Source organism: Chamaea fasciata, unplaced genomic scaffold, assembly GCF_029207755.1.
Source record: "Chamaea fasciata isolate MVZ Bird 193981 ecotype frontalis unplaced genomic scaffold, bChaFas1.0.hap1 SCAF_1, whole genome shotgun sequence".
NCBI classification, from domain to species: Eukaryota; Metazoa; Chordata; class Aves; order Passeriformes; family Sylviidae; genus Chamaea; species Chamaea fasciata.
The window spans coordinates 28,988,387-29,276,744 of record NW_027094086.1 but is presented as its reverse complement, the minus strand read 5'-3'; the positions used below and the strand labels follow the sequence as shown (position 1 = coordinate 29,276,744).

The following is a 288,358-nucleotide window of genomic DNA, read 5'->3' as shown; positions in this document are numbered from 1 at the left end:
ACAAACTAAACAAACAAATTGTTATTGGAGTCAGTAAGGGACAACTAATGTAAAACAGGCTGAGGCATAAATTAGTAGTCATGGTAATCTGTTACAGGTGAGTGCTCCTCAAAGAAGTGACTTGAAATGTCAAACAAACCTTCTACTGAAATCCTGGAAATCTGTTTATCCAACCACTTTATTTTAATCTAAGAATCAGCTACAGCTACTATGAAAAATGCATATAGAGAAATATAAGCACTTGAAATTGTTGTAAAATAATTAGCAAACTTCCTTTCACAGCTTCCCTGCCATCATAGCACCTGTGCAGCCATGTGCAGTACTCAGTCACAGTAAGTCAGGCCTCCCTAAATCAGAAACCATTAAAATTTTAAGCACTGCTTTTTTTCCTTCCAAATTCTAGTGTTTTATGGAATACAATTCTTTGTCTTTGCAACCATTAGAATTATCAATGGCAAAGAAAATAAAAGGCTAAATTCCTGCATAATCTTAGCTCCAACAATGGAGTTTGTGGTTTTATGGGGAAAAATGGTGCAAGACCAAGGATAAAACAATGACAGCTGGTAACAAGTAAATGGGCTCATCTTCTAAATGCTTTCATACTCTTGGCAACTGTTTGAGCAACTTTGCCAAAACTTGTCAGGAAATCTCATATTATTTCTTTATATTTCTTCCATGGGTTAGTGCTGGCTTGTAACATTTCAGTATCAAGACAGTACATCAGGCTAAAGAAGGTGATCATATGAACACTGAGCAAACTGTTAAGTAGCTGTCAGAATGACTGACTCAAACCAACAAAAGATTAACACTCCTAACTTAGACCAAATGGGTCAACCTAATAGAGACACAAATATGTGCTCTGAAAATAACAGAGCAGGGGCTATTTCTGGAGGGCTTGAGGAACATTATGACGGTAAGTTTGTTCTTACAGTTCAGCCTTAATTATCACCTTGCATTTCTCACTTCAGATTACAACTGTCTAATTACTTCTGTCTAAATTGCTGATAAACTCGGAAAACAATGTGGTAGGTTGACCCTGACTGGATGCCAATTGCTCACCCAATACTCCACTCCTCAGCTGGACAGGGAAGAAAAAAATATAATAAAAGGCTTGAGAAGGACAGGGAGAGATCACTCACTAGTTACCATCATGGGCAGAAAGACCCGCTTTGGGGATGTTTGTTTAATTTATTGTCAATCAAATCAGAGTAGGATAATGAGAAATAAAAACTAAATCCTAACACACCTTAAACTGCCCACACACACTCACACCCCCCTTCCTGGGCTTAACTTTATTCCCAATTACTTCTCTCTCCTCTCTCCCAGCTGTGCAGAGGGATGGGAATTGGGGTTGAGGTCAGTCCATCAAACATTGTTTCTTACTTCTCAGGGAGAAGAGTCCTCTCATTCTTGCCCTGCCCTCCCATGGGAGACAGTCTTTCACCAACTTCTTCAATATGGGTCATTTCCATGGACTGCTGTTCTTCACAAGCTGTTCCAGCATGGGTCCCCCCCAGGGTCACAAGTCCTTCCAGGAAACCTGCTCCAGTGTGGGCTCCTCTCTCCATGGGGCCACAGGTCCTGCCAGGAATCTGCTCCAGTGCAGGTTTCCCATGGGGTCACAGCCACACATCCACCTTCTCTGGCTTGCATCTGCTCCATGAGCTGCAGGTGGATCTCTGCATCCCTATGGTCCTCCACAGGCTGCAGGGGCACAGCTGCCTCACCATAGTCTGCTCCATGGGCTGCAAAGGAATCTCAGCTCCGGTGACCGGAGCACCTCCTGCCGCTCCTTCTGCGCTGATCTCCGTGTCTGCAAAGATGCTTATCTCACGTATTCTCTCTCCTCTCTCCCAACCGAACTTGCTGGTTTGGCTTTTTTTCTCTTTCTAAACTATACTACCCCAGAGGTGCTACCACCATTGCTGATGGGCTCAGCCTTGGCCAGTGGTGGGTCCATCTTGGAGCCAGCTGGCATTGGCTCAGTTGGACAAGGGGAAGCTTCTAGGATCTTCTCATAGAAGCCATCCCTGTAGCCTTGCTGCAACCAAAAACTTGCCACACAAACCTAATACAGCCCTTATCTTGTGAGAAGTACTGTCTGCTCAGGCCCGCATTGATTTGATCAGAACTCGATCAATAGTGCAACTTTACATTTCTTTCTTAGGTGTGAAGCTGAAAACAACAGCCTTAGAGGCTTTTTTGTATCTTTGTGACATGTGCTGTTTGGGTATAAGAACAAAGCACATTTATTTGATGCCTGAACAGTCTTAACAGAGCTAAATATCTTAGAAAATCTTTATTTAGATTTCATTGCAGCAGAATCTAATTAACAGTTGTATATTAAAGACTCGAAAGTCTCTGATCTCTTCGAAAACCACCAATACTGCCAAAATTGCACACTCATAAAAACAAGGAGACTAATTTACATTGAGAGATCTTTCCACTGCAGTAGTCTTTGCAATTTCTTTGAGAGGGAAATAATAGCTGTAATGAAAAACTAACAGAAACACAGAAGTGATTAGAGGGCCAAATCTCTGTGAAAGCATGAAATATTGGAAGAACTAGTAATGAAGGGACTTGCCAAGTGTAAGCAGCAGAATACTTCAGTATCAGTTAGATACTGCAAAGTTTCAGGTATCTTCAAGCTATCATAAGGAGGAAACATATTTATATTTTAACTACAGAGTTCTAAAGGCAACCATATTTATATTTTAACTACAGAGCTCTAAAGGCAAAACTGTGCCCCTAGCATGGGTGGGTACCGCCCTGCTCTGCCTGGCTGCCAAGTGATGAGGAGAGCCTGTGGGCTCCAGGTAATGTCAGGCTCTAGCATATTTTTCACATTTCTCTGCAGCAGTACAGACACTATTCGCTTCACTTGAAAGCGAAAACTTTTTTCCTTTCTGCACATGTGAAACTTTCACTTGAAAGTGAAAGTTTCACATGTGCAGAAAGAAAGAAAGAAGTTGCACTACTCCACTGAAGAGAGCAGAAAGAGCCAAGGTCACCTACAGTTATCATAGAATCACAGAATCATTTCATTTGGAAAAATACTCCAAGTTAATTGAGTCCAAACTTTCACCAAACACCACCATGCCAACTAAACAATAGCACTAAGTGCCAGTCATTTTATGAACATTTCCAGGGATGGTGACTTTACTACTTCCAGAGATGGCAACTCTACCACTTCCCTGGGCTGCCTGATCCAGTGTTTAAACCGCTCTATCAGAGAAAAAAATCCTTCTGATGACCAACCTGAACCTTTCTGGTTATGACTGACGTTATGCCCTCTTGTCCTGTTGCTGGTTGCCTCAGAGAAGAGACCAACCCCTACTTGGCTACACCCTCCCTTCAGGGAGTTGTAGACAGTAATAAGCCCTCCTCTGAGCCTCCTTTTCTCCAGGCTAAACAATCCCTGTTTCCTTAGCTGATCCTCATAGAACTTGTGTTCCAGACCTTTCCCCAGCTCTGTTGCCCTTCTCTGGAAATGCTCCAGCTTCTCAATGTCTTTCTTGTAGTGAGGGGTCCAAAACTGGGCGCATTTCTGTGCAGTCTCACCAGTGCTGAGTACAGGGGGATGATCACTGCCCCGATCCTGCTGGCCACTGGCCTTCTTAGCCACCTGGACACACAGTGATTTATGTTCTGTTGGGCTCTCAATAAGCACCTCCAGGTCCTTTTCCACTGGGCTGCTTTCCAGCCACTCTTTCCCAGGCCTGTGGCAGTGCCTGAGGTTGTCATGACCCAAGTACAGGACTCAGCACTTGGCCCTGTTGAACCTCATACAGTCGGGCTCAGCCCATCAATCCAGCCTGTCCAGATCCCCTCCAGCAGATCAACACTCCCAACCAACTTGGAGTTCTTCTCCAACTTTCTGAGGCTGCACTCAATCCCCTCCTCCAGGTCATCAGTAAAGCTATTAGACAGGATGATTTTTAACTCTCCTCCCTTCAAAATCCTTGGCCTCTGACCTTCTTACCAGAAGAAAGTACAGGTTTAGAAATAAAAACAACAAAAAAATTCATGTGACTTTGCTTTTGTTTATCATCTTTTTGTTCCTATTGCTCCATGGGTAGATGACTAATTTCCCCTTCAGTCCTCAGGGGGGACTGACAGTACAGCATGACCCCCAGCTGTTTCAGAAATAGCTCTTCATTTTGCAAGGAGAAACTTTCCTGGATGCAGAATGTACAGCCCCTCTGCAGTCTCCATACTGTGTCTTTCTTAGATGCAGCTACTGACCACACACAGAACATGAAAATAAGGCCTACAGCTACCTTTTAGCAGGTAAAATGGTTCCAGAATAGGATGAAGACCTGTAACTTCTTGTCTTCTGTCCCACAAGCCCTTTAGGCTTGGAGAGGACATCTGACCATGACTGTTGTACAAGAAAGAGAAGCCCTGCACTTAGCTACCTACCTGCATGAGTTTCCTCTAATCTTGCAACCTGTAGCATCTGCCCAGGTCCCACCACCCAGCTCTTGGGTTTGTATATCCCCTCCAAGGAATGCCACAGGCACACAAGGAGAAAATACAGTGATCAAAGCAGTAACAGGCAAATATTCAATGCAATTCTGATGAAGTCAAACAGCTGTCTTATATTTGATCCCAGCAATTTTTTGGTGAGCAGTGAGATGCAGCCATACTCTGACACTGCAGAAATGGAGAAGTCAGAAGAAACTACAGGTTAATTAGACCATGAAGATTGCAAACTTAATTTTTTTCCCTTCTGTATGGAGCTCTGATGTGTTTTCTATAGCTTTTCTCTGAATTTCTTTCTCTTTTTGCCCCCCCCCCCCCTTTTTTTTTTTTTAACCCAGAGCAGTTGGGAATATTAGCCCTCCAGAAACAAGCTTTGCAGGAAAATCTAATTACATACACTATATTTCAATTCAGAGCACATTTTACAGCATACTTTGAAAACAAAACTACTAGTTATGGTGCTATAATGTTATTACTGATGTTATAATAGGGATTTTGTGTCCTATCTCACCAGTCCATCAGACTGGTTGACTTTTGCAAAGTCTGATTAAGCATTAACTCAAAACACAAATTCTAAGGAATTTTCCTAGTCATATTGACATTTACTAGCTTTCTGCCATGCATAAAAACACCTCTCTGCAAAATCCCATGCTGACGCTTTAGTGAGTGAAGGCAAAACACTCTTGGAGCCATGGTAAATACAGACTTTTAGATGGAGACAATTTATTCCAACTGCATAATCTCTTGTCTATTGCTATGTCCTGTACTTTCCTAATCAAAACACTTGTTGTTTCAGATAAATGGCTAAAACTACTATCTGCTTAAAGTTTGCAGTCCAAGGAGGACACAGTAGCAAGATGGTCATTCAATCTGTATTCTCCAAACAGATAGCTAAATTCAATATTCAGGTGAAAGACAACTGTTCAGTTGGGCAGAGAAACAGCTGAAGCAGCTTGGTAGCCTGCATTCCTAGCAAGAAGAAAGTCCTCTGCTTTCTAAATCTAGGCTGTTCTCACAGTTAGAAACACACCCTTAAGAAACAGCAAACAGATTGTCCCAAATATGGGGAACTGCACAGTTTCCAAATAAGGAATTCTCCACTTAGTCTTAAACAAAGGAAATCATCTGCTTTTCCTACTGTAAGTCAAATGAATCATTTTTCCCCTAGAAGAGACTTAACTATACTTTCCTAGATGAACACATTCACCTCAGCATTTTGAAGGACCTGCACTTTCAGTTTTGTTTTTTGCAAAGGGATATAGAAACAGTCTCAAGTCTCAGTAGGCAGACTTGTTACTCTATCTTCGTCTGCCCCAGCTGATTTGGGAGAACCCGTTTGTTTGCAGCAACAAGCTGAAAAGAACTTTTGTAAAAATACAAACTGTCTGATGTTTGTAGAGAGTTTGTTCACATGACAAATATTTGCTACTGCTCCCAGAACAAAGGGACCAAATCCAGATGTGTACAACTCAATTAGGAAAGGGAAAAAAAATCTCAACCTCTGTCTTATCTGCTTTTGCTCTAGTAGCCTTTTGCTGAGTAACAGGCTTTACGAACCTTACAACCAAGGTCAAAGATGGTTACACTCACATGAATGTGAAAAACTGCCTTAGAGCCCATAGCTGATACACCCTTACACTCCAGTTCCAGCAAAGACACCTCTACCTCCATCTTATTTGTAATGCCAACTTGTGAGCACCTGGTCACAGCTGACAACGTGCAAGTTTACAGTTCCCACTTGGAGTTAGAATTTTGCTCCTATAGAAGTGCTTTGTATCAAGTTCTTACTTGCAACTTTCTAAGAGCTGTTTTAGCCCACAGGCAGACCTCTCAATTACTGTTGCAAGATCTCCCAATAAAATCAGGACCAAATTATTAGTGATTCTTTTTTCTCCTTTGAAGAAGTTGGTAAGCAATCAAATATAGTGGGAGCATGGCCGCTGACCAGCCTACATTTTAAACATCCACCTGATATCCTCGTAGACAGCAGTGGCTTCAGCAGGTGGACCAGCCCACTCAGTCCTTGGAAAGTGCCAGCAGCCTCCCTGTGATGGCTTCTCAGAGCTGCCTTCAAGAACAAATAGAGTTAGGCCCTATAAGGAAGGTAATACAGCTGGAATTTCCATGCATTTCACCTGATGTTCACTTTCCATTTCTAAACTTGAGGGCTAGGTCTCAGTTCAGAACATTTTTTGGCTCCAGCAGAGACTAGAGTTCCTCAGACTTTTTTTCCTGGTAACAGCAGCATGATCAATCAACAACGTGAAAGTAATACTGGAAGGAGTGGAAAGGTTGTTTTTCACTTTAAGGAAATAATGCCCTCATTCTATAAGGTTTCCTCTTTTACCTGGAGAGAGGAGAAAGGTAGAGAGCTAACAGAGGAGATTGATACTTCTCCTGTTTCACTTCTTTACAACACAATGGAGGGAGCTGCATTCCACATCTGGTCTTAAAGTGAGCACTGGACAAAGCCCACCCCAGCTGCACAGTTACACTCTCCCAATAACTTTCTCTCAGCTGTGCTCATCCCTGGGAAGGTGTTCTCTTGCCAGGATGTTCTTGCCTCCTCCCACCCACTCACCCACCCGAGTTTCCCTGGCAGCTGTGTCTTAGCCTTGCTCCAGCCCTTAGGATATCTCCACCTACCACTTCCTGCCATGAAAACCTTTTAGATTTATACCAGATCTGCTTGCTTGGATAATGAGACACCAAATGCTGAGCTGTATCATCTCTCAAAGGCACAGATGGGGGATGGGATGCAGAAGTGGCTTAACGTACCAAGGCAGCTCTTTCTCTGCTTGGGTTCTAGGGGATGAAGAACTGAATCTGCTTCAGGCAGCCTTTAAATTCCTTTGATTCATTCCAGCAGCCCCAATAGTATGCAAAAATCACCACAGTGAACACTCCCTGCACAGCAACTACTGCTGTGGGAGTGTTTATGACTGTGCTATAAAGGGCTCAAGATGTGACAGTTCTCTGCTCCAGTTGTGATCCTTCACAACTCTTCAGCTGCTGTGGCCTGGCCTCGATGTGATCCTTAGTCACCGACAGGGCTTCTATGCTGTTCCCTGGTGCGTGAGGACAAATACACAGCTCTACTCTAACCAAGTGTGGCGGTTGCAAAAGCATGTAAGACAGAAAGAAGCTGGGAGAAGGGGCAGGAAGAGGTGAGCTGTGTAGTTGTGTGGAGATCAGGAAAACAGCTGCAAAGGGCTGCAGTCCTTTGGGAGGAGATGTTGTACAAGAAGCTCAGCAAGAAAGACGAGTGTGCTTCAGACTCCTTGACATCCTTTTTTGTGGAAAAAGGAGTGAATTAGTCCAATGCATCATTATTCAGGAGGTGACTTGTTCTGTTTGCTGTATTCCAAGTTATTAAAAATGGAAATACAAAAAGCGAAACCAATTTTCCAGATTCACTCCATCAGCAACTGAAAGGAAATAAATATTTTCACATTCTATTTCCAGCAGGTGTGTCATTTAATGTTACAACCCTGTAATGTTTGGGCTGTAAATGCTTCAGGGAACTTGAAAGAAAACAATTTCCACTAGATTTTAAATCACAGAAACCCTTCTATTACTATGAATTTCTCACATGGTACAAAAATGAGCTTTGATGCTTTCAAATGTAGCTCTTCGTTATTTACCTCATAACATTACAGAAGGGTTCATAAATACTGAGTATTACACCACAAATAATGTCAAACCAATGAATGCTGACATTTCTAAAGACAAAAACTGTAGGTTTATGACAGTAGGCAGCAGGGACAGAAGAGACAAAGAGAAGGTAATTTATTAAAAGCTGAACATTTTACAGAAGCAAATATATGACTATGTTTCTAATAATGTAGCCCTCAGAATCCTTTTGAATCCCTTAAGACTTGAGTGTGGAATGCAATATATGCCAGTGGCCCAAACCAAAGAACGCATACAAATACTTCAAGGAATTAATTATAAATACTATAAGATTCCTGAGTGTAGTGCAAATTATTGTTCCTGCAATTTCAAGGCTCTTTATGCCTGAGATGAATAAAAGCAAGTTTGCTATTCTCCCCAAATACAGGAATACAGCTGTGAAATTAGCTGCATCCATCAAAATAAAGGGCCTATGAGAATTCTGAGACTCTGCGCCATGGCATGACAAACTAGGGCTTTTTCTCCTTACTTTTACTGGCTTTCTTATAGTAAGAAAATCTCATTGCTGACCAAAAGCCATGTAGATATTTCCCCACAAGAGACCAGTTACACATTTCCTAACTGCCCTACATTTCTATCTCTTGTTTCCTGGAGAGTATTTGTCCCCACCACACCGGCCTCATTGTCATCATTAAACTATGCCCTGTTCAGTTTCTGCAAGACAAAGCAAGATCCAAATCCAGGAAAGGGTTCATGGCTGTGAATCCATTAAGGAGACTTCCTCCAGTCCAGAGTTAGTTAAGTAAGATCCTGAGCCTCAAAGATTTAGATGTCTAACTTGTATTTAAAGGTACCTAATTACCTTTAAGAATCTGAGCCTAAGCCCCTTAGCCCCTCAGGGTTTACTTGTGGCTCTCTTCTCAGCATTTCCTACAGCTATTTTGGAGAGATCCCTGTTCAGTTTGCTGACATTAGGCTTTTCAGGAGGGAACAGGGCTCATTTCAAATCTGTGGTTGCTATATGTTAAAAGCTAAGGTGATTCAAAGGAGTGCTGGTATCTTTTAAATCACCAGTGTGAATTTATCTTCTCGTTTCTACTGTCTTTGCACACACCTGAAACCCTTCTACAGTCCCTTCTTACGCTTTCCTCCTTTTATATGCTTCAATACAACAAGTTCTTCCATGAGGCCTAAACATCATGCTGCTTTCCTCTAAGAAGCAGCAGGCTTTTTCATCCCTCTCCTCCTTTGCAACATCCTTGCTTTGGAATCCCTCCAGTAAGCTTCTTAAGCACATGGAGTCACAAGTACTTAGCACAGAATTACATAAATAATAATAATAATTAATAGCCCAAAAATGGAACCTTAAGGGACTTCAAATCGTCACATGTGCTTGAAAAGCAACTTGCTGAAACTATTTAATTTGGGTGAGAGTTCTTAGCAGCTATATAATAATCAAAATATCAAACAAGTTTATAGTTACATAGCCAAGTAGGCTTCTGCACAAGGCAATATCTGTATACAGTTTGGCTGTGGCAGAGCATTGCCCATCCCGGATTCCTGAAGCTGACTTTTAAACAAAGTTTGCAGGGAATGTGTAGGATGTGCTACTCTTCTATACTATTCATTTGAAACTGGGTGCCAGGTTGGAGGAGTGAATCATTTGGAAGCCATGGATTTCCTTGAGTTTCCTAGAATAAGACATGACATAATGTATGCAGTTACACAGCACTAGCAATACACTGTTGATGCCTATATTTAATGCTCTTGATTTTTTAACATTAAATGATTTCAATTACCCTGGTGTTTGTAAAAACATTTTGTTCTCCATTTTCATGTAAGATTTCAGTATCAAAATTGTGAACAAAACGAAAAGAATTAACTGTGCTGCTGTGGCTTCTGGTCTTTCTTGTGACTGAAATGTTGCTTATGTGTAGAAAAATGGAGATATCCTTGAACGAATAAGGATTTTTGTTTCAGACCAGTTTGACTACAGTGCCATTCTGACAATGATCAGCAGCAGGACCTTCGAGGAGATACTAATCACTGAGTTTTCCATTAAATGTGTTACTTTAGTAAAATCTTGACTGGTTGAGAGCGGGCTATTGAACTGAGCTCGGAAAAGAGCTGTCCTGGAAACACACGTTTCCAGTAGCTCAGAAACAGGCCACAGACCCTTTCCCTGGCACAGCACACGCTTGTGTGCTGGCCACCACTTTCCACTTCTGCTCCTGGGAAGCCACCAGTGTGCTTTCCACAGGGACAGAGAAATATCCGGGGGAAAACCAGCCTCCCCCTGGAAAAAAAACAAGCTGTTGTTGCTAGCCCACCAGGGATGGGGAAAACTGGCTTGGAAAGGGCTGCACTGAGGCGCTCAGCCCCTCTCTGAGGCCATTCCCTGAGCTTGCGTAATCCTCTAGGGTGAAAAACAAAGATTCGCCGCTATCATCTCCTCGTTTCTCTTAAGTTTTGTCCCTGTCATCTCTCCGTTTCCCTAAAGTTTTCCCTCCCGGCTCGCCGGGGAGGCCTCCGGGGGGGATGTCAGGGCGGGTCGGGCCGACTCGCTCCCGCCTCTCCCGCCCAGCAGCGGGAGGGAGGCGCCGGGCGCCTCAGCGGCCGCTGCCGCCATGGAAACGCGATCCCGCCCGCGGCTGCCCGAGGCCGGGGCCCCGGCATGCCCGGCCCGGGGCCGGGGGAACCCGAGGGAACTTAGCCCCACACTGAAAGAAAGCAGCGCCATGCAGTGTCTGCGTGTTTTTGGGTGGTGTGGGGTTTTTTTTTTTTTGGTGGGTTTGGTTTTTTTTGTGTGTGGGGGGGTGTTTTGTTTGGGTTTTTTTTTTGGTGGGAATTTTCTGTTATTTTGTCTGGGTTTTTTTTTTTTTTTTTGTTTTGTTTTGTTGTTTTTGTTTTCTTCGGCTTGGGGAGGAATCGTTCAAATGTAGTCAGCATTTAGTCACCACTGGTTATATTTATTTAATTTCGTTAACAGAGGAAAGCGGCAGCGGGCCGAGCCGGTGCGTTGTTTCTCTCTGGGTGAAAGAGGAGGAATGGAGCGGGGGGAGGCAGCGCTGGGGGCAGGCAGGCGGGAGGTGACAGCGCTGGAGAGAGGATGAGGCGGGATAGGGGCGGCTGGAAGGGGCGGGCGGGAGCCCATGAGGCAGATGGTGCTGCAAGTCTCCTCCGTCCGTGTCTGGAAAGACCGGAGTGTGGGGGCTGCAGCTGTGTGGAGGGACCTGGTGTGCGTGGGGAGGCAGACACAGACGCCGGGATGTAAAAACAGGGTTTCTGAGCGAGGCAGGGATACCCAGTGGGTTGAAGGGGAGGGATCTAAAGTGTGCCTGGGAAGTACAAAGGCAGCAGGACTACTCTTCATCAATTCCTCCCGAACTTGGAGGAGGGCCCATTACCCCTCAGGGGCCGACTGAGCACAGGCGGTGTGGCCTCAGGGACAGCTGCTGCGCAGACCTGTGCCTCCAGCTCACGCCATCCCTCCTCCTCCTTCTCCGGTGCGCTGCCCTCTGCTAATCCTGCCCACAACCAGGGCAAGGCAGCGGAGCCGAGGAGCGGCTCATCACTGCTGCAGGGCTGAGGGGAGTGGGGTGTGCTCTGCTGATGAACCAGCTGGGCTGGAAACGTGGAGCTGCGCCCACAGTTTGCTATTCCTCTGCTGTCAACAAATAACAGCGAGAAACCATCAAGCCCTTGCACTGCTCATCTGTGTAAAAGATGGCAATTTGCCACTGACAGAGGTTAATCTTCCAGCTCAAATGGCAGAAGGCCATGCTGTAGAGTTACAGCATTCATCAAGCCTGCTAATGATCTTGCGGTGACATACATGAATTCAGATGATGAGTGCTTTCTCTTTGCTTTAAATATGACCTGAAAGATTATGCTGCAGGACTTGTTCTTGCTTTATCCTCCTCCTGCATATATTCAGCATGTAGTAGGCTTCAGTGGTGGATTGTGCGTTATTTTCCACACAGGGCCTCTGTTCCTCAGTGCTTGAGGTGGATGGTGCTCTGGGGATGAATTTTAGCTGGGCACTGAAGAGGGGTGTTATCTGGGTGTCTCCTGTTCTTGTTTTGCAAAAACAGAACCATGTGTGGTATGCGATGTGAGGGAGGTATGATGGAGATGGGATGGTCTAAGAAGCAAGATAGTTCAATGCCACTTAGCAGAACTGGAATCTCTTTTTGCCTGCATCACAGAGCTGCTTACACAACTCTGGGCAGCAGCCTAAACTCCAGCTTGCTGGCCACTACAGATACATGCCCTGTTCTCAGATATCCAGCCTGCACTTTCACAGCTACAGCTGAGATCACCAGACTTCTAGTCCCAATGAAGTGAGTGGGGAAAAAAAAAAAAAAAAAAAAAAGGTGAATACTTTGAAAAAGTGAGCAAAAATAAAGTTGGAGGTGTCTCAGTCAGAGAATCCAAAGTGCCATGTCCCTTGTTCGTTTTCTTTATCAGCCATAAGATTTAGTTAGAAGGATGTTGAGACGCTTGAACTGTCCAGAGGAGGGCAATGAGGCTGGTGGGGGGCTTGGAACACAAGCCTTATGAGGAATGACTGAGGGAGCTGGGATTGTTTAGCCTAGAGAAAAGGAGACTCAGAGGTGACCTTATCACTCTCTACAACCTCCTGAAAGGTGGCTGTAGTCAGGTGGGGGTTGGTCTCTTTCCCCAGGCAGCAACCGACAGAATGAGAGGACACAGACTTAAGCTGTGCCAAGGGAAATACAGGTTGGATACGAGGGAAAGGTTTTTTGCTGGAAGAGTGATAAAGTACTGGAATTGTCTGCCTGGGGAGGTGGTGGAGCCACCATCCCTGGTTGTGTTTATAAAAAAGACTGGATGTGGCACTTGGTGCCATGGTTTAGTTGAGCTGTTAAGATGTGGGTTGGACTTGATGATCTTAAAGGTCCCTTCCAACCTAGTGATTCTGTGTGGTTCTGTGATTCTGTAAATGAAGATTTTAGGTAGTATCAAAGCTAGATTCTGTTCCTGCATGTCACATCTGCCCTTACACTGTTCCCTGCTCTGTGTGGCATCTACCAACTCCACAAATGCACTAGTGGAACTGTCTGTGGGTTTGCAGTGCAGATGATTTACAGGCCAGCATTGTAAATGATTGTGTCAGTGCTACTATGGAGGCAGTGAACTGTGCTGTCAGAGTGCGAGTGGGAAGCTGGAGACAGGAACCAGAGAGGGAATGTCTTCATCTGCTTTTGCCATGGGAAGAAATTTTCACGGTGTAACAACACCATGAGTGTCATCACTCAAGTGGTAACACTGGTGTGAAGACTTGCCCCTCTGCTCTTAAAGGTGTCTAACAACATCTACATTAGTGTTGGCAGAGGACTGTGCCCTCTGAGCCTATGAGGAACACCAGTGAATAATCCTCAGTGCACAACACAGTTGTGGCAACATTTGGCTTATGAAGATGCACAAACACAGGCAGAATAGAAATTACTGAGCAGGCACTCACCAAGTGGTCACTGGCTGTTCTGCTCAGCAGTGATGCTAGAATCCCACAGGAAAAAAAACCAAAAAAACACCTTAGAACATTACATGTAATTACAGGCTGCAACCTCACATAGTTGTGCAAGAGGCACAGTTCTAAACCAGCATTTGACTAAAATAGTAATATCCTTTGAGATATTCTGTTTATCCAAAAATACCTCTCTTCCCATTTAGACCTGGTCAGGGCGGCTGTTTTTTCTTTTCAGCCTGCCTGACTGAGGCACCTGGAAGGGAGCTGCAGGTTGTGAGAAGCGTCTTGGAGCCCGAGGAGTGACAATGAGCTGATTTGGCATTCCAAGTCCTGCCTGTTGGCCCAGCCCATCGCTTCAGCCAACCCCTGCTGCTGCCTTCCCCGGAGCTGCACGGGTGGAGAGAGGCAGGCTGCATTCCCCAGGAAAAGGCAGGCTCTGGGATACATTATTGATTTGCTGGGGGAGACTCTTGCTGGAGGGCAGTGATAGAACAGGGTAGTTGGGCCCCGTGAGAGGATGGCTTACCCACCCAGAGATCAATACGCTTCAGCAAACCAGGTTGCAGGCGCTGGCAAAGCCAGAAGTTTCCTTTGTTCTGTTTTTCTTGTGGAAAAAATAGACAAGCAAATAGGCTTAAGGATTCTGGGTATAGAGAAGGGAATAACCTCTTTATTTACAGAGTAACACAGCCCATCCAGCAGTGACAGTTTTAAACCAGACTGTTTTAAGTTTGTGTATAGCTGAGGAAATGGTGACTAGTCAGGGTGGGGAATCTAGAGAGTTTAGTGCATGTCTGTTGGGTTCCTTTTGGTTTGAAATAAGGGCAGCTTCAGGGACAAGTGACCAAGTTCCCAAGTCAGTATTTTGTGGTTTTACAATCACACTTTCAAAAATGTTTTCTCGTTCCTGTTGCTGTGTGGAAGATCCACCAAAATAGCTCTGAGGATTGCCAACACACCAGGCGAAAGAATAAAATACTACTAATAGCATCTGTTTTGAAGTTTGTGCGACATACAATATTAGGAGACAAATAGATTTAAAATGCAAGTGTGTTTTCTATTGTTTTTAATTTGACAGTTACTCCCTAAGAACATAACATTGCCTCCAGAGTTTATTTTACAGTTCACAGTAAATAAGAGTTAGGCTGCCAGGCGTGGTTACTTTGTTTTGGTTGGGTTTTTTGTTTGTTTGTTTGTTTTGTATTGTTTTGTTTTGGTTTTTTTCAGTTGCTCCTAAAATCATGGTCTAAAAAATCCTAAAATGCAGATTGGACTGCTGCATGGTTTTGGAAGGATTGGGTCATTGCATCCCCACAGCACGCCATATTCTGCTTCACTGTTGCACAGTTGCCTGTAAGTCTGTTTGTAAGTCAAATGAATTGCTTTCATACTACTTTGTTCTCTTCTGAAGAGCACTTTCCTTATTTTATTTTAATAACTACAATACAAAAATAATGAGCTAAACAGGGCACAAGTGACTGTGACTGATGAGTTCATGCTGACAGCGTGCTTCTTGGCATGGCTTTGGTCCATGCAGCCCATTCTTCTCAGTCAGTGCCCAGACACAAGCCAGGAACTGTTCCCAGGAGACATCATGGAGACTTGTTTAAGGAGACAAGGACAATGCTGCCACATGGACACAAGCTGAGCAGTGCCACTGGCCTTTAGAGTTGGAGGACAGGCACAGGTACTAATACAGATGTAACTGTGATCAGGTAACTAGTAGGAAAAGCTACCACAAATTTCAGCTTCTGTACTTAGCTGTCCTGTGTAATGATCCTGATCCTCTGCAGAAACTGCTAGGAGGGTCTCAAGCTGGTGGAACAGCATGGAGCTGCTTGCTTGGATTCTTTATAGAGTATATAGTGATTTAGTTAAAAAATGCAGATTTCAGCAGCACCAGATATATATGAGTAGTCTTTTTATCAAAAAAATGTGTTTTTCTTCCAGGGTTTGAAATATAATCTACAAGGTAAAGGGAGAAAGGAGATGGATATAATTTGTGTTTTCTTCTCTTACTACAAGTCTGTAACCTTTGGCAGTGAGTGTCATGTCAGCTGGTCAATTTTAATACCTCAGATGTTACTGCTAAGCCTCCCAGCATTTCTCTGTGAGAGACCAATTGGAAGGAGAAAGGAGATGTCAGGAACTTGTCTCCTTCAGCATGTCACTTCAGCTATTCAGCCACTAAACTCAGGAGTTTAGCTGTAAAACAAAAAAATAAATTCCAGCTTCCCTTCCTCTCCCTTCCCAAGCCCCCTGGGTTCTCCCTAAATAATGTCTGTGGTCATCCATTTAGGTTGTTTGCAAAGTTTCCACTTACCACAGTAATTTCATAGGAATGACTGTGTCCCTTCAGTGCTTTGTGATAATAAGAACAGAAATAGGGAATGAAAAAAAAGACCAGAGGAGAGTAGAGGCCTCACCTAGAACTGCCCTTTTACTAAGCAGCCTGAGCTGAGTGTCAGGGAAAAGCCAGGCAGTACTTCATCTTGAGCTATCATATCACTTAAGACTGAAAGCAATTACTAACATTTTTGCAGGGCTAAGATCACATTTACAGTTGAATATGTTTGTTCAGGCAAGAAGGCTGCCTATGCAGGTAACTTCAAGACATTTAGTTAGTCTGATTCATGGGTTGTCACATCTGAAAACAGTAAAGTCCAGTGGAATTTGGAAACTGAACATGAGGACCCATGTACACCTTAAAACTTCCTTAAAAACAAGACAGTGAATGCAAGCTCTCACTTGTAAAACAGTGGTGCCTTAAAATCCCTGAGGTTTTGCTCCTTGCTCCTCCTGTTAGGCTGTATGAATGCCTGGGGATTTTAAATCACAGTTTCCCTGGATAACTGTCTTGATGACGTGAAGCTTCATCAGAGCAGTATCCTTAAACCCTGGAACAGCTGTCTGTAGAAGACCAGGTGGGTTGTGCAGTTGACAAGCCTTTAAAATCCAGTAACAAACTCACCTGCTACTTACTTAAGATAGGTCTTCTTTAAGGCAGGGAAAATACAAATGTTAAGGAAAAGGTAATAGGCATGAAATATTGTGTGCAATTTGGGGCACCTCAGTATAAAGAAGATAGAAAGCTATTCCAGAGCATCTGGAGGAGAGCTATGATGATGGTGAAGGGCCTTGAGGGGTAGCCATGAGTGGCTGAGGACACTTGGTCTGTTCAGCCTGGAGAAGAGGAGACTGCGGGGAGACCTCATTGCAGTATAGAGCTTCACTGTGAGGGGAAGAGGAGGGACGGGCACTGATCTGTTCTCTGTGTTGCCCAGTGACAGGACCTGAGGGAATGGCCTGAAGTTGTGTCAGGGCAGGTTTAGGCTGGATATTAGAAAAAGATTCTTCAGCCAGGGGGTGGTTGAGCACTGGAACAGGCTCCCCAGGGAAATGGTCACAGCACCAGGCTTGACAGAATTCAAGAAGCATTTGGACAATGCTGTTAGGTACATGGTGTGACTCTTGGGGATGGTTCTGTGCAGGACCAGGAATTGGACTTGAGAATCCCTTCAAATCCCTGTGAATCCCTTCAAACTCAGGATCCTCTATGACTCTATGCATAAAATAGTGGAGGAGAGCTGTTTCCAGCACAAAGTTGGATGTGTGTGGAATCAGGATGTAGTAGTCCAGATTTGCACAGATAACGTGCTGGATTCACAACATTTTTCTTGAGAGTTTCAAGTGGCCAAAGATGCCTCTTGGGTTTAGGTATTCAACTTGCAGTGGTACCAGGGTGCTTAAAAGCAGTAATTAGAAATACAGATTTACTGTTAAGGCACAAAGAGAAGAGCTAACAGACTCTGAGTAATAATTCTATGACTCAAAGCGATGCCAGTGTGTGGTCCCAGCTCCCGTAGCTATGCACCATTTCAGCAAGAATGGTGTAATGCCACATCCTTGGGAGTGTTCAAGGCCAGTTTGGATGGGGTGTCGAGCAACCTGGTCTAGTGGAAGATGTCCCTGCACAGCAGTGGAGTTGGAATTAAAGGGACCTCTTTAGGGTCCCCTCCAACCCAAACCATTCTATGATTCTTGAACAGCTCCAACCACTGTGCTTTTGTAAATTGGATTTAAAGGTACTAGGCTTTCCTTACCAACATGGAGTAGGAAAAGCACCCTGAAATATTTGTTGATACTACTCTTTATCTTACAAGGAAGACCATCCTTGGCTTGACCCAAAGAAACTTTCAGTGCTTCAGAAATGAGTTGTCGCTGCTTTTGCATTGCGCTTACATGGAACACTTTCCGTGCCTGGCCTTTAAGTGTCAAAAGCCTCCAGCCTAAAGTCTACAGCCACATAACTCTCTGTTCCCCTTTTTATTTCAGTCTTTTCTCAGAACCTCAGAGTAAAGAAATATGGTTAAATTTCCCCAAGCAGTTCTAGTAATCAAATATGAAAACAGTAGAAAAATCGGTCTATGAAGTCAAAGAATATCTTGCAGAAAATTCGAGTGGATTTTTGAATAACACAGTTTTAAAGCTAATCAGTAGCTAGAAATGCACTTCATCTGTAACTTCATGTGAAAACCACTTCTAAAAGAAAACACTGTGGTTTCTCTTTTTTCTTAGTTCCTGGGGTACTTGCAACAGTTTTTATTTTGTGTGGTGAAATTAGTGTATTAGGGACTGAATTGAAAGAAACTAAACTGTACTTGTACTTTGTTTATCTTGTTTATTTGCTGACTTCTTGCCTTTCAGAACTGAGTCAATTCCTTCTGTCAATTTCTTTACAGAAAGAAGTCTCTTTACATTGTGGGGCCGAGCCACCAGCCCCTTGGAACATTTTAGACAGTAGCAACCTCTCCCATCCCTCTTTTTAAAGGCCAGTGGACTGAACTTTTTAAACTCCTTTTGTGGAGTATCATGACATGTGAAAGGGAGTGGCAAGGACAGACAGCCTGAACATGGTAAAGGGATAAACTACAGTGTACAGTGGTATAGCCAACATGTATAGAAGATGGCTAAGGATGGTACAGAATGGCTGAAGAAAGAAAAAACCAAACCAAACAGAGAACTATTTTAAGACCCTTTCAGCAAAGCACTTGTGTGCCTATTTTACGGTGCTGGGTTTTGTGGCAGTGCTTTACAGAGTTTGTCAGCCAGACCCTTAAAAAATCTTGGCTTCCACCCTACTCTCTGACACTGCCATCTAAGCCAAAGATTTCACTGTCTTTCCCTTCTTCTCCTGAACCCCCTTGGAAGGTTCCTCCTCTCTCTCCCCTTTATTCCACATAAGGTGCTTGTTAGCCATCCACTGCCTTCTAGCCCTTTACCCTTCTGGGTCTGATCATATCTCTCAGATAATTTTAAGGTATTTTAGAAATCACTGCATTAGAATGCCTCCAGTTTTGAAGCCTCTCTTCTTACATTTCCCTCAACTTACATTGGCAGATCAAAGAAGCAGAAATTGTTGCCAGCTTGAAACATCTCTGCTGCATCTAAGCACAGCTCTTGATGAGCACAGACTGTCCTATCATTTGTCTGTTCCTTCCCGGTGGCTGCTGTCACTACAAGCCCATTTTTCAATTTTCTACCTCATCTTTTGCCAAAAGCAGGATCCAGCTATTAAGGTATGATGAAGTGCATTAGAAGGACTCAGAAGTTTATCTTTATCTTAGCAGCAGTTTATCTTAGCAGCCTTTCAAAAAGCAGGGCCAACAAAAGGATGCCTCCTTCTTCTTCTAAACAAACACAGAATTGTAAATTGTACTAAGATGTGAATTACATTCATATGAATGGCACGAGTAATGAAGAGAAGTGTTCTCAGAGTAATAATTGTGATTACCTGAACAAACAAGATACCACCTTGGACATCTAACCCTAGTCCTCTTTATCTGCACCATCACTTTCTCCCTAACAGCTTACATCGTCTCCCATCTAGGCTGAATTCAACATTTTGAATGGTGTTTGATCAGGGACAGATCAAAGAAGTTGCCACTAGACATCTTTGACAGATTTTAAAAAGACCTAGTTTTTGATTTAAAAACAGAAACTTAAAATGTCTGGTGGCCTGTCCTCAGAGATAGTCATTTGCTCAGTTTGAAACACAAAATTCTCTGCTTGCTGTAACCTGCAGGGCCAGGATTCTGATATCCTCAGAAATGGTTTACATGCATGCTGGCCTTCACTGTGCTGAACAAGTAACCAGAACACTTTCAGTTCTAGTATTTCAACACAATGTTTTTGTCTCATTTTCAGGATGAAAACTGAAAAAATGACCCCCACCCCCCAGTGAAATATGTAGTAATGTTTTCATGTGGAAAGTTTAATTTTGAAATCTTCCAATTCAAACTAGTTCATTTTGGCTTTGTTGCACATGGAGATGTATACTCACAGGTGGTTTTATTGCTTTTCAGTCCTTGGGATCTACATCCACTCAGCATTGTCACAGTTCTCCTTATGCTCCGTTCCAGCCAGAGAATAGAGTGCAGTGAGGGGAAAAAACCCACCTTGATAAGAACCACCATCCCAAACTTTTCTTTTGTGCTCCAACAAGACATGTTTGAATTAAAATGATAGAGTCATTGATCAAATAGTTTAATCTTCTAGGAAAAAAAAAGTCAACTTCTTCACAGTTGCATTTTCCTATAAAATTTGTTTTGGTGCAAGTTTTAAAGCAGCTGTACAATGTGATATATTTTACAATTATCCTCTTATTTATGGACCTTAATGTAGACTAAAGACACCCAGATTCAACTCTTCAAAGTTTTAGTTAGGAAAGAATGTATTCAAATGTTTACTGTTTGAATTAATCTCTACCTTCCTAGGTGGAAATGTCACTTCCAACTTGATTCTCCCCCAGTGCTGATAATCCCCTTCAGTCACTGAGTACTCTCTGCAGTACAAGCTCTGTTGTGAAAGAACGAAATCAGCTCGACCACAAATTGTCAGCTCAAAATAAAAATAAAGTCTCAGAAGAAGGGCTGAGGTTGAAGGACACCATTCAGAAGTTGCAAGCAGCCAAATTAATCAAAAATAGACCAAATGGCTGGGAAATGTTGGGTAAAATTGAAGCAGAAGTCCTCAATACTGCGGCTTTCCCCTTATGAAACCTGTATTTTCATTTTCTATCACAAGTCATTAGAAATGTCAGTTCCTGTTCAGAGAACCTCACTGCTGAGTGTACCTCAGTTGGAGGTATCACTTTTCTAGTTTATCTTTGTGCCTTAAGACAGCTGCACTGAATTTCCCAGTGACACCTGCAGTTAAGATCCCTACAATGAGAATTCAATAATTCTTCCCATCTGTCTGTCTGAAGAGCTATGGTAGCCAAGTGTTTCCTCTGAAGTCTATGTGCATCCTTCCTCTCCCATAGCCTCTGTACCTGCGTTCTGACACAGTGTTTGAAGTCAGCAAGTGAACAGTACACACTGCAGAGCCTCCTTTCTGGACTGAGGGATTGCCGTTGCCTGCACACTCTCCCCTTCCCCCTAATGAAACCTGGAGTAAGAAGGTGGAGTCATGGACTTGAGCTCTGTCCAGCTTCCACTTTGGGTAATTACACTAGATTTGTCTGTATCCTCTCTGTGGATTTAACTAGACACAGTGCACAGTTCACTTCCCACTTGAGTTAGCCATGTAGTTTGTTGGGTGATTAAGACACATACAGCTCAGCAAGAAGATAGTGGATGGCCTTTGTATATCTGATGAAACATAAACAGCATCTGAACAGACTGAGCACAGCCTGGAGTCTTTAGTCTGTGGAAGAGGAAAAACCCTTACATCTGCTTCTGAAACTTGATTCCTGATGAAACATGCACCACACACTCTGGATCACACCTTGAGATCAGAAGAGAAAAACATCAAAACCTGAGTCTGACCTCTGCAGCTAATGGTCCTCAACCTGGGGCTTCTGGTGGAACTGGCCACACGGTGCAGGCTGAGCAGAGAACCCCAGAGCCCTTATCTCATGGGAGCAACAGCACAAAGTACCCCTAACCTATCTGCCTCTCCTCTGTGGGTGTCAAGCACATCACCACATCAGACAAAGAGTACATTTGTGCACACATTTCATCAGTGCTCTTCAAATTTTGGCTCCAGCCTCACCATCTGTCCACATCTTCTTGTTCATGTAAACTAGGAAACTGACCACTCATCATATCTCTCACCAGCCTGCTGACATAACTGTTACCACTGTTATTTCAGTAGCCATGCACTTACAACACTGTTTCTGTCTTAAAGCCTAGGAAATCAGAACACCACTACCCAGCAAAAAGAAACCAACCAAATCAGAGTCAGTCAGGCTTTCTTTCTCTTTCTCTCTGGTCAGTCATAAGAAACTTAAATCACCAAGACAAACAATATATTCCTCTCCTAAACTAGAAGCTTTTGAAGTCTTTGAGGCTGGGACATGCTGCGCTGTGAGTCAATTCATGTCAGCTGTGCCCATCCACACTCCCCAGGAGGGCAGCTGCCCTTTGGAGGTCTAAAAGAGCCTCCCCAGTCTGTGATATATCCCCAGCACATAACGCTCTCCAACACTTGGTAGCCATTTGTTGGCTTGCTGATGCTAATGCTCTGTGAACTCTTATCAGATGTATTTATTACCACAGTTGTTAATGTTTTGGGAAGGCACAGGCTGGCTTGAGTTCAAAGGAGAATCACAAGAACAGAAAATGAGCCCTGAAGGCGCTTGTTTCAGGAGTCTGACTAATGCACCTTACTAAAGAGAAAGTTGAAAATGCAACGTGGTGAGTGGGTGTTGATACTCACAGCTGCAAAAGCTGTTTTAGTGTAGGGCTTTTCAGTTCTGCAGAGTAAGATCCAATTTCTTGCTCTTAGTGTTAGAATCTTCAACAATATATGAAGCAAAGTATGTACATGAGAGGGAAATATAATCAGTCACTGGGGCTGGAGGGTGGGGCTTGTGTGACTAATTGTAATTGATCACCAGGGAACATAGGGGGCATCAATTAACTCACTGTTGTTAAAGATTTTAAAAGAGAGAGAGAAAAGGCTGAGCTGCACCACCTGAGATGTGGTGGTATGTTGAGGAGAGTAGTGCAGGTGAAGGGTGTGAGGTAGCAACATCCTGAGGTCTCTTTTCTAGTGCAATAACATGCAAATCATTTGTGTGTTTGCAGTGTAGCCTGTGAGGGTGGCAGTGGAAAGATATTCAAGGTCGTGTTGTGATCTAATACAAAACAATGAGGTGCTGCATCTTGTGTAAATACTAATGGATTTATTTGAATGCAGAGCAGTATGAGTAACAACCACGGTCCCATTTAATTCCAGAAAGACAGTGCTGCATGTGCAAGAGCTTAAAGCTAAAAAACTTAAATGCATTTTGTCACTCTTATCTCTGCAGATGCTTTGTTCAGTGCTTATTAGCACAAAACTCACATGAAGGAAAACAAAGTGAAATCACTTGTTGCTCTTCTGGACTCTCAAATGACTCCTTCACAAGGAAGGGGATAGTGAGGACAACTTGGGGCTGGTACTCTGGAGGACATGAAGAGCAGATGGTCTTTAAAGCTGTGGAGAATACAAGCTTGATTTTTCTAGAAGATGTGTTGCTTCATAAGAGATTAATGTAGGCCAGGATGAAAGTTACAGTTTAAGTGCTCTCCTAGTTCCTTTCTGTGGCTGTTTTCAGTGGCTCTTTTTTTCCCTTGAGCTCTTGGGGTGCTTATTTCAGGTGTTTGTCAGGAATTCAGTGAACAAGAGAAAGAGGATTTTTTTCCCATCATATTCTATGTTTCTTTTAAAATCAAGAGGTTTAATTAACAATATTCATGCTAAAAGCTTCTTAAATATTTTGTGGAGTTTGGTATTTTTTGACACTACTTATCATATTCATAAGTATAGAATAAATACATGCAGTTGTCTACTTCAGACTATCCAGGCTATTCCTTTAGTGTTTCTTTTAGAGAAGAAAAATGAAGACAAGATTTTCTTGCCATCCAGGGCCAGTGTGTTTCATCCACTCAAAAGGATTTACTATAGTTAAAATAATATTTCTTAAAACCAGTGAGAAGGAGAGAAAAGGTGCATAGGGCTTCAGGTGTTCTTGCCTGGTGTCAGTCCTGTGAGAGAGAGGCTGCTCCGGTGTGTGGGAGCTGCCCTCCCTCTGCAGAGGGATGGGGCTGGGCTGGGCAGCTCTGCTTTGCTTCCTGCTTCCCACCAGAGAAGGCAGCCCTGGCTTGTCCTTGGGAGAAGGAGCATCTTCCCTATTGACTTTCCAGCTGACGCTGCTCTTTTCTGGCATTTCTGACTATTCTGCTCAGCTCTCTGTCTTCTCAGGGAATGCTTCAGCCCTGCCACCAAGCCTGGTCTGCAGGGACAGGGGAAGCAGGAGAGGCTGGTAAAAGGGAGGCAAGGGAATGAACAGAAAAAAAAGGTGGGTTTTTTTTTCAGCAGTTAAGCAAAAGAACGAATTAAGGGTCTGCCAGCCACAGGTTTGTCTCTTTATTGAACTCTGCTTAGCCTTGCCACGAAGCACATACTTAGGCATTCCTCTCTGTAAGTTGTGTTCTTTTATTGTATAAAAAATATAACTGTAACTTGTGCAAAAATAAAATGAAGACATTAGAAGGAGCTTTCTATTTGCAACATTTTTACTGGGAGCTGAATCAAGCCTAACTGAGGTAAGCAGAAAGGACACACAACTTAACTGGAGACAAAATGGGGAAATAAAGTTGAAATAAATGTATGTTTTTACATATATATGCAGCAGTCACACAATCAGTCATATGGCAAGAAGGCATGGATCAAAGAGGAAGAGCCTAGCACAAGATTAAAGGGGGGGATAATTGCAAGCAACCAGAAAGTTTTATAATAGAGGTGATAATAATATACAGCAGAGGAAGGAAACAGCAAGGAACAGAAATGAGGATAAAATGCAAATAAAAGAGATCCTTTGATCCTTCTGCCTTGCTCCTATACAACAGAATTATTTTATCACCCACTTACTTCATTTCCCTTCCACTTTCATCTTGCTTTCTTCTGATAGCTTTCTAGTTCCCCTGCCCTGACACCATACCCGCTCTGCCTCTCTCCACGTCCGGTAGCAGTGCAGTGCAGGATATGTCTTCATCAAGTGCAGGTTCTAAATACAAAACATCTTCAGTGACGGATTGTACTTCTCATTTTGCTGCTGACTCTGGGAAGCAACAGGGCTGGCAGGGGGAGGAACGCAGAAAATCACCCCATATAGTGAGCCAAATGGTGTAAGTTCGGCCTGAAATGCCAAAACCCTCACCACCAGTCGGGGGGAAAACACAAATATTTTAAGAAAAGGGAACACAAGAAACAAGCAGCATGGGAATGGAATTTGGCAGATATTTTTGAATTTTTCTGGCTTTTACCAAAGCTGCGGAAGTAAAAAAACATTTTCCTTCCTCCTTCCTTCCCTTTTTCTATATCCTGTTTGGTTTCATAGGTCAAGAGGTCTGTGACCAGAAGGAAGGAACCAGCCCTTTTCTAAAGAGGATGTCATTTGATTCTCCAAACAGAAATCTCTGCACTACAGCCCTGTGGAAAGCCTGGTCAGCCTTGGCTAAGAACTCAGGCTAAACTTGGTTACGTGAGTCACCACTTCACTGACTTCATACTGCAGGCACGACGGGAAGTAATGGTAGTGATGCTGACAGACACCAGAGCACAAAAGAGGGGAGAAATAATGAGAAGCAAAAATAAAAGGCCAGTTTCTCCTCTATGATGGCTAGAAGGTGTGTTGATGGCCTGAAAAAGACTTAAAATCATATCTGGCAGTGATTTCTGGGGGTGGCTTGCTCTCTGCTCACTGTGAGGGGGTGAGACTTTAAAGCACAGGATCTGCAGCCTAGAAGGATTTTGTGTTTGTGTTTGAGTAGCAGTTCCAGCTGTGTGGGAAGATGAAGGCATCCTCGGTGTGCTCTGGTTTCAGAGGGTGCACTGGGAAGGCCTGCTTTATACACAGTGCTTCTTCTGCCAATGCCAAAAGAGCGAGGCTGCAGGAATAAATTTGTTCCCTCTTCTGGACTAGGACTCAGAGCCCCCTTTTTACTGAACACTTTTATGGGCACTGTTTGTGAGAGCCTTGTGTCTTTGAGGGCAGGGAATGCCCTGCATCATCTGGAGAGTGAGGTGTATCCCAGGGACGGGGAAGCAGGCCCAGTGGGACAGGTATAGGTGTACCAAAATGAAAGGGTACCTAGAGCAACTGGACTACAGAGTGGGGTAAGAATATGATAACCCTGTTCTTGTCCCAATCCTCAGGCTCTGACAGTTCACTCCTGGCAGAGCTAGTAGTGTCTGCTTGCTGTGACCCTACATGGGCTCACCACTGAGGGATGGTGTTAAATATATTTGGCTTTCCACTTACTGACTCATTTTCTGATCCTCTGGAGCCTAAATGGAATGAGTGATTTGAATGATGTGAGCAAGCGCTTAGAGGAGTGAATATGGAGATGTTGAGCATGTGTCTCACCTCCCTGTGACAGCTGTGCTGTGCACCGTGCTGCTGGGGAATGGAACAGAAAAGGTATCAGAAGTGAGACAAAAGACTTGGCCTTCCACAGGTTAATTAGTCAAATGCTCTCAGCCACAAATAGTGGGAGAGTGATGCTCTGTGCCTTGTGCACAGTGAGATAACTCAGTGATGAGCCAAACACCTCTGACTTGCAAGGACGAAGAACAAGATTCCAAGCTAAAGCTGCTCATATTTCTTTGCAAGGAATTTAGCTCAATCCTTCTCAAATTTAGGAACTGTTTTTACCTGATTAACCCACCATGTTTAAGTATTGGGTGAGATGTAGGATTTTGTGCCCTTGAGAGTTAAACACCAAAGTTTAAAGGGGTGTGGGATGTGTGTCCTCTGGGACGTGCTCATTTTGTTCCCTGCGTTCCCAGCTTGGGACTGCAGGACCAGCCTATCCGTATTTCTCAGACCTCGCCGTGCTGTTGACTTCTGGCTACTATTTTTGGCGACTGCAGATTCCTTACGTACCACAGGAGGTCAGCACGGGATAAGTTTTTACTTCCACTGAATGCGTGGAAAAAACGTGTCTGGATCTCGGGACAGAGCAGTTCCCCTCTGCTTCAACAAACATGGTGAGCACCGCGTTGCTTTTGCTATCAGTTATATTTAATATAGTTTTGGGCTGTGCCTATTTTTATTTTCATCTTTCCTAAGAAAGGCTAGTTTCTAGATTTTCCCCCCTTTTTCTGCATGTTGTCACTATGAAAATTAATTTTGTGAAAAGCATCTCTGAAATATATATATACACACTATATATATACACACACACATATTATCACATATATATATATATATTTCATATATATGCTGCTTATAGTATTTAGAAGGAAAGCTAAAAAACCTGCAAAGCTAACAGCTTAAAAACCCGGGAAAGATGAGTAAGTTTGCTTTTAGCCAATAGCCAAAGGGGAATGTTCACATACTACTGAAAAATACTGAAATGAATGTTTGGTGGACTAGTGATTGTCAGAGTCAGACAAGACACTTGGAGCTATGGCCTTTGCTTGGTTAAAAACAACCTTGGTAGTTTAATCCAGTCCGTGGTAGTGGTTCCTCCCTTTCTCACCACCCATGACTTTTGGCTTTTTACAACCTGGTAAAAAAACCAATGAAGTCTTGTCTCAGAGCAAGACTTTACAATAGGTATCACACGGCAAAGCTGAGAAACTAATGAGAAATTTGCTTGTCATTTGACTTGCACTGAAATAAATGTGTTTGAAAACTCTTCTTCTTCCCCAGAATTGTAAAAGAAGAAGAAGAAGAAAAAAAAAAAAAAGAGCTGTGTCTGTTCACAGTGGTATCTTCTGGGGATAAACAGGCAAAATATAATTCAGGAAGGTGCAAATTCTTTTTCCTCTCCAAAGTTAAACTTGGAACATAAATATTAGCATAATGTTTGCTTTTTATTTTGTATGCCAAAAAAAGAAGTGTAGTCTTCAAATAACTTTTATAACAGAAATATTTTTCTTGGCATCATAGAAATGAGTGTGTGGGAGAGGGAGAAAAAGGTTGGCATTTTAAGCAAATAAACTAGACAATAATATGTTCAGTTAAGGGCACCAAAATAAAATTATTGTTCTCTAAGTGACATTTGCATTGCTATAAAGTTGCAGCAGATTTCCATTAGGACCTCACATCACATATTATAACCTAATGATTCTGTAAGGCCACATTTGGAGAACAGGTCTCAAATGTAGTAGCAAGATGATGGCAGCATGCAAAGTACAAGATGCACAGGTCATTTAAACAGAAATTGTTTTCTCACAGCTAAAATTATTTGACATCTAAATTTGAATCTAGTGAATTATTTTACTACAAGGAATGAGGTTAGAGAAAGTTACTGATGCAGGTAGAGACAGAATCATTCTGGGAAGTACATAAGGCTGTGAAGTATTTCTAAACCAAATGCACCTGAGCCAGTCATGTCTAAGTGCAGACCTGGATCGAAAAGAGACAAAGCCTATGCAGGAGTGGAGGGAGGGAGGCACAGGTATTGAATTTTGGTCTAAAATGGAATCCCTTTAGTGTAGAAAACATGACGAGAACTGTAATTCTGAAGACAGCCCATCTGTCTTCAGAAACATCAATTACAGAGATTATTATCTCTTAAAGTGGCATTTAATTAGTGGAATTTAGTCTGAACTATCACTTAAATATTTCCTTGGTAATTACATGACTTCAAATCCCTTCCTTTTTATATCTACAGGAATCAGTCACAGGATTCCCTGCTCTAAAGATACAAGTCAGACAGCTCTGAGTACCTGCGTGGCAGGAACGGGGCAGCGAAGACAGCTGGCTTTTCCAACAGCAGCTCCAAGGAGCTGCTCGCTCCAGCAGTGCCTGGATCTGCTGGATCTGCGCGGGCTGAGGGGACACGGCTGCGCCACGCCCGGCCGGGACCGGGACCGCCCGGCCAGAGCTGTGCCGCCTGTGGCTCAGAGAACGGGTTCCCTCACGGATTTCCTTTGCTGGAGAGGTGACCGAGTGAGCACGTTTGTGGTGGGGAGGTGCTGCTGGAAGGGAGGAAAATGCGAGCGGCAAGAGTGATTAAACCACTCATTACGTTTAATAGCCTTGCTATTTATATTGGACTTGGCATTGCAGCAGTAGGTAGGAACGCATTAGCCAAAGGAACATCTAAATATAACCTAACAAAGCTGGAAGGGGAGTCAAGAATTTGGACAGAAATTATATATATATATATATATATATATATATATAATTTTTTTTTTTTTTTTTTTTTTTTTTTAATCAGGATTGCTCCTTGCTGTGCACAGGGATGATGCTCCACAGCTGCCAGGCAGGAGCAGGACAGGGAAAGTGTTGCTTGCAGAATGCATCAGGAAGCGCAGCGTGAGCCTGGAAGCGGGAAAGCACAGTCACCAGCTAAAAGCTGAACTTTAAATTCACAGGAGCAAAACTTAGAATTCAACATCCCTGTCCTGTGTGTCTTAGCTCACAGTGTGTAAACATCAGCCCTCTGATGAAAGGGAAGGAAATCAGCCCTGTTCATAACAAAGGTTATCACTGACTGACTCCAGCTGGTCCTTGGTTGATGCACAGGCATGCACGGCTGGGAAAGAACTGAAGTTCACATAAACAACTAACAAAAGCTATATACAAGGGATTTATTACATGAATAATTTGACATACTCCATGGCAGTCAGATACAAGTGCATTTAATTAATGTTTTGTGGACATCATAACAGTCGGAATATTTCAGCTGAACAGTCAGTATTTGGCTGAATTCAAGCCAGTGCAATTCATGACATAACCAGAAACAGGGAGTTACAGGTCTACAATGAGGTTAGACTAGATAGCAACAGCATATTTATTGTCACATCAAAGCATTACAAAATATGAAAGCCAAATATTTCAACTATCTCTAAAATGGTATTTGTACAAAGCTGTTGTAGATACTTAAGTGTAAGGATTTGTCGCATCAGTAATGGACCATGACTTTATTTTTGGAAGTTATTTGAATATTCAAAACTATTTGGGGCAACAAGAAGAAATGTAAACATCTGACAGTCCTTTGAAGGTCCCTTCTGAGAAAATACATTGTGTGCCACAGGAAAAGTGCATTCTAACTGGTGTGTCTGCTATGGCCAGTTTGACTCACATTCACTTAGCACCAGGTATTTATCCATTTCTGCAGTAAAAAGTTAGAAAATCTTTGTATTAACTCAGAAAAGAGAAAACAAAGTCAAAAGTTTTTTTTTTCTTCTTCTTTCTTTAAAGGAACAACAAGTAAATAAAAAAAACCCCACCCAACATTTAAACAGTTACCTCTTATGTACAAAGGAACCAGGAGCTAGCAAAGCGCATAGCCCCTGAACAGTCTTTATTATTTATTTCTTCAGGTTCATGTACCTGAATATATGAGTTTATTTACAGCTGGACAGGTATCCACAGAAGTAATAATCAGAATTTTTCTATTTGGCTAGAAGTTGTATAAAAAAAGACAAAACACTGTTCAAATACTTTCCAAATATATATATATTAAAAGTATTCAGTATTTCCATCAGTGCCAGAGTTGGAAGCTCTTTCTCATTGTAAAAAGTTAACTTTGTGATAGTAAGTGACAGCAAAGGACTGACAGAGTCAGTCAGAGCTTTGATTTGAGGGACTGCAGCTAGAGCTACCCCAGGTCCACCAGGCAGTTGCAGATTGCAGGGAAATGAACCCATGTGTGTCTGTTGCAGTGACAGGCCACATCCTGGTATGGGTGACCTGCTGCTCCAGAGAGCCTCCCACTCACACTGGACAATCCTATGGAACCCTCTGGGGCAGGTTCCCTTTGAAAACAACCACCCAAAACCCTCTGAAGTAGTGGAAATATTCTCTACACAAATGAACAAGTAGCATGGGCAGGTAGCTCAGTAAATGGAAAAATGTAATCACCACACTAATTCTTGTAAAGAATATAAAATTAAAGGCTTGGCCCCTCAAATACAAATACATACCTCAAAAATATTTTTTAATTAACATAACCTAGATGAGTGCAAATCTCTGGATACATAAGAATATGACAGCCTTCATACTGGTATCAAATACTTAAAACAGTTTGCATATAAACAAAATCTTTCTTTGTTGTTGAGTCCATGCTTGCTTTAGTCTAAAGCAAGGATATTCTTATTACTTCTATTTTTTTTGGTCTTTCTTCCTGTAGGATAAAGCGTTAAGAAACACACTTCATTCATTGAGTAGACTGGGCTGATGTATATTACAGTGACAACCCAAAATTTAAGTAAGAAATGTTGCATGCAGTATCTTTTTCCTTTATTTAATTACACCAGCTACAAGAACAAGACAGCCATTTTCCATCTTTCCTGCTCCCTCCCTTCCAACAGAAGGTACAGTAAACCCAAGCTCTGGTCCTTCACCCCATGCACACCCCAGCCCTGAAGTCCATCAGTGATTAGGACAAAAGGCTGAGCCTTTTAAGCACTGCATTACCTGGGGCAGCAGGTCTCAGCCGTGAGACCACAACCCCTGAGCAGCCACCCCTGCCTCCCAGGTGCTGCAGGGCACCGTGGGGAAGTGATGGTCAGAAGGAACTCAGGCCGCTGGGATGGCTGGAAAAGCTGTCCTGAGGGAGAGGACGGTGTCTGCAAGCCCAGGGGCATTGGCCTCTCCTTGGCACAGCTGGGCTGAGTGCGGCTGCAAACTCCTCCTCAGCCCAGGTGAGAGCTGCTGTTGGCCCTGCTCGGCTCCACCAGAGTCCAGGATGAGCCAGAGTGCAAGAGGTGCTGGGGCTGGAGCAGCTCTGGCACAGGGAGCACAGATACCACATCTCTGTGTTTGGCCACGCTGGGACTGGGAGCCCAAACTGGTCCCCCCAGAGCATGCCAGGCCCTTGACTTGGCCACAGGTCCCCAGGCACTCTGCTCCTTGGGCTCCTCAGCATTCCTCTGTCCTGCAGCTAAGGTTTTTGGCGAGCAGAAACAAGACAGGAGACAAATATCTGCCAAAGATTGGGAGCACCTTCAGCTCCTGAAGTTTGGGGGTTTCTAAGCTAGGGGAAAGGTTGAAGTGATTCAAGATACAGTATGCAGCGGTGTGAAAATGCATAGTTTGAATGAATACATTCATTTACAAAGACCAAAGGAAGGTCCTTTGCTATGTAGTTTAATCACCATCTGCTTTTAACAAAAATGTGAGCTGACAAAGCTACAGGATGTCAGTTAAACACACAACTTGGGAGTTAATGGTAGCTGAATGGCATTTCCCAAATAGAGAATTATTGTTTCTTTTTGCTTTTTTTGAGACAATTTTAAGTAGTTTTTCATTTGAAGTCTGTTGTTTCTCTAATCATGTATTTTAGGATTTCAAGAGATTCCTATGCAACCATGGTCATCTCAGTAATGACAGACCCTGCTTTGAGGGTTGTTAAGAAATAAAAGTCCCATAAGACAAACAAGCAAACCAACAGAAACCTGGGTTTAGCTATCCTGGGTGAACTAGATCATAACATGGTTCTTTTAAACTGTTGAAATTCTAGTTCAGTAGTGAGTAGTGTTTTTGCTGTTTGTTTTTTTTTTTTTATTATTATTTTGTTTTGTTTTGTTTTGTTTTTTTTGCAATAGCTGAGCGAGTACTGAGAATCCTATGAGTTTGCTCACTTTCCTTTTATTTATTTGACACTTTGGAACCTAGCTGCTTCCTGTGAGGAATGTCTGTTGTCCTGAACATAGAACAGTAAGATAACAGGCAGGATGGACTTAAATTGAGAAAATCTTGGTCTAAATGATATCTTTTAACATTTTTTTCCATTTGCACTTTTTCTGAAGAAAAATTGCTTTGTCACTTATGACACTAAAACACAGTGGTCTGCTTCTAAATGTGACTTTAACAGAGATCAGTACTCTCTGCTAATCAACGTGTTCTATAAGTATTTAATTCAGCAATGGATTGACTTTTCTCATGATACTTTCTTTATCTTCATCTTCGTTTCATGTACTTGATTTTTACTTAGCATTTGACTTAGATTCTTCCTTACAACTTTTATTCAACCGTATCTATGGAAATTGCACAAAAGCATTTTTGAAGCTAGAAAAAAAGTAAGAATCAGATTCACATGGAGGAGAGTAACATTATCTAAGCATATTTTGCAATCAAAAGTCAAGAAACATTTCCTGTTGCTTAGTGAACTGATCATTCATTGGGAAATGGAAAAGTAATAAAGATTATTTTCCATACAAACAATGAATATTAGAAGTGCAAGAGGATGAGATCTGCTCATTCTAAAATGCATTGACCAGAAACAAATTATTCATTACCTGAACTACTTGAGAAAAAAAACAAACCTTCTCAATTTTTATAAAATTACACGTACAAAGCTGGTTTAGTGCATTGATAAAACTCAGGAGCTCGTGCTTAGCAAATCACAAATTCAGCAGTCATTCTTCGAAGTTTCAGGTGCAAGCAGATACTTCTCAGTACCTTAATCATTTTCATCAACTTTTAGGTATTAAGATGCATATTGGTAATTTTGCAAATATTTTTAATTTAAGAAAAATAACTCAAATGTATGGAGTGTCCTGACTTGTACTGAGAATGATTCCCTAGATAACTGATGTCCACTGGAAGTACTCTTGGTTCAGCAGGCTGAATTGACTCATATGCTGACACAAAGATTTTAACACTTTTTTTTTTTTTTTCATATGAAATAACAGCAAAATTCTCAGAGGAATTTTGAAGGACCCAAGTCTGAGTGGGCTTTGATCCAGCACGAAATAATTTTCAGTGGCAACGAACTGCAGAGGCTTTTTGATGAGTTATGGCCAAGGTCCTCTGAATTCTCAAGTTCTCCCCAGCTGCTGGTGCTACAGGGGTCTGTGAGATTTTTACAGAGGTCTGTATGGTGGCATTTTGTTGTGTGTTTTGAATGTTGTAAAAATGAGAAAAGCACCTGCTTTTTACAAGAAACATTTTTTTGCTATGTCTAGGTCACTGTCAGTTGAAGCCCCTTGTCTCAATGTGCTGTGTTAGCCCATTGGCTGCCCCCAGAGGGCAGAATCAAACCAGACTATGAAGGAATAGCATCTGCAAGTCTTCTCTTCTAAGCTTTACTTCAAACATACATGGAAATACAGCAACCAGTCGGGCCACAGAGCTGTTGTTTGTGCTGCCTGACAGAACACGACCTTGGACAGGGCCTGTCACTGCTCTTGTTCCTCAGCCGAACATGGACTGAGTTTTCAAACACCCTGTGCACACTGTAGAGGTTTTAAACTTAATTTGCCCCATCATTCCAAGAGCTGAGCCATGCCGTGCAGCCCTTATCTCCGTGGTGGCATGGACAGGTTACATCAGTCCATGCTTCTCTTCAGCACAGGTATCACTGATGTTAAGCACAAGGCTTGCACACCACTGGCAGTGTGCTTGCCTCACTCCAGGGACTTCTGGTGGTCCCTGGAAGGACACAACAGCTTTGCAGCACGCACAAATACCTGGACCATGCTCATCTTTTGGAGGAAGCACTGCAACTTGATTAAAAATGGCAAGTTGATACATTTGCAGTCCAAGGTGAAACTATACACCCAGGCTACTGGAGCAGCAGGTAACTTTTACCTCTAGATGTAGAAATGAGCAGAATGTCTGGTAGCCTCTGAAAAAGAACTGGGGTCTCTGGGAGGTGGCCAACTAAAAGCTTTTGCAAGGACGGATTTTACGTGACTTCCAAGCTGTGCATGGTCCATGCACACACACGCTCAGCCAGGGAGAGGGGAGCCCAGGAATGATTCTCCCTGGGAAGGAAATGAGCATCCCTGCCTCTCTCTGCCCTCTTCACTGCCATGTGACCTGTTTTCCCCACTTTTCTACATGTGACTTGGAATAAAGAGTTTGGACAAAGTAAAAGTGAAAAAGGTCTTTATTTTTCAGCATGCTGCATAAGATTTAAAAGGATTCTGTGCTGGGGCAGAGTAGCTGTTCTTTGTTCAAAATGCTGAAACTGGCATCTACGAATTTAGATAAACTACATGCAATAGTGCGAGTGCTGCAAGCTTAACACCAAAACCAGGGGGAAGAAGAGTTCATTAATTCCCTTAGGAACAAAAGGATTGTCTTTAGGACACTACTTCCCAAAACTAATGGGGAAGAAGTCAGGAAAAGCCAAATGGAAATACTATTGCCAGCCTGGCAGAGGGTCTGCACGTGGGGAGAGCTGCTGTTTAAAGCAGGAAAATCCATACTCCCCTAGGGCCTCTGCTGGTGCCTTGTACCAGCAGGAGTTCACCCCCTGCAGAGCCCAGGGGCTTCACTGGCCCCACACGGCACAGCGCTGCCCCAGCACGGGGAGAAACGGCCCCTGGGTGCTTAAGTTAAACTCATTCCCCATCTTCTATGAGCTCTTGGCATTTTAAACTCACCTATTAAACAGTTTCACATTTCTTTCAACTATATTAGGCTATTTTGTTAAACCCTTATCAATTAAGCTAATGCAGGTTTTGCATATAAGGAAATCTACTGTCTAGAACTGTCTCCTCTTCATTTACATTCCACTTTAAACCATGACATCCATTAATGTATTGAATTTACCAAATGATAAGAAATATCAAAAGCTATAATATTTCTCAATGTACCACTAAAAAATGTCTCTGATCCAAACAGATTATCTACTGTATTTTATGGAACTTGCATTTTTATAAAAAAATCTAAGTTTCATGGTTAATTTCAATTTAAAACTAGATTAATAAAACATTTACTGTTTTGTGTATCAAAAATACATGGCCCAAAAAGTGAAAAAAATACATAAAGTGCAATGCAGAGCAAATTAAAGCTCAGTAATTTGACACTGAAGTGAAAGAGGAAATGCTCTGGGTCTAAAAATATTAATTCAGAAAAAATATTTTTAAAAAAGAACTTGAACTTACTTTATACGCTCTGAAACAAGATTTGATAGGAAACAAAGGAAGAACAACGTATGAAGGCGGGTATTTCTCTTTTGTGACTGAAGCAAGAAAAAAGGATCTGTGGATATAAATACTGCAGTCTTCTGCAAGCAGAATGTTTTAGAAATTCCCTACTCATAACAACTAGGCAATTGGGGTTTTAGTTTCCTACAGCTGCTTACCCTGTGCTAAATTCATCCCCTTCCATGATGGAAATACTTTTCTTACATGAGACAATATGAATAGCAAGTGACAAGAAAACATGCTTGCTTTTTCAGAGGGTTAAAAAACCCGACAGTGCAATTGATGCTGATGGTCCTCTTTCTTCAGTTACCTGATGACCCTTTACCTCTTGCCCAGCATTCCCATCACTATTAAATTGAAGCTGCAATAAAAAGAGGCTGAAAAACTGCACTAGAAGCAGCTGAGAATCCTTCCTAGTTGTCTGGGTAAGAAGTATACCCTGTTTCTCTGTAGCCCAGAGATCTACAAAGGTCATGACTTCCCAGCCCCTTAATGAACCTCACAGGGCCCAAGATTACTGTGAATAATTCCAGACTGGTTCCAGGGAGGAACGAAGTCCAGTAAGGTTGTTTTGCATGTCCCTTAACTCCTCCAGTATCTGCTTAGCAAAATCATAGTGCAGTTAGGATGCAGTCTTAAGACTCATTGCACGTACCATTATTGATCTAATTCCTCTTTTTTGCCCTATATATTTAATTTCATATCAAAATCAATGCCACCAGCCATAGGTGGATCTCTCCTGAGTTTAATGTTGTTGGGGTATGTGCAAGTTCAGGTCCTTAAGGAGACTGCAGACACGACAGAGTGGGATAAAGGCAGTATTATCACTCCTGCCCCATGGAAGGGCAGGGGCACAGACCCAGCAGGCCATGAGCTATCTAGCATTTTATACAGACCTACACTTACAGGACTGGCTCAAGCCAGCATAACTCAGGAAACTTCTCTCTAGAAATGTCTCTGCTGAGGGTAGGAAGAGCTTTTTCAACAGCAGCACAAGCTTGCGTCACCTTAACCTGCTGTGGAACTGCAGTCTGACGCAGGATGCAGAGGTCTAAATGTACAATAATATTCCCAAACTCCACGACTGACCAAAATAATGTCTGGCTCCTTGCAAATGCAGCAGTGGATGATGCTGTGTTAGAAATGCCAGAGGCAAGCAATGGGGCTATGTCCTCTTCATAAAGGTGTACTAACAAAACACTAACTTAGGAAGTCTCCCTTTACTGGGAGGCCAATTTGATGTAGAGTTCAGTGCTGAGTTCCAGCAAATTTTTGGGAAAAACTTTGTTAAGGTTCCAGGGCTCTGTGAAAGCCCCCACGGGAGCTGCAGCATGGCTCTGGAAGGAGGGAAACAACCGTGCCCAATTTGAAGTCTGACAATGCGGTGACTCATTCAGTGACTTTCTGTAACATAAAAGCTATCCCAGAGTTTTATTTTAATTGCTGAAAAAGAAATTCTTTCTCTTCCTAAGAGTGTTCTGTACTATGAACATGTCATGAATGCATCTGGATAACCAACCTCCCTCAAGCTGGACACAGCAAAGGCAGCACTTGAGCCAACAGCTCACAGACTGTGGTGGTGACTTCTTTCACAACAGGCGGTCTATCCTGGATCCCATTCTGAGAAACCCCTTCTTCCTGGGGCTGGTATCAGTAGGATAGATTGCAGGCTGCATATCACCAGCCTAACAGCTCTTAAATCTGTCACTAGGTAACACATCCAGAGTACAGCCACTTTGGTATTACTAGAAACTCTTCCAAGAGCCCTGCACATGTGCAGAGGTATTCACTGTATCCATCCCTCTCATAAAGCTGAATGCACAATTCTCAAGCCCTCAGAAAGGGAGATTCACAATTTCACACTCCCAGTTCCAGTGGAAAGCACAGAGAGGAAAACCCACGTGCCTTTGTTCTACAACCATTACTTGTGTGAGCAGCCCTTGTCAATGAAGTTGTTCATGGGAATAACAATTCTCCTGAGAAAACCAGAGAAAAGCAGTACAGCTTTGAGGGCTCAGCTCATTACAATGTGATCTCCATTCTGCTCTTTATTGTACAAGACTTTTTATCAGACTTGTAATTTACAAAAAAAAAAACAAAAAACAAAAAACAAAAAAACCCCAACAACAACAACAACAACAAAACCAAAAACAAAGCAAAAAAACCCTCAAAAAACCCAACAAACCCCAAAAAACCCAAAAAACCCAGAACACCAAAAATCAACCACAGGACTTCTGTAATTGACTGCTTAAGACTAGTTTCCTCCTACTGGGATCCATTTCTGAGAAACTCTTTTCAGGTTTTGCCTGACTGACTCAAGCCCCTTTTGACTAATGTCTCTGCATTTGCACTTTGGCCCTTTGTTAGAAGTCTGTCAAACAGGGAAAGAACCAGACAGTCTCTGTTCAACAGACCTGATTATTTCTGTCTTTCAGTTAATTCTGGATTTGGAGCAAAAAACAAAAATAGTAAGAGAGAATGGAAGATGATTTGTATTCCCTTTTTTGTCAGCAAAAAACCCAAAAAAACCCAATCCCCAAACGGGTGAGATAGCTGCATACACCATATTTGGCAGCCTGTATTCCATTGACCCTGCAGTGCAGATGGAGAGAAGAAATATGTGAGTGGAGCTTTTAGTTTGATTATTCAGATCTTTCTCATGACCGAATAATGAATCCTCAACGCAATCTTTTCCTGTAATCTTCTGCTTGCATGAACTCTGCTTAAGTGGAGCAGATCATGTTGCACGATCTCATTCAGACTGTACAGTATCACAAAGAACTCAATTTTAAGAGATTTTTTTTCAAAATAATATCATTCAAGCCAAATACTGGTAAGTTAGGAATGTTTTCACCATCAGAATACAAAAAACCCCTAAACTTTGAGAAAATGCAAGAGACAAATCAAGGTAAATTTTGGACTAAATTATCTCTGTAACCAAGGGAAGATTTTTTTTCTTTTCAGTAATACAGAATTTGTATGGCTTTGTAAAGGTGTTTTAGTTTACTTTTGTCACGTAAAATAATATACCACTAGTCTATGTGATTTACAATTCTCCCTTCCTCCTTTTGGTTCTCAGGAATTCCCAAATCCTGTTTCATAATGTATAATAAACAGTTATAAAATTATACCAACATTATAATTTCAGAGAGATATTAAGATCCCAGTGCTATAAAAGTCAGTTTTCAGAGAGTGCATGTTTGCAGTGATGTACAAACACACATCACTTGTTTCCCTAATTTAGCCCTTTGTAAGTATTGCACCTGGTTAATAAGGCTACTGTCTATTTTCTTCTAACACTAAAAATTACACATAGGCAACATCACTTGTGGCTTAAGAACATAGTATTCCTAAAGTTTTTAGGTAAACACATTTATTTCCTTGCATACTTAGAGTTCCTATGCCTCCAGTCACCTGGAGGAATGTTGAGAGTACAGGGAATACTGATGGAACAAGAGAAAATTATTTCATGTGACCTGCTTATTATGTATTTTTTTCAGTGTGCTCAAATAAGTTTCTTTGAGCTTGATGTCAAACACACACCTTTTACAAACATAACCAATGCTTCCACATGCTGAAATGTACAGCTGAACTGGTTTCTCACCTTCCCTTCCGCAATGCAAAAAACCACAATAAAAAAAAAATTCTGTAAATTTGTCTGGTCTTTTAAATACAAGATAAATTGCATAAATCCAGAAAAAGGTAGATTGTCCCACTAAGTGCATATTTCAGACAAAGCTATAGGAGTATCTGCTCTTGCCAAGGCCTGATTTTAGAGGAGCTCAAAAATGTGTGCGAAACTTCAGGAGCACAAGGAATCTCATCAACAAACTCCACAAGTGGAGGTAAATGCATACTGGAGTGCTTTGATGAACCTAAGCCCACATTTTATTCTTGTAATACCAGCAGTTCTATGTCTGTGCAGTTGTACTTAGTAATTTACAGACTACATGCTCCCCCTCCCTGAAAGATTTGTTGGCATCACTTTAAGAACTAATTACTACAGTTAAACACTGATACTAAAAATTCTGATACCATGTAAATGCTATTACATCTGTAGTTCCTATTAGTAAAGATGCTGATTTTTATTCACTTCAGTATATGCATTTGGGAAGTTGCAAAACAGAGTGCCTGGACACATTAATGGAAAATAATTGATAGGAAAAGATTATTATGGATCAAATAGGATTTTTCTGTGTAAAAATAAAGCAAAATTGAGAATCTGCAAAACTCTGGAATTTCAAAATCCTAGACAGTCCAATTCAAAACCTTGGAAGCTGATACCTTTGCAGATATGACAAAAAATATGTGGTGACATTTTAATTTCATGTAGAACTAGCCCTTTGCAAAGTGCAGTACACAACTCTCCAGGATATCATGCTGACATACTGCTTTTTTGCTTGCTGAAGTCATTTGGTAAGAAGTAACTCAGTTACAGCCAAAGCATGTTTTGACCAAGCAACTTTTTAGACAAGAAGCCCTTATATTTACACTAGATCCTGAAAAGATTTACACAAATGTATAGATTTACATTATAATTAGGTTATGGTTTAAGCTAATTTTCTGTATTTTTATATAGCGCTTTTTTTTTGTATTTGAAACTTCCTAAGCTACAGCATTAAGTAAGATAATGTTCCTCAATTAGTGCTTCATTCTAATTTTAATAATTCAAGTAGTGACATATTGCTCTTTTCATTTTCTCTAAAATAGAAAAAAAATCATTTTCTTAGACATCTTCCATTCAAACGAACTCGCATCCTGCCTTTACAGCCCTCTCACGTTCCCTGAGGAAATCTGTTTCAAATATTTTCTGTTTTCCTCTTTTCCAGAGGCAGCTTTTTACAAACATTTTAGTAACTTTTGTTTATCTGGCCATTGCCATTATACACCATATATTAATTGATGCTGGGTATCACATACTATGTTAAGGACTCCAGAATCAAACCTGAATCTTTAAGAGGATTGGCAAACAGTATATACCAACACTCAAACATTTTAGAATGTTCAAGCCCATCTTTAGATTTTAATTACATAAAGAATTCAGATTTAATGCTGAAAGAGCATTTATATTGCTAAATTTATTTCCCTCAAGGGTATATGAGAGATCTCACATTCAGATTCAAATACAGAAGGAGAAACAGTCTAGGTGCTAAGATGTGTCAAAAAACAGCAGAACACCAGCTTGTTACTAAATTTATCTATTCTCTTCTATTTCATCAGCTGAACAAATTCTTGCTGTGAGTGCGAGCAAACACCAGAGCAACCTGTACTTTGTTCTGGCTGGTGCCATCAGAAACAGGCTGATTTCTGTTCCCAGGGTCTTTCTGCATTGCTGTTACAAATGGTCTGTGTGAAGCACAAAGAACGTGATGAGTGCTTTCTGTATTGAGGAATAAGCTCAAATAGTTGCAAGTGGAGACACACACCCCCTTAAATCCCGCATTTGGATAGAACTGAGAGCATGGTCAGTGTGAAAGCACTGTAGTCCAAGATGGAAAGAGCAGTACAAGTGGGCAAGTTCAAGCGTCGGTGTACATTGGCTGTTTGCAATCTTGAAGATTTTCCAGCTCCATATGGATGCAAAGAAAGGCTGCTCCCATCTAGCAGATAAAGAGCACATTTAAATGCTCAGCTTGATTTCTGCCCATGACTTCCTTCTACGTATTTTCCATAGGTGCCATAAAATTCTGCTGAACTTACATTAAAATAAAATCTACACTATGACACCTTACACCTGCCTGGTTGTCTACTAGAAAAACCTGACAAACGCAGAGTAAAGCCCAAACTCCATACTGCTCTCAGTTCCAGTGCTACCACCTCACAGGAAGATTGAACAGAATACAAATATAAGATCAAGATGAGGCTTTACAAATGTTCCTGTATCAAAATATTTCTAAGAAAAGGTGCAGCACAACTTTCTCCAGCAGATGCCTCTAACTTTGAACCAATAGAAGGAAGCCTCACTGGCAACCTCCAACATCTCTGCAAATGGCTAGCAAGCCTCTAATTCCATGTCCTGCTTCCAAGATCATGTTCCAACACATTTACAGGCAGCAGAAGAGAGAAATCACTTTGCAGTGCGGGACTTACAGCGATTGTCCAGGATTCTCAACAGGGTCATTTTAGCTGATCCCAGGCCACAGCAAGCAATAATAAACCATCCCAATGTACTGGATCAGAATGAATGACAAAATGAAATTAGTGCCAAGAACACCTGGGCATTGCATGGTGCTGGAATCTATTGTGCAGGTTCTACAAGAGCTTTTGCCTAAAGCTTTACCTCCTGTTGTGCTGCCTATCTAGTCACTATTGAGAAAAACGAAAGGGAGAAGGAATAAAGATGGTGACATTGGCGATAGCCAGTTACTGCAAGGAACTAGTAGATAATTAGATGGCTGACATTCATACCAGGCTAAGGATTTGGGAAAAGTAATCCAATAGACAGGCATTCTGCTCAGCTTATTCACACAAACAGGGCTGACCTGCTAACAGGTACATGCTAGGTGATGACTGGTATTGGTTAGAAGTATAAACTTACAAATTGGAACAGAAGTTGTTTTACTCACTTTGCATCTTGTATATCCTGTTGTGTTTGTGCAAGGCACTAGAGAATCAGGCACATTGTTTTGTGTGGAAACCATTTTATGACTAAGATGATCTGAGTTTTAATGTTCAATAGCAGCTGGAGCACAGTCAATATTAAAAATTGCCATTAAAATATCACACTTCTAAAATTAGCTCATTTTCCAGATCTTTTGGGGGATGAGGTGAATGGGGAATTGGGAAATAGCTTTGTTCTAACAAGGAAACTCCTAAAGAAAAATATTTGGGATCTGTATGGTTGATCTACATTCTGATACTGATGCTGGCAATTTCTGTTACCAACTATTAATATCAGTACTATTAACAATAAAACAGATCCTTACATTTTTATATCAAGTTCTGGCTCTTGACATAGATGAACCCATGTCCAAATCCCTGTAGCACATAGACACTGCATGATGTGACTAAGACATTCTTTCTGATTTCTCTGGGGGGTCAGAGACAATGACCTACCCACCTCCCAGAGAGAAACCAAAAACTGGCATGTAGTGATGACAGTAAATGACCACAGCGGTCAGGCTAGCTCTTCCTCAGGAGAACAAAGAAATCTGACTGTTTTGGACTGGCAGTGCAGAAGTGTGAGCTATATCAGGTGTTAGGAGGACAGCGACAGAGCCCAAAGCAACACAGACGCAAGAGACTGAAAAACGGAAGCGATTACTCCAGATTATGATCAGCACTGCCAGCAGAAGGAAGGCTTAGCTGACATTCCTGTTCTTGTTGGCTGTGTGAGGATCATGAAGGGGATCTCAGCAGGCGCTGAACTGCTTGTGCAACATGAGTAAACTGGAGCTGAGAGCACAAAGTGATCCGGAACGCGTGCGGCCAGGCGGCCGGGCTGACGCGCTATCGCTGGCCTTGCTTCAGACACGGTACCTCGACAAGGGCCTGCTTATGAATCAGAATGTCACAACCATGAGATCCAAAACTGATTTAATATAAACCACTAATTAGAGGTTGTGTAAAAATACCACTAATTTAGCTTTGTCCTGGCAGGATTTACCAATACCTTCTGTTCCCTGCCTGGTTAACACCAACTTTCTCTCCAGTTTTGATGGTTTGTGGCTTTAGTCCGTTATGTAATCCATATCCAATTTGTACCAGAGGGCATTCTGGTCTGGCAACAAAACCATTCTTCTGTGCACAAATTTATAAAGAATAATCTTATTACAATGATTAGTAAAGTGCCCTTGGGAAAGGTGCTCTCAATGCCATGACATTATAGAAACAAGATACAGTCTGATACATTATTTAAAAAAAAAATCCTCCAAAGCAAAAAGGAGGTGAACAACAAATATTTAGCCAAATATTGTTAGTCCAACAACCATTGAATTATGGAATGCTTTATAGTCTTGAAGTGCTTTTAAAATGGGAGGTGGGGAACAAATTGGCAGGAATATCTTGGGAAAGTCCCAAATTTTTAAAGTTCTATCGAAGTAAGTACACCATCAGCAAGCCCAGTGTTTGAAGATGAAATGTCTATGAATTACTATGAGGTATTTTACTGTGGAAATTGAAAAAATACAATATGTAAAGAAAATCCATGTTTTACTAAGAGGAAAGAAGATAATACAGTGTCTATGTATATCCACTGACCATTTTAGTGTCTTTTTTTTCTGTCTGTAAAAAAACCAGTCCTTCTCTTCCCCGTTAATTTCAGATTTTATATACACATATAAAACGATATAATATATATAGTTTTACATGTATATAAACACATACATACAAAAATACTCATACACACCCATATGTGTATATATCTCAGGGTCTTACTGGATTTCAGAGTCTGTTTTTTTTTGTGACTTAGAGAACACAATTGGGCAAAAAAATCAAGTAATTGCATGCATGCAAGCGTATCTTGCCACTTGTGCATGTAAATTACACGATTTGTAAATAACTGCAGAAATAGCACGCTCAAATTAGGCACCTGATTGCCCAATTAACTCGTTCACAGAAAATCAAATGTTAACCTTCAGTAGCTCCTATTATGGATTCTTCTTTTCATTGCTACCCTATGGAATCCACAGTGTATATTCCAAACAACTGCATTGTTATTTTGTGCTTTTACACAGACACAAGCAACACTGCACACTTAAAAACGCTATCAAGTGAACTTAGGACCAAATTTTAGAAAGTTGTTTAGATACTTAGAAGTCTTCTTATGAGAATGAACCATATTAAACAATTTAAAAAAAAAAAGTAGAAGAAGACTTGCTCTAATTTCAATTGGTTCAAATGTTATGAAAAACAATAACCCAGGCATTTGTGGCCCTTTATGCCTCTATTAATAGGCAAAGTTTTGCTTCTGTGTCTTTTGATTTTTTTAAGGGGTCTTGTTTTCTTTAACAGGCAAGTATTATTTCGCCATATACATTCACTTCCTAGTAAATCCTTCCTTTATTTTTGCATTGAAATAATCATTAATTAACAGTAATTTGATACAAGTGGACACAGAACACCAGGTTGCCGCATTCCAGTGTATACTTCCTAAGGGATAGAGAAACTGAGATACCCAAATCAATCCAAGTACTGCAAATAGAGAAACTCGTTAATTTATGTATCAAAATGAGTTAAGAAATTATCTTTTGCCATAAATATGTTGCTCCTTTGCTGCTGTACTTCTTTTTCTGAGGTGATGTTGTGGAAAGAGGGTATTTTCTTTGCCAATTCTTTGCATCAAATGAATCTTAGTTGCTTTAAAAGAAAAAGCTGAATGAACCATTATCTTAACAATCTCTGAAATAAGAGAAAAGGAAGCAAAAGCAGAACTGCTGAGCTGGATCGTGTCCCTGAATTAGGTATTACCTATAATCCTAGTGGCTGCATTTACCAGTTCTTCAGAGGACTCGTGCAGCTACACCTGTGCTGGTCCAACTGTTCAACCCCCTCTCAGAAAGGGGAGAGTAATAAGAAAAGCTACTGGACCCCCTTATGTTCTTGTGGGTTTCAATCAAGCATCACCATATTTCGTCCCTCAGACTTCTTATGACAGTATCTGCTGGTGACTTGCCATTGCTGCTTTTCTTCCTCTAGAGGATCAAAATCCAATTTGGTACTTAAATTACTTTGTTCCACTCCACTGGTCTGTGCCTCTTTTAAAAATCTTCCAGGAGTGCTGCCTGTCCTTCTTGCAAAATCGGCTTTGCTTTCCTCCTATAAACAAACAAACGAAAATCCCAACTCCTCCCCACATGCCCTTTTCAAAAATATAATCACGATCATTTGTATGAGGAGAATTATTAGCAGTCTCCAGTCTTAGTACAGCTTTTGTTGAGAAAACTGTAGCTTATATGACTCTGAAGTGTTTATTAGAAAGCTTTCAAAAAAGTATCTTCGTTTCAGGAAAAGAAAAATTGTTCAGTTTAGCAAATACAGATGTTCACAGCAGAAAGACTGAAATGGTTAAAAATGATCCTAGGGAGCAAGCAGCTCACAGAATTAGCAAAATAATTAACTTTTTCCTTTCTTTTACAGAAGAACACTAATAGCTGCTCTGGTTTCCACACTTACTGAGACAGATTTTGTTGTGTGGTCTTGGTTTTGCTTGGTTTTTTTTTTGCTCTATTGCTCCACACAGGTTTTAATTAGTGCTTCTCCTTGGCTACAAGTGCTTCATTTTGAAATACAAAGCTCTTAAAAAAAAAAAAACAACAACAACAAAAAAAACCACCCCAAAAAACCAAAACCCCCAACACCACATCACTGGAGGGGGAAATGGGAAGTGATACAGCGCAGCTGCAGCAATCTGCTTCTGCTGTTGTCCTCCCCCTCCCCAAATCCTCTGCATAATTTCAATCGTTAGTCGATGAACCTTTGGCAGGCCTTCTTCCATCGGCAGGCAGTGCACCACATATCTCTGTTCTCCATCCCATAGACCTTCCGACACTTTTTCCCCTCCCCTCTAGGCTTCCTGTCAGAGAGAAAGGGAAGCTCGTTAACGAGATGCTTTAGTAGTTCAGCTTTTCACCCTAAGACCAAGACAACAAACTCAATGGAGTGCAGGAGGCAGAGAACCCACGGCCTTCCACAGGATTTGGGCTGTTTTTATTCCAGCTGGGAGCTGATGAAGAGACAGACACATGTATGGCCATGACTCCACCACTGTCAGGAACCAGGCCTTCTCCTTGCCCGGCTTCCATGGCTTCTGCAGCACCTGCTGAGCCTGCTCCTCTGCTCCTGGGATGATCCCAGGAACATACAGCCCTGACTTTAGCCAGAAACCAAACCTAGACTTAGTAAATTATGCTTTAATGAAATGCCAAGCTGTAATGGGCAGTCCCAGCTGTTCCACAATACAGCCTAGGTAGGCCATGTCAGCCTAAAGTGCTGCAGAGCTGTGGTAAAAATATTTGGAATAGCTCAGAGCAGCAGACCTTGACCACCAGCAGGTATCAGCTATGCCAAGGCAGAGAAAAGATACCAGCTCCTAACCTTGCTGGTCCTTCCTGCAGTTTGCTCTGAGCTCATTGGCTGAAAAACAACAAAGTGTGTGGGAAGTTTTAACCCTTGCTCTCACTTACAGCACATTCTTGTATACACCTTCTCTGTGGTCGTCAAAGCCAGCAAGGTGGGCAGCACCTGCTTTTAAAGCTGTAACCAGTGTGCCGTTTTCCATCTTACAACCACTCTCAAAAGACCACAAGTTTAAAAAATGATCCAAGTAACTGTTAAAATGGATTTCTTTCACTCAACACACAGCAAGACAGCAAACCTGAGGAGCAACGCCTCACCAAACAATACAATGTTCACTACTGCAATGCCATCTGTCCTGGCATCTTTAAATAAAGTAACTCTACCAACAGAACTGTTTAATACGTGTTTTATGTGTTGCACACATGGGATTCCTCTCCTGCATACCCACACACTTTCTGATGACTAAACATTATTTAATGGGCATAATCCATGAGTTGGGAAGATCCCAAGTTTGTTTTGTAGCATATGCAATGATCTGAGAGTCATGAAGAAAATGAAAAGCATGAAATCTTCTTTTTGTCTCAAGTTAGGAGTTTCTTTACTGTAAGAAATTTAGCATTACAGTCTGATTTTTTAACCTAACTTTTTGAACACTTTAAAAGTAGATTCTGGTCAAGTATCAGTTAGATATAATGGTAATGAATGCAGCTTATGTCTAGGAAGACATGGCATAAAAAGCTTTGCCTTTATTGAATTTATTGTAAGACAAGGTTTCTTATCATTCAGTCAAAGCCAAATACCATTCTGACTGAATGGTGATAAACACGTAAGACAGTCCAGCCTTTCAGGGAAAAATGCAAAGTCAGACAGTGCAGCTGAACTTTACCTTTGATGGTAGTGAAAAGAAAAATAGGTTCTGAAGAGCTTTGAAGAGCTCTAGCAAGAACCTGCCTGACAAGTGCAGTCAGGGTTGGTGGTGGGCTTTTCTGTTTCTCTGGCCACTGACAACTTATTTACTGAATGCCCTCCAGGTTGTGAGGCTGTAGTGTCAGCGGGAGGTCATGGTCCCATACCTCAAGCCAAATGCTACTCTAGGCGGTGATGCAAGAACTGTGTGGGACTGTTTCTGCTCTCCACTCCCTGCAGGACGATTATGGGTTGGTGAGACCTGTCAATACAGACAAAAAAGCTGCTTACAAAGAACATACACATATGAATGCAGTATAAATACTTTTTTCCCAGAAAATGCAAATTATGCTGCATGGTGGCAAGGATAACCAGGAAAGGTGATTATATAACATACAAATGTAATTAAGCTATAAGTCTATTTAGCATTAGGTACATTACACTAGCTTCTCTTTGTTTCCCTGTATTTCCAGCCATCCTCCAAGAGCAACCCAAAATACAGATCAGCACCACTGCAGGTTTTGGGAAAGACAAGAAACACATTTATTCTTATTTTAAAACTCTGAATAGCTCTTAGGAAAACTTTCTCCAATTTAAACAAAATAACTGGAAAAATATACTCTGTCCTGTGCTGAGATCAATACCAATAATCTCCTATAAAATAAAGGGTTTTCACTTGTTGCTTCTGTCACTTGGCACTCTTTGTGGAGAGACACCCTTGGAAAAGAAGGTTAGCTGAAGAGCACTTACAGAGGGGCCCCTCAAGGTTTAACAGGCAGGGAGTGCAATGCAGCCCTTCTGATCAAAGTTGCTAACAAGACGTATCTCCCCACTCCGCACAGTAAACCTTCTCAGCAGGTGTCTTCTTTGTGAATGTTTCCAAGGGAAGGGTGTAGTTTGGTCTTCTGGAATTTTCCAAAGAACTCTCCTACATGAGCATGGGGCTTGGCAACTTCATTCAAGTGATCACATGGCATAAAGCTTGGCCTTAAATAGTACCTAAATTGTTTTACTATGGCCTTATTTTGCTCCTGTGTGAAGGCCATGACCACTTTACATCTAAAATACCAGAAAAAAATCTGAACACTCATTTTTTTTATTGTTTATTGAATGTAGCAAGCTTCATTTGGGCATCTAGTGCACAGTCAGCCTCCTGCTGCCAGGAACTGCAGATATGGTCATAGTTCTCTGCACTGCTATGACTTTTCCCTCCTGCCCTTTTGAAGTTTTACAATATCTGGAAGAGAGGGAACTGACTGACCTCACTTGAAGAGAATTACTGTATGTCCTTTGATTTCTGATACAAAGTCTATTTTTAAGCTACTCCATAGTAGCAAAAATCTAATGCTTGTAATAGAGTGCAGACACTCTTTCAACTTTTATTCTTGGCTAGTAGCAAGAGAAACTTTTGATTTACCTGCATATGTGGCTCACACTCTGAGCAAACTTAGACCATTACTGATATACAAAATATACCTGAAAAACTTGGAAGAAACTTCTCTCTCTGCCAGCTTACCATATTTTGTACATCCAAAGACCACACTAGCTCCTTTTGTTCTGTCCCTCCTGAATACTAAAGGCAGTTTGTTCTCAGCTATTTTTTTCCAAATTTTTATCAACCACTTTCCTTGTTTTACTTAAGAATGATTCAAATACTGAAGATAAAATGCAAAGCAATAGCACTTTTGTAGTATTTGGCATTCATCAGACACTGTACAGTTTCACAGTCACCACCAGTAACCAGAGATTTCCAGTCATCGTGCTAGGGTTCATAAACGTTTTAAAAACCAGAAATTATTATATGTCTACCACTAGTAACTAACACTCAATATATTACCTGCTTGTCATTGAACAGAAGAGTACTTGGATGGCCTCCTATGTTATACCAATTATCTTGCTTACTTCCAAATAGAGATCAGGCTGGAGCACTAATGCAATGTGCAGACTCCTCCCTCGCATTCTCCTGAGAGGGTCTCTGCACTAGGGTTCCACAGACTGGCACACGAAGGCAGCCACACAGCACTGAAGCTGAGTGTTAGTGTATTTTGACAGGCTTTGCGGCAAGTCTAAGCAATATCAGACAGCCCCCTTCTGTAGGGAGCACTAAGAGCAGATTAAGAGCAAACCCTGAGAAGGCAATCCATGCCCTTGGAGGCTTTTCATGTCTAAAGCTCTGCCTAATGCAGAGTAAAATAACGCTGTTTGTTTGAAGCAAGGACCTGGAGTTTCCAGTTACAGCTCCTGGGGGGAAAACTGTGGTTACAGAGAAGATTTGTGATCTGTAAACATCAGATTATCAAAGATCTTGTCTGTTCAACCTTTTTGGGTCTTATGAGCAGGCAGATCTCCACAGTATCAGACGGTGGAGACCATACTGACATTCAGGAAGACTTTTACCCTACATAACATAAAAGCAGAAGTACATGGTCATTATGTTAAGTCCTCCAGTATCAAGATATGGACTTCACCAAGGCTCATCCATTTGCATCGTTTAATTCATACTCCTCATGCATCCCTAGGGTGTGGCTGATTTACTCTCCTAATTCAACCTCAGTTGGTAGAACAGTCTGTCCTTTCAGCTTCATGCAGAGAATAACACCTCACAATGGCTCATAACTGTTCCAATATACAACTTTTCACCTGAAAAGTTATCTCAGAAAAATGGTATGAAAAAGTGTATTTCTCATCTGCCTTGGAATCTAACCTATGCATGATTCAGAGCACAAAGGGCTTTGGAGGTTCCCCTAATTACAGAACCACAGAATAACCTGAGTTGGAAGGGACCCACAAGGATCATTGAGTCCAACTCCTGGCCCTGCACAGGACACCCCCAAATTTGTGTACCTCACAGCATTGCCCAAACACTTCTTCAACTCTGCCAGGCTTGGTGCTGTGACCACTTCCCTGGGAAGCCTGTTCCAGTGTCCAACCACCCTCTGGGGGAAGAACCTTTTTCTTGTATCTCAATTAAACCTCCTCTGACACAACTTCAGGCCATTCCCTTGGGTCCTGTCCCTGGTCACCATAGACCAGAGATCAGTACTTGCCCCTTCACCTCCCCTAACGAGGAAGTTGCACATTGCAATGAGGTCTCTCCTCAGTCTCCTTTTCCCCAGGATGAAGAGACCAAGTGACCTTGGCCACTTCTCCTCCCTTTTGACTATAAGATGTCTAAATAAATGCCTGTGTTTAGATCTTGTGTATACTCCTGAGCCTAGAGCAGCCACATACTGAGCCCAACTGATCCAGCAGCACATATGGGCTGTTTGGAGGTGCTCAGTTACTTGCTGATAAGTACACCCATATTCATAAAGGGCTTTCAGTGCTGCTCTGCTAAAGACTTTCTGAAAACAAGAACTTAATGCAACTCATGGTGTTTGAACATCCCAGTTCCCAGGACAGAAAGCAGGAAGTGCTCAGTGTCATTGAAATTCACTGTCCACAGGAATGAAAGGGGGAAACACTACAGTATGTGTCAAAAAATAAACATGAAAGGAGACTATATAGAAAATGTGCAGACCTACGCACTTTTTCAAACCTGTACCTAATCTTTTCCTGCTCAATGGTTTGTCCAGGCCACAAAAGTATTCCAAAGCCATTTTAGAAAACTGCTTGCTTAAATAAAAGGGTCAGGCAAAAAGAAATGACTTGGACTTACTCTCTGAGGTTCCCTTGGATGCTATAGATTTGTGTCTCATGTCAGGGACCATGTATGTCACAATTGCATGAGTTTGTTATGCTGGCTCTGTCACAGTCTGGCCTTACACAAACCCCATCAGAGGAGAAAGTCTGAATGTGGGTGACGTACTTACACTCGGTGTCAGGGTGGGAACTGCCGGACCCCTGATTTTGTAAAGCAATATCTAATTTACTTTGAAACAGAAATAAAACTTGAATTTAACACACTGGTATTTAACATAAATTTGCATTTGCATCCTCACTTACTGCACATAATTTTTCACTGCAGGCAAGCCTTTGTAATTCATAAATGATCATACTGATGACAAAGTAGTCAAATGTGTGCAAACCTGGAAGATTTTTTTCTTATTATTATTTTTTCTTTGTTAAACAGCCTAATAAATATTGTTAGAGCTATAATGGCAGCTCACATGGTTCCCTGAGCAGTTTATAATTCTGCATCACTGCCTCCCCAGGTTTTTGTATTGGGATTACTTTCAAATTGTACTTATATCATTGCCATCTCCATCAAATTCTCAGAAAGTGATTTAGCATTTCTTAAATTCTATTGAGAACTCTCTACTCTACAGCCACAGATCAGCGTTGTTGCCAGAACAAGTAAACTCGATGCATACATGTCTAATCCTGTCCTCTTAAATGTCTGATTTACAATGTGACTAATTGCATTTTTAGATTCCCAACACTCCTGGCACCAGTTTCTGCTACTCCACAAAAGGAGCCAGTTTCATAATTACTCCGTATCAACCCCATTGTTGGGAAATCAAATTCTCAGGGAACTTTCCGGATAGCACACTCTGTCAAGGCACTCTTGTTGAAATTGCTGCCAGCATGATGTCTTTCACTGTTAGTTGTTCCTTGATGGAATTTAATAAATATTCATTGGCAGAGTGGAGTGTAATTGATTCAGTCACTTTCATTTTTATCAGCTCCGCAGGATGCCACAGCCTCTGCAGAAAATCTCCAAGATTTGCCAAAGGTTGACAGTAAGAAGCTTTGGAGATTCACTTGGTGAAGAGAAGGGAGGGAAATAGTATCTCTTATCGCCTTGTCTAATATTCACTGTCAGGAGAAAAAAAAGCTATATGGTTCTCTGGATAAGCAATGTGCCTTATATAACACACTTTAAAAATTCAAAAATTCATAAAGTGTAATATTAAAAGAGATGTTATGATATCAAAAAGGTTTATGATTAGAGAACATCAATTTATCATGAAAACAGTGCTTTCCAATAAAATAAGGATACTTTTCATTAATATTTATTTATATTCATCATAGAGAAGATTTCCCATTACTCATAAACAGCGATTTGCATTTACTTTCAGCAGTCCCCACACCAGACACTACAAGGCGAATCCCTTGCAACTCTTCCTAAAGGTTTTTCATTCCCTCCACAGCACCACACCTACACTGCGGTACGTTTAGAATCACTGCAATTCTGTTTTTAAGCTAATATCACATTTCTGCAGTCCTGTTGATCCCTTAGGATTTTAGCATCAATGTTCATAGGATTAGGCCTTGTACACCAGCTTTTTTGAAGAAAGGGTCAGTGTTTGAATATCCATCTAATACATCCTCATTAAAAAGCTGTCAAACTGCAATATGTATTAGTAACAAAATGCAATAGATATTGAACACATTTTCTGTATAAAACAACATTTTCCGGCTATCAGTAGGGGCTGCATACTTGTAGCCTCCTAAAATGGGATTTTGCATTTCATTTTATTGTTTCTTTCAGTTGCCCTTCAAAAATGCTTCATCTTCAGAGTCCATTTAGGTAACTGCCCCACTGCCTGAATCCAAGTGGCCTGTTAGCATAACCATCACCAGGCTGATTTTCCATCTAATTTTTTAAGAAATCATTTAGTGGCACAAAAAGAAGCACACAGTGTCAGGCTCTGCGCCTACCACAATGTTCTTTTGTAAGCACATAGTTAAAAAGACATATACTATAGATACTATAGATTCAATTGTCTGCTTGTAGACACTGATGCAAAAATAACCTAACTGCACTGATAAAAAGAGTTACAAAGGTGTTAAAAACAGCCATACCGGCAAACTCAAGCACATGTTTGTCTCTCTTTGGCATTTGTCACACTTACTTCCATACTTACACACTGTGAAACAAAGGAAAAAGATCAAAAAAACCTTTTTTATCCCCTTTCCTTTTTTGATGTGCACTTACTGGAATGCCGGTGAAGGTTACTGGAGGCGACTGCCAAGAGATGCTAAAGCTACTGCCATTGGGAGTGAATTTTGCTGACCCTGGAATGTTCACCGGAGGAGTGGCCTGTGTGGAAAGAAAGTATTATTCCAGCAAGAAGAACCATTCCCCTTCCGAAGCATTTCAAAGGATCTTTCATACCTTGAAATGGTAAATCAGTGAGAGATTTTCCAAGGTATAAAAAAACTCTATGGTGATAAGCATTTTACTCTTGTGAGAGGGATAATCATGGATAAGCTAATAAGGAAGGGACAGAGTAAGACATAAACCACTGTTCCTAAATCTTGTTTAGAGAAAGATGATTGCTCTCAAAAGAATCCATGGAAAACCCTTAAGAGCTCGATCTGTTAAAAAAAGAGACAAAATCAAACGTCACATACAAGTAACTATTAAAACAATGCCAGCAAGAAGCCAAAACTACTGATCACCTGTTCCACAGTGATAAACAAGGCCATACTTAAACTCATGGCAGTTGTTTTACATAGTTTTAGTGTGAATAGCAAGGCTTTTTGGAAAGAAGCAATTAACAGCAACTGTTGGCCATTTCTCATTTATCAGACAAATGTTAAAAGTCATCCCAATTAAAACAGTTTTTCCTGTTAAAAACAAGGAGCTGTAAATCATCCTTTGGATTCAAAAAACAGCTCTTGAAATACTAAACTAAAGCAAGTATTTGAAGGACTCCTGGGCTCCTTGAACTCCTATGTTCTTCCCATCCAGGCTGCAATACCCAATGTTGCCCTGGGGTGCTAGTGCAATAACCTGATCTTAGACTGTTGAGCATTTTTCATCTTGTGCCTTTCCTTTGGTTTTCTCACTGAGTTATGAGTTTCCATTAATTCTTCCCTGCCTTTTTTTGAATCCCATTTAATTTTCAGAATCATGAAATTCATAGTTGTGCAGCTACCCTGCCTAGCAGGAACACGAGCAGCCAGCATGAACAAAGGCTCACTTTGACCCTTGAATTTCAAGCTGTCACCACAAAAAAAGCCTCCTTGGTTTAAACTTACAAAGAATTTGCTAAAATGAGTTTTCACTTCTGCCTTTCAGTTGACTGTACATGACAGTAACAGAATACACTTATTTAAGCAGTGCTTGTTGTCTGGGGCTGCTGGAATTGTCTCTGCTTCAGGAAGAGAGTGCCTCCTTGAGCCACCAGGCAGAGAGAAGTGATGACCAACTACAACCTGATAGGCCTGATTAAAGACAACCTTCCAAGTAAACAAGGGCTGAAGCAATCCCCTAGACCTTTTCCAGGAAAAGGAAGGTGAGACCACCAGATGCCTCTGTGTACAGCAGCAATGCTTGTGCAATGGAACTGCAGCCCACAATGCTTGTGGGCTGCCAAGCTGCTGACAGCTCCAAGAGAATCCACATAAAACACATAGAGCAAACATCGACTGAGCTCCATAAAATATAAGAACCTCTCTGAAAGGCATCAGGAACAACTTGGCAACTTCAGATGGTACCAGCAGTTCTTCATCAGAACCCTGTTCAAATAGGAAGGAGTGAATGGCCACAGAGCTCCAGACAAAAAGAAATGGGGAGAGCTGGATGAGCAGTGAGGCAGCACAGCAACCTTCTCAGGTACTTGAATAAGACCTGGATGGGTCTTATTTCAGCAGCTGAAAGAGTCTGCCTGTAGTTCCTCTGTAGTGAAATTTAACACGTACACGCAATAGCTTTGAAACATGAAGTTTAAAACTGACGCAATCTGCAGCTCCCTAAAATACCATAGTGCTCAATTCCTTTTTCTCAGTGCCTAAATATCTACCTCAGACATGATCACACTTAGATAGTCCATCATCTTGTTCACGTTTCCCAGATGTGCATCTTTGCTCATCAAGCTTTTTCAGGCTAACATTTTAGTCAATCTCTTCCATATGGTAAGCAACTATACCATTACAACCAACCGAAGAATTTCTTTTCCCCAACCTCAATTTGCTTAAAGACCTCCATCTAACTGTCAATCAAAATATATTAATGAATAATTTTTTAAAAATTTTATTTATTTGCCAATATCACCCTTATTTCTGAAATAGCGCGTGCTCATCCTCTTCCTCTCTCATTCTTGTCCCTTCACTTTCTTCCCAGGCAGCAATTCCATCCTCTTCTCATCCCTTGCTTTGCCTGAGGTATCAGTGCCAGGGCTAGGGAGGTTGCCCATGTTCTCTTTGTGGTCTTTCTACTTCTGGTTGGAGCCCATCACATCAAATTTGGCTGACCAGAACTCTAACACAGGATTTCAGCTGAAGTCATATGGGGGTCTTGTATAACGGCAATAAAACCTCCTGTATTTTAATTTCTCCTAGGTATTTCTTATCCAAGAGAGCTGACAACTATTTTTCCCCCTTCACAGCTCTGTTGTTGTTGGCTCACGGTCATTCTGTGCTTGATTAATGAACATAGATTTCCCTCTTACATAATTTTCTAACTACCCTAGTTTATAGCAGAAAAATCTCATTAGTTCCTTAGATGCAGGACTTTGCTTGTTCTGACATTAAACTGCATCTAAACCCTATTATTCTTAAGATCATCCAGTCACATAAGCCTGATCTATAACTCCCTTACTGCTGATGTCTCCCAAGTTTGTTATCAGTGAGGTTTATTATAGTATTTGTGTATTACCAAAATCATTTAATGAAAGTGAGATCAGGGCCAAGAACTGCTTTTCATTTAACTCCACTAATGACATTCAAAGGCCCTTTCAAAATAACTCACTGCTGTTCTCTGTGACTTTCCAGCTCCTTCTCCCACACTAAATTTAATCTCTTGCTTGACAAATACTGCCTATATGTTTTAAGATCAAATGCTCTCCTTGAATCCAGAGGGATTTGTTCTTTTGCTTCCTTGTTCTAGCATCATCTTTCTCTGGGCTTCTCCCAGTGCAGTTTGCCTCAACTGCTGTACTTTCCAGAATTTCTTCAATTATTCTTCTAAATCATTCCTCACCCATAGGACTGGGTCAGGGAAGAGCATCAGGACTTTTCTCACTTTCCTCATATCCTTCTCACTACAAATAGTCTATTTGATGTTTTCCAGTCTTAGAGGAAATGGCAGTTAACAGATCTCTTTAGGATTCTTGTGACTGAGCTTTGGGTTCTATAGTTTTCCCCCTTTTTTTAAAACAGGAATCCTGTGATGAACAATATTCAGCCTCCCTTTTCCAAGTTCTTTGAGCTGTTCCCAATGAAGTAATCTCCACTTTGTACTCTGGCTGGTGAGAGCTGAACCTCCACTCTGCCTCCTGGCCTTTCCTTCAGGGCTGAAGGGATCTTGGCAGAGGATGCCACTGACCTTCTCTACAGAAGCTGCTTCCTTTGCCAGAAGAGCCAGAATGCCTGAGCAGGGACCCTGCCTCCTGCTTCCAATTAGCAAGCTGTGAACAGTGTGGACTGTGTCACTCCTCACTGATGAAATTAAGCATTGAATCCAGAATAACCTGAAAAGCCCACGGGGCTCAGGCACTTGTAGTCTTGTGTCATAGAATACATCAATTCAAATCCAATTCAAGGACTTTACACACTTGAATTAGGTTTTCCTTAGGCAAGTGCTTTACTCAGAGGCTGCTTGTAAAAAAGGGTTGAGTGGGTCTCCAAACAAATCCCAAATGAAGCAAAACTTGTCATCAGCCTAGACTTGTTGCCTCACTCTCTGAGGCAGGGCTTAAGCTACACTGGGAAGCAAGTCTTTCTCTTGCTGGTTTCATCAGCCCCCAGGTTGGCATGCTACCTGATGCAGCTTCCACCTGCAATACCAAGCTCCCACTCATGCTTTTCAACATGCACAAAATTCTAAAACAAGCCTGTGAATTCTCTAGAGCTCCCTCTAACCTTTTAGTAGGTGTGCTCCAAACACACCACAAAAGTTTTATCTGCACAATGCTATTTATCATAGTTATTGCATCTGATAAATTTAACAGAGTTCAGTTCTCCAGTGCACATGCAGGTCATGGACCACACTACTTCAAAGCCTCTATTCCTCTTTTCTCTTATGGTATCCAGACCAAAACATGTCAAGTTTTAGTGCAGTTTTATAATTCATGCTTTCTGTCCAAACTTAGGTGGAATGTTTTAGGACGGCAGTTTCTGCCATTTGAAAAGCATCACCTCCAAAAGTAGGAAGATACCATATTTGCTTTTTCATTCTTCTTGCTCTACTTCATAACTGCAAATTGATATCTCACACTGTACAAAAAGAGGAAATTAATTGTTCCTGGCATCCTCTGGGTACTTGACACTTCAAGCAGAGCTTGTACTTGTTTAATAAAAACAGAGCTGAAATGAAGACTCTAGGAGGGATCTGGCTGACTGGATGGGAAATTTTACAATGCAGGAAACCTGAGCACATCACCTTGGGTTCTCCTTAAGGTCAGTTAAAATTGAATTGATGTAGCCAGTGTTGACAGATCAACTCTTCTCAATCTGAAGTATGCACCTATGTGTGGCTGGATAAATAGTACCCCCAAATCCACCAGCTGTGGTGGGCACATAAACAAACAAAGAAACAATGAGCTTAGAAGAACACATCTCAGACAAAATTTAAAAAATGCCTTTGACTGCTCTGAAAACCTTTCAGTCCATTAAAACCCAAACATTGTGATGTGACATTTCTTTACACATTAGTGACACTAGTGTAATCACTGGAGCTCATACCGCTGGTGTTACCTGATAAGCATGGTCCGTGTGTACGAGGTAGAGGTTGGTAGGAGCTGAGCGGCTCAGAGGTGTCATCAATTTAGTCTCGGTTTTGGCACAGGAAGTTTCAGGACGGATTGCTTCTTGGGTGGGAAAGGAAGGAGGAGATGCTAAAGATGGAGAGACTGGGGAAAGACTGCTTAAGCCATCAGCTACTGAGTCCGTGTTGAGCCTGATTTCTGTATAGTAAAAATCCTCCTCTCCGTCACTGTAATCAGACTCTCCTACACGTCTGTATCAAGAGAAAGAAGAATTGATTGAAAGCAAGAACCCCAAGGTAAATTTTAAATTCTAGAATCATGAGCGAATATATTCACATTGCAAACAAATTAATATTTGCACTTTCAACCCTTCCTACTTTATTTGCATTCTGACTGCAGGTTAAGGGGAAGAGGAAAATCATCAAATCTGAAGGGAAAAGAAGTAGGAATTACTTTTTGCCCCCCTCCGTGTTATTCTTGACAAATTCTTTAACCTTGGAGTAGATGTTTGACTCCTTCAGATCAAGTACCAGCTTCTCATTGGAAACTATTGTAAAGTTAACAAGAATCTCAACGCACTCTGTCTTCAAAAGTTACAGCAATGATAATAATAGACACAGGCAAGATATACTTCGCTCATGTTACAGCAAACAATATGCAATCTTATCCAAAGTTACTTAATTATACAAAATATAGTTACGGCTGCCATTCACCTTAACTTTCTGTAACATAACGGAAGAATTTGCTAGAAAACAGTCTCACCATGCAACTCACTCAGACATAGAGAAAGCACTCCTATGGGCTGGCTTGCCACAGCCAGGACTTCCTGGTCCTGCTCTCCAGAAGCAGACTTATTGAAGGAGGGCATGTAGGAGTTTAATTGCCTGAAAGTTTAATCTGATGTGCATTTGAGTGTAAATACTAACAGTAAAACAATGCAGTCAAAGCAGTAATTCCCAGCAGACTACACATTATCCTGAAGTCCAAACCAGAACTTTTTGAGAGAACATAGGTCCAGCTCTACCAGAAGTACTATCCATCAGAATGCAGCCAGTCACTCACCAAAACTACTCTTTCCAGAAAAGGTTTGAACTCCAGAAAGGTTTTGCTATTTACTTCTCCCTCTCTCGTACCACAAAGAGGATGTCCCCATAATATAAAGCAGAAATCAACATTCCTAACTGCATTTTGAGAGAGATTTTCTCTGCTTCCCACAGCCTTACTCTTAAGCCCAACAGTAATTGCTGACCTCTTCAAGACCATCCTGAGCTCTAGATCTTTCTTGTGGAGGCTTTAAATTTTAAGCTGTGGGTAACACAGACCTACAGAACAGAGATAAATTTTCAGATGATGACCATGAGTCCCCACTGTAATTATAAATGAGACAGGTTCATCACTCAGTGAATTGCACAGGAGAGTTCAGTTGCAAACTAAAGCTCTGAAACAAACTTGTGTCCTAAAAGATTAATTTACTTTTCCTTCTAGTCCAAGTAACATACATGTGTGTCCTGGTTTTGTCTGGGCTGGAGTTAATTTTCTTCCAAGTAGCCGACAGAGAGATATCTTTTGTATTTAGGATGAAAAGAGTGTGATAACACACGGATGTTTTAGCTGATACTGAGCAGTGCTTACTCTAAATCAAGGACTTTTTAGTTTCCCACACTCTGCCAGTGAGCAAGGGCACCACAAGCTGGGAGGAAGCATGGCCAGGACAAAGAGATATTCCATATCATAGGATGTCATGTTCAGTAAATACACTGGAGGGAGTTGGCTGGGAGGTGCTGATCGCTACTTGGGTACAGGCTGGGCATTGGTCAGCAGGTGGTGAGAAACTGTAATGCACATCACTCATTTCTCTTCAGTTTTGTTTCTCTCTCCCCTTTCCTTACATGTATTAGAGTCACTAGTGTTACTATTATTATCTTTATTATTATTATTATCTTTATTATTATTATTATCAGTGTTTTATTTTGTTTGGGCCATTAAACTGTTCTTGTCTCAACCCATGAGGTTTACTCTCTATTCCTTTGATTCTTCCAGGAAAGGAAGGAGATACTGAATTAACAGCTTTGTGATACTTAGCTGCTGACTGGGTTAAACCATGACAACATACAGCTCAGTTTCCTTTTATTTTTATGTTTCTTACGTGGTTTGTGGTTCTGGTGGGTTTTTTGGCATTACCATTTCTTTTGGCATTAATTCAACTCAGAACTGGCACAAGCACCTGACCTGATGTGAAACAAAGCTGAGAAGTATCCATGAACCTGTCTACCACAAAGTGTCATCCCAGATGTGATGTGCAGACAGCACATACTGATGTAATGGCACTGAGCTGTGCAGCTGACAGGGAAGTGCAGTGTGACCTTGAGCTCCATTTGACCTTCTAGCAAAATTGCCAGAATTTCAGGAAAGTGCCTTGCTGTTGGAGTAAGTGCTCATTCACCTTGAAACACTATTCCACAATTTTCTTACAAACATAGGGATATGAGACAGAGAAGCCAAGGACAATCCAGTTCATGTCTCCAGCCAAGGGAAATTGCTCCTCATCTATATGAAATCCTTTAGACTCCCAAAAAGACTGCTGTCTTACCCAAGGTGAATGGTCCGTATGTGTTTCTGAATCCCTGCTGCTGTGCTCAGTACCTTCCCACAGTTCTTCCACAGGCATTTGAACATCACCTTCATGGAGTTCTGAAAATTATGAGTAAAGCAACATTAGTTGTATGGAAATTGTACGGATATTAGGAAAAATTTCTTCCCTGAAAGGGTTGTCAAGCATTGGAACAGGTTGCCCAGGGAAATGGCAGAGCCACCAACCCTGAAGGTATTTAAGTCTTGTAGATGTGTTGCCTGGAGACATGGTTTAGTGCTGGACTTTGCAGAGCTGGGTTAAGGGCTGAAAATTTCTGTGACTGTAATTCTATGAAGGCAGAAAAAACCCCAAACTACCCAAACCAGATAAACAGTTACAAAACACTGTGAAGATTCAGAGCCTTTGACTCCAGATTTGTAATGATCTAATAATCTCTTGTCAAGTGTGTCACCCTACTGTATTCAAGAGAATCCAGTGAAAAGCTGCAGCAGCAGCTTGTGACAAAATGTACCTCTCTCTGTTCGTTGGCAACACTTGTCCATTTTTAAGTTTCAGTTCCTCCACTAAGGGAGGTAGATGATATAAAAACTTCCTATACTTCTTTCAAAAAAACCCTGATGAGGACTTCTCACTTAATCCAAGGCACGTTCTTAAATTAAGGTCTTTCCAAAGAAAGCTCTTATAAATGTTTCTGCTCATGATATTTGCAGCACAAAAACATATTGCACCAGAAAAACATTGCTTCTGTTATACTTGCCAATACTTGCCATGAGCTGGCACAACCTACTTTTGTTTCACTCAGAAGCTACTGTGGACCTTACTCAGACAAGAGAATGAGAAGTTATCCATCTGTATTTAATATTAAAAAAAATACAGGCATAATCCATTTAAATATTCTTTTTATATTCTTTAATGCAACTTCATTAATCCTCACTGAGATATCATGGATTTAGAGCACAGCCAACAAGGCTATCACTAGGCTAATCTTCAACATTTTGAAGACTCTGGAGAAAAGTAGTCTTAAAACAACACAGATGTTACAAACTCTAGAGATATTTAAAAGCTATTTTTACCCCAAAATGAAGCTCATTTTGTACAGTTCAAGTAAAAAAAGAATTCTAAGTAGCTTGTAATTCTCAAAAATAATTTTCTCTGTTATTACCAAACATATTATTAACATGACAAAGAACATCAAAATACTGTATTATTATTCTATAATTCTAGGTACATATATGATTAAATCAATATATTCATATAAAACTTTATAAACTTTATTTTAAAAAAAAGGGGGGGGGAACAAGCACCTCTTTAGGGTTAAATACATTTCACTGTGCCTTGAACAAAAGCCGACTTGGTGCTTTCTTCAGTTTGGATCCTTTGGAACTGCCTGCCAGTAGGTGGTTTCAGCATTTGCTAGAAGGACGATGATTAGAATATAACTTTAAAAAAACCTTCAGCTGATGGGCTTTTAAAAATACAAGTAAATTGTAGTAGCATGTTCTACAGTTTCCTGCAGTCTAACATCTCCTGTTTTAAAGTATGAATTCATAGAGCTTTGAGATTGGAGGTACCTGATCATACTGATTGTATGAAAAACTTCTACTTTGGAATAAATTGCCTATTTTTTTTTTGTATTTGATAATACAACTATCAGTCAAATAGATACAGAACTCTTTCTCTTTACTCAAATGAAATATAATCTATCTAGCAATTCTGATTAATACTCTTCTTACTTCTTGCTCATAATACTTAATAATTAAGTATTATATTACTTACTTAATATAATACTAAATACTACAATCAGCTCGTAACACACACAACCAACCACCAGCTATGTCAACAAGATGAAGGCCATGTTTATAGCTGACATCCTAGGAATTCCAATATGACATAATAAACACCATATGTGTCTTTATGAAAAGAGAATGGTTTAATATCCACCTCCAGTTGGATGGTAAAATCAGTCTCCTAGCTCCACTGTGGTTTTGGATTTATTGTCAGTGGTAGGAGTTGGCAAATACCCATGCACTTTTAACATAACCAAGTGAAAGCTCACTCAATAGAAATAAAGAACATGCTTACATTTCCTCCACTTCCTTTCCAAAAATTACCTATTCAGGCTTAATGTTTAATTGAAGAAAATAATGGAACATAAATGGTTTGGTGAGGAATAACTACCTTAGAGGAAACTTTTAAGCAAATAGTAAGGTTACCAATCACTGTATTTCTAGGTTTACTCCTTCCGACTTTTGCAGCCCTGAAGAAGAAATAACCTGAACATTTTTGTTTCAGCTTCTAAAGGTGCTAACTTGTACTCAGAAGAAGTACCATGCTGGAGTCAGAATAAAGAGAAAAACCTGCAGGAAAGCAAGTTAATTTATAAGACCAAGTCTGGCATGGAATGTTACTGTTTATCTAAATAAAACATTTGCCACACAAAGCAAAATCCCTGTGAACCAGAACAGATAGACCTGTGGTAACAGACCTGTGGTGGGTACATAACTACAAATATTTGAAAGCAACTTAGAAAACAATAAAGATGGCAGCTGCAAACCCATCTGTCTCAGCTGAGCAGTAAGAGTGGTGCTAGTAAGATGAAGGTTAACCAAGAAGTAAAAGGTGAACCAGGACACTTCTGCACTCCTACTCCTCCTGTCCCACATACTCCCAAATGGTCTCTCTTGTTTAGTGCAACGCTCAGCTCCAACTTCTCATTTATTATAACAAAGGTGTCCTCCAAAATACTTTTCTCCTGCTTAGCAAGATGCACAAACATTTTCACCCCTTTCCCATGAACAAGGAAAGAAGCACATGGGTCAACTTCTGGAGCAAGAGGATAAATCTGCACAGGTTTAAACAATCATTAAAACTTCTTCCTGCTGGTGATGAAGCAATTAACTGTCTCAGACTGAGCCAGAAACAAATTCACTAAGGGAATAAATTCTCGGATTTTTCTCCTTACAAAAAGCCCTTTTACATCTTGCTATGTAAAATCTGTCCTGTTGTGTTGGGAGGGAAGGAAACTTGGACTATTGCCATCTCTTTGTTTTCTTTTTCCAGAGAAGCTTGCTGGCTAGCAACGATGCCTTTTTGGGGTTAGTTTTGGACCTTTTTTTTTTTTTATGTCATGTTTTATTTAGCCTGCTTTTGCATTCCAACTGAGGATAAATTCGGCTAATGCTAATACTGTATCAAAAGCCATTGGGTTTGAGCTCTTTCTCTCCTTTTTTCACTCCATATGTTTGTGCAGAGAAACCTTCACAGTATTAAGGTATCTGACATGCTGTCAGACAAACAGCACTTTCAGGGAACAAGGAGTATTAAGGCCATAGTCAGTTTTTGTGATGACATGTAAAGGCTGCCTGTTGCATCCTGCACACAGAGAATTTGTCAAAGTAGGACAAAAATCCCTTGAATGGCCAGAGGCAACACCTTCTGGAAATCACTCTAGTGTTTTCAGAGCAGGAGGCTCTGTAGCACCTCACCATCTGGCAGGAAATATGTGGTGCTGATGGCAGCATGTGTGTACCGGAGGTGACCACGCTGAATGAGACACAGTGACTAGGCGAAGTCCCTATGTTAAATGGATGCCAAGGAAGGATACACAAGCAGAGGTATTTGGGTGACCCGTTCCTCTCTCACAACAAAATAAGCCTACCAACATCCTATCTACCCACGGGTATGGAATTTAACATGAGTCTAACCTTTCTCTTCCTAGGAATGGGTTCATCAAAGAGAAGGTTGCTTGTTTCACTTTCATCAATACCATCATCTGGCTGGGAAGGTGTCCGAAAAGCTTTGAAACTATCCGCTGATAGAGGTGGAGATGGGGTGGATGGGTTGGACTGGTCACTGGGAGCATTCCAGCTCCAGTATCCACTGCTGCTGGTACTAGAAGGCACAAATCCTCCTTCTTTCCAAGATCCATTCAGGGATTCTGTCAAGAACAAGAAAAGCTATTATTACAACAGTATGATTGTGATAGGGCCAAGGAGCTCTTTTTTCTAAGATTTAGATGCCATATTGGTAATTAACTGCACATTCAATAAAGGAAAGTGAGAGCACTGGATGTAGAGAGGACAACCATATCTAACCCACTGCACACAAACTACATATTCCACAACTGATTTTGTTTTATTTTAAATAAACAAACAAACAAGCAAAAAAAAAAAAAGGCAGCTAAGTATTTTTCTAAAAAGAAATGTTGCATTTGAAAAGATAACCTGCTCTGAAGCATAAACAGCAATAAACTGTCATATATTGCATGCATGATCTAAGGAAAACATTTAAATTGACCTTTAAAGGTCCCTGCAAACCCACACTATTCTATGATTCTAAATACAACCTCATCTTTCAACAGGAACACATGACTCTGGTGCGGCACCAAAGCAGCTCCAAGCCACCGTATGGCCAATAGGAGATCCCCTGGGAAGGGGACATACACTCTGACCCCCAAAACACTACGCAGATCCACAAAAACATGACTAGCTTCCCAGTACTAAAACACCAAAGAAAACCATAGGTACATTCTGTGTTCTTATAATCTTTCAATACACACGCCTCTGCCTAATCTGAATCGCTACATGAGGTGGTATCTATCTCTTGGTGTACAGGTGTACAGGCATCTGGTTACAGCAGTGGAACACAAAGACACTGGATCACCTCCACACATACACTGCTTCCTCACTGCTGCAGTTCCCCTGACATTACATGGTAACAAGACACTCAAACTAACAGCTTACACTGTGCAGCACCATGGGTGGGAGGGACAGCACTGCCTATGGTCTGGGGCACGGCTTGAGCCATGCTTCACATGCAGAGGTCCTCAGGCATGAGATGCTGGCACGCCACTCTCGCCAGTCCCTAAAGGGCTTCTGGCAGCAGAGGAGTATGTAGGTCATCAGCTCAGCAAAGGCATGACCTGAGCACATCCAGGGTGCAGCCACAGATGGCTCTGCCACAACCCTCGGGTTCTCACAGGGCTTGGACAAATGCGCAGGGATGTTTAGGTGCAGCTTCTCCCTAGCTCAGGCATTGGAAGCTTTTCCCAATGACACTGTAGGTGCCTGAGCATTGCGCAATACCTGACTTTGGAGCTGACAAGAAAATAACACCTCATCTGTTCATGAAACAATATTTAAGTGTGAGACAAGTCCTTTCAAGCCAGTGCCTGTCTTTAAAGATCTGCAGAAGTCACTCCTACATTCCTTCTCAATTTCTTAAAGATAAATTTAACTAATGATATCGCCAAGAAAGTGGGCTACCTAAAGCTTACCCCCAAACCAATGGATTTTTGGGTTTTTTCCCCTAATTCAGTTGGTTTTGGACAAAATCCTTAATGACTAACATCAGCTGCTCAAAAAAAGCAGAACACAGTGCCCCCTCAAGTAGGCAGTAGTACTGACTTACTGATCAGGACCCCGCAGCATAAATGGAATTGATTCTCTCCCTCCACCCCTCCCACTTCCTCTTTGGAAAAGGACATACATACACATTTCTGGTAGCTTCTTAGTTAACATATGAAAATGCCATGTTTTATCTCATGATTACAACCTTCATGTGACTGCAATGAAGGTGGGTTTTGTTTCTTTTAAATATTTGGTACTTCAGTCTTTCGCCAAAGCAAAAAAATACATCTGGTATCAACTTGTGGCTTTAGCATAAAATTGCCAAGTCTTCAGAAAAACAAAGGAACGCTCTTTCAATTACTACTTTCTGACACAGTTATGGTGGTACTTTGTATTCTCAGTGTTTAGAGCTTCTCCTCACCTTGCTGAGAAAGAGATGTAAATCAAGAACATTTTAAAGAAGCATGGAAAAAAGACTGAATGAGGTTGACAACAGGAAAAAAACCAATTCTCATTCATACTAACAAATCTGTCAATGTAAAGTTTAATATATAAATAAATGCAACTTACTCTTATTTTGGGGCTCTTTTCACATTGCTGGAGTTGCGTGAAAGAGAACCAGACCAAATATTATTCAGCTGCAGAGAAACAAGGGCCAAACTCTGATCCAGTTTACATGGAAGATCATTCCCAGGAATTCCAGCATGGATCTGACTTTAATATTAATGCTGATGTTGCTTTTTTTACTTCTAGGCAAAGTCCATTTGTTTTAACAAATGGTCCGTTAATTATACTGCTACTTATTGCCCTTTTTTGGAAAAGCACATAGAAAAAACTAATCACTAATACATTTGTTGCTTGTATTACTAGGATCAGAGCCTAGCCTTGCAACACCAAATAAGCTTTAAATTATCAAGTCTTTACACTTCTATTTAAGTCTTTAGTAAGCCTTGACTAAGGTAAAACTAAGATATTCAGAGAGAAGGTGCCCAAAACGAGCTTCAAAATCTTGTCTGTGATTACTGAAAACATGTGAATTACTTTTTCAGGCTAGTCTTCACAGATTTTGGGAAACAAGCAGACAAACTAGATGAAGAAATATCAAAGAGCACTCAGAATATTCTAAGAAATATCAAAAGCAGTTAAACAGCCACCATTTGCCTATTAGCAATTCAAAATGGCTCGTTTGGAAGACCTTTCCAATCAACAGCTGCAGCTAATGTGCACTGCTGCTCCTGGCAAGTGTCACCTGTTCAGACTGTCTAAGGTGGCAGATAATGCTTTACCCACAGCTCCCTAGGACCGGGATGCAGCAGGGGACACGTGTGTGCCTCGGCCACACCAAATCCCTGCCTGCCACATCAAGCACAGATCCATCTTCAGCTGTGGTTTTGTCTGTGAGCTGAGCAGCCGGAGAGCAGGTGTGCTTTTACCCTTCTGCTGGCCTTTCCCAGGAGCTGGCAACATCCTGTCCTGAGGTGTGACAGTCACCAGGGATGTCACTGCCTGAAGTTTCCCAGGGCTTCTCAGAGCAGTGGCACTCCAATAAACACTTCTGGCTTTCAACACTGGAAAGCACATGAACAAAGGCCATGGGTGCTCACGGCCAGAATTTCAAAGAAGGATAAAACTTACATTTTCTGAAAATAAATGGAAAAACCACAGCATTGACATTTTCTATGAATTCCTTTAAGAACATAATTCAGTGGATCATGCCTGTTCCCATAAAGAAAAGCAAGTATTCCTCAATCTTTCATTATTTACAGTAGGAGAGCATATACTGTTTTTTTTAGCAGTTACAAGTGAGTAAAAAAAGTCAGTGATACAAACAATGCTGAGGTACCCTAACAAGGATGTCCTAATTTAAAATATTCCTTAAAATAAAACACTCCAAAAAAATTATCGTAACTCTTGTCAGTCTTGCATAGATCAATTAAATTTTATTACCGATTTCTTCACTACCTGAAACTTTTTATATTTATTTTTATTGGTATGTCTTTTGCTATACCATGAAAGAAGTAGTCTTAAACGGATTATGGATACAATGGAAGATCATCAGAGCTACACACAGCACAGAAACTGGAGGTGCAGAGAGAAGCAGACCTCTTACTGTGCAGATTGCTACGCCACGGCCTCTCAGCCAAGGGTTGTGAACTGGAAGTGCTTTATCTTATTGTGGCTTTGGGTAAAATCTGATCTCATTTTCCTGGAGTGGATGACAAGAACAACTGCTACCATGTATCCTGGATATGGCGCTCAGGAGATGGTTTAGATGTGAACATGGTGGTGGTGCCAGGTTGGTGGTTGCACTTGGTGATTTTAGAGGTCTTTCCCAATACTAACCATTCTACAGTTCTATGACTGTATGTGTGCAAATGCAGACAAGCTCTTTGAAAAATTGTTTCATCGAGGTCAAGAGACTCTCTGAAGTGCTCATATCCCAAGATGGAATGGGCATCTCCCATTTCATAAACTAGAGCTGCTCTACTGTTAAAGAAAACATTTCATTTCTGCCAGTGCTGCACCGAAGACTTTGACTAGATTGGAGTAAAGCTCAGTATGATCCCCAGCCATACAAGAAGACAGCCACTCACCATTTGTTCTCCACCATGGCCACAACTCCTGGAAACAAGCCCCCTGACAAAGGGCCCTGGCACCCCTTCCCGCAGCCCCTGGCTCCAAAGGCTTACCGTTGGGTCGGACAGGAGGGCTGCGGACCAAAGGGCTGGTGGATAAACTGGTGAGTACCATGGCTGCTGTTACTTTATCCATGTCCAGTTCTTCCAAAGATTTCCTGAAACACAGTGAGTGAGAAGCAGGAAACACATCAACAAATATAGAATTTTTTTTTTTAGTGTGGTTTTTTTTTCCCTTGTTTTTAATACAAGCCCAAATCCTAAGTCAGCACAGCATAGTAACAAAAACAAGCCGCTGCACAGAGTTCTCCAAACATTGGTCTTCTGGCAGCCTGAGCATATCAAGAGGCTTCTACAACCAAACTAACTCAGTGTAAATAGGAAAAGAAGTGAGAAAACAGAATATGTATTTGTATCAAATTTTCAGGATTACTTTGACTCTCTATAACTTTGACTTTGTTCCTTTTTCATTTTTCAGAATTTCAATTATTCATGTTCTTAGAGCCAAGTGTGTTCTTAAGGTGGTTTTCTTTGTCTTGGATGAAGACACAGTGATGCAAAATTGGGTGAGTTACTAGCAACATTAACTACATACATTAGTCTCTGTAGGGTAAAGGAAAACCAGGAACTGGAACTAAGGGATATGAGTTTGTTGCTTCTGCTTCGCACTACTATTGGTCCCATACTCTCTCCAAAAGACTGACCCTAAATTTTTCCTGGTCGGATTAAAAACCAAATATTTTAAGTAATTAGGAAACTAGCATAAAAATGGTGTAGGAGGGGTAGGAGGGTAGGGCAAAGAAAGGGAGAGAGGGAGAAGTGGGGACAAAGAGAGCGAGACAGAGATAGAGAGAAGATTGTTTTGCAGGTGTAATGGGTGCCTGAACCAGCACGATGGCACAGGGGCCCATTGCTCCCTCAGCCTGGTCTTGCTGGGAACCTGTGTAACTCAGAGGAGAGGACATGGAGAAGAGGTAATATGGGAAAGGAGAGCAGCCAACTTTCCAGAGAAAGGAAGAGAAGATTTGGACAGTGGCGAATGTCACCAGGAACCAGGATTCAGTGATCCACTGCTCAAGAAGTCATGGGGGGGTGGTTTAGGCAATGAAGGATTTTTTTTTTTTTTTTTGCCTGTAAAAATTATATTCTGTCTTTTTTACCCAAGAGTAACTCTCTCACAATGTAAAATTTCTGAGGAGTCAATGCACCAAAATAAAACTACCAAACCCACTACGTTTAGCAGACTTTTGCTTTCCATCCTTGTGGGTTGGAAATCCTTGTGGGATTTTCACCTTGTGGATGGAACCAAGGCAGACAATTTTTTGAAAACATTTGCTTTTAAACATATGACTAATCATCCAAAATCATCTTCTCAATTCCTAGAGATCAAGTTAATTTTGTTCTTACAAAAGGACACTTCCCCCACCGTATTCTGCTTTCTGGTCTCTGGAGATGTCTCTGTGCCTTGCCAGGAGCTCTAGTGAACAGATCAGGTTGAGTCTAATTTAAAGCCCACGATAAGAAGTAGTCAGCTACCTGCTGTTTCCCATCAACTGTTGGTCAGTAAATTACCAAGAGGAACAGGATGTGCTGGGTGCACTCCCTTTTCTGGAATCCTATCCTATCTCACCCACCAGGTGGAAGGTTCATTAACTGAAAACTATGCTACAGTCAAAGGCTCTTGATATTTTAGTGAGCAAACCTTGAACTTGCCCATGAAATGTTTCACAGCTGCTTTCTGGCTGGTGCAAGGACCCACACAGATGCTGATGAACACTCTCCCACGCCACACAGCGGCTTAACTCTCACAACTGTCTTCTGCAACACATCAGCGCCTGGAACTGAAACACTGATGATGGCTCCTGCTGTGTTGTGATTATATCTGTAGAAACCCTTCTTTCCTTCAGCCAAGGCTTTTGCAAAGAGCACAGCAGCCATATGGCCATCATCAAGTACTGGAAAGATCTCGGCTATCTGCTACAATCAGCTGAATCCTGAATATATCACCCATTAGCTCCTTGTGCCTGCAGAGGAGCGTTTCACTCAGAATGCCAAATTCCTCTGGGCTCAGAAGACCCTTTCCCCAGAGTTGACATGGAGATGCTACACTTTCTCAAGACCAACACTGCCAGATGGTTTTCCAATTACCTAATATCCCAGTATGAAAATCTAGTTTCTGAGATGGCTTCACCCACTCTGTAGCCCACTCCTGCTGGACTACACCGTCCCTGTGACTATCCAGTTGTGAATGATCCAGTACTATCTGCATTTCTGCAACATATGAGGACAAAATGAGCAAAAGTTCCTGGTAAGATGGAGAAGCTGATCCCTAGTGTTTGCAGTCAGCCTTCCAACAAGGCTCTTCTGTGTGTGTGGCAACAGGACTAACATGTTCCCATCCAGGCCTCTGCAGAATTGCAAAATCACACTACAGCAGTTGTTGCAAGTGTTTGCCAAGTTGGTGTCAAGATGTCAGAGTCTAGACCCGGAGCTAATCCCAAAGTTTCCCCAAGTAGTTTATAACTAACTTCTTCTAGTTATTCTGATTTTTTTTCTCCCCTCTAAAATGATAAGCATTGCTGTTCTGAAAATCTAACCCTTGCTCCAAATAATTTTACAACGTCCCAAAATTGTCAGCATTGACATCTGTGCCTAAGGTGAAAGTTTTCACAAGCAGGCAAAGAATAGGAATATTCATAAGAACACTTGCAATTTCCAGCCATGCTAAATCACACTCTTGCAATTACTGGAATCCTTTTTTCTTCCTGATCCAATTTAAGAGGTTAACAGCCCAAATAAAATGAATTTTGGACCTTTTCTCTGCCCATTTTGAATGACAGTCATTTTTACTATTTACTGCTCCTCAACTGCATCCAGCAAACAAGAACACTCTGCTCATACTTCCCAGCCACAAGAATTTTAGCAGCTACAAGGTCTGGCTTATGCGACTCTGCTCCATTTTTACAGTTTGGCTCATAAATGTAAACACACATATTTCATATATCACACAGCCAGTACTGCAGCAGCAGCCTTTGAGATACAGGCAAGGCATGAAACTGAAGACAGCAACCACTTAAGCCATCTGCATTTAGTCAGCCTCACATGTGAGTTGATGCATTAAGACTGTCCCAATACTTTCCAGCTTTCTCTGATGGAAAGCTGAACTTGCACACAGCTGTTCAACACTATTTGGACTCAGAGGGGAGAATAACTTGCTTGTTATGCATCAGTTGTTCCCAAAACATTTATCCCACCATTACTAAGGTGATTTTCTGTGGACTGAAATCATAAGCCCTGATATTACTGTTAAGTGTAATGAAATTTAAATCAGTTGTAATATCTACTGCATCGACTATGAAGACTTCTTCTTTTCTCTAACCTCAAATCCCAGTCTCCAAATCCATCTCCCAGCTTCTGGATGGATGTATTTGGATAGTCTGCATTTGAGAACCAAGCAGTTTTGGATCCTTTCTTTCCAAGTGTTTGTAAATCCAAACACATGAGATAGCCAAATTACAATGGATCAGCTGAGGTATCAGCAGTACAAGTTACAGGTCCTTGGAGGCAGACCTTTTACCACCACCCCAGCTCTCTTTGCTTCATGTCTCCCTGCCCCCTCAGCAGGGAGAGTGGTTTCACTGGATCCCTGTAATACACAAATCTAGCCAGCCTGGCAATTAAAAGTGTCCTTTTCTTTAACAATCAAGGCAAATCAGACTACACTTACACTTGATCAATCCTTTCCTTGATTTTGCTGATAAATTTATTGCTTTTTTGATAATAATTTATCCATGTTAACCAACCATCACAGTTTCCCCAGTCAAAGCTCTCTACAAGGAAAGGCTGGGTTTAAGCTCCAAAAGATGAGAAGAAGAGTATCCAAGACAAAGTCCAAGGCTATGTAAGTGTTCCAAATCAATGCAACATCCAATCTCCTACCGTCCATTTCTTCAGTCAGTTCCTGGTTACTGTTACCTTCAAACTCCCTACTAAGTATTATTCCCATCTGGACACACCTATACGACAGTTCTATTTTTCCTCTATTTTTAAAGATTTGCTCTCAAATAAATCTTTAGAATTACAAATTTTTTTTCTAGTTTTTAAGTCTTTAGAGTACTCTTTATTACTTGCCTGGCTTAGATCAAAAAGCCTGCAATCCTTCCTCTCGGAAAGACTGCATTATAAAAGAGTACTTTACCCAAGCATATTTTAAGAGTACTGGAGAATATTCCTAGAGCAGAGAAAGTGGTAGTAGTAGCAGGTGCTTTTGATAAAAATGACCCTATTGAAGAGCACAACCAAGTTTACTTGAAGCAAAGAAAAAAAAAAAAAAATAATTTTCCCCGCCCACAACTCCAAAACTTTCAGTTAGCTCCCTAACCAGAAACCTCTGACCCCAGTGCAGGAATAGTGAAAGCAATGAGGCAGCAGTTCACTGTGCCAAAAGGGCTCTCCTACACTCCAGAGCTGCCCCAGCACAGCCTGATGTGGGCCAGGCAGTATTTCCTCACTGGGACTCCACTTCCATCAAATAATGAGAGGAAAAGAAGCATCCTGCAGCTGGCAGGACCAGGCTGCAAGGGGGTAGAAACTGCAGCACCAGGAGAAGAGCCCCAGGGAGGGGAAAGAAAATTATATGTGCAATTACTCCAAGAGGATGTTGGCTACAAAAGCTGATGGTCACAGAACCAACCTTCTCTAGAATCACATACCCCTGCTTTCCAGCATTGTTGAGCCTGCCTCTCCTTATCCTACTTTATAAACAATAACCACCTGAAGCCCATAGTTTCTAAACATTCAGATTTACAAAAAGGCTCACATTTTCCTTTCTTTTAGCAGTCATGCACTTATCTGTTTCTTACTGCTAACCTCACCAGAGAGGGACACACACACACACAAAAAAAAAATTAACTAGGATTGACAAGAAGAGAAGCAGTCAAGCACAGAAATGCTATTATTCCGTGTTAACTCTCTACTGTCCTCCACCCAAAATTCAGCTTATGACAGTGGTTAAAAACACACCTGGATCTTTTGTAAGAAATATCATATAAATTTGTGTGCATTAATAAGCTATGACTGGGACAAAACAACACTATATTTAAACTGCCCTCTCCCTCCCAGGCTTACATGTGCTAAATTCTCATAAAGAGACCTCTGAAACCTGAGTCTGATCGCTTGACTATAGCAACATCACACTGATAATGTCATACTGAGCACTGCATCAATACTGATAAACACATTGTTAGAAGCTTTAGACACCAAAAATATGATCCATCATATAGTGAATCATTGTAATCAGTGTACTAGTAGTAACAGAAACATTTCTGAAGTAAAAATCCTAAATTACATTTTACAGGTAAAATAAAGATATTTTCATTTTCTTCAATTCATCATTAAAGGCAAAAACAACACCCAAACAAGCAAGAAAATCCATGTATGTGGCTGTGACTCCAAGTATGTAAAGTAACTACAACCACTCTTCGATACAGAGTAAAGATCTACATCATTCTATAAAATATTCTTAGTCCATACAATACTTTGAATTTACTATAATACTTGGTTACCATCTAACAACTCAAAATACTGACAGTACAGCTAAATTATCTTACTTTTTGCTCTTGTGTTTGGTTGCTGATTATGGAGATTAAAAATTACTCATTTGTCAAACACAAAACCGAAAGTTACAGAGAATTATATAAATAGCCCAATGTCTTCAGCATTTTTAGGTAAAAGCCAAAACTTTCACAGTAAAGCAATAAGCAAAGGGAACTATTTCCAAATATTCTATAAATACAGCACAGTACTAGAATGATATATCTCAGAACATTGACAGCATTACTATTCACACATTTAAAAAGAGAACTGGTGTTTGATAATTAAAAGAGAGATACAATAATAATGCACTAATTAATTAGAACTTAAGGATTTCTGCCTTTGCTCATTGTGGTCAAACATAAAAAGAACATTTTCCACACTAACTTTATATTTGCAGACTAATTTATATGCAGAATGAAGTGCCTTTCTTTGCTTCTGCTGTCCTTGCTATACACACGCAAATTCTTTTCATACTGACAGTGACTAGAATTAATTAAGATGAAAATACAAACATAGGAACTTTTCTTCTAAAAAAACATATATACCTGAACTTCTTAAGGAAAAGAAGAAAAATCCATCAAAGACCACCTCAAAGTTCGCCACCTCCTCCTGGCCAAGCTAACAGATTTTATGATTCAGTTTTTCAAAGGGCCTTTGGAAATTTGGCTAGTGAGTTAGATAGAGCCTGAGAGCCCTTGACAGAGTCCTCAGTAACTGAGACACTGACTTTCCATTTGGACAGTAATGGCTTAAAGACAATAAAAAGACTCTGCATATCAGTCCTAAGAGATGGGAGACATTCACAGAGTGGTTCTCAGCATCCTAGAGTAGAAAATACAGTTTAACAGCACTGAAGAGAAAGTGGTGTGTAACACAGGCAGGTTACTGAGTGTCTTTTATTTGAACTTGCATCTAGCACTGCTCCACAAAGAATGGGCCTGTTTTCACAAACACGTAATTCTCTATTGTCTCCATTTTCACTAAAACCACTAAAACTTAACAGAAGACAATCCATTCATTTTTACAACCATTTTGCAGATGTAGATATCCAAGAAATTGCAGTAGGTGGTTCCAAAGGTCAGCTGATGTTCTCTCCCACACACAGGGCTCTCCCTTGTCTCTCCCTCTGTTGCTCCAGCCACCTTCTCAAGCTAGATGGCTTCCCAAGTCAGGTGTGACCCCAGGAGCTCCTGGAACAGTGTTTCCCAGTCTCTCCTGCCTGTGGAGGTACAATCCAGTGATGACAGCCTGGCTGCCATGAATGTTACCACCACACCAGGCCTCTCCAGGAGTGCTGGCAGAGCGGCATCAGCAATAAAAAGGATGTCAAATTTCCTGTGATTTCTGTTGTCTGACGTAAACACACCCCACGGACATGCTCTGCTCCTGCTGCCCTCTCTGCAGTCCAGTGGCAGGAATAGTTGCTTTGCCCCCTAAGGCTCTCCAGAAAAGTTGCTTAAGTTTTGCAAAACAGATGGAAAATGCCTTTCTCATAGAAACCTTTTTATTACTGCTTTTTGAGCAACTTGTCTGACTTCCTTAAAGATAACTGAAATTTCAAACCTATCCATATGGAAACAGGACTCAATAGATCTTGCTATCTGATTTACAAAATATGGGAGTGGGGAGGGAGAGGATGGGTAATAAGACACTGCTCTCATTATTGGCTGGTGATAAGATCTTCAGTTTTAAATGCTCTGCATAAATGGGAACAGTGAGGCAAGCCAAATTCCACACTGGGAGATAAGCTGCAGTTTACAGGAACAATTTATTCTATATATTGAAAAAATCGATCCAATGAATAATTTTTACTTTTCAAACAGTTGCAACCTATCAGGAAAACTTATCTGGTGAAGAGCCCTTGGGGCAATGACTGAAGCTGGAGTAGGAGTATGACAGAGAAATTGCCTGCTTCAAAACAGAGCAATCAAATAAAGGGTAATCTCTTGAAAGATTATGAGTGCAAAGCAAAAATTAAATTAAGAAAGGAATAACAGAACCCTGCAGAGAACAGTTATCCTTTATGGTCATCCACAAATCTTGAGGATTTTTGGGGAAGATTTTCTGTTCCATTTTTTCTACTTTAAAGGCTACTTGCTGATGCAACAAATAACCCTGTACGCAAACCAAGTCTCAATAGTGCCCTGAAGCAACAGACCAGTTATTCCAAATTTTATCCAAAGTATTCATGTTCCATCCCTTTCCTGCCTGTGCCTTATGCTACTGTTCTAGTTTGTTCACAGGTACATCCCCTCTCATAAATGAGATCACTTTGACAGGGCACTGTTTACAGAAAGAAACCTTCACACTTCTGATGCTTTCCTCTGGGAAAGGGGCTGGACCACTTGCTCAATTCAATACAAATTACCACGTTGAAGATGAAAAAAGATGGAAAAGTAACAAGACAGAAAGTCCATAAATCTTCCTTAATTTTTGAAAAGAATGATTAGCTGAAGATATCCTTACAGCAGATGCTACAGGAACTTAGTCTTTTCCAAAGTAAAGAGAAAATGCAAGGTCAAAAATGTTTTGTTTTTCCTTCTTTCCCCCTTATCTATTGCAAACAGCATGATTCCCCCACTGTATGAATGTCTAATATTCCCAAAATATGTTTTGTAATATTACTGCATATATACAGTCCTAATGCACATACATGGGTAATTTGTTTAGCATAATTTGTCTCTAAAAAGTTGCTGTAAGTCAAGTTTAAAATAATATTAACTTTTTTTTTGCCACACATTAAAGTATAATTTTTTCTAATAAAATATACATTGATGAAACACTTGAAAAAAACCTGCAAGTCTTCATCTCACCAAATCAAAGAGCCACAGGCAGGTTGTTCTGTTGCTATATATATCTACTAATGTGAACAAAATGGCAAGCACTTTGCTGAAATCAAGTCAGTCTCAAAAATGACCTAAGGGTCATTGTTTATTGTTCATTTTTACATGTCATTCTTTCTGCGCTTTCCAATTATTTGGAAATAATTTTTTTTTTTCAAGCAAGAAGCAAAGAGAATTGTAAATAAAAAGCTGCTGACTACATTATTTAGGAGACAAGTAGTACCTTGTAGCAGGTTTGATTTAGTCACTTCTACAGCTGTTCTGCTGTTTTCAAGCTACCAGACATGGAGAGCAGAAGCTCCAAGCTCATCACTACTTTATTTGCTATGACGCCACCTCCTATCAACTGCCTTTTTGATGTGAGCATATCCAGGAACTTCAGCATTTCTTTACATCAAACTCCTTCCATGTTTATTAAGGCACAGTTCAGGATACACGCCAATGCTGAGATGTGAAGGAGTTTCAGAATGAAAATGTTTCCGTCAGCCAGAGATGTGAGTGATGTACTTTATAGCAACCCACAGTTCCTCTGAATTACACACGAGAGATACAAAGTGAAGCCCCTGAGGCTATTCCAGTGTCAAGAAACTGCCTTCGCCAATTTTATGCCATGATGACTCAAGAGACAAGCTGATGTTCTGACAACACACTGGCAACGTGTTGAAGAGCTAAAGAAGGCCTGAGTCCTTCTGTTTTAGGAAAGAGAGTGCTAGATTACAGACTGAAATAGATACCGCCACATTAAAAATACATTGTGAGGTAAGCATCACCATCTTGTACACACTTTACACCATATAAACTTGTTTCGAATGACACATAGTTTAACACTAGGTCTTTCAGATTTTTCAGATAGGTTGCTTTTTTGTTTAAATCTCACAATTACAGAGGAGAGATTTCTGTTTTTTCCTTAGCACCTGAAACTTCAACTGGACATTTTGAACTGTGAAGTATCACCACCAGATAATCTCCAGGCTTAACCAACACAATGTTTTTAACAAGGGCACCTGACTTTGAAACAATTAGGGCACAAAGCCATCTCTCCACTGAACCATCTCTTATAAAGAAGAAATACATTAAATCAAACATCCTTTCTTCTTGCTTTTTAAATAACTCTTCAAACCTTTCAAAGGTCCAAAACAACTTAATTTCTTCCAAAGGAGCCAAATACAACCTTGTAGATAGCCATCTTCTCATCTCATGAGTTAAACTTTTGCTGGACAGATAAAAACTAAAGATATGTTAAAAATTATGGCTATGAAAACAAACACTAAAAAACAAGAAGATTTGAGTAGATGAATGAGCAGTAAGGAAATGCCACCGAAGCCTCTGGGCAGAGTAGGACCTATCAGGCATGAGCCAAAGGTGCCTGACACTACACATCCATGTTAAAGCATCACCAGAGTTGCCAGATTTCTGTGGCTGAGCAAACCATCTGCGCAGTTGGTGTGTGGAGAAGTCCAAGAGCACTGTCCCCTGCATGTACACTGTACAGCATGTGCATGTGACTGTCAAAGAAATCCCAGGCAGGAATAACTGCACCAAAATTTATGTATTTGTGTACAGTAGAGTAATATCAACAAGAAAACGAGAAAGTATGGACCATCTAGACTATCTGTTCTAGACAGCAGCCAAGGGTCACTGATAGCGGGTATTAGACTCCATGACCATATATATTTCTTCACTACTCAACGCTAACTACTGCACTGAAGATGCTCCTCCTTAACAACCCCACTGAAGATGAGTTGAAAGTAATCTCATGTAGAAGGTCCCTCCTTAGTCTCTAAACAATCAAATTTTATTCTGTATTTCCCAGCTCAGGGTATTCTCCTAGGGTACAATTTTCTAACTGATAGATGTTTGCAAGGAGCAGTGGTGGCAGATTAGTCGTATTTTTTTTTTTTTCATTTTGTAGTATTGTTAAGTGTCCCGCATCCCAAATAATGAAAGTTAAAAACTCCAGCACTAGACCCAGAGCTTTGCTCTTAAACTGTACCACGGGTACGGTCCCAGTGTGAAAAAGGACATTTCACACATAGAGCTGGTGACGTTGCAGCTGGGAGTGATCATTCTTGCTGCAATAGCATGAACTGAAAACATTTGTCATGGCAGGAAAAACAGTACCATCCACCACTACTTTGCATTATAATGCACTAAGGCCATCAAGCAAGATGCCACAGTTCACTTAAACTATGTGACATTATGGTATCTATATCAGACCTTCAGATCTATCTTAAATTAAATAAGCATTTCACCTTTTACCCCCCCACCACCATTTAAAGTAGACTTACTCACTTATAAACAGTTCTAGCACTCAAAAAACACATAATTCGTGACAATTATGGACACACAGTGGTTTCTCTTTAAAGCTACTGGGAAGTTACTTAGTCCCTCATGAAATTTCTGAGCTTACCTTTGATTCCCTTCCTTGAGGGAAATCTCTCAAATCTTTCTTTTAGAGAGAGATGTCAATGAAAACAAACCAACCAACCAAGCAACCAACCAAAACCCCCCCAAAAAACCAAACCCCAAAAACCAACAAACAACAACAACAACAACAAGAAGTTATCATAGAATGGCCTGGGTTGGAAGGGACCCTAAAGATCATCTAGTTCTAGCACCCTTGCCATTGGCAGGGACATCTTTCACTAGACCAGGTTGCTCAGAGCTATGTGTTTATGTTTTTAAAACACGTGTAACAATCCTGGTGGAACAAATTGGACCTGAAGGTAAAGTCCGATCCTGTAACTGAGACAACTGCGACACAACAATGCCAAATCATCAAAAAATCAAGGTTGCATAGTCAAGCAGAGGGTGGAAACACACAGTCTGAGAGCAGAGGAAGGCTGACATTCCATAACCTGCAATACACAAAACACCTTCTAAAGTGGTAGAGGATGCAGAAAAAGCTGGAGGCAGTAATTACTACGTATGGTTCTACTGGGATAGTAGGAGATTTGGGCAAAACTAGCCTTCAAATTATTGCCTTCTCTGTGATTTGTTTCCAAGCAGTTTACCTATGACCTGTAATGCCATTATAAGAAATAACCAAAATACATATTTACATTTAATGTGAAAAAAAGCAGAGCTTCATAAATGATCTGGCGATATGAAAATAAACATGGATTAAGAAGTCCTATGAAACTTATTTTTGATAAGGCATTGTAAACGTACAAGATGGTCAATTTAGATGGAATAAAACTGAAGGGAGGTATGAAGAATATTTATTAAGTACTCCTGACCTAAATGTTTTTCCAAGATGCTTTTTACATTAAACATTTATTGTGCTAATAAATATGTTTGCTCTATGAGTCCAGGGCTTTTTGATGTGTTTTTATTTGCTTTTTAATTACTTGAATGTTTTGTTTCGAAAAGAATGAAACCGCTGACATAATATGTGGTAGCTGAAGAATGCATTTTGCTTAACTCTGTTGTCATCTTTGGTGTTCTTGTTCTGAATTCAACCTTTTTTTCATTACAAAAAACTACCAAAGCTGTGGCCTGCAGGTATCAAAGGGAAATTGAGAATACACCACTCAGCCTCTGGTTAGTACTAGGTCCAGCTTGTTCTGCAGTTTGCTCTGCTAGACAGAAACACTTCCTTGGTAATGTATGTATTTGTGTTAGAAGCTGTTTATAAAGCCAAAATACAACAATGCTGTACAGACTCAGTTGCTGAATATGTTCTTGTAGTTTTCAAATCAGGTAGCAAAACCTGCTCACCACCTTTTTTTTTCATTATTATTTTTGTCTAGGAAAATACTGCTCTCACAAATATTACAAGTGATAATTATCATGACATAAAACAGCCAGTCACTTATTGTGGGTCTGGTATTATGCTCATGTTATCCATTCTCAGACTTTCATAAAGCTACTCCTGCTGCTGAGAGAAGTACAATAACAATCATGACAGTCACCAAAAGAAATCACACAAAAATTATCTTCATTAACATCTTCACCACTTTTCATACTGTCCTATGCAAGCAGTATTCTGTATTAAACTACAGATGCATGTTGTAAAAATCTACCAAAGTCTTACTGAAATGTCCATGTTACAGTTGATACTACAAACCTCATTTGTGCTTCCATCTATCAAAGACAACACAGACTTTAATGACAGGAAGGCATCGTTTTCCACTATAGAATTCAATTCTCTTCTTCCTCTCAGAAAAGAAGTGGACTGTTTTCCACTACTAGTCAACAAGGTACAGCATTTTCCATCTTTTTTTTTTTATTATTTTCATACAATTTGCAATGGCCTAATGATCTAGTTTCTTTGTCTTCAGATCAGAAATGTAGAAGTGGCTAAGCATGTGGAATGTTCCACACTAATGAATTAGAGTATTTATAGTCAGAGAGGCATCGACGTTTAAACATCTAGCTAAAATTATTTAAGGAATTCTCTCTGTACACAACAGCAGCACCTCTTTCCTCTGAGAATGGAGTCTTAGAGGACCACTGTTATTAGTTTACTCTTAAAATTATACTGGCCAGAAACACAGGCTTGGAAAGCTGGGAGAACAGCAAATGCAGCCACATCCCACTCTGCACTGTCGGCAGACTGTCCACAGTTTCAATAAATTCAAATATCCTCACCCCTCATCTTAGTCCCTGTGTGATGCTCTGCTCCAGCCTTTCTACACTCCATTTTCTTCCTGACATCAGACTTCCCCTAGTATGCCTGTCTTTTCCAACAACCATCGAAGAATTTCAGGGAGAAAAAACCCCCTACGGTTTAATGAAAATTCAAAGGTTAAAGCGAATAAAGACATTAATAAATAAATAAACAAATAAATCTTTTCATAAAACAGATAAAAAGGAAAAGCTTTAGCCTGTGAGCAGCTGGCAGTCAGGTTTTGGTACCTGCCTAATATCTTGGTTTCATCAAGTCCTCTCTGCAGTCCTGGACAACCACAGCTTCCCCCTTGCTGCTCTCTGGGGAGCCCCCAGTTAGTGCGTTAGCTGCTTTGGACAAAAGAGACATGACCTTTATGGAGAATGAGTTATTTCTTCATGAGTCACTGAAAGCACCATTCACCTGACAGCAGGTTTTAATACAATACAAACATGAGCACTTCCACAGGGGGATTACATTACTATCCTGTGGATACACTGTATTCTGTGCAATCTGGAGCACTGCAACTATACACTATCTTTGCAGAAGACTATGGCATTTTGAAAATTTACCAGTTTTATTTAAAGAATAAGCCATCTTGAGAATGTCCATAATTTCTGATTGTTTTCCCCCACAGAAAAAAGAAGGCGACTGAATTTCTGCTTTCTCTATTGCACATCTCAATACAGATGTACAAACTGCAATGCAGCTCCACTGGAGCGGATAGCTGTGACATTGTGGAATCTAGGAGTTGAGCTGGAGCCTAGATCCCAATAAGTTCCACAGATAGTCTCATCTCTACCATCACCCTTTGGCTTTTAAAAATAGATAAACCATATAATTTCTCTCTTACTTCCCTTCAACAATCTTTTCTTATACACACACAACCTTGACTCTTCTCCTACTAAGCACAACTCAGCAGGTCACTAATTCCCCTGGCTAGGTTAAGGTAATTTTTGCCTTATTTCACTTCCAGCACAAAGTCCTCATATAACTTGCCATTAAGGAAAAGATGTAGGTAGGAAAGTACTCCAGAATCCCCAGTATGATCCCCCTGACACGAGTCACTATGGAGAAGTGTCTGACAACTTGCCCAGCAAACAGATCCTCTTCTGGGCAGTGGGAACTGCTCTCTATCCTTTATGTGAAAGGATTTTGCTGTTCGCACTGCAGATCTAAGCAGATGAGGAATTTTAGGCCGGCATCTTCCTTCAGCACATGCTGGGAGTAAGGAAGCCCAAGTGATACCAAGTGTATCTTAGTAGAGTGTTCCCTTTTTTCAGATAAAGATGATGATACTCTTACAGCCCTGATCATTCTGGCTGCAGCTTCAGTAGTATGTTCAACTCACCCCTTGGTCTGCATTGTCACAAAGGTATTGATCTCGGACAGCACACAGAAATAAATCCCCAAATCCCTTCCCAAAATATCTGTATGTTTCGGGCACCACTCCTTACAGACAAAATGATTAAAAGTGCTTGACTGGAAACTTTGAGAACCGTGGGTCTTGCAACTTGGCCAACTAAAATAGATTAAAACCATATTTGTGACAAACAGTTTGGCAAAAAAAAATTGGCATTTCTGTGCTTCAGGGATGACTGCTAACCATGAAGAAATACACTGCAGAGCCATTGACTACAACAGCTGGACATTTTTACTCAAGTTGTGATAATGTACATGATCAAACTGGGGCAAAATGGGAACAAAAGAAAAAAGAACACAAGTGCACGTGCACATAAAAATAAAGAAGTACAATTTTATGACTCAAATTTTTTTGTTGTTGTTTTACATTTCATATTCCACCCTCTTGTGTAAGACCTTATAGTTGAATTTTTTTCACTGATTACATAAAAAATAAGATAAAGAATAATGCACCTGATGTATTATTTGTCCTTCACTTTCAAGGAGTATCTTAAAGATAAGCACTAACATAATAAAGCAGGAAAAAAATCATAGTCTTGTGTTTGTGTCTGTATATGATCCAGAAATGATTGCCTAACAAAGACAATCAGCTATAAACATCAATATGCAGAGCATGATAAATCACTTTGAAGCAAGCATCTGTAATAACACAGTCTCCAAAGAACGTTTCACAAGCAAAAGTATTATTAAAACAGTAACACATGCTTTCAGAATGATTTCTCTTGGTCTCAGTTTGCAACAAGGGACTTGTTCTGAAGATTTGAAGATAAACTCAAGGGCAGCTTCAGCTTGTGACAGGTCCCGTACGCCTGCTCTCCTGCCTGCCCTCCCTGTTCACTGCTGCGCTGAGGGGATGCTCTGTCACAAGGGATACATCAACCAGCCGACCAGCAAGGCTGTTATGCAACACGTCCATCTGTGGTTCCTCTGCTGGCACTGACTGCTCGCCTCAGGAAAGCCAAGAGTGTCAGCAGCCTTGCTCTGTAAAGGCTCTCCTTGTTCTTTATATAACTCCAGTGATGACGTTTGTGTGACTCCTTGCTGCCATACCTGGCTCATGAAGAGCAGTGCATGGAGTCCTGGCAGTACAGCACCAACTGAGTTGCCCCTGGGACTGCAGTACCGGGAACTGGGAAAACCCTGCCTTTCCAAAGCAGAAACCCAGCAAAAAACCCGCAACACCCGACAGAACAGGACACAAAAACGCAACAGCTTCATCGTCAAGCATTTCATTTTACCTGACTTTTCATCCAGGCTGACATCTGATGACCAAGCATGTTTCTGGCTGAGCACAGACCCAGCCCAGGAGGAGAAAGGGAAAGCTGCTCCCTCCTGCTCCCACTGGTCTGTCAGTGGCCCAAGCATGCCAGCATGGGAATGTGTAAGACTCCCACTGGTTTGAACTGGTCTGGTTTTGGTATTTCTGCCCAGATAATGGAACTTGGAGATCTGTCTCAAATTTAGTGGTGTTTAGCTAACCACCCTCTTAAGTAACACCTACACTTCAGCCAAAGGTGAATAATTACAAACCAAAGATTTTCAACTGGATAGCCTTGGGTGCAAACACACAGTCAAATCAAAAAAGAAAGAAAAAACTTCGGCCAACTCCAGTAATTCATGCCTTCCTTCAGCATACCTCATTCCCAAGCAACATACCTGAGACAAATTTAAATATCTACCTGTTAATGTGAGAAGAGACAACTGTACTATAAACCTACATGTGTTAGGCTGCTTAAACATATTCATGTGCTGTCCACTTCAGCAGACAGAGGTTGTTTTGCCTTCCAGACTCAAGAGGACCATGTCTGGACCACTTTAATCACTTGATGGTGGTTGTTCTACCAAAAGTATTATCTTTTCAAAATACCTATTTCTATTTTGCTTGAGATTTTCATTGTGTTGTTGCATGTGCATCCACACTCATGCTTCTTCCAGAATAACCAGTAATTTGGGACCCACAACCCAGCACAACATTGTACAGACCAGATTTTCATAAAAGTCTTAAGGTGAAAAATTTCCCCCCAAAAGTTAAAGAAACCAAAACCAAAAAGTCATTGCAATCAGTTGTTGCAATCAGACAATGTGATCAACACAGCTTCATGAATCACTCTTAAATCAGGGAAGTGTAGAACTAAAGCTGGCTTCACATTTCAGCCTAGAGGGCATCCGAGTTATTCAGAGAAGCCCAAATGTCTGCCACAATTCTGCTGTGGCATCACTGTCATGGTGAACTGCCAAGATTTCAGATCAACTGAATGCAGTAATCAAAAAAGCAATCACAGCCTTCATTTTTTAACTAATCTCCAGAATTTTTATTCCTCAAGAATAAGCAGTTTCTTTCACAGTTGATTTAAAAAAATACCATTATTGAAAGAATCATAGAAGATTCACTAGAATCAGAGAATATGTGACTTTAGAAATTGCCTTCACGTAAACTTTCACAAGTAAATTAAGTTTAGAGTAAAATGCACTAAGTAAAGGCTGTATTCTCACTAAATATAACATGGAACCATACCTCTTTAATCTGTGCAATATGTTCTCTAATACTGCAAAATGTTTGCAAAAGTAATATCCAGTATTTCTGAGTTGTTATGAGTGGGTTGGGGGTTATTACATTATCAGTCAAGAAAAAAACCAGCATTTGCTTCAAAAACTGGTAGAAGAGAAACAGCTATTAAAGACAGAGACTTTATCTAATGATTTCTGGCAAGGATCTGCATAACGTCTGTTCTCAAAGCCAAATCACAGGGACAAAATCTGTGGGGTCAATATTTATTTCTGTTAACTTAAGCCTCATTTCAGCTTCAATTTCTATGAACAGAAATCTGTAAAAAACAAACATTTAGAGAAGCTTTTTTGCAGCCAGAATTTTAACTGTACTTAAAATTCCGACTCTGGAGTACCCATTCTTCCAACATTTTTTTCCCATGGAAGTTTTTGTCAGATGAAAATCATGCATCTTAGAAGGTGACACTGCATAGCTACACATATAGTCCAGAGGATTAAAGCACATTTACTGATTGCATTCTTCCACATTAGACTGCTGGGAGAAATCAGCAGCTGAAATTTTGTTTCAGTAGCCCACAGTCCTCCATACTAAAGAAAAAACAGACATGATACTCTTTTTGGCCCCCATACTATCATTCAAGAAATATTTCATTAAGTTCTATGTTGCCTTTTTCTTCCCTTAGTTAGAATATAATTTGACAAGGGAAGTTTAACAAGGTGAACGTCAGCTTGCTAATGTGGAATAGTAATTGATTGCATAATGCTTTTAGAATTCATTTACAGCGGGAACAAGAATATAGTTACTGGTGGAAAGTGCAAATAAATACATGCTCCACTCAGAAATCAGCTGACAGCGCTGGTGACCTGCTACTTGATTTAATTTCTATTAATTTTCCACTGGAGAAAACTCCCAGCAGGGAACACAAAAGATTCAACAAGAAGCTTCTACAAATATTTGGCTCCTTTACTCAAGCAATTCTGTTTCCTGTGTTGTTTTTAAGCTAAATATGCTAAAATCAATGTTTTTGCACATGACTGGCTATTCCAAGCCTCGTGGAAACAACCAAAACACAGGGTACCAGCAGTGCACTGCACAAAATGCTTCAAGAAGTTCTCAAATAAAAAAAAAACAAATGGTCAGCCAATGAAAACTATGTATTTTCTTTGAGTTGTCATAAATATCAAGGATCTAATCCTGTAAAATTTAGTTTACACCAGGAATTCTACCAAAATTAATCTTCTTTTTTCTCCTCTAAAACAGAACCTCCATCAACCCAGAAAATGCCTGTTTGGCATTCATTATAGGATTAAAATGTATCGGTATTATGACTTAAGTCCTATAAAAGGGAGTTTGATGAATTACTTCAAATGTATTTATTCATTTATTTATTTATTTATCTATCTGTCTATTTAGGTAAATTAAATGCAGCATTAAGCAACAGCTGAGTGGATAAACTGTCATGCATTTCTAAACCAGGAGAAAATGCTCCCATTAATTTAAAACACCATTCTGAAAACTGAGTACTAGAAATGGCCACATGCAAATGTGCACATCAGGTCACTCTGAAACAGTCATTTTCAAAATATGAGCTCTGAAACAATAACTAAATAGGAGCACAAATTAAAATACATCTGCAGAACAATATTTATTTATTTATATACACACACAAAGACACGCAAGTCATCTCCAAGTTAGCAAGCTGAGGTCCCTCCAGGTAAGATGTTTGGTGCTGGGGAGAACGCAGCACAACAGCACCATTGCTTTCCATTAACATGACGGCTCAGGATTAGACCCAGGCAAGGGACCACTGGGCACAATACCAGCAGATACAGTTCACACTTGCACCCCTCATCTTCCAGACAAAGCTCTTACAACTGCAGGAATCTGGAAATCTCAGCTGTATCTCAGGAAATCAAAACCCAGCTCCAAATTTAAAAACTGCACCCTGTTGAGTTTGTTAATAGATGAAAACAAGTGGTGGTTTCCTTCCTTCCACCCTCAAACCCATCTTCTCCCATTACACCTATAGGCAGCAATATCCTAAAAAATCCAGCAAAACTCAGAAAAAAAATTCAGATGGCTTTGCTAACAAATCTAGGACATCCATACTTGTGTTTAAGCTTTTAATTATAGTAAAATGTTGCCTCCAGCTCGATTATTTAGCTTCCTGGGTACAAAATGGGTATAGGTGAGAGCACGGATTATTCTCACTCTCCCGCAAGCCACATGCAATAATACTTGATTTGTAGTTTCCATATGCTTAACTACTATAATTGAAGGATGCTTTTTAGTCACACTTCTGAAACCAATTTGTATCTTTATCAAGGCTAGCAGGAAAGCAGCACTACTTCTCCCTCTGCACACGGCTGATGAAAGATTCACATTTTATTCTCAGTGCCTAGAACTGTGTGCTTGTTGGTGCAGCACTCAAGGCTGCTCCAGCTGTAGGATCTGCACTGAAAGTCTTGGTTTCTCTCAAGAAATTCTCTCACAGAAACCTTTTCACATTTGGAAACAAAATGTCTTTAATGCATCAGGATGTTTTAGAATCTACTGCCATAAGCAGTAAGTATTTTTTTAAAACACTCCTTTTGAGGATTTTTAAAACCAAAATACATGGGATACACAACACTGAACTTCAGTTAAAGGATGTGTCAGAAATGGATGTAGAGCTGTCTGACACAGGGTGGGATTCAGGAGCTGTATGCCTGCACTCCTGTTACTGTCAACGGAAACCTGGTCACAATAATCAGCAAAACACAAGAGTAGACACTAACAGCTTGGCTTGCCTAAATTCAGGTATCCAGCATCTTTGAGATGCTCTAGCATACTCTCCCCTGTCCCCTACACTCATTAGCTACTGTGTGAGTGACATCCAGAACTCCACACAGGCATCTCAAACACCTGATGGCATCTAACACGGCACTGGATATTTGTGTCAGGCCAACTCTGTCTCCCACTTTGTGCTTCCTTCAGGGCAAAATGAACTGAACTCAGAGTCAACTGGCCTCTGTATTGAGGAAATATCCTGACCACAACAGCTTTCACAAGACTCACATTCAATCCCCTGAAAAGAAGATCCTACTCTTAATTACTTTTTGCAGTATAGCAAAATAGTCCCAACTTATGGAAAGGCAAAAGAGCAAAGGAGTTTGCCTAGCATCAGCTACACCACCACAATCAGCTGCTGCTACCAATTCAGTAGTGAAACCCAGAGCAGATCCCCCTCCTTTGTTACTCCTGGAACCAATAGCACCCCCAACAGCATTTCATAGCAAAATTTACAAAATAGCTAATTAAACTTCACTTCCACAAAATCAATGTGTGGGCTTGTCTCAAAACTTCTAAATCTGGGCAGCAGGCTTATTTTTGCTTTTGTCTCCGAATGCAAAGATTACGTTCATCCTTGAGCACAGTTGTACAAAACATGCTGTAAAATACTGGAAACTAAAAAGTGTTCCTTGAAGATTATGGTTTTTTTACAGAGGGACATGCTGGGTTGTTAATGCTGAAGTCATTTTGAGTTCACCTCCGAGTAAGTGTATTTTGGCACTGCTCCCATTCATGGTGTGAAATTAAAAGATTACTATTTTGAAAATATACAAGCTGGCATAGTATACAATTTGTCTGCCACAGATAAAGCCAATTACAAGGAAGCCAGCACTTAAACTGCAAGTCTATTTGCTTTTCTCCAGACTTTCCTAATGTTCCTGGAGTGGGAGAAGGACAGGAAGCACTAGCAGGCTCCGAGCTGAAACATTTTATAGGCACTGAAGAGCTGTTACCTGCTGCCCATGCTTCTAGAATATTTTCATGAAGTTGAAATGTACTCTGCATCTTCATCTGTTCAAGTTAGCGTCAACAAGAATTACACCAAGTCCTTCCACACCTTCAGTAGCAGTTTTTTATAAACCTACCTGTAGTACTGTATACAAAAAATAATCTTTTCCCTTCAGAGAAGAGGATAGCTAGTGCAGGATTGCCATGCTCTAACAGGCTGCTGTAATTTTTAGAAAACAGTGATTTTCTTACTGGGCCACTTTTTGGTGAATTGACTGACAAATCAGCTTTGCCTTTGGACTGAGCTATTTCCCCAAGCAACAAGCTTTTTCTGTATTATTGCCCAGCAAATCATTAATCTTTTTCTCCACTTACAGGATATTCAGACTTTCCCCAGAACCCAAAAGCAAATCTGAAAGGGGGACACAGTGCTTTCAGAGCAAACCCACTGCTTACTCAAACCGAACCCCTTATTTTATTTAGATTTCCCTGTGTTTGTATTGCTTACTGTCCTACAGCTATCAAGATAGATGCATCTACAAGTGGCTAAAGCACCTTACATCAGGAACCAATAAACCTATAAAGCTGTTACAGACAGCAGCAATAATTAGAGTTTAGAAGTACAGCAGTTCACCCATCCTCATCTCAGAAGGCAGGTGCTGCATTAAGGGAGAAGGTACAAGGTACCTAGAAGAAACCAAAATAATGCTGAAGATTTATCTTGCTTCTTAGAGGGGTCCTGAAGTATTTCCAGATGCTAGGCGCAAATCACCCTTCAAACATGACATCTAAACCTAGCATCTTAATCTTTAGAAATATCTGCTAAAATGCATTTCTGAGGAAAATTTGACTGACTTTAAGTATACAGATGCAGTAACACCTCTAGCCTGCAGCCAGGCAGGAGGCAGAGTACAGCTGATGCAGTTCCCAGGTACTTTAACTGATTTTCAAATAGCTGCTCTAACCCATATGCAAAATGGCATGGTTTCTGACAAACACCCAGACTGGACTGTGAGACATTTTAGGAAGCTAACTTCCTTCACAGTGGAAGCAGAATTATTATTTTTTGAGGTTTTTTTAATTTGTGTACAGAAAAGCTGACCCTATCTTATATTAAACACCGCCAATTTCCCTAAAGTAGTGAAAGGCAAATCTATTTACTTCTCAGGTACTTTCTTGTGGGTTATTTAAAAAAAAAAAGTTAAGTAAATAATTAGTCTTAACATGGGCTCTGGAAATAGAACATGCTTGGTTTTTTTTCCAATTGCCCAAGTTTTAGTTGGGCAAAACTAAACTCCTGTTAGAAATTAAACTCCTATTAGAAATTAAACTCCTATTAGAAATTAAAACCCAGTTATTGAGGGGAATAATACAACATTGCTAGAGCTACACTGAATCTAAACAAGAAGCATACATACATACAGGCATCAGGTCTACATACCCACCTTCCACAAAAAGGCAACTCAGATTGCTGCTGAAAACTAGTAGCGCAAAAATGTTAAGGAGCAGGAATGGGGGGAGAAAAAAAAAATACCTGCCTGTCCTTTTGGGAATGGCAGACATGCCATTCTCTAACAACATTGTGGAAGCAAAATAGAGAGTTCACTCTTCTGTTTTGCACTGATGCTTGTTTTTATTTAGTAGAAGCTCTCACAGGTCTTTAAATAATTCATAACACAGTGCCTGTTGTTCAGTTCAAGGAGGGAGCCTGGAGAATGTTAATCAAACCAGAGATGAATTGGCACAGCTGTAAATCTGCAAGGCCCCTCCCCGATGAGCTCATCCCCTAGCACTGCAAATTAGAATGACATCATGCTTGCAAACCGCGGTTGCATTCACACTGCTCCCTGTCTCCTCCTCCCTACACAGGATTTCTCGTACTTTTTCATGCAGCTTTTTGCCCCCGAAAGATCATTATAGTGATATATGTAAAGTAGAAGGAACAGAAGCTGGAGGACCTGCATTAAAATCATGGAGTTTGTTCTCTTATCTGTCACAGGTCCAGCACAGACAAGAAAGATACATCTTTCTATTTAGAGAAGAACGAAACTGCGTATCTCTCAGTCCAGCAGAAAAAAAAAACACTTAAAAGCATTAGAGATCTGAATAAGATCTACAAGTACTTTACAAAGTACCACTTGTACTTGCTTTCTCTTAGAGCATTCAATTAGATGACCTATGGATCACAAAAACACTCTCAAAACCAGGTCTCAAAGAGACGTATTTGTAAAAGAAATTGCTCATACAGCCATGCTGTTGGAATCTCTCATTTCTCTAACCCTGTTTCAATTAGTCATCAGACACTTAAGGCATGGATATAAAAATATGCAACACAGATGAATAATCATAACCTATTAATAACGGGTAACAGATAAACTAAACGGTTAATAAAAAGCTCACAGAAATAATGCATGGGAAAGAAAAGCTCCAGGAACAATTTTGATACAAACCTGCAGAAATCCAAGGTGTTTTCCTATTTGTCCATGAACAGAAGGGCCAGCTGCATTTGTTTACTCTTATGAATGTTAGCCGAGGTCCATAACAAGCTTAGTAACTTCAGAAGGTACAGTAAGCATTAATATTAACAAGCTCATTTAGGTCTATTTCATACTCTTCAATAATTAAAGTTATTATTTACTGGAGAAGTTTATAAAATTACTGATTGCAGTAGAAAGCCCAGCTCAGCTGTCTGATTGCAGCCAGCATACCACTCAATGAAACTAAATTGGAAACACCTCTCAGTTTCATAGCATCCACTGGTCTGGTAAACAGCCCATGCAAAGATCAGGTTTCTTTCTTCTCACTGAGTAAGGACATACTAAATAAACTCCCATATGAGAATATAATGGAGAAGAAATATAATCTAGGGAAATTTTTAAACTCTATCATCATGTATTCCTCAGAAAACACATAAAGAGTATGCTTCCTGCAATTTTGAAATCTTACTTCTTTTCCCCCTTTACAAAGGTCTCTATAACAAACAACTGAAGTCAACATACCCAAAGCTATGTAATGTAGTTTTAACATGCAGTATCACCTCTTAGTCCAGATCAAAACCAAGTTTCTGCTTCCTGTGAGAATGACAGAATGTGGCTGCAGGAGGTTTACAGGTTTGCTTGTTATATTTCCGAACTCCTGGATTTTCTGTGCTTCATGCTGCCTGTTGAACTATGCTGTATAATATCAGTAGTTTGGAGAAAGAAACCAGGCACACAGTAATTCTGAGTGATGTCTGAAGAGCTTTGCAGACAGCAATACAGAGGAGAATTGAAACAGGTCTCTGAAGGAAAAGAGTATAGCTTCTTAAATGCACAGGAAGAACAGAAAATGAGAAGAAATCAAACACAGACAAGCTGCAGCAGCAGCACACTTGACAGTGATGAAGGATGCAGGGCAGCAGGATGCACCAGAAGTCATTACCACATGGCCTAAGCCAAGATAAAAGATGCACCACAACACAAGAGATCTCCCAGCCATGCAGGAATCATGGCTGCTCCCTGGGGAACACAACTGGGGTATTTTCAAAGTGATAGAAATGCTTGAGAAGCACTTGAAAAAAACAGAAGGAATTGGTTAGAGGTCACACGGAGAGGAGTTGCAGAGGGACAGAGGACCATTACAGCCTGACACAACCTGCCTGGTGTGAAAGCAGAGGAGGAAAAAGGTCCAACTCTTAAGGTTAGAGGACTTCTTTAGCTTAGAGAACTTCAGTACTACAACTTTGCATAGCATTTTTTGTCTCTAATACAGTGGTGTCATTCTGACTAGGACCTTTTTCAGATACCAACCGAAAAAACTGAAGCAGTTCTTTGATCAATAAACTGAACTAATTATCCCTTAAACAAGCAGAACACCTTGTTACTGCAAACTAATACAAGTCTCAATTACATTTCCAGATATGAGATTAAGAAACCTAAAATACCTACACCCAGAAAATGACAAATGCATTAACCAACCCATACTTTATCTATAGACTTTGGGACATGCACACAGCATGCCACAAAACAGCGCCTGTACGAATTCTTAGGCTCTTCTTTCCATCTCCTATTCCAAGGAATCCTGCCTAGCCCTCCTGTGTAAACAGCAGCACATTGATATACATTGATAAACCGCAGCTCAACATTTCAGAAAATAAGATTTCAGCAGAGGAAAAAAAGCCAAAACATCACTTCTAATCTAAATGCAGATTTTTAATCTTGTAAACAGACTCTGTATTATGAAGAATCGGAAATCTCCCATGTTAGCACCGAAGTCTTTGGCAATTAGCCCCCAGAACCAAATTCTGTACTTCATTCTACCGCAGTTTGATGAATACTCATCCTTCAATATTTACTCATAATGTCAAACAGCTTGTACCTCTCCTTTCTCCACACTCCCCCCCGCCCCCAGCCCCCACTCCCCAGCTGGATGCTTCGAGTTAACCTGGACAAAGTCTAACTAGAAACTTCAGAAAGTTTAGATAAAACAACAGATTGTTTGATCTCTCTATGCTACTACTTTGCCTCAGAAGATTGCAACAAAATGTGCCAGTAATGCCTCTGCTTAAAAAAAAAAAAATTTAGATTTGTAATTCAGAAAAAACACATTTAACCTAAGGTCTTCTGTATTTTGTTTCCGTCTGCACAAAACAAATATTTAATGCAATTTGGTGACTAATGGCAAAAAGTTTTAACCCTTAGTGCTTGATAGGCCTCTTCAAACAGAAAATAAATACATGAAGAGTTACAATATGGAAAAATTCTACTGACATAGAAGACCTTTTATTTCTGTGGCTTTCAAAGGATGTACAGAATGACACCCACTTGGATAGTCAAAATGATAGGTGCACTTTCATTACTTGTTATTAATCTTTTAAAAATAATCTAATTCTGTAAAATTTATTCTGAAAATCTATGGAACATAAAACATCTTTTCTCAGGACTGTGTACAGGCAAATGCCATTTATAACAGTTTAAAGGATGGTTTAAAAAAACCTTCCAGAAGTACCATAATTGCATGCAAAACTTGCTTATGTGGCTTTTCAAATAATGGGATGTGTTATTTACATTTCTTTGATCTGCATAACACAAGCTCAGAGCCAAGGATTGCTGCCAGTTTCTCGCAGGCAAGGATCTAATCCATAAGATGCAAGATGTGCAGGTGCACCAACACCAGCTGCAAAAAGAGGCATGCCCAAAACCAGAACAGGGAAAGCTGTGGCGTAACATCAGGCAGAAGTGGCACTTTAAGGAATATCTAAAGATCTCTGGAAAGATCTGGTTGTGCAAGCCATGGAAAACACACAGCTGGGTACAAGGGAAATATATACAGAATATGCAAGAAAAGGACTTCTGGATGAAATAACCAGAAAGACTTCGAGAGCTATAATGGTTACATGTAAACAGAAGTGGACAACAAAGAAGGATAATGAGCAAAAAAGGGCTATGTGCCAGGTGGAAGTAAAATCATGGCTGAGAACAGAATTTTCACCCCACTGTAGGTCCCAGTGGACTAGGAAACACATCCAGATGTGAAAATGGGAGGGAGCAAATCCCCCAGGGAAACAAAACATGCAATCTGTAGGACAAAGCTCTACGAGACATGGAGGCTCCAGCAGAGGTGCTGAAATGCCAATGGGCAGAGCAGAAGGGCTCCCTGGCTAGTTCCGGATTTCAGAAACCATTAGAAAAGACAAAACTGCACCATCTCACCAAACATTTCATTTTTCTGCCTTTACAGTTTCTCTTCAATGTGCTAGTGAAGCACTATTAAATATGACTAATAAGAGAGCAAAGAGAAAATCAGCTCAGTTCTTGTGCTGGCCTGGTTAAACAGGGAAATCACCAGATCACCAAAGCACAGCTCTACTCAATGTAAAACACAGTCAAGTTACTGTTGGTTTTAAATATGCTTACTCTCCAGTTAAACAGCACCAGCATAATCAGGAGAAAGTTTTCTCTGCTCTTCCAAGCTCTTCATGTCCCTAACATCGGCTGTAAGAGAAGGTTCATATTGCTTAAATGTGGCTTTTCCAGTTTCAATAAGATAAGGCAATACTCTGTTTGGGGTATCACCATTACTCCAAACTTAATACAATATCTGCTGCTGGATAAATGACTGCAGGACACTCATATTCTACTTCAGACCATCACATCAGTCATTTACCAGGACATTTTCTTTGGCTGATTTATCCCTGCTTCTTTTGTCTAATAGCAGACAGTCATATTTCAAACACAATTTTGTTTTCTTTAGCTCAGAAGCTTTCATTATGTGGACTAAAAATGATGAGTTTATCTAATGAGATCAGAGTCTTCTAAGCATTTTCATGCTAGTCAATCCTTATGATGGGATGCTTAGTTTGGAGAGTCTCGCTGAACAAAAGCAAAGCACTGCAAGAGACCAGCAACATATGGTGTAGGAAGCACTGATGCTGTAAGAGCCACTTCTACCACTGTGACTGTGACTGACGTGTATTTTTCTGTAGTACTGTTTATTTATCTAGAAAGTATATATTTATATATGCCTATAAAATATGCACACATGCTCTACATCCCATTTTAACTTTCCCCCTTCTAGTAATTCTTCATGTAGCTTAGGTTGATAAGTGCATAACTGCTGAGAACAATACACATGCTTTGAACTCCCCCCATCTCATAGTGGCAGAGGAATCATCCAGCTCATTCCTGTAGCTTGAACTGTGGAGAATATCAAATGCATGAACATGTATTTTCTTCCCGAAAAAATGTACGCTCTGTTTACACTCTATTTACTTTTAGATTTGGGTGAGGTGCAAGGGCTGGTATCACAGATGCTAAGCTCTTCATAAAGTAAGCTACAATGAAAGAATGAATGATGCTTTTATTCTTCTTTTAAATTTCAACTGCTGTGAATTACACTTTTCTGTTTGAAGACCAATATGACTGCAAAATGGGATTTAAACCAGATAAAAACATAACAATCTCAGTTCGTCATTGCCAGCCCACTGTTAAAATTTGCTATTTAACACCTTGTCTGGACTGATCAGAGAGACTGGCAATAACCTAAAATTGCTATGGTGCAGCAGGACAGAGGGTCAGAATGTACTGCCAAGGCTGGCAACTCCCTCGTGTCAACCTAGACAATTCACTCAGCCCATCACTTTCAGAAAGTGGATGATTCAGTTTGATAAACTCATGTACAAGTCTCACCGCAAAATGCCTGGGACAACTGCAAGTCTGGATGCTCAGCTGCTTTAAAACCACACTACATAATTTGTGTTAAACACCCAAAGATAAAAGGTTTTAAATAAATAAACAACAACATTTTCAGAACACATGCATTTGACAATCATTTGAATCCAAATACGAGAAAATAAAAAGTACTTTAACATTTAAGAGAAACCAATGACTTTTCCAAGGCAGGAATGGCACAGATTTTTTTAATAAGAACTCAAATGGAGTAGAAGGTATTTTGCTTTTTGTTTGGATCAGAGGTTTTTCCCTATTTTTCAAGTCAACTTTAAGGCAGAATTTTGAACAATGGACTGTAGATGGGAAGCGTAAATGGGGCATAAAAGTCAGAAAGAGAACCTGCCTGTTGGGAATTAAAAGAAGGAAGAGAGAAGGGCTGGCTGTCAGGAAGTCTCCACTTCTAATCCTAGTACAGCCCCTGCCTTGCTAGGCAGCCACTTCCTCCTGCTTCTTGAACATCTTTAAAGTGGTTTTGCTTAGTGCTCACAGTACAGAGCACGTTAGTGTCTGTACAGCACTGAATCATAAAAATGCTGTCCAAAGAGCTATTATTTTTACCGTCAGCACAGTTGCTATCCTATACACACTGAAGCAGACCTTTTTCCCTAAAACAGTCATCTCTCCGTGCATGTCTGAAATTCAGCTAAAAAGCAAAAGATCATCTCTCCTAAATTACACCACACATTAATTAGCTCTGCTGCAGTACATAAGTACATAAGTACATAAGTGTGTGCAGACACAGACAAGGGAAAACAAATGGGAAACGATTTGCAGCAAATGCCGTTAGTAAAGCAGCCATTCTCAGAGCGATTAATTCCTGGAGGACATGAGTTTCAACTACATGATGCACTTGAAAATATCTGGGTAATGGTCCTTCAGTTTTAACAGTGGGTCATCTGTTCAACCATTCCCAGGTCTAACTTCAACTCAATTCCCACAGAAGACAATAAAATTTTTGGAAGAGGGGAAGGGAAAATAAAAGTAACCCTTGTGACTCATCTACACCAGAGACTTTTTGCATCCATGTTCACAAGGCTTTACAGATATGCATATATATTTATCTATACTATACACACATATACCCGCTTACATAAACGTATGCTTCATCAACACTGTTTTGCAATCTGGAGTTTGTCAAAACCTATCTAGTGCATCACTATTCAAACAAATAGTAATCAAGTTTCAAAGCTGCACAGATGGATGGTTGCCAACTTCCCTGTTCCTTCAGAGTGTAAAACAATGCTTCTGCTTTATACCTGCTGTAAACAAACCACGTTCAAAGCGCTGAATCCTCAACACAAGCCTTCCTCACTGCAGCAGCACTCTGCTGTTGGGAGCCTACAAACATTTTGGGGAACACAGAAGCAAGGAGGTGGGGGCAGAAACAGCAGCTGAAACATATTAAGCATTGTAAAAAATGAGACTACTCAGTTTAAATTGCAGAGCTAACAGTGGCAATAAGACTATTGCACTGCAAGTGAACAACATCTATGCCTTCTCTAAACTAGTTTTTGTGCCATTCTTTATTGGATAAAAGTGCTTTCCCTGCCTTCCAACCATACATGAACTACAGCAGATTGGGTCGGGTCCAAGCTGTGCCCATACAATCCATCAATGTGGAAAAACAAACGCTGGATTCAGTTTTCAGAACAGGTTACTTCTATCAGCACACTAAAATGCCATCAATCTCACCTGGACATTCTACTCACTAACCTCACACAGTGGAGCTCCTCTAATCCTCTCCACCACTATTTTACCTTCTATTTAAAACTGGAGAAAAGAGGCAGAGGAGGAAAAAATAATAATAAAACCACAGAAAATACAGATGCTTTAAAGGCATGACCAACAAAATTCCTCACGAGCAATACAGAAACCACAGGCATCTTTGGTTCCTGCTTATAACGTGCGCAAGGGTTTCTGCCACTGTGGGCCTCTGATGACCGCAGTCAGTCCCATCCCCATCCCAACCCATCCCAAACCTGAACCCCAGCTTCCCAGAGGGTGCTTCAATTCCTTGCCCCTGGCAGAAGGCCAGAGCCTGAACATCTATGACACAATGTAATTGGATGATCACCCACGGGAGGCTCATTTTTAACTTTATTCATGCAACCTATATTAAATATCAATTGGATATAAGGTGTCCCTTCCACTGTGTAAAACAATGGCAGAGAAAATAAATGAATAGATATAAAGAAGGGGTTATATTGTTCTCCATGCCCACTGGGGTATAGGAAAGAGGCAATGCATGCAAAAACAATGAAGGTTTTAGCTGTAACTGGAAAAAATTATAGCAGAAACAATATTTAAATCCTGGAACTGACTGCCCTTCTAAATGATGTCCTGCCAACAGGTACAGACTTTGAAGAACAGCTTAGACAAACAGTTACCAAGACAGGGAAATATTGCTGATCTTGCATGGTCTATATGCCCCATGGTGGATTTTTAACCTATGGTTATTCCATTCCAATGCTATAAATCATATTATGCCAATATCTATCATATCTTCTAAACACATCTCTGAGGCAACAGTATTTAAGCTACCAGTGTAGTAAGTGAGCAATTATTTGGCATAGATGATGGTACAGGAAATATGGCAATACACCAGAAATAAAATATGCAGTCATGCATATCCTGAGCGATAGAATTTGGGCATATTTTTTAAACAGAACATGGTATGAGTTTAAGGTTGTGAAAATCTGTTCAAATATTTTCCATTAAAACAACATCAATTTTCTACCAACAAGGTAAGGCTCTGCAGTAAGGACAGCATATCCATTTTGCCATCAAGATAAACTCTAACATAAAGAGTTTACTCTATGTACACATACACAGGTATGTTCCAAGGAAAATCTTTATCAATTACCACCAAGATTTCTGTAAAGTCTCTTATCAATTCCATAACATTTCCCTGCAAGTTGGCTACTGCAGATGATGGTCACACCTTGCTTTCACTGGAATCAACTAGGGAAGCTGCACGGCAGCAGAGTCCCTTTGCCTCAGCAGGGCAAGTGCAGCCCACTGCATAAACACTGTGGCACTGCTCACTCCCATCTCCAGTCCCTATCTTCCACAGGTAGCTGTCCTATGGATTACAATGACCAACACTTCCCAAGAGCCTAAAAAGGGCCTAGTTTTGTCTGCTGGGAAGGAGGAAGGTACCCTTAAGCCCATAAAACATGATTTCCATTACAGATACCACTCACACTTGTGCAGAACTGGCAGGCTCTTGTCATTATCTAGAAATAACTCTGTGTGTTTTGTCTCACGTATAGCATGAACAAACCCAACTCATTAGACTTAGCAACATACACTGACAAAACTGGTGAAGGAACAGAGGAAATTAGCCATGTGTTCATAATGGTTGTTCTCCAGGCTTTTGGCTGTCTATCCTTCACTTGGCTTGTGGGGCTTGGTTTGGGATTTTGTGTTTGGCATTTTTTAGTTTTCTTTTATTTATTTGTTTGTTTGTTCTGTTTGTTTGTAGTTAGAAAGATAAGCTTCTTCAAAGTCTAGTGTTTTCTTTAGGTTGTACTGTTTACAGAAATGGGAAACAATTTGTCCCTCACTGCTTACATAAAGAAAATAATGTACATGTTGTTTGTGGCTTCACCACAGGCATTACTCAGCAAATTTTAATTATCCTGTTGGTGGTTTAGTGTTGTGTAAAAACATATCCTAGCATGTATACATATCTGCCCTTGCTTATTAAAATCTGTTCGTTTTGGCTAGCTCACAGACATGAAGATACTTCCCACCACCAAAAGCAGATTTTGAACTTTTGTCTGTTGTTCACTGCTCTCTCCCAAATAAAAATCGGATATAATCATATACCAAATGTTGATAATTTCATGAAAATAGTAGCAAAAAAATCAGGACTGGGTTAATGTATGTGGTTACCCAGATCTGCTTTTTCCCAGCTACCTCCTTCCCTCCAAGAGCTTGCACAGCTCTCAGAAGCCTTCCTTCACAATGTGGTGGGGCAGGGAAAGGCTGCTTGGATATTTTCCAGGCACACAAATATAGTTAGTGCATAATACGGGAACTATGTAATTCCTTAATTAAGCATAATACAATGTATTCCATACATGGTTCATAGAATACATCACAGAAGTGTAAAAGGATTTGAGGTGTATCTTTTGCAGTGGAAGAAAAATTTTTTCATCACTGGAACTAAAGGGAATGCTTTAGAAGAGTGACTGTGAAAAATGTCACCTATTTCAAAGAAGGTGAGGTCTGGAGAGTCGCTGGTGGTCTTAAGGGATTGCTAGAGAAGAGGCATACCCACAGAAGGAATCTTGGCAGAACAAGTGGGAGGGGGAGAATACACAGTGAAAGGTGGGAGGCTGCGGAGCCCAGTGAGCCAGATCTTACAAAGCAGGAAGGCACTCTAGTCCAGATGCTTTTAAAATTCCTATGATATCAAGGGATACATTTAGCTGAGACAAGCTTTAATTTTAGAAAGTAGGTAAGAAAGGCAGAAACACACAGAATCGCTATGTACTTGCCTCCAATAAGGAATGAACAGAAGGACCACTTGCTTTCAGTTTTGAAGTCCAGCTGAAGATTTTATCTTCCATATTTCCTGTTTCTGATACATTTGTAGCAATTAAGCAAGCCATCCTTCTAAGACCACTGAGAGGCAAGTAACAACTGTCAACAGTCCTTTAAAAGGTACTAATGACACTGAAGTACTGTGATGAATTGTAGCCTGGTTATAATGGCTGAATTTTACCAGGCATCTACACTAAAAACTATCTAGAGGAGCCAGAGACTCCTCAGCTGTACCTCCTCCATCCTGGGGTGGATTTCACTGGTGAAATGAGGCCAACATCTCCAACTGCTTTGGAGGCTTAGCTGCAACCATGACTGAGGGGGGGGCAGCTGCTGAGAGCTCAGTCCTTGTCCAATAGAAGGAAGCCACAGACAGATGGGTAGCACTGGTAGGTGGGACATCTACTGAGCCCTCACAGTTCCTTTCACAGCAACTGTATTTTTCTCTACTGAGCCCTCACGGTTCCTTTCACAGCAACTGTATTTTTCCCTGGCTCTCAAATCCAAATCCTCACTGCAGAAATGCTGTCTCTCATATTCCTCTGCCATAATAATGACAGGCAAACTCAACACTGTGAGCAGTTTGGATATCTGCACAACAGGTTGCCAAAAAAAAAAAAAAAATCCCAAGGGGGAAAAAACCCAACCAAAGATAACTAAGAACATTTGTTGCATAATGTAATTCAAAGTCTCTATCTGTAGGACCAATACAAGACATGTTTATTATGTCTTAAATCAAGATGTACAAGGTTGGTTTTGAACCGCTTTAATGCTAATGATTTATTATACATGCAATATGTATCTAGTTTGGTTAGACCCCTATTATACATTCAATGCAGATTTTCTCTTCAAGCTTCTTACTGAGATCAGAACATAATAAAATGACAAAATTATGCATTCCCCTGCAAATAATTTCTTCAGAGATTAGCAGGAGAGTAATGTATCTTCCTTTGTAATACCCTGAATTTCTGTCAACATCATCATACAATATACACCACAAAATACAGTAAGTGTAACCACAAACTTTTTTTATGTGACAAATTTTAAAGGGCTTTCAACATTGATTAGATCTTTACTACTGCTGTTATTATTTCTGTGATCTAAAAGTACTCTAGATAGGTACTTGAAGTAGACACATTAATTTAGAAAGATTAAATATAAGACATTTCTCTACATACTAGAGATGACCACACAAGTATGTCACCAAACACAAGCTTACCTCCAATTTTAAATATTTGTATGTGTGTGTGTGTATGTATGTATAAACATCCATAAACATATTATTTAATAGCTACTCTGCACTTACTGTGAGAACTACTCATCTGTAATCTTGGAGCCAAGGGCCCAGTGAACACCATAAAGGCAGCCACTATTACATAAAATAAATTAAGCAACATTGAAAAGCAAGAGATAAGATAAAAATTCCTCATACTAACAGCCTTTTTCTTAGAGAGAAAAGAACAAATCATTTAGTCCAAGAGGGCACTGACAATGATCCATTAATTCAGCATGCAATCTTGAGGAGTTAAGCTAGGAAAAAAGCAGTCAAAATACTCTTTCTAAAGCATCAGTACAGGCTTTTAAGGAAGTGACACCAAACCTTTTTTTCACAAACGTTTTTCATAAGAAAGAAATATCAAAATAGGCCCAGCAGACCCTCCTCATCATCTTTTGCCTCCTCACCCCGCCAAGCCATCAAGTGACAGTGCAGTGTGCTCTGTGTGTGTATAGGAAAGTACTAAGTGCTTCTTTTAACACCTTATGTCACTGCATGCCTTCAAGGGAGGAATCAATTGGACATACACAATGAAAACAAAAGACACGATCCAAATTAACAGACACAGCAGGGAACATAAGCTAGGGAACACAGGATGGGATGAAGAATGTCCTTCACATACAAAAGTAAGACTACAAAGCATTTAACAGAGGTTTTCCTGGGGAAAACATTACCTAAACACATGCTCTACACTGCATTATGATGATACAGCTGATGACAATGACAGTACATCTGCTACTTGTGGAAATATCACCCTCTGTTCTCCCTCAAACAAACAGCCATGACATTAAGTTTTGGGTAACAAACCAAATCAAATTAGCAGCAACAGTTACAACAACTTACAATATAAGAATAATTTACTAAAAGCATCAATTGGCTGTTGACTCCATTTACCATCTGGAGTACTGCCATTACTATGAAAAAATAAATGTGTCAACAGAGCAGCAGCCTCAGTGCAGTATGTTGGTGTTGATGCTGCAGAAGACAACTATTTCCATAGGATAACACAGCTCAGCTGTCCAGCCATTTGTGGTCTTCTGATAGGCTCCTGAAGAGAAGGAAGGACAACATGCAGATACCTAGAATTTAGTGTAATGGATAATTAAGGAAACACTCTGCTACTGCATTTTGGCAATTTTATTCTATACTTTTCCCTCAGTTCCCCAAGGAGGTTATCCCATACACAGCCACTAAGAGAGAATGTTTTATCCCAAAATGAGAACAAACGTTTCTAAACACTGGTTTTATGCAGAGTGTAAACATACACTTGCTTGGGAATGTTAAATATTTTTTTGCAAAATTTCTCATCTAATTTGATTTTACTCTTTTGATGGAAGAGCAAAGAAGCAAAGTACTTTGTGATGAACCTTCTCTGCTGGGACAACTGGTAGCAGAAGTTCATATCCTAAGCACAGTTTCCCCCAGTCCTCTGAAGATGCTGGGGACTCTGTTCTGGTCACTGGGTACCAAGCACAGATGGGCTGAGATCACAGTATCAGATCACCTGCAGGGATTCTTATGGCAGAATTTAAAATAAACACCCATGCAAAACTGCAAAGTTGTTCATGTATTGAGCTTGACTATGATACTTGAAGAATAAAAACTATTTTTTATTGTTGGTTTGAGAAAACTGTGACCAGGTTAAACTTTTGCAAGCTTCCAAAGAGCAGCTGTTCATCCAGGTATGGAGCTAGGCTTTCCACATGTGGTATGTGTAACATGCAATGTGCAATACCATGTTACTGAGTGCTGCTTCAGTAACAAGACCAGACAGTGTATTTTTTGAAAGACAAACAGCTGATCAAAACTTGTAGAGGCTTCATGCAGACCCTGTGTGTCTAGCATCACTTCTTCTCCACCATGTTCTCAAAATGATCTGGGATTTGAGAGGAAAGAGTTATAGACTATATTAAACTATGCAGATTAGTAAAACCACAAGAAGATGGGGTTCTGCTTCAAATAAAAACTGCTCTTTAGAAAAATCTAATTTACACACACACATATCCTAATCTGGATACTGATTTTTTTAAAGTGATTAAGTGCTCTTTTCTTTGAAAACACCCTTATTGTCACAAAAAAACCCCTGAAGTAGTAATAGGCAAAACAGGTATCTGATGCATATAAATAATCAAATAAATATTTCTTATAGTTATTAATAAAGGACATCTTAAAATAGCCTTTCTTCTATACAAACCATTTATATGGCTTACATACCACATGGATAAGGGTCATAGGAGTTTCATTGTAGTGTAGTTGTCTAAGGGATACAAACAAACTATTTTTAACTCCTCATACACACATTGTAAGCATATTACTATATATGGAGAAAAGCAACATTTTCTATCTCCTTTTTTCCAAATGTGTAAAATGAACGTTTTCATGCATATGATGCTAATGAGTTAAAACAAAAACTTCTAAAAATATTTTACAAATAACTGTCAGTGATACGACTTCTCTCGTAGGAAGAGAAGGCTTTGTGTTTTTGATGACCTCAGTGATACATTAAATACCACTGAAGAAACTAGAATATTTTAATTTTTCAGCATTTAAATAAAATTACAGCTATGAACATAGCTATGATGTGTGTAATCTGCGTAACCATATATACAGTAGCCCATTCTTGCACGTTTTTCACTGATACACAAGTTACAAACCATGTACTCATTGACTGTTTTCTTTTTCTCAGCACAGATGGCATTTCAAGAGGAATTTTTTTGTGCCACAGCTAACACAAACCACAAAGAAATTACTCTTATTGAATATTGCCTGCTGTTGAAGAGTGTTTTGAAATTACACTCCATTTTTTAAGGGAACTGAAGAGCTGAGAACAAGCCGTGCATTCACATCAATGGCTAACACAGAGAGCAGCAGTGCTGACTGAATGCAGCTCTTCACGATCCAGCACCTAACGGTCACTGCAGATTGGGGACACATTTTTCCTCTGTGCCACTTTTGAGGAATTCACTGAAATTTGCTTTGTAATGAGATCACTGTCTGTTGGCAACTTCCATCACACAGATAAAATTATGTTTCCTTTTGTACGGTCTACCAGTGCAAGAAGATTTTTAAGAGAAGTAGGTATACTTTGACAGATGAAGACAAATCTTCAAAGCAGTGCTTTGAATACAGGATTTCCTAGAGAAATGGGAAACTTATTTACACTTGTGTATATGTATATATATATATATATATATATATATATACACACATGCAGAAGCAAAGCCTCCATCTGAAAATAATAATTACCTAAAATAATATGGACTCCAATGTCAGGCAGTAGAACAACATAGCTTTACCACACTTAATTGTACCATCAAATTTTCACACATTTTATTTTTCACTGGGTAATAAGTCCACAGTTAAAAAAATAGAATCTAACACTGGCCAAAAATCCAGATGGCCAAAGTCATCAGCTGGGGTTAAAGTTCCCTCTTCCAACATTAATACCATGGAAACCTGGGAACAATGAACTAAGAAGTGATGACCAGGTGCTACAAAGGGTCCCATCAAAGAGAGAGCAACTTTTTCATGAGAAATAAGATTCAGCTGTATCCTTGTTAGGTCTATCACTGTTAAATTACATCCTGCTCTCACAGAATCAATTATGGTAAACCAGGCTCAAAACCCAAAATCACACATAGCTACCATTATGCCCCACTGTTTGAGAATCACTATCAAATATGAAACATTACAAGTAAAGAACAGCAAGAACACATTTCTTTATTCAGGAGATAAATATTCCTTCTGCTTTAAACATTACTGGGAAAAAATACCTCAAGAGAAATGTTAACTAATCCAAAATTTGTGCTTTAACAAGAAAATTACGTTGGCAAAATCCTGCTGGATAGGCCATTCAGCATATCCAAGACAAGTGATGAAAATACTTTGTACTGGTCATATAACTGGTTCCTCTAGAAGCTGCAACTGATTGAACATGATGGTCGTGGGGTCGTGGTGAGTAACGCAGTCAAATATGAAAAACCTTCCAAGTGTCAAATCTGCACATAGCACAGCACAAAGGAGAGAAATGGGGGAACTGACAAAGGTCCACTGAAAAATAAAGATACATTATGCACAATTTCAGAGCAAATTTTTCTACAGCCAGGAATGCTACACCTCTTTCAATAAATGATTCTATCCAGGATATTGCTGTGGTTCTCTAGAAGTGGGGACTTCTGTATGGTACTGCCTGAGTCCATGCCATTAGCTAGGAAATAGAAGCTTATTTATAGTAAGCTTAACCATCCCAGTGGTCAGCCCTAAAATGGGACAGCCCTACTCTGCTCCCCATCATGTTTGAGACTTGATGCATCTCACTTGAAAGGTGAGTTTCCAGCACTTTGCCAGCTGTCAGAAAAGCTGTCATCTGTCTCAACATCATGAGAAGCTGGTTCAGCTATCATGGCAACAAACACTATGCACATCCAGGCCACTAACCTGAAGATGGCCTTCCAGATGTGCAAGGTGACTTTTGGAGTTGTGGTTTGGCTCTACAGAAACTACCTGCAAAGTTTTTATTAGCAATTTAATCTACCGTTTTCAAAGAAGTTTCTGCTACACTGCTTTTGCATACTGTAGGCAAATGAAAGGCATCCACAGCTCAAAGGACATCAACAGCCCTTCTAGAAAGCAAAGGAAACGTAGCACTAGAAAACAGGATCAATAAATACATAGGTTTTTACTTCAAAATATGCTAACAGACCCATTCTCTGATTGCTCTTTGGATAAGACTTCTTCCCCCATCAACAGTTTGATCCTAGAAGGCACTACACCATTTTGTAGCAGACCATGACAAGCAGTTTACTACCATCAATATGAAATATAATCAAGCTCTACTGACTGATTGGGTAAAACTCAATCAGGCTGCACACACATTACACTAAACAAGTGTAGCAAAAAAGCAACAATTTACTACTTCAATAATTCGCTGCTGCATATATTTGGAGAAGCTGCTTTTAAATGCATGGTATTGACACCTACCAGAATTTCTACAGAAGCTCTGAAATATGGGAGTTACTCTGGGACTAGTTTTTGTTATATAAAAACAACTATTATCAAAGATTCTAAGTAGCATGAATGTACGGAAAATGAAACTTAAAAAACAGGAGTACTCAACCTACGGGACTGTGAAAAAATGGGAGAAAATATCACAACTCCATGAAAAGATATTGACCTAGCAGGGAAACTTAGAGGCCTCAGAAGCTCACAGAGCTACAGTCAGTAACTCTTAAAGCACAGCCTGGTTTCTTGGCCTTTTGTTTTCACCCAATTAGGCTGAAAATCCTCAGCAGCCAACAAATAGTTGACGCCCTCTCAAGTTGGCCTATCAATCCCCTCGGTAATTGTGAGAGATACAGGAAAGAAGCTCCCCCAAGGAAACTGAGGACAAGTCTAAAACAGATGGAGAAAAATAATAAAAGACAATCTCTGAATAAATTCCACCTCTGGATAAACAGAAAAGCACAACTTAATCATCAGGCTCTTCCCTCTACAAGCAGATTGGGAAGTCCTTCCAGTGAGGTTATCATAGTTAAGCAGATACTGCTTTTGATCTTGGAGTCAGGCTCCTGGAGAGTTTTGGCTATGAAAATATGCAAATGTTTCCATTGGAATGCATGGTGCATAATCAATCATGCCCAGCAGGCTTTACAGATCAACAACACACTCTAATCAGAAGGCTGCCCAGAGCTATGTTCCTGGAGAGACCAGGCAAGAAAATCATTTAAAGATGAAAATACATCACCATCTGTACTATTTCTTTATAATGATGGTCAGGAAACATGGCTGAAATTCATTTTGCCCCAGTTTTCTGTAGCTATTCTAGAAAGACCTAAAGAGACAATGTTGGAGAGAATTCCTAGAGTTATTTCATTTATTTCAATTATTTAATATATTTTTTCCTTAAATTATAAACTAATTAGTAGATAAAATATAGGTACACAAATAAAAATTAATTTCACAGTAATAGAGCAGCTTTTTAATATAAAAGCATCAGAAGATAGCAAAATCCAATATATTATTGTCATGGCAAATGTCACCGTTTAACAGCAGTGAAACAGAAGAGCACAGCATCTAGGGTTTATTGCACAATAACTATTTTAACACTATAAGGAAGTGTTTAAGCAGCTCTCGTTTAGCTGTGGCTTGTCCTTTAGCAGCACAAACTATGTAGAAAAAGTTAGGCAGTTAGAAAATTTATCTTTTGTTCTTTTCTTCAGAGACAACAGAGTACAGGAGGCCTGGGGAAAAGGAGGATGATGTATCAAGAGGATAATACAAATTTCACTGTATTGTCAGGTCATCTAGCAGAAGACTAACAAAAGAAAATCTGTTTATTTATTTAAATGCACCTGCCCTTCAGAGGGGTAAAGGGGATGCCTGCCTAGTGCCTTCTGAAAAACCTGAAAGGATCTCCTCTGACTCTAATGCATTTAAGTTCTGAAGGATTTCCAGCTGCCATTGGTCAAAACACTTCAGTCTTAAAAGGCCTTTAACACCACCACCATTTTTAGACATTTATTCTCACATTTAACTCAAAAAAAAAGGAAGCTTCATCCCCTGCTGTCCACCACCCACCTTTCTATCCTCATTCTTCCAAGAGGCAGAAGCCATTCCCTGTGTACCTGGCCTGCACTGGGTCCCTCTTCATATCCTCACACCCACTGTATCAGCAGTCCAGGCTCTTTCATGTCTTTCTTATTGACTAGCTTCGGAACTATATGTCCATGATGGTAAGTAACTGAAGAAAATACAGATAAGCAAGAAGGCCCCGTTAACTTCCACACCTCTGCCTACTGGGGGCATCATCTCTGATTACATCTGACCTCTCCAGATGTAGCCATCTGAAATACTGGCAGACCTGGGCTTGCTTCTGCTCACCAGACAAGGTGATTAGTCCCACAGTGATAGCACTCTCTTTTTACAAAATGGTCTTTTGCTACTCTGATCCATGGATCTGGCTGTGTTTGATTGCTGCAGTTTGAACTGGAGATCAACCAAAAGTGTATTTTTCTCTCTTCTACAGATAACATCTCAATTCTCAGAGATAACTGCAGTTCAAAGCCCGATTCCTTTTTCCAAGACTGCAGTCCTTAATGCATCAAAACTGACAATGAATTTGATATTTAAAGGAAAAATAAAGAATTCAAGTTTCCTATTATATCAGATAATTAATTTGCTCAAGCTGAATCACTTTCTGCATTTCAGAAGAAGGAATATGATTTAGCTCAGATAAATTTTGTTCAAAATGACCAAATGAAGGAATCTGAAAAGGGAAAGAATTAATGTTAACTGTCATTTCATTTCTTGCACTCAAAAAATAAAAATCATTATGAAGAAGTCATTATCTCCTCCTGTCTAATCCAAAAGACACTTCCAGTACAGGACATAACATCGAGAGAAACACCTGTAGTATTTTCACAAGATGAAATAAAAATGTAAACAATGAACTTAAAAATTCTGCATCCAATAAAATATTTTACTATAATTTCCACGCACCTGACTACCAATCACACAGAACACCAGGACTCAGTTAGGGTATTTTTGCATTTCTAAAATTTCAAGAGTCTATAAGCAATAATGAAAGCCCTGAAGCTGAATGCCTCCAAGAAACATTATGCTGGTGTTTTGCTGAACTGTTAGTTATTTTAGATACAGTGCCTCACAAAGATTTCCATTCTTATTCACTGAGATCCTTAAAAACAGCTAAGAAGGAGTGGCCTTTGTTTCATTTTGTGGTCAAAGTGAAGTATATTTATCCACCTGTTAACAGCTCTTTAGCAAACACTTTTTAGAGCTCTTTTGGACACACTCATATGCCCCTGCTATTAATGAATCTGAAACTATAATAAACTTCTGTCTCAAAAATCACTTAAATGTTTACATGCAGTTGGATACTGCAAAATTGAATCTTATCTTTCACTTTGGCATCGGAAGTAAAATGGCTTCCACTCAGTTCCACTAAGGTTTTAAAACAAAACAAATAGCAAGCTTCACTTTCACTTATTACTACATACACCCTCTTTACAAAATAAAAAATTGGGGTTTTTTTGCAAAGCGCAATAATGTAGCAATAAGAAATTAAGACCATATTAAACTCCTTATTTGTCCCATGTAATTGTAAACATTATCTGATTAATTCAAGATGACTTCCACAACTGGGTATAACAAATCTGCGAAGGAGGGTGGACTTCCTCATGAGAAGAGAGGACAATTGACTCAACAAGTCCTGCTGGGAGACAAGGGAACAAGGACTTCGCCTCTGGGGAACATGCAACTCTCTCAGCATAGCCCTAGACAGAAGATTGGAAGGGGCCTAGAAAGAGGCAAGAAAGTTTAAATGCATGGAGTCTTCTTGGAGAATGTGACTTAGAGATCAAACTGTGCTGCCGAGGAAGAGAGACTGTGTGCTCCCCTTCATTCCAACAGCAAATACTTAGGAAGATCTCCAAGCAAAGGTTTAAGTGTTCTCCCCACCAGTTGTGGACAAATGGCCCAATAATTCACCTCAGCTTCAAAGCAAAACTTGAGCTTGACTGGAAATACATAGCAAGAATGACCAAAATGTTTATTATGCTATTGAACATAAACTCCAGGTTTCTTTCCTATTTCACTCTTTTATTCTGCAAATGCAGGAGCTCAACCTGCATGTCTGAAAATACACAACAACATACCACAGTAATTTTTATGCTCCCAACAAAATACTTGCAGATGGAAAGAACAACTTTAGAAGACACCTTTCTAAGTGAATTTATTTCCTATCATCTTAAGTATCCTGTGCTCACAACTGTGCTCCATTACCCTTAAGAAGGCATTAAAGATGTTTATTCATCCTCTTTTCCAGCTCATTGGGGAAAAAATAGTCATCCCTCCAAGGAAGGATGACCTCATAGCTATTGAAAATGGCAGCTCAACTACTCCTTCAAGTGGATTATCTTCACAAAGTCACACAAAAATACAGTTAAACCCTCTACCTTAGTGGCTTGAGTTGTTAAATGGAAATGCTAACATATGGTTTGAGCAGAAGGTTAGCCTAGGTGACTTCCTGAGGTTCCTCCTGACCTACATTTTCTTATGATCCTATTTGCTTTGAGACACACAGGATGAATGAGAAGGGCACACAAACATTACAAGGTTGATTACTAGTGAAAATCTCAAATAGGTATCCCTAAGATTTTCAAGGTTTTAATAGATAGCTTTTTACTACATATATACAGGGGGAAAATCCTCTAAAAATGTTCATGTATTCAGTGCAAGTGACATCTGTGACAGCCAGAGCAAAACATCAAGTCATCCTATTCTGGATGATGTGGTAGAACCTGCTGGTTATGTTGGTTTTCAGAAAGCCAACAAACTGTAAAACTAAACATCTGTTTTGACTACAAATTTTTAAAGTGGAATCATAAACTTGCAAGGCCTTTTACTGAATTATGTGCAAGTAGATTTACCAAGCAGATTAACCAGAAATCTTTACAGACAGACTGATGCTAACATGAACAAGTGTCTTGGGTTGCAATGCAAGACGTAACCAAAAGTATGTATTATATTTCCATCTGCTGAAACAGGTTGGGGAGGTGTTTTCTTTTTCTCTCCTCTGACCCATTCCTTGTAACTCCGGGGAGAAGGGGGAGGGTGTCTTCTGTCAACGGGCCAGCTGTTAAAACCAGGCAGGGCAGTGTTCTTATATCTTCCATGACCCATCCTCCCCCGCTGGGCGATATCTGCTGTTAATGGGTCATTAAGGCTCACTGCATGACTGATAAAATTACATCATCCCATTGAGAGATGCTCCACCGAGTAGGAGGAGCCTAGCATTCCTACCTGGATAAAATCTGAGACTCAGAAGACCAGGACAGTCTGTTTCCACTGGATTCCCAGAGGAAGACTGAACCCATCTCACCACCACTGGACCTTCAGAGGGAAACTACACCCTTCTACAGGATCACCTCTGTTCCAACAGAACCACATCTGTCACTAGAGGGGGACTTGACTGGACTGCTACCAACAACCTGACCAACAGGGTATCAGATGTATTTCTGACTCAGTCAGTGTTCTCTTTTTTGTTTGCTTTTTTGTACTACTACATTTTTATTTTTAATATTCCTAGTAAAGAACTCTTATTCCTATTCTCATATCTTTGCCTTAGAACCCCATAATTTCAAAATTATAATAATTCAGAGGAAGGGGGTTTACATTCTCCATTCCAAGGGAAGCTCTGGCTTTCCCTGGCAGACATCTGTCTTTCCAAATCAAGACAACAAGAAAAAGAAAAAGCACTTGTCATCTTGCAACACAGAATACCCAATGAGTATAATGTGTCTGCAAGTATGACAGTAAAAAAAAGTGAAAAATAAATTGCTAGCAGGTAAGATGATTCTGGGTGTAATTTAGAAAATTACTTCTCAGGGTAAAGCTGAGTCAACAATCTCTTCCCCTTAAGACACATCCTCTTCTCCAACTACCACAGCTGCAGCACATTCTAAAAGCAAAAACAATGCAAAAGCAATACAAAGTCCTACTCTGCAGATGCTCTCATTTTCTGCTACTGGTGATTTTAATTTCCTAGCAGATCTCTCAAATAGGAAGGTTGTGTCTGACTTTGGGCTGCCTGGGCACAAACACTAGTCTTAGCAGTTCATAGTGCTGTTCACTAAGCTTGTATCTAATATCCCATCAAAAATGGCAGGGAAGAAAAAGGAATAGAGCTTAGAACAAAACGCAACAAAAAACCCTTAGAAAAAAACCCTACTCTCCTTACCTTGCTGGAGGCACATCAATATTTGAAGAAACAACCTTGCGCTTCTGTTCCAGAAGACAAACAGAACGAGTGTTTTCCTTCTCATATTCATGAGCTCTGTTTAGTTTTTTGGTCTCTGCTGTTTTTAAATCTTCCTCCTTTGTGGTGAGCAGGAGAAAGTGTTGGTCTGGCAGTTTTCGACTGATGTCACTTTTTACATCCTCCTGCTGAAATGCATGGAAGGTCATTTCACGCTTGATGTTGGCTGCCTGAAAAATTGAAAGCAATTATTAAATTTTCCTCTAATTCTCCTAAAATGGGAAACAACACACTACTACCCACAGGCATTTACTTCTAATTAATTATTTGAATTAGTGAACGCCATTTCTTTATCCTTCATAAATTCTGAAACTGCCATTTATTTCTCAAAAATGTTGAAAAATATCCAGGAAAAAAAGCAATTTTTGTCCATTTGATAAAGCTATCAACCTCTTTATGTTAAATCAAAAAGGTATTTGAATTAGAATGTCAGAAACCAGATTATAAACAACATATCTTTAATGCACACACATCTGTGCTGCATAGCTAGGCAAAAGAAATCCTAGGTGCCTTCCTCCTAAAATTCCAAGAAAAAAAGTCAGATTTTTTCCAGATTAAACATAACCAAAAAATTAAAGTGCTTCCTACAGCCATATACTGGATTCTTTAAAAGCTGCATTTGTAACTGAGGGGTTTTCCAGGAGCCAAAAAATAATTTGCTGTGATCCAACTAATCTGCCAGAAGGCAAAGGGGAGCAAGTCTCTGTGAGGAGCCCATCCAGCAATAGTGAGCAGGGACACATAACCAGGAGCAATGCCAGGTTGTCTCTTTGCCTGCCAGCACTTCCCAGATCTTCACGTCTGCTGCTTCCCACAAGAAAAGACTTCCCAAGCAAATAGGTGTCTTAACAAATACATATCTTAACAAATACAAATACACTATCACTCTGGAGTACAATGTACTGGTGTTTATAAAGCAAACTATTGCAGACTTGCAGGGAAGACCCTGAAAATTCATCAGAACCAAGCCATGCCATCTTCGTGGCAAGCAAAACAAAGCCCAGGACCTAGATTCTCCTGTGAAATCCATTCCCTGGCCAGCTACACTTCCCTAGCTTCACACCTATCTGTGAGGCAACCCCTCCATCCAACCCAAACAGCCAAGCAAAACACGGCCTAACAAAGTGGCAGTTTCTCCTTCCTTGAGCAGAGGTACTTCTACACACATGCACCTGCTTGGAGAAATCCAGGTGCCTTCTAGAGCTGGCAAACTGGATTTTAAAATATTTGTAAATTATTGCTGATCTTCACAGTGGAGCTACCCAAGTTGTATTGTCCTCAAATAGTAACAGGGTCAATAAACTGGAATTCCTACATCAACTCTTCCAAGTTATTCCTCCTTTTCATCATCCAAAAAAAATTAATCAATATATTTGTGTATATATTTATGCATTAAGATATATCCCTCTCTCCACAGATCTTTGTTTGTAGATTTCAAACCTTGGCAGTTATAAAAATGGTGCAAGCCATTTTAAGTTCACAGGAAAGACATACTTGCCAAAGTAATTTTGATGTATTCTGTAAAGTGTATCACATCATTAACGCATAACTAATTAGGAGTGATGATTTAATTGTTTCCAGTGCTTCCACTAAGGGGCTTTTAGCAGTTGCTTCAAGAACAAAACAAGAGTTATTACTCTATGAACATAAACAGTAGAAAGAATTAGACACTTTACATTTCTTCGCACACAAACAGATGACACATTACCAAGAAAATCTGCCTGGAAGACAAAACAGTCAGCATGTGATCACACAGAATTAGGAAAAAACATATAAACAACACAAACTGAATTTTGATTTTATGATTTTTTTAAAAAAAAACTTCTTAGATTTACAATAAGCCTTTTTTGAGTGCCTGAGAATCTCTGAGAAACTGAAACGCTGAGTTGCCTTCAATTTTCATTAAAACTGACTTATAAGTAATGCACTGAAGTAACAAAAAAGCCTGAAAATACCCAAGTTCCAATATCCAGCCCCTAGAAATTATGTAATGCCAAACAAGGGTTTATGTAAGACTTGAATTCCATCCCCTCCACTGCTGCATGGTCTTCCTTTGCTTGACCACACCTCCCTTCCTCCCTGCCCAGGATTTCCACCTCATCCGGTGTGCCGGGTGGTTCTGGGCAGGGCAGGAGCAGCTCCACCCGCTGTGCATGGCAGGGGTGCTGATGTGCACAAGTAGGAGGCAGTACCAGCAGTTGTCTCCTTACCTTCTACAACCCTCAGAGTAGAAAGCGCCAAGAGCATGGGAGAGGGACAGCCTCCCTCATTTCCTTTTCTCAAATGCCATACTGAACTCAGTTTTCATCAGGATGGTTTTAACTATTCTTTTAATGGACTAAGTGCATGACTTTACCAAAGAAAAAAAGGTATTTTTGTCTTCTATTTACAAAATTGGAGGACTTTACTCAGTTTCAGCAAATATATTGTGCCATACATTGCTGAGTTTTCTTTACAGACCTAAGTAGTAATGACAGAAGGTTGCAGGCTCAGACTACAGCTGCAAAATAAAGCCAAAACCACAAATAGCAGAATACTTGTACTGTGATACCAGATAATCTATTCTTATATATTGAATTTATCCACATCCAGTTCAAAGACATTTCATACATCAAGATGCCACAATTAATAGTCAGGCCCATGCACGCATATGGAAGTGAGAAAAGATAAAAATCACAGAGCAAATGCTCAGATTGCAGAAGCAGCTTAGGTTCTTCAGCCAATGGCCAGGAAAAGCAGAAGACCAAATCCAACACTTAGACTAACTCTCTTCCTCTCCTTCAGTTTTCAACAGATGCTTGGAAATACTAACTTCCTTCTAAACTTTCCCTTAGGAATGACTGCATGTAAAGAATCTTTTCTGCTTAAGAAGCAGGTGGCCATGAGAGAAAACAAAGACTTCCTTGGTGGGCTTTCTCCAGTAGCCTTCTCCTACTCCACATGCAGCTTTTCTACTTCAATTCAACCATGTCTATGGAAGCCATTTCCACTTGAGACACCTGCCCTATCTGGAAGTGTATGGTGCCTTTTGCTGGAAATCCAGCCACCTACACAAGCAGCCACTGATGTGAGGAGTGCTGAAGGCCACAGACATTTGAACGGTCAGGTTCCTCACTTCCTGGCAAACACATGGATTAATGACCAGAATGCCTCTGATTTCAAGGTCTGCTTCACCAGCACTCATAGTTCAGAGATAACACAGATAATTTCCAATATATCTTTCCAGACAGTTAACTGTTCTGTCATATTTTACCAGTAACTTTATTTTTTTTTTCATAGATCCTTCATATTCTTTTATCCACTTGAGTTTTGTGGTGGTCCTTCAAGTCCAGAATGTTTCAGCAAAAATTCAGTGGCAGATCTAGTCCAACCTGTCTAGGCCTGTCTCACAGACAGACAGACAGAAGGTAAGACTTCAACACCATTTTGTCTCAGCTTTCTTACAATACTTCACATTTCTCCATCCTTTGCTGTTCTCAAATTCCATTATTACATTATTCCCTAATGGTTCAGCTTTTCTTGTCATCATACCTCCAAATTTGCCATCTTATTGCCTCCAGTATCAACTGTTGGTAAAACTTATGTCTTTTTCATGCACTTGATGAATTATCACTCATACAAACCACTTGATAACAGGCTGTTTTTCTATGCAACTCACTGTGTATTTTCACCCTTAAGCCATTAGCAACCTTCAGCTTACTTTCAACAGAGTCCTTTACAACCTGACCTCAGGCAATCAACATCACTTGGCAGTTCGGTCACAGAAACAGAAGCTATAAAACACCTGTAAATTAAAAAAACTAGCTTTGTTTCTCTCTGTAGTTACCTCCACCTGCCGTTGTCAATTCCCCCCCCCCCACTATTGGGCATGGGAAACTTCTGATACTCTGCTCCTTGGAAACAACCATATTACCCAAGCCTTCCCCACTGGAGCTCAAGCATGGGGCAGTGCCAGAGCTGAGGTCTGATGTGGCATTATTCCTTCAGTAATCGTCCTGCAAAAACTGATAACCATTTCGTGCTTTGGTTTCTAAGTAAAAACTTTATTAATAAAGCCTTTCAATTTCTGTTTCGAAGTTGTCAAGACAATGGTATATATTTAGATTGAGGGTTTTACTTTTAAGTTAAGAGTTTTACTTAAAAGCTTGAATCATTATTATTAAACTACAAAGTTTAAAAACCCATGTGACAGCTAAATGATTAGCACTGTTACTATTTTCAGCAGTATATTATTAATTTTTTATTGCAAAACGTACCTTAACCTTCCTGTAGAAAATTTTATGTGGTGGTGTTTTGTCATAACCAAATTTCTGGTCCTGAACTCCACATCAAGACCATGCATGGCAAGGTAAGTCCTGTCCAAAATGAGCATGCTTGACACTGACACAAACTGAGGAATTTAAAGAAGTTTTTCACTCTTCCTCACAAATCATGTGCAGGCTGCAATTTTTCAGTAGTTTAGGCCTTAACTAATGTGCAGTCAATTTTTGCACTACACAAGGGCACATCCTGATAAGACGCTGACATTGCAGTCAAACCTCAGTCTCCTTCAATTTCAGTTAAATTTCAGCTTGCATTTTACCCTGAACAGCAAAAAAATTATTGATCAAAAGACAACTCAGACACTGAATTGCCTGTTCAAAGGCTCAGCGAACACTAGAATAAGTAGACCTATCACATTTATATGGAAACAAAGAGACTCAGATTTGACAGATTATGTTCGTCAGCCCTTGAGTACAACCTGACTGGACTTTATCATCTTCCCTTGCATATGGTACACTGCTGCTTAAAAACTGGAGGTATTTATTTTCAAATAGTTCACTAGCATTTAACAGGCATTAAGGTATCTGTGTTTCCTATACAATGCAAAGCAATAAACTCCCAAGAATATTAGCATTATACTATGTGAATCAATTGTATGGAAATATGTCTTCAAATGCAAAAACTGACTCCTACCCACGTTCTTTCAAATTTCCTATTTTTTTGGTGCAGAATCTGTGGATTCAGGTGGGCACAGCAGGAATAAAAATGTAATTTTTAACAGGCTTTGTAACAGACTACACAGACAGATGGAAATACAACAAACTACTGAAAGAATTGCAACACCACATACCATGCCTACTTTGCTGCCAGTTTTATAAACAACTCAAGGGCTGATTTCCACATGGCAGCTGCCCAGCACAACAGAGCACTGCCTCCCACCCCCTATGACTCGATGCAGCACCTTCCATGAAGCGACACCAGTTTACACCAGATGAAGAAGATCGTACCAGAGGTGTGACTGCATCTGCCTGCCAAGAAACAGGCCTGCAAGCACAGCCTCAGCACAGAGAGGTTTGCAGCTCACCATCAGACAGCACAGCAGTGAGGGCCCAGCAGGCACCCTTAACCTTCTGGAGGGACACTGGCTAACTTCTGTTTCTCCTCAGAATGCCTGCTGGGATCTGGAAGGACTAAGACATATGAGAAAGTTGAGCATGTCCCCTTCATGCATACTTTGAATCTTAGAGGACTGTGTAAAGTAAATAATCTTCCAACTGTGTCCTATTTTGTGCCATTATGTTTTGTTCATACAGATAATAAAGCTAATTTTACAATAAAAGCAAAGAAGTACCTCTAAAAACCAATTTTACAAGGGTGAGGCAAGTATCTGTAAAAAAGCTGACTGCATCCAAAGCTCCCTATAGCTCCCACACTAGTGGAAATACATCTTGGGAAACTAGCTCAGAGTAAATCCCACCTTTTCTTAATAATCCTGAAGCCATTGTCATGTTTCCATTTTTGTACAAACTTCTTGTTCTCCCTCAATCCATAAAGCTGTATTTCTTTTCAGACTTCACTTACAGACTGCTATAACTGGACTCAACTCCGGTGTCACTTCATTCCAAAAACAACATCCCTCACAAGCCACGCTAGACTGTTTTCCACAGTGGGGAAGGCAGGGCTGGGGGGCGGTGGTATGTGTGTGGGGGTGTAACATGCTAATTAAAAAACACATATCAAAAAACCCCACCCCACCAGCAATCACCCAACTCACTGCTCCAATTCTGGCTATTTGCACTGTCAACAGATAAATAATTTTAAGTTAACAGTGAGTCCTAGGCCTATGCACAATACTAACACTACGTAGCTAATAAAGAAGACACAGTTTTGGATGTGGATTTTTGATTTCCATCGGATTTACTATGTAATCAGTTGATTTAATTCCAGCAAAAAACTCTTTAGATTAAACACCAATTAAAAAACCACCAGATTAGACAGATTAGCTACAAGAGGGTTTAGCACCAGCCAACCTGCTGTAAAACTCTGCTGCTTTTCATAAACAGTTTTTTGATTCTAGCTTTGTGACCACCTCTTTCCCTTTTCTGAAACAGATGTAATCATCCTGAGTGTTTGGGACTGCCAATAAAACTCTCAACTGGAATGAAAACAAAAGTCTCAGGATTTTTTTTTTTTTTCAATTAAACAAGGCTTTAGCAACATTTTTGATCCATTACAGAACAAACAGGCAGCTCAATGGGGAAGTGAAAGAAGGAATCAATATATTTCAGCCTAGCATGTTAATGGGAAACAAGAATGAAATGTGTATATGTAACATGACATACATTTAAAATGTTCAGTCAAAACAAGAGCTCAATAACTGCAAGGCCCTTTTCAGGCCAGCCTGAACAGCCAGGCAATACTCTAAGGACAGGGATAAGCCACTTTTCTCAACAAGAAAGAAATCAGGAATAAAGTTCACAACAAAATACAACAAGGAAAAATGAGAAACATCAAACCTACTACCAAAATTAAATGCAAGTAAAAAATATTTAAATTAAATCCCTGGAAGGACAAAGATTTTGATTTACTCATATGGCTTCATACAGTATTTCCAGCTCAGGTTCCTGTAACAGAGGGGGGTTTTTTTCATAAAAAGGCTCTAATTTTTGACATTCTAAAACAATGTCCTCAATGGAAGGAAAGAATGCATCAAATTTCCATTTTGCCAGAAATCTCTATTCATACTGAAACACAAAGAGATAAGACAGATTCTCGTAATGATGCTTGGAAATAATCTGCCCTGAATTTCAATGTATTATTACATTTTCGAGTATACTTTGCATTTAATTACTCGCTTCACCAGCAGTCGCTCATTACACATAAATCACATCAATCTAATCACTCTAAGGATTTATAAATTATTGGTCTCTAACAATATAGAAGATAATGCATTTTAAGGTCACTGTAAGTGTTCTTTACAATATATAGTACACATTAATGTACAGTAATGTACTATTCATCTTCAATCAGGCTAGAACAAAGTCCCTATCTTCATTTGACTGAATATAGAAAACCATCCATAGAATATATTTTCTATGTATTAAAACACAATTCTAAGCATTTTATGTTGCCTGGATTCACAATAGAGTGTTATGCAGCAAGAACTGGAGTCAGCAAGAAGTTCCTACCCTCCCATCATCCTCACATATATGTCAGCACTTACCTGGCTAAACCTAACTCATCTACAAAACCCACGTATCCCAGCACCAGTTTAAGATGTTTCTGAGTTTTAGTGAATATACCCAGATGAATGACAGAAACTTCCACTCCCACATTTGAAATCCAGTACCCAGCCAGGTACCCGTTGTACCCCAAATAAAGCCACCACCCCAACTTTTGACATCTGAAATACTGCACTAACTGGCACAGGAAGCATAAATGTTATTCAAACTGGACAGAAAGGTCTGACTAAGATTACAAGGGGAGACAGCAAGGAACACTCGGAATTCATGGTCCTTCCCATACACCATTTTCAGGTCTGAACAAAAACTATTCAGAGATATTTGTGCCTTTTTCTCTCCACCACATCAACAAATGAATGAAGATGTGGAAGTATGGTAGCTTTCTTTCCCATTGGATAAGCAGGCATAGTAAGTTCCTCACAGAAAAGTATATGATGTAACTTCTAACATTATCAGACACCAATCAGTACGAGTTACCAAATTTTAATACTAATTACTGAAAATGTGAATCATCAAAATTTGCTTGCAATGTTTCAGTATCAAAGAAATAACTCTGTGTCCTGGCTATGCTGCACACACAGGGGTGTGACCTGCAGTCACTGCCCTGCAAACTCGGCTACCTGGTTCCAGCTGGACATTGGCCCCCAGGCTTGGCATCACAGGCAGGATCTCAACAGAGCTATTTCATCCCTGTCCTCCTTTTCTTAAATAAAACAAATGCCTGAGAAACACACTGCCTCTAAACATCTAAAAATATAGATGTTACCTTGGAAAGCCTTAAACAGGAGGAAAGTAGAGGGTCATAGCTGCAAAAAACAGGTTCATTTTTTATTTCAGAATTCTGTTGCTTCCATCTTTGCCAAGCATGCTCACCACTGAGTGCTTGGTACTCCACCACGCTTTTAGCAGGACTTTCAGGCCAGGAATGGTTAGTCATAACTGCCTTCCCAATTACTGGTTACACAAAAAGTGAATTTAAAATTAACTAAATCAATTATCACTTTTTTTTTCTCACAAGGACCTACGTGCCTGGCCCTGCAAATGGGAAGGAAGGGTTCCTGCCAGGCAGCAGGTTCCCCTCACCACTCCTGCAGTAAAAGCAGTGTAAGCAATGCCCAGTGCCACCAGAGCAACCTGTGGCGACACAGAGAACAGCTGAGGCCCTGGAAATCTGTGCCCTGGGCTGGCCAAAGAGAACAGAAGGAGAAAAGAGGTAGATATACTTGGGTCTTGCTGGTCGTCTCTGGGGAAGCCTAAAAACCCCTGGAATTGGAGACAAAACCAAGCATGCTAATGTGGGGTAGCAGGAAAGTTTAAATAAACCTTTTTCTGTTCTTATTTCTGTTACATTACTAGATGTACTTACAAGCTGCAAGTAGTGAGTAACATCAAACCAGGTTCCCACTGCACTGACTGAAGTTCTGAAACCTCATGCCAAGGTATTTTCAATGGTATGCCTATGAATATCTATTTTCTATGAAATGGTGATTTTACTTGTAAGATGCAAAAAGGGTCCTAGAACCCAGTGGTAAAGTACCTACTGTCTTTGCTGCCCCCAGTTTTGATTCTGTCTAGATTAAAAAGTTGTACACAATAGCTTATGTAGCTTGATACAGCCTTGTGTATGGACTGTCTTAAAGATATATCAATATGGCCTTTACTAGCTGAATTTAATGTGCAAATAAAATATCTTTTAACTATTTCAAGACCACTGCTGAAAATGTACTCAAGACACTCCCCTTGTTTCTCTCTTCATCTATGAGCTGGTGGTCTGGGATCAGGAAGGATGGCAGCAGCTCAAAGAAGTACTACCACTTCTGTAATCTCATTCAGGATCGAGCAAGTAAGAGCGCACAAAAAACAAACTACAGAGGCAGTGGGGAACTCCCCAAACTTAGTAAAAGGTTTTGGAAATTCTGTCTCTTGGCTCCTCAGTAAAAAAAACCTTGACAGGTTCATCTGCATTTGAAAGCCCTCCTCCTCTTGACTGGACAGAGATATATAGCAGGATATTTTTAGTGAAAATAAAACCAGGTTGGCTTTATTTTCAAGATCTCTTGCAATTAAAATGCAGAGGTGTGAGATTTCTGAGGTCAAAAGTTATTGTCAGACTTTGAAAACAGCTACCTGAGACGAGATACTGCAGATCTTAGATCACTTAAAACAGTATGGAAATGCAATCCATTTCCCTTTACGTCCTGGGACTTCACTCTTTTTTTACTTGTTTGTTTAAATTATAGCATTTCAGTGAAATTAAACCAAGGTAGTTCTCAGATGTATGCAACTGTTTTACTTCTGAATGAAATAGGTGCCGTGAATGAAAGGGCCAGTACTGATCCCTCATGCTGAAAGCCTGGAGGAGGTATTACAAGACAAAAATTAAGCACAAGTCCTTATCTCCTCTAACAGATCTTGAAAGTAGAAAGCATGATCCCTCAGTGATCCCTCCGCAGAGTAGAACAAGCAAGAAGCACAGCCTCTAGTAGCAGATTCTCTCAAGTCTGGGTTCAGCTGGAGACAAAAACAATGTAGCAGTTTTTTTGTTCAGATTAGGAGAGGTGCCAAAAAAATGAGTTTATTTTTGTGTCTGACTGTACAATAAACAGTATCACAGAGTTACAACTCATTACCCTGGAAGCAACAGAATAACATCAGTAAAAACACACCGAGGCTAAAGGCGACCTTTTCCAGCTGCTCCAGAAAACATGCCCTCTATCAAACCACTACAGGCATGTACTAATCTCAGGAGAGAAAAGCCTTCACAAAGAACCTGAAGGACCATCAGACCCAAAGGTAAGCACAGTCCAACAGCCACATGGCTTCTGTCTTCTAAAGGATGAAGGCTTGCTCCCTTTCTAACCATCTCTTTCCTTCAAATGCCTCTCCTAGCTGTCATCCTATCTTTTCCTCTATCACGATACTTGGCAATCCCTTCTTTGATCCACCATAACTGAAGGACACCAGAGAGTCTACAGACACTGCTGCATGTGTTTTCCACTGTTTCAGTAGCCCACAAAAACACACAATATATTCTGGCACAAGCACAAAGCTGCCGGTGAGTAACTGGGAGCTGGAGGAAAGACAGAAGGACAGAGAGGGGAATACTTGACCCTTTCTGGAACTGATGGAACACAAATTCCACAAACTCTGTCTGTTTCATCCAGTGCCCAGGCACAACGCACTCTATGCCACCCATGCTGCTGCTCCAGCAGATGGACCTACCAGCACAGAAAAAGAAACACCTGCAAGACCAACCACTTCCCTCCTGCTCTGAGAAAGTAAGGACAATTGTCTGAAACGGTGTTAGTCACACATGTTGAAGCAAAATATCACTGTAAATCCTTAGCAACCAGCAATTCACCCTTGCAATTTCACTGCCTTTTCTGTATAGCTCTGTGAACCAGATGTGAATGGCTTTCCAGGGCCTTATGGATCACCACTGACCTAAAAGCAGCAAGGACTGCATCACAGTGCTCTCTTTAAACTATTTTAAAGTAGAAAAAATAGATTATTGTCCTCTGGAAGTACTCACATTTCCCATCACTGCATTATAGAAAGCAAACTGTTGAGAAATTTGAGGTAAAAAGCATTTTGGATCCAAAGAGAGCTTTTTACACCTTTTAAAAGGGATATGCATATATACATAAAAGATCAGGTTGGCTCAAATGTTTATCTTGCCAGCTTTACAAAGTCCAGTTTATAGAAGGTGATTGTACAATTTGCTCTCTATGTCAGTATGATGTAGGCATCAACCACCTTATCTGCTGAAGCAGAAAATAAAATTTAATCCAATCTTGACTGCTTGTTTTAAGAACACTGCCCATCTAAAGTTCAAATAATCTTTTATTCACCATGTAAAAAAATACATTAAAGATGGTAAAACACTGTATAATTTCACACATCAGTATCTGATCACTGAGGCATTTTACCTTCCCTCTGATTCTGTGTTTAGTGATCATAACAGTCTTTTACAATTATTAGGACCACTATGAAAAGGTTTTAGATTATTAGTAGATTCACACTTGTGTTCAATTAATTGGGCTGAAATCCTAAATCTGTTTAAACTAGCAGGACTTTTCCATCAACTTCAGCTGGGTCAGGATTTTATGGAAATTAGACTCTGTATGTTTTGCAAAAACACAGACAAAAAGATCTGTATTTTTATTCAAGGTTCAAGCAACAGAAGTTGTTCAGTTTCCTGTCTTCATTAGTTTTGTTGTCAAACAACAAATACCACCCACACATGTACTTTTTAATACAATAAGACAAATGTCACTGCAATAATCATTTGAGATTGGAAAGTTTGGCAAGATGCCAGAGTAGTGAAAGTGATCCCATCACAGATTGTTCAGCAGCAGCAGTGCTAACATTAAAATCCTATGTGCTCTGCTCAGCAACATGCTACAACGAAAAACATGAACCCAAGTTCATGAAACCAAAGCTGATTCCCAGAGGAGCTAATGAACGTTCTTTTCATTCACCTTATATTTCCTGATCCATTTTTGTAAATAAACAAAAACACTTAAAAGTTTCTCTTTTAACCTATTGTCCTTCTGTAGTCTTTGGGCTGGCCTTAAGCTGCAGTATTAGTCAAGCTGCTCACTATTTTTAGAAATAAGCAATTCAGTAAATCACTTGAAAGTATTATACAGCCAATGGGGACTCATTCTGAGGGAATTTAAAAAAAAAAAAAAGCATCATTGCTCAATCCACAGCAGTATTTACAGAGCAGACACCAGCAAGGACCAGTATGCTCCTGGCTGGCCAAGCAGCCAAGCTCTCATCTTCGAGGCACCAATTTATCCCACAGTCTAGTAAGAGCTCTCTGGTGCTCTTTTAACACTGGAATTTCAAATCTAGCAGCTGGAAAAACAGAGTACGACTTGAGGGTTCAAAGCTGATTTACAGGATTCTTAGAATTCTCTGTAACCTTGGGTCTGAAGAAAGCTTGGAAGAGCACAGGATCAACAAAGGCACAGATGGTCTGTGCATCTGCACTTGTCACAGGACACGTTACAAATGTTAATTACCAGCCCATGAAAAGCACTTTCTCAATACTTAGTTTTCAGATGAAAAAATATGTCACTTCTATCTCCAAGGAAGACCCAGGGAACTACAGGCTGGCTGGTCACCCTCACCTTGATCCCTGGGAAGCGATCACAGTACAGGGAGGAGTGGGTGGGGTGATACACCTGACAGTCATGCTGCCAACCCAGAGAAACCTCGACAGGTTAGAGAAATGAGCCAACAGGAACCTCAAGAAACCCAGCCAGGGGAAATGTGAAGTCCTGGACCTAGGAAGGGACAATCCCAGGCACTAGTTTGCACCCAGTTGGAAAACAGCTTTGTAGAAAAGGCCCTGGGTTCCCAGTGGACACCAAACTGAACATGAGCCAGCAGGGAGCCCTTGTGGCAAAAAGCTGAACCATGTCCTGGCCTGCATTAGACAAAGCATTGACAGCAGGTGGAGGGAGGTGATCCTGCCCCCTCTACTAAGGCACTGGAGAGGCCACACCTGGAATGACAGGTTCAGTTCTGGGATGCCAAATACAGTAAAGACATGGACATACCAAAGGCCATGCAGCAAAAGGCCACCTGAATGATTTCAACATGGAGAAGAGAAGGCTTTGGAGAAACCTCATTACAGTCTCCCAGCACCTCAAGTGGACTTACACAAAGGAGGGAGAGGGACTTTTTATATGGGCAGATAGTGACAGGACAAAGAGTGACAGTTTTTAAATGAAAAGAGGGCATGTTTAGAGTAGCTGTTAGGAAGAAATTCTTTACTCAGAGGGTGGTGAAGCACTGGAATAGGTGTCCAGAAAAGGCCAGGTTGGGTGGAGCTCTGAGCAACCTGGTCTAGTCAGTGAGTGACATCCCTGCCCATGGCAAGAGGCTTGGAACTAAGTTATCTTTAAGGTGCCTTCCCTTCCAAACTGTTCTATGATTCTGTGATTAAGAGACTGAATTGTCTCTCCTATGAACAGAGCTGGGACTTTTCAGCCAGGAGAAGGGAGGACTTAGGGGAATCTTCAAAATGTCTAGAAAGGCCTGAATGGAGAGAACACAGAGCCAGGCTCTTCTCAGTGGTGCCCAGCCCCAGGACCAGAGGCAATGGTCACACACTGAAATACAGGAGGTTCCCACTGAACATCAGGAAACACTTCTTCCTCGTGAGGGTGACCCAGCACTCAAACAGGTTGCCCAAACAGGCTGTGGAGTCTCCCTCCTTGAAGATGATATTCAAAACCCATTTGGACATGTCCTGGGCAATCAGCTCTACATGACCCTACGGGAGCTGGGGGGTTGGGCCAGGTGATTTCCCAGGGTCCCTTCCAAACTCAAACATTCTGTGACAGAGACTGAGCAGCACATCTCTGTCCACTGGCATGTACTGAATACCTAAAGGCTGTCAACTGATCACTCTCAACTGACCTCATTCTAGACCAAAAGAAATATAACAAATAAAGATCATAACTGTCAGTGGCTTCACTTTAATGTAGTTACAGTTTTCTAATACAATTCCTTTTAGAGGCAAAGTGATTTCATCTTGTCTGTGTCCATCCAAACAACAACAACAAAATTACATGAAAAAATCCTCAGCAAATTAATCCCATTCATTTTTTATTAGGGGAGAGTGGAGGAAAAAATATTATCTTACTTTCTCACCACCCTCAGCTCTGTGTCCAGTAATCCATATTGTGTATAAACATCTAAATTTTTTCAAAAAGAAGAAAAGAAAAAAATCCCAAGTCAAGCCACAAATTTTCCACACCAACCTCACTAGACAAGTTTTCACTCAAGAACAACAAGAAACTGAACAAAGTTTGAAATTTAAAAATTAATTAGATTTATCTACTCACAAAAATATGGCTAAGCTGCTGGTGTTTATCTGCCTCTCTTGTCTCACCCCTTAGTTGTTCCTCACAGTCCATTGGTGTCCATTCATATCTCATGTTACTCTTTGCAGAAGTGGGCAGACCAGGATCATGCTTGTTCTGAGTTGTACACAGCTTAGCCTAATAGGCTCCAAGTTCAGGACATGAGTTCTGGTGTTCTAATAACTAGCAGTATTTACAAAAATGACATTATCATTATTAGTCTGAAAGGGAACATTTAATTTTCCTCTTAAGTTCCTAATCTGTCTTGCAAGGTCTTTCCTTCACTAAGCAAATCTAGTATTTGAAGCTTGTATTTTGCAAGCTGCCTCTTAAAATACATTTGCACACACATATGAAAAATAAATTAAATAACACTTTGCTAATCAAGCAGGAAAACCCACTTTTTTTTTTCCCACAATGAGTATATAGTCCATTCAAACAGCAAAGCTGAAAGTCTGAAGGACAGCGATGAATTCACACCTTTAGAAAGAAGAGGCAAAAGAGAAGAGAGTGAATTCAATGCAGCTGAACAACACATAACTAAAAGGCAACTGATTTCTTCCACACAAGCTCTAAAGATTCTTCTGCATCCCACATATCACACAGATGTCTTTATCTTTATAAAACAAAAAAAAAGGGTGAAAAAATCAACCCAAAACGTAACACACCACAAAAACTGTGCCCAAAAGCATAACTTTTCATGTACTCCTATCAATGTCTGCCATCCCCACTCTGAAAGCTCTGGGGCAGACTTGTACATGCTCCTGACTTTGTGCCCATCATAAATTTCACTTCACAAGGTGGGCAAAAGTGAGGACAACGTTAAAGTGTAAGCATGAAGTTAAAGTCTTGCTTACACTGCTTGGGTTTTTTGCATTCCTCCACCATCACTGCACAACTCTCCGGGCCTTTAGTTTTCAGACTCTTCATCATTTTGGGAGCTATGTATTTGCAGGATCAAATCCACTTTCTGGGAAATTCATCCTTCTGAACTACGAAGAGGTGCTCACAAACAAGCCAGTATCTGGAACAGGTAGTTCCATGGGTGAGGAACAGGTGCAGCGCCCACAGTCAGCTGGATTAGGAATGTCCTGTGTCCGTACTCTTAGCCTGGGGACAGAAACTGGGCTGGATATAAACTGGCAACTCAACAGATCTGAACAGAAGAAAGTACTAACCCCTTTACTATTTGTAACAGTAGAGAAAACATTGCAACATGATGGCATGTTATCACAAGCCCATGCTCACTACTAGCCCACACTCACAATCATAGACAGCACTCTAATGGTTTACAGACAAATTAGCATAATTCTGCTATTTACAGCGGAGTTTTCTTCAAAGTATCTGAAAGAAGTCAGCATTGGAGACTGCTGATGGACTCTACTTCAAAATTCCTTTCCCTACCATCACATTCAGCAGTTTCCACAGACTGCATTAACCCCAGCATGGTACTAACATGGCTGTTTGTGATATCTGAACTAGGCTGCATACAAAAGATGAATTAAACAGGACTGCAAATTAACCCACGCTTCAAGACAAAGTACTAGCAATTACACTACTTATACTTTTTCATCTCATTTCAAATGGCTGAAAATCCAAATGCAGCCAAAGCAAATATAGGCTGCACAAAAAAGAGTTTCACATGCAAAATGAGTCTGCATAATCAGCACCTTGGTGTAATTCGTTTCCATACAGAGATTAATGAACTAGTTCTGACAAAGTAAGAAAACACAGCACTTCTCAACAAGGCTTTACAGGCTCTCCAAGACTCTCTGGCTATTCTGCCATTATCCACCAGCCACACACAGCACACTCCTGGCCTTTTCCAGCACGGTAGCATAGCAGGGGAGAAAAAGCAACAAAAACATTCTCCAGTGTTCTCCTCCAGGACAGCTACATAACTACAGCAACAAAAGACACGATTTTTGTATCTTACCCATGACCACCAGTCTCTCTTTTTTGTCATATATGTTCTCCCCTTCCACAACTTCAGAAACTGGAGAAATAATATTTATCTTTATAAGTACTTCTTCCTCTCTATCCCCATGTTTAAGAGTGAGGGTAAAAACCAGACTACCAAAGGTGCAGCCACACAGTGGACTTCTTTCTGGAGTAGAAAATATAGCTGTAAGACCTAATAGTGCTAGTACTTTGCTGATTTTGACTAGTGGACCAAATTCTCAGGCACCTTTTAACAATATTAATTCCATCTGACCCTATGATGCTTTCATCCATGTATCACAGGCAGTCCACAGAAGTGACTTTGTTGCAAGCCCCTGAAACCTCTGGCTTTAAAATGCCATTCCACCCAAGGGCACAGACACCAAGTGTACATGTGAATACACACCTGAACACCATGTGATGCTTCTGAATTGCATTATCCAGATAGCATATACTGCAATACCCAGATCACTTTGCTTTCAAGTCCAAATAAGTTCTGAAGCTCATTAGGATTTCTCTTATTATGAAGAGTGTTGGTCACTGCAGCAATTTATGGCATCTCTCAGGTGTGGACACCCCTTCAATTTACTTTGCTCCAAGTCCCCAATTCAGAAGCCCAGGTCTGGGAGTCCAGTGCTGCTGACTCCATGCCACTTCTGTATTTGGAAGGAATTCCAGCTGACAAATCACAAACTGATCGTGCCAGTCCTATTGCCCTCCCAGTGCTTTGCACTTGGACCCCAGTATTCATTTTATGCCTGCTTCTCTCATTAACAGAAACACAAACTGCTTGGAAAACCCACCTTCCAACACACTCAGGGCCACATAGCCAGAGCTACTTTTGGGAAGCACGTTTGCAGTTAAGTTACTTCAGGCTTAAAAGCACTCAGAAACACAATGCCAAAGGCAGAGAAGTTTAATCTGTTGCTTTTAAATTACTTGGAAGAACCCTCCCATTGAGCTTTGAGAACTCCCACACTAACGATCTCTAAAGAAATACACAGAGATCAAAGGTAATTTATTTACAATGTTAAATTTTAAGCCCTCCTAGTTTATAATACTCAAAAGTATAAACAGAGAAAGCAGAAACCCAGCAGGTAATGACAGTTAGAAACATTCCTCTGAAGAGGGTAAATATGTGCACCTGGTTATCAATGGTGACTTGACAGTTTATTACACACACTAAAAGTAGACTAACGGGCATTACTACACTCATCTCACCTATAAGGTAGGTTTACTATTCAAGGAAGTAAATACATGCAAGTACAATGTTTTTCTATGTACACATACTACGAAGTGTGAGGCAGAAACACCAGCAACCTCTAACAGTCCTACTACCTGAAATCAAGTCGAGGGTTGACAAAGAGGTCAGTACACTCCCACACTATATGCAGATTATACCTGCGTAATCCAGTTATATTTCAGTTTATTGTGCTCCACTTAAGAATTTCACTCTTTTTTCTTATAAGGTACACATAGGAAGTTCCTCTACCACTTAAGGCTTTCATTACTAAGGGGAGAATGATGGGACCAGAAGCCCATTCTGGTGCTCTAAGGCTACCACTCAAGCGTCAAGCGTTGGTTCTGTAGCAACAAAGTTGTTTCAGCCTGTCAGGCCTCAGTACCACGGATGGTCTGACCCAGACACTGTAACACTGTAACAGACACTGTAATCCAGACACTGTAACCACAACTCAAGGCATTTGACAGACTCAGTGAAGAGCTACAGTCCAACAACCCAACTGCGTCAGACTGATTCTCTCAGTGCTGCAACAAAACTGCTCTGAAGTAAATATGGGGGTAACTTGCATTTCTGCTGCTATTTTCCTTTGTGTGTTATTTGTTTTGAATTTGTTTCCTTCTTCTTCCCCCGTCTGTAGATACAGGAAAGACCCCAGAGGTAATACAGCACTCCTAATTATCCAACCCTGAACTCCTAATAAGTAAGAATTATTACCTAGATTGAAAAAAAAATAAAAATCAATTCAAATGGGTGCCCTTTAAACTTTCATACACATTTATTTTCCAAAACCAGTGCACCTCTATCACACGAATCCGCTATAGTACTATACATAGACTTAATCCTACTATCCTCGTTATCCCAAGAGAAAAATAATTACAGAAAACGCTTCATAATAAAATCATTAAGCCTACATCTGCGGGATGCCAGCCAGTGGGTGTGTTCATCAGGTTGTTCCAAACCGCACGGATTTCAGCACACTGCCCGCGCACGCTTCGATGGGATTTGAATCGGGCCTCTGCACAGAAGGGCTGCATTCCTAAACTTTCCACAGGTCTCCCACCCAGGCCTCCTGACCACGGCCACCCGCGCTCGCAGGAGCCCTGCCCGGCCCCGGCGGCTCGCACGGCCCACAGACACGGCCCGCAGGCACAGCTCTGCGAACAGCTCTGCGCACACGGCCGGGCTGAACATCCTTCCAACCCCCGCCAGCCGCGCGCTTCGCCCAGCCAAGTCTCCACTCCCAATGCTACAACTCCTTCAGCCCCCGGTGGCTCCCCACACCCCCGCCCGCTTTCAGCCAGCCGCCCCCGCCGCCCGCTTCGCCGGGGACTTGCTGAGGGCCGGCCGGCCCGCCCGCCGTCGGAGTCCCCCGCAGCCTCCCGGCGCCAGCCCGCTCCCAGCGCCGCCGCGAGCCCCAGGCCGCCTCCGGCTCTCGCCGGCCCTGCCCGGGACACCGGCCGGCCCGGCCCGCCTCACCGGCCCCGCAGCCCCGCGCGGGCCCCTCTACCACCCCCGCCCCGCGCCCTCCCGGGACGCACCTTAAGGCTCCCCCGGAGGGGGCCCTTGCCGTGGCCGGCCAGCGCCGGGGGGGCGCTCCCCAGGCCGCCCTCCTCCTCCTCCTCTTCCTCCTCCACCTCAACCACCACGTCCTCGTCTTCGTCCTCTTCCTCCAGCGCCGCAGCGGAGCCCTCCCGCCGGGGCGGCCTCCAGGCGCTCTCGGGCTTGGGGGGCCGGACCGCGTCCACCTGCGGCGCCGCCGCGCTCAGCCGCCGGCTGCCCATGCTGGAGCGCTTGGCCAAGCGCCGAGCCTGCATGGTGCCTCCGCCCGGCCGGCCCGGCCCGGCCGCCTCCCGCCGCGCTCAGCCCCGGCCGCGGGCAGCGGCCCCGCCGAGGTGCCCAAGGGGCGGCGGCGGCGCTCACCGGGGGGCGGCGGTGGGTTTGTGCGGCGGGCGCGCCGCGGCCATGGGGGCCCGCGACCGCGGCCAGGCGGGCCTGGAGCCGGCGTGGCCGCCCCGCCACTCGCCCACCTGCTCCCGGCGCCCTCCTCCTCCGCCGGCTGCCCGCCCGGCCCGGCCCGGCTGTCGGGCGCAGCGCGCGGTCCCCTCCCGCTCGCCCTTCCTCGCCGCCGCCGGTCCCCGGCGCCAAAACCCGGACTGGATTCCCGCCGGCCGCGGCTTCGCCAGGCGCGGGGCGCTGGGGCCGCGCTGCCTTCGCCCGGAGCCGCCGGCGGATTTCGCTGCCGGGCAGGCCGGCCCCCACCGCCCACCCGCCTCGCCCCGGGCGCGCCGTGCCGGGGGAGCGGCGTGCCGGGCCGGCCCTGCCCGCCCGTGCTGCGTTCACACGGCGGGAGGGCCAGGAGTGCCCGCCAGGACATTGCGGTGCTGCAGCGTGTCCAGAGAAGGGCAACAAAGCTGGAGAAGGGTCTGGAGCACAAGTCCTGTGAGGAGCGGCTGAGGGAGCTGGAGTTATTTAGCCGGGAGGAAAGGAGGCTCAGGGGGGACCTTAGTGTTCTCTACAGGTCCCTGAAAGAAGGTTGTAACCAGGTGGAGGGTGGCTTCTTCTTTCAGATAAGCAGTGACAGGACGAGAGGATAAAGTCTTAAGCTACGGCAGGGGACTTTTGGGTTGGACATCAGGAGGAATTTCTTCATAGAAAGGGTGTTTAGACATGGGACTGAGCTGCCCAGGAGAGGTGGCGGAGGGAGTCGCCGTCCCTGGAGGTGCTTAAGGAAGAACTGGAGATGGCACTTGGTACTAGAATTTAGGTGACGTCGTATTCAGTCGTACGTCGGATTCGATGATCTCAGAGGTCTTTTCCAACCTAACTGATTCTGTGACAACCTCCACCTGCAGGAAAGGCTGCCAGATTTCTCGGGCCTCAGTAAAATAAAATTATTTCACTTCTCCCCCTAAAAAAAAAAAAAAAAGATAAATGGAGAAAAATTTGAACTTTTGGAGGAAAAAACCCCGAAATGAAGAAATTGTTTGGGTTTTTTTCAAGATCAGTAATTGAAGCAGTGGTATCCATACCCTGTTGAGAAGAAAATTATCTGGAACAGTTAGGGAAATCATTTCTGGTTTAAATTCTGTGCTTTAAGTTTTTAAATACCTTTCTGAAAAGCTTTTTTTAAAAAAACTAAGTTTCTAAACAGTTTGACGTTACTGTGGCCAGCATTTAAATTTGCTAAAGGCTTCTACGCCATTCATTAATGCCTCCTGAGATTGAATTATACTTAAGATTGTCACATGCTTTTCCTAAACTCTTCCTCTGTAAGTCTTAAGTTTGCATTTACATGTTATTTTTGAGCCATATGTGGCTTTACCATCTACAAGTGAATTGCAGTCATTCCCTTCTCAGTGTTCAGTAGTTTTCTCCCTGCACATTCTGTTCTAGAGACCTGCCAACAGGCCAAATGTACACATACTGTCAGCATGGGGCCAAGCTTCACCCTAGGTTAATTCATCCCTTTCAAAAAGTAATGATTTTTTTTTAATTCTGGAATATAGCATACAGCATTTTTTAGGCAAGAAATTATACATAATACAGTACCCATTTTTCAAGAAATACTGAAATTACTTTTCATGTCAAACCATGTTAAGTTGTCTGAATTCTCTCAACCCAACCCACAACCCAGTTGGTTTTATTCATCATTTCAAGGTTTCCAGAGATCTGGGTCAAGATCCACAACAAAATTGCTGGCATATCAGGGCTTCCAGCAGTATTTCTCCCACCCCTCCAAAAGTATCTTTTCCAGATCTTTTGCCAGTGCTTTGACCAGCTGCACTGCAATGTCGGCTCAGCCCATCTCAGCAGAAAAGCAGCCAAAACTCCTGGTACATGCTGCCACAAGATGTTCTTTTTTCCTGCCCCTACATGTGTACTGAGCTTCTTGACACCTGGCTGAGCAGATCAGTCATAGTTCTTTGAAGCTGATTTTGCATAAAGGAGAGATCTGTGAAAGGAAAAAAAAAAAAAAAAAAGAGTGCTTTTTTGGTTTTATTTGTATGGTGAATGTTCAGATTTAGAGTTTATATTTGACATAATTGAGTTATGCTTAGGTTTTACCTTAAACATTAATTTCAACATGAAATTCAGTGATAGTCATAGTTCCTGATACCTTAAAGGCATGTAAATAGAATCATTCCAATACCTCTTAAGTCTTCAGATTATTTGAAATGTTTTATATCATTTGAATACTGCCTGAATCTAATTATGATCTTCTCTAGTGGCCTGTGTTCACAGTTATCTGAATTATAATTGTGTTATAAGGGTCCCATTCCTATCTGCCACATACTGGGATATATATTGAGAGACTTCCTTAACTTTATCAAAGTCCTGTATGTTTTAATTGCAGGAGAACGAGAAACAAATTTAGAAACTATATGCAGCAGGTGTGTTCTCACTGAATTGGATTATATGTGCTAGCCTGATGACCACAAATAACAGAATGGAAACCAAAGGATCTCTTGCAGAAAACAGTGGTGATAAAGGATAGCTGGGCTTGTACTGACACATCTATTAACTCCCATGACAGCTCACACTTCAGCCTCTCTTTGAACTCCCTATTCAGCCTTTTTTCCAGGTTTGTTCTGGGACCTGCTATAAGGTACAGCTAACTTGACACCTCTTGCCCCCGAGGTTTGGTGGGTGAACATAAAAGCAGAGATTGTTAACCAATTATCGGGCTTTTGGCTGTCAGTTCAACAATTGTTTCAAGAATTACTTGGCTGGGTTCTCTGTTTCTTGGGAGCATGGTGGCAGCAGGCAGAAAGGCTAAGGCATGTTCTCAGGAACACATAAAACATCCCGGGCCTGCCTGCCTGCAGGAGGATGCTCCATCCCCCAAAATGCTGACTCTTCTCCACAGGACTCCGCCAGTTCATGGCCCATCAGTTCTCAAAGCAGAGCAGGACAGCATGTGAGCTCTACAAGAGATGGTCACGGTGACAGAGGAAAAGTGTAACCAAATTCTGGCGGAGGGAGTGGTGCCAAAATAGTTTTGGGGTCCAGAGGGAATGACAATCCAGAGTTCTCTAGGCTGATGGCCCGGGCAGTCCCAGGAAGGGGTTTAGAGAAGACTGACTTTCCATTAGTAATCTGAGCTGCTAATGTTTTTTACTCCCGTTGGGTTATCAAATGCAATGAGAAGCCAGTGTTGACAACTCTACAACAGATTGGTTAAAGATTTCTAGCACTTCTCAGGCGAGCCAGATTGGAGCTGTAGTAGGAATAACTTCTCTCACAATATTTGATACAAACAAAAGATAGAAATGACTGTTTGCTCCATTTCTTCCAGTCTGTCTGGCTTACAGTATGAATGGAGTCGAAGCTGAACCCTTGCTGTCCTTCCAGTGCTTCTCAGGGGAGCTTAATTATGGAGGAAGTCAGGCAGTCCTAGATACAGTCTTCTTCTATATCTTTACATTCACAAACGGTTAAGAGTCAAACACAGGTCATAATCCACTATCACACATCAACATTTTTTGCCCGAGACACAGTCTTAGCACTCTTGGGTGATCTGCTGAACAATTCTGGCCCACAGCCATGGCCTGACATCAAGTAAATTCTTGTGATATATGGGGTAATATGGTATCACTTAGCTCAACAGAGATATCTCATGATTGTACCACAGCATAATATGCTTCTAATGTAAGTACAGGCTCTGGCTGGAATAGGAGCTGTTTACATGTCAACGATTTCCAAGCATATTAAAAGTTAATGTGCACATCCACACTCCCTTTGTGTACACAGCTCTCCAACACAGCAGAAATGTTTCAGATGCTTCTTTGCTGCCTCTAACCTTAACAATCAGTTCATACTTCCAAAAACGAAATTTCTCTCTAAAGACATATGAGACAATTTGAATGATAAGTACACATAAGCATATATCTCTCCCTTTAGAAATTCTTCTAGAGCAATCTGTGAAGGTGAATTACACTGACAGCTTTTCAGTTCACCTTGAATAATTATTGTTTAACCACTGGGCAGCCCTGTGCACCTGTCACAGAAAAAAAAACCAATCAAACTGGCTTTCCCTAGCACTGCCTTAACTACTCTGTGCTGATGAACATCAGGTGTAATTGTCTTATGATACATATTTTTCCCAAACATTTCATTTAATCCATCGTTCAGTTAAGCATTCCTCAAATTCTTAATATAATTATTTACCAGTCTGTTTGACATTTTGTTCTATTCAGCAGCTGCTACTGTGATCATGACTGCAGGCAAAGCTTGCCTGACATCACATCAAGGGAACAAGTTCCTTTTACTTCAAAAGGCAGAGATTTTCCCGTAATGCTGAAGGAGGCACTACTCTGTAACCTCCCTGCTCACTGGTCCCAGACCTGCTTCCACCGGGGACCGTCACTCAGCAATGCAGCTTCCAGCAGGGACGAGCACTAGTCACAGCTGACAAGTACTAGTATGGGTGTGCTTTAGTTTGTCTCATAGGAGCAGGTGGCTACATCAACAGCACGCATTTTATTGGACCACCCTGAATCCTGCCTCAGCTAGCTCTCCTTTTTATTTTTTCACTCTTCCCCCCCCCCCCTTTTTTTTAATATGCTTTCAAGGAAAGAATACATTTTTTGCTATTTTCTTTAATATCTGAATATTTTTCCCCTTGTCCATGAATGCCAACTTTTTATCACTAGAGGCAAGATCCCCCCTGCTCCTGCCTCCTCCCAGACTGATGCTATGCTTCAGTTCTTGCCTTTAAAAAAATCTAGCAGCAATACAAAACAAAGAAACCCTCAATTTACTGCACATTTAATCACATTTTTTTCAAATATAACCTAATCAACTAGTCATTCACTTTTCACTTTTTACTGTGCAACAAATGTATTTGTTTGAGCTTTGGTATTCAAACCAGCATGTGCACTAACTGTGTGTGTGTTCCACTTCCCTCATAATCCCAGGCATTTGAGCCCCTGCCAACTTCTTTATTCGGGGACCTGCCTTCTCCACACTCCCTTTGTAAACTTTGCATTTGTTTTGCTTTCTAGTGATCATTGAAGTTCTCACTCCAGCTGGGAGGACAGCCAGGCACCTTCAAGAACAAGGGAATGATTGACAATATTAGGCAGAAAATTGTCTACCAGATGCTGCTCAAAAGAAGAGGTGGCAACCTTCTGACCCCCTTCTCAGTACGCGAAATCATCGCTTCTGTGACACGCCTCTGCCCCACTTGTCAGCTGAGTGGGGAGCACAGGGTCACTTCTGCGTCTGGCTGTTGTGCAGTAAAATGCCACCCTGCAGACAAGGCTGTGCCTCTTCTGCATGAAGGAGGTCCCAGTGCCAGCCATGCTTTGGAATGAAGTGGAAAAATTCACCAGACATTACACATTACTTTTCAGTTACCATTCTGAAATACTGACTGGGTCTGAATAACCTTACTGGTACAGAAATGAAAGGAATTCCAGACAGTCCATCCTTGGACTGTGAGAGAATAAACAACAACCAGACCTGCACGGCTTTTTAAAAACCCCTCCCCAGAGGTCCTCCTGTCGCCATTAGTGCTTTAACACTATTTACATGTTTGTCTCTTAAAAGGTTTTGTTCTCCCCCTGAAAAAAGAGGTCAGCTCACTGGAGTTTCATGCTAGCGCTAATACAATGACTATGGTTCCCCTTTTTACAAATTAACTAGACTGAGCAAAACAAAGGCATGAACTTGGAAAAAGTAAGACTAACATTTTCCTGCTTAATTAGCTGACTCCACATGAAAATAAAGAAACCAGAGAGAAAAAACACTTTTTCTGAACAAAAGCAGTGCAGGACAAAAAACTGCAAGGAGTCTACTCTGAGGGCAGACACACAGGACACATAGGCCTCTGAAATGCAAATATTTAAGCACAAAATAGAAATAACCATATATACATAGTTGGGATTTCCTTATACACACACACACACATAGAAAAAGCTATTTGAGGGAGTTTCTCTGTTGTTTGTGCTCATTCACATGAGGTAACAGCAATGTGTGTGAATAACAATCCCTGAAATGACACCAGGATTAAAGGAAGGATATAGGAAATGAAAGATGATAATTGAAATGCTATTTTAAGCAAATGTATTCATTAGTTGTCTTAATTCAGGTGGAACTTCCCCTGCAAATTAGATTAAATATATACTAAGAAAACTGCAAGATTGGCATGTCAACTTCCTCTTTCTCACTGAAGTGTCAAAGAACTCATTGATTCTGAAAGTCAAAGCTGAATTTGCAGAGGTAGCAATTACAAAGAAAATAACTAGCTTTTCCTTTCAAAATGAACAAATTAGATCACTCAGGAAAACATAAATACTACAGGACCCATAAAACTTCTTTCAGATTCACTTTTTACAAGGAAACACCTTTGTAAATCTTGTTGGAAGCAAGAAAAAAAACAAAAACCAAACTACACAGCTGCCAGTCAACACCAGCAATAAAAATATTCACACCAATAAATTAAGCAATGGGTACGACTTTGATCATCTTGCTACCAATCATAAGATAGTATAGTTTTATTTGCCTAAGTTCTTTATCTTAGAGATGAATACTTTTCTTTGAAAAAAACCACTCCACCTTTTTTTTGCTGGCATACCACACTGACAAGGCTCCAAGTAAACGCCACTAACCAAAATTTAAGGGAAACACCAGATAGCCAGATAACTTGAGGATCACCCATACCTCAAGGATTCCTTCATCAATCAGCTGCAAGCCAGTTCACTAGCTGGAGAGGTAGGATTCATTTTCTGTGTTGCACATGTTCCTGTTTTCTAGTGAGTGCAATGGTTCATAAAAGCTAATTTTTGGTGCTGGTGGAGTTTTTCGTTTGGTTGGGTCTGGTTGTTTTGGTGTTTTTTCAGGGAAGCTCCCTGAAAAAATGGAAGTTACTCAGGAGGTTCTCCTTCCAGTCAACTCCTTGGGAGTGTTCAGAAAAACGAACAGTTCGGATCACCCGTTCTTCCCTAAAAGGCTGAATGAGACCACACCAGACTGATCGTTCGCTTTACTCGTCCGTGTTCTTTCGGGATCGAGCTGTCCCGTTCTCCGTGTGGAAACGCGGCTGACCTCTTCCTGCCTCTCCCACCCTGCTCTCCTCCATGAAGAAAAATCCCGAGTAAACAAACAAGCCACACACTCTCAGAGCTGGACAGGCACAACTGAACTGGACTAGCATGGAAGCGGGCTGTCCCCGCCGGGTTCATGCCCCTCGCTGTCACGCCGCTGGTGACGGCCGGCTCTCCGCACCGCCCCGGGTGCTGAGGGCCGGCCGAGCTGCGGCAGCCCCGGCTCCGAGCTGCGGCAGCCCCCGCTCCATGCTCCCGCCCGCGATCCTGTTCGGCTTTTGCCTCGGATTCCTGCTGCTCCTGCCGGCGGAGCGCGGCGCGTACACAGGCGCGGCGGGCGCGCCGTGCCGCCCGGCGCTGCGCGGGAGGGGCGCGGGGAGCGCGGCGGCGGCGCCGGGACGCCCCCGGCCCCGCCCGGCCCCTCGGAAGGGGCGGCCCGAGGGCTGGGCCCCCGAGAGGGGAGGAGGGCCGTGTCCCGGCAGCGGTGGTTCTTGCGTATTTCCTACGCGGGGGCGGTGGCGGGTGTTTATGCCGGCTCTGAGGAACTCCAGCCAGCGGGCTCCGCTTTGCCCCTCTCCGTGGCCCCGTGCGGTTCGGGCTCTGCAATGATCGGTGCCACAGCGGGTTATAAATAAACACCGTAAAGCTCCCGCTGCTTACCCGTCGGAGGGTTGTGTAAGACTTTTGGCTTCGTTAAAAAAAATATCTAAATAAAGCCGTTGTAATCTTCCTCTGTGAGGCATTAAAAAAAAGAGTTTAGAAACTTTTATACAAGAGCCCAGAAATCGGCAAATATGTAAAATGACCCAAACTTGGATCTGTCACACTTCATGATTGTTGAGCTAAAATTGATAACCAGGGACCCTCTGACGTGAACGCGGTTGGGACAACATGTACTCGAGTAAGTTACCTTTACAGCAGTGCTTTACAGGCACAATACAAGTGTAAGCGTGTACAACTAAACACGCAGTGGGATTTGGGTACAATACCCATAATGTGAAATGCAGTCAAGGTCGCAGCTAATGGCTGTGGCAAGTTCAATTCAACTGCAGCATCCCCCCTGGGAAACAGGGAAAGGTCTTAAGTTCCATGTACTAAATCTCACTCATTTCTCTTCCGAGGGATTAAGGCCTTGGTTTTGTTTTCAGAGGGAAGATGTTGTAAAAAACCCCCTGAATTTTAAAATGATGGTGTTTTAAGCATTTTTTTCTGATTATCTTTTCAACTGTAATGTTTTGGCTTGATTTTCTAAGTCTTTTAAATTAATTATTTGGTCTCTAAATGGTTGCGCTTTGTTTAGAAACACTTCAGCTCTTCTGTTCTGCTGCCTTCCTTTGGTAGAGGAGTGTTGTATTTTAATCTATGGTTTATGTAAACAAAAAGAAAACTTTGCGGGTGCTAACATGTTACTAAATACAAAGGGTTCTAATGTTTATAGAACAAACTTATTTGTGTATAATTTATTATTTTTTTCTTTTTCTTTTGAATGAACTGTCAAGTCGGGCTTTATTGTGGGAGGAATGGAGCAGCAGGAAGGAGCAGAGCACAGGGAGAAGCCAGCACAAGTCTTCCCAGAGGCTTTTGTCCTATGGGTATGGAAGATATTTGGCCAAAAGGTGCTAACACAATGCGTAAGTTTGGTGTAGATGGCAAAATAAAGAGTTTCACTTGAGCTAGATCTAATGAACCATCTACTACCTTGTCTGAGTTAGTAATTTGGAACATGTTACTTGGATAAACACAAAAGTGGAAAACGAAGGCAGAGTGAAGCAGCTCAGGGAAGCACAACAAAGAAAAGAAGGAACTGGACTGGCAGAGGATGGTTCTAATTGCAGAGGAAGGACAGCAGAAGAGTGGAAGGGCAGGGGGATCAAGTAGGAGAAATGGGAGGCTAGTCCCAAGGCATTGAATAATACCAGAGATGTGTATGAAGCCAAGAATTTTGTTTCTAATACTTATTTCCTCTCAATTTCTCCTTGAACACAACTTCATGGACAGCTTACTGGGACAGAGAAGAAGAGGACCCTTGTAAAAGAGGTTTGGAATAATTACACATGACACGGGTAAGTGTGCTGAAGATACCTGATACAGCTATTGTTAAAAGTTTGGATCGTTTTCCTTTTGTGTCTCTATTTCGTGGTGACACTGCTCTTTGTGCTGCTCAGTTCAGCTGTCGGCAAAACTCAAACTTAGGAGACTTGGGACCTAGATTACCATTTTGCTCAAGTTCTTATAGAATAACAGCACTGATTTTAGAGGAGAATTAACCTCTTCTGCCACAGAGCATTAGGTGAACAGCCTGCTATATGAATTATTATTTTTAGTGTTCTAATTTTAGTAACTAAAATGTAGCATAGTTCTTTCAAAAAGGAGATTATTTAAGTGACACCACCTAACCTTGCGAGTTATCTACAAGTAGATTACAGAGAATGATACTCCTTTGCACATACACTTTGCAAATGTTCTCCTCGGTTGTACTCTTTATTTTGCAAATTGCAGACATTGAGATGAAGGGTCTATAATTTCCTAGCTTGCCTTTCTCTTGTAACACTGGTGCTGCACTGGCACGCATCCACTTTGCTGTGACTTCATTTGAATACAGCAAATTCTTTATTATGATGAACAAAGGGTTGCTCTCTGGTCTGCTTTGAATCTCAGTCTGCTCATGGAGATTAGTGGGTTTTGAGCAATGCCAAGTCACTAAATATCTCCGCTTCACTGATCTCAAAGACATTTGTGACAATGGATTTAGTAGTCATTTTAATGCATGTTCTTGCCTTTAAATGGATAATACCTTAGTAGTTCTGCTTCCCATTGCTATTAGATTCTCCATTTCATTCAAAAGGGTTTAAATGCAAAACTTCTCTTAACTCATATGTTGTTGCTTTGAGATACATGAACACATTTGTCTGTGGTTTTAATCCTTGAATACAACTCTCCTTCATGTCTTTGCTTTTATTTGCAATTTGGGGTTTATTGTCATTCATATTACTAAGAAATACCTTGTGGCTAAACAATGTCTTATATTGATGTTTATCATTTTGCTTCTGTCAATGCATTGAACAAAACCTTGTATAATAAAAAACGATCCTGAAATGACAGATTTTAAATTTCCTCAAAGACTGCTGGTCAGCACTTTTCTCTTTCCTGAAAATTTCTTAAGACAAGGAGTATTACTTTATCTTGATATGCGAGACAGAAAGTGATAAACCCTTAAAAAACACTGGGTTAAATTTTCCAGAAGTGGACAGATTCCAAAAGCCTTGTGTTGCTGCCAGAGCAAGCAGTAGACTTCTCTTTCAGTTGTTCCAGGAAAACAGCAATTAATCTCCAAAGCTGGGTTTGGTTTCAGAAAATGGATGAGCACAATGAATTCCTTATTAAACTAAAGAAATTTACTAAGCCAACTTACTTAAAAGAGTAAAAGCAAAAGTGTTCAGAGCTCAGTTTACAGAAAATTCAGATCAACTAACACAGTCATAAAATAAGTAAGAGAAGTATTACGAAAGGCTGAAAAAACCCCCAAGTAAACCTTGGTGGTAGTTTCTGTACAATGAAGTTGCTCCTAGTTCAGGATTTGGCTGTGTACTCCCAACCCATGCACACCAAAGGATATAATTTAGTCATAATATTTCAGAAACTTTTTCTATGTGAATCTTCAAAGATTTGTCCTACTTAGTATCTTTACCTGCATTCCAAAGGCCTGTACTGTCCTCTGTGAAGTACAGATTCACACTGATGAATCCAGTGGATCAGCCAGGGCCTTTGCTTCTGTACATAACACACTCTGACATCAGCAACATGGAACCAAAGTGGGTGGCACAGAAACCTTTCAAGAAAGCTGTGTCAGTGCTGTGCTACACTCACAGCAATAAGCCACAAAGACTGTGTATAGGGGAAGCAGCCTGCCTGAAAGAATTGCTGTCACTTCTCTTGCTCCAAGTGCAGGATCAGCTTGAGCTGTGAGCCACTCATCACTTCCACCTGCTGTTCATGATGTTGGTCAGGAAAGATAGTTGGCCTCAGGCTATTAAATCTAGGGCAAGGTTTCACTAAAGGTGGTGTCTGTACTGCCACCCAGCAATGTGAGGTCACCGTGCATCATTACTTTCCCAGGGATGAAGTAAAACTTGCTTGGTGGGATTTCTATCATTATAAAGTGTTAAAAAACTGACTCTTGTTTTTGTACTCAAATAGACATTTTGCTGCAGTGTGACCCTGGTCTTTTTTCCTCAGGTAGCCAACTCAAGCTCTTCTTACTAGACCCAGGTCTTCCATATACCTGTTTTCAGCTGTGCTCCACAGGGAGCCCATCACCTTTAGAGATTTATGTAACTTCCAGCACAAATGTAGTTAAAACATTTTCCAGCTGTCAGCATTTCCATTCCAGGTAAAAAAACCCACAGAACTCTAATCCCTGAATTCTAATAATGTTCCAGCCACCTTGATTCTGGTGTTTGGACCTGGCCTGAAGATGCCAGCAATGGAAAGAGATATTACTGTTCTGTTGAGTTTCTTCCCTCAAAGCATAATTATAAGCCACAGGTTTTGCACATAGACATGTACCAACAGGCGCTAGGCCTGTAGAAATTCTTCCATTGATCAAACTTGAATTTCATTCACAGTTACAGTCAGGGAAGCAGCTTCCAGTGGATGCATGGAACATTTGCTTGATAATGAAGAATTTTAAAACCTGTCCATGAAACTCTGTGGTACTAGATGAAGCCAGAAGAATTGTTACTGTATCTGCCCAAAAATCCCACTGCTGAGAAGAGCAAAATGCTTGAATAAAAGGCAAGATTTTCCAGTTTGCCTGTCAGCAATTATGAGGAACAGGAGATAATGAGGAAAAAACTATGGCATTAATTTCAGACCAGAGTGGGGAAAAAAAAACCCAACAAAACCCAACCAGTGCATGGTTCATCATAGGGCTAATACTCTATGATGATTGATGATTCTGTAATCAGAGCCCACATTGAGAGAAACAGGCTCTAAATTAAATGGCGTTTTTCACAAATGGCTTGGAATTGTAATGCGATGATCCAGAATTTGCAGAGAAAGACTTTATGCCCCTTTTTAACAAGCTGCAATACTTCTAACAGAAATAATTAGGGTTCTGACAATGTATTTGTTTGAATGAAGGATTGAGTTTGACAATACAAAATAGCCTGTAATCTGCATGTCACATGCAGCTTTCTACTGACATGGAGCCTCATGGTCTAGTGCACTAGCATTCACAGCAAATTAGTCTCAGTTTTACTGTATTCCTTAACCACACCAAGTGGTACCTAGAGAAATAAAGTTGTTTTACCAGGTCACTGCAAATTGAATAGCTCTTACATCTGAAAAATAATAGAATGATTCAGTGATAGACTTAAAATAAGTCTTAAAGTATGTCTCACTATGGTTTGAACTTTCTTTTTTTTTTGGCTTAGTAGTAAGGGAAAAGGATGAGGAGAAGGAGGAGGAATCCATTTCTCTTTTGCATTTGAAATCCCCAGTTTGGCAGACCACTGGCTTCCTCAAGCAATTCACTCCAATTTCTTCCTGGAAAGCTTCCTCCTCTCCAGAAGCAAAGCACCCCTCTTAGCTCTCCATTGAAGAGGAAAAGTACATATTGAAAGTAAATTACAGCATTCATTTGGGGAGATGAGTAGAACTCTGGTTAGGAATCTGGACTAACATGAGAAAACATGCACTGAAAAGTCCATGTCAATTTGAGCTAAACAAAACAACTTTTCTTTTGGTCAAACTCATCTATATCAAGCCCATGGGCAGATCAGCCATGCAGCACACACAATGCCTCTGGCACCTCTAGGAACCACAGGATCTGTTGCAGCCTTTCAGAAAATTTGAGTTACCCATAAGGCTTTGGATGTATCTTCCCTGTGTTCCACATAGCATATGTACATGTTCTGTTTTGGAAATCCCACAGGCAGCAGCCCTGATTCTTTCTAATGTTAGGTGTCACAGTGCAGCTGACCTCTTTCTTAAGGCAGTCGAAGATGCTCTATAACTGCCACTTCTCAGACATCCTGAACAGAGTTTTTCAGGAGCTTATCAGAAAACTGCATAGTGTTATTAACCATCTCTTCAGCAGCTGATAAATAAAAAGGGATCTTACATTCTGTGATGGCTTGTGTGATCATACAGTCTAACAAAACACAATTTCTGAGTTATTGAACCCTTTTTGGGGCCAGCCTAATTGTTTCAGATCCAGAGGAAGGCAATTCCAGCAATGACTACTTTTGTGCATTCAGAAATTGCTCACAGAGAAGTCTGAGTCTCTGCTCAGGTTAGGGCAGTCCTTACCAGTGGCATCCGTACTAGTGAGAAATTTATAAGCTTTGTTAATACCTTCTTTGCTCTTTCTGTTTTAATAATGATTTGTAGCAAATTTCCTAGCTCTTAAGTACGGGACAGAGTTCTTGTCCACTTCTGGTGGCGCATTTGAGTCAGATTTTTCACTGATGCTGGGAACGTGTGTGTTAGCATGTGGAGGAGATGAGATACCCACTCACAAGAGCTGTGTTTCTTGGCTAACTTTTACACCAGTCTGGTTATGACAAGAAATGAAAATGTGTCTACACAGTAGCTATCACCGAGGGTTTCATTGTCTGTCCCCAGGTTTGCAGGAATGAGCATGTGACAGCTGTGAAAAGGAGCACAGCACACGGTGACACAAGCTCCTGTCTATTGGCTTCTGATTTTGATCACGAAGCTAGTAGGGAGAATTTGCAATATAACCGTATGATTCAGTGCTTTAAGTTTTGGGGTTTTTTTAATATTATTTTGTGCAAAGTTTTTCTCTTGAAAACTCCCTTGTGTTATGCATATAAACTTGCCATGTACATGCCAAATTATCTGATGTGTGTGTGATGGATAATATGGCTGAGGGGATGCTGTGCAGTAGCCATGTACCAAGCCATCTTTGAGGGTGAGGGTACTGACAATAAGAGCACTCCCCATTGCTTCACTTTTTGCTTATTTCTTCACAGTAGCAACATCACAGTGAGATATTGATTGCTTAACCCATTCCCACAAAAGTTCAATAAGAGTCAAAAACTCATTGGTTTTGTCCTATGACCATGTGGCCCTCCCAGGTGTGCATCAAGTATGGGAGATAGACCTTTTGTAGAGAACATGAAGATGTAATGGTACAAAGTGCTTCTATCCCGTTAGCTCCCAGATGTGGCCAGCCACATGTGATTGCCCAAGAAAAACAGTTTCCAGCTATTGCACAAAAAAAGTCTCTTTCCAGTGCTAAAATCAGTGGTCTCAGGCATGTTGGTAGCAACAACAGCTGTGACTGCAAGTGAGCTCAGCAGACTTAAAATGGAATCTGGGCAGCCACCGAAGCCTACCCTAAAGACATGGAAATTAGAGAAATATTTTCAGTTCCAAATTTGCACAAGTGAAACAATCCTTTAAAATTTAATCGAGGGAGATATCTACTGTCCTTCTGACTTGTCATGAGTGTTTAATGCTCTCATGACAGTTTCAGGGCTAGAGACAAATTTGAGGGGTGTTGAGTCAACATTTTTCACTCATATTGCATTTATTTACAGTGCAGCTTGTTTTGTGCGTTGCCTACAAAATTATGCTTCATAAAAGAAAAGCCTGGCAACATGAGGGAAATTGTTGTAAACAACCAGAGTGAACGCTCCAGTCTGTGTACAATAGACATGCTAGAACTCAAAATAGCACCAGAGGAAAAAAAACAACGTCCCTTAACAAACAGTAAGAACATTGTTTGTTTTTAAGAAACACTGAGCTTTGTTGTCAGTTTCTAGATTAAGCCTAATTGCCAAAAATGCCTTTGTTACTGCCTGAACCAAACTCAAGTTGGGAAGCGTAGTCAATAACTATTTCAATTAAGAATGTACCATCAAAAATCTAAGGGTGGAAATGCAAGAAGTGAACAATTGGTCAAAATTGAGAGCCTCTGCCTTTCCCTGGCATTTGCCTCTTTTTTCCCCCTCAGGTATAGAAATTGCAGCTTTAATGAATGGCAGTAGAAACTGAGTTTCTGAGCTAAGTTCAAAATGGAGAGCTTTTGGCAGCAGTCTCCCTCCCCCTCTCTTTGAGATCCTTAACACATGCCAAATTTTTCCTCTTAATGCTTGCCAGGGCTATTGAATGCTGAAGTCACCATTTTGAACTTAAAACCTCCTGGAACTCTGAGACATCTGTATGGAGGGTGCTTGCTGCCCCGCACATCTGCCAGAACCCAAAACTGAAATTCAGCTTTGCAGTCTTAGAAATGAAAATCATCCCAATTGCATTCTGTCTCCCATCGTTTCTCTTCCCTTTCTGGCTCTTCCATCCCATCAGGCACAAACAATAGAGTTTCTTGTACCCTGCAGTACCCACCTTCTTCCCATTAGGAACAGAACACTTGGCAGTCTTCCTGGATGCCCATGCTGGTCCAAAATTGTCTCTGGGACACATGCCTTTTTTGTGGTCACTGGAGTGAGGGGTTAGTCCCTTGCAGAACAAATACTACTCAGTAAAATGAGCAGGAATAGAAGTTGTTCACTAGTGCCTGTTTCTACAAGTGGATGCATGTTGTATAAACAGTAACTATGCTAAAACTGTCCAAGCCCATGGATTCTGGTGATTGCCTCTCTTCACATCCTTTTGCTACTGAGTCTGTTCATCAGAGACAGAAATGAGTTAGGGAATTAGGCAACTTGATGGCAAGTTTTTTATTTCTGCCCCAACAGGGAGAAATTTGCAATTACAATTTGCAAATTAAACAGCCCTGAGAAAAGCTATGAGGGGGCCCCAAGACCTACATACAAGGAAGAAGAGCATTTGAAGTTCTGGACCCTGGGGAGACCACGGATGCATTCGGAGCCAGTCATGCCAGGGGCATGCAGCTTTCTTGGTAAAAAGAGAACATTTCTTCTGTATGGTGAGGAAAGGCAAACATGCACCAGCACTTGATAGGCCTTTGGTGTCAAATCCACAAACTGGGTGTAGTAACATGGCAGATGTTCGCACAGTCTGTCAGATGAAAATTCCTGTAATTGTTTTGCCTACCTTCAACTATCTCTGTGTCTATGAAGAATAAGTAGCAAGAACCCCTTGTGATGTGATTCTCATTCTTTCCCTTTGTTGCAAATGTACTTTACAGAGGAACAAATGAATTAGCTTAATCATGAATTAACTACACTTCAAATGGTGCTGTGAGGCTGTCAGTGCTACTTTCTTCTTCCTAGAGTATGAAAAATTGCACATGCATCACTGGACACAAATCCCTCAAGATGCAAATTCTATTATTATTTATGAAATACCAGAAGGAATTCTGGACTTCAGCATTATCCATGAGAGATGTCCTGGCCTGACCAGATATTAATCTCAAACGAGTTCAGGCACTCCTCTAAATCAGGCTGAATACGCAGCCTAAAGCGTACCCAGCACTTTACATTTCCCACCATACTATAATGGAGGTGACACATGCTTTAAAGTGTTGGATTTATGCAGATTTGCCAAGAGGGCAGTGGTGCACAAATAGAGATGTGTTTAACTGAAAGGACGTGTGCTCCCCATATGGGTGCGGTCATGGTTGCTTAGTCTCTGAATGAGTTCATATTGTACTCCTTCAGAAAAGAACATGTGCTAAGTATTTCTTCGGGCTAATTTCTTCATGCTACAAATAGTTGTCATCATCTCACCCAACACACAGGTTTCAAGACACAGGCTGTCAGAACATCCTAGAATGGTTTGTGTCTGTGAAAGATGACTGCCAGCAAGTACCTGCCTATCCTGCATTGTGTGAGCAAACCCGTAGTATCATCCTGTGTGTTCCTCAGTGACTACCTCAAGTAGTTTGTTCTCAGTACATTGCCTGTTGGAGACTTCTTTGAAGTCACCTAACTCCATTAGTGGTGCAGGGGACCCAAACACTCAGCTCTTATTTTGTGGTAACGATCTAGGGCTATAATAGCTTCATGAGCATCCTCCATAGATGGTTAAGTGTTTTGGGGTGTTTTTTTGAAAGCAAATAGAAAGTTGCTCAGCTTGGGTCCAAAAAGGAATAATTTGTATTTTGAAGCGGTCTTTTTAGATTAACCTAAAATTACTTAATTTATTAAGACTGTGCCTGTACAGCCGCCCCAGGCACCAAGGTAGTGTTTTTGGGTTTAATTTTGTTATATATGTGGCTGAAAGGTGCAGGTTAACCCCCAGGCCATGTTCTCTTCATGAAGGGGTTCCTCTTGCTGTAGCACCTCGTGGTGTTGCCTCCAGCTCACACATTTCCTGTGGGAGAGTTTTCTTTTCCAAACTCTCTTGTTCTGTGAACCACACAACTGACCACAAACAACCTGAATCTTTCTGTTTTGAGTTTTTGGCCAATTTTCACTACAGGCCATTGCTCAGACAATTCAAAGTGGAAAGGCACATGAGAGCTTTGACAAGGGAAGTTACATGATCTCAAACCTGTGATTGATTCTCTGTCTTCTCCTCTCCCCTTGACACTCATGCATACACACAGCTAAAGAAATACACCCACCTATTTATCTCCCTTATGTGGGGTAATTACCATGGGTAATTGTGGCCAAACCACAGTGTTGGTGCAGAGACCTACAATTTCTGTCTGCATTGGCTTGCTTGGTTCTGTGCAGGCCCATTAGCTGAGGCTTGGAGCTGGACCTGCCAGGACCAAGGCTGGAGCTGTGCTGAGGCAGCTTAGGGGATGTTATCCCATATGCCAGAGCCGACTGTATATTCTGGTAACATGGGCTGCAGAAGCAGGATGGGCCTAGGCTAGGAGGCTTGCCAGACACCTCGTGTATTGGAGAACACTGTAGATGAGCCCAGAGGGATCGAGTGGGAATTTGGGAGCCATGGGAAAAAGTAATCTCACTGTTTAGAGTATCGTAAAAAACCTATTACAATGAACAACAGAGAGTTGGGACTTTACTCCCAACCAATCTCTTTGTACTCATCTGCCCAATGAGTATTTTACCTGCAAATTGTAAATGGACAGGATCCTTGTCATCTTATCTTTCCACTTACCAGTCTTCATAGTGTCAACTGCAGACATGTCACAGACAAGTGGCAATCAACATCTTTCAGTCATGTACCAAACCTTCAAGTGTTACCTAAGCTGCAAAATCTGGAGGGAAAGAAACCTCAGATTTACAAAATATCTTCACATACTTCATACAGGTTTGTGTTATTTTTTATGCTTACAACTACTGAGACAGTTTCTGTGGGCAAAAAAACCACCCACACCTGAGCAAGCAATTAAAGTCATTGTAAATAAGGTCACAATACTACTTTTCCACAAAAACCCTTTTATTTGGTGAATGAGGTGGCTGGATGGGATCTGCTTGAAAGAGTCCAAAGGGATAAGGCTTTGGAGGGATTCATATTCAGGCTTCACATTCTCCAAGGTCAACAGGCGTCCATCTTCAGGAGCAGAAAGTCAGGCAAAAATGCCAGGAGACCTGCACAGATGAACAAGGAGCTTCTGGCAAAATTAAAACACAAAAATGAAGTATATAGAAGGTAAAAGCAGGAACAGGAGACCTGTGAAGGATATAGAGACACTGTCCAAGCAGGCAAGACACAGGAAAGGCAAAGATCAACCACAATTAAATCAGGTGAGGGGTATCAAAGACAACAGAGGAAGGCTTTCTGTAATTATTTCCACAAAAGGAGGACTAGGGAAAATGTGAGCCTGCTGCTGCTAAAGGTTGCAGGTGCCCTGGTGACACGGGACATAAAAAATGGCTGAGGTACTGAATGCCTTCTTCACCTCAGTCTCTACTAGGAAAACCTGCCTTCAGCAATCCAAGGACCTGGAGACAGAGGGAAAATTTGAAGCAGGTAACATGGATGTGAGGTGGAAGAGGATCAGGTTACAGAATAAATAAACTGGACATGAACCCCAGCAGGATGCACCCAACATGCTGAGGGAGCTGGCTCGTATCGTTGCATTTTGATTATCTTTGGATGATCATGATGACTTGGAGAGGTGCATAAAAACTGGGGAAAAGCAAATGTCACTCCTGTCTTCCAGAGTAACCTGAAGGAGTACTCAGGGAATGTATGTGTTTTAAAGACAAGCTACTGATAACTCTCTTCTCCAGTCTGTGACAGCCTCAGCCCTCTAACCTAGAAACAGCACAGTGCTGATTCTGCTGCTGGGTTGCCAGATTCATTATATTACTTGGAGCAGCAGCTGTTTGCTTCCTTCAGAACACATCCAGACTCCATTTTGCCCCGATCCCTTTTTTCCTTTGTACTTTGCTGCTGAAAATAAGGTGCAGGTGAGAAATTAGAAAAACCTGTGAATGCTAGTTTGAGTGCCAACCGTTAAGTATCTGCTGGACAAAGTCTGGCTCTCTGCTGGTTGACATGAAACCTAAGTGCAGCCTTAGAAAGTTCATGGTTGTTTGCTTGTTTTTACAGGCTCCCATAATTTTTCAGAAAAATTACAGAAAGAAAAAAACAGTGACTTTTAAGATAACTTGACTTTTGTAGCTCAGCCAACCCCTTAATAGAGTTTTGTGGCATAAAGGAAAACCAGAATGCTAGCCTTAGGGTTTTGTCCTTGCCAGATTTTAAGGATCAACCCCATAAATGTGGAGCATGTATGTAGTTTTCAAAATAGGTGACACAAACTTTTTTTAAGAATAGAAATGGTCCATCAGTTCAAATTAGAGATTGCTACCAGATCTTCTTATTTTTTATTTCATCTTGTGGCAAACTGAAATCTTTAATAATAATGATCCTCATTATTACTATCTTACGTATTCCTAATAATCCTTAATTACATTAACTGATAATGGGGTTTACATGCCATTTCAGTCGCATCTTTAGATATGCAGATCTTGACTACTTTGGTCAATAAGCTCTTAAGCAGGAGCTGTTTCAGAAGAATCTATTGTAGCTCTAATATGCTTTCTAGCACCACGACACACACAGGACCCCTGTTTTCTGCCTGAGCTGGCAGTTCTCTGTTCTTGCCTATCAGTCCTTCCACAAAGGCTGCACTGAAATTCCAGTCGTGTGAGTTACACGAAAGGTCAATCTCATTTATGTAATAGCCAACTGAGAAGAAGTAGTGCTAAAGTATCTTGCCAGCTCCAGTGCTAGGAAGATCATGTCACTGCAGTTTTGGGCTTTTGAAACAAATCCGTCAGACACATTTTCTATGAAGCAATGTCAAGCTACTCTTTAGCTCCAATGCTTTCTAGTTCAACATAATGCTATGCTCCATGAACACAGGATGAACTGAGTCTTTGAGTGAATATGTACCCAATTAAAAGTAAATTGTCAGCCACACTTCACAGGGACTAATTCCATTTTAAACACCAGGTGTCACTGCAGTATACTCCTTATTCCACACCGAGCTCCCATTAGGTTAAAGCTTTACTTTTAAGTGATGTCAAAGCTCATGGAGGACAAAGATGCTTGCACTTTCTGTTCCCAAGTGTGTGCATGCAACTATACGATTAGCCAGAACCTGGGCAAATTTTTCAGTATTTCAACCAGCCACATTTATAGTTCCGTGTGGTTGGCCTCAAACCTGAAGCTAAGCATAGTAACAGCTATTTTATTGGTGATAGCAACTGTTCACAATGAAGAATAATTAAAAAAAAAAAAAAAGAAATCTGTGAAACAGTTATCTTGATAATAATGCTGCATGCATTTTTTTCCAGAACAGCCCATGATGGATAATATTCAGCAGTTACTTAATGAAAAAAATATATCAAATTGCATATTTTGCAGCTTCTTGGTACATGAACAAATGTTCAGGAAAAATCAATCTTCTTTTACACTTATCAGATCCTGAATGGTTTTGCGCATGAACTATTCCTTATTTTTACAATTTCTCTATTTGTTTTTACAATTTTACAAAACCTAAAATTTTAACAAAATTTTACAAATTTTATTCTTTATTTGAATTTTACACATTCTCTATTTAATACTTTTTGAGTATTAAAATACACTTACCCCGATTAAACATTAAAAAGTCATCACAGTGAACAGATACTACTTGTCTCTTTGTCTAATTTCTTCAGCCTCCCAGCTTGGTGTAAGTAACTAATCCCTGTCTGCACTGTGAATTTTCCAGGAACCTGTTCACCAGTAACTACTTAATACTAAGTGGGTAAGGCTGCTCTTTTCCTATCTGTAATTAAAGATAATGAGGAGGAAGGTGCAAGCCCCAAAAGGTTAGGTACTATTTTAGCCTCGTGCTCCAGTGTACAAAGGAGCCTTGTTCCAGTGACATGCTTAAAAGATGACATTTCTTTGTGTTAGACTTACATGCAGAATCTGTGTTGCATATTCAGCACGGGTCCTAAGTCACCTGCCTCTGAAGTGCTTTGGGATGCTCTTAAAAGTATTTCTACACAAATGAGTCTTGCTACTGACAGAGCAGTGCAGCAAATGGATGGGGAACATTACCTAGAGAGCATCTATAACAAAGGAAAAGGAATCAAATGCCATGGCAATTTCAGAAGATAATCCATAGGGCTGGTAATTGCAACTTTAAAAAAGCTGAGGGCTGCACAACTTTAAAAGGCTCAAACCCAATATTCTTACCTGCATTAAAGAGCATTGATGGCAGTCCCTGCTCTAGTCAGAGGCAACTTAAAATTGGTGCTGTTGTGTGCATGCTTGAATCTTGACAGGATTATGGCTTTGGGAGGAGTAAAGTGCTATGTATCACAAAGAAGTCTTAGTAGTTCTTCTCAGATAATTAAATCAGCACAAAATTCCCAGAACAAACAGAATTCTATAAAATAATGCAGGCTTTAAGACCTGCAGGATGAAGTGATTGCAAGGACTGAATGGTATATTTGTTAAGAAAACAACAAAAAGAGGCCGAGGTAAAAACCAACCAACCACTAAAAAAGAAGACAGTTAATTTATTGTGGTTTATTCTGTCTGGCTATTGAATTTATATATAGATTTTAATCCAATTAATTTTGCCAGAGTTTTTGAATTAAATTCATTGCAATGTAACACATTTCCCATTTGACATAATTTACATGGATTTCCAATAAATTCAAGAGTTACTTGCAAATATAATAACCAGAGAAAATGGCAGAGCCTCTTTTAAATACTTTCAGAGAATACAGTACAGGATCATACGATTTTTTTTTTCTGCATATAAACAAGTAAATATTAGGATACTACTGTACATAAATAAAACCGTCCTTTTTTATTATTGACCTATGTTCGTACTTTTAGATACTGCTTCATATGTTCATGTAGCATTTTCCCCCAGAAATATTTACATAAAACTTGTCTACATTTACAGTAAATAACCATAATTGCCTACTGTGCTTTCAGCAGCCAAAAGCTAAATTGGCTATAGAAATATCTGATGAAGATTCTTGGAACAAAGGTATGACTAAATGACATCAACTGGTGTATACTATTACAAAATATTGAGAGGAATTTAATGGCATTTGTTAATTTACAAAAAACAATTTAGTGTTGGATCTGAACTGCTCTAACAGTAGGATAAGCCCTGCAATTACAGTTGAACTACAATTTATGGAACATATATTCTGCAAAACTACAGTATTTCAGTGTTTGCAGTGGTGTTGATAAAAATATTTCGATTTCAAACAGGTAACAAGCCAAATAACCCTTCATGTAGCAAACAAGCCTTAGCTAATGCCAGCTCAGAAGTCTGCATGCACTGACTCCAGGTGTATATGGCAGAGTCATTGAATCACTGAGCTGCTCTCACTGCCTATAAAGCTGAACTTCGCAGTATACTCAACTACATCCACGCTAAGATAGCCAGGACAGTTCTAAGCCTCTCTTTTCACAAGCTTATACTGTTCTGAGAAATGTTTTGCAGTTCTGTGTCAGTGATCAGAGACTCGAATAGTTGTCAGGAAAACACTTTTTTGTTACTAGAACACTATGTAAGAGAACTTTGCTCAGAGATATCCAGTAACACATATTTTTTCCATTATAAAACAATGGATAAAATAAACACAAGTGTCTGTATTTACAAATTCTTACCTACTATGTTCTTAGTATGCAGTGTTCCATGTGTAAAGCAATTTTATGCTGAAGCTCATATAGCACCCAATTTTAAGTGACTCTTACTGAGGCATGATTTTAATAATTAGCTATTAGACATAATTACCTATATAAATGACTATTTTTTGTTGTTCTTATGGAAGTCATATTAATTCACTAATATAAAAGAAAATACATTTCACTGAAAATGAAAATAAAAATACTTACCACTAAACTAAACTTCTAAATTCTTAGGGCCCAATTCTGCAGCCTTGGCTCATGCAAAGAATTCTATTTAAATAAAGTAACCCAGTTAGAATTTGGTTTTTTGTTCATTTGGGTTTTGGTATTGTTTTTTGCTAAAAACCCCTTATGATGCAAGTCCAGATCTACACATGGTACTTACTTTAGTGCATTTACATTTGTCCATGTTGGGTTTCTAATAGAACAAAAACATGTATTTAGAATTTATTCATTTCAGTTCTGTTGATACGGAGGCTTGATAAAAGATAGTCCAACTGCATCATGGTTGGGTGGTGATGACTTGCTTCCACCTCTCTGTTTATAGGGAATACTGAGAAGAATAATCAGTGTTATCCATCTCTTGTGAGACTCTCAGCAACTCATCCCTTTACTGTAATCTTTTCTGCTTTAAAAACATTTTGAAACAGGTTGTCTGTGAGATGGGGGAAGTGCAAATGAAACTTAGCTATTGTTACTTTACCTCCTTCTTCCTAGCTGCTGCAGTGGGCTGTACCTGTCTTACCCTGACAGTGAATGCTCTTCTGTGGGTCTGAAGATGGGCCCTTAGCACACTTTCATCGAGAAGGACTGGTCAGACTGATGAGAAGCAGCTCACATCCCCTTCCTTAAGTTAAAGGGGTTGGGACGGTGAAGAAAAGGGCCATTCCTAAGTAGTCATCACCACTGAGATGAGATGAGATGAGATGAGATGAGATGAGATGAGATGAGATGACATAGGCCCTGCTGGAAATCATGAAGGTGGTACATGCAAAAACACAGGAGCCACCACAGTGGCTCATTTTAAAGACCTGTCTGTTGGTAGGATGTTCTGAGGAGACCTGGTTGTGTGACCTTTCGTAGTCTCAGATACAAAGAGCAAATTCCAATATCCTCAGACAGGTGAGAAAGCGGGTTCCTGTGCTCTTAGATGTCTCTTTAATAATACATTTCAACATTGTGACAATTCACATCTCATATGTGTCTTTGAATGTCATGTGAGTGCTTGCAATCTACAGAATTTCTTGCCTTGAAAGAAAGACCTCCACAGATGTCCTCCAGACAGGATGCGATTACCTCAAAACATCTGACTCAAGTCCCGTCTCCTAAATCTCACAGAGACGTTGAAAAGGTCCCATTCAGAAATGTTAATGTGATGCAGTTTCTGTGCCCTCTGTACAACTGTCATATTTCACTAAGGACAAAAGAGACGCTCAGATGGTGACTGAGGTGAACACAGTGGGGAAGAGCGGTTCCATAAATAAGAGGTTAGTCCAAATCCCACCTATGTTGAAAGTTAAAATATGAGTTAAAATTGTTCTCTTTTTAGACATTAGGAATTGAAAACATCAGCACTGCCAATATAACAAGATTAAAAGGACAAGAGTTGTTTACATTGTTCTGTAGTGAACAGCAGGCATTCTGAAATCTCAGATGAAGCATTTTGAAGTCAAGTGATACTTACATACCTTACAAATAATCTAAGCCGATTGTTGCATTTATCATAAACTACAAGAAATAACATAGGTGCTTTCTAAACTAAAAAAAAAAAAAAAAAAAAAAAAAAAAAAAAAAAAAAAGAAAAGTATTTTCTGTACAAACACATGCTAGTTAGAATTAGCCAATGAATTTGCAGAGACAAAACCCTATCGGACTCTGCTATCATAACAATAAAAGAACACCACAAATGAAAGCCAATATTTAGGCATGTGCATGGCAAGAGAGCACCACATACAGTAGTCAAGTGGCTATGAACAGTGAGCATCTTTACCTTTACAGAAACATCCATGTTTTTAGGCACTTTGCTATCATACTTGTAGTGACTGTTCTTCTGGCCAGTTTAAAACTGAAGGGCTCCAGAAACAAGACCTCGCAGCTTGTAAAAACAGAACTGTAAGATTTATATTGTCCATAGACTGGGCACAGACCAGTGGGTATGTAATGCAAAGATAATCTATGCATTTCTATGGAAATTGGGGTGCCGGAGCTAAAATATATGTACATTGTGTAGACGTTCTTGCTAACCTTTGGATTATATGTAAATTAAGTTTAATCAATTAATCAATGGGAACCTTGTATTACAAACAAGTTGTCATCTTTCTGCTGTTCAGGAGAAAAGAACAGTGCCTACTGTATGTGATATCCTAATGCACTCCTGGAAAATCACCACATAAGCAATTAATACATTTTGTAAGCATGGGATATTTTATGCTGACCAATCAAGGGGGTTCTCTCTCTCCTTGGAGAAAGGGAACCCCGTATTTTTAGCTCCGTGATGTTCCATTAGCAGCATTTATCTTTAACATAGTCCTGAACACATGTTGCTTACCAGCAAGGGATATATATAATTTTTTTTTTTTTTTCTTTCCTGAGGCTGAGATCTGCTCTGGCAATGACTTCAGCCACCACCATCCCAGAAGAGATGCTACAAATCAGCTTCAGCACCAGGGCATAAAATCATATTAACAGTAATTATGTTCCCTGCTCCCAGGAAGAGACCTGCCTTTGAAAGTCTTCAGCACACCACCAAAGGAGCATCTGTCAGGCTAAGCATCTTTCTGCATTCTTTAGTTTTGCAGCAGACTATCACACCAAATTACTTGTGAGGCACATAAAAGCCTTATTCAGGCATACTCCAACCTCAAAAAATTAAAACTCATCTGAAATAACTGGTTATTTGCCTAAGAGCAAAAGTCCCTCACTGGAGTGTGGTCCAAATTAAAATGTTTGCTGCAGAAACAGATTTCTTACAGACACATGTCAAACAAATGTATATGCACAATAGGAGACAGAAAAGAAGTCCTTGAGCTGGGCTATGATGTTTCCAGTCCCACAGTGCACAGAGGAGAGTCATGTCTCTAGCTGCTTCCAAGCCAAGTCGCCTGGCCTGAATGGCTGCTTTTGAACACCCATGTCCCAGCCTGTCACACGTGGTGACTCCACTCTGCTGCGGTGAGATGAGCAAGAGACAGGGCAGCACTGTCAGCTTTTGTAGTCAAGAGTAGCACAGTTAACAACACTAAGTTCTGGGAAGCAGACAATACCAGAGAGAGCACTCTGTGTCACAGCTTTACACGTCAGCTTTCAGAAAGCACATGCAAACCATTTATCCAGCATCTTATAAAAGCACCATTGAAAGGTTGAACAGAGAGCACCGCGTATACAGAATTGTGTTCAAAACAGCAGACAGGAGCTGTTCAGGGAGCCATGGAGAAGCGTGCAGCCCAGAAGCATCCCTGCAGGATGGATTCCTTGAAGGCACAATAGATGAGGGCTTGGAGAACAAGGCAGCTGGTCATCAGCCAGTTGAAACTATGGTGATGACCCAGCTCTGGGTTACTCATCAGTATGAATCCCCACACCTGCTTATCCCTCACTCCATGGATCCTGCTACATGTAAGCAAGCCTGCAGTTTATATTAATAGAAAGACTGAAGCAACAAATTGTTCACAGTTGACATGAACACCACCTCCCTGAATGCTCACTATTGTAAAACCCAGATTCTTCAAAAGAAGACTGCTAATGCTTATTGCAAAGCTTAGTCATCATAGCTACATTACTGGGTTTTTTAGTGGATGTTTGTGAGTGACTATTGCTATTGTAGGGCTAACTGAGGTCCAGTACATTAAATATGTCTCTAAAAAGTGTTTCCAACTTGGGATGAGTACACATTGGGGTTGTCCCTTTGTACTTTTGAGTTAAACACATACAGTATGGAAAAGAGTATGGAAGTACTAGCTACTTTGTAGAAAAGGCACTATAACTGATCTGTGGTAATTAGGTACATGCCTGTGCTACGGGTATCTGCAAAGAATTTATTTCTTTCTGTGACTGAGAAAGTTATTCTACACTCATAGTTGAAAAGGATGACTGGTTTACATATTGGATTAGCACTAGTTTAGGTATGTGGTAAGAACAATTCTCATGGGAGACACAGATTCATGGAAGAGATGTCTGAACTGCATTTCCCATTTTCTACCAGTTCCCAGAGGGAAATCAAAAAGATCTCTTCATTAGTGCAGTTCTATATACATTACAGCTTCTCTTGGCCTTACTGTGGCAATTTGATGTGAGATCTTATTGTACAGTTGTGCCAAAAGAGGAGGCAAAAAGACAGACTGTGAAGCTTCCTCAGAAAACATTACCAGAAAACAAATACTTCATTTTGGATGTTGACATTTTACTTAGGGATATGATGAAAGAATTAAAAAGAGCAGTAAAGAGACATGTAGAAGAGACTCCCTTTTCTTTACAGTCAGATTATTCTCTTTGGGGATTACTGCTGGAAAAATCTTTCTATCAAATATATTAATGAAAAGGAAGCATTGACAACAGCCATAAAGGAACAGGTAATACTTCTGGGAAGAGGGAACTAAATCAGAACCTTGATTCTTTGTCAAATAATGTAAATACTCACCATCCTCGGACTGAATTCTAAAACATTTTGCTTTAGCATTAGACTACATAATGGAGACTGTAGGGGAGTTACGGACTCTCCCATACATCCTTGGTCAGGTGGGTAGGTTTTTTTTGCAGCTCTTAAGTGTCCAGTGTGTGTGGGTTCCAAGGCTGAGGGCAGGTACACATCCCAAAATCAGCAATCCAAACTGTGAACTGCTTCTCCATGAGACTGAGGTCTGATGGACCATTGAACAGTTGTGACCAGCCTGAAAGTAATTTAAACAGGAAGGAATGTGCCACTGTCACAGGACTGCAGACATGGTACCAGCTCCCAGTGCAAGGCTGTATGAGACAAGTTAAAAACAGAAACCAAAGAAAGAAGAAAGGGGGAGTTCTTTCATTGTGAAAAAGGGAAGTCTAGGAGCTCTCACAAGCCATTGTCAGAACAGAAGAGAGAAAGGATGGAAGGACTTGTGTCCCTTCCTACAAAGCAACATTTCTGACCTGGCTATGAAAGACAACAGAATGACTGGACAGTCCTCCACCATCCTTCAACCTGGTGGTCTCAATGGGGGTATTTTTAGAGTGATGTTTGCTTTTCTTCTTTTGCACCTTAAAATTTTACAATCAAGAATTCAGTGCTATTTTTTGCTTTCAACTGACATTATTTAAGATACCTTTGAATTGGTCTTGAAATTGAATCTAGTGAACCTGGCAAACCTCATGTTCCTACTGTTTCTCCAAAAGCAGCCATCCATGTAAAGGGATAACTACATCTTGAGATGTATTTGGGCATTTCAGGAGTTGAGGTATGCATGCCACTAAGCTGCAGGAGTCAGACTGAGGACTATATATAAAAACTGGTACCCCTGAGCAAGGAACAGACAGCAAACACATAAAGACTAAAGAAATTTTCTAGACTTAGCACAACAAATCTTCTGAAACATGGTGCATCTTATCTTTGGCCTTAAACAGTGTGAAGTAGAAGGAGAGAATGTTCAAAGTTGAACTTCATGAATTCACATTCAAGGAAACAGAAACAAAAACTTTCATAAAGGGAAAAACTCCAGAAAGCAAAACCACAGTCATCCTTAAAAAAGTACTGAAGTGGAAACAAAGGGTTTGCTGCAGCTGTCAAAACATGGCAGCATGGTTAAGACCAGGATGGATGTAGAATGGTTTGAACTGCTTCTCCTCCAAGGAAAGTGTCATAGATCGAGCGTGCTGCACTGTCACACAAGGCCAGGATCCACAAAGTTTGAACCACCTCGTGGGCAGAAGTTGACTGCACAATTGCACTGCTCCTCAGAGCTGCACTACTTACAGGCAAAGCCTGTAAATCAGCACGCTTCTTTCAGTTATTAAGCTATTTCTAATAAATGTGTATAACCAGATCTACGTTTGCGCTTCCTAATACCGTCATGTTGAGCACTGACCAAGGATGTGAGAAGGGCTCAACCTTCAGAACCCAGTACCAACTAAGCTGAAAGTAAATCTGTTTTGTTTACTACAGAATAAGCCAACCTCACTTTATGTACTGTTTATTTTGAATTAAAAATAAACTGCTCTTCAAGCACATGCCAGATATTACGTATGTGAATGTTGCCAAGCCTGGACTATAACTTATACTTGTGTCCAAATTACAAGTGTATGCTTATATACATGGGGGTATGTGCACATGCATGTCACACAATGCTAGTTCTTTACTGTTGGACTGTTCTTGTATCATTGTACTATTTATTGTATTATTCTAGAAGAAAAAAAGTACCAATCCAGTACCTGTTTATTTCATCCAAGCACCGTACTTCGTTTTTCACAGTAACAGAATAACTCAGCATTTTTGGAAAGCCAGTGGCTTTCAAACTGCTTGTCAGAGGCCCAAGAAGGTTATGGTTGCCCTCCTGCTCCTTTTACTAGAAGAACAAGAAGGACCAGTGGCTATATCTGACTAAATCCCACTGTGTCTTTTGCCTCTTTTTTGCCCTTTGGCAGTGTTCTTTTACATAGACTCCATGATTTTAGCTTAAAAACAGCAAGGCATGTTCCACAGCCCTGCTCAAGGAGACAGAAAAAGCCAACAAAACAACCCCAAAGCAATTTTCATTTATCTACTTTTGAAATAGGAGAAAAAAATTAAAAAACAAAACCAAATAAAGCCCAAATAATGAATGGGATTCCTCCTGTTACAAACCCCAGTAATTAATTTACAAAAACTTTGAAGATGAAAAATATGTTGTAAAAAATAAAAATCTTATCCACTCAACACAGTACATAGTTTTTCCTATATAAGAAACTAGACAAACATATTAAAATATTTAAGTCTTTAAAAGGGGCAAAATTCTGCAAAAAAATTACCCAACACTACTAAGGTTAGACTACACATTATGCCAATGCATTCATTTGCACAACTTTTTGCAACATGACAGTGGTCTGGGGTGTGTATGTGTTTATGTCCATTTGAGGGAAACAGTGCAAGAATGCTAAGGGTGACCACTGCCATTTTAAAGGGATATTTCACAAATAATCAAACAAAACTCCCACAAATACCAGTACACATCTCAAATACTTCAAGTCACGTTCTACAGCCCTTGACATTAAAAAAAAAAAAAAGAAAATAAAAAAGAAAATAAAAAAGAAAAAGCCATCAGAATCAATTCAAGTACATTTGGAGTCAGTCCCTTGTGAACTACTGTTGTTTGCACTTTAGTTGCAGTGAATGTAGACAGAGCTCCCCAAAAGACACAAAATTGAGTGCATCTTCCCCAGCCCTGCAAAGTAAGTCTGAGTTGAGGTACAGTTATCCATGGTTTACTCAACATTGCAGATGCCAAAACTTGAATGAAAAATTATGCTTGAAAAACACTTTGAAGAAAATTACATAAAATAATCTCTTAAAATGAGAAGCTAGTTTTGTGTAAAGGTAGTCTTTTTGGTACGTAATCCTATCAGTATGACAAGCGTGGCACTCCTTCCCAAATTACATTTGCCTTGGAGCTAATAATAATAAAGAAACCTTTACGTTGTCCTGGTCATCTTTCTGACCTGACGTACCCTTTCCCATGAGCCTTGATCCACCACCCAGAAAAACCAGCAGGTATCACACCCTGGCTGAGACGTACATTGCTTCTTCACAACTTGTGTTCCATACTTAGCTATGTTCCGCAAAAGGAAAAGCACTTCCCTCTCCATGTTTCACTTGTCCTTTGAAAATAATGGCAGGGAGATCTGCTGCCAGAGTGGTTAAAGTCTGGTGAATTCCCTGTGGTGCTGCAAGTCCCCTATGCTCTCATAGTCATTCTCTCCTGAAAGAGCAGTGTGGTTTGCGTTAGGCATGGACAAGGTCCTGTCTTCCTCTTGGCTAACAGACTGGATAGCTTCATAGTCCGGCTCCAGCTCCCCATTTGGTCTGTCCGCTGACTGAGGCACAGTGGTAGAATTTAGGGTGTTTTCAAAGTCCTTCACACTTGCATAGAGGCCACTGCAAACAGATGGGGACCTCTGAGATGCAATCTCTTGGATGCAGGTGTAAGGAGAATCCAGTGCCTTGATGGCCTGTCCTGGCTTACTCACCGATGAGTACATGGCTGAGATCTGGGAAAAGGAGACACTTGCTGAGTATGAAGCATGGCATAAAGCTTGTGCTAGTCTGTACCCTTGTACTACAAGGATGTTGGTTATTTAGGAAAAGACAGGATCTTCTGATAAAAATATATCCTTTCTAAAAGGATACAATTTTTACCTTGAAAAAAATATAAAAATTATTTCTTACAAATCCTTCCTTTTCTGGCATGCATTTATAAATCAGTTGTCTGTCAAAAAAAAATAATACTTTATAAAATAAGTTTATAAATGTAAAACTTCTTTGAATATAAAACCCTGGTGAGAAAATTAGAACTGAGCAAAAGGGAATGGCTTTGTGAGCAGGAGTTCTTGAAGTTTTGCTATGGTCCTGGAGTCAATTTGGCCTCAACAGGGAGAGAGGCATCAAAGGGAGGATCAGATTGAACTGCTGTAATGTTGGAAAAGGATGCTGTCTGATCCTTAGGGCTTTAAAATTATTATTGTTACTATTTTTAATGCTAGTGGCTACTTTTCTGCTTTTAGAGACACTGCAATAGAAGAATAGTTAATTTTTTTTATAGGCAGGACTAAATAGGCACCAACACATGTGAAAACAACATTAAAAATCTGTAGAGAAATTACTCACACCAGATAATAGCAAATAGTGCCAATACTGATATGCAAGGTCTGCTCTATTGACTATACTCTGCCCACAAAGAAGAGGTGCTTCTCAGGCATTGAATATGTGAACTTCAGACTGGAGACTGAAACTTCTCAGCTGTAAACAGCAGAAAGGGAGCCAGCATTTCATTCCTAACTAAAAATTCCCTCTGGTGAGGTGGTACACTTCAACAAATGCATAAAAGTGGCCCTTCACGAAAAGGTGAGGAGAAGCCCACATCCACACGTCCCTCTGCTCAGGGATTACCTGGGCTGATGCCAAGCACAGAAATCAGTCTTAATTCCCTCTCCCAGACCAAATGGATACTAGCCCTTGCACAAGACAGATGGCTGAAATTCCCTGCACGGCCTCTCTGGTGCCCAGTATCACAATGCAACATAGATCTTCTATTACATTTAAAGTCTTTCCCAAGCATGCAAGGCCACTCTGGGTTTGTATCAATCCAGTTAAAAGAATAGATTGGCATAAAAATGTCCATTACCATTAGACAACACAGACTGAAGAAGATGAAGCAGACCACTTCTGATAATTCGGGGGGTTTGTTTGTTTTTGTTTGTTTGGGGTTTTTTTTGTGTTGGGTTTTTTTTAAATTACTTTTTGAGGGGTGGTTTGTTGGTTGGGTTGTTTTTGTTTTGGTTTGGTGTTTTTGGGGCTGGTTGGTTTTTGTTTATTTGTTTGTTTTAGATAGACATCGACTTGGAGATGGCAATACTTCTTACTTTTTTACTGATTCCAGCTAACCAAACAAAAAATGGCTTTTCTGCTCATCTATACTTCAGCTCTTCTCAGTATTAGATTACATTAACCCAGCTCAAGATCAGGTTATTAATTAATGTCTGGGAATGCTTCTCCCAGCAGAAGGCATTAGTTCACTTAGCTCATTGCTAAGTCTGTGTTTACTTTTATGTCCAGAGAACATATTTATAAATGGCATGGGTGTACTGGAGATGATCACAAACAGCCTTATTTATGTTTCACTTTTCTCTTTGTTTAACTCTCCTCCATTTATCTGACCAACAGACATTTTAAAGAACAGTTTATCTTCCAGTGCTTTCATTGTGCTTCAGTTCACTTCCCAGAGCCCCAAACACTTTGCATGGGGAAGGTGGAGCCTGTGTTTCAAAAGGCTGCTGGTTATTCTTCTTGGGAAGGTCTTGTCATCCAAATCAAGAAATCACCCTAACAATCAACTACATGTGGCCTCCTATTATTTTGGGGTTTCATTTTCCCTTCACGTAAGTTTCACCTTAGATTCTGCTTAATCATGCAGAGCTTATGCTAATTTCTGCCTAAAAATTGGTCTCTAGTTACTTACTGAATTTCACGCAAGAAACCTACCTCTTCTTCTGTAAGAGATGGATCTTCCTCTCGAGACTTGTAAGACACTGAACTAAGCCTCTGTAAAAAAAGGAAGAAAGAAAGAAAATAAAAGGCTCATTACCCATCAACAGTGTGAAATCTATAACAAAAACCTCCCATTATAATCAATACATTATATTTTATGGTCATTTGCTCTCAAGTTCCATTATACATAGCTAATATCCCCACTATTCAGAGTACTTCTCTGGAGATAACAGCTCTGAGGTTAGTAAAGCTTTTTAATGTGTCTGCTCTTGTCCTGACCTGAAAAGGGTAAAAACAATGTAATGGTTAACAAACTCTGCACCACTGTATCCCTGCCTTTACTCTTCTTATGAAGTGTCTGTAGAGGCTTCTGAACAATTAGAAGTCATCTGTTGCAATACACCGGCTGCCCTTTCACAGGATTTTCAGATCCGCTTTTAGATGACAAAAGAACAATACTCAGCTGACACCTTCTGGATGATTGTTATCCTTCCTTCTCTAGATCCTGGACGGGAAAGCTGTGTCCTCCACCCCTGGAATGAAGTCCCTGTGCAAAGGTGCTCAGCAGACTGGCCTCAAAACCACTCAGACCGGCTGCAACCCACCCTGAGCTGGGGCCAGGTCGCACAGCAGAGTCACTGAAGGGTGGAGGGCTTGGTTTGGCATCAAGTCTAATTTCACACATCTAAAGTGCTCTGTGTAAAACGGGTCATGAAGCCTCGGGGGAAAAGTGTTTTGCTCTAATGAAAAATGCCTTTAGACCTTTACAACAACGAAGACCCTGCTGCTACACAGCAGCCGTGGGGTGCCTCCTTCCTGGGACAAGAAGGCTTTGCTGGATATCTGCTCCACAGTGATTCAGAGGGAGCCTTCCTGCACTGTAAAAGGCTGTATTTTGGACTTTCACACAACTTCTCCAACTAAAATACTTCATACCACTTCCAGTGCAAGCCAACATGGAGGACTAGAGCAATTTTTTAGCACAGTCAATAAAATACAACTTCCAGGCATACAGAACTTTTTTTTTTTTTAATATTTTTTTTTTTTTTCTCAGAGGTTTATTGTGATAGATTCTTTCTTCCTTCCATTTTCTTGTTGTTTTTAGTTCTGGTAAATACCAAACTTCAGGTTCCTGGGCACTTCTGACAGACCCTGGCCCAAAGCACACAAAAGTTCTGCCTCTTGCTCCTGAAGAGCTTCCCTCACACTGACAAACTCCTTCACTTCTTTCTCACAGACTGGAGAACAGTGCTTTTTAATCTGTGGTTTGTTTACTTAATTAAAAAAAAAAAAAAAGGAAAGAATGAAAGAGGAAAAGTTCAAATATGTTTTGTCTTTGTATTAGATCTGCTTCACTACAGCAACTTAGTTTAGTCTTTTCTATCTGCAACACTATTTTTTGTGCTGGGGAGTAAGCTACTAATTTCATCCTCACACATTAAAACAAGCATGTGCTCATAAAATTCTTCAGTGATTTTTCTGTCATCATTGTGTCTATAAGCACCATGTGTCAGGATTCCTTTTACAGTTTCCCACTCAAGTACTAATAAATACCCCAGGGTGTTTTCCATCCTGAGCCATTCCCCTGGATAGCATTCTTTCTTCTAAACATGAAGCTTGTGACACATCAATTTTGGAGGATATTGTTATGGTGGAAACTTAAAAAAATCCCACTTGCCGCTAAACATTTTGTACCTAGCAACATTTTAAACTATGCTGAAACCTCAACAATAGCAACACAAACAACATGTGTTCTTATTTGCCTTCCACTTTCCTTTCGTTCCTCGACAGCACTTGATTTTTTGCTTTTTGGCTCAGCTGCTGCTCCTGACTTGGGCACAAGAACAAGAAGAACATTCTTCTCTGGTGCATTTGTAAGAGATGCTTTGCCCATCCTCAGGCTGTGCAAGGCTGAAATCAGATGGCAGCAGCCAGATGGACACACAGAGAGCATTTCTACTGGTGCTCACTCTGGAAAGACCTGGGTGAAAAAGGAGATCCATACTTCCTTTTTAAATAAAAGAAAGAACTAAAGAAATCTATTCTTCTTTTCCAGTATTATTAGAAGAACTATGCTGAAGGTTTTGCAGGTGACAGTGGCCTGTAGGAGGCTTTGTGCTATTAAAAGTGTCCTTCTTCACCAAGTCTTTCCAAAGGATTTGGCTGGGCAACAGCCAAAAACCAGTGTAGGTAAACTTTCATTCACTATTCATTCAAGAGCACACCTGGCTCTTAAAAGGATGCTTTGTTGTTTTCATGCTGTTATATATGGGATATATATTTGGTCTCTGGCTTGGTCCACCTAGATTGGTGTGCTCTAGGGACTGGCATCGGCTGGGGATCACCCTGGCTGCCCTCTTTTAGATGGTGAGACTGAAACAGCTTGGACACAGTCTGCTCTCTCTGTTGGCAGGTTACACAGGTGCCTTAGTTACACAGGTGCCTCCCTGCCTGTCCCTTCTTTGTGCCCTCATTATAGTGAGGGAGACTTGCATGACGTACACACAACCTCTGTCTTCATCAGGGCCACGACAGAAGGTTGAAGAGTTTGGGACACAGATGTCATGCTAAAAAAGCAGCTAAGTAGACTCATAGAAGAGGAAGCAAAACCAGGAACACTTATGGGGTCTAACCAAAGGAGTTATCAATGTAACATTCATTTCCATGAACATCTTGGTTTCAGTTGCCACGTTGAAAAAAACAGGCATTGCTCTTCATTGCTTGAAGCGGCAAAATAAAGGGAAAAATTATCATCATCACAACAGAAAAACAATCCCACAGCCACCTCCCTCACAATGCCAACAATAATGACATTTATATATTCCATCAATTACCATCTCCAGCTCTGCTGCAGCTGTAGCTCTCAAGGACAGGACAGGCGCACACCCCGATGCATAATGCATGTACCCAGCAGCAAGCACGGGAACGATCTGATGCTGCCCAAGATTTAACTCGGGGTGCCTTCAGCTCTGAATAAATTTTAATTAGACAAACACCTTTTTTTCTGGCACTTAGGGGACTGCATGTGTCATCTCTTGATTAATCCTTCAAAACCTGAACCATTTTAATCAATTCCCACTCCTTACAGTTACTGACACTGCATACACGGTGTGCTGGGGAGCTACAGGGCAGCAAAGGCTTTTCCTTTGTATTGGTGGCTGGGAAATACAATTACTTTTTTCTAGTCTTTTCACACCTGGTAGGAAAAATGTCACTGTTATGCAAAGCTGTTTATTTAAAAGTTTAATTAGAAATGACTTATGGCTGGAATGTGGGAGGGGGGAATGTTGCTGGATTATTGTTGACAATCACATCTTAATTTTTTACTTAACAAGCTCATTATTTGTAAAAATGTGCACTGAAACAGTCTAGCGAAATAATTTTTATACTGCAAGAAGTCTTCAGTTTATTCATTTGGACTCTATTGTGCTTCACAAGTTACATGGTTAGTTATTTATTTAACAAGATATTCTGCCTTCTTCCTGGATTACTGAAATTCTTCAAATAAGAGAACAACCAGAAACATGTAACAATACTTCAGCTCTGCTGTGATTTTTCACATAAATGTTTACATTAAAAAGTCACATTGCATCTTAAGAATTATTTTGAAATTTTCATCAATACCTACCCAATATTATTTGATGACTCGGACACCAAAAATCTGCTAAACCTACAGTTCATTCATTCACAATTAATAAGAAGACAGCTAAACATCCTGAAAAATGCAAACCCAACAGTTTATGAAAAGTCTCTGCTATGATCTGAAGGCATCCTTAAAATTACTTCTGATAAAAAACAATAAAATACAAATGGGAAAATAAACTGTTGAAAATGTCATAATTCTGTTTTTCAAGGGATTCACCACAACTCATTCCTAGGGAGGAAGCATAAGCTGCTGAGAAAACTTAACTTTGGCTGTGATTTCAGCACTTAGAAATTCCTTACACCCTGTTTATATGTGACATACAGAATTCGACAAATGTAAAAGTGTACAGCTGCAATCTCGCTCTCTTTCTATCCCTCTCTCCTGCAGCAAAAGAGAAAGTGAGTCACTTTGAGCAGATGCCCAACACTTGCACAGCTAAGTCAAGGTGGCTCGATGAAAGAGGCACATCTAAAGTAAGGACATCCACCAAGGATGCCTCCCTCTCCTTTTTGTAAGTTGCAGTTTCATTAGAAAAAACAGAAGGGGGGCTTCAGAACAAGATATAGATGCTGACAGAGATACTGGATGCTCTTTGTAATAGCTTCCACAAGTATAATACCATCAAACAAAGGAGCAGAGGTCTCCTGTGCAATTCCTGGGTAATATTTGGGAAAAGCCTTATGTAGTACATAGCTGCAACAATCAAAAATACAGTCAGCAACAGAATGAGCATATGCCTCTAATGCAAAGATTATACTATACATTATCATATTTCCATTTACAGTCTTGCTTTATCTTGAGTGGGGTTTTTTCCTGGGTTTTTTTTTTGGGTTTTTTTTTGTTTTGTTTTGTTTTTTTTTGGTGTTTTTTTGTTTTTGTTTTGTTTTGGGTTTTTTTTCTATGGAAAAATAAAATCCTCTCCCACCCATATGTTCTCTATCATATTTGCCTGTTTGATGAGGACCAGTATTTGCAGTATTTACCTTTTCTGGTTTACTCGCTCCTTCTGTCACTTCTTCCACTTCTTTTTCTTGCACATTCTCATTTTCATCAAGAAGTTTCATGGGTACTGGAGGGGGAAGCTCGTCCTCTACATCTGGTGTGTTGTCAAGAGGACTTTCTGAATTTGCACTTTGGCGACTCTTCTTATTTCTGTCAACAGATGCATATTCTGCTGACTCAATTCTGCACTCAGGAATCTGATTCTGACCTTGAGAAACTGTCAGTGATCTGCTGTTAGAGTTTCCTTCCATGCTGACTACTGCTCCAACGTCTTTAATTTCCTTCACAGTTTCATACAAGCAGTCTTCAACTATGTTCTCCTGAGAGGAGCTGTCTTTCAAGACTTCATAAGGCCCTTCCATTCCAAGACCTTGATCATTTTCTGCATTTCTAGATGAGATGATAGTTTCCATGGGGTTGTTAGGGGGAATACTGGGCAGTTCCCGGCTTTGGTGACATTTTATAGACTTTCCAAGACTATCCTGTTGATCTAGTAGGTCAGATGTCTGTACTTCTTCATAAGGCTGGATACAGGCAGCTGTACTGTCCTCAGAAAGAACTAAAGAAAATTACAGAGAAGTATTACAAACAAAGGCATAACTAGAAGGTATGATTTGGTACTCATTACATCAGTTTATTTTTGTGACATGCTGGAAAGGATAAATGATACCAATGCCTGGAAATGCCTAGTGATTAGCATGCTTTTTGCTTATCAAAAGGTTGCAGTTACCGACATTTCTCAAAAATATACTTCTCACAACATCTAAAATAGTCTATACGCCCCCAAAGCACATTATATAGCAACAGCATTCACTGTCAGAACAGGGGGTGGGAGGTTAGCTGTGCATAGATATTCAGCTGCCTTGTACTCAGTTTCACTGAATGATTACAGAGTGCTCAGTAGTCTCAGATGCAAAACAGGTAGGAGGCCTCAAACCAAGTGCCTTAAAAAAATCCTCCCTAGATTTTCCTCTTTGCATTTCCCCATTCTTTGGAACTAAAAGGAAAACATTCCTTCTTCCTCCCTACCACCCCTCAGCTTGTTTAACATGCTGGCCAAATTCTCGTTGGAATTGCACTTCGCTCAGCCCTCCCTGCACGCTACAGCAGAAGCTCCTCACCGAAGGCTGAGCCATACTTCTCTTAGTCTCGCAGCACATAATGTAGGTTGACAACCTACTAACGAGCTGGCCATATGCACAAAAGAGAAGACTAGACTTCAGAAGGTAGTGTTAGGCAGAACATGTTGTTTTAGGTCCCAGAAGTGGGCCACATGTCACTGTCACTAGAGGGTATTAGGGACTGAAATGTATGGGGCTTCTTGTCTTACACCACACGTGTTACATTTGTGTGTTTGTGCGCACATACAAGCACGTTTCAAGCATGGTAGGTAACTTTACCTCACATTATTTCTTTAAAAAATCACTTCTGAACAGCTTTACTTTTCCTAGTACAGTTCCTAAGGCACTCTCTCAACAAAAACAACCCATTCTTCTGTGTCCTTCAGTGCGTTTGACATGGTGACAGAAGTGTTGCCAAAGCAATCAATGCCCTTGATTTGGTGGTTGCCATGGACATTGCTTTCTCTTGTGTTCAGGCCATGCAGACACGGTCAGCACCTGCAGGGAGCCATATCCTGACTGCAAAACTCAGGACAGAACCGGAGGTGTAAGATGGTAATCGCTGAATGGGAGATGGGAGTTTTGCCTTTCTGGTCCTTGATTCTAGGGATTGCTGTGCTGTGCTGAGCACCCTTACAGAATCCAGAAAGCACACACCCCATTCAGGCCGGAGGGGATAATCAAAACCAATGAGACCTCAAGCTTCTGTGCTTCTGTGGTTATGCGTGGTAGCACAGAAGGGGTTGGTGTAGCTGAAGGGTTGGCATAGATAAGACAATGCTGGCAGGTTTGGTAAAGGAAAAAAACAGAGCATTTGATGGTTCTGCTTCCATAGCCCTGCCCCTGCTCAAAAAGCTAGCAGAAACAGTAATAAAAAGAACTATTAACAAAAAGTGCATAAAGTATAAGTAAGAAATTAAAGCACAGGGGTTCCTGTTATTCAGAAGGGCTATTATGCAGAGTGTAAGCTGAGTATAATATCAGACAGTCTGAAAACTGTCTGCTGGTTGATAGCAGCAGCTCTGACAGCTGCACATGTGGTGACTCATGGCAGAGAGAAATACTTCCATTCTGCAGGGCTTTGCTCTGCACATCAAGTCCCTCAGGGAACCACACACCTACATTCACAACAAGCCAATGGATGGGAACAGCAGTTAGCTGCAAAAACAAAGTTTAAAAATTACTTTGGATACTTGTCTCTAAAGGGCGAAGTCTGAATAGCTTAGCCTCTGGTTGCAGGAGATGAGGAGAGAGCTGTAAGTTGGAGTGCAGCCCCTGGTGTTGGTGTTAGTGTGAAGACAACAGTTGGCTCCCAGTGGCTCTGAGCTGAGAATGAGTTTATTTTTAGGTACAGCTGAGTACAATATTTTCCAGTGATACTTCAGGGTGAATCATTTTGAGTGTTCAGCAAAGCAAAGACTAAGGAAAAAAAAGGAAGCCTACTTACATTGCCTGTTTTCTAAAATATAAAAATATAAGTGACAGCACAGCACAGGACTGTGATCCAAAGCTGTAATTCCTGGAGGAGGACCTGAAGTATTTCCACAGCTTCCTGGAGCACTTTTGAAACTCTAAGGTGCAACTTCATCTTCTGGTTTTATCCCAGTTCCATAGCTTACTAAGATGAGAGAAGGTCCCGGTCTCTGCCTGATGACCTGGTCAATCTGCCGGTATGTCTTGGTGACCCAGACCTGGCGGCCCAGGAGAGGACCTCAGCACCTACCAGTGTTGGCTGGTGTGAAGGACTGAGAGCAGGGGCATAGGGCTGTGCCGGAGTACACCCAGTAGTGAAGTGGAGATGCAGCCTAAACCATCCCAGTCTCCATGAGATGATCATCTCCATTGACTTCCCAGCAAGGCAAACTACTTCATGGCATTGTTTAACTTGGCTGTAAGTTCTGTGTGATCTGGTGTCAGACCTGCAGAACTGCACAGGGTGTTCAGACAAATGGCTTGCCTGTGTGCTTGGAAAGCTGATGGCTAGAAACCTGAAACCTGAGGGATCACCAGCGTGCAGGTGAGGCGGGAGCTGTGAGCTCTGGGGCGGTGCCGTCGGCTCATCCTGCCCGCAGGGGCTGCCACTACTCACCCTCACCGTTGCTGAGTGCTCCGTTCTGTTCACTGTTTGGGGGAGGCTCCGTAGCTGAACTTGTGATGGAATGGCTGAAAACCTCCTTCTCGGAAGGCTGCAACACAAAACAGTGACTGTTGGATCAGAATAAATGTTCACGTGAATACACATGCATCAAATTTCATTCACATCTCTGGAGCTCTCACCCACAGGTATTATTGGCAGGAGAACCAAACCATGCCAACTAGATTCAGAGATTTAAGTGCCTGTGTTTACAGATGTTAAAAGAAATAAATGCAGAGATGTCCAGAGTGATGTCCTTTTCAAGCTTTATGGTAGTAGACATTACTATGGCTTTAACCTGTGAGGAGACAGCAGCTGACAAAGGATATACTGCCCTTGGGCTGCAAATGGAGTGAAGGAAAGGCTGGAGTACAGTGATGGCAGAAAGGGCACTGAGAAAGTGCAGATTATCAGGATCTAAACAAGTTTTCCTCCTCTTCCTGTTCTGCAACTTTAAAGTTTCCCATGCTCAGTCATCTCGAAATTCCTGAGCTATTTTCTAATCTTTTATTTTGCAAGGAGCTTGGTACAAACCAACCACATGACAGACACAAGCTGCAAGAAATAAATACTTACCACATTCATCAGATTTTCATGATCTCCATTTTGATTTTTGGCCTTCTTTTCCCTTAATGAAAAAGGCACATGAATTTTTACTACAAATTATGCTAATATACAAATGCCAATCATTCACAGACCTTACACTCCTGCAGGGAACAGACCTATGATTCACAATAATACTGAAAATGGAATAACTGAAAATTATTACAGGAATTGGTATGACCTCTGTGTAAAAACACCACTGAGGCAGAGTGGTGATAAACATAACTGAAGAGGTACAACAAACACACAAAACCCTTCTTCTCACTTAGTGTAAGACCACAGTGAGAAGTGACTGATGATAATTACAATATGATGAAAATAATTATGTAGAGACAGGACATGGGGGAATGGAAGTAGGTTTAGATAAAATATTAGGAAAAAATGCTTTACTGTGAGGGTGGTGAGACACTGGAACAAGTTGCTCCAAGAGGCAACCACATCCCTGGCAATGTTCCAGGCCAGGCTGGATGGGGCTCTTAGCAACCTGCTCTAGTGAAACGTGTCCCTGCCCATTACAGGGAATCAGATGATCTTTAAACTCCCTTCCAACTCAGGCCATTCTATGATTCTATGATAATAAAAATATCATATTTAATTTAATCATATCTGAAATTCTCAGATATACATTCTGGTGACAGACTACTTAGGAAGTCCTTTAAACTGTGTCAATAAATAGTGTGTATCCTATAAGGAATTAGAAAAGGTCAACAAAATCCAGATAACTTCCACTAAAAATGCTAGTCAAATTGATAATAAGCATGAGCAGTTCAAGAAGGCATACAAATTTCATGGCAGCAGAGGTCTGCATTTTTAAAGGAATTCCACTTCCCTGGGTCCTTCACAGGAGTCTAAGTATGGATCACATTTCCAGTTTTTACCATTTGGGAATTACAGCTCTTATTCAGAAATACTGCAATAAAGTATGAGCTGAAAATAATGTTAGCCCTTCCCCTAGATGAAAAGTCAAATAAAAAGGTGAGAAAATATTGACAATATGAAATTTTTGCTTCTTCCAAAGTCTGCAGTGAACTGCACTTCCACATTAGCAACTGTTAGAATTCTATCTAATTGGGACTTAGCAAAACAGCAAGTAAGCAAGCACCAATGCAGAGCAGAGAAAGTTAAAAGCTGGATTTCCTCTCTGGAAGTTTTTCTGACTCTGATGTTTTAGAAAGAGCAAATTTTATTCAGCCTACTACGTCCTCATCCATTTTTGAAGATTAAGCCAGGAAGAAATTCTGCACAATTGCATTTATGCACAAACCACCCGCCCAACAGAATGACCTGAAACAAAAGATACAATGTCCAAACTAGCAACACAAGAATTTATTAAAAAACATCACCAGAATATTTCAGACAGTGTATCTATGTAACTGCACAGATTACTCAGTGGTTTGACCCATCTTACTAGAGATGTTTCAAGGATTGGTATGTTACAAAACAAAACACAGAATTATAGAATCATTTGGGTTGGAAAAGGCCTTAAAGACAATATGCAGTACCTAAATGCAATATTTGTGCGCTAAAGAATATTTAAAATAATTTAAAAGGCTTTCTGCTTTTAGATAATTTTTTTAAAAAAATTACTATTTTTACACAGACATATCAGGAAACTGACACTACTGAAGTGTCAACTTACAGTTTACAAAAGTGTTTCTCCGGAATCACATGAAATTACATGTTCTAACTTAGGCTTTTTAGGGTTTCAACCAACTTCAGGACCTGTTTTTGCCCACAACTGTTTTTTTGCATGGTGGGCATTAAGATAAATCCTGCTGAAAAATAGGGCTTTCTACTGTAGACGCATCTTGTGCCAATACAGTGCATTTTATGGCTGTGCAATTTCCTCAATATTGTCAAAGCTGAAGGGGTGAAAGCACATGCTCGTTATAGGCATATGCATCCAAACTGCAGATTTTGCTGCTGTACTGGATTTTTTTCCCCCCCATATACTTGGCTGATTCACCTGTGCTTGCAGAATATACCAATATGGACCACAGCAGTCCACTCCTCACAGCAAAGGGTCTGACTGGTCTGGCCTGTGGAAGGGCGCCTTGGACAGACTGCAGGCTGCCCAGCTTCCCTGAGCAATCAGCAGGGCTCACGAAGAAGCCTTGAAACATGCGTAAACAAAGTCAGTAGAAGTGCCTGTATTGGTGAAATTGAATCCTCTTATGGAGAAGAAAGTAAGGATCAATACTATATTCCCTATACTTCAAAAATGGCCACAGCAAAGCTGAAGTACACAATCACTTCCCTTTCCTTTTTACCTATACTTCTTTTTGTCCTGTTTAGCCCACCTAATGTTCTCAGTTTCAGCTTAAGGATGTGATCTGCTAACACTCAGTGTCTACCTGTGCTCCAGGCTTCTACTTAGGGGAAACCACCAAACAAGCACACTTGTGTACTTCCTTCACAGCAAAAAAAAGTATAATTAGATTTTAGAATGGATAGAACTGTTCAAACTGAAGTTTGCTCTGAAAATTGTACCTTCTTTTTTATTTCTGTACCTCAGTCCTCAGTATTTCCTGCTAATTATTTATACATGAAGCTATGTCCAAAGTGAATCAAGAACCATGAAGCCCTTACCCATTGCAGCTGGAGCAAAGGAAGATGAGGAAGGTGAGGAACAAGAGTGTTGTCATGGCTGCCAAACTTCCCCACAGGATTACGTGGATCTGTCCACTGCCTAAAAAAACACCTTCCAGCCCCATGGTACTAGCAGGAGCTGGTGTCACTTGGGGTTGAAGAAGTTACTCCTTGAAGAAGACTGACATCTGTGCTTCATGCACCTTCTGTTTCTGCAGAAAGAAAAACACCATCAGAGGTTAAGAGAAATTTTGAAGATAATGAATCTGACAGCTACAAGTCTGGCAGGAAAGATTTTCAAATGCAGATCTTACAAAAACCAGTTTCAAGTACAAGCCAGCCAGCCGAAGAGATTTTCAGCTACATTTCTGACAGTAACATAGAACAGATTTGTCAAATATTAACACAAGTTGTTACCTGTCTACAATCTCAACATGAATAAAAGGGAGTACATCATCTCTGTACTTGTATTTTCAGGAAAAGGTTTATAAATCCACTTTGAGGGACAGAGAATCTATTTTGTGGTTATATTTATAAATTTCACTGAAAAGTGAGCTTTCAAAACTAGCTACAACTTCTGCAAAGTTAACAAGCCAAAAAGAGAGCTCCAGCAAGCGTTCACCTCCTGCTCTCTCAGTCTCTCCTGCCTGCATGTGGTTTGAGGCTTAAAGTGCAGTGACAAATAAGCTAGGTAAGTCTTTGAAAGGAATACCACAAAAATCTTTCTTGCAGCAGACAAGATCCAGTCTTATTTCTGTGTGACATGCTTATTTTCTTAATAGTATGTCTGGAGAGTAACAATACTGAACTTTTTTTTTAAGCTTCTCTCACCTGACTCTTAGAAAACAATAGAACAAAGTAAACAGGGTGTTTTTTTAAGAACTTGAATAAATACAACTTTTGCTTCGGCACAGCAGCCCATGGGAAAGATTCCTGGGTAAACCCTATTTGTGACATATACCTTTTGGTATACAATAGATTCTAAAATTCTGTTAATATATTTAATGCAATACATTGTTGACATGGCAAAATTAAAAACAAGTTATTAATTCTTCACTGCTGAAGGTATCAATTCCTCCTGAATTTGGGAACAGGTTATGCAAAGCCTATTTTCAGGCTTTCAGCCTGGCTTGATTGATAAAAACTAAAATAGAATACAATGGCTAAGAAATGAGCAGATATATTTTGGGAATGAAAAAGTAGCACAAAATATACGATTGACAATGTCTGAAGCCACTAATGACTTACTTTAATGCATATATTTTCATAGAATTTTTAATAGGAAATAGGTATGTACATGTATTTATTTCTTTGCAGCAAAAGCATCCTTAGTAAAACCAAATTCAATTAGGTACTAATATCATACTTGTATACAAAAACATATTACCATTTTTTTCTTAAAATCTTGCAAGAAAAGAATATTTATTTTCAGAGGAAGACCATTCAGATAAAAGGAAATCTGAAGATTTGAAGAGAAGATAGTTCGACATAACAACTAAGTTATGTGACTGGGTAGCTTGGGTAGCTCCTACAAGTAACAATTCTGTTCCTGCATAAAATGGATTCATTAATTTCAACCATGTAGGATCAGACTTCTGAACACCTTCCAAGAAGAACCTTAATAATTTATCCACAGTGGATAAAAGTTTTTTTAAAGACTTTTCCCTTTACATAATAATGGCATGGATATATATTGAAGTGGGTAGAAACAAACAAAAGATGGAAAAAGTTGCTGATCACATAAAGACCAATTTCAAGGTGTAGTTAAATATTTTTAGTCTGGGCAAGAATCAAAAAAGCCAGACATCGTGTAACTTCTCCAGACCCCTAAATACACAGGAAGAACAGGTGCCACACACCTTGGCAAAGCCCATACATCTTACTGGTAGTCCTGAGCACTGACACCCAAGAGCCACCACTCTTCAGCAATGACCACTGCCAAGCATTGTGCCTCTCTAGTTATCCTGGCAGAGCCTGAAAAATTTAACATTTAAAAGCAGTGGCAGATCACTCTAAAAATTATGCATACAGGAGATGACACAGCCCTGCCTCATCCCTATTTTAAAACCCAAGTTGGGTTATTTCTACACCGAGTCATAGTCATAGCACTGACTGTGAAATAGAGAGACCTTAAGGGAAACAGAGTCAGATTTAGTCAGGAGAAAACTTGGTGTAATGCCCACAAAGACCTCAGTGATGCAAGGGCATTGGTATGGATTCCTGTAAAGGTGATGGACTGTCCTCATCTAGAAAACACTACAAAGCACACTGTGCTGGCTGCCTTAAGTAGCTCCAAACCCTTGTTAAGATGGTTGATTCGAAAGTGTTTCCCTTTTAAATTTTCCTTTTCTTTTTTTGTGAATTTTCAAAGACATTTTCTGCCCTCCTAAAACTTAAAAAAAATTCTTCAAAAAGTGTTTTAGTTTCTTTTGTCCAATCCTTTTGCCTTCAAAACCACTTAATTTTCTTTTTTCCTTGGAAAAAAAAGGATGAAATGAAAATGGAATGTAAACCCAAAGGAAACTGGACAAAATCTTTCTTCAGCGTTTTTGTTGTCTTTTCTTCCTTGATTTTCCCGAGGAAAAAAAAAAAAAGAATGCAAATAAGAAAAACTTTTTTTTTCAAACATTAAAATAAAGGAGAAAGAAGAAAGAAAGAAAGAAAGAAAGAAAGAAAGAAAGAAAGAAAGAAAGAAAGAAAGAAAGAAAGAAAGAAAGAAATAGATATAAGGAAGAAAATAGGGATTTAAAATCTTTTTCTTAAAACAGAAACACATTTTCTTTAGAGCAGACACAGACCTGTCTTGAAAGATATTTATATTATTTCTATTATTAAGTTCATAATTTTGTATCTCCTCTGAAGAAGGGTACTATACTCTCAGAAGACTAGGTAATGTAACTTAAGCTAATACTGTAAGAAAAGCAGGGTTTTTTTGTTCTAAATATATATTCTTAAGGTTCCAGGACTTTATTTAAAGATAATATTTGAGCTAAGGAAAGCTAAGGATACACGGGGAGCAGCCCCATGAAAAAACTGTGTCTTTGAAGGTTTCAGTACAGAGTTAGGAAGTGCTGGGATGAGCTGGAGCAGATGGAGTTCAGACTGAACTTCAAAAGGAGTGAGATCAGAAACAGTCAGTCAAGGAAGACCTCTACATGTGATGTCAGGAGTGAAGCACAAGACTGATGCTACACATAAGGCATCCCACCAGGCAGAAGTCAAAATAGCAAAGGGAGTGACCAAGGCCAGATGTAGTTAATTTACAGGAAAACAGCATGAAATTCTTTGACTATATGCTGAAAGAAGGAGGTCAGAAAAGGACAGAAAGCACAGTGGCACTTGAAGCAGGGGAAGTGACTGCTGCAGACACCTGTGCAAGCAGAACAGAGAAATAACTAGGAACAGACTGACAATAGGTTAAGACCTGAATGAAGGAAGCTGAACAGGCAAAATGTGACCAGTGATTCCTCTTAGCTCCTTGAAAAGCAGGAGTTTAGCTTAAGTGCTAAAGGACCTAGAATCTGCTCAGCACACATGACAACCAAAAGTAAATGCAATTATAACAACAATTATCTCAGCCTTACAGTACCTAAAGGGGACCTGCAAGAAAACAGGTGAGGGACTTGTTTAAAGGGCATGTAGTAATAGAACGAGGGGGAGTGGCTTTAATCTGACAGTAGGTCTAGATTAGATCTCAGAAGGAAATTTTTTTTACATTGAGGGTGGTGAGGCACTGGAACAGGTTGCCCAGAGAAGCTGTGTATGCCCCATCCCTGGAAGTGTTCAACCAGGATGAAGCTCTAAACAACCTTGTCTAGTAAAAATTGTCCCTGCCCTGGCAGGTGGGTTGGAACTGAATGACCTTTAATGTCTCTTCCAACCCAGGCCATTCTATGATCCTATGGTTCTAGATTCTCCTTCTGTGAACCCTTATCATGAAGTGACATCAGAAGGCTTACTCCTTCTGTTTAATGCCTCCCAAAAAATGAGGCTGGAATAGTATTCACCCAGGCTGGTGCCTTTAACACAGGAGAGTTTCTGGAATGCTTGAAGCTAGACCAGCGCCTATCAGCTGCCCCAACCAGCCCTGGACAGAAACCTGGCAAAGACATACACTGAAAACACAACTGCCTGAACTTCCTCTGCTTCCACTATGTGAATTCCTGGACATTAAAACATCAATGCCAAATACCTTGGATTTAGGAGATGCTCCAGTGGCTAGCTTTAAAGAGAAACTTATTTGAAATCATAACAATGGAACAACAAGCAGCTAATTCTAAGAGTTCTCTGACAGCTGAAATGATTAACTCCTGCTTTTACAATAGAAAGTGATATTGTGCTGCCCTCTGGTGAATGTCTCCATTTGAGGACTGGGATTTGTGGCTCTTAGGAGGGTGCTTCAGAGCCTGGTGCAAACTCTGCTGCTACAGATGGAGTTCACATGGGGCCCTTCATCTGTCAAGCTCAAAACAGTCCTACTTCCATCCTTGGAAGTCTGTCAGACTCAAATAGTTCAACCTTGCAGACACACTGCTGAGGCAGAATAGTGGTCAATGGAACTGTTTGGGGGTTTAAAAATTATTTTCTTGTGTGATGACCCTTTAAAGATGATTTCTTCCAATGTACCCTTTCCACAGAACTCTCCACACAAGCTGGGGATGCTGAGCTCTAAAAGAGCATAACAGGGAAAGGCCTGGAACACATAGGTAAGAAATGTGGTTATTTCATCTATGGAAAAATTTAAACAATAGTCTACATTCACATTTCAAAGTCACTACCAGTTCAGAAAACTTTACACTCTATTGGATAAAATGTCTTCTTCTTGTGGGAACTTCTTGCTTTTTGGACATCAATATTTGCCATTACTGAAATCCATATGATAAATGATGCCTGTAGCCAAACCTCAAAATTGCACTTAAGTGCCCAATTATATTTGTGGTTTCAGAATGACAGATATTTTGTTGCATAACCCACACTTTTATGGTGAATAATGTGTTATTTTTGCTTGCGGCTGTTGTAGGGATAAAGCAGAGCTGAGGCAGTTCAGCCTGACATGATGATGATCAGGATGCAATTTTGTTCCAAAAAACCTGTATCTGGAGTGAAGCAGATAGACAGCCTGCAACTCTGGGGAGTACATGAAGTATAAATTTTAACTGTTGGGGAAGCTGCTACAAAAGTTTGGAGTGAGACCCAAACACCTTTGAAGACTAGCATCCAAAAGACCCAGTGCCCTTCAGGTCCAGGATCTGGCCAGGATTTTCTGAGCAAAGTCCTGCCTGAGTTTATGGTGGTACATGTAAAGGATGTGCTTGTGATAGGCAGATGCCATGCTTTGGTGTCCTGGCAGGAGATGGCAGCGTGTCCCTCTATCACCACCTTCCCCTTGGCTTCTGGGTTTAGAGCAGCTTCATTCATGTCCTGCTGCAAACAATGCTCAGCCCACGCCTTCCAGAGGGAAAAGAGTGGGAAATGTCAACAGCTTCACCTCTTTGGGTTTCTTAATGAATTATAGATGGAGCATAGGCAAGAGACGAAATTGTTCTGACAACTGAGCGACTTTGAATGTGAGAAGCCAAACGTTACAGGACAGGAGAGATTCATGGAGACTGTGGGATTGTGGCTCCCTGTCCGGGGCTGTCAGGCTGTGTTCAGCTAATGGGGGCACTGCCCAGGTGCTTCATCTGCTCACCCCCAAGCTTTGTTACAGGACTCCCTTGTGAACTGCTCAGTCTCCTACTGCTCTCTTCCCCTGCCACCCCTCTGGCTCCCTCTCAATATAAGAGCCCTTCATCTTCTGTTCTTCTGTCTTGGTTTGAAAGGACTGTTGTCTGCTAAGGAAGGCAGGAGCCTCCCTTGAAATGGAAAGTGTAAACCCCCTCCCTCTGAATTATTATAATTTTGAAATTAAGGGGCTCTAAGACAGAGATATGGGAATAACAGTTCTTTACTAGGAAAATTAAAATAAAAGTGCAGTAGTACAAAAAAACCCCACTGACAGAGCCAGAATACAACCTGACACCTTGTCGGTCAGGGTGTTGGCAGTAGTCCAATTAAATCATGGCTGCAGTCCTCCTGGAGTGACAGGTGTGGTTCTGTTGAACCTTCCTGTAGAAGGGTGTAGTTTTCCTCTGAAGACCCAGTGGTGGTGAGATGGGTCCAGTGTTTCTCTGGGAATCCAGTGGAAACAGGTTGTTCCAAATTTCAGTTTGTATCCAGGTAGGAATGCTTGGCTCCTCCCACTGGGTGGAGCATCTCAAAATGGGATGATGCTATTTTATCAGTCATGCAGTGAACCTTAATGACCCATTAACATCAGATATTCCCCTGGAGGGAGGATGGGTCATGGAAGAGATAAGAAAACTGCCCCACTTGGTTTTAACAGCTGGCCCATTGACAGAAGATACCCCCTCTCTGGAGTTATGAGGGATAGGTCATGGAAGAGATAAAGAAATACTGCCCCACCAGGTTTTAACAGATAGTAATTAAATACATACTTTTGGTTACACCTTGCATTGCAACCTAAGACATCTTCCAAATCCTGAAAATACACTTTCTCTATGAAGACAGCGTCCTACAGGAGACCTGAGGACTTAACCTTACTCCCACTCCAGAAAATTCCCTCTACAACTTCAGACCCAGCTAAGGTACCAGCAGGCAGAGTTTATCTCCAAGGGCCCAAACACTGAGCACACCCCTCGTATGTGACACCCTCGAGGCCACCCTAAAGAAAACATCTGAAGGCACGCAATCCACAACTCCTGTACCTACAACAGCTCATACCAAACTACACACCTCATTTAGAGAAGGGGGAGGACATGGCAGGTGCACTTTGCTCAATCCATAACCATTTCCATGTCAGGACTGTTCTCTGCATGCAAATACCATGACACTGGCAAGAAAATGCCATTTGTGCTCCTGAAACAACCCTTATGTGTAGCACTATGTTGACCTGTGTAAAAATGAAATCAAAGCACCCTTCCTTCAGCCAAACAACCTTCCTTTAAACCTCTTGAATTTAAATTGAATGTGTTTTCTGACCTTTTCCACTATGTGGCCTAACCAGGCTTTAACTGCAGAGTAGCTGGAGGCAGATCCTGAGTGTCTCCTTTCTGTGACTTGCCACAGTTGCTGGATTCCTGACAGCATAACCTGGTAAGGCATTACACACATATTTTATGACATCAGCAGGGCTGCATTTGTTCTTGTGTGGGCAAAATACTAGGGTCAAACTTTTCATAGGTATCTCCTACTGTAAGTCCTGCTTTGGGGTCTGTCTGCAGAAGCTGGTGGAAGCTTGCATTACACTTCGGAAGCTTTGAACATTACACTTGGGTCCACTTCAGTAAATGATACATGTTGGAGACAACTGTCTTGTACAGCCCAAGCCCACAATTTTATACTTTCTTATTCTCCACAGAATGGCAGTTGTATCATCTTCCAGGAATGGTCCCTGACCAGAGCTAACTCCTGAGTGGTGCATGGGATTGGTTTCGGGAAATAGCCTTTTGACTGCAGCCAAAATTATGCTTCAGGCTGTTCTAACTCAGTAAAATCACATCTTTTGTGTTTCAGACTGGGCATCTGATAACAGTGGGTCCCTGGGAACCTTAATCCTCTGTACTAGAGATCTTTCTTTTCTCTCAGTACTTCTCCACCACAGGAGAAGCTTTCTATCCACTCCAGCTCGCTCCTTCCTTCCTTCCTTCCTTCCTTCCTTCCTTCCTTCCTTCCTTCCTTCCTTCCTTCCTTCCTTCCTTCCTTCCTTCCTTCCTTCCTTCCTTCCTTCCTTCCTTCCTTCTTCTCTTTCTTTCTTTCTTAGTTTCCAGCTCCCAGTTCTCTTTGCTGCCTGAGGCAACCACCTCTGCTACAGGTGACAGAGACTACATTAAGATATTAAAATAGGAATAAGTGTGCATGAGAACCTAATAAAATAAATATAAAGATGTAAAAACAGAAGATACTATGGAACAACCTGAATATACAAACATGGTCCTTACTTTACATTGGTATTAAGTGAATAAGAGCAATTGCAATTAAATGCTTCTGGAGACAGTAGGCAACAGGATTGCTGTTTGGACTGATTTGCTGCCTGGCAAAATGTCTCCTAACACCACAGTGTCACTGGAGTCAAGACTGTGAAGTCTCTTCAAAGGTGCTTAAAAAAGTTGTAGAACATATTTGTAATTGGTTGAATTGCTGTTTCGGCATCTGTAATGACTTCTTTTGGCTTCCAGTGGTCTAAATGTAGATCCAGCATGGAACTACACAAACCTTAAGACCAAGATTTCCTTTCTCGTGCATTGCCTAGTGCATTTTGCTTTTAGGGTTCCTATGCACTAAATCAGGACAAATCCTTTCCTACAACAGGTTAAAGCTCTTCTGGTGCAATCGTGTTTTGAGCTGCTTGGCTTGGCAGCACCCATTTATGAGAATAATTCAAGATAGACACATCTTATTCCAAGCAGTGAAGACCAGATATGCACATAATTTAGGCCTGGTCCTGAAAGCCTGATGCTGGAAGGAATTACTGACATGGACTGAGCTGCTCATGCATGCTGTCAGACGAGCCTTGCAGAGACTGCATGCCATAAGCCTTCAAAATAGTTCATGTTTCTGCTTTGTGAAGCAGCAGAATAATAAGGTTGTGATCTAATGTATCTGTACCTACTTCTTCAGAAATCATGGCTGGTTTATCAAAGGATGTGTGTGCTCTATAATGCAAAACCAGATCTAAGACAAAACTGAGCAGTCCCAAACCACTGGTCACTTTTAGCCCCTTCTAAGCCTTAATATCTTCCAGAGAGAAACCAAGTCTCTTTGAGCCCATCTATCTGTGGCATGCAGAAAAATTAAAAAGCCTCTTGCGGCAGTAAAGGCTGATCTATGTCACAATCTGCATTCATACTCCAAGCAAGTCATTCATGCCTTGTCAGACCATGCCACCTCAAGGTTAATGTATTCAAAGTTGACCTGACTTCTCCTACCACTCTTTCCTTTCTATTTCTACTAGAATTCTCGTAAGTCCACACAAGCTTGCAGTGGAGGCAGCCTCTCCTTAGAAAGAAAGAAATTTGGGAAAGTGGAAAGAGTCAAGAAAGTTGTATGAACAATTAAACATGTGAATTCAAGACCTCACTTCCAGACAGTGGAATAGTTTTCTTAAAATGGTGGAGAATTTCAGAAAATAGGAGATGTCACTAGCAAGGTTTCATAGCAGACTGTAAAACTATATTTTCAAAGGGAGGTGAGCATAATTGCATGTGAATGTGATTATGTGCCCGTGAAACACAGTCTGCATCCTGGGGTTAATACAAATGCATAATTATGCACCTAACCTGTCACAGAGCTATCACATTTATTTCCCACATTCACAAGGTCTTTCTGTGTATAAACCATACACTCACAAATCTCTGCCAAACACAGCTTCCATTATAAATCAGGCCCTGAGCAAAGAGGTTTGTAACCAAAAACTTACAGCTCACAAATTAATTCCACCGTGGCTAAAAAGGTTTCCCCCATTCCACTACCAGCAGTTCAAACCTCCCCAAGCACAAACAGGGAGAAGGGGAGTGCTGAGGCCACAGCTCTCAAATGCAGAGAGTGCTGGCTGGGTTTGGCCAGCTGCTGAAGAAGAAACCCATAATGAAGCCTCTGTGCAACAGCTCCTAGGAGCAGCACCACATATTTTCCCCAGGCTTTAGCAGCCAAATAATGACTGTCTCGAATGTGACAGCAGAAAAGCTTTATCTGCTGAGTGACCATGCCAAAGATTACAGCTTAATTGTAGCATTATGATGTTCTTTCCCACACCCCCACAATATCCCATATTGCTTTCTGGCTGCAGTGAGGTAATTAGACCACGATTACTGCATACTTTAGAGCATATAGAAATAAAAGCTGTCTTTGTGTTTTCCAGCTCTGACACAACTACTCCTGATAGCTTTGCTTTTCCTGGAACTAGATGCTCTTTCATATTAAACAAGGCCTGTTTATAATTGCACTTTGCTGTTTATGTAATTCTACCATGCCAAATCTCCTTTCAGTTTTTGCAGTGCAACCACATTTCGAGCAATCCTTTTGCAAACTCAGGTACTAATAATGGAAACTGAGAAATTCCCCCTAGCCTGGGAAGTAGGCACGTACAGAGTTTTCCTCAGTCATCTGACCTAAAAGACCTCTAAAATCCATGGCAATTGTTCTTGTTCTCAAACTGGTGTTTAAATCAGGCCCATGAAACACAGCAAATAGATGGTACTTTTCCAGAGGCTACTTCCAAATTTCCAAAGGACCCCAACCATATAAAATTACAAAAGATTGCAAAATATGCAGCAGCAAAACACAGTGCTTTGATTGTCCCCAATGAAATATTCCCCTTTTTCCCAAAAAAAAAAAAAAAAAGGAAAAAAAAAAAAAAGACTACTACTTAGAATGAGATTCCACTTCTGTATGTTTATATATCTGAAACCAGGCTTTGGCTTACCCAGGCTACCTACAGGGTCCCACCTGTGAGATCTCACCTCTGTTCCCATCATAGGAGAAGACTAAATGACTTCTTCTAATACTAAACTTTCAGATTGATAAAATTTTATTTCTTATAATGAGAATAACTCTACTTAAAATGAGAAAATTTTAAAAAAAGGCCTTGTATCCAGCTGTCAGGGCACTACAGTCTTTTAATGTGCCTTGAATGGGATGCACCCCAAAAATGACGCATATGAAGATCATCCCAATTTTTTTAAAAAAATTATCAAAATAATTTTAAATCTAAACAGTCCAGATTACTGAGTGCCAATGCTATAATAAAAATCTATGGGAATAAATATCTGGAAGACAGAAGTGTTCCAGGGAAGCTTGGTGATGGTCCTTGGAGGTAGAATACAAATTAAATCAGAAGGGTCCGTTATATTTAACATTAAATAATCTTGAAACAAAAGGAATTAGTGAGAATTGAGCTGTGTGATATCCCACTGCAAGAGAGGCAGCAGTGACGGAACTTGGTGCCAGATCAATTTGAAGAAAACAGCGTTCACCTTACAATGTGCTTTGTATAGGTGGAGAGCTATTTCAAGCCCAAATTTCACTTCACTTTAATTGATTCAATAAAATAATTTTTAACTTCTTAGCATTTGTATCTTATCAGGAATGTCAGCTTTTCTTGAGTATTTGATGCATGTATGCAGAGCCTTTTTCATTGCTGGAGATGGTCCCTGTCTTGAAGAGTTTACTTTTTGTCAAGATAAAACCAAGACAGCACATGAAAGAATCCCTGTCTAAATAATTTCATTTTCATGAAAAAATGTCCAAGACAAAGAAGGATTTGGTGGGTTTTGAAGAGTTCTTGCAACTTATCCAGGAACCTGGTGTCCCCATGCAGCGCCGCCTCTCTGTGATCTTTGTTTTCCCTGTGTTGGAAACACATCCATGTGTTCCTTGAGAGAAGGTGCCACCTTAACTTCAGTCTTGTAAAAATAATCTGAACTGGCTGCCTGTATGCTCTGCATGATCAGCAAAGACTCACATCTTCCTGTGGAGAGAGGGGTACCTTCAAAGTTAGCTGTGAAGATCATTCCTCATCTCCTCTGACAGACCAGTGAACTTTCAGACACCTAGAATTAGGAGAGGAGAATCTATAAATCATGGACAAAACCAGGGGAGGTTAATGTGTGCTGACCCACTGGGAAGGCCCTCAGATGCACTCCTCTGAGCTGACCTCCTTGGTTGACCCATCAGACCAGTGTGGATAACAAAGCCTTTGGGCAGCGGGAGCAGCCCTGAGAGACCCAACCTTTTCAAAGCCTCATGCTGTGGCACAATTTCATTGCAAGTTCTCCCTGAGACCAGCATAATGACACCATTCTGTCCTTTAAATTGGAGGCAGAGCTGGGGTAAAGGAAAACATTATTTTCTTTTGACAGTCCAGAATATCCTGTGGATTCACCTCCCCCCTGAACCACAGGCAGTGTCCTGCTTGGCTCCTGCAGGAGCATGGAGCAGGGAGGCAAAATAAACCCAACTCTGTCCTGTCCCCCAACACCAACGTTGAGACATGTGGTGCATTTTATTCCCCTTCTCTCCTGCCCTGGGGAAGGAAATATAAAACCCTGAGCTTGATCCCAACAGACCAAGGCAGCAGAAACTAATCATGAGTCCTGCAGGAGTGATCTATGAGCTGGGTACCACCCCCCTCAACACACCCAAACCCCTCACTGCCTCATCCTGACACACAGCAAATACAATTATAAGATCTAATCAACGGCAACTAATGTAATTCTGAAAGTCTTCACAGCTAATGAAAACCAGGTCTTTCCCTTCTCTATTTAATTGAGATGTTTGATTCACACACCGTGGAAAAGAAACCCTCCATAAAGCTATGTATGAATATTACATTTACATATCCAGCCTGTCACAGTATTGGGCTCTTTTTCCTGAATGCTGGCTATAACATGGTAGGAAACTATCTGTGAAGGGAAATGGACTTCAGAAAATAAATACTTTCTCACACTGTCTCAAGGGAAATCTCCAGTCTGAATGCCATCTACTAACTACCACTTTGTAGTCTGAATTTGGCATAAAAAAAAGCATTTCCTTAACATGAATAAATCATGATCCCTAGTAAAAATACCCTCCTCTCATATTAAAGCAAGAATCAGAAGACAGAATTTGGCTTATAGCTTGTAAACTCAAATTTGTTGAATAACAAATGACTAAAAAAAATCCCTTTTCTCCCCCTTCCTCCAGGTGTTCTTGTTGCCTGTTGGCATCAGTTTTTCTGCAGCTTAAGCATCACTAATGCTTTGAGACTTCCCCTGCCTCTGTGCTTTCCTGTGTTATCTTTAGCATTATTTTCACAGAAAGCTCTACAATATGGGCAGCACTGCAGAGAAAAAGATAAATCCATCATACCTCCTGCAAAAAGTTTTGCTACTACCTTGAATTACGGACTGCCAAAGCATAATGACAGAGAAGCAATGGCTGGTAGGCAGGATAAGCAGGGTGTTGCATCACTTCATGCAATCAATAACCAGTTGGGCTTTGCTTCTTCCAGGTTTCTCTGCTGTGCTGACCCAAATCATTACTTTTTCCCCACATAACATAGTCTTGTTAAGGTTTTTAAAGAGAAGACTAAGACTGAGATTTGATGGAAGCCTGTCAGGATACAGGATAACTGCTCTCCAGGGACAGGAGAGACAGTCAAGACAGACCAGGTAAGAACAGTCTTTCACCGGTGATGTACGGGGGAAGAGCAGATAGCAAGCTCAAAACCTTTGTTTGACTGATCAGCAGTAAGCACGAGTCATTCCCACTGCAGCTGAGAAGAGTCTTCCAGCTGTGGAGATGTGAGCACAGCAGGCCTGGGCCCACATCCAAATGCCCACTCACCACAAGAGCAGGTCCTGCCTCTGCTCCTGCACAGCCAGGAAGCCTCCACCTCTGTTATCCTGCCTCCTCTTGGCACCTTAATCAACCATCTGCAACCCACCAAACCTTGTTCTTCCTTCCACAACTGCCTTCTCCTCCTTTCCAAAGGCCACACCAGTGTTGTGCCAGTGCCACAGCTCCGTGAGCTGCCATCAGCTCTGCATCCACCTTGAAACTCAGTGCTTCTAGCAGAGAGCACAGCCACCCTGACTATTCACTGAATATTTCCCAACCTAAGCAGTCTTTTTGGTTTATCACTTCTCCTTTGAATTACTTCTCTGTAATAATGTACCAATCAAACACCTACACAAACTCTTTATAAAACTGCCAGTACTGATAACAACATATATTGATTACTTTGGTTATGACCTATTAGTATCAGGATGCCCAAGTGGTGAAAAAAGAGCATGTCAGAAATACAAACAGCAGAACCGAGAAATATATGAAAACATTCTCTCAGAGAAAGAATGGAACGATAATAATTAGGCAATAGAAGAGCTCACCTAAAATGTGCTAAATAGCCTTAAGAACTATACCAGAGACAAACATACACGATGATGAGTAGTCAGCTGAAGAATATATACAGCTACAATACATCACATCCCACCCAGTAATTTCAACAGCTACTTATTTTTTTACAATTTACCATTACACCACTGTTATAATACCCTGTTCAGGTTCCATTTTCCTGAACCAATGGGTCTGGATTTCATCTGCTTTATTCTTTGAGAAATGTGCCATGCTCAGGCCTCTTATAATACGTCCTGAACATGGTTCATTTTAAAGGATAACCTAATGCTATATGGTGAAAAAAGTTTTTTTTTTTTATCCTTTTTCATCACTTTGGGAGTGTTATTGCAAGGAAATCAGATCCTGCATAAGGAAATAGTTTTCAAAGAAACCATTCATAAGTCAGGAGAGTGACCATTAGTTATTGAAAGCCGAAACATTTACAGGTTGATTTGATGGCAGTGACAATAAATTCATTTTTCTTTCGGTTGAAAATTTTTCTTGATTGCAATGAACACCTGGCAAACTGCCTGAAGAACAAAGGTCATCTAGCTCTGCATTTATTTAGATTCAATATCAAATTTATGTGCTACTTTCAGAAAAACAACCATGTCATCCTTTTAGATGAATGAATTTTTTTGATTTTCAGCTGACTTGAAACATATGATTGCAGATGTTAGTTTGGGGCAGCTGCTAAACTACATGCTTTGCTATGTATTTCCATGAGTTATTCAACCAACAGGAGAATTGCAAGACTTAGTTCATGTGGAAGAATGCAAAAACAACAGACTCATCACGCTACCCCAGTTTCACAAGTATAAAAATAGCAGGAGGTGCTAACAGATATTATGTGGGTAAGAATGAGAACTAGATTGGCATTGGAGACTTTATTCTTAGAAATTCCCTCCTTTTGGAATTGTTACAGGCATGCACTGACCCAAATAGATCATGGCTCCCATCATTCCCCAGTGCATGCGAACAGATAAAATGCTGACATGCACCAAAAAGGTTTGGGGCAAAAAAAAGCAAGCACAATCTGCATGGAAACTGACAAAAAAAAAGAAAAAGCACAGCAGCTGGTACACAACAGCTAATAGGAAAAGACAGCACTGCTGGCAAATGCAGGTGAAGCGAAGGAAAGCAAAAGGCAAAATGATGTTGGGAAATGATGTAGGCCCAAAGAGATGGAGAAAACAAGCCAATTACCATCGGGTCTCTACTGCTGTCTCAGAAGGACAGTCATTTCAGGATACAATTTTTTCCATTGGGCTGGTGCTGCCCAGTGATCGAGCCTCAGGGCCACTGATGTCCCTCTGGTGCAGCTTTCTGACTTGGCTTGATTGGCCAGGGGCCATTTTGTAGCTATGCAGATAAGGCAGGATGACAGGGAGACCACAGATCAAATCCACAGTGTGTCTCACCAGCTGAGTTACAGAGCACAGCACGGCAGGAACGCATGCAGATCTACAGTTTCCTGTCCTTCCTTCCTCAGCCCTTCCATAGGTTTTTTTTTTTTATTTTCTCCCAAAAAAGTCCCAGGCAGCTCTGCAGGCTCAGTGAGGTGTCACGCTTGTGACAGGGTGTGTGGGAGTCACCCACCCATTGTGAGATGTGTGAGATGCCCAGGCATGTCTGTGTGTGAGTGACGTGTCTCAGCCTCCTGTGTTTCCAGGGGTACCAGGCAGTGGAACCTCACAAAGGATGCAGATAACCAACCCAGGGGGATGCCATTTAGTTACCTGAACACTGGCAGCTGGAACCACCTGAGCTGCCTAAAGGCATCGAGGATGTCTGGGTATTTATGTCCATAGGTCCACAGAGATGAAAAACTTGATGCATGAACTGCTGGAGATTTGTGTCCTTCTGGAGGGGCAGACGGAGGCCAAAGGGCACAGTTTATGGCATTTCAAACACCAGCCAATGCCCTCTCTTTAGGCAGATGAAGCTTGCACCTGGGTGAGGTCAGCAGGCATGGCACAGGACCAACTCTCACGCTTCTCAAATAGCTATTAAGAAACTACAAAAAAACGTACCAGGGCACCTCAAATGGCACCAGCTGCTTCTGCATAAGCAGCTGAAGGGGGCTCTGACTGCCACTGACTATAATGGGGCCTGAAGGAGCCTAGCAGACGCTTGCCTCAATTTAAGAGTTTTCAGTTGCACTTGAATCTCACACCAGTAACATCGTGCTTTATTATTACACAGACACATACACCTTCCTCTAAAATAATTTCCTACACAAAGCTGAATGCTCTTAACACTAAATCCTTCTCAGAAAGCCCATAAGGATTTATTCAGGGATGAAATGCTTTAGTCTAATATCAGATAAACACTTTTCTCCAAGTACAATGGTGCCAGAGTATCCCACTCATTCCAGCTGGCAGGACACAAAATTAATGTCCAGACTTTCAGAAATGTTCACTATCACAGACCCTGTGATGTTTCATTAACTGATGGTGCTTAGGACTTTGGGTAGAACAGAAAAGAAGCAAATAAAACAACACAAATCTAGTCATCGTATGAATATTTAAGACCCCTCTGCTGGAGCATCAATGTGTGGGCTCATATCAACATTGTGTTTAATGTCCCTATGCAGCTACTGAACACATGTGTAAGCATAAAATTAGCAAACAACCATCAAAAGGCCTCTATTCAGGGAAAAAAAAAAAAAAGTCCTTTTCCCTTTATGAACATTTTTAAACAAAGTGTTCTTTTTTCCTGTAATTTTTCCCCATTAAAATTTTATGTTACTGCAAAGATATGGAAGGCAGGGAACTTCTGGCCCAATTTTGTTCTCAATTTCTCTTATATAGTAACTGGAGGCAGAATTTTGTTCTCTCTGTAGAATTACGTACAACTGTAGATTTCCTTTTATTTAACGCAACATTAACATACAGATATACAGACTCAAATATTAAAACTAAATTACAGGCAACACTTCTCCAATTAGCTCATATAAAAGTAGAATATGTAATTAAGCCTCTTACTATCCAGTTAAAGAGACCAGCAACACTTCTAAGGCTACAAGAAAATGCTGAGATGTTATGAAAAAAAATTATTTCTGCTGCAACAGAAAGTTTCCAGGAATCTCAAAAATTTCAAGTCCAATTATGGATTTCTTTTGTAGGCTATTCTTGGCTTTGTCCTTAATACTGGCGTGCTGTTACTAATAAAGACCTAAGTGTCCTGCAGTTAGTGCTGAGGACTAGTTACTATTTTCTGGAAGTAAGTTGCAACTGAAAACATCAGCCTTCAAAGTAAATCTGCCAAAATTGAGTCTCTTCCCAGAGTAAATCTATTACATGTCAGTAAATAGATGAGATATAAATAAAGTAGGAGCTCTGCACAGTGTAAATCAGGCATTGCACCATATTAAGAGGCTTATGGCAATGTTACTTAGCAGTATTTGTTTTAAAGTCTCAGCAGGCTTGTCCTGCTGAACGTTTTGTGTAAAACCATCTGCCGAACAGGCAGAATCGATCTCTGAGTGTGTCCTGCTTGGTTTGTAAATTTACCTACTGAGACTAAGTACATAACTCATTATTAAAAACAGTCAGACCTGGTCTTTCCTGAGGGTAAACTAATGTTTCTCATCATCCTTAAAAAAACAGCACGCAACATGAGATAAGGAATCAGCAAGGCATTTAAATAGGAGCTGGTATTTGAAACAATCACTCCCGTGGCCTGAATCAACATGCAAACATGGACTCCCAATCATCTTCAGAAGATAATTATAATTCATAATTGGCACTTTAAAGCGTTTTCTCGGAGCTGTGCAAATATTGACTAATTAGCCACACCAGAATCCTGTGGGGTGGGCAAGCAGGTACCCTAATCCTCTTTTTATCTGAGTGAATTGCTGGGGAATAAAACCACAACTCTCATCTGCTGCAGGGGATGAGAAGGTGGGGAGGTTTCCAGCCCCATTCCCTTCACCCAGCCCACACTGCTCCCACCACTGACATTTTTCCTCATCCAGAGGGAGGATGAGATGAGCTCTGTACTAGCAGAGCTCTGGAAATTGTGGACAAACCTCAGTTCGTTAGCTAAAGTCCCTTCAAGCAAAAGGTCTAGGTATTCAAATATCAAAATAAAGCCTGAGGATTTGATCTAAGTACATGCAGTATTTATATGAGGATGGTAGCCTCTTCTGCCAAGGAACACTTAAACAATCATGTACTGCACCATTATGGCTTATTCCTGGAAATAAAATATTACACTGGTACTTGCAACTAAATAGTAGGAAAAGAGCTCTATATGTATGGAGCAAGACACTTCTTTACCTAAAATTCAGAGAAATCTTATTATTCACTGTGTGCCCAAGATTAGGCTGAAGAAAGTGTGGTGTCCTGTTAGAGCCTCCAAGAGGCTCTACCTTCACCATGCCATAAAATGCAACAGGAAAGCAGTATCTTCAAGATGGGTCCAAAAATGGACCTTGGAGGCCACAGCAGCTAGAAATGAATACTGAATATATCCTCCATTCAATCCAGCTCTTTAATTAAATTTCCTGTAGGAAAGCAATGATTAGTCATTAGTGTCTCAGGTTTTCTGGTTTAAACCAGCAAGCACTAATGATGGCTTTATTCTAGAGCTTTGTTACAAATCACCACGTTCAGAAGCACAAACAGGTCTTTTCCAAATAACTGTATTATTACAAGCTTACAACATACACAAGATATGCAACAAGAACCATTTTTATTTGGAGTAATCCTGCTTTGTCTATTGAAATAATTGGTCATATGTTGAGTCTAATTTCAGCTACAATCTCTTTAGAGCAAAGATTGTGTCCCTGTGGTTTTGTAAAGCCTCATTCACAGTTATAATGGTGTATAAATTAAATAAATAATGAGAAATTATGAACTGTGGGAATTTATTCGGCATTTATCAGGAATTCACAAGTGAGGATTTACATATTTTTAAATGGATTTTTTTAAAAGATATTCCAGAGATCTGTTTCTCTCCTGTTTTAGAAACTGGGAGATGCCTTTCAACTGCAGCAACTATTTAGGTAAGAATAATAACAGGAAAAACCAGGTTAGTGTGGTGACTGGTTGAATAATAAATCCAGGGTTATTCCACTCTGAGGCTAATTCTCCTGCATGGTTCATGTATAACAGCTTCTGAGACAAGCAGTTTTCATCCATGGTAAAGAGCATTAAGATGATGGTATTTTAACTACTGCATTAATTATCTGCTCTGGGCAAGGCTAGACAAAACAAATAGTAGGAATAGAACAGAACTAGATGCCTTAGTGAGCAAAATTCATTCAAAAATGCCCAAAACAGAGGAGTACAGATTAGGTGGCTTGGGCTGCAGTATGATAAAAAAAGGCTTCTGTGCTCAGGAGGTTTGGAGAGTCATGAAACAATTCAACAAAAAATTAGTATTTTATACATTTGGCACTCCTAGCCACTCATCCCACTTGAGTTCCCTAAATGCTGGAGCAGGGGCTGGGGGATCATGTCCACAGCAAGAAACACACTCTCCACAGTAACAAAACAGCCTTAAGCCAAAGCAAAACTGTCCTAAAGCTCTGTATGCTATACCATTTTTGTGTGTGCACTTTTTTCCTTTTCAGGAGGAAGAGAAGTGGGGGGGAAAGCAATATTTTTTATCTCAGTAAAGAATTACGTTCATGCAAAGAAGCATTCAGCTTGCTTTGAGGATTCAATGAGCAGCTCAAAGGACCTCAGGAGTCTGCTGGGCTCCCACACCTGGACCTGGAAAGCCAGTGGGAACACAAGGTGACTTGGGTTTGTAAGAATAAAAGACAAACACTAGCATGAGTGCCTCCTTCCAGGTACCCCAGTGTACATCTACAGCAGGTAAAACACAGCAATAAAGTAAAATAAGTCAGCTGTGTTATTAGAAATGTTAATTGTCCTGGCTGGGCTTTTGCCCTTAAAGACCTGCAAGTTCAAAAGCCTGTAAGGTGGGAGGTCTGGTCCCCACAGCCTGAGCATGTAATTTCAGATGAACATGCTCCATCCTTCAAGATGCCAACCCAAATTCATCAAATGCATACTTTTTCTCATTTTTCTTTTTGGTTAACAGAACTAAAACCTGCAAAGGGAACAGCATGTGAAGCCAACCCTGTACACTAAGACAGAAAATGCACTGATTTGCACAGAGTTAATAATACGCCTTAAAATGGCCATTCACCCTCAAAAGACATTAGCATGTAATAGCAGCTGCTTATCCTCTGAGTGCAGATGAATATTGGAAAGAGGTGCTGAAGGCTTTGTCCTAGAATTACACGTCACTGGTTTAAGCATGATGTGTGGAAATTATTTTAATTGCCCACATTAGTCCAGGGCTGAAATGGTCTGGTATTGTTAGGAGTAATGCAAATGTCTTTCTCCGGTCAGGGTGTTGTTAGAGAAGAACATGTACATACCTGAAAGTCTAGAAAGCCTCACCATAACAAGAAACTAAAAAAACAAAAGATCACCCCAATAAAATAGCTTTGAAAATATTAGCTAGTTAATGACAGTTTTTGACTGTCTTACATATAAAGATCCAATTTCTTGCAAGTATGAGCACTGAAAGAGCAAGAACTGTTATTTTTGAGATAAATGTTACAGTTCAAATGTCACAGACTATATTAGACATTCACAATTAGCTCTGAGATTTAGGAAAAAAACCAACTTACACTGTTGTATGAAGGTTGGCAATGATCACAATGCTAATGACCATGAGAGAAATACGAGATTTATTTTTTTTTAAGCATCACTATCTAGTGGCCTTGAGTGCTAATCAAAACAGGGACTATAATGCCTACTTTAATGGGGTTTGTCTCAGTAATGCTCCTAAATGGAATAAACTATATTAAATCCAGACAAGCTACAAAGAGAGACAAATGGCAAAACAATACACTGAAAACTTAAAGATTCTTTTAATCTATTATTAACTGAGTTACCATCCATGACAGTCACAGTTAACTGTGGTTTTGTAATCCATTTGCTGAATTGTACAAGTAAAATAGAAATGTTGTTGTCCTTCTGTTTAAAACAACAGACTAAATAAGGCCGAAATCAACCCACAAAATGGCCTGGCAAAGACTCCTAGAACAGGCTGCATATCTATTTTCTTCTTTAAAATTCAGGAAAGCAACTCCTCTGGAGTTTTTTTCTCAAGGTAGAGGGAATCTGACCCTACTGAGGTGGAGGTAGTGCTGCACGTAAGCTGAAGCTCTGTGCACCACAAGGAGAATGCCCTGGGAAGACAAAGGGCCGCACACTCTCCCTCACTGACCCAGTGCTGCAGGGACAGACACTAACTGATACCCACAGGCTTTGGGTCATCCTCCTAATGTTTACAGGAAGAAGCACTGAATGCCAGGAAGATGAATTCATCGCCATCCTCCTCCTCCTCTGCCTTGTTCCTTCGGCCTTGCTTATCCCTCCTCTGCATATGCTGACCAAATGCATGGACATGCTGAATTTCTTGAGCTTGATACCTCAGAGGATCAGTTATATTTGGATTCCTCAAAAGCAATTCCTCAAATTCCTCGGATGCATCCACTTTGCTGTTTTTCTCACACTGCAATGGGAAGATGTGTAGCAGCTGAGGGGGAAAGCAGACTATAGAATTTTGGGCAGATCCTTCAGGAAGAGGTGACAATTCACTGATAAAATGACAGCCAAGGCATAAAGGTAGTGACACTTCCATGTCCATTTAGATGCAAGAGTGAAATATTTCCAGGGGTCCGGTTTTAAAAGGATGGATTAGCTCTTTGTTTGTGGTGTACATAAATTTAGGATCATGCATCTTATCTTGAAGAAATTTTCAATAAAGGTCTTTACAAACTGAAGCTGCAGCTTAGGGAACGTAAAATTCATTCTGTAATTAATGAGTTCCTCCCAGTATTACAGAGAAAAAATTCCCATGGTTTTATTGCTTTTGTAAAATGCTTGTTCTCCAGTTCTGAAGGGACTGTGAAAGGTCAGAGGTGTTGAATATACATGATTTATAAAGTCCTCTGGGATAAGATGTGCCGTGTAAATATAAAATATTATTAGAGCATACTCTCTTTAATTCACATACCCTGAAATGGAATTGGCTGTGCCACAAGAGCAAAACTAAGAACCCAAGTCAGTCTGATGACAGCAGATTGTCCAAGGCTACTGACAGTCCAAACAGCACAGGGATAAATTCATTTCAGACATATTTACCTAATGCTGAAAGTTACTGCTATTCATTTGGAACTGGTTATATGTAGATACAAATGTGAAGACTGTGTTACATAGAAATGACTGAACAGGCAAAGATCATGGAGTGCTCTGTACCATCATGAAAAAGGGGCTTCTGACAAAGCTGTAGGCACAGGAGCAGCACATGTAGCCCATCCACCTTCTGCAGAAACTCTGCCTTACACAAGTCTGTTCTCACGGGTATGCCAGAGATGCTTGGGATGCCATGGTCCTCACATGCTTTGTAAAATCTCACTCAGATGGCACCTATTTACCTCTGGCTTTGACAGAGGCTCCCAAGTTTCCCTTGCAGATTTGAACCTTGAGATTTGTTCACCTCCAGCTATATCTATCCCAAGAGGCTTCCTAAAAAACCAGTCTCTCAGAGAATTGGCTTGGAATAAGCTGAACTGGACTAGCAGTCCCCTCTCAGGGAAGCATAAATTATACTTTCAACCCACTTTTTGGGATTGATTCCAATTTCTCTTTTTCTTCTGTTCACAATAGTCTATACTTTTAACACTGCAATAAATAATCAGTTTGAAGTAGATTTCAAAATATTTTAACAGCTGGAGCAATGACATTCTTACTCGACTTTACTGTAAATGGAAAAATTCCCATTCCCTCCCTCAAAGACAAAGATTGCAGATAATACTCTGAATTCTTTTCAAAACCTTGGCCAAAAGACATCACCAGCACAGTCTGTTCCTCTTCACATTATTATTCCCACTCTCACAGATTCTTTTATCTAACTCCCTTCTGCCCCAAAGTTTACAATCTCCTTCCAAAAATTTTTCAACTGCACTTCCCTTCTCTTAAATTCCCTCTCTCTCATCAGCTTTCAAATACTGTGACTTTATTTTAGAAAAATGATGCTGTGAATTCAGTACTACAGAGCAATCTGCTCCTACCTTTTTCCCTGTGCTAAAACACAGAGTGCAATTTTAAGTATTTTTTTTTAAAGGCACAATGCCCTTTAGCAAAAGTGTATGAACTTCCTGCTCATAAAGGAAAAAAAATGAAGTTCTTACTTTTGACTGTATTAAAGCTTTCCCATGAAAATTGATACATCTGTCTGGGAGATAAAGGAGATTTGGATTATCTGTATTCAAGAGAATAATTAAAAGAAGTTATTGCACAAAATGATTAGATTTTCTAGCAGCACAAGTTTGATTCTGAGATAATGTAAAAGTTATTCTCATCTATGCAGAACACTTCTCATCCACACAAGAGAGGCTCTTAATTTCCTCCTTAATTTTCTACTGAAAAAAGCCATTGTATTTTCTCTTCACTGACGACGTTTAATATTTGATTTCTTCTGCTTTCTTTGGATAATTTAATAGATAGATTTGCTCATTTGGCTATAGCTAAATTGCTGTAGTAGTGGCAGACAATGACACTTTTAAGGCTATATTATACATGATTAATCTCTTTTCCAACTGAGACCATTTATCATCTGGGGGCTACCCTTCCTGTTTGTCTTTTCCTTGTGTTTTCAGTTCTCCTTTCCTATCAAGGAGAACAACAAAAATCATTATGGGTTTTTAACCTAGGGAATCACATTTTTAGCTCTGAGGTCTATGTGTAAATGTAAATTTCCAGCCGTTGGAACAAAGAAATACCAAATGTGAGGCAGATGTTAATAATTTATCCATTGTTGGTAATACAAGCAAAAATCAACCTTGAAAAATCCCCCAGCTATTCCAGTAATGAAAGCTTACTGGCTTGGGCCTGTGCCTTCAGAAATAAGAGCTATGTAGTTTCTTGCAATCCATGGAGTCTAGACAAATCCTCAGTGTCGTTTCTTCTTCTTCTGATATTAACAGTTCAAGGGCTAGAACATACAGCCAATGAAATCATCTCCAGATGTTTCTTCTGCTTAGCACTCTGATGAATGCCCAAAGATCATTTACTGCACAGTGAAGTCAGGTGGAATCTGGGAGGACTCTGGATCTTATGCTGTTTTCAGGACCACATTCAGTACCAAGAGTTAAACCACATGTTTGGTTTCTATCAAGCACCACTTGAACATAAGTCATCACACACTCATGAAGCCAGTTTAGGCAGAATGGATGAGCAACCACTCTGAGCTCCCTAAGAATTCTGCTTTCCTTTGAATCTACTGGCTGAAAAATCACAGCACATCTTTGAATGCAATAAGTTGCTTCTTGCTGAATCTAGTATATTTGTTCCTGCTACCATCTTCTAACCCTTGAAAACTTCTGAGCTGACTGTCCTGGCATGGTGAACACAACTCATAGTCTGTGGCATGGAGGAGCCATGGATATTCAGAGCATACTTACAAATTGAGGTTTCCCTCAACTGAAAAGGTTGAGGTTTTCTCAACTCCCTGAAGAGAGTCTTCAGCCTTTGTTTAGTCCTCACCATAGCACATCTCTCATCATCTTATCTCTCTCAACTCCCATGATCCTCCCCATAGACCTTGGATCCCCATGAATCCTGAAAAGTCCTTCATTCTAGCATTAATACAGCAGCAACTTCCGAATGCCTTGTGTCAGGCACATTTGTGTTTGTAATTCCTTTCACACTAGGCAATTCATTAAGGGCTCTGTTTTGATTACCAAAATGTGTGAACACAATTTTGTATCTCATCTATACAGGGTCACTCCTATGTCAGCTCGTTTCTGACTGTGACAGTCTTTTCCCATCCTAAAGGCAAAACAGTGTTTACATTTGGTTAGTTAAAATATTTACATTACACATTCAAATGATGCATTTTCCCAGTCACAGGGAAAAATACTCTCCCTGGTATTTCCTCCTGTACCTACTATGCAGCGGAAATGATTAAGATGAATATTCTGGGTGTCTCTAAACAAGCAGATTAAGGAAACATGCAGCACAGCTGTACTATACTAATGCTGCTAGACTTTGTAATATGCATGCAGGCTGTGTGAACTGCCCAGCATGAAAGCCTGTCTTTTAGGACCCCAAATCAGAAGAGTTCCACATTTCCTCATCAATTTATTTCAAATAGATTTTTCATTTATTAACAGATTATTTGGTCACTCAGTGCATGAGGAAGAGTAAAACATAAGCCCTGGGAGAGGAGGTGAGGATGGTGCTGTTGATCATCAGTCTGCCTGCGGGTAAAAGCCTCGAGTGCACTGTGTCTGCAGGGGAATAGAAATGATGAGGACTGCTAACCAGACAGAGAAGAGCGTAGAAGGAAAACTGACACTAAAGCTGGCAGGGGAAGGCCCTGAAGTGACAGTATTTCTGGGAATCAGAAAACACATGGCACAGTCCTGTTTCAATGTAACAATACCAAGTTGAATAAAACACTGCAAGTGATGCTGCACCTCCAAATACACAGCATGAGCCTCTCCCCAAAGGGACAGTTTGAGGCTCGTAGGAGAGAAATTGAAATTCAACATCATTTAAGACATATCATCATCTACACTGTAAACCGTTAAGACTTGCTCATTTTTTTGTTACACCAAACAAGAGACGACCATATGCAAGTCTCTCTGAGAAGAAATTAGACAGAGTGTAGCAACTTCTCACACAGAAACGCTGCAGCAATGCAAAATTAAGAACTTAAAGAACACATGTAAAATGTATACCTTACCTTATAACATCATCCACACAGGTCTTCATACAGGCTCTCCCAGTGAGGAAGCAAAAGCTTCTGGGCTGAAAAAACAATGAAGCACTGGTTAAGACATTATCTCGAAAGCCCTGCCTGTGCTTATATCCATCCCAAACTCTGCTGCATCTTTTTGTTTACAGAAACATATACAATAGACTGAAGTTGACTTTGTAAGCAAAAGCTATTTATTTTAAATTGACCCTGCCCACTTAGTGTCATATACTCTGAAGGAAACGGGTTATAAAAGTCTCTGTATAAGTGAGGCATGCATCTAGTAAACAAATATTATGCGGGATTACTCTGTGTGGGACATGTATTTATTGCACTTTTTTAAACTAACAGCAAATGAAACTTTGTTTGCCAGTTAAAACCAGTCAGTAAAAGAAAAGTAACAGGCTCTACACCAGTATATTCAGAATAATAAACAACCAATTTTGATTTAACCTAAGAGCCTGCATGGAGGGAGTGAGCAGGCTCCTTACCTGCCCACCTGGTGCCCAACTAGCCCCACCGCCAGGCAGCCTGAGGGGTGTGTAGGGATTAGTGGGCAGGACACTCCTGCAGAAAGGGGATGCCAGAAATCCCTGGGCTGAGGGGACCAGGATAAACACAGATTCTGCATTTTTGAGCCAGCAGCTTCACAGTTTTAATTCAGTGCTTTGAAACGTGATTTCCTTTGGCCATGCTTGGGAACACAGAGTTTGCAGCTCCCAGCCTTTGGCTGGCCAGCTCACAAAGCCCCGCCGGTTTTGGCAGAGGAACGTCCAGGATGATGGGCAGCGGCTGCCGCTGTCACTAGCAGGATGTTTTCTGGAGCTTCTCCTACAAGGCAATGTGTTTATTCTTTGAAACAGTTGCTCCCTAAAGATTAAAACTGAACAGAAGCACAAAAGCAGCGTGTGTCCTCTGGGGCTGCTACGTGCCATTGGGGAAACAGGAGGTACGAGCTGTGTTCTCCCAAACTACACAGAACAAACGGTGCTGCACTGGCAGAACTGAGTAAAGTTCTTCAGTACACAAACTGCACTCTCCTTATTTTAACCTCTTCTTAGAAAAAAACCTTTCAAACACCACTTGTTTTCCTAAGAGCTCCAGATTTAGAGTTGGGGGGGTGGGTCTTCAAGGCAGCTTAGCCTGTTCACCCCAAAAGTGTGTCAACCTGGGCACAAAAAATGAGTAACAGCCACAAGGCTTGTGCTTTTAAGACCATGTTTGTTATCATCCCCAAATAGCAGTACACACTTTCAAAAAGAGACTTAACAACCACAAAGAACAGACAGCAGTATGAACAGTAAACATTCAGACAAAATATATCTTCACTTAGAAACGAAAAAAAAAATAGTCATTTAAAACCCACTAAAATAGGATTGAAGTACTAAGAACACATGAGAAATACTGGCACAACAATGAAAAATCTGTGTAATGATAGATATTGCAAGGTGGCTGGAAAAATAAATGCAACGATTTTTCTTTCTGCTGAGGTGTGTGCAACAAATGTTAATTGTTTACCACTGTACAGGATGCATTGTACTCCAGGGAGTACCCTGAGGGGTGAGGAACTGTCTCTGGTAATAAGAAGTATTTACCTTGCCTAATGGCTATATATCAATGCATTTCTATTAGCAGAATTAATTTAATATTGCATATAAATAGTAACTTTTGGCTTAAAAAGTAAGATGGAGAAGGATACTAGTCTTTTCTTCCTCTGATGGGAACACATACAGATTTTCTTAACCCTGATAACGCAAACCAAGCCCACATAAAGGGGAACAGACAAACTTCAATAACCCTCAGCATGATGCCACCATATTATTTATTCTCCTGTGGAGTACAGAGGACTTCATAACTTTCCTCCCTGTTGTATCACTCTTATTTTAATGAACAACCAAACAGCAGCAATGGCCACTATCTTACGCTACCCTAAAGATAAAAATATTACCTGTGATTAACAAGGACTCCTCATCCTAGACCCTCTTTGCAGAAGATACCAGGAAAAGCTGTTTTAAACTCCCCCTGGGTGTTAATGCAGCTCTCAGGGCTTCTCACCCCTGTCCCTGGCCGCTCACCGATTCCGTATGCAGGGCGCAGATCCCACCTTCTCCGGCTGCCAAGTGGGCACAGCCTGCGAACAATGCCGCCTCTGTCAGCCCGCCCAGAGAGCAGTGGCACAAAGACACGCTCATCCGCAGCCCCGGACCTCTCTTTTCTTCTTCTCCTTCTTCTTCTTGGAGTACAGAGGAGTGAGAACGAATGGGAGAGAAATGCTTATGTATCTGTGATTAGCCAAAGCTCCGCTGTGTCCAGGAGTGAGACTGTCAGTGCACGACGGGCACCCCGGCGCCTACAGAGGAGATGGAATCTGCACTGGCAAGAGCACTCCCTGCCTCGCTTCACACATTTTTGTTTCGGATCCGTGGGTGGTTGCATGAGCAAGCAGCCGGAATAGGGGAGGAGTTAGACAAAATGCAATTTAGGACTTGGAAGCCTTGTCTGCCTTTTCGAGAGGAAGACGGAGAGGCGAAATCGCAGTGCGGTGACAGAGGAACGCGCCCTCCCCACTCCTGCCACCTGCCTCTCCAAACTTCCCGGGAAAGCGCCTCTCCCTGCCCGGGCGTGATCCCTGGACTGAGCCCAGACACAGCAGCTGCTCTCGACCCCCGGTAACCACACTCAAGAGCCTCTGAGCACGCTGGCTGTTCGCTCTTGCCCCTCAGCATTACCGGTTTAATTTTCAAGGAGGCACGATGCTTCATGATCTTCATGAGCAACTTGAGGATGAAACAATAAATGACATCCTCAGCAGATGTTTACAGCTGTCACTAGGCAGAGGAGGAGACGGCAGCAGCTTAAACCTCAGTTTTCTGCAAAGCTTTACTTGGAAATCAGAGATGCAAAGTCAAAAGCCCTTTTTAAATCAGATGTCCATAGTTTTCTTGTTTTGAAAGGATTATCATGTGCATATATTTCATGCAACTTCAGCTTTGTTTTCCTTCCTATGAGAAAATGAGAAACAATGTCTGGCTCAAGATGAGAAGTGGTGATTCCTGCTGAAACCAATTAGAATATTGGTTTAACTCAAATATTCCCAAGCCAAGCTCTAAGACAGATGTGAGGTGTTTCACGTTCCTCCACATTAATTACAGTTCAGATCTTAAAACATTGCAAGTGAATGGAGCAGCGAGCAACATTGTTTTTTCTTCTTGAAGTAAATACCAAGGGACACACAACCCTTGGGTGCAGCACAGCTATGAACTCATGGCAGTCCCGGATGAACAATTGCAGCCTTACAGTATTTTCCCATGCAATTAGTATTAATTGGTGACTTGCTGGCAATCTCCCAGAGGCCTTATCTCACCCTTTAAACCAGTCCTACCAGATCAGCCTTGAGATGATCATCAGGGCTAGGCAGCCATCCTGCTGCCCCACCTCTCAGGGCTCTTGCTCTTATATTTCTGGGGACTTTGGTAAGGGTTATCTTGAGTAACGAATGAAGATACACCTCTTCCAAATTAATATATTTGAGTTTGTAACATGAGACTGCAAAGTAAGATGGTGACTTCTAGAGGGAATTTATAAGCACTTTAAAAATATATGTTGTTTTGAAGCATTTCACTGAAGCTAAACTCCAAAATAATTTTCAGGAGAACTGAGCAGCAGTGCTCAGTTCAGTGTCTGGATAGTAACAGACCTGTAAAACTCTGCATCTTGTACTCAAAATTAAGCTGATACAGGACAGCTGTAAATGAACAATCATCTCTTCTAATTTTATCACTTAATAACAATTCTTCAGGATTTCCTTTCATCTATTAATAAAATATAATTAGTCTTTATTATCTTGTCAAATGGACTTAAGCAGGTTCAAGAGTGCTTTATATCAGCAGTGCCCCGCAACTCCATGGCAATAAAAAAAATCAGATCTTCTTTGACTGAACCTTGTAAACATCTAGAACATATTTCAGAGCAGCTTCCAGGTCACTTTCATGGCATGAATCTCTTTTTGCAGAATTATGTAAGTAATCTCAAACCTTTAGAAACCAGTGCTGAGTTGGTTATTCAGAGTCAAAACGATGCCTGAAAAGAGAACTGTGCAGGGGTCAGCCCACACACACCACTCAAGATCTAGCAAAGAATGCAACATCTAATGGTAAAATACAAGGGAAATGCTCGTGGCCAGAGGCAAGCAGAACTACTTCAACTAAAACAGGTCAAGTGTAATCAAGAGCAATGTCCTACAGGCCAGCTTTATTCCTTCTCCTTTTTCTGCTTAAGTTTCCAGTCCACATAAATCAGTGGTCCTCAGTGTTACTCTTCTCATGTCACTTTTGTCTTTTACTGAACAACATTTAGAAACCATAACATAGGTGCCTAAAATGTTGTATTTTGGCTTGAAGGTAGTTAAGAACACTAAAGATGGTTATTTCTCCTGGAAATCTTGAGTCTAAAGTGGAAGAGCCTGCCTGTGCCATCTCACTTCATCTCTAACAAGCTGTACCTTTAGATTTTACTTAAGGAACCATGTACTTAGTGTGCATAAACTCAGTTGTGAAAGCCAAAACTCAGTCTTTACACTGGTCAACTGATGTAGAGAGATTTATCACTTACATATAAGTTGTTTATATGACATGGCTTATTGATTTTTTTTCTATGGAGATACTTCTCTTTCTGAATCTTTGTGATCCTACTTGACTTTCATTTTTTAAAGACCTTACTATCCTTTTTCCCCCACATTTATGGCAAGTAAAGATCCAGATATTATTTGTCAGGGCCCCATGGAAAATGAATACTTTCAGACTATTCTCACAAATACTTTAGAAGTACCAAAGAAAAACTCACTTTCACTGGTGTAATTTCCTAGCAATTCCATTAACTTGCAGTATCTTTGGATGTACACCATCAGTCTGAGATAGCCCTCACCTCTATCTTACACATCCTTAGTTCTCAAAGTGTAAAAAACCACAGGGATATTACTCAGGGCAGCTTAAGTGGCAGAAGAATTCTGTCATTCAATGGCGGGATGGATTAAGGAACCACAGAATAAAAGTTTCAGAGAAGAACTTCTCCATAAAATCATGCAAGAGGAAGGAGCGCAGCACACAGCCTCTGGCAGGGACAGGAAGGTGCCATATGTGTCTTTGGAGGTGTAGAAAAACTATTTGATTTCTTAGTATGATGAAAAATCTGGTTTGTTTACAGGATTTTAAAACACACGCATGTTCAGACTACTGCTTTACATCTACAACGAAGAGAAAGAGGGACTCAACATTCAGTTTTCTGAAAACACAAGGCCAAGAGACTCTTTCTCCAAATACATATGCCAAGACTTAGTCACTGCCACTCTAATACCATGATAGCAAATTCAATCTTTACAAATACAAAGCAAACATCTTTAAACAAATTATGAACATCTCTGGCCATACAGATAAGACTTACACTTGTAAATTGCTTCTCTAAATAGGTGTTATATCAAATCTCCAGTGTGTCCAGGATAGATGTGTTCAGCCTGCATTAGGTGATAATGAAGCCTGAACCCAAGAGTTAAATTTGGATCAGCTGTTGAGTAAAACCAATTTGATAACACTGCTTATTCTAGACTTCCCTCAGTTACAGTTTTTCCAGTCAAACTTGTCACTGCTATTCTTTCTTTCCAAGAGTATTACTTTTGTGACACTTTTATTTATAGTGTTATGTGACATTGGTACATGCACCTCATCAGGTCCTTCTACTTGCCTGAGACAAATGCTGGATCATATCAGGTCGTCTCCATCTATGGGAGACTAAACACGAAATTACATTTAATAAAGCATCATCTCTGGCTGGGAGCCTGTCAGAGCTGGGAAGTGCATATCTCCTACACATGCTGAAGACAAATACACACTGGACTGCCCCCACTGCTAAGAGGCCTGTATTTAATTTTGAGCTATTGATCAAACTGAAGTATTTTACTTGGGCACAGATCATTTGAGTCTATGCTCTGCTCTCTGCTAAAAGCTCCTTAAGTCTTGATTAACTCAGGTCATGTGGATTTTTAGCTTGGCATAATTTTCATGTGTCCAAAGTCCCCTCTCAGAGCAGTCAAGTCAAAACCTTACAAAGATCTGATGTCTACCAATATAATCTAATATTCCGTACTGCAAGAATACAAATAATTTTTTAAAATTATTTTTTTTGCGGAAGTTGGTTTGCAACAGTACAGTTCTTATGAACTACTACACATCCAGCAAAGTATTTAAGAATAACTGAGGTAATTTGCAAATTTATTTCTCACCTGTCTGATAACCACTGCTAGTGGAACTGAAACTTTCACCTCCTCTGAGGTGAAAGCATTTGAGCACAGCTCTTTGGTTTCTATTTGTAGTAACCAGAATTTCCAACTGTTTTTTCACCCACGTACTTGATAGATTTGGTCTTGTTTCCTCCAGACAAGACCAAATGTATTCAATCCATTACAGTCAAGACTAAATACTTACATATGGCTTCCTAATGTTACTCATTAGGACATAGATGGCTACAAATGTGCTTCCTTTGACTTCAGCTGTCTTTTATTCTTCCCTGCAGCTTGCTCATTTTTGTTAAAAATGAAGAAAGGAATCACATTACTAAGTTTTCATTTTCCACTCTTCCTAATTTTCAAATTTATGCCATTTAAAAGGCCCAACTATTCTATGACAAGAGTTTTTTACACCATTTAACAGGATCAAAATCTTGAAGGAACAGAGATTTTTTTGTTGTTTAATCCTATCCTGCATCCACCCATTTTTCCTATTTCCCAATCCTTAATTAAATTTCAGGTCAAAGATCATTCTGACTCAAGATTTCCAAATGTTTCCAGATTTGACTAAAAAATTGTGAAAATCCATTATCCTATACTGGATATGTGCCATATCTGACCAGGAGAAACACTCCTGAATTATTTGAATATGTGGGCAAGTTCTGATTATCTAATCAAATTGCTAAACTCTAGGGCACAAGGGAATATAATTTTTCTTAAAAAATGTGAAATATAATTAGAATACGCTCAAAATAATTGATCAGACTTTAAGATACTAGTGGGCTGAGGTTCTGGAAATGGAAGTGACACCACTCTAATCAGGAAAACAGCCACCAGAAGATATAAATCTGTTTAGAAGGGTTTAATTTTGAGATTATAAGTGCAAGAGATAAAAAATGACATCCTCCTGTCATTTGTTGACAAGCTGTGATAGAGAGAAACTTTGTCACTACTTCATCACCATCCATGACTGCTCTGCATCTCGCCTCCAATGGCTGACTTGCATTTCTGAGTCCTGATCCTGTCAGACATCTTTGAACTATCCCAGTTTATCTGCCATGAGTGGCGGCATCCTACTCAGCAAAAGAATACCAGATAAAACTGTTTGTGCTCAGGAAACTGCATTATATGAAAAGTAATTATTATGATGTGATTTTCTCTGTACAAGCATTTGCACAAAATATACAAGTCCTCTTACCACGGCCACGTAGAAACTGTGGACGCATATTTAAGTATTGAATCAGTGATAGAAGAGTCCACAGCATTTATTTATTCATAAAACAAGGAACATAAAAACCAAAAAACCTCCCCAAAAACAAACAAATCCCTCCCCTTTAGAAATATTTGTTTAACCACAGTGAATTGAGATAGTGTTAATGCTCAAAGTTTAATTTCAGGAAAAACAGGGTGGGATGTAGACTGTCAGTTAACTGTTCTTGTTCTCTTTGATTATCACTATATCTTTCAGAATGAAAACTGGTTTAAAAATCAGGAAAAACAAGATGGACAACCTTAGACCCAATCCAAACAAAAAGCTGGTTAATTACATCAAACATTTCTTAATGCAACTAAAGCCCTTTGTGCCATCCTCCTAAGTACCCACAGGACAGAACAGTGAGCCGGCTGCCCCTGCACCTGCTTCATGTGACACTAGACTGAAATCTAACAGTGTTGCCTAAAGTTTGACATATGTTTCTGGTATAAAAGAAAAAAAAATCCTGAAGGATCTGCTGACCCCTCTGATTCACCAGCTTTTGAAGCAGGTGAACAACAGATCAGTAAGGTATGGTGTTTCCACCTTCTTTCTGCTATTGCTGTTGAGGGATTTTATGGGTTTTGCCTGGACTCCACATTACCTGTGAGAGATCAGAGCTGGTTTTTTTTATCTAATATTGTCCTTCAATACTTTGTTCTCCCTTGGAGATACCTGTCATGGATGGACTGACACATATCTGAAAGCCTCACCCAGGCTTGCTTCACAAGACTGAACTCAAAGAATTTAGAGACTAATTAAAAAGGAATTTAAAAGAGCAAATCTTTCAAGTGTCTGATAAAGTGAGTCTTACTCAAGGGTGCTGAGAAACTGGGCCCTGCCCTGACTTTAAAGTATACTTTAAACAATCCTTCTGGGAGTGAAGTGACCCAATAAGCCAGAGGTGTCTGTCCACTAGGGGAGTTCCATAAAAGCTCTCAAAGTATCTGCTAAAAAAGGTTTTGCCCTGGTCACACAGCAAGGCTGTGACAGAAGTTGATTAGCTTAGGTTTTTTAAAATAAGTAATATCAACATAATGAAAGCAATCTTGGGCATCAAGAATACATTCCAGCTTGCAAGCAGAGGCCGAGCTTTTGGCATCCCATAATGTCCTGGGTTGAAGTATATTCTATCACCATCTTCATGAACTGTTGAAACCAGGTGAGGCAGTGCTCCCTGCCTCCCCCACTCTGGATTATCTTCTGTCAATGGGCCATCAGCACCTTTGCTACACAGCTCACAGATAACCCCCTCCTGGACTACCTCCTGTTAATGGGCCCATCAGGCCTTATCACATGACTCACCATCCCATTGTGGGATGCTCCGCCCAGAGGGAGAAACCAAGCATTCCAGCCTGGATATAAGCTGAGACTCTGAACACCAGAGGGGCGCTTACCCACTGGATTCCCAGAGGACCCGAGCTACCAGACCTTTCTACAGGATCACTGCTTCAGGAAGACCACCTCATCTGGACTGCTTCCATCACTACACTCAGGTTGTATTCTGACTCTGTCAGTGGTCTTTTGTATTATTGCATCGATTTTATTTTACTTTCTTTCCTTTTTTTTTTTCCTATTAAATTGTATCTCTGACTTAGAGCCTCTCATTTGTTTTGCCTTCAAACTACTACACCTACCCCACCAGCCTTTGGTACACAAAAGCCACCTGCAAGGGAGACTTGACCCTGTAACATCAAAGCTCTACGGGAGCATTGCTTAATAGAGCGGGCACTGCCAAATGGAAGGTGCTGAGGCAGAGCACCACTGGCCAGCCTCGCCCTCCATTTCAGTGGGTGAGTTTTGCAGAACTGTCTTTTGGGTGCCACCACCTACCACCCTCCTCCTGTGCACAGGAGGTGACATGTGGAGTGGACTGATGGATGGAGAGTGCTGAGCATCACTGCTCTGACCAGTGTCCCAACAAGGAGGACCCCCCAGAACATTTGTATGTCTCTCTCTTTTGAAAATGACCTTTTAAATCACTCTCCCAGAGAGAACTGAATATGATGTTTAAAGGAAACCTGCAGTAATTTGCGGATGATAAGATTTTTTTTTTTTTAACTCTTTGAATGTGACTTCTTCATTTACATGAGTGGCTGAGACAGCCAGAGTGTTAGTGTGCATATTGACCACCTCCAGACTCCATGCTGGACTAGATGCACTGGAGAAGACACAGTAAACAGAATTTCCTGTGCCAACTCATTGAACTGGGAGATAAGCTAACATAAAACCCTAAATCCCAGAAATGGGATTTGCTTAATCAAGCAAGCCTTGCCAGAAGATGTAATCACACACCACAGAAGATTACATTAGCCTTTTAGAAAAAAACCCACACTTAACCAACTCCTGAAATTCTGCTTTGGTATTTGCATTAAATCCATGCAAATCGTATGGGCTTCAGCATGTGTTTTCTCCCACACCAAAGCAGCCAGATGGACGGCCAGGGATGTGAGAAAAATATTTCCTGCTAAGCCTGAGGGGAGATGAACAAGAAAAGAAGTCCCGATGTGCTTCTCCCCAAGTCCAGTGCATACATCCTACCCCCTCCCCTCCTCCCCCCCCATACTGTCAGCCTTCTTTTCACAGAGATCCCTTCCTTTGACCATGGAGAAAGCAGTGGCCTGGCAGCCAGTGGGCAGTACTCCTGCTAGTACCTCAACCACAGCCAGGAAGTGCCCCTGGGGTGCTCTGTGCTGTGTCAGTGCAGGAAGAAGTCTGGGGGCCCTCACCTTGACTGCCGTGCTATCCAGCAAGACCCTGGGAAGAGGGGTCACCCTGTGGCACAGCCATCAGATATTGCAACACATAAGGTGGCTTTGTATAAATAGCTTTTGTTCCACTAAAATTCATCTGCACGAGCTTGCGTCCTTCCTAACAGTTGTTAATGGATTTCATTACAGTTTTTCTCTTTTTTCATGTACATTCCTCCCTCCATGAAGAAGGCATGGGAGCAGCTGCAGCCAGCTGTAAGCTTCCCCACTGGGACCCTGACTACTGCCTCTGAGACACCAGTGACAGTCCCATGATGATGGAGAGCATCTTAACTGCTCAAGATTGCTTGCTGCTGCCGTGGGAATCCGGGCAGTAAAGCGCTGCTCACATTCCAGCCAGGGACAAGATGAGTGTGCCTTACACGCTGCAAGAAGGAGAAGCACTTCATTTGAATTCAGTGGGGCAGAAGGAACAAATTCATCACGTAGAATGTTTAGGAAAGCCTCACCCCCTCTGAAGTGTTTCAGGAATAATGTTTAACAAATGGTAATTGTACCCTCCCCACCCTTGCTTTTAATAACTGAGGAAGGGAAAGACAAAACATTCATTCTTTTTCTATAACTTTTAAAATCCAATTTTTGGGTCGCTGTCAGCATCTTCTCCGCATTAGATACCAAAATTCACCATGAGTCAAAGCCTGAATATCTTTGCTTGGACAAATCTCCTAGGAACATCAGCCTGGAAAGCATGCCCTGGGAAACAAATCAGTACTTCCTGACATGAGAAGCATCTCAGCCAAAAATCCCAGCTAACGTGTATCTCTTCATTGTTTTACTTTCCTGATTTTATAGAATATAAAGAAAGCACACTCAAACAAGGCTATTTCACAAGTGCATGTCTGGTATTTCACATGTGCAGCCACTTCAAAACTAAAACCCAGATGTTAAGAATGTGAAATACCAGACACATACAAATATTCTCCAAGTGATCCTATTAGAACAGAGATATAGCTGGGCTGGCAGATACACTTTCGAAAATTACAGGTCATGTACACACAGAGAAATCTCCTTGCCTCTCTCCATCAAACAGCTTTTACTGCTTGGCTAGTTGTTTTCTTTTTAAGTTCAGTCTTTGAATTAAGTCCAAATCCTGATAAAATAAAACTTATTTAGCTTAATAATAAGCTCATGAAACACAAGAAGAGCTTAATGAAAAAATGTAAGTTAAGCAGTCATTTAGATATTTGCTCATTTAAACAGGGGACATTCTTTGCAGTAATTTAATGCTGTGACACAAGCACGGGAGGCGTCAAATGCTTTTGCTTTTATGTTGGTCCTTACTGATAAAACAATAATTGCCAGTACATCCTTTAAAATAAAAACTAAAAAGGACAACAAAAAAAGCTCCCACCATGCTATTTGGGGGTCTTATAGCAATATTTAACAAAAGGGAGAACATAAAAGAATAAGGGCCTGAAGTCATGCCTCCAGGCAAAGTACATTTACCACCCACTAAAAACTATGTGCAAAACCACTGTTCATGGATACAAAGACAAGACAGTCGAGGTCTGCTGTTACCTGTGATCTACCTCCTCTGATTCTGCTCTGTGCTCCTGTTCTTCAGCCACTACTTTGCTGCAGCTGCATCCCTGTCCTTCTGCCTACTGCTCCAGCCCCTCTCCTCCAGCAGCATTAGCAGTACATCTCACAGCACTGCATATTGCCTACTTGATTCATCACCAAATCAACGCAACATAAATCCCCCAGGCACACCAAAGCACTACCACATTAATGCTTCATCTATGCTGCAAGAGCATATCCTAAAATGCCTAGAAAATTGTTTTAGAAGACTATGGTTTTGTTCCTGCAGCACTCTAGCCAGGAAGTGGTTAAAACAAAGGTGAAAAATCATAGCAAATAATCTGAAAGACTGTATTGCCATCATGTTTGCCACTTCCAATCCTATTTTTTCCTATACGAGACTTTGTGCAGATACTCTGTTGAAATCATCAGGAAGGCTCTGGCTTTCTGCAGCTGGAAAGGCCAGAACCTGATCCTGAAGAGGTGTGCAGGAGCAACACCTCTTCACCTACCACGAGCCTGCAGTGCTGCATCAGTTTTTTATTTCTCCAGACAAGCCTGCTTAGGAAGAAGCTTTTACAGGAATTGTTTTGAATACATTTTGTCCCACGCAAGCATGCAGCCAAAAAAGTTTTAACACTGCTTTTGACGTAGTCTTTTTCAATACAGATGGGAGTTCACAGGAACCATTTGTCTTTCACATTTGCTTCAGCTTTACAATTTCCATTTGCTCAAGACCTCTTGTCACATCGCATTCTTATTTTAGTGCTAGCCCTAAAAGAATTACAGAGATGATAATTTTGACTCAGCATCATCCTCCTATCCTCAATTTGCCTTAACATAAAAAGGACAAAAGAAACAGCCCTACCCTCCATATAATTTTATGTTCTCAATAATAGTGTCTGAAGGGTGGATAAATGTATGAGAACAAAACAGAGCAGCACACGTGCAAGGGGAAGGATTCCTATCACTGCTAAGAGTCCATCTTCTGCATTTTCCTGACTTGGCAGTAAACTAGAGACACTCTGAAATGGTGACAATGAGAAAACAATTCCCTTTAAAAAAGCCTTGTAGGGAACTGTTTGATAGCGTTAAAGTTTTTGTCTCTTAAACATGCAATTCTGTCCTGAAAGCAGATAACGTTAAGTAAAGTACTGGAAAATGAAGTGGCTTAGGATTATACACAGCCAGCTGGGCTTTCTCTAAAGAAACACTACACAGACCCTTTAGAGCCTGTGAAGCTGAGTTTCTAGAAGCCAAAAGAAGCAGCGTGGAGCAACTGAAGGCTTGTGTCAAAGGACAGCAGCAGGCAGGACCCCACACAATGGGGCTGCATTGCAACTGCACTAATACCCTCATTGCACAAAAGGGCAAGAGCAATAAGTAGGAATTAAAGGGAAGATTAATTCCCAGTGGGTTTTACAGTTAAGAGGCATATTGTTGGGGCAGCAACACCAGCCAGGAAGTTTTGATCCTGATGGCTAGCTTGGTCTCCACTCCAAACTGGACCTTGACTCTGCAACATCACAAGCAGGAGACCCTGTGAACACTACAGATGAGGAGGCTTCGGAGAGCTAATGTGGAAAACGCACAACAGAACATGCCTCGTTCAAATACCCTCACTTGTGGCCTTAGTTTTCGAAAGGAACAAAAATAAAAGCACAGAAATGACACTAGCAATACTTGCCATCACTGTCAAGAAGTGGAATCTACTATATAAGCTGAGAAATTATAAATACAAAACCTTAGAAGTGCAGAAAGAACTACGTGAAATCAGAGCAAAAATGTGCCTTGCAACAAAGCTATGAAGAGAGTAACAAATAGAACTGGCAAAAATACCGGTACATTCAAAAAAAAACAAAACTATATAAATCATCAAGTTCAAATTAAAACTAGCTATACTTCATTACAAGTATGAAAAGAAATATACCTACGAGGAAGAAAATAAAGCAAAATGGACTCAACAAGAAATGTAGCTATGCTAAAATAAAGCCATATTAAATTCTATGCAAGTTGTGGAAGATTCTTTGCCTTTTTTTTTTTTTTTTAATGAAATAGTAGAGCTCGCCATCTGTTTGTGGACAGCACACAACAAGAGTCCTGAAGTGCTGAAAAAAACTGTACCACAAACCTCCATGCTCACTCTGGTATCCCATAGCACAGCCACACCAAGTTCAGCTCTCCGTATGTCGTTGAAAGTGCTTCCAAGCAGCTCCACGTGGAGAGCCATGGGATCCCTGAAGAGCCCTCATGTCTGCACCGGCATTGTGCTCCTCACAAATCTCAGCACTCAAGGAACAAATCCTTTTGGCACCAAGCTCAGCTAGGGCCTTAACAAAACCATCCACTCTGTCCTGTAGCAACGGATGATGTGCCCTTGGGTGAGACCCCCCGGCACCGTGTCTCATGGACAGGCCTGCCTCAGGGGGCTGACTGCCTGGGAGGGCTGGCTGGAGGGGAAAAGCCAGGACATGCAGAGAAACTGAGACAAAAGTTCTGTCCTCATTCTGCCCTGTACAAGGACCTGAATCCTCAGCTTTTCTGGCAAAATCGTCACCTTTGTACTTTTTATCTTCTCCACTCTGAGCACTGCTACTGTGAGCACTTCCAGGACGAGGAGGCTGCCGCTGCATCAATATTCATCAAGGAGATCCTGAAGAAAGTTCATTTATTTTTCAGAATTATTACAGTTAATTGGAAACATCTGCTACAACTATCTGTATGCCAAAAGCATCCCAATCTACTAGGCAGTCTCTGCAGGAATACCCACTCTGTCCTTTCTGGATAGGTTTTGCCAACGGCATCTTTATTGTCAAAGAAAAGACACCATAAGACTAATCGGCCAAATGCAGAGTTTAAATTGTCTCTGCTCATTTTCACACAAAGTAGTAACATATGTTGTGCTGTCACAGCTGTGAAAGATATTTTCAACTCCATGTTGGCTTTTAACTGCTTTCTTGCAGTGAAGCAGGTCAAAGAGTTTTGGGAACAGCGCTCCCCTCTGATACCCAGTAGCACCCTTAACCTAATAGAGTTCTGCAGTGAGAATATCCAAGCAATCAACACTTTACATTTGTATTGAGATTAATGTCAATATATTACATGAATGTAAGTACACTATTTAATGTAATGTGAATGTTAAATACTTGTTGAAGTATTTATGTGAATAAAAGATAACTATTTGAATGTCCAGTGGAAGAAATGTTCCTGTGGGGATAGAATGCAACCTAACTATGAAGTATTTGTGAATTCCAATAAATATTCACCGAGACCTAGTGAAAATCTGGGCTGGAAGTTACAAACATAGAATTTCTAAACAGGTTGTCAATCATAATGAAAAATGCATGTGCAGACTGGACTTCCTAAGTATTATTAGCCTTCTGTCTAAATCCATTGTAGTTTTGTTTTTAAAAGGCTGAAATGTGAGGCATGATCATTTTTAGTAAAAAGATTCTGTCAAAATTGTGAATTATTAATGGGAATCACAATGTCAAATTTATTTTTTTAAGGAAAAAGATGAACGAGACATTCATATTAAGGAGTGAAGCACGGTTGTATCTCTGATGAAGTGAGATGAATGTTTATACTGTAGACCTTGCCCATAACAGCTGGAGATTTCTTATTGTCTGTATGAGGCAGCATGATGGAAAAATTTGTTAAAAAGGTAAGGAGTAATGACTCAGAACTTCCAAAGACATCTTTGAAGCAGATGCTCTTTCTTCAGATGCCAGACTAGGAAACCTTACTCAGGGAGAGGAAAAAAAAAAAAAAAAAAAAAAAAAAAACAAACCAAAAAAACCACCAAAAAACCACTGATATATTGAGCCAGATTTTTTTTTTTTTAATTAAATTACTATGGGTAAAATTTTCACACAGATGGTCACTATGAATTCTCATCCCAAACCAGATTAGAAATAGATTTTCTTTTTACACAAAGAGCAGAAATCAATCTTCTGTAATGTAATCTTAGGTCCTTGCCTACCCCACGGGTATGAAGAACCACAAATTTCTTGTTTATGAGTGTGGGAATATACAGTTGTTTGTGAACACCATTAAGAAGTTTCAAATCATGGTGAAAGAACCTGCACACATCAACAGACAGAAAAAATGAACTGTGAAAAGCAAGAAGACCACGTAATGTCTGGATACGTATTTTCATTTGGCAGAATTGTGATGCTGATAGTAATAATGCAAAAATAACAAGGCCTCTGACTGAAAGAGCAAGTATTCCCTTATTGCCTAGAAAAGAATAGTTTCACACTATATTACAAGTGCAGCAATAATTAAGATGTGAACTTCTGGTCCAGTTCTCTTCCTTTTATGCAAAAAGGTTATAAGGACCTTCATCACTTCACCTCATGAGTTTGAACTAGCTGGTTTGTATTTTTTTCTGCCTTCCTCAAGAAGAGACAGTGATAAGGCAGGCAGTGATTATCAGTGAATATCAAGAGATATTAAATATATAAACCCATGAATCTCAGTGTTCAGGTTAAAGTTCAATGCCAGTTAAGAAGTATTCTTGAACCCTCATGATACTGCTATATAAAAATAATACAACTGCTCTGCAATTTCAAGGCATAATCAAGTAGAAAATTATAGAGTGAAGTGTATGGTCCCTGAGCACATTCATAGGTCTTTATGCCATGAAAAATAAAATCCTTTCACTCATTTGGACCGTGAAGCAGCTTTTTCTCAGAGAAACAGTAGACAGTGGGCAGTACCACAGCTTCCTCTGTCCCCTTGGGGAAAGCCCTGATCAAACTTTTCTGGATTCAGTGCAGAAATGCAGAAGCTGTACTCACAGGGAAGTGGGAGATGTGCCATTTCTCTTGGTATTAAACAGAACTGGATGACGGAAAGAAAATCACACATTCTCGTCTGTAGCATCAAGTCACTCTTGATTCTCATGTTTGTTGGCTTGCCATGCTGCACGTCTGACACAAAAGACAATCTTACTCTCAAAGCACAGTAAATCAGCAAGTAAAATTCTTGGAATAACAGCACTGAAATCTGTCCAATACTTTCCTAAAAATGCATATTAAATCTGCCTCGGCCATGGAAACTTGATTAATGTGTTTAATATATTTGGAAGAAATAATCATTCATGTCAAGGGTAAACAATGCAACCATGGAAAATGGGTGAGAATAATATGAAGAGAGAGGGAGAGAGAGAAAAGAAAAAAAAAAAAAAAGCAGATGCTTCAGGACACAATCCCACTACCGATAACCACTGTCATGGCTAATCCAAAAACCAATATGCCCTAAGTGGAGTAAACGGTCATCTCCACTGTGTGATAGGTAAGGCAAAATGAGCATTAGCATATGAATAAATGAAACTAATGACTGGATTTTCTGTGAAATCTTAATTTCTGCTTTTTCAAGATTAGAGAGAACAAGAAATAGTGACACATGCTTTCTCCTGAAATCCACAGAGCCCAACAGAACTCAAAGGAACACGTGCAAGGAGGGAAGATGAGCAGCCACAAGAGTGGGGAAGAAGCAGCACCTGCTCTGACCCAATGAAAGCACCACAAGCTCAGCTGCAGGCTGATCCTGAGGCCTGACAAACCACAACCTCCTCTGACACTAAGCTCCCTCCTCAGTGCACCAAGGTGCCCTCCCAATGGCAGTACCCAAGAGGAGAAACCATGCTTTGGCCAGAGCGCAGTGACCTAAGGGTGCCTGTACATGCCTGCCCTTGGCATCATGTGCTGCTGGAAGGTGGCACAGCAGAGCTCATACTTACCCACAGTGTGCCTGCCATGGAAAGCCAATTTGACCAATCAATCAGTTTAAGAGCTCCAGCCTGCCTTTGGGAACTGCAAAAATGTGGAACGTGGCACTTACCTCACCATCAGGACACGGCTCTCTCTTGTCTTCCAAGAGCAAAACTTATGTGCTGTAAAAACAGATTTTTTTCTATTTCTCTGCAGGCAGGCCAATATTTAGGTTGTGCTTATGTGCAGTGATGGCTGATCATCCAAAGAGGAGCAGAAACTCAGCACATTCCCACAGCAGCAAAGGGCCTGGGATAAGCGGATGTGACTGACAACCATCCCTCCCAGGAGCTGCAGAGTTTGCTCCCTCTTAAGTCTCCCCCTTTCCTGCTGTGCTGCAGCTGCGTGCACAAGAACACATCATCCTTCCCGCTGCTCGCAGTGCACAGACGCAGACACCACTGGGGAATGCTTCAAACACATGGAAGCAGCTAGCAATTTAATTAAAACATCCACATACAGAGAGGCACATGCACATCCCATTCCTCAAGAGAAACACCTCAAATAAATACAGGAGCACAGGACTGCAAGGAAACTCATGAGTCCCTTCTATGAACCCCATGATACTCCATCCTAAAGCTGCTCTTTATTTTTACCTCTGCTACACCTGGAAAAGTCTGTTAATGAGCCTCAAAGATAATCAGGGACTGTTTTTTATTGCCTGGCCTCACTTTACCAGAGTAAAAAGCACGGCCTTGCACTTTGCACCAATACATTTCATGCCGTATCTATCACACTGACTCAGAAGAAAACATAATCCTTGTATGATGCTATGATCCTCTTCTGAAATGCCACTGACTCTTACCTTTGAGTCACCTAAAAATTCATAAGAATTCTGTCACCTGTCAAATTCATAAGCATACTACTGCTTATTTATGACAATGATAAGAAAATATTAAACACATTTCATCTCCTTTGAGGATTTAATTAGCAGATTCCCTTTGGTCCAACACTCCCATTTTAAGATGAATATTGACATCTCCTCTTTATTCAATTCTCTACATATTTGCAATTTCATCTATGAATCTTCTTTTTCTCTTGCCATATTGATAGATCTCTGTGTGGATACCACATTCAAATTCTTTATCAAGATTGAGATGAATCATATCTATTGCTTTTTTTTAGCAACAGAACTGAGGAAGATGAAACGGCTAACCTTGGCACAAAAATATTTATTAATTATTTTTTATTTTATCTCATTTTCCATAGCTTCCCTGACTTTATTATGTTGTTCAACATTCGTTCTAAAATATTATGTATTCTAGAGGTTGGCCTAACAGGCTGTTATTTTCTCAAATCCACTTCCACTGGCACCATCTCAAAATCTGAAGTTTACATTTTATGTTTCTCATTCTCATGCCCCAATGTTCAATATATTCATTAGAAAGTCTGCAATCTCATGTAACAAAAAATTGCTTTCCAGGGAGGAGCAAAAATGCTTTTTAGAAGTAAAATCTGACAACCTCTTACTGCAAGCCTCTGGAAAAGAAGTGATGGATATTGTTTCTCTGCCTTGTCCCTGAGAATGCACTGCTGTTTTAATGTTGCACTACACTGGTTTTCTTCAATAGCTAATATGAGAAACATGATTCCTTCTAAAAAGGCCTCCCAAATCAAACCTAGAATCAAATACCTCCCCATAACTTAATTTAATAGGTTAAAAAGGTCAAGAGTCTCTTCACCACCAAAGTGCTTGTCCAATTCTCAATAGGAAATTTAATTTCTGTCATATGGAGCAAACGTGTACAATGCAAATGGCATTCAGAAACTCCATTGCACTTAGAAACTAAACCCACTTTTGGTAGCTACTGCTTTAAACATCATCAGAGTCTGGAAATGAAGCAAAGCCTTGTCTCACTGACATATTCCTGCATTAACATAAACTCCAACAAGTGAGTTTAAGTGTGTTTGGCCACCAGCTGTGGAACTCTGCTGTACATTCCACTGTACACTAGTCTACAACCTAATTAACAGCCCTGCAAATATTCCAGATATCTACTAAAATTATGCACAAAGATGTAATTAGAAGTGTGTGTGAACACAGATATGTTTGAAAAAAAAGAGAACAAATGTGCAGCTCCAAGTGATATTGTTATTAACTCGTTCTCAGTGGCAGTATCATACACAGGGTTAGTGTAAGGTTAATGCATACCCCACACTGTGACCTTTCAGACTGAATTTAATTGCATCCCTACCAACGATAGAGCAAAATGATAAGGTGCATCCTGATTGATTTTCTTCCTTGCAGACCACAAGAGCTCATTTCAACCAAATCCTGCCATTAAATTTACAGCACAACTGAAAAGGAGTTTTAAATGATATACACCCTAATCTAATATTTGAAACTATTACATCAAAGACTCTCTCCATTATAAGCTGCAGAATCCCTATTTGCCTCTTCTGTAAACCCGCTACACTATGTACAGCATTATCCTTCAATTGTTAGCGTGCTTAAAATGTGTGTCTAACACTGTCAGAGCCACGCTGTCAAGCGTTAAAGAGCACTTTTAGGCATTCTGCCCCTGTAATCCTTGGGGACTTCAGTAACTACAAGTCAGGGGAAAATCAAAGTAAAGAAAAAAGACAGGTCATCATGAACCTAAGTGCAATGTAATCTCGTGATAGACATTTCTACTCTACACGCACCACACATTTAGGTTCTACAAGAATTTTACTATCCCTACTTAGTAAAGCTGGGACAAGTTTCTTTGTTAACATACCAGTGCACGGTGAAGTACCTGAACTGGAAAATTTTGTCAGAATATTTTATACACTGTGATTACTGTATAAAATATTACATGCCCCATTATAGAAGGGTTTATTCAAGACTAAGTGCCTTTTGTTTGATAACAACTTGGATTTTTTGTAAATTTTTCATTATTTCTTCCACATAAATTTTTGGTGATTTTTTCAGATATTCAATACTAAGACTATATTCTGCATTAAAAATGCCCATGGAAAACATTGAGATATGTATCTGTTTTTTGAGCAGTTTCAACTCGCAGTGGATGAAAGTAACAGCCACCCACACTGGTATTTCTGGTCTTGTTTTCTTTTTTTAAGGAGGTGATGGCAGGCATTTTCTGTTATTACTGGATAGGAGTTTTAGCTATTGCACTCATCATCACGGTCAGAATGGCTCATCTGCATTAAAGTTCTGAAGTGCACAGCTGAACCATCACTTAGATCACTTGCATTTAGAGGAACAGAAACTTGGATGAGCCCCAAATTATGGCAGACCTAACATCTCATTTGCCAGCAAATCATCTGTATCAGAAATTACTTTAAATGACAATACTAAAATTGAATTTGTCCCGTGTTTAACATGCCCATTAAAAGGAAATCCTTCAATGCCATTAACTGAGGCTCAGATGCAGGAAGCCAAATGATCATGTGGTTATGGCCACAGCCCACCCTCAGCAAGATCCCTGACTCTGATAACCTGCAAATGCTGTGGAGTCAAGGAGGAACTTCCCACTCAAAAACTCTCACCTTTACAGGTGTTCTAGTTTCATGAGTCTCTGATGCACAGTTACTGAGAGTGCTACAAGTGAATTTGTCGCTTTACCGTGACTCAATTTTAATTTCACAGCAAGGCCATACCCAAAGCCGTGCTGGAGCCTCCTGAAACCTTCAGCCACCCCTAGCTTCCCTTGGATGACCCTCAGGAAAAAGAACACAGTGGCAGCAGAAGGTGGACCTGAGGCTGGGTGAGTTTTGCAGAGCTTTCAGCAAAGTCAGTGCTCTCACAAAGCAACCTCCTGAGAGCCCACTGTGAACCTAAACACTGAATTTCTCATTCAATTCATCAGAATGCAAGTGCAGTGTGAACAACTCCACCAAGGCAAAGACAGAATTAGCCTCATCACACATGCAGCAGCATATGTCTCTTTCAACATGCACTGCAAAATAGATACTGAATGGAAAACAGATGATTTTTAACTTCCTATTCTGTCTACCGGTAAAAAAAACCCTCAAAATCCTGCATGGCTTCCTGCAAATTACAGTATTGCAAAGATAAATATCAAAGTTATGCAAGATTCTAGATAAGTAGAAAGACTTAAAAGAACAAGGAAGAAATCAAAACACCTACAAAACCTCCAAAGACAAAAAATAAACAACAGTGTATTTGTGTTCCCAGGAAAGTCCAAAGCCAAATATTAGCATTTTCTTCTGAAGGCAACTTTCTACATATTGACAGCCAGCTTAAATAAACGGCTGGCTTTTCTTCTCTGAATATTTGGGGAGTCTGCAGATTTTTTTCTCCTTTGAGAAAATAAGCGTGAAAAACAATGCAGGAATAACTTCACACAGGAGGAGTAAAGAAATTCAAATACCTAGTTATAATTATAAATAAAATTTTGGCCATGAAAAATACATATGAAATTTTGTCAGGTGGAATGTTTGCCAGCCACTCTTCGAGCAAAAATCGCAGAAATCTACCTTTGTCACCTCCTTGTTGATCTCCTTTCCCCACGCTTCATTTATGCATTTTATGTGGCTTTTTAGTTTTAATCCCATATTTCTTAGTCTTATCTGAGCCCATTCCCTGTTAGATCCCTGGGTTCTTCTTTGGCATCCCAAAATCTCAGCAGAGGACTTGGTGGTATCTAACATTAGAGGTTCAGAGTCTCCAGTCAGCTTTAAGCTGCAGTTCTTTTTTCTACTCTGCAAAGCCTGAAGGGATAGTATTTCCCTTCCTTGCTAAATAGTAAACATTCCCCTTCCAGTGGGCAAACAAATTATCTTCTGTTGTTTGCAAAGACACTCAAACAATACTCTTGTTTACCTTTATAAATGTATTTGTGCTATCCCTAGTCTAGCTCAGGGAACTGAGCCGAAGGTGGTGCAGCTGACATACAGCAGGCAGGAGTAAACATGCACTGAACATTTACAGGAGTAAATGCCTGAACACCCAGAGAAATCTCTGCCCAGCAAAGTACAGAAACAGTCACTCTGAAGTCTGAGTTTGGGCTAAGACAGGAGCAGCACACTGGATCTCAAGACAGTAAGTATCTTTAGTAAGCAAATTAATTTTACTCATCAGCTCGGCAGAAACATTGGTTTCTGCCTCCAGGGGAGGGTGCAACGCGTACTTATAAATGACTGTTTATTCAGATCAACACTACCGCTGGATAAATTCCCCACCACCACCACCTTACATGAGCTATTTTATGATCAAAGTATTGAAATCAACACTGCCAAAGCAACATTATTTGAGCAGTCAAGTTAAGCGCAGGCACGTTTGAAGGATCAGAACTTAATGAGTTTTTTTGGTGGTTTTTTTGGCATGAATACAACAAACACTTCAACACAAACAACTCTGCCCATGCAAAGTACAGAGGTCTGCTCATGCAATTAGCATCTACAAGCGCAAGTAACTGTAAGAATCAAACAAGTCATTCAATATTACTAGCTTATTTCATAAATAGACTAGTTACTTCTGAAATAGCTTTCTTAAGCTACATGGCCGATATGTAATATGTTATATGTAATCTGTTAACCCTCTTTACCAGTTTTCATTTAAATGAATCCTACAAATCTGACCTTAAAAACCAACTTCATTAAAACCAACAAATGTCGCACAAATCTTTGCACGTGGAACTCAACACATCCAAATGAAAACCAGTCTACTGCTGACAAAAAGGCTGAGAGTAAACTAGTACCTCTATCTCAGTCATCACAACCTGAACTGCGTGATGCATCAGCATACATCTTAGAAAATGTAAAGCCTGTTAACTTGTAGGGTCCTTCTGAAAATGTGAACACATCCACTGCTCACACTGTTTTGTTTAAAAGCTGGTTCTAAATTTATCAAACACAGTTTGAAACTGAAGGTGACTGAAACGTTTTGCACTACTCTGTCACTGCCTAAGAAAGCTGATGTTAGAAATATTTCCCAGATGTGGGTTAAGATTTCCAGATGAACAGAGAGAGCAGGTGAAAGTGGGAGATGCGGACTCCTGACCAAAAGCCACCGACAGTCTGCATTAAGCAGCATTTGCCCAGGATGTGTCAGACACGAGACCTGAGGCTGGGCTCCTGTTGCTACAGGAAAGTGCCTGGTCAAAATACACTTGGCTGCTCTGGCAGGAGTTTCTCTCCATATTGTTTCATCAATGTTTCCAAAAGGTCCAGTTTTGCTTCTGTACGAAAAGAACTCCAACCCTGCAAGTTTCAGCTCTCTCACTTTGCACCAAAATAAACTGTGGGGTTTGACCGGTCACAGCCACAGACCACCAGACTTCCAGTGCACCTCCTGAACTATCAATACACACCAGAAACTTCATATGAACATTTCATAATATTTAATAAAAAAACGTACCTGAATATCTCCTCCAAACTCTGAATAATATCTGCCGTACTTAGATTATTTTTGTTTTTTTCTGTGCATTTTCAACATTCAGAAACATTTTTTATGGTTTTTGAGGTTTTTATGGCACCAATAAGCTACATGAGAAATAGGACAGACAAAACAAAAATGAAACACAAAAGGTCTTTACAATATGCTGTAATGTTGTCATCAACAGACAGTAACTACAGAAACATCATGGAAATAATGCAGGCAATAAATTGAAGCTATGTGACTATTTATTTTTATTTTCAAGACAACTCCTGAAATTATGAGATCAATTTGGTCTTGTTTTTCTCTCATCACTTTTCAAACTTGTCAGAAGGAAGTGTAAAAACACTGCAATCAATACTTTCTCTCTTGCTACCCTGGATTAATAGATTTATGTTAATTGCAGACATCTACATAAAAATATCTCTTAGTATTCTTCTTCCACAGGACTTTTACTGGGATGAAATTCTGACTACACAAATAAAGTTAAAAGAAATTTTTTACTTTATTTTTTTAAGGAAAAACTTGTAGCACACTTTCAGCAAATGTCATGAAAAGGTCTGACTGCTTCCAAAGGCTTTGATTTTGCTATCATGCAGCAACTCCTGACTGAAACAAGTGACCTTGGGGAGACTCTGAGGAAATGGGGATCACTCATCTTAGAAACAGTCTCCTCACATCAGACATGCTTTTTCATACTCTACTTCCAGGCTGGACTGCATGAAGTATCAAATCTCTGCAGCTCCAGCTAATGGGATGGTAGTTATCTGCTCCTCAAAGGCTCACACATCTCATCTGTGGACAGCACAGCAGGACACCTGCTTCCCCTGAGACCTGCTGAGTCCAGTGGGGTGCTGCTCAACTTCACCTGGGTTCTCTGAAGAACATCCAACAGGGAAATAACAGAAAGACAACCAGCTAGCATCGATCACTCACAGCTTTCAGACAGGGACAAAACCAGCAGAAGAAGCCTTAGCCAATGGATGAGGATTTTGCGGCATTTGACATTTCTTTCAATAGCATGAACTAAGACCCAGTAAGCATCAAGTGAAGAATGAGTTGCTTGTCCTGGCTAAGCACTGAGCTTAGATAGCAGGATAGAAACTAACAAGGAAAATCCCTGAAAATGCAGCATGTGTTGACATTTTCCAGCATGCACTGACCTTTCCAGTACCATTACACTTGGCTTTGCAGCACAATTACGGTTTCGGCACTGCGTATCGATAGGATCCTCATTATCTGAATTCCATCAAAATCTTTACACTTCTCGAGAGAGCAGAGAAAAAGGTCTGTCTGAAATAATATTCAGTTCAGTGACACCAAAAAGACCCTCACTCAGCTGCTGGGGTTAATTGTTACACTACGCTGTAACCTAGCCAGGTAAGTAGGGGAGGAGGCTGACAACTAGCATGAGGATGATTCCTCATGACAGTGACAATAGTAGGTAGCTAAAGAGCACAAAATGCAATATTCAAAGACAGAGCCTAGAAAATGACCCCTGCAATCACAAACTCACCTGCAGAACAGAATTGTTTCATAGTATGTGAGAAGAGTCAGAGTCAATTTGCCACTCTGACCTCAGAACCCCACACTATCCCTTGTTTAAGTCAATTTACAGGGTTATAATGGCTAGTTTTGTTTCTAGCAAAAAAGACTTGCTTTCCTTCACTTCTCCTACTCCACTTATTTCATATGCAAAGGTAATGCATTTTATTAAGAGAAATAAGGAAGATCTGCATTAAGTCATGTCTGCTTCAGAACTCAGTTGACTCCCCACCAGCTGGAATCTATTATTTGATTAAAAATGTTATTGTGCCAGCTGCCATGCAGCACGTTTCACTACTCTGATTCCAGGTGGAAATAAATCCATACTGAAAATGAAGTCTAGCATGAATCAACCTCTTCTCAATACTAATGCATACCTGGGAAAAAAAAGCATTAAAAAACCACCACAAACCTAGCCTTCCTAGGCCTGGCCACCCCAATCTCTAAAGCAGGTGTTTAGTGGGGAAGAACTTCAAATTTCACATATTATAAGGTAGTAATTTCATAAAGCAATGTTCTAATTATACCCTCAGGCTTGTTTTTAAAGTGATCTTTCTTACCATAAAAACAAACCTAACTCCTCCTCCAATAGAACCAGTCCTGAAATTAAAGACAGTTGCTAAGTTAAAAATATTAAAAGCTTTTGTATCTCCCTGGTACAGTTAAGTATTTACTAGTGGAGGGTAATTATTAGAGAATGTGCCCAGAGTAAAAAATAATTTACAGTTAAGTCCGTTACTGCTAATTCAGTTAGAATGAGAGACTGTATTGGGCAAAAAGCCCATTTAATTTGAGGGGGATTTCTGCCTGATGTGGACTACAGGAATACATGCCAGGAGTATATACTGTGAATAGGCACTGAAAATGTTGCTTAGCTTCTTGCAGTGCAAGAACATTAAAAGCTTTAAGGCAATTATTTGAAAAGGCATACCTACAAGGCCTCTTGATAGAAACACAGCAATGACATATTGATAGGTCTGATTCTCACCGTTCTCTTTTTCTGTTACCTCACAGCAAGTTGCAGACTACCGCTTCAGTAGCTCTGAAAAAAGTTCATTGTTGACCCTGAAGAAAGTTTATATTCAATGGATGTTTGCAGCTTTCTCTGTTTAATGGATGGTCATAAAGTTAAAAAGTTAAAAGGTTTTGATGGCTACAGACAAGATACAATCTCTTAATATGCAGACATAAGAACATGCAGAGGTAAGGCTGAAAGCTGAAGCCCACACCCATTCTTGGTGGCATCAAGGCAGAGACAGAGTGCTCAATATTTTATTTAGAAGAACTAGATAAATGTCATGTGGATATTTCGCTGATTAAAGTGATAAACAACAGTCGATCTAAGTTCCCTGTGGCAGTTATGCCATGTATAAAACAGCTCAAAGACAATACAGTAGGCTTTAGTCACAGCACCAAACATAACTGAAGGGTCCAATCACTGCTGACCCAAGCTGCTGAGACTTGATGTTTGCTTACACTGAACAGAGGCTCTGAGCAGGGCAGAGAGTACCCAGTGTGAGCACTGCAGAAAGTGCCATCATGATGGGCAGCCTTGCTGACAGTGTCTGCAGGGAAGTGGGTCCCTGCAGCTGTAGCCCCACAGGTGCTGAACTCCTCTTCAACCCAGAACATGGATGCCCAATTCTGACTCTCCAGAGAAACAAAAATAAATGAAATCTGTTGCATCTTAGAGATCTTCCTTTCAAGTCTATTTTAATTCAGTTTGGGAAAGTTTGACCTCATACTTCTCATTTTGTGGGTTTCAATTATTTCCATTTCCAGACCAATTATACAACTTCCTCAATAAGTAAGAAATGTATTATTTATTCTATTTTTAAAGACTGAACTTTGTGTATTTTACCTTTTCATTCTACATCCCCTTTCACACCAGTACACAGTATCATAGTACACAGTACTTCAATCTGCCATCACCGAATGAGTCAACTCAACATGGATGCATTCCTCTTGTCATTCAGGCAAAATGAAGATACTCTCCATGCCAAAGACACAAGCTTCCAACGGTACCTGCTTTACTGAGAGACAATAACACCTCATCCAGAGATATCATGAAGAGGATTTACACCACTGGAAAGGAACTTCAGTTTCTCCTGGGTATACTTGTTTCAAAAGCGTCACAGACAGTGACATTTAAAATCATGATGCTCATATATACATAAAAAAAACCATACATTGAGATTTAGCATGATTTCAGGAAGGGAGCCCTGTATAATAGGAGTACAAGTCCCAGATTTGCTAACAGAGGCATTAAAAAAATTGATTCAATGGCAATTAAAATATTCCTATCCCAAATATTAGCTAGAGTTTTATCCCACCCTACACTGGCATGTATTGTGTGTAAGCCTTACATTTCAATAAAAGGAAGCAAATGCTTTTAACAGCACAAAACGGAATATACAACCTACAGGAAGGCTATTAAACCTCAATAAATATTTGCTGACTAAATACACTATTTCAATTAACATAACCCTTATTGAAATAAAAAAAAGATACTGAAATTAACTACATTTTAAGAAAGCTACTGAGTAGTAACAGTTGTAAGATGTTTTATGTAAAAAAAATCATGTATTTGTATATTTCTATTTGTATTTCAATACCACAGGTGTAAAATCCTCCATAAATGTTGCAGGCGAGGAGGCACCTTTTGTGATTCCAGAGTAAAACCACCCAAATCTGTACAGGATGATGCTCTCCCAGGAGGTGGGGCAACACACAGAGCCCATGATCCTGCCAAACACATGTGCCTGAATGTGGCAAACTCCACACTGCCCTGAAAACACAGCCCCTGATGCCTGCAATCCTGCCCTCCCAGCCCAGGCACACACCATACCCTCATGTGGAAGCTGGTGCTCTACACAGTGGTGCTGCTGAAGGCTCCTATATCACTAATTTTCTGAGTACTGCCAGCCCCTAGGATTGTGTTCCCTTTCTTCCATAATCTGTAAGGCAAAAAGTCACCACTACAGGAGACCTGAGAAAGTGAGAGGATTAAACTGGTAACGTAGGTTCTGGCAAAGAGCTCCTACATATGACTGGGAAAACACTGAGTAAATGTCCCATCCACAGTCAAACCTCCGTTTTCCCAAGCTCCTGATGTGCAGCAGTGCTGAACATACATCTGGCAAAAGGAAGTTCCAAGAGATGTGAAATACTAAGGAATGCCACAAGCCCTTCTTTTCTTAAAAAAAGAGATATTTGTATTTCAGCACAGATATTTCATAATTATTAGAAATCTTTAAGAAAATTCCTTATTAAGGACATATGCCATCATTCTTCACCTTTACCATATGATAACATTTGTTTTCCCAACATGGTGCTGTAAAAAAGTCCATGACAGTTGTGAAGCACTGAGCCATCACAGTTACATTCTCTCCACTGTGTTATGGCAACATGGAATCACGGAACAATAGAACGGCCTGGGTTGGAAGGGACCTTAAAGATCATCTAGTTCCAACCCCCTGACATGGGCAGGGACCACTTTCACTCCACCAGGCTGCTCAGAATCCCATCCAACATGGCCTTGGACACTTCCAGGGATGGGGCATCCGCAACTTCTCTGGGCAACCTGTTTCAGTGTCTCACCCCCCCAGTAAAGAATTTTTTCCTGATATCTAATCTAAACCTCCTCTCTTCCAGTTTGAAGCTATTCCCCCTTGTCCTGCCACTACATACTCTTGTAAAAAATCCCTCTGCATCTTTTTTGCAGCCTCCCTTAAGGTACTCAAGGTCACCCTGAAGCTTACTCCTTTACAGGCTGAACAATCCCAACTCTCTCATGTTCACCTTCTAGGAAAGGTGCTTCATCTCCCTAATCAGCTTGGTGGCCCTTGTGCTGGGGACCTCATCTAGCAGTCCCAGGCAGGGTAGAATCACACTGGGGGCTGTGCTCAGTGAGATCAAAAAGAGAAAATTATCACCTGGAAAGCCACATTTAAACATTGAAAAAAAAAAGTCCAGTAAGTGGATATGAATTGTTGACAAGGAAGTAGGAGGAAACAAAGAGACCACGTCAATCAACACAAAAGGCAGTGGCTGTAACACATCAATAACCTACTTTTTTTCTTTTTTTTTTCTTTTTTTTTTTTTTTTTTTTTCCAGGGATTATGGCAGAGGAGACTCTAAGAAGGGATTTAAAAGGAGAAAATGAGGTTAAGTGTGTTGATGTCTGTCCACAGCTCATCCTTAACTTCAGCATAGCAATGAATAAAGCCTGCAGATACTGTTTTGAATACACAGCAGGTCAGCAACAGAGCTGGTATTGCAAATGAACTGGAGGGCTGTGTGGACGGATGGGCCAGAAGAGCTTAGTCTATGAAACCAGACTGCTTCTTTCTACCATTACAGAGAGAAATACATGAACATTACAGAAACACTCACAAGAAAACAAATTTCTTTTAACAGCATGTTTGGACATGGTAAAAGTTACAGAAGCTGTATGTGGACCATGCTTGACAGCAGACTGAAGGATGGCATTGCTTCATGGCCACAGGCACTCTAGGGCTGGCTCTAAACATGTCTCAGTCACAGATATCTCTGGAGGAAAAGAACACCTTATTCAACAACTTTCATGGTTCATTTTTTAAGATCAGGACATCATTAACTATGGTGGTTGTTATATGGAATTACTATCTTCTTATGACTCCTGAAGTATCTGTACATAACAGCTGGAAATTTCTGCTTTCCGCAACTAATTTGGTCTTCTATAAACTGATTTACAAATGTACTTGCTATTTAGTTCTGTTAGAAAATATTTAAGGTAGTATTTTTTTCTGCCACCTCCTTAGCTCAGCCATTTACCAAGTTAAAAGAGCAGCGGTTAAGGGGCCCATTTGAGCTCAGTAGCAAATCTTGGTCTTAAAACACATTTGCCTCTCAGCAGATGATAGTCTCAACAGCAGTGGAGCCTTTTATCCAACTGACCCATGAGATGGACCGGTGTTTGCCATCCTCTTAGTACACCTCTGAAAATACCTGTTTGTTTGGCAACACTAGGTGTTTTACCAAAGATATGTTGAAATTAGGTAAATTATTGTCACATTAGGTAAATTACTGAAACAAGAAGGTACAAAATAGAAAACGGCAGCAGACATCATCTTCCCATACAAGGCCTTTTAACAGTGGTTTACAAAAGAACCACTTTTCATCAAAGGTTCCAGCAAAGCATCAGAGGAAAGCAATTTTAGGAACACAACAATATCACAAAGTTAAGAAAATCCTTTCTGCTGTGCTGCGTTGTATTCATGCAAACCCTAACAACACAACACCTGTTGACTATCTTTGATTATTCTGCTTAGTGTTCTTCTTTGTGTGCTTTAAAAACTACTAATCAGCACCTGAAAGCAAGCCAGGAGGTAACATACTAGCTAGCTATGTATCACTGCAACAAATTAATTGGAAAAGCACACCCCTTGGAGTCCCAGCATCCTGATAACACGAATACTGTGTCACCTCCAGCCCAGTTTTTCACCCGTTGTGAGGGATTCCACCAAGCAGAGCCTGTCTCAGGGAAACCAGCAGCACTTTCCAGGCTCTTTGGGACACAGGGATGACATTCCCACTGACTCCAAGGCAGATGCTATGCTCACATGAAGACACAGCTGCCTGGAAAGGAACTCAGCGTGTGTGTGTCAGCCTGAAACAGAAAACCACCCCACAACTTGGTCCTTACACTCACACTACAGCATCCTGTAAGGTTTTCAGTAGACACAACTCACCATACAATAAAATAAGCCTGCAAATATGTTAAATGAACCATATCCTAAGAGTAGCCACTTCCCTGCACTGACCAGAGCTGGGCCTTGGGCGAGCAGCTCTGGTGCACACATCCTCTGCCTGAGTGTCCTGAAGAGCACTCCAGGCTGGTGAAGCAGAAAATGTGTGTATTCATCTCTTAGTGCTTCATCTGGGGTGGGTACACCGCTGCTGTCAAAAGTCAAGAGTTATGCTCCTGACAACAGTAAGGACAGGACTAAATCAAGAAAAGAATTCAGAGAGGCAGAGAAATGCAGTTGAGCTTTTGATGAACAAACCTCATTAACTGACTGGCTATCAGCTATCCAAATAGATTAAAAGAATTATTATTAGAGCTGTAGTTTAACAGTTTGGAAAAGTGACATTTAAAAGTGACTACACTGTCCCCTCTAATGCTATGCTGTAAATGTGTTATTTAAAACCTACTTGTAAATACAAAGCAACTCTTGCAAGTTATTGGCTGCATTCAAAAGTACTGGCAAAACCAAATAAAAATGTATCCTTTTTGGGGAAATTAAATATTCTTATGACTTCATGTTCTCATCAGATAGCAAGCATTAAAAATATGCCCATTGCAATGTGTACAATAGCCTAGAAAAATGCTGGGTTTGCTACACTTTCTTCAGATTGAGTCAACTGAAATCAGGTTTTCAAATCGATGAAAGACAGGCATAATCAACAACTCTGGTGCTTTCCCAATGCCATCATATGCCAGAAAACTACATGTGAAAGTTCATACATTTGATTTCCTAGAACACACCACTTTTCCCTTCTTTTTAAAACCATACCATTTCCCGGGGAAAAATACAAATGTGTGCATGTTTCAGACACTCTTACCTGCTGTGGATGGACTCAGATTGTGCTGTCCCAGTTGAGTGATTTAAAATTGGATTTATTGTGATTCTTCATGATTGAAGAGGTCAAAGCCTTCCCCAGGGAAAACAACTATAAGGTGCTCTGCAGACCAGTTTAAGGAGTACATATGAATTTCTTAGCTTCACAAGGTTAATGTGTGTCTTGGTTTCACTGTAAGTAACACGACCCTCTTATTAACCACAAGAAAGACAGTAATTTTCATGTCTATAGAGTAGATATGAATTATTTTCTTACATTTCCCCTCCCCCCTCAAAATATGCAAAGCAAATTTTAAAATTCCCAATTCAATATATATCAAAGAAGAAAAAGGTTCAAAGTCAAGTCCTAGAAAGTCAAGAAATGCCAGAACAAATTTAGATCAGCTCCCTTGTGCTTGTACATCAAGATGAAATATTTAATTACACAATGACATGCTATTTTTTGACTGCATTATCTGTGTTTTAAAGAGCAAGAAACAAACTCCATAGTGGCCTGATTAGACCAGATGTTTAGATGTTCACTGCATTTCAAATATAATACTTCAGTAGTTGTTTATCTTATTGAGAGAGGTATTACATCAGATTAAAATTTTCCTAAGATTACCTGATAGTTTGGGGATTTTTTCAGTAGAAGTAACATCACTGGGGATAAAATATATCTTCCACTAGCAAATACTGCTTGATAGTATGCTGTGATCTAGTTTTGAATGAACAAAACCAGAACAAATATCATTTGGCCTGATTTTTTTTTTCAAACAGGTCTATCACAATGACTAACTTATCAAAATATTTCAAACTGCATTCTAAAAATACCAGCTATTTATTACTTCACTCTGCTGTACAGACATCATTACAGACACTAATCACAGTAAGTGGTGATGAATCATGCACATTTTAGGAATGTCTTGGCTCTCTGAACAACGTTTGGGTTCTGAATCTTTATTGACAGAAATATCTTACTTCCAACAGAAATTTACATACAAATGTGCAAATCAGGGTTAGAGCAGCAAGCCTGTGTTATGGCTAAGAGGTGCCTGGGCTTGGCTAGCTGCCTTCAGTGCCCACTTCCACCTTGGCTTGGATAATTGGAATAAAGATGAATGAAAATTTAGGCCTGCAGTTTTAATAGTAACTATTTGTTATTTAAATTTCCTGTTCCACACAAAATGATTGCAAGAATGTGTGCTCAGAATTAAAAGGCTGCTCTTCAGCATCAGCACATTGATTTCTTGGGGTCCTTGCAAAGCTTTTCACATTGTTTCTGGGCTACAGCTCTACACCCCTTTAACTGCCTGTCAGACATCATTTCTCCTTTATGAATAAATAATATGATGCCCAGGGGAAACGTTGGGCTAAGACAAAAAAATCAATATCTGTCTAGCATGTATTAGGCAGTTGCTCAGCTGAAGTCTGTCTCAAATATGTGGAGTAATTTTAATAACAAAACAAATTCTTTCTACACTGAGCTTAGAGGGTTATTAAGAAAGCACTACCACTATACCACTCTGTATCCTGTTTGAAGATTAATAATACTGCTCTCCTACAATGTGAATAAATGTTCTGATTGCAAAGTATTTGGTGATCATTTGTCTACAGATTTCAAATATTCACACTACAGAAAAATGGTAGCAAGTGATTTTTTATTCTGTTCCTCTTGGAGTGATGCTGGTGCACATCTGCATAGTAAAGCTGTTATTACAACTGACTTGTTTGTTATTTTAAAAACATCTTCCAAAATCGCCTTTTTTTTTTTTTTCCCAGAGGACCCGGGATCAAAAGTGAAACAAAAGCAGGGTAAATTAATCATTCATGCAGCTCTGTAATCATCTTAGTCGCTCCTGCAACGTAAGTTATTTCTGCAGTCACTGCAGTTCCTGGTTCAGTCCCCACCATGCTCAGATGCAAACCCATCACAGGAATATTTGAATCACTCTACTTCTACAGGACCTGTCTAAATAAACAGGCCTAACTCCTGTCATGGGGCAGTTCTTAAATTCCTTTGCATTATGTCTGAGAAAGGCTGGTTATGTTAATTGTTCCATACAAGAAGCAGCATTGTAGGAACTGCTGCTCACTTGCTCTCCCGCAGCTTATTGACTTGACTCCTACACTCCTTCCTTCCTTCCATGTGCCCTTCATCACCAGGAAAGCTTGGGCTGTGCCAGGCAGCGGCACTCAGCCCCTGCTGATAGACAGCACATCAGACACACATCTCACACACTCCCCCTCCCGTTCACTGATGGCCAGCTGGGCTGAAGTCTCACCCATCCTCACCCCCTCAAAATGTTGCTTTCCCACCGTGTTCCTTGAAAACATAGATCTCATGCTGGAAAATGATGAGGAGATGGACAGGTTATTTTGGGACAAGGGGCAAGCTGCCAGTGCACCTAGGAGCCCTCATGAAAGCCACAGGCACCCCGCGTTCAGCAGCACAGCCAGACAAACAGCAAAAACAAAGAGGTAAAGACAAGCTAGCAAGCTGCAGTCAGATCCATGGATGATCTCCAAGATCCCTGACTCCAAGTCACCAACATTCAGCCCATAGGCATTGCTCTCAAAGGGGGTTTTTCCACCCTCCTGCTGTTATCCAAACCTTCTAGAGCAGATATTCCCCATGGGAGCTTGCTGACAATGCGGCCCCTCCTGTTACATTCAGTATAATGAAAAGCACAAACTTCATGTATTTAAGACCCTTTCAGACTGAGGAGCTGCGGCTGAGTGCCCTTGCCTGGGGGTGCTTACTCCTGCAGGAAAGCCAGCCATCTGGAAGGGCAACCTGAAGAAAGCAGAGAGAAAACCTGACATCTCAGGCAGAGAAACCTGCAGAAGTGCAGAAGCTACTACTGATGGTGGCAGAGGGACAAGGTGTCACACCAGCCAACAGGGTGGAGCCCACTAATATCAACATGGATAGAAGAGGCTTTGGCCGACTCAAAGAAAGTGAAATGATAAAGACAAGAAGGGACATCTAAGAACAAACAAATGAAAAAGGAGCAAACAAAAGCCCCCAACAAACTCAACCTAAGAAAAAGCCCATTAACAAACAAAAAAGCCCCACACCCACTCCTCAAAAGCCACACAGACAAAAAGGAGAAGCCTGAGGCTGATGCTTGCATGGATTTCAATTGATTCTAAATACCTAGAAACCCCAATGCCCGGGTGCTTGGTAGAAAACAGCCAGAAAGGAAACTGAAAGCAGAACAGTAAATGCAAGCTGTCAGCATCAAACCATGGATCCTGTGCATAGTCACTCTGAGAGAAGCACCCTTTCATCCCTTCTCACTGCCTTTCTGGCGAGGGCCACGGCCAGGTCCCTGGCAGCACTCCCATGCCAGCAAGCACTCTCCAGATGGCACCTGGCTCACTCATTTTCCTTCAGCCACTGGCCTACACCTCTGCCATGCCAGCAGCAGGCCAGACAGCCCAGAGCAGACACTGGGAACATGGGCAGGCCAGTGTGAGCCCAGCCATGGCCACCACAAACACGGAACACACCAGTCCTGCATGTTCTTTGCAAGATGTAAGTTACAGGGGATGACCTGCCAACACCTCTGCTGTCCTGCTATAGAGACCTACCCAAGAGACCCCACCCTGCTCTTCACTCCTTATGCATCCCTCACCTCCCTACCACACCGTATCTGTGTTAAAAGCCATACCTGTGCTTCTAAAACAATGACTGCACAACGTGTATTTCTGCCAGCCCCCAGGAGACAGGGCCACTTGACCGTCGACACCTTACTCATGACCACTCAACTCGCACATTCTTATCCTTTTGATGCTATTTAAATGAATAATTAAGCTTCCTAAAACTGACACTGGCTGTAACCTCTCAATGTTGCCTTTGAAAGCCATAGGAACCTCAGGGAGGAACCTCTCAGTGAAACACCAGACCTGTCTGTGCGTGCAGTGCCTGGAGATGTGGCTCCTGACAGCCTGAACAAAGTCCTCAGTACAGTGACCTCTTATCACCTGTCACGCCTTCTCCACCTCTATCTGAAGGTACTCCAAACCATACCCATCAAGTGACCCATGGAGGGGTCGTTCGTTTTGGTTTTTTTTTTTCACTGCCCAAAATCTGCCAGGCTAAAGATTGATACTATTTCACCACTGACACAGCTGGTTGAAAAGGATCCTGTCATCACCTTCCAGCCTTGCTCACAGCCAAACAGCTGTTTCTGGGCTGTACTATAAATCAGAGAAGTACATCTAGATTTCTTAAAGACCCTAAAACCCAAATAAAACTTTTTTTTTTTTTTCCAACTCTAAGGTTCCCAGGTTTTAACTGAGATGATAATACTCTGGACCTACAGTTGCCCTCAGATGGCACTGTGTTGCTGTCTAATGCTGATGGAGCGTTACATGGCATGATAATATCTGTTCACAAGTTCTGATTTCCTCTGCAAGAGTTCAGATTATGCAGGCCCCTCAGACGTGCTTCAGAGTCATCAACACATTTTTATTGCAAACAGAATTTTGCAATAAAATTTCACTTCTCAACAGAGAAGAGAGAGAAAACCCTCAGTTTTCAGATGTGTTTCATTTCCTGATCTGAGTATCTTTCACTGAAAATGAGAGTTCAGAAGTCAAATGCTTCATCTTTGACAGATTTAAAAGCAACCAGCACAGACCTCTAGCTTCCACAAGGTAAGACACCAGAAGCATGAGTGGTAATAAATTGATTTTATGTTAATTTTATCTCTAAGGTGTCCGTACAAGCTCATGGATTTCTATGCTCATTTAAAAGACAACTATTCCCAAGAAGCAATGATTCTGTGAACCATATTTATGCTGTATTTATTTATGCCTTTCTCATGAGCTCAAAATCTGGAACTGAAGCATCTCTGTCCTACATAAAGGTAACAAAAAGAGACAGAGAGGGACTCAGAGTATTCAACAAACTCATACAACCAGTCACTGTAGCTTAGGAGGCACCTGGTCAGACAAATTGTGGTAACTAAGTACGTTATCAGAGAAGTGCACTCCATTTTGCAAAGGAAATGTTAAACCTGTAAAGGCTTAAAAAAGTTAAGCTTGTCTGAACAATCCAACTTTTCCCTAGGAAAAGCTAGGAACGTGCAGCAGGTCAGTTAGTACTGTGGGGTTATCCTGGAAGATTTTGTTTGCAATACTATCAGTATGCATTAAGTGAAGACCACCTCCTTGGTATGCAGTAGCAAAGCACTGATTCCTCATACAGTTTCAAGGCTCTTACTGCGTTGAGAAACTGACTCGAAATCTTCCCAGTATTTCTCAACTCAGGCACCAGCTGTGGGCACTACATACAATCAAGTCAAGTCCAGTCTGGTACCATTTCACTTACTAGTAACAGCCACCCAGCAAGGGCTGGGACACTTGGGATTAAAATTAACTTCAGTCCTTGAAATTTACCTTTTGCCAGGGGTTGGGTGACATTATTTAAGAGGCAACCCAATATAAATTTGGTATGGCTCAAATCTCATCATTCCTCCATTAAATGAACGTAAGCAGCAGCAGCCTGCCTACTGAAGGCTGGATGCTGTTGGTCTCCAGACAGAGGCACCACCTCTGCTCTGCAGGCTGCACACCCACACCAATTTCCTAACCACAGTATTCTTTTCTGCATCCAGAGCAGTGGGAGAGCTTGGTAACTTGAACAGGAACTATGAACCCCCAGCAGTCTATTTCTGTCCAGCTGCTGTCCACACCCATGGTGACCTCATTAGCTTTGCTTCCAAATGGGCTTTGAGACGAGCAAATTGATGTATAGATCTGCAGCATCTATCACGAGTGGCAACAGCAGAAACAGCTTTTATCAGCTTGGCAAAGTGAGCTAAGACTGTGATTTCCAGTGAGGTGGACATAGCTTTGCTTGACCAAAACACTGACACCGACCAAAGCCACCTTCCTGGGGCAGGACAGCCCATGTCAGCACTGCAGGACAGGTGATGCCTCTCAAGCAGGTCCAGGAAGAAAACCAGCTAAAAGACTGGGAAGCTGAGGGGTAAGGAACAACTTCCTGAATGACCACACACAAACCCATATTCAGCAGATTTTGTCTTTCAGCTGGGACTGGTACTGCTGCTTCTTAAGACACAAATACAAGAAGTGCATTTTCAAAATGCATCACATCTTTGTTTTATACGCACACAGTGGCAATGTCACACAGCTCACCAGGGATGGTGAAACTGTAAGCGACAGCTTCTGTAAAAGCAACTTGTAATATTGCTGCTAATCAGTTCAGTTGCTTAGCACTGCTATTACAGGGGTCTTGAGAAAATGAGTTAAAGCCAAGCTGACCACCACTGGAAACAGAAAGCAGGTGTGTAAACAATTACCTTGTAGTCTCTGCAGGGCTTGATGTTCAAGTAAGATACAGTATCGACAAATGATTCCTCCTAGGTAGGAAAAAAAAATCAAAATAATTCACAAGTCCCAATTCAATTATGCCACACTTCAAGAATATGAAAATATACATTACATTCTCTGGTTCATCAGATTTAAAATCATATCCAGAGAAAAGCACCTGAGGAAAATGTTTTCTTTCTATATTCAAAATACCCAAGTGTAACTAATACAGTCGTTAAATTCCTTTTTATTATTTTTGTCTGTAAACTATCTTTTGGCATTTAAGGATCTGATAAAATTAGGCTGGGAATTAGGACATTTTTATTCTCTCCCCTATGCAATGTTGCCAATAATAAAAATTTCATAAACCAAATCAGAATTAAGGGCTCCTATATATAAAGTTAGGGTAGTTTATACTCATACAGTGAAAGGATCTTCAGAGAGATTTCTGTAACTGCTTGGGTTTGATAAGTAGAACTTTATTGTTACTTAGCAATTGTACAGGTTTAATATCTAAAGAAAAAGCATCCATGTCTGTGCTGAGAGATTTACCGGAAACAGAGAGAGGTAAAGAGGCTGCAGATTTTCCCTTGGCACCAGCCTTGGAACACATACTTTTGTTTATGGGATAACAGAGGGGCCATATGGTGGCAATTTGTCCTGCAATGCCTACATAATAAAAATTACTAACTTTGGACTTTGTTTTTTCCTCATTGCTTACATGAAAAATTAACTAACTTGGTTTGTAAATTGACTTAGCCGGAAGAAAGTACGTTCCATTCCCTGGACATTTATTTCAGATTTAAAGGTTCTTACACCATTAACTTTGTAGAGGACTAGCTCACTAGGGTATTTAAGACTGGTTTAAACCAAAATTAGAGCAGTAAATAAATTAGGCTGTGCAATACTAACCTGTAAGATTAGGAAATATAATTAACATCAAAGTAAGGAGAAACAGAAACAGATATAAAATAGATTATTTCTGAAGGAATATGCCATTTCTTCTACACCATTAATTTTCAGAAGAGACTCAAGTTACTAAAGCAGCTTAAGAAACCAGAGATACTGTCAGGCTATCTGCTTGACAGAAGGATATATTGATTCAATTACTTTCTTTTGATGTAAATCCAAATTAAAATCAGTATGAACATACTACAACTCAAACTTCATGCAAAAAGGTTTTTTTTTTTCTCTTTAGTAATCATTAACCAGTTGTTTTGCTCATTCATACCTGCGTGTGTGTGTGTGTCACATGTCCCCCCACTGTACTGGTGTAGTCAACTAAAAATAAAGCTGTGCATGCTCCTGGAGAACTGTTGCTTAGCTACATTCTCAATTATCACAATGCTGGCCTTACCCATTCAGTGACAAGGTCAAAGCAATTGTTTCTTTACTTTAATGATGAAGTATCCTGTTTATAAAAATCTTATCTGTTTCCTACTTGGTAAAATATTCCACATTTCAGTCAATCATTGCTGGCAAGTCCCCCAGAGAGACACAGTGTGAGAACATAACTGGTAGTGTTCATTTCTGCCCTTAACAGAAAGGGTTTTTTTTCCTCCCAACCCCACCCTGAACGTCAGCTACCTCACACTGACACACAGGCAACCAATTATACCAACATTTGTTTTCCTTCTCTGTTGTGGCCAGGCAAACATGGCAGAAATGCAGCAGTTGTATATTTATTCTTATTCTTCCCATCCAATAACAAGCATAAGTAAAGTGGCAATTTTTAATTAGTATGTACCTAGAGCCGCTGCTGTGGGAAAGCTAAAGAAAAGTAGGATTTTCCCCATCACTTGTAAACACAAGAACTTTTTGGTTTTTCTTTGCCTTTGAGGGCAGGTGTTCATCTGCAAAGACTGCAATTCTCCCTAGGCTAGTCTGGGCTGCTGAATATTTCATAGCCCCTGAGAAATGCAGCTGTAATCAACTTGCAAATAATGAAATGGGCAGCAATAACAGACTAGAGGTAAAGTGCACCATTAGAAAGCATCAGTGCTTTGACTGCTGCTCCAGTCTTGCTGTACCAATTTATCAGGTTATTTGATAAAATAATAATGCCAGCAAGTATGAAACAAAAATTAATGTTATGCCAAAAAAACCCCAACAAACCCAACAAGTGTCTCAGGTGGCCAACATGAATAGCAAACAGAAAAAAAGTCAGAAAGCGTGTCAAAGGAGTCATATTCAAGACTGAAAGTCCATTATATGTGTTAATCACATGCCAATTACACACAGCCACATTTGGGTATTAATAGAAAAGTAAGTTTACAGAAGTTACTTAATTCAGGAAGAACTTCATAAATATTAAAATAAAACAGACAAAATATTTTGGGAGTAATAAATATGTTCATCTTAATCATATCTTGCAGAATAACCCATCTGCTGTCTTAACTTCTTTGTAACAAGATCTTGAGGTTTGACATTCAGAGTCACAACAGTTTACGGTGTCCCACCTCTATTGCTGGTAAACCCCAAAAGACAGCAAAAAACAGCAGTGGCATTACTATAACAGCATTTCCTGAAGCTATGACGAGAGCTAAGATAAGGAAGTTCATCCCAAAAAAGAGGATCGAGCCAGTAGTAGTAATACAGATTGTAACTGGGTGGTTGTAACTGGGTGGATATCAACATGTACCTATTAATTATGCAGGAAGGCCCCACAGAAAGCAGTTCTTCACCTAGTTTCTGAAACCCAGCCCAAAACCTGACTCTTCCTGACCTGCCCCAGGTTCCTGAGGAACAAAGCACAGACTGCTTGTACAAACCTAAGTTAATGCCACCAATGAGGCTACAGTGGTTATGTGGGAAAAGGGGCAAGTTCATACACAGTGATCCACATGGATGGACAGTGAGACAATCTACCTGAGCATCTGCTATCAAGAAGATCTCTAAACATCTTTATGAATTTGGATGGAGGTGTGACAGACACAAACTGTCCACCCCAATCTGCATTGATAAGCATGGATAGCTTAGGAAATGCATTTCTTATGTGGGAAAGGGCTCAAATGACCTCCTTCAGAGCAAAAGGAATGGTGACTGAGGGAAGTATGGTCTCAGGCATGGTTTTTGCTAACCTCACGGTTGGCCATGTATCATTACCACAGGTGAATTCCACTGCCAGACTGTAAAACAGAATAGAAATGGATATTTCAATTGAAAGGAGCTACAACAATCACAAGTCCACCTGCCTGATCAGGGCTGACTAAAAGTTAAGGGCATCATCCAAGTGTCTGCCAGACACTGAGAAGCCTGGGGCATCAACCACACCTCCCCAGGAAGCCTGTTCTAGGCTTTGACCGCCCTCTTGGTAAAGAAATGCTTCCTGTTGTCTAGTCTGACCTTCCCGACACAGCTTTGAAGCATTTCTCATGCATCCTATAACTGAATAGCAGGTAGAAGAAATCACAACTGCTTTTCCACTTCCCTCGCTGAAGAAGTTGTAGGGAGCAGTGAGGCCCCGCAGCCTCCTTTTCTCCAAACTAGACAAACCCAAAGTCCTTAGCTGCTCCTCATTGGACATTCCTTCCAGCCTTTTCAACAGCAAACAGCTGGTGAAAAAGCTGTATTTCAAGTGACTTTGTGATGTGCAACTGTGTAAAAAAGCAGCTGGGAAACAAGCAGAGGCTGAAGAATAAACATCATGCTCCAGCCTTGCAGTCTGGAAACACAGCAATCCCCTAAAAGTGCCATGCAGCAGGTGGATACTCCTCCTATGGGCCAGAACATGCCCCAGTGCAGAAAAGCACAGGCACTGTCTTCCCCAGCCCACATTTTCCCAGGTACCACTGGACACCCAGCTGAACCACAACTCCCATGGCTGCACAATCCTTCCTCATCCTCCCTCCAAGCAAGGGCTGACACTCAGAGCTGCCTCCCGAGAGACACACAGAAGTAACACGCCCAAGTTGTAGGCAATTCACAGAAGGCTGGCTGTGCCTCCATTAGTTAAATGCTGATACCCACAAGAACATGCTGAATGTTATTCCTAGAAGTTAAAGGAAGGTCAGGATGCAGGACTGTTGGTAGGTTCACAGGCAACACAGCACACTGCAAAAAGAAGTCTTGATGGAAGCGTGAAGTTGCACAAACACCTGTGTGAGCAGAAATCTAACAGCAGTGGGAAACAGAAATTGCTACATGCTTTGAGAAAGAATCTCTCCATGCAGGAAGTTTTCAATTCATGTCAGTCTAATCATCTTTTACATGTTTCAAAAAGTAATTCATAGGAACTCAAAGAATCTAAGCAGACTGTGAAAGAAGTCAAATTGAAAAACGCACCCTCTTCCTTCAGTGCCTTTGTACTTGTTATGTTCTCTACAAGGATATTTTCATTTTAATTTCTAGTATTTTCATTTCTTCCTCACCAGCAACAGATACAGATTGTGGACAGGTTTAATACTGCCAGAGAAAATCTGGTGTACACATGTTCAGTGCAGCAGGGGCAAATGATCTCTCTCCAACATCCCAGAAACACATCACCTGTCACTCTGAAAGAAAATGGTGTCTCAGGGTGATACTGCACTGGAGTAATTCCCATGCTTTGACAATTAAAGTACTCCTCCTGATGTTATCTTCCATCTGCTGGAAAAGAGATCATACAGATAGACCTTCCAGCCACACAGAGCCCCCAAAAATTCTTTTTAGCTATCAGACTGCTTAGACATAACTAAGATGCCCTCATTCTTATTCTCCTACACTCTCTCCTGCAAATACCCAAAGATAAATTACTCAGACAAACTCCAATTTGGACTTTAAATGTCACAGGAAAATCTTCTGTAGCTCATTTTTCCTTTCACTTTTTTCCCTGAGATGAAAGAATTTTATTAACTCCCTGGGGATCATGTCTTCACTCTACTGTGAAAAAGTACATGATAGACGGAGACAGATTTGAACAATCTAAGGCTGGTGAAGCTGCTTTACAAGTTTATCCATTAAAAATTCAAATATCTGTTTCAACAGCTGTGTATTTTCTGTTATATAACTAATCCTCCTCCAGATATCAGCATCACAGTCTAGCCCTTCTATAAAATGGTAAGACTGTGGTGATGCAGGCTGCTGTAATTTGTGAGGTGTCTTTTTTTTTTTTTAATTTACATGTCTAGAACTAGTCCTAGAGGAAGGATGATTAGGAGATACACACACACACACAATTCTAGCATCAAGGGACTCACAAACCATGCCCAACTCCTAAGTGGGGCTCTCACTCCTCAGCTAACTCTTACAGAGCAGCAAGGCAGGCAGCAGTTCACTGCTCATGTGCTGCCTCCTCCTTGGGCAATTCATTCTGCTGGGAGCCTTGTAAAATTTGCAGCATCAGATTAACTCTTTCCAAGACTACGTATTTGCCAATATGTTGTGGAAAAGGACTTTGAAGACATTCAAACTCAAATTGGTATTTTGTGATGATTACTATGGGAGGTGAGGCTAGCAGTGGTGCTGCCTCTTACAGCTGTTGGCCACTTTTCCCTTTCCTGATAATTTTCAATTGTTAAAAATGCAGCTTCATGCTAAATTTAATTTGGGATATCTTCAATAAAGCAATGCATAAATTTTTTGAAAATATAGCCAAAGAAAAGCACTTTTCACTGCACAAGTTAAAAGGTCTTTTTCTTTGAGAAGCTCAAGTATCTCAATTCTTTGAAGAAAGGACAAGACACAGGAAAAAAGCTTTACATCAGAGAGATGCTTTTTACTGCTTTCTGCAATGAGATAGATGTACTCCTGTGAGAACAAGAACAAGAGTAAGGAAATTAGAGAAAAGTAAGGAAAAAGGGGGAAAACTGGGATTGAGAGATGTGTGGGCAAGATGAATGATAAGAATAGGCAAGGAAGTTTGGCTGGGGATTCTGGGAGAAAAGCAGGATGAAAGAGAACAAGGGAGTAAGAAGGAAAGATGGTGAGAGTCAGTCAATCTAAGCAAAATCCAAGGAGAAAAAAATAGTTGAAAAAGGAGAGTGAAATCAGGAACAGGGTGAACAGAGACCTATCCAAGATGCAGCTGGTACAAGGGGAGACTGGCACTGGCTGGGCAGAGACAGGACACAGAGCTAAGGAGGCAACAGCACAGACCTGGAAGGTTGGATGGAAGACTGGCAACAATAGGGCATCAAGGGAATGACAGGAAAGTAACCTAGGTCCTTTGGGATAAAAAGCAAAAATATGAAACAGATTCTTAAGATGAGAACAGTGGCTACAGGAAGAAATACACTTAGGAGAGCTGTGAGGAAAACATGCAAGAATAAGGCTTAGGAGAAGACAAGCAACACAAAAATAGAAAGGAAACAGGTCTAAGTCAAAAGCAGAAGGTCTGAAGAGACCATGTTTTGGCAGAACTAGATAAAAGAGTCTGTATCACGAAAGCATAGGCCCAGAGCCAGGCCCATGACTGAGTGCAGCTATGTAGTCCCAGTAACACATACACTTCAGGGCCAACCAAGCTAGAACATACTTTTTGCTTTACCTAATTTCTCATGTCTGCTGGCACCAATAGCACAAAGCAGTAGAGCAATAAAATGAACAGACATTACAGGATAGTTCTTTCAAAATGTAAAATGGTAACACTCTGTCCCTGTTAAGAATGTGACACCAATCTACATGAGCTATGGACTTTGTTCAAACTGACTTGTTTAAATATGCCAATGGCTCAAGGTTCTGCCATAGGACCCTGACTGTCCTTGGAAAACCAGACTGGCCTACCCTGTGATCTCTCATACCCAGCATCAGCAGGAGTTTGTGAGCTCAGCAGGGCACTGATACCTCCCATCCTTGAAGTGCCTCCAGCAGAGTTAGTGCTTTCCAAGTACAACCACAGGGTTGGGAAAAAAAATTACGTCTTAGCTTCTGCTAGACAAGACAGGGACACAGCTGGCAAACTGCATGACATGGGTGGCCAGATCTTTTTAGTGCTTGTGATGGAAGGAGAAAAACATCCACTTAATTAATGCCCAAAACTTGTCAGAAATACAGAGGTGCTCTTGTCACTACAGCTCTTCCCAGATTTCCAGAGGCTGGCAACCCAAGCAAGGGTGTAGGGGGCTCCTTTGGAACCCCACCATTCAGACACTATACCTGCAGAAACCATGATGCAATGGATGGAGAGACAAGAAGTGCTGGGACACCTCTGCCTCAGTTTCACTCTGATGGGTCATACACATTGTATACCCATCTGGTACTCTTCGGCCCACTGGTCTAAGTGTGCCCTTAATTATTGCCACAGGAACTGCTAGGCACACAGCCACTCCCTTATGCTGTAGTCTTTTGTCTGTTTTAATACACAGAACTGATGTGTAGAGCCTTGGAAAAAACGATGGTGACATTTACTTCTTTATTGAAATAGCCTTGCCTCTCGCTCCTAACACTGACCAGTATAACACACCATGAACAGCGGTATCTAACTGATGCATTTTTCAGAATAAATCAGAATAAGTTTACCCAAGCTTCCTCCCAGAATTCCCCCAAGTCCCACCGAGTACACACCAGCTCCACACACCATCGTGTGCTCTGGTTCACAGCTCCTGAGCCAAACAGGCAAGGTTCTTGTCTTGTATCTCCAGAAACCTTTCTGTAGCACCATCCCCATAAATTCACACCACTTGGGGCTGCATGGCTTACTTCTGAAACAAAGACACCAACTTCGAAAGATCCAGTAATTTTAGGTATGTTTTATATTAACTGGGGATTAGATGATTTCCTGCAGATTTAGAAATACTGTTGCTGCAGCTTATACCACTTTTTGCTATTTTTTCCTTTGCCCAAAGGTTATCTACCTCAGATTGCTCCTTTACTTACACACTACCAATGCAATGGTAATAAATATGAAAGACTAAAGGTCTCCATGTTCTTCTGTAGTAATCCACCATACTGACTGAATTTTAGAAGAAAATACTGAACAGAACTCTCTTCAGCTCAGAGGGATTTGTGTGCTACAAATTATTCCTTTAAAAGTGAGATACAGCAAGAAGCAACTAATAGAGCAGCTGGTGGCACAACACCCAAAGTGCTCTCTTCCCCATTAGTCTAGACCCAACTGCAAGGCATCAAGGATATGTGATATATTTAAGTATTGTGCCCACACACAGTTTTCTTAACTGCCCTCCTAAAGGCCCAGCACAGACCAGTGCTAAACTGCCTGCGGAACAGACAGCACAGCAGATCACTGTCACATGCTGGGATCTTAGGAGACTTGCCTTTAATCAGGCAGCACAGTCCAGAGCCAGCTGAAAAAAAGGCACTGCTAAGAAAATACCCTGCATCTCAGGCACAGAGAGAGCTTGCTTCAGGAAATCTGTGGAGGAAGCTGAAAAGGTAGCAATTTAAAACAGCCAAATGGGACAGTAAGAGCATTTACCTTTTATCTAAACACGATTCATGAGGCAGCCCTGCAAAGTGACAGACAACAACAAAGCAGTTCATCTACTATTGATAACCCAGCATTCCTAAGCCATCAATAGCCATCTGAGTACTCCCAAAGTAAATTTAGCTTCATCTTCATTATTTTCTGTATTGAAAGACTGAGGACATATTCATGGATGTTTACGCAATGGCAAGAGAGCACAGTATTGTATGTTTTATTACACTACCAAAGCAGAATCTCGTTCAGACACTGCCAGCATATAATTTCTGTCTCTCTCAAAGCTGGAAGGCAATCATTAGCATGTTGAATCTGGCAAGTTCCTATTATCTATCTGGTAATTATAGAAAGATGGAGAAGCCTTCAAAAAATACCCTCCAACTTCTGCATTTACCACACACCTGATCAAAATATTCTCCCCATTACCTAAATTAGCAGATACTGTGCATAAACCATTATTCAGAACACATTAACATTAGTATAAGAAACATGAAATAATTATTAGAGGCCATACAGACTATTAATTTATCTTCCCTTTCAACTTCAAAAATATAAAACTATGAAGTGACAACCTGAATGCAGGAAAACATCCTACTGAAGGTGATGACAAGCTGGGCTACCTGGTCATTTGTCAGGCATTACCCATTTGTCATTTATTAGCCCAAATGAACACTATAACACAGCCCTAGGTTTTCAAAATATGTATACCATTACTCAACACTATTGACACTGTGGCAGCAAAAATATGCTAAATACACACTCAAAGATAATCCCATCCTCCAGAGACTGCTTTAGAAAAGGACAGAAGGATGAGACACAAGGCGGTGGGTGAGGCCATACATATGCATACATATACAAAGTAACTGAGGAAATTGGCCTGTGTACCATTATCTCAGTTATTTATGCTTCAGGTAGAGGGGAAAGAGGAGGTGCCAGAAAAAGCACAGAAGCTGGGACAAGATTAGTACAAAAGGAGCTAGAAGAACAGAAATCAGAGCAAGGAAAGTGACGCAAGGGAAACAAGACCATGAGACCATGAATGAAATCAGCCAAAACCAGTGAAAAGGGGTAAAAAAACCCAAACAAATAGGAGCCAGTCTGCATGGGGAACAGGGAAGTGCAGGAAAAAAATTTGTGAGACGCTTTGGTAGTTTTATTCTCAGGCAGAGGTTTCACACAGTCTGGCACTTCAGAGGCCACATCAAGACCCATGTCATAGCCTGAATGACACCAACCAAAGCTGCAGAGCTCCTTATCTCTCTGGCTTATGCACCATTCCAATTACACTGCTTGTCTGGGCCCTGGGCGGGTTGTCCCCGGGGGCAGGGTGAGGGGGCAACTTCCTGGCTCAGGACCAGGACAGATAACCAGAGTGTCCCCAGGGAGCCCCCCAGCTCTTGTCCCAGCCCCTGCCTGAGCTACAGCATGGCTAACCCCCATCCCAAATGCTTGTCCCTTGTTTTTTTTTAAAGAAGCCTCATGATCAAGTAAGGCTATGAAGGCTGCAGCAAAAGTGTGTCAGTACACGCACCTCACTTCCCACCAATTCCCAAAACTATAGCAACAAACAAATAGATTCAATTACCAAGACAGACACCAGCCCAATTCAAGAGGATTGGAACATCCATTACAAGAAGATGCTGGAGGTGCAGCTTGATCACATTTACATGAAGAAATCATTTTATGCAAATCTCTCATCCACGGGTGAAGGCTGTACAGGAGAGGAGAAGCAGCACTGTACAGAGATTCACGATGCACAGCAGATAGGCAATTTAAGGTAAATCATACACTTCAGTTATACAGGACATATAACCTGGGGAGAAAGTGTGTGGCTTCAAAGTCATAAATTCTTTACAAATCATACAGCCTTCTCATGAAATATCCAGAAGGCCAAGCATCTATTTTTCACATTATTTTTTCTCCACTTCCACAAATCACAGCGAAAGTGAAGATGAATATCTTATCAAGAATGAGCTAGGTTTGGGGAAGGATGGACTTAGAGTGTGGAGTTAGGGGCTTGCAGGCAGGACAACAAGAACAGAAGGCTACAGGGCTGCTGTGCTCATCCACCTGGAAGGGAAGCATCAGAAGTCAAAAGGAGGGAACTGGAGTGGACTGAGGAAAGGAATTGTCCACCTGGTTACTCATAGCCTCCCAGGACTATCACTGCCAGCCTGTTCAAAATTACCACCTAATTTCCACCAAATATTTCAGGGTTTTTAAAATGAAATCCATTCCTCATATTCACAAATCACAGCTGCAGCATCCACATGTTGGGTGTGTTTTCTGTCAGCAGTGATGCCTCTTCAGAGCATTGGCCTTGCTCTGTACAACACACGATCACACCTCTGTATTCAATTCTCCAGCTCTCTTCAGCTTTTCTGTTGTGACACCTCAGCAGTTTGACACCTTCTCATCTTTCTTACCCAACACAACACCTGCCCAAATTCTCCTGCAGTAACCAATTCAACTGAGTTATTTTTTTCTGATGTCCTGCCTGGTGACCCTGCAAGCCTTCCAGTGCTCTTACAGGTATCAACCTTTGCACAGATATATACACAGTTCATAATTTTCTTTTATGTTGTAGACTCTTTACTCTTCAAAGTCTTTTTCAGATGTTCATGCTCAGCTTGCATCCAATTCAACACAGTCTGGCTGGGTTTTTTTTTTTTTTTTTTTTTTTTTTGTTGAAATCATTAGGGGCAGATACCCATCTGCTCAAGGATATTTCTGTAGTCTGAGCAACTCCTAACATTTGTGCTTTCAGCAGACCACTGTTTCTGCTTGCTTATATACACATGCCTTAAGTGACTTCTGCAATGTATTTAAGCAGCTTCCCATACTGAGCCTGAGGATACTAATTTTCTCTCTTCTGACTTTCTCTTGTTTTCGACTGATCTGCTGTTATTTGTGTGTCGGACAAGCACTTCAGTGTATAAAAAGCCTTTGAGGTTAAAAGATACATTTTGACACACTAGTTTAGAATTTTTCTGAAACTCTTCAAAGTCTTGGAGCAAATTTTCTTCGTATTACCTGTTTGCCTAAATGCAACAGCGGTGTTATTCTTGAGTTCACTGTTTATGTCACATGTGCAGTCACATAAGGCAAATAAAATATACAACAGAAAAAAAAAACAAAACCCAATTTATTTTCTTACTAGCAACAGATATTGGCATGTCTTATTTGTATCAACTGGTTGCAATAAAAAGACAGAAATACCATTTTTTTTTCTCAGCTTTAAGACTGTAGCGTTTTTACATGACCAAAACTAAAAATAAATGTACCTCTTGTATAATAAAGAGCAAATGTAACAATCATTTCATCCATGCAGTTACCTCTCTGCACCACCAGGGGTTCATATGTACAATCCCTCCAAAGCCACCACAGGGCACAAAATGGAAATTAAAAAGTGACATGAAATCTACATTTTCACTTATCATGGAAATCTTCTCAGTGGCTATTGCTCATGGCTATGCCTGTCAACATTTGCAACCTTGTGCTTAACAAAAAAGTCTGATTCTGAACATTTCTAAGTATTTTTAAATCAACTAAAATACCATATGAACTCCAATCCTCCTAAGCATTTTTCTTCCTATACGACACACTTTAGGTACCAAAGACAAAGAACAAAATCTCTTTTCTGGAGGAAGGGATATTTCTCTTGGCTAAACTCGTTCCTACCTAAGTCTACATTCACTTCCTAGGTCAGATGTAAAAAGAAGCAGCTGTCATCCGTTTTGCAGTTCACTGAGGTCTCACCACTCTGTCACACATGCAGCTGTTTCTCTTCTGAAGTCTTTGCTATTGCAAGTATATTCAAATCTTAAATGGTACATAAGCTCTTGTGAATGCCTTTAATTGAGCAAGACCTATGTAAAGGCTTGGATTTCATATTATCCTAAAATAGTAACGCTCCTTCCCCTTTGGGACAACCACACAACTTACTGTAAAACTGCTCCTCTTTTGCCTCAAAAAACTATCCCTGACCTGGAAAACCTACCACTGTCTCCAAGGATTGCACTAGAGCAATAATATTTACACTGAGAAGGCAGCACCCGTATGTCTAAGATCAGGCTCTCAGCGAATTTTAAAAACCCCAAATACAAAATAAATTTATGTGCAAAAAACTTCAGTCCTAATTTTTCAAAAAGAGAATCCAGAGATAAAGATAAATTGAACATCTACAGTCAAAGGGTAACACTACTGTTGGTATCCTGTTAATGAAGATTAAAGCTATGCCTGTAATTAATACAAAATCAGTTTGCAAAAGGCAAGGAGAGGAGGCTGAGGTCACTGATAAACAGCTCCACTCCTCCCACCTGCATCAAAAGCAGCACATTTGGTGGGGCCTGTTTACAGGGGTGTTACCTCACCAGGAGAAAGGAACACCTAACCACTGCGGTTTACAAAAGCCCTGCCTGTAGGCCTGTGTTGATAAAAGTCTCCTGGCCTTGAGTCTTGGGTATGAGGCTGCTAAAGGCCTATTAATATGACAGCTAAGCCCAGCACCTCATCTGCCGTGCTGTGGAGGCACACAGGACACGATGCCAGCTAGAAAGTGCCTGAAAACAGTTAGTAAGCAACAGGCTTTAAAGGAAAGGATATACTTCAAAAAAAGCAAGACAAAGGGTTTGCACAATAAGCATTATTTGTCCAACATTTACAGGCTCAAGTCTCCACAAAGAATGAGATTCTCCCTTATTTTTCACCTGCATATTCAAAACAGTGATGAACTAACTGCTCTTTTGCACATATCCTGCAGAAAAAGGAGACAGCAGATATTGCACCCCAGCTTTACAACTGAGGGAACACCTAAAGGATTTTATATTTTAAAAACTAAAGGTGAAGAAGTGGGAGCAAACTGAGAAGTGTATCACTATCCTTTTCTTCAGTGAGAATGGAGAACCTTTTACAAATTAAAAAAAAAAACAAAAAACAAAAAAACAACCAAAACCAAACTGGAGACCTGTTACTTCAGAACAGGCTCTCTTAAAAAACCTGTGTCTGCAAAGAAGGAGGTATAGAGGTAGCCCTTACCTCCCATCCAGCACAGCTGCTAAAGAGTGCAGTTGGTGCTGCCGCAGAATCAGAGCAAGGTGGGAAGGGACCTTTGGAGGTCACTTGATCCAATATCTCTACTCAACTAGGGTCTCCCAGAGCTGCTTGCCCAGGAGCGTGTCCAGATGGGTTTTGAATACCTCCAAGGTATTCAAAGGAGACTCCAGGAAAACCTGTACCAGTACTCAGCCACCCCCACAGTGAAAACACTGTTTCTGGGAGTGCAGAAGGAACCTCCTGTATTTCTGGTTTTGCCCCTGTCTTGTCACTGGGCACCACTGAAAACAGCCTGGCTCTGTCCTGTTAGTGACCACCCTTCAGGTAGTCCTACAGATTGACAACATTCTCCCCTGAGCTTCTCTTCTCCAGGCTGAACAGCCCCAGTTCTCTCAGCTTCTCCTCATATGAGAGATGCTCCAGTCACTTAATCATCTTCACGGCCCTTTGTAAAACTCCCTCCAATATGTCCATTTCTCTTCAGTACTGGGGATCTCAGAACTGGTGTGGTCTCACGAGTGCCTAGAAGAGGGGCAGGATCACCTCCCTCCACTTGCTGTCAGTATTTTGTCTAAGGCAGCCCAGGTCACAGTTTATCTTCTTTGTCACAAGGGCTCACTTGCCAGTTCACGTTCAACTTGATGTCCACCAGAACCCCTGGAAGGCAGAACCTTTTCTGCCTTCCAAATGGTCATCCCCCTGCACATATTAGTGCCTGGGGCTGTTCCTCCCCGTGGGAAGGATTTGGCACTTCCCCCTGTTCCCAGTACCTACCACTGAGAAGCTCAGCACTGGATGTGGGATAACTCCCAGTTGCTCTCGGAAGCATTCCTCAGCTGGGCCAGCCACAGCAGGAAACCAGATTCTGGTCAGCTTGTAAATGATCTGTGATCCTTGATCCCATGTTGGCTATATGCCCCAGCAGGGCCCACTTCACAGTCTGCACTGTATCGGCATCTCCTCGTTTAAAGCTCCAGAGGCGCTGAATTGCCAGGCTGTGCTTTGGGAAGTTAACTCTTTCCTGTACCAAACACGATCATTCCTGGGGCTGAGGGACAAAAGTCTTCTGGAGGTGATCAAGCAGGAGGGTGGAAAACGCAAGTTTAAGTTTCAGTCCCAGCACTCCTGTACTGCTAAACTGAAACATCAGATACAGGAAGGAAGAGAAAGCAGCGCTGCACTTCTCCCTGACACCAAAACCTCACCCTTTACCACACAATTGATTGAACAGCTGTAATTTTTTTGCAAGAGCTTGCTCCTGTCTGCACACATCAGGCTGGTGCACACACACACCACAGGTACTGGAGTGTTAATAAAACCAGGTAGCTAGGTGTTTAAAAGGCATCAATCTCACAGCCCTCGTCCTGATCATTTACCCACAGCAACCCTCACACTTATTTTTTCTGAATTCAGTCTTTTTAAGTGCCAGCCGCTGATGAACTGCAGGGAACATAATTTTTATTAAATGATGAACACTTAAACATTAGCATTATACTTCAGAAAATCAATTTCCTATTGCCTATGAACAGATGGCTAAAGCCCAGAAATTCCCAAGAGTTTTCTGTGTGCACTTTTTTGGTTAGTTTTGGGGGTTTGGATTCTTTCTCTTCTTTTTTTTTTTTTTTTTCCCTCTCTTTTCTCTAGAATCCCATGAAAGAAAGCCTTTGCTGTTTAAAGTGGTTACTTCTTTTCAAGCACCAGTGTAATCAATTATACAAGCTAATACTTAATACAGGAAATACAACTCCTCTGTGAAGCAAGGCACATATCATGCTGGCTGGAACATGGAAATCGCCAAGACTTTGAAATTCTGCTTCTCAGGGAATCACACCACTGCAATGTATAATTTCTGCCTAGCTAAGAAAACCACAAAAAACACAAGTTTTCTTGTTTACTGTGTTTCTTGAATAAAATATTTACTGCTGATTAAAACTAACAACTTCTGTTAATTTCACCACTGTCCAAGAACTAATATTTCAGTAATTCCCACAGCTGGGAGAAGCAAAAAGTGATAAAAATCAACCAAGGGTTTCCAGGTTCCCAGATTGCCAGACACGAGGTCCAAGCCTCCAGGGCTTTGATGTCTCAGGGCAGCTACAACCAGCTCCTTGGGCCATCCCTACAGGAGTCTGGAAGTTCCATCACCCATTTCACAGACCGGGCTTCTCCTCCCAGACCAGATGTTGATGTCCCTACTGAGAACCAACTGCACCATGTTACTTGTGCATGCTATGCCTGAGTGCTGAGTAAACACAAAACACAGAAATGCTGAGTTACTTGCTGCCTGCCTGCTTTGCCAAGTAATTAATATAGCTAATTATGCTTCATAATAATGGCTTCCTGTTTCGATGGGAAACCAATCCTCTGCTTCTGGTTTGCTTTCCCCAGTTCTTCTGCAGGGGTGCTTTTAGCCAAACCTGTTGAGGAAAATGATAACAAGATCACCTGGAAACCAGCATCCATTAAATCAGTGTAACTGATCAGGCCCCACACCAGACCCAGATATCACCTCCTCCCCTATCATTCACCTGACTGTTAATGCTAATCAATTCCTGGTATATTAGCTTTCTAGGAATGAGATGGACTTGTCAAGCAAAATTAAAGATGGAGGCACAAGTGAGTAAGAGCTTCAGGGTTCACTCACACAAATTAAAATATACAATTGATACCAAAATGTAAATCAAGAGTATGAAATTGAATTTTCAAGATTTGCAAAAAAGAAATTCATTCCTTCTTGTACTTCAATCAATATAATTGACTGGAACAATTTAAAAGACTTGACAGACTGTCCACCAAGATACCCTGGAAAACCAAACTGTTGTACCTCTACATTATTAGCATAAAAGCCTTTCCCAATAAACTGGCAAATTTCATTTACTAAACTGCCAGGAATATTTTCTTCCAAATTCAGTTATAAACACCAAAAAGTGACTAGGTGTTTGCATCCCTTCTGATTACCAAGGACATACTTAAGAAAAAAGATAAAACAGAAGGGAAAGAACATCATATTAGAAAAGTCAAAGTGCATTAACAGATAATATTTGAAGTACACATTCAGTATAGGTGGTCCATAGGTTTACCTCAGGTCCACATGCATAATGTCACATGCTGCTGCTCCCCTGAGTGATAAATTAACCCACAGAGAAAAGCTCTGTGACAAGTCTCTTCACAAGTCACGAAATGGAGGTCACTGTGCCAGCCAGCAAATGACACATTAAAAAGGGGGAAAAAAGGCAAGAAATGCTCTTTATGCTTTCCACTTCAGTATAAACATGAGGGATTTATTTCACTAATCCATGGCTGGCAGTGTCAGGGCTACTTGGAACTGCAGAGACAGAGAAATATCCAATTTTCAAATCCCCTCCAGCTACATGAAGGTAAGAAAGAAGAGCACGTCTGCCCCCACAGAGCTGTTATTGCACCGCTGCCAACACCATCTCCTGAAAAGGCTGAGCTAAGGGAAGGGACAGCCCCTCCTATAACTAGGGGAGTCAATTATGATGGCCAAGGTCCTTCCAAAATATACCTTTTTACAGAGTTCTCATTCATAGCTTATTTTGCTGGTCTGATTACAACATTACATTCCTATAGGTAGTGTGTGAGGGGAATTGCACAAATAACTTTGGCTAGACAAATATGAATTTACTTAGACTTATTTAAACATGAGGTCGCAGTTGACCCTTCTGGGGGCAAAGCAGTGTCGTTTCTTACAAAATGTACGAAAAATCAGGCAATATTTGACAGCACATCAAAGTGTGAGACAGAATACATACACATCCAGTTTGGCCTTTCTGTACTTTCTTCTTCTTTTTCCTAAGGCAAGCAAATCTATAAAGCCTCTCATTTAATGTGTTAGATTAATAAATGATGAAGCTACAAACATGAGAGCCCCAACCTTTCACGGTGTGTGTTCAATTATTTTGCATTTAACAAGAGTAAAGGAAAACTAATTTAATCTCTGTAATTGCCAAACGAAATGACACAACCTTACCTATTATAACAGATCAAAACAATACACGTACATTTACCAAGTTGTGGTAAAACCTGTAATTTTTACTCTGAATAGCTTTTATTTTGAAACATTAGCTTCCATTTGTGGAAAAGTACCAAATGTTGCAGTAGAGACCACAGAGATTGTGCTTTCCCCCACAGCTAGGCTCAGGATCAGAGCTATTTAAGCTAAGCTCTCTGACAGTATTTCAAAAGAAAGTAAAACTCTATTTTGGAATATGCTTGGTGAATATTCCCAACTAAAGTAAGTCTGCAACCACAGGCCTTCTAGTTTGCAGGCTCTAACAGTCTGAATGTTGGTCTGTGCAGTCCACGAGAAGGAAAAGGAGCTGTTATTCGTTGAAGGAAGAAACTTCTGGAGACAGTGCAGTTTGTTAGGAAATCACCCACAACACCATCAGTAGCAAATCGTTCAGCAACCTCTTCAGCAATGTCTTCCTGTCTCTCCCTCACCCTCCAGTCTCCTAAACCAGCATGCCTGGCTGGCAGCCTGAGCAGTGGCATGTGTCAGAGTGTGGTGTAGGCACTAGTGCTCCTCCGCACCCCTTATTCCCAAACCTGAACCCCTCTTCCATGGCTCTTAACTCCTACTCTCACTGGCCTCCTCATTAACTCTCCCTCAACCACAGCAGCAGCCCTAGAAGAAGGTGTCAGGTTATCCTTCTCCATGTACCTTTTCCGATTTGAATTCACATTGCTTGGACATGAGGAACAGCCCGCTATCGGCAGCACCCCAGGGACGCTTTCTCTGCAGCCCTGCCCCGTGACACGAGCCCTTTCCCAGTCTCTGGAAACAGCCCACCTGAGGCAACTGAACACTTCCCTTTGCCATTTTCTTGTGGGCACACCCCAGAGGTGGCTCACAGCTGTGTGGCAACAAGCATATCCAGGGCTTTTTCTCATTCAGTCACTTCTGAACGATGAGCCTCTAATCCCTTTGGCTTCAGCTGCAAAATTCCCATTGATTGATAATGGATTTTCCACTGATGTAGAATCGGGCACTTCGACTACACCACTACGAATTAACAGAAGAGAGCTCTGTTAATCCTTTATAAGCAAGCTTAATCTTGTGGTTTAGAGAATGAGCAAAGGCTCTGTTCTTTCCAGTACCAGCCAGAATGTGATTACCATTTCAAAAAATCTTTCTCATTTTCTTTGATTGATCCAATATTTCTTCGGAAGACATAAATCCAGACACCACCACAGATGCATACGCCTGCCAAGCAAAAAAAGGAAGTGTTTGAGCTATGAATCCTGAAGCCGAAAACTGGGATCAGCACTCCAGGACTTCCAGTTAGTCCACAGAAAGTGCTGTCATCTAGAAATGGCAGTCTGACAAAGCCTTTACAGCATTCACCTTTCAATTAAAAAGAGTAACATCTGAAACCTCACATTAAAATAGCTGTAAGATTTGCTAGGGTTCTCTCTCAATGATGTGATTTGATCATTTCCTGTACATTAGCAATAGTCAGGGCTATTAAATGCGAGCAAGTATTAGCACCTTTAAAGGCTGTTACAGAATCTGGCTAATAACTCTGAAGCAATCATGTCATCAAAAAGATGAACTGAACTTACATTAAGACATTTTTTCCATTAAAACAAGATTTTCTTGGATCAATTCAGACTTTAGGTCAGTGGACACAGAACAGTTCTTTTTTCACAGAAAAGGAAATTCATCACTATGCATCAATGTCTGGTAAATGGGAACTCACTCTAGCTCCAATGAGAAAGCACTGCTCACCAAGACTTGTCCCACTGGCAGCAAACAGCCTGAGCAAGGATACTTAATGGTATCCTAAGCAGTAAAATCACGAAAGATCAAGCCCAAATATTACAGCTGCAATTGGTACTGAACAGCAAATGACCCTTAATTTGATGTCCTGTCCTGCAGCACACTAGATGCAAAGATTTAATTGATTTAGTAATTCATCGTCCGAACTGCTTCTATGCTAGGATGCAAAGAAGTCTTAAGTACAGCACCTTAGTGGTTCCTCTAAAACACTGGAATGTCACATATCTCCATAAAATGTTTACCTTTGTCAAGCATTTCACTGCCACTGTTTAGCTGGATGACCTTTGGAAGGAGCAGCGGAGGCTGACGTGCGCCTTCATTAAAGCAGCACCTCCTTCTTCGCCCGCCAGCGAGAACAATGAGCGCGGGAGGGAAGAGGTGAGCAATCCACGGAGTAATGAAGAGATTTTGTTTCAGAGGGTTATCAATTATTTATGAGCAAATCCCCAGATGAACACATCCGAAGCTGAGCAGTTTTTAATACGTTTCACTTCTGTACACACGGCACAATGCAACCAGACACGAGCTAAACTGGACTGGTCTGATTATTTGAGGTGTCAAACAGTGAGTTCAGTCTGGACATTAGTAAATCACCACTATGTTTTTCAAAGTACAATGATCTCCTAGATTTAAATCTCTTTCACAAAAGTCCTCTAAGACTCACAGAAATAATTCTTTACAGTATTTCCCATACATCAAGATCTCAGCAAAGAAAAAATCTTATCCTGAAGAATTTCTGTAATTACGCTGATATAGCTCTCTAAATAGTCTAATACTCAAATTCTAATATTGCCCAGCTGTGAATGGGATTTTATCCCACAATGGGATTAAACAGATCTGAACTTTTCCTATTAAGAAAAGATAAGACCAAGTAAAGGTCTTTTTCTCCAGAACAGGGTTTATCCTTTTTAAAACAAAGACTTGCTTTTAAAGTAAAATTGTTTTACAACTGTGGTTTTTAAAGAGAAGACCTGAAAACTCTTTCCATGAAATGGGAAAGACAAACATTACACATTTTTTACAAGCAAGGGCAGTGAAACCAAACAGCTGTATGTGCAAGACACGCTTTGCACAAAAAGTCATTAATCTGTTTACAAATGTTATCATTGAAAACAGTCATCCTGCAAGACTTGAAATGAAACCCAATCCACTGGCATGCAGTGAATGCCCATATCTGCAGAACCGTGCTCTGAGCTCCAGTTTCCCACAGCTTCCAACCAAGACGCTGCCAAAGTCACCACCACCACTGCAGTCACACTTCAATGGCTGTGTCTATGGCAGCTGACACAATAGCCCCGATGCCACCTTAACACCTTAACAAACTCAGGTACTTAGAGCCGGGACCCCACCTGGGGCATGGCCAGGATGTGTCCTGCAGTGCAAGCCCCACAGTCAGGTTTGCACCTGGCCAAGCAGTGGCATGCCATGCACAGGTGACCAGAGGAAGGCAGCCAGTCATCCTGAGCTTGGGGGGCTCTCACGGTGCAGCCTGGGCTGAGCACAGCCCTGTAGGTCCCCCTGCCTCTCAGAGTCTTGTCTGCAAGCTGCCTTCCAAAGGGAAATGTCTGAGGAGACACACAGCAAATAATACATTTTAAACTACACATGGAAAGAACACTTCCTGCCTTTAGTGCACAATAACTCAGGAGAAGAGACAGTCTCTCACATTCCCACTGCCCTCTCTCCTTTAGGCCAGCACCTACACAGCTCCAGGAGCAAGCTCCATTCCCTGCTTAGCCTGGGTAGATTAACTGCTCCAATATTAAGAAAACAACCAAAAAAAGCCACTTAGAAATCCATTTTAGATTTGTTTGCATTACTTTAAAAGGTTTGCTATATATTTGGATGAAAGAAGCCCATTAAGTACATCTATATTTACTTCATTACAGCGTGGCTCTTGAAGTTAGATGAAAAGATTTACCCTGGCCAAGTTTGTTTATTCATCAACATCAGCTAGATATATTTTCAAAGGCTCATCCTCATCGCATTTACATGAAAGCACACTTTTTTTTTCTTTTCCCAACAGTTGTAAGGCATCCTGAGAGATATGAAAGGGCAAAAAAAAACTCTAGTGAGAATTACAAAATCAAGGAACAGTAGAGGCACAATTCCTACCATTTCTGCTTATTAATGGAGGTGGAAACCCACTCTTTCCCACCTGGAGTCATTCGTCTCACCCGGTAGATGTATCAACAGCAACAAAGTGCAGCTAGATGCTCAGAGCCCCTGCCTCAAGCCCCGATAAAGGCACCTGGCACACTGCTTACCCATGAACACAAGGGAAGTGTTAACCCCTCCCGAAGCTCAAGATCTTAAGCAAACGTAGCCTCCCAAGTTTCTAAAGTTTTTCTCTCCACTTTGAGAAGAAAAATTAGATGTTTTTTCCTCACAGGTGGCATTGAAGACGAGCTCTTCATTACTGCTAGCAAAGTATGAAGTAGAAGCGCAGCCTACCAATGATCGAAACCAATTGTATGAGTCCTAGTTATCTTTGACAGGAACCCAAATATAACTTGGTACTTGCATGCCTTTATTATCAAAATTTTATCCTCAAGTTGTTTAAATATTTAAGTGACTTTTATGGGCACTATCTCTCCTTGTGAGTTTACGCTTTCCCACGGAAGACTTCCAGAGTGATTAACAATGCTGATCTTTATACTTCACACTGACTATTCATTCATCCTTTCTAAAACGAATACCGCTTACATACGACCCAAGAGGGCTGTAACAAGGCGTTATTTATCCACCCTAATAATCTGCTGTGGCTGCTTTAATTAAAACTGGGTTATATCACATCCATGAAGCAAAGGCACACCTCCTGTCACTTGTCATCTCCACCTCACAGCTGCGCTTGGTGTACCTTCTCAGGAGCAAGCTTTGGAGGTCCCACCACCTGCAGCTTGCCCACCCCTGCCCAGGTAACTGAAGGCACAGTGTTGCCAAAAAAACTGCTTCATCACAGAAGAGAAGCAGAATGAAACTGCAGAGGGGTTTGCAGTTTGGGGCCCTGAGTGAGTCACTGAACACCTGCAGGCTGCCATTCACCCCAGTTCACAAGCAGGGCACCACTGCTGGCATGGCACATGTGGATTTTGGGAGGTGAAGGGACCAGGGGGAAGGAGCAACTGATAGAGAACCTCTGGCACAGCACAGCAATTCAGAGTATGAGGGGCACCTGGATGGAGATGGGGGAACAGCAACCAAGGACATCTCAACAACCTGCAGTAGATTGGCAGCCAAATCAGGATCCAGCTTCCTCATCTGTTTTGCAGCTTTCACAGGCCCTCCATGAGCCGACATGATTGCACAGTGATTTCAAAATTTGGAGTTTACTTCTGGTAGTATTGCACAAAGGAGAGTGAACTGCTTGCCCTTCCCATGTTTCACTCCATGCAAGCACTATCTTAGCATATAAACATTTACAAATGGACCATTTTCCCTTAGAAGAAACTTGAGCTTCTTCCCTCACCAAAACTTTTTTGGCATTATTATGCGCAGTATAAGGCCTGCTTCTGATGGCATCCTTGGGGTGCTGGGATGGGCAGCAAGCAGCCAGGGCAGCCTGCCTGCAAGCTACAGGCTGTGCAACCAGGGCTTCATCCAGTACCTCTCCCCTGCTGGCTCCGTGCAGGGCCTGGACCAGCACTTGCTATACATTCAGCAAACCCTAGAGCATGAGAGGGGGCCACTCCCCATCTCAGCTCAGCAGCCTGGAGATAAAGGCGAGTGGCAGCACTCTGCACCCCTTCACCCTGCCTGGGCTCCCTCCCAGTCACAGCACAGCCACCAGACTACAGGACAAATGCCCCTCCTCACTGCTGCTCCAGGGCTGAGCTATCCTCACATCCTGTGCCTGAAACCTGCCCCATTCTCAAGACCTGGAAGCAGAGATGTTGCTGTAGGGGCCTGGGTAATGTTATTTGAATGATTTATTGGTTTGTCACATGGTTTTGAGTCTTCTTGGTTTAATAATTTTATTCTTGCATTATATTTTACAGTTACAAATTATATGGGTTTGGAACTACTTTGAAAAAGCCCCTCAGTTCTCTATCCCCATCCTTACTGGAAGTAAAATAACTGTCCTGTTCCAGCCACTGAACTCAACAACAGTTTTCCATGGGCATCAATGAGCATTTAACTCCTTTGTGTGTCAATGAAGTTTCCAGTGCTCTGGGAAAGAGGGTTCCTTAACTAAATGCCATGCACATTCAGCAAGAGAAACTTGATCACTTTTCTTGTAGACTCCTCAGTGCTCCCTAAAATATAAATTAACTCTCAGATCATCAAAATTTCCTTGTTTAGGACTTGGAATCCAGTTGCCATTTTCTGATCAATATAACTTTAACAGCAGAATAAATGCAGAACTTAAGTTATCTAGTAGTAGTCATTTGTACACAATAGATGATCTAAAGCCACATTCACTTTCAAATACCTGGTAACAGGGCTTATGAGGAGCACTGTGTCTTAAAACACAATGGATTACCCATTTCTTTTCCTCATTAAATTATATCTCATAAAAGGAACCAAACAAAAGATAGGTGAGTTTGATGACCGTCATATCCCACAACCTTTATTCATACGAGCAATGCATTGCCTCTAGATCAGGTTCTCATTTGGAAGTTGAAGATCCCCATTGCTGACCTGAATATTGATTTTATGTTAATAAAAATCTGTGTTGAAATGCTGGTTAACTATAAAATTGCTCTAGTACTTCAGGCCTGCAAGGTGTCACACGAGCTGTACTATTTTCTTTTTCAACGAGTGCAGAAGCCACTCAACCCTTACAGGAGATGCCCCGCAGGCTGCAGAATTTGGCCTTTGTTAAATAAGCTAAGAATTAATCACTTTTGCAATTAGGGGAGGCACTTTTGCTATAACAAAGATGTGCACCTGAAAAATTTTTAAAGATGTAAAATAAAACCCCACAGAATTTGAAATGTTTTGCTCTGTATCACCTAAGAGAAACAAATACAATGACAACGTACTTCCATTTACCTACTGGGTATCTCCAGCAGTGTTTGCTTCTACAAATTATCTTAACAGATGCTGCTCCAATCATCACTTCTCTGCAACACAGACAGACTTTGAGAGGACTAAGGAGGATTTGCCTCTGGTTTCACACAGCGCACTCGATTTTTTGATGTTTAATTTAATAAAATAAGAACTCTGGATAAAAGTTAATCAAGCGCAGCTGCTAGCTTCGTAGGCTGCTAAGAAGAGGGAAAATATTTTCTGCCAAAATTTTACTCTTTCTCTGTCTCACTCTTTTTCTACATTTATTGCTTAGTATTATTTCAAAGGCCATTCCTTTTACAAATGTAATCAACTCATGTATTCAGCACCACAGATGATATATTACTCTCCTTAAAACCAAATCCCTGAAGAATAGATTAGAAAGAAAGGTTAAAGAGCTCTGTCGTTCAAAGCACTATAGTTCAGACACCTATAAATCACCGTATTTGTTTATTTAGCTAATTGGTCCATTAGCCTCCGTACCATCCCAAGCTGCACAACTTTCTGGTGTGACCGTGGGCCACTTTCTCCTTTCCCTCTCCGGAGCACGGAGAGAGCCGAAAGCCCCGCGCAGCACACCCGGCACACGACGCGTTAGGGACAAACTGCGCCCGCAGCTCCGCTCAAGGAGCGGCCCCCGCTCGCCCCAGCGATCCCTTCCACCTGAAGACTTTCCAATCCCGAGAACAGATGCCACAGTGAAACAAACTGGAGCCTGTCACTACGTAATAGGATTTCAATGGAAGTACGTCTACGGGGCTGGCTGGCAGCAGCGGGAGCGGGGAGGCGCGGTAACCCCGCGCGGCGGAGATCCGCACAGCTGACCCCGCCGGGGCCGTGCCCCGCACCTGTGACCGCCACTGTCACCGTCCGCAGCACCGCCGCCGCGCCGCGCCCGCCCGCAGCGCGGACCGCGGCCGGGCACGGGCAGCCCCGCAGCGGCCCCCGCAGCCACTGCACCAGCACCCCCCGAAACACAGACACGGCAACTTCGCGCACCGCCCCCAACTCACCGGGAGGCGCCGGTCCCGCGGAGCGCTGCGTCCCTGGATGCCGCCTCCCGCGGAGCGCAGCCCGCAGGGGCCGGGCAGCGGCGCGGCCAGGGACAGCAGGGAGGAGAGGCAGCAAGTTGCGGCGCGTCTCTCGCCTCTCCTCTCCTTTTCTCTCCCTACCCGCCTCCTCCTCCTCTCCTCCTCCCCCTCTCTCCCTCCCCCTCCTCCGCCCGGCGGGAGGGTCGGGGGAGGCGGCGGAGGGGCCGGAGCGCGGCCGCGGAGCGCGGCGCGGGCACTGCGCATGTCCCCGCGCCCGCCGGGAGCCGGGAGCGGAGCGATGGATGCGGCGGCGCCGCGGGCCGGCAGCGAGCGCAGCGCGGTCCCGGCGCGCCCCTGCGGAGGCTGCGGGGGCACGGCTGCCGCCGCCGCAGCGCCTCGCTCCGCTGCCCACCTTGCGGCACTGCCGCGGCCCCGGGGGGCTCTTGGCCGCCCCCGAGCAGCGGGGAGCAGCCGGGGCCGGGCCGGCGCTGCGGCGGCGGATGCTGGGGCCGCCGCCCCGATTGCTGCACAGGGGGCTGCGCGGCTGGAGGATGCTCCGGTGGCCGGCCTGAAAAGGTGGAAAAAATTGAGGAAGCATCCTGGTCTTGGTTTTGGTTTTTTTCCTCCTCGTTAAGTGAGCGTGACTAAAGAAGACAGGTATTTTGGCAAAAGGAACCTCGGCGTCGTTACTGGTGGCTTTTTAATGTTGCACCAAGGTCTTTAAGCAAAAGAAATAATCGTATTTTTCCATGATGTAGGGAAGTGCAAGGACTGCAAGTGAAAAGCACTGTAAGAGCAAAGACAGGAAAGACTGCAAAAGCAAAATACCTAACTGAGATCTCTGGGGATTTTTTAGGGAAATTGCACAATTACTTCAAGTTTCCACCCATATGTAAGGACTGACTTAACACCCAGTGAGCTCTTACTTCCTGAGAATAAGTTCAAACCCCATATGCCATTCTGCAGTAGCAGTGCTGTCAGATGCATGGCTGGCTCAAGGTTTGAGCCTGGATCTGTATTTGGTGTTTTCCAAGCAAGGATTTGCCTGTGCAGGAAAAGTGCTGGTTTGTTGCTTGGTTGGTTGCTTGGGGTTTTTTGGAAATCCAAATAGAACAGTACCACCAGCATTTTCATTTTCACCCGATCTTTGCAAGATTATAGCACAGTTTCTTATCTCCATGCATATCCATCCAATGAATCCTCAGAGCTGATCCTTTCTTCATCCCACCTTTCATTATTGCCAGCTGTTGGGTTCCTCTGTTGATTTAACTTTTTTTTTTTTTTTAATCTTCTTTGAGCTCTTTATCCAACAACTTCTGTCTGTACTGGGTGACATAGTCCATGATTAGCAGAGTCCAGCCCATCTCACTTTGTCCACGTGGCCCCTGCAACAAAATGCATATTATTCTGGCATGTAACCTGCAAGTTCTTGTAATATCCAGCTGATGGTTGCCATTTTACCAGTCTGATGTTGCTTTCTTCTCTGTTCCAGACATGCCACTATACTGGTGCACTCTAGCTGACCTAATGATGTTTTTCTCAGACTTTGTTTTCTGTAGTTTTTTTTACCTGCAGTTCTTGCAGAAAGTTCCCATCAAATCATTCCATTAGAAACAAGAAGACTTTGTGAGACCCATAACATCTGTATTCAAATCCCACAGGGTGACTTTGCAATGAACCCAGCTACCTGAGGGACTTTAACTCTTCCACCTCCAACTGGTTTCTTGTTGCTGTAGTCAGTGAGGATTTGCACATGTGTAGAGTCTTGATGATTTGCAGATGTGGAGTCTTGAATTGGCACTTTTGTTGCACCTCTGCATTCCTTCTTTCCTGACCAGTGGTTCTCCTGCTCTGCTCAAGCCTTGTAGATGTCCTATAAAGAGTGGTAGGCCATCATATCCATTTGGTGCCTTTGTAGTGTTTTCAGTTTAAAGTATGAATTGTGAAACTGTGATTTGTAGAAAATTTTGGAGGCTAACAGTAGTCTGTAGGTCCAAAAAGACTGGAAACAAATGTTCTAGCAGCTACTCCCCTTCAGCTGTATCTTTTGGCACAGTTCAATGTCATCAGCAAAATACAGTTTTCATTGAGTCTTGTACAAGGGATGTGCAAAGCATGCCAGTACACTGAAACCCAGTGGAGCTTTCCATCTCTTTAACCCTGCTGTAGATGTTCTTCCAGATAGTTTATTTGGATTTAATTAGTTGAAAAAAAACCTTTCAAAAACCATAAGCTTAATCAAGTCCATATATTTGCTTGTGAACAAGAGTCACTGCATGTGGTATTAAGGGGTATTACCATAGCGATCTGGATTCTCACCTTAACCTGTACTCCTGTTAAGAAGGAAACAAAGCCGAAGACAGTTCCAAAGGAGAGAGGTGGCTTTTGTTTGCTTCTTCCTTTCTTCTCTCCCACCTCTCCTCTCCCCTTTGCCCTCCAGCTCCAAATACCTTTTGGTTTAATTTATCTGCCTCTGCATTTAGGAAGAAGACAATATTGGATGTTTCTCTTTTAGATCTGGAGAAGTGGAGTTTGCTCATTACCTAACCTTTATTTGCAGACCTAGTCAGCAGACAGGCTGGCCAGGAAGGTCAGGGAGATCAGAAAGGAGAGATGCAGAGAATGAGGGTCAGGAGCTTGCGATCTCTTGACAAAAGGGAAGGATCAGGCATGGAGTCAAACAGAGGAGTAGGAAGGGGGTGTAAAGGTGATGGGTAGCTGGTGGAGATGGAGGGATAGGAGCTGCATAGGCAATAGGCAAAGATGAAGTCCTTCAAAAAGGCTGGCAAAAATCAAGCAATTTCAGACATGACTAATTTTGCACTCCATGAGAGTGAAAGTATTCCCTCCTGGCATTTCTGTGACAGTCACTCCCCAAGGCTCCCACTGCTGCTAGAGCTCCATTATCTTAAGCATTGTGCCTCACACTGGTGACACACATTGTGGCACACTCTCTGCCACAATGGCCTTAGAGTTTAGCATGACCCAAGATGCAACAGAGGAGTGTAACAAAATATTGTATGAGACCAGGAGAGGAAGGACAACTGGACCCTTGGAAGCCTTACATTGCATTTTATGTTATGTAATGTCACGGTTATAGTCAGAAGTAAATCACACACAAGTAATGTGCACACATAGCAGCAACCCACCCTCCATCTAGGGCATTTCCACTGTCTTTTTACCCCCATTCAAGAATGAGGAAATCCCAAGCACCCAAATTAACCTCTTGTCCAAGGGCCTGTTGTTGGCTGTCGTTAGGACAGAAGGCTAACACAGGCACAGCTGAAGCACAGTAGATACTGCTAGAGGTCATGGCCTTTGACTTGTAACATTCTGTATGAGCAGCAGTAAGGAGCAGCTGGACACTACAGGCTTTGCTCTGACACAGCCTAGAATAGCCCATCTCTGTCCCTTGTTCTGCCCTGCATCATACTGTCACATCTCTTTGCAAGTGAGCTGGGTACAGAAGTTACTTTCCAGCTGGACCAATTCCCAGCCTAGTTCCCAGGGAAGGCATACAGATATTCTGCCAACCAGTGTGGGAGGAGTGTCAGGGGCAGGCAGGGGGGCAGCAGGGCTTGGAGAAGTTGCTGGCGATGTTCTCCTCCAGAGGCACCGGGCTGGCCTCAGCTGTGCTTGTGTGAAACAGGTTGTTTTGCTAAACTGCATTTTCAGATGCCTAAAATGGATTTTGGTCCTCAAGCTGGTTTCATTTTCTTAGGATGGTAATCACTAAGCCAGAAGTTCACCTCCACCAGAGTGAGGAGGCCTTCCTTGTTCTCAGACATGCAATCCCATCATCTCTCTTTTGTCAGCCCTGCTACCTGTGAATGAATGAAGCCCTTCACTCACCAGTGTTGGTCACTAACCAAGCAGAAACGTGGCCCTGAAAGAAACAGTTGCCTGTTTTTCTGCTGTGTCATCGACTCGTATCACCTCACAGGCTGGTCAAATAAGCTCCAGAGCCACCACAAATGAGGAGGCAGGCTCTTTGGCTGGGAAGAAGTTTGGGTTAGAGGAGAAGGAGCAAGACTTCCCCCTTATGGCAAGATCAAGCCACTGGATATCTTTAGGTGCTCACAGATGCAGCTTGAGAGGTCAATTTACACGTGTTCAACCAAGAATACACAAACTCTGCAGGACCCGGCAGCGCTGCAGTTTGCTGCAATCCCTAAATTCACTCGTATTTTATATAACAGCACGTTCCTAGTTCTACATCTCTTATTCATGTAGAAGTACTCATTAAAGAAGTTTTAGTAAATAATTGGAGAAAAATCAGTTCTCAGCCTGCAGGCTTCTGCACTTTGAGGAAACAAGTATCTTTTGAAGACGTGTTGAGGTATGTCCCCCAATTATCATTTGTATATAGTATAAGCAAGACTCATTATAAAGAGAATGCAATTTAAAACCACACAAATGTAAATTTCCCATGAGTTCCTAATGCAGAGCTGTCTTGGTTTAGGAAGACAGGTATCTGCTAGGTAAAATTACAATCAGAGGCTCTTTGGCAAAGATTTGGGAAATAGGAATAGCAGTTCTTTACTAGTATGTAATACAAAGCAAACAAACACAAAAAAACCTCCCCCCCCCACCAAACAACTACAGCATTAATGACAAACGACAACAGTACCAAGAACCTTGAGGGCTTTGTTTCACAAAACCCAGGGCAGTTTGGTTTCGGTGTCCCTGCAGGATCTTCAGAGCACCAAGCTGGAACAGTGGAAAAGTCCCGGGCTGGTAGCTGGGATGGCAGGGTGTCCCGGCAGGCAGGGGCAGGATGTCCCGGCAGGGCAGGGGGTGCAGGGTCACGCTGCAGCAAGAGGAGCAGCGCCGAAGAAGCTCAAAGGCGAGGCAGAAAAGCGGCCCAGCCTCCGCAAGTGGCAGAGAAAAACTCAGGATTCAGGTCGAACCGGTGATAGTAGATTTCCCAGGACTGGATCCCTTTGGCCACAGTGAAACTCCTCCAGCCAGCAACAGCCGTTCTCCGCTCGGCGTGCTTTGCGGCGGCTGAGCTCCTCCAGGAGCGGCAGACACGCGTCTCCCCGAACGCCGGAAGCAGAAAAGCACGCAGCTGCCTCAAGCTTTGTCTTTTACCTGCTTTATCTCCCCCTTGCACCTTTTGTCCACCTCTTTGTTTCAGTTAAGTACTCTCAAGTATCCAACACTTGGTCTCCTTGGTAACTTGTGGGGAAAAAATTCTTTAGAGAAAGAAGGAACAAACCTAACCCCCAACAAGAGCAGTACCATGGGTTTAAATGAGCCTTTTCAGTGTTCCTCACCCCTGCCAGTTCCTGGGATGAAGTGTGCCCTACCTGCCTTGAGACAGGGGAGATGTTCATCCTTGCTAATCTCCCTCTTGCAGCACACTGGGAAGAAAGTTCAAATAGACTGATGTGATTCTTCATGCCAGGCCTGTATCACTCCTAACTGCTCATCCCTCTAGCAGGGACTTTGTCCTCACTTAACAAAGTGTATTATGACATGGCCTGGAGCTGCCCACAAAGACAGCAATTACTCCTCTATGTATCGTTGGCCTGTTTTCCAAGAGGCCTGGGGAGTCCTACTTCTTCAAGGAGAAAAAGGGCCTGAGGATACCGTCACCTCTGGAAATCAAGCCATTAGGAATAAGAAGAGGATGTGAAGGAAGGCATGGGGGCTTGTAGGAAAGCATTGCTTCCATTCCAGGAGAACATTAGTAAGAAGCTGCCACAGTCAAGGAGAGAGAGTAAATAATCTAATAGAACTTTCTTACAGGCCAAAAAATCCTGTGAAAGCCTGGATGGCTGCACACCACATCTCTGAAAGCAATGACAAATCACATTATGGTTGAGGCATGTTAAAATCGTTCTGTCAAAGCAATGGCTCCTGGCGTGGCCGATTTGACTGAGTGAGACAGTCGTCAGTGCTGCTGCCTGGTTAATGCTAAGGCCTTGAGGGCAAGTAAACTATCTTCTGACTGAAGTGTTGGGTTGAGGCTTCCTCCAAAGGAGAGAGATTAATCAAATGGACAAAGTCATTCCTTGTGATGCCACCCTCAGGCTGGAAGTAGCTCACTTCCATACTTTCCCCCAAGGTGGAAGGAGACAAGACCAAAGTAGTTGCTGTATCTGCTGAGCAGCACCTGGACCCACGGTCCTCCCAGTGCGGGACCCAGCTGTGGCTTCCCAGTCACCTTGCCAGCCTTGGAGTGCCTTGACTTGGCTGTGGTTACTCCTCAGCAGCACAGCTACAGGGCAGCAGAGCAGAAGGGCTGAAGTACATCTGCCCAGCACTTTTCCAAACACAGCTTTCCACCCAGGAATCCTATTGTCATGAGACATTAGATGTTTTAGGCTCATTAATTCTGGTGACACAATCCAGAAATATATTTTTAGAGGGAGTGAGCAGGTGTCCAGGCAGCATTTTAGCTGACAGTGCTGCAGAATTGCTATTCAGGAGTATTTGGTTGTTCTTTGTATCTTGATTTGTTGCTGAAAAATATGGTTATTCTTAATATTTTACCTCTTAGCTTCAGGAATGGCCTGGATGAGACAAAGGGAAACATTTGCACCCTTGAATGGACTTTCATCTCTCAGACTTCCACCGGGAAACTGGAGAAATGGTACTAATGAATCATCTAGTGTATAAATTGTAGAAGATGGTTGGGAAAGAGAACGAAAATAAGAAATTAAAACTAATGACTGTAGCAGATTGAGAAAATATTTTGGTTCAGAAAATTACATCAAAATCATGCTTTTTTTCCTCACAAGTATTAGAAATCTGCATAAAAATTATTCAGTCAGCAAATTGGTTGCTAGTGTTAAAAATAATGACAATCTATATTCACAGTTAAAAACTATTTTCATTAATGTATTTTTTTTGCATAACTACCTTAAATAAAATCTTTAAGGCTGCTGTAATATAATTCTCCATCAATATTTTTAAACAGCTAGACAAAAATATGTAAGATCATAGAGCTCATTTTCTAGGAGAAACAATACAGTGAGTGAGTTTGACCCAAACCCATCTGAATGTAATTACTAGGATGGCAAACTGGCTTCTAATGACAGTCACAAGCATCAGGCTTGAATCTATAAATTATTTAGATTGTCTGAGCTCCCACTCTTTTTATTTGTATGTGTACCTATAAATTTTAGTTTACAGCAGCAAAGTTCAAGACATTCTGCTGACCTTGGGAAATTAAGGACTGGTTTCCCATTGCTAAATATGAACAGAGATTCTGCTGTATAGAGGCTGAAGTGATCTTTAAAAACATACCAAAAACCCTGTCAAGAAATTCATTACCACAGAGGAGCCAGTTACATATATGTGGTCTGACCACAGGGCAGGTATTTGGAAGCAAGTCAAATCTGAAAAAAAGATTTTTCAAATTCACTAATACTCATTTCAATTAATAGCCCACCTGCTAAGTGTAACGAACCTGAACATATTGTGATCATTAATACTCTAAAGTAGCCTTTTGTCAAAAACCCCCAAAACCAAACCTGAAATAATGTTGAAAGATAAGTCAATGCCATTGCCAGTCTCTCACACAGAGGTAAAAAAGGTTGATTCTTGCAAAGGCTAGAAAAAAATAAAATCCTTGTCTTTAGGCTAAGAATGATTAATTATTACTCACAAGGACACCAGAAAAATATGGAGAGCAGGAAGGAGTGCTGAGGTCTTAGTCCAGAGCAAGAGCTGTGGTGGTGCATGAAGAGATTTACATTTCTCAAGGTGAATACTGTCCTGCCCTGAGGCCAGAAATTAGCGAACAAGGTACTGCAACCCATTCCCACCCCAAACAGGGTCTGTCTAAGTGGTTCAAGGTGTGGGCAAGTAAGGGCTAAGGTCCCGGGGGCGGGGGAAGAGGGGGTTAGTGAAAGGAGTCCAGACAAATGCTCCATTTGAATGACAAATGCTTCACCAGTGTGATTTCTTTTCACAGCTGACTGCATTTAGGAAGATGTTTGTAGGATTACAGCCTGTAGCAGTTGACCTTTCCCACCTCCCTTTCCAGGAAGCTGGAGGTCATATTAAAGGTTCTGAGTTCCATGGCACGATAAACACCACGTGTGGAATGGATCTCATGGCTGTCTGCCCGAAAGGAAGCGCTATCACAAGGGCTACAGGTGGGGCGAATGACCACAGGGCCACCAGCTCCTGGGAAAGCATCTGCAGCCCGAGGGAAGTGAGTTGAGCTAGTCCTGGTGCACAACTGTGATACCACGGAGTTCGGCTTCATACAGTCTTTTTACCTTTCAATTCTGAAATGTATTTTTTTTTTGTTCTGTCAGACTCCTCAAATGGCTTTGTATTGTCAAGCAATCAGAAGTAAAGCCTGGAAGACCTGAAAAAAATTGATAAATTTTTTGAACCTCAAGAGTGATTTTTATGGGCGTGTGTAGCTCCTGTCCCTGTTGATGTCCTACAAATAAGAAAAAAAGGATTTTTAAAAATAACCCTGAAGTTAATTTTTAATATAGGAATCATAATTAATTAAAGCTGCAGAAATTAATTTTGTGCTAAATGCATACCTCAGGTGCCCTAAGACAGGGAGCTATTTAAAATGACAAGCAAATAAAATCCATTACATAGGCAGAAATTGCAGACAGAATAATATTTAAACAAGTCATTATTTGAAATACAAAATATGTAATGTATATGTTATTTTAAAATAAGTTAGATGAATTATTTTTCCACTTTCTTCTCCTACCTTTCTAAATCTTGTGGAAGGACACATGCCTCAGGCAAACTTGGGAACTATTTCCTTTTTGGTAAACGGGTCTTTCTGTTTCAAAGGCTATCTGGTCAGTAATATAGCTAAAGCTGTTTCACATTCAGGAGGAGTAAAGATTTTGATTTAGTACAGTGTTAATGTTAGGAAAGAAGTTTAATCCCCTATTTTCTGAAGTGTCTTTATTGTCAGATATTGCCCTATATCAGTGTGCAGCTTTCACTCTCAAAAATGTCTGCTACCTTTTTTTTTCCCCATTATGTAACAAGTTAAATATATATTAAAAAATAAGCCAAGTTATTTTCTTGCTTAATATTAGCTCACTTCCAGGGGACCTGTTAGAGGGGGATCAGTTGTCCTGTGTTGGCTGGAACAGTCCTGGTCTGCAGCCCCTTTCTTTTGGCATCTTTGGACACTGTTTTCTTCTAGGGCTTACGAGCTGCATAGCCTGCTCCTGCCTTTGCCATGTTGCATGCTCCATGGGGTACCCTCTGGGATACTTTTCGGGGGGTGTTGTGTGGGGTTTCAACTACAGTAAAATCTGATTTCCCCATCTCTAACTATAAGATAGGGTAACAGAAGAAAAACATGGAGGAACTCCTATAACCCTGAAATCTAGCTGGCAGATACTGTGGTTGTTCCCCTCCATCTTATCTGCCTAACACCTCTCCTATGCCAGCAGATGAATTCCCATGCAGGGATAGTGTGGACAGGGCCTGGAAACAGTGGAAGAGGGGCAGAGGGAGAAAAAACCTTCCCTCTTCCATATAGTCAGTGGTCCTATCAACAGCATCCATAGCAATGGGGACACAGGGATGGAGGTTTTCCTTCTAGTTGCAGCAAGCCACAGCAGTGCTGAAACACTCTGCTCCCTTATTCAGTGCTGTGCTGGTGCCACCACTTTTTGACTTACCATAGCATTTATACCAGTGAGCCCCAAACATAATTTTTAAAAATGGGTTTATTTTACTGTCCTCAATTCCTCGAACTGGTGACCAGATCTTAAGAGCTGATGAAGAAACATTCATGGAGAAACAAATTCTTCATGCATCCATCAAACCGCAGTTTAACAGCTGAATTGCTGACTTGTGTCTTTTCTTCCTCACTAGATCCTTTTCCTCCCCTTCCCCACTGGCTGCACTGCATAACATACCACAGAGATGTTAATGTAATTACTGGGCAAGACAATGTGGGCTTTGAACTGCCTGGGTGTTATATTCATGCCCTCTTTTCTGGGGCAGCCCTTGTACAGCCGGTGCAGGGAGGCAGAAACCTGCTCTCTAATCTCCAAGTCCTCAAAAGACTAAGGCAATGCAGGAGATCATTTTACCATTATAGTGGTAGTGATACAGCAGTTACAATGTCTGCCCAAGATTCTGCTGTAAAATAACGTGCTTCAGGACTTCCCAATGCAGCTACAGAAGATGTTGTTCCACTTTTCGCTTGAGGCCGATTTTATGAAATCAGAAGCAAATCCTTAAAGAGCTTAAGATGATAATCTGGTTGGGTTTAATTTATGAGAAGTCTTTCTTGTGTTTAAGAGAGCGATTAAGGATTTGCTTTGTATAAGCTCACATGTCTCTGTCTGCTGGCATCAGGGTCAGGTATTGCTTTGTCTTTGTTTTTGAGTGAGAAGCTTGTGTCTCTGGGCCTGGAGCCCTGCACCACCTTGTTTGACAGCATCCATCTACCACGGGCACAGCTTGAGGGGCAAACAGTGATGGAAGCTGCCAAACATGTCTGTCCTGGGCTTTTACCACCTTCCTCGTGGGCTGGTAAAGATTCCAACACCAGCTTCCTGAGAAGCTGCCTTAGCAGGGATCAAGGGCTATGGAGAAAGCTGGTGTTATTTTAACTTCAAGAATTAGTATATTCAACTGAAATGGACTGGGTGTCCAACATTTAGCTGGTGCAATTTTGTACGCACATAAGCCTGGGTTTAGTATGGCTGCTATTTTGCATGAAGAAAAAGAAAAAAAAAAAAAAAAAGGAGAATCTTCCAGTAACTTTTTTACAGAAAGAGGAAGAGCAGCAGAAGGTCATCAAAAATTATAACATATCTGGGGCTGCAGAAACTGCCCTTTGAGAGAAATTCCTGTAGGGCATTTCCATATCAGCTCATTCATTGTGTGTACTTGTTATGAAAACTATCCTTGTTTTTCCCAGCATTGAGAATTCAAATTCTATTTTGTGACTTAGTTTTGTATTTTTTGCCATTTCAGAAGATGCTCCATCCCTGTAAAACATTACAGTTTTCTGGTGCTGAAATGCCAGAAGGATTTGAAGTGACTTTCACCAAACCACCTGAAAGTAGGTCAGTAGCTATGCAATTTCAAGAGAACTGTAATGCTACAGCAGAAACTGAGTTAATCCTGATGTATATGATGAATATACCTCCTAACCTCACTGCAGGGGACAGTGTGGACATAAATATATCTTCATTAATCTTTTCTCAACTGGTTATTTCCAAAGGGGAGGGCCTCATGACATTTTCTTTTTCATTTAATACCATGGGGCCAAATCTGTTGAGCTTGTTTGTTCAAACAGAGGCATCTAAATCCAGATTTAGCCCATAAACTCTCATGAGGTGAAAATAAAATTTCATGGTAAGAAGAAGAATATGTAATAAAACATGGTTTAAATTAATTTATATTAAGGAATTATATTAAGAGGAATTCCTTTTCCCAGACTAAACCTGCAATTAGCTGTGTTTAGATAAAGGACAAACCTCTCATGGTGAAGGTACAGCTAAATGTGTAGATTTAGGTCTAAGCAGCTACACAAAGTCACTGTTAAAACCCTGGAGGAAAGCCCTGGTGTATTCTGACTTAGTGAGGCTCCCTAGAGCAGTTCCTCCCTGCTGTATTTCATTTCAGGCTTGGTTTGTTGCTTTTAAATAGCTATTTTTAAAAATCTGAAATCTCTTTATAGCTGGCAGACAGAAAGCGTAGGCTGCAGGCAGAGAAATGGGTAGGGAAAAGGAGGGAAGGAGGGAGTGAAGATCTGAAGTACGTCAGAATGAATGCAAACATTACATAATGTAACATGTAAACACTTTATAAAGCCTTTTTAGACTGAACTGACACCAGAGAACAGAGCAGGTGCAAGCACACTAAACTCCCATATACTGCACGGAATCCCACCCAGAACAGTTCCCATTGAGCTATAAACCCTTTGACTAATGTGATGGAAAAAGGCAAATTATGTGTCAATAACTTAAAATAAAAATGGAAATATCCAAGTAACTGTAAGTTGCCTCAGACAGGACTGATGGAGAGATGAGGGATTATACAAAGATTTTGGTGGCTTCCTAGGTGGTGAGTAAACACGAACTCCTAGAGGGATGTGTGGCTTCAGAGCACTAACAGCAGGCTGCAAGAAGCTGGAGATGACAGGAAGAAACACAGCAGTAACCAACCCACTATTCAAACAATATCCAGACTTCAAAGGCTGCGTGTCAGGAGGGTGATGGGAAAATGGCAACAGAGCCATTGCTGGTGCTGCTGGGACGATCAGCAGAGCGGGCTGTGCTGAGGGCTGTGACAGTCTGATGGCCCGGAAAGGCTTTGTCCCAGCAAAGAGGGGACTGCAGTGGTAAGAAGTGGCTTCTGTGCACATCAGATGACACTGCTGAGAGGTAGAGGCATGAGTGAGAGGACCACAGCTGTCCTCCAGGGCTTTTCTTTGGGTGAGGGAGCTAGAAATATCTATAAAAAAGTCTAATTAGCTCGTAAATGAGGAGATAGCTGAAGTGATCAGTCACAGGCTATAAATAACACAGTTCAGAAAACAAAGTTCTAACAAAGGCTTTATGGGTGGAAGCTGGAGCTGGGTAAGTTTGAGCTAAAAATAAAATGTAGATCTTGACCAGTGAAACACCTTATGACAGGATGTGGCTAGCTTCTCTCTCACATTAAATCTTTAGATCAGGATTAGATTTCCTTCCTTAAAAAAATTCTCACATTCAGTCAGCAGAGAGTTGTTCAGCAGTGTTCCCAGGGCAAAGGGTAAAATCCTAGAGAGGTATGCTGAAGCCTGCAGCGATGCACCCTGGACTTAAAACCTCTGACTTTAGAATAACCACCCTTGAGCAATATGTGATTAGAAGGGTTGCAAATGTGTATTAATTAACATTGAAAAGCTAATCAAAGTGGGTTGGTAAATCAGGCAACCATAAAGGACAAACTATTAAAACAAGTTTCAGCACTAGAAAATGTGTAGGAAAGAGAAGTGTTTCCAGAGAGTAATATTTCTCCTTCAAAACAGTCCTATGTAAGATAATTAATTTATTGTAAGCTTTTGTGGCTAATGAATACTTAAAAGTTCCTCACTTGTGCATAGGTACATGAATTGCAAAAAGTCCGTGGAGTGTATGGGTTACACTATGTGGGGTTACAGAATTGCCACCAGGCTGTATATTTTCAGCACAGTCACACACTGAAAGCAGAGATGAGGTTTGGATCATTCTCCTTCACAGCAAGATTTTTTTCTTTGAGTGGAGGATGTCGGTTTGTGTGAGACACAGCTGAATGGCTCCAGCTTTGCCCAACTGAGAAAGGCTGCAGATGAATTTGCTATAGGAAAGTAAACCTTAGAAGCATGTAGATGCTTGTGAAATCCTCTTGGGATTCCATCCCTAGTGTCTTAATGCATCTGGTTAATTGTCAAGTGCCGAGTTTACATTCATCAATTAAATGAGAATGATTACAAACTGTCTCACCCATTGTCGCAGAGGCAAAGGTTCCTTTCAACTCTAATAAATTAAATTAAATTGGCTCAAACCCTGCAACCCTAGACAGATTGGCTTTATGTTGAGAGGCATTAGTTTGATTGACACCTGTCTGGTTGACTGGGAATAGTTCCCAGAATGAATAGCATCAGACAATGGGGTTTTCTGTGTTATAGGAGGGATTTTACATGAATAAGCACAACGTCAGCTGGTGGATGCAACACCTGGAAGAAGCATCCAACCAGTTATGTAGCATCAGTGGCTTTAGGTTAGAATATAGTAGTCTTATGAAGCCCTGAACACATAAATGTGTGTCAATATTATCATGGTTGTTTATTCATCCATTTAATTCCAGTTATCAAGCAGGAAACCCTGTGTATTTGCAGAGATCAGCAATTCAGTGACAAAACATATTTCACATATGAGATTTTCTCCACCTTCTTCCCAATTAGCAAATACTGGGGTGACCATCAACACCTAGAGTTGCTTAACTTTGCTACCAGGAAGGGGATCTAAGTGATCTTTACCTTGTCTGTGTGTTTTAAAAAGTTTTTTACACCATAACAGCTGCCTGCTCACCAGACCTTCCTGTTTTTTAACAGTTTCATCAGATCACTGTCTGTAAATGTAAGCCCCTACACAGACAGTATCACTGATATATCATCTTTGCTAAACCTCATCTACCCTGCATTTCCTCTAAGGAACTGCTGCAACCTTGCATTCAGTATAAGGAAGCTGTACTGCCACACCAAACACCACATGATTATGTTCTGGCAGCCGATGGATGCATAGAATAATAAAGTGGTTTGGGTTGGGAGGGATTTAAGATGATCCAGTTCCAACCCCCCTGATCTGGACAGGGACAGCTTTCACTAGACCTGGTTGCTCAGAGCTTCATCTAACCAGGTCTTGAACACTTGCAGGGATGGGACACCCACAACACCTTTAAGAAACCTGTGCAGTAAGTAGTACTGGCAGCAGTACAGCATCAGTGTTGCCAGTGTGGCTACCCAGCTAGTACAAATTGAGATGGTTCTACTTGATCCATTAAGCATTCTTTCTCCTGAGGCTCTGGCATGTTGGACTTTTGAGAGGAATAGAAAAAGCTTGGAGGAAGATGTTCACATTTTTAAAATTTACTTAACTATTTTTTTTTGCTAACATGTTGTGTAGTTGAATTACACATCTGTGTAACTCAAAATGGAGTTATGCTGGCTGCAATTTTGTAAACATTTAAAATTGAGAGTAGATAGCAAAGGAACTGAATGTCTCTGGTTATAGGCAGATCATATCCTAACTGTATAAGAAAGGCCTAACCTTCTGATTTGCTCTTATAAATAAATGTACAAAACAATTTGAAGTGATAATAATCAAAAAACAGGTCAATGAGGAGGAATATACCAATAATTTCATCACGTAAATGTAAGTGGTTGATGGCTAAATGCATTTAACATTGTGTTTTCTGGGCTGGTCCTTGTAGGTTACCTCATCATGAGAAACATTCAGTCAAATTTAATTGTAGCACTGTTTTCTGACCTCTGTTTCTAGAATCCCCACTTGAGCAGTGTCACTTCTGTCGTCCTTCAGATGTTTGTGGTGTGGTTCTCACAGCAGAGGCACAGGTGGGTATAACATCAGCCTCCAGTGAGAGAACAGAAGCAGCCCGTGCCAGCAGTTTCAGCAGGCTTGGTAGCAGATGGGGGTGAGGGTGGATAATGGTGCTTGTGGTTTTTCTCACTCTGAAGATAAGGGCTCTTTCTTATAAATTTCTGTTTCTCTTCTCAGTCATGCAAGCACAGCAGATTTCATGTGCTACAGACTGTCATATCAATCAGTAAGAATGTTTTGTACAGCAAAGCAGCTGGCACTTGGGCACTGGTCCTGTGTCCCTAATGTGTGAAGAAGCTGTATTTTTACATAGTTCATGATATGGTTATGTAATGAGATCAGAAGTTTATGTCTCGAGTCTAGAGAGATGTTTGGGAGACACGACCTTCAAAGTTGCTTTTTGAGGCTTAAAGCTGAAAAAAACCCAACAAAGACAGAAGTGGCTTGGGTCCAGCCTACATCTCAGTGAGGAGCACCCGTGCCGTAGTGGCTGGTAAAAGGATATGTATATTCTGATAAGGTTGGGAGGTTTTTGGCGTCTCTGTGCTAGGAATTCTTTTTGGTGGGTAGCATAGCACACAGTGAACTAGTGCCATTTTTACCTTCCCAGACTAAGTCATGGATAGAAGTGATGAAGTACATGCTTTTCTTATTATATTAGCATAGGCATGGCTCTCCCCCAGATGAAATTGTATAACAAGACATTAATTCAGTTTTTGCATATTATGTTTGTGACTGCAAGGATGGAAGAATAGCTCCTGACAGTGCCACCACCTAGATGCAAAGAGATGATCAAAGTATTTTTCTAATTTTCAGTATCTAGCATGCTCCACACATTGGTATTCAATACTATATTCCAGTTGTCATTCATAAATTTCTTCAGCTGTATTCCTTCCTTTAATGATAAAAGCACACTCCTTAACAAAAGCAGTGTATTCCATTTGAATCAATTAATTTTATGTGTATGTCTTGACCCGCAGTAAAATATATGCAGAATAATTGTCTGCTGTATCATCCAAAGTAATTAAAATTACATGAGGACAGTTTTGACAATGTACTTTGTCATCAGAACTTTTTTTCCTGTCACACACAGAGGACAATTTGATGACCATGTAAACAATTAATCACCTAGGAGTGAGCAAGGGAAACTTTCTCAACAGTCCAGAGATTTAATTTCCTTAGCAAGCCCATCAGTACATAACAACAGCAGGTAAGTACCAGTGCCACAGATATCACATGAGAGATGTTGGTTAGGAGAGGAGCAGAAGAATGTGGCTCCCCTTTTTCTCAAAACAACTATAGGTTCCTCTGCTCGACCACCTGAATTGAGGAGCAAAAGTGGTGAGTTACATCATGCCACAAAAGTTGCTACCAGACACCCATGAAGACAAGTTTTTAATCCATCAGGCCCTTGTTATTCGATGACATGGATGTCTGAAGTAGCTGATGTGCCAAGTGGACTATGGTATGAAGATGCACATGCCCTTGACTTGGCTTCACTAACAAGGTGGCATGCCCCCTGTCAGTCCATCTCATGCGATGTAGTAGCAGTCTCCTCCTCTGTAGCAGTCTCCTCATCTGTGTCCTCACCTGGCCCTGAATGCTGCATATATTCACAAAAAGATGAAGAAAGAAGTCGTCCTTTTTTGACTGTTAACGTGCCGTAGCTGCTCCATAAAAAGACTTCTCCCAAGACTATTCAGAGTGAGAAAGACAGGGTGAACTATTCACACTGAAATCTAAATGCAGAGCAGGTCTCTACTTCAGTAACCTTGCTGTATCAACCCATTTGTGCCTTGTATCTGGACTGATGTCAGGAGGAGAGCAAATGCATTGAAGTTTAATGCATACAAGTCAGGACACCCATGCGCCATGGATGGAGGTTGTGCTGCCTGTCCTGTGGTACACCTGCAGCAGAGTGTTGTGGTGGGGGGGGATTTCAACCTGCAATGAATCTGCTAGAGATGTAAAGCAGTATGTAGGAACCTGATCCTCTGCAGGACTTTGGCAAGTGTTTAGGGGTCCTCCCACTGCAGTAAGGGAGGTCTCAGTATTGCAGCTGGAGGAAGAGAAACTTTGGACCTGGATTGTCTAAACTTAATCAAAACTTGTCCTGGATTTGGGGTAGAAAATCCCAATTCTTTCTCTTGAGTTTCTCCCATTCCTGCCACTGTCAGAGCAGCACAGCAGGGAGTAAAATAGGGAATAGGTCTCTGAAAAGCCTGGGATAAGCAGTTGTAATGGCAGAGACAGAGACATGGAGAGCATTGTGTTCAAATTCACCTTTAGCCTTGAAGAGCAACACTGGAAACTACTGAGTAGGAGATGTAAAAAAGCTTTGTTTTTGTTTAGAAAAATGCATTTCAGCAGAGATAAGCAGAAAGGCAGTGTGTACCATGGGAATGAATTTACCAAAGAAAATTGCTACCTTTTCAAATATATAAAGTTACAAAGTTGTACTGGTGTTGTTTTAGTACTTGTTGTTTGGTTTGGTTGTTTTTGTTTGTTTTTTTTAAATTAGATGCCCAATTAAAACACCTGCATTGAAAGACTGTTCCTCTGAATCCCTGGGTTCTCATCTCAACTAATGGATTATGGACCTTCACTTTTAAAAGTTCTGACTAATTGCACTGTGGATAGTTTAACACACAAAGCCATGCGGAAATCTGCTGAAGCAGAATTTGGAACAGAGGTTTTTGCTACTGCAGCAGCAGTTAGCAGGAGTTGAGTGAGCTTAACCCAGTCTGGCAGTGTTTCTGTGAACAGTGACTGCAATGCAGACACACTCAGAACAGCAAAAGAGGAGTGGCTGCAAACAGTGAAGGAGTTAGAGTCCATCCCACATGCCAGAGATTTACTATGATGTTAGGCAATTAATTGTTTAAAACCCAGTATTTTCTGAGGTGTTTCCCTAAAATGTTCCTCATTTTTACACACTGAAGACAGTTGGCTTTTTTGTCCCTGTCTGAGCTACACAGCAGTGGAGGGACTCTGGCAGGGCGCAGTGTGTCCCTGCTGGGTGCATCTAATCCAGCCTGGAGAGGGGCCAAGCAGAAGTGATAGCTGAGGGCTCAGGGAGCTTGAGTGGAAGGCAGGTTTCTGTGTCTGGCTGAGTCTCTGCAGGCTCCACTGCTGTTTTATTAATTGGCTGTGTAAAAGGTTGTACTGTTTGGAAAGGATTGAAGGGGACCTTGAGTAATCTTGGTCTGCCTTGAGAAGAAGCTCAACTACTTTAAAGTGCTGGTTATCCTGGTTTAGGATGGAATAGAGTTAATTTTCTTCTTAATAGCTGATAGAGTGCTGTGTTTTGGATTTAAGATGAGAATAATGTTGATAGCACACTGATGTTTTGGTTGTTGCTTAGCAGTGCTTACCCTAAGTCAAGGATTTTCAGCTTCTCATTCTGCCCTGCCAGCAGCGAGACTGGGGGCACAAGAAGCTGGGATACATGACCCCAACTGGCCAGAAGGACATTACATACCATATGGCATCTTGCTGAGAGATAAAACTGGAGGCAGTTGGCTGGAGGTGGCCCCCTGCTTGGGGACTCACTGGGCATTGTTTCAGTGGGTGGTGAGCAAACTGCATTATGCATAATTTCTTTTCTATATTCTTTTACCATTATTACTACTTTCCCTTCCTTTTCTGTTCTATTAAACTGTTTGTCTCAACTCACAACTTTTACCTTTATTTCCTTTTCTCTCCCCCGTCTCACTGATGGGGAGTGAGTAAGCAGCTGGGAGGTATTTGGCTGCCTGCCGGGTTAAACCAATAAACCAGCATAAATAAGCAAAACAGAACAGGGAAGCAAAGCCCTTCCTCCCCATCCCTGCTGATGAGGCCACTGAAGTCAGAAACTAACTGCCTGAAAGAGAGTTGCCAGGCAGAGAAGTCTGAGGGGTTTTATATGTAGGGGAAAAAAAAATCCCAAGCACTGATTTATATTGTTAAAATTCTAATGTGCACCAATAAGAGATCAGGACTCTCTGGTTGTAAAGGCTTTTTGTGTCTTTTAGGGCTGAAACTCCAGACATTTGTTTAGAATGATACAACAGAAAAGCAAATAAGATCCAGAAATTAATCATTTCTTTATGAGGACTTGTTAATTAATTCTTAATTAAGATGCAGTGTAAAAAGAGTTTGCTCTGTACCCACATAATTTATTTTCTGGAGGCTGCTTCCCTAGTTTAAGATGGCAGGGCAAAGCCATTTATATAGTCACAGTCTTACAACTCCTCATGTGTAACTTGTCTTGACTGACAGGACTGCTGTACCTTATCCAAACAATATGAAATCAGTTGTTCATCATGTCTTGGAAGACGGAGCTTCCTTTTCTTTAAAGAGAACCATTCTGGTTAGAAAAAGAGATGTTCATTGCAATTTATAAATAAAAGCCAGATATTTTCTGTATGGATCATTGTATTTAGATGCAAATGTAGCCTTCAGATCAAGCTCCATTAGATGTATGGGGTAGTGCTTCTGAAAGAATGTTGCTGATTTCTGCAATATTTGATGTATATATTCTGAATTAAAAAGACAGCTCTACAACACAGCCAATATTTTGGTGTTTCAGGCATTTAAACTTGCTGCTAGATGTCTTCCTTTGAATTCAGTTTGTATACTCCACTGGGCCCATCGAATGAAGAGATCTAAAGTGTATGTGTACAGTAGAGGCGTACTGTTCACTTTGTGTAGATGTCTTTGATTCACAGCAAAAATTATTTTCTGACTTACTTGCAATTGTAAAGCTCAGTCTCTTTGCCAGCTAATTACTACACTAGCTTATGCTTCACACCATACGGAAACACCCTTTTAAATATGCAAAGAAAAAAAGCTAAAAATAAATCACAGCTGCTGTTAGATGGGGGTTGAAAGATACAGCCAAGGCAGGAAAAAAAAAAAGAAAGGAACTGTCTCAGTTTAAATACAGCTTAACCATTTTTAATACTGAGAATTTTTCTGTTCTCCAAATCAATATTCATTAATAGCATTCAGAACAGAGAACTTTGAATATAAAACAGTGAGATAACACCAGTAATTTCAACATGCAGTTTCCTAGCTGTAGTATTTTTATACTCCGTGTTGCTTTAATGATTGCTGTTATAATTTGTATTCGGCTTATGAGGACTGATTTATATTAACACGTTTCTTACTGGTATGTTCAATTTAAATTCAAACCTTGATCTTAACTTACAATAACACACAGCTCTGTAGGTGGAAAAGAGTTTTCCCTTTGCAGCAGTAATTGCTCCTGACCAGCAATGGTAGCTTGACCTCACCCACACAAGATCAAGTGAATATATTGAGCCCTGATATGTTATCTCTTATTTCCTACAATCAGCAAAGTAGAAATCTGAGAAAAATTTCACTGTGCTGTGCGTGTTATCCAGAACTGATCTATGATAGAAATATGTAGTTTATTGCAGTCACACATATTCTGCATAATTCCCACCTCATCCAAACAGCCATTTTTTTCCTGTGTCAGATCTGTGGGTACCCACAGCACAGGAGTGGCAGGGAGCAAGGGCAAAATAAAATTTTTTCCCTCTCACCTTTTACCTTAAACTGCCATAAAACTGCAATATTTGTCTCACTTCTGGGGTCTAAACCAAACATCAGCAGAACCTTAATTTAACTCATGGTCTTTGCAGGACTTTCCATCCCTCTTTGTAAGAATGGAATGTAGGAGATGGACCTTGCCTGCTCCTCTCCATTGGTGGCAGCAGGGCTGGCTCAGCCCAGAGGCTACTGTGGCTCCCCTGCTGCTAGAGAAGGGAGACAAGGGATGAGGGTGCAGGGCTGGGCCAGGAAGAGAGTGGCACAACGGAGGGGGACAGCAGAGCAGGTACCTGTGGATGTGCACTGACTGTGAAGGCAGCCTTGGTCATGCTATCAGGTAGGACACTGTGAGCTGGTGTGGCAGAAATGGTCTCACTAGGAAAAAATTATATTTTAATGCTGATCATTTCCCTGGTCTATCTGTCCATCTGGTCCACTGGGACCTGTGATGACACTGCTGAGGGGATGACAGGGCTAAGATGGAGAAGGAGAAGAGGTTACACCTTACCTCAGCCCCGCCACAGAGAAATTAGTCTGGGAGCCCATATCCTCCTTCATTCTGCTCTTTCTCATCCTCATTCTTCAGGCCCAGCTGATGCTGCTGGGAAACAGAAAGCAATCCCTCACAGGCAGTAAGAGAGCTGTTCTGGAAACTATCTTTGCAGTTAAAGAGGACCAGCAGCATGTTCCAGATAATTAACAAATGTATGCAAGTTCATCATGGGGACAACCTGGTGATAACAGATCAGACTCTCATGCCTTAATCATACCTGCCTTAATCAGCAAAAAAACTTACATTACTATCTGCCTCCATCCAGTGTACCAACAGGAATTTTAAGACTTCCAGTTTTACAGTAGTTCAACATTTCTGTGTGTTTGGAGAAGTCTTCAAAGTCAAACTGCCTGTTTTCTGCAGAAAGCAGTGACTGACTAGAGCCACCACCATCTGAGACAGGCTTCACCTCTCAGAGAAAAACTAGTGAAGCAGCTGGGTTACAGATCTGAAAGATTCACCCACAAAAAATGTCAAGTGTGTTACTGAAATGATAAAAGATTGCTGGTTAGTAGAGTCCTCCAGGATGCATGTCTGATTGTCAGATCTGGAAGTTGAAGCAGGAATGCGCGAATAAAATTTGCTGCCCTCAGAAC

General features: G+C 41.1%; 2 protein-coding genes and 2 long non-coding RNA genes across 10 annotated transcripts; 2 read left to right on the top strand and 2 right to left on the bottom strand.

Moving 5' to 3' along the window:
- Window positions 1-22,094: 22,094 nt before the first annotated feature.
- LOC136287212 (uncharacterized) lies at window positions 22,095-31,067 on the top strand. 2 transcript variants are annotated; one of them, XR_010720104.1, is made up of 6 exons: window positions 22,095-22,311; window positions 22,929-24,207; window positions 25,002-25,290; window positions 26,537-26,653; window positions 28,288-28,557; window positions 28,837-31,067. It is a non-coding gene; the product is annotated as an uncharacterized lncRNA (long non-coding RNA). The 2 variants fall into 2 exon arrangements; XR_010720102.1 differs by lacking the exon at window positions 28,837-31,067 and having other exon boundaries at window positions 28,288-28,822.
- A 14,099-nt stretch (window positions 31,068-45,166) lies between these two features.
- ZNF704 (zinc finger protein 704) lies at window positions 45,167-132,712 on the bottom strand. Its single transcript, XM_066179713.1, has 9 exons — window positions 132,339-132,712; window positions 113,153-113,400; window positions 68,655-68,758; window positions 64,321-64,553; window positions 60,614-60,714; window positions 58,013-58,274; window positions 53,307-53,411; window positions 47,593-47,687; window positions 45,167-46,016 (listed from the first exon to the last, which is right to left on the bottom strand). The coding sequence occupies exons 1-9, from the start codon at window positions 132,612-132,614 to the stop codon at window positions 45,905-45,907; spliced, it is 1,536 nt and encodes a 511-aa protein (XP_066035810.1). The 5' UTR covers window positions 132,615-132,712; the 3' UTR covers window positions 45,167-45,904.
- A 7,756-nt stretch (window positions 132,713-140,468) lies between these two features.
- Window positions 140,469-149,614, top strand: LOC136287202 (uncharacterized). The gene is made up of 4 exons (XR_010720095.1): window positions 140,469-140,748; window positions 141,846-141,910; window positions 148,574-148,737; window positions 149,539-149,614. It is a non-coding gene; the product is annotated as an uncharacterized lncRNA (long non-coding RNA).
- Window positions 149,615-160,254: 10,640 nt separating this feature from the next.
- On the bottom strand, window positions 160,255-266,846 carry PAG1 (phosphoprotein membrane anchor with glycosphingolipid microdomains 1). 6 transcript variants are annotated; one of them, XM_066179649.1, is made up of 11 exons: window positions 266,580-266,846; window positions 259,890-259,977; window positions 241,330-241,389; window positions 202,895-202,959; window positions 188,724-188,787; window positions 177,179-177,390; window positions 174,563-174,614; window positions 173,942-174,038; window positions 170,713-171,290; window positions 166,078-166,137; window positions 160,255-164,087 (listed from the first exon to the last, which is right to left on the bottom strand). In XM_066179649.1, exons 6-11 carry the CDS (start codon window positions 177,301-177,303, stop codon window positions 163,737-163,739), a joined length of 1,263 nt encoding a protein of 420 aa, XP_066035746.1. In that variant the 5' UTR covers window positions 177,304-177,390; window positions 188,724-188,787; window positions 202,895-202,959; window positions 241,330-241,389; window positions 259,890-259,977; window positions 266,580-266,846; the 3' UTR covers window positions 160,255-163,736. The 6 variants fall into 6 exon arrangements, with proteins under 6 accessions (XP_066035746.1, XP_066035759.1, XP_066035770.1 ...); XM_066179662.1 differs by lacking the exons at window positions 188,724-188,787; window positions 259,890-259,977; XM_066179673.1 differs by lacking the exons at window positions 188,724-188,787; window positions 259,890-259,977; window positions 266,580-266,846 and adding an exon at window positions 255,525-257,282.
- Window positions 266,847-288,358: the final 21,512 nt, after the last annotated feature.

What these genes read in the sequence shown, in the direction of transcription:
- PAG1 (XM_066179649.1), bottom strand. Translation starts at nt 177,303, where the DNA reads ATGGGGCTGGAAGGTGTTTTTTTAGGCAGTGGACAGATCCACGTAATC. An exon ending in ATGAAAATCTGATGAATGTG is followed by an intron (nt 174,039 to 174,562) that starts GTAAGTATTTAT and finishes TTTGTGTTGCAG; the next exon opens with CCTTCCGAGAAGGAGGTTTT. An exon ending in GAGCGAGTAAACCAGAAAAG is followed by an intron (nt 166,138 to 170,712) that starts GTAAATACTGCA and finishes CTTTTTTTACAG; the next exon opens with AGGCTTAGTTCAGTGTCTTA.
- ZNF704 (XM_066179713.1), bottom strand. Translation starts at nt 132,614, where the DNA reads ATGCAGGCTCGGCGCTTGGCCAAGCGCTCCAGCATGGGCAGCCGGCGG. An exon ending in ATACGGACCATTCACCTTGG is followed by an intron (nt 58,275 to 60,613) that starts GTAAGACAGCAG and finishes CTCTTGATACAG; the next exon opens with ACGTGTAGGAGAGTCTGATT. An exon ending in ACACGGACCATGCTTATCAG is followed by an intron (nt 53,412 to 58,012) that starts GTAACACCAGCG and finishes CTTTCCACACAG; the next exon opens with GCCACTCCTCCGGTGAACAT.